This window comes from Mesoplodon mirus, assembly GCF_964341445.2.
Source record: "Mesoplodon mirus genome assembly, chromosome: 6".
Taxonomy (NCBI): Eukaryota; Metazoa; Chordata; class Mammalia; order Artiodactyla; family Ziphiidae; genus Mesoplodon; species Mesoplodon mirus.
The window spans coordinates 134201352-134489709 of record NC_138982.1 but is presented as its reverse complement, the minus strand read 5'-3'; the positions used below and the strand labels follow the sequence as shown (position 1 = coordinate 134489709).

General features: G+C 44.7%; 1 protein-coding gene across 2 annotated transcripts; it reads right to left on the bottom strand.

Moving 5' to 3' along the window:
• Window positions 1–102624: 102624 nt before the first annotated feature.
• On the bottom strand, window positions 102625–218177 carry HUNK (hormonally up-regulated Neu-associated kinase; the record flags this gene model as incomplete). Of its 2 annotated transcripts, XM_082624572.1 has the most annotated exons (11): window positions 102625–105960; window positions 109051–109231; window positions 113922–113969; window positions 119493–119576; window positions 123778–123940; window positions 128990–129125; window positions 137261–137388; window positions 150697–150832; window positions 156183–156238; window positions 168183–168475; window positions 217917–218177. In XM_082624572.1, 11 exons carry the CDS (start codon window positions 218175–218177, stop codon window positions 105302–105304), a joined length of 2145 nt encoding a protein of 714 aa, XP_082480698.1. In that variant the 3' UTR covers window positions 102625–105301. The 2 variants fall into 2 exon arrangements, with proteins under 2 accessions (XP_082480698.1, XP_082480699.1); XM_082624573.1 differs by lacking the exon at window positions 113922–113969.
• Window positions 218178–288358: the final 70181 nt, after the last annotated feature.

The window sequence follows — 288358 nt, the reverse complement described above, 5'->3', positions numbered from 1 at the left end:
CTTAGTTGCTCCACAGCATGTGGGATCTTCCTGGACCAGGGCTCGAACCCATGTCCCCTGCATTGGTAGGCGGATTCTTAGCCACTGGACCACAAGGGAAGTCCCTCTCTGCTTCAGCTTTCACCTGAGAAACCCAAGCATTCCTATAGAGTGTCCCTGAGCCTGGGAATCAGCATCGCCTCCCTCTTTTGTCTCCTGGCCCCCTTCTTCCACAGGAGAGCAGAAGTGTGCCCTGCTGGTCTCCTGACACTCTACCACAGATGTGGGGCTAGGGGAGGAGCGAGATGGTGAAAGGGGGCTGGAAGGGGAGCTGGCTAGGGCCATTTGCACTGTAGTGAGGACTTTGAATTTTATCACAAGCAAGAGAGGAAGCACTGGAACATTTTGAGCAAGAGGGTGACAAGATTATTTCAGGTAATTTCTGGTTTTAAAGGCTTTCTGTGCTTTAAATGCGTAAGTGGCCTGTAGAAAACAAAAGGAGAAAGATGGACACGAGTTGGGAGGCCATGGCAGTAGTCTAAGTAATAGGATGGGGAGGGGGAGGGGGAATGTGAGAAGGAGATGATGATGGAAGGGGAAAAAGGTGAGGCAGAAGAGCTGAGACTTGGTCCCGTAGCACGCAGTCCCTCTTAATACTAAACCTGGCAGTTAAGGGTTAACTCTTATTCTATTAGAAGGCATTCTCTTGGGCTTTCCTAGAAGGCAGGCGAATGACCCGGTGGTGCCTGTATCAGGCAGAGTGGAGAGGATTTACGTGCGGAAGAGCAGGGGCTTCCCCTCAGCCTCCCTTAAATTAGTCACCATCAGTCACCCAGCAGCCTGAACTCTTGAGCCCCTTTCAGGGAGGCCTGTCCGTTGCTTAGGGGAGGAGGGAAGAATATGGCCTCCATTCAAGAGAACGAATGTAGGGAAGACAGAAAAGAAACAAGACAAAGCTTACCGTCAAATAAAATTCAGCATTCAGACAGCACAGCTCCTAACTGTGTCTAATTCGGCACACAGTTTTAGAAAGTTGCTGTCCTGCACACCCAGTCCCCAGATGAAGTGCATGTATGATTAGATTTTAATGGGAGAAATATTTTCACCACATACATTGATCACCATGTGTTGAGATTTATAGGGTCATTGATTTCGGTGGAGAAAGGTTTTTTTCCCCCCAAGTGATGGGAAAATGTTTCAATAGAACACAGAGCACTATTTGGCTTTGGCATTGAGGAGAGGGTCATAGATAGTAATAGCTGTCATAGAACTGCTTTAAGGTGTTGCCTGTTAAGCCTAAAAGTAGTGTGTCACCAGCAAGAACAACTATACCAACATGCAAAATCCTTGGGTAACATTAAGGAGGTTTTCAACTCCAAGTGGCTTTGACATTCAGGGTCTTATTATCTCACATATCAAGAGGTTGGAGGTTGGCATGTGCAGAGTTGGTAAGCTCAACAGCTTGTTGACATCACGGCTCTATGTCTGCTCACTGAGATTTTTCTGGACTTTTGCCTTTTGGCCACAAGATGGCTGCTAGCACTCTATGCACTGTAGTTTTACATCACAGTGTTAAAAAGCACAAAGTGTGACTGGATACATTTTTGTGTGCCAATTTTGATAAAGGAAGAAATCTTTCCCAAACAACCCATAGCAGACCTACTCTTCTCATCTCATTGGCCAAAACTGGGTCGCATGCCTATTCCTAAACCATCCCTGGCAAATTATGAATTACCTCCATAACGTTGGGTGTACCATCTCTGAGTACACTGCTGCTCAATATCTGTACAGAGCCCTAAGCTGGGTTTCAAATATATCTAGCAACATGCCATAGTTCTATAGACAGAATGTTTGTGTCTTCCTCTCCCCCAGTTCATATGTTGAAGCCCTAAACCCCAATGTGATGGTATTAGGAAATGGGGCCTTTGGGTCATAAAGGTAGAGCCCTCATCACGGGATTAGTGCTGTGGTAAGAAGAGGTCAGAGGACTCTCTCATTCTCTCTGCCATATGAGCACACAGCAGAAGGCAGCTGTCTGCAAGCCAGGAAGAGGGCCCTCAGCAAAAACCTGACCATGCTGGCACCCTGATCTCAGACTTCCAGCCTCCAGAACCATGAGAAATAAGTTTCTGTCATTAAGCCCCTTAGCCTTGGATATTTTTCTTGCAGCGGCCCAAACCGACAAATACACATAGTTTATATTTACTGAGTAAATGAACCATGGACCATGGGCCAGGTTACTTGCTCTGTGCTTTGCATGTATTGTCTAATCTTTATAATACACAGTGAGTTAGAGATCTCCTTTTTGCAACTGAGGGAATTGGAGCTCTGAAATGTAAAGCAATTTGTCCATGGGCTCATAGAAATAGGGAATTAAAATCTTGTTCTAGCCACCTCTAATGCTTGAACTATTAACACTTCCCTATGTAAAGTAGGGGGAAGGGAAGACAGATTTACCAGAAACCTATTTTTAAGGAGAGTCCTGGGAGACAATTCATTCTCAGTGAAGAATGAGGCAGGTACGCCCAGACTAAGCCATTGAAAAGATTTTGGTGGTCAGAGGGAATGAACAGTCTGGAATACAGCATGGCATCTGTTGGCTCAGTCCCTGTTGTCTGAAACATTATAAGACATCAGGGCCCAAATAACACTCTTTGGCTACCTCTCTGAGTTGATACAGAAGTGGAAAAAATTAGATGACTTAATAGAAATTTATTCTCACAGTTTTGGAGGCCAGAAGTCCAAAATCAAGGTGTTGCCAGAGCTGCATTCCCCCCAGAAGCTCTAGGGGAGATTCTAGTGCCTGTTCCAGCTTCTGGTGGCTGCCAGCATTCCTAGGCTTGTGCCTGCACTACTTCAATCACTGTCTCCATCTTCATGTGGCCATCTTCTCCTCTCTCTGGTATGTCTCGTATAAGGATACTTCTCATTGAATTGGGGACCAACCCATATAATTCAGGATGATCTCATCTTGAGATCCTTAAGTTAATTATATCTGCAAAGGCCTTTTCTCCAAATAAGGTCACATGCACAGGTTCTGAGGATTAGGATATAAATGTGCCTTTTGGGAAGTCACCATTCAACCCACTATAAGCAATATAGGGCTTTTTTGGTTTCATATGACAGCACAACTACCCAAATTACAACAAGCTAAAGGAAATCTGTGGGTTTATGAAAATGGAAAGTATAGGGGAGGTTCTAGCTTTCAGTAGATCTAAGGGTTAAAATGATGGTACAGGGTTCTTTTCTATCTTTTGTTCCATTTCTCAGCTCTACTTGTCTCAGCTTGACTTTATTCTTTCTGCAGGCCTTTTCCATGGGGCTAGGAACATAGCCCCTGGAAGCCCTGTATTCATAACCTTGTAGTTGAAGAAGACTGGGGTAGCTGTTGATAGTACTATAGAAAGTTCCTAAGGAAGACTCTGATTGACCTTCCTGAGTCACATGTCCATTTCTAAAGAAGGAAGTGTGGCAGGAGGAACTTTACAATGATTGACAAACCCACTAGAACGACATGGAAGACTGGAAGCATACTTCCTGCAAGGAAGTGATGTTGGATAGGCAAACTAAATATGTCTACTACAGGACATTCTTTCCCCCCTCCACTACTTGAAGGAAGCATAACTTTACATCTAGAGGGCTCCAGGCCCTTGCTTCCATGAGACAAAATCAGCAGATAACACATTACATTGCAAATTTGCATCAGGAAATGGTGGAAACGGGGTGACACCTGAAGGGGGAGAACTTACTTGTGACCCCATGTAAGAAAGATGTCAATATGGAGACCTCAAAATACTTGCTGAAGAAAATTTTACAGGAAATGAGAGCCTGTGTATATATTTACAGGCTGGTGGGGCCCAGAAATAATGACAAAAGATTCCCAGAAATGCCCCAAATGTTTGAATATTAACACACTTCTAAATAACCTATGGGTCCAGTAAGAAATCACAATGGATATTAAAAAATATTTTGAACTGAATGCTAAGTAAGCTGTGACATACTAAAGCCTGTAAGAATGCAGCTAATGCCATACTTAGGGGACATTTATAGACTTAAGTGCTTATATTAGTTGTGGTTGAGGGAGCTGAAAAGATGAGATAGACATAAATTTCAAAAAATTAGGGGCTTACAAGATAAGGAAGCAACCTAAGTGTCCAACAACAGATGAATGGATAAAGAACACACACACAAAGAAATACAACTCAGCCATATAAAAGAGTGAAATTTTGCCAGTTGCAGCAACATGGACAGACTTGGAGTGCATGATGCTGAGTGAAATAAGTCAGACAGAGAAAGACAAATACTGTATGATCTCACTTATATGTGGGCCCTAAAAAATACAACAAACTACAAACTAGTGAATATAACAAAAAAGAAGCTCACAAATATAAAAAACAAACTAGTGGTTACCAGTGGGGAGAGAGAATGGGAGAGGGGCAATTTAGGGGCAGGGGATTAAGAGGTACAAACTATTAGGTATATATAAAATAAGCTATAAGGATATATTGTACAACACAGGGAATATATCCAATATTTTACAATAAGTGAAGTATAACCTTTAAAACTGAATCACTATATTGTACAACTGTAACTTATATAATATTGTATAGCAACTATACTTCAGTGAAAAAAAAAGAGTGGAAAAACAAAAACCGGAAAGCAAAACAATGACAAAAATAAAAGAAAGTTAGGGGCTTAGCCAAAATGAAGGAATTATTGGCTCCTGTAACTGAGAAGTCCAAGTGAATTTCTGTTTTTCAGACACATCTAAATCAAGGTGTCAAAAAATATCATGAGTTAGTAGCTGCCTACACTGTTTCCCTGCTTGCCTCCGTGTTGACTTTTTTCTCAGGTAGGTTCTGTTCATGTGATGATGAAGACACCCCAGGTTTATATCTTCCAAGTTGAGCAGGAGGATAGTTCAGTGAAAAGAGGAGTAAATAGTTCTAAATAGCTCCAGCAAAGGTTTCTCCATTGACTCTGATTCGTCAGGCTTGGGTCACATGCCCACCTCCAAACCAATCAACGTGGCCTTTGGAATCCCACTGAATAAGAAACAGATGATTTGTGGACATTTTAAAATGTGTTCACTAGAAGTCAGCATGTAATCTTAAAAAACAAACCAACCGGGCTTCCCTGGTGGCGCAGTGGTTGGGAGTCCGCCTGCCGATGCGGGGGACGCGGGTTCATGCCCCGGTCCGGGAAGATCCCACATGCCGCAGAGCAGTTGGGCCCGTGAGCCATGGCCGCTGGGCCTGCGCATCCGGAGCCTGTGCTCCGCGAGGGGAAAGGCCACAACAGTGAAAGGCCCGCGTACCGCAAAAAACAAACAAACAAAAAACCCAACCTCATTCGTTTTTGTTTTTGTTTTGTTTTTTAATTGAAGAGGCTTCTCCTTCACAAGATTTGATTTCCATTAAGTACTTGACAGTCTATTGTGATATCTTTGTGGTGGATGAGACAGAATCTTACTCAGTGCATTTATAGCTGGTTGAGTTAACCAGCTGGTTGAGTGACGATGATCACGTCATCCTTTTTCTAACTAATTTCCAAGCCATCTGCTTAAAATTTGTTGACTATCAGTGTGACAGGATGTCTCTTCAATTGACATTCTTCTGGAGAATTCTCTTTAACGGGTAACCCAATGCTTATTTTTTTGGCTGTGTTGCGTGGCATGTGGGATTTTAGTTCCCTGACCAGGGATCAAACCCATGCCCCCTGCATTTGAAGCGCAGCATCTTAACCACTGGATTAGCAGGGAAGTCCCCCCAATGTTTTTTTTGTTTGTTTGTTTTTTTTTTTTTTTTTTTTTGTGCCTCTGGCAGAATGTCTTTTCAGTATTTTTCTTGGACAAATGTATTAAGAAAGTTTTTTTTTTTCAGTTTTGAAGATGATGTGAATGCAAAGTTTAAGATAGTATTCTTTGATAAGGGAACATGTTGAATTTGACTACAATTTTGGTTTGAAGGGATTCAGATGAGTTGAAATAGAAATTAATACAAAAGCATGCATTTAGGTTAAAAATTTCTCTTGTCCAAGTTTAGAAGGTGGGGAAAACATAAGTGGCAGCAACTTATGTGCAAAGTCAAGATCAAAGTAAACCACAGGGCAACCCAGCTCCTAAGGAAAGTGCATGCAGCCCACATGTGGAAGAGCAGACCAGAGTTAGGGATGTCCAATCCCAGGGGTGCCTGCTGCTTGCTCCAATTCTAGCTGTGAGTTCAGTTCCTGGGGCCTCATTTTAAGGGGGCATTGACGATTTGAGAGCACTCCAATCAAGGCATTCCTATTAGTGAGGAATTTGGAACCATCCTGCAGGAATACTGGATGGAAGAATTGGTTATATTTAGCCCAGGGAGCTGGAGATTTAAAAAAAGAAAAAAAAAAGAACAGCTGCTTTTAAATATTAAAGGGTTGTCATGTGGAGGAGGAAGCAGTCTTGATCTTGTTACTCCAGAAGATGCACTAGGAGAATGGGAGGAATTTTTAAGGGAGTAGATTTGACTCAGAATGAGACACTTCCTAACAACTCAAATTGGTAAAAAATGGAGTAAGCACCCCCTTTTCCTGCTGGCGAGCTCTGGCAGATGCTCAGGGAATTTCTTTAGGCAGAGATGGTACGCATCTACCTACAGGATCCAGGCCTATAGGAGTTGGATTTTACACTGCTTGGCAGAGCAGGTTGTCTTTCTAAGAATTCTTGTTTGTTTGTTTGTTTATTTGCATGCTGTCAAATGATGTCCTAGGGAGTCCTGCTAAGGATGGACCTCCCTGCGGTGGGATTGGCAGGGAGACAGGCCACAGGGCTCTGGCTCTGGTCCAGGACCTGGGACGGCTCTGACAAGTTGGTTCTCTTGGGGAACTTGCAGACGAGCTGTCCACACTGGCAGCCTACCCAACCACCAGCTGCCTCTGGCTCTACCAGTGTGCTACCCAAGCCCATGGGCTTCCGAGAAGGAGGGAAAGGTAGAGGGGCTTGGTTGTCCTCTGTGGTCCTGGTGAGATGCACACAGAGTGCATCTGTGCATCTCCTCTAAGTGGCTGAGGAGATGAGGGAAGGGGGGGCCATGAATGTACCAGGAAGGCAGCCAATTTGCCCACTGAGAAAACCAGAACCTCAAGAGAGGCAGTGAGGCGTATGGGAAAGAACATCTTCATGAGGTGGCTGGGACCAGGTTGCCTGGGTCTGAGTTCCATCTCTGCTACTCACACCTATGAACTCAGGCAAGTGACTTAGCCTCTATGTGCCTCAGTTTCCTCATCCACACAGTGGAGGCAGTAATGGTACCTACTCCATAGAACTGTTAGGAGGAAATGAGGTAGTACTTGTAAAGCAGTTAAAACAGTGCCAGGAGCATAGATAGTACTAAAAAAAAGTGGTTGCTAAAAAAAAAAAAATTAAGGTTGTGTAGTCTCTGGTTCATACCTTGGTTCTGCTGCTTTCCAGCTGCGTGACATCAAGAAAGTGTCTCAAACTCCCTGGGCCTCTTTTCCAGCCATGAAGTGGGAATGGTAATGCCAACTCCATAGGGCCATGCAGGGCAGCGTGTGTAAACTAAGTGGGGCCCCGGCATCTGTCACCAACACTGGTTAATAAGCAAGATGCTGAGGACAAGCAAGAGTGAATACTTGGCTTCATGATACTATTTCCCAGAAAGGTTCCAATAAAAACAAGCTCAGGGAGTCAGAGATCATTTTTTAAGAGCTGCAAGGGGGGGCCTGGAGGGCCAGATGACCTGCAGTAATAGTAACAGTAACGACCAGCAGCAGCAGCAGGAATTTACTGTGTCCCAGGCCCTGGGCCAAACACTGCACATACTTCATCCTGTTGAACCGTAAAAAGTCTGTGAGGCGGAGATGAGGATAGTGATGAGCATCACCATTATCATTTTACAGATGAAGAAAGTGAGCCTCAGCTTAACTTGTTCACACAGTAAAACTCGGATTGGAAAGGATGTCTGCCCACCCCGCACCCACGCTCTGAACCACCAGGCACACGGTCTTGGAGCCACTAAAGACAAAATTTCAGCAGAACCTAAGGGACCCATGAGGAAAATCTGAGGGTCTTATTGGAACACAAGACTCAATGAGCCAAAACTGTGCCCTAGCTACTAAAGAAAAAGCAAACATGCTCATTTCACACAATGTGATCAGACAGACATTTCTGGGCCTGTTCTCATCGTCATCTCATTGCCATCTGCCCCACCCGGGCCTGGCTCTGGATGTTCAAATACAGCCACGTTCGGTTGGCCTGATTTAACTAGAAATTTCCATTGTCTTGGAATGCCTTTAAGGGGAGTTGTCTTCAAGTAGAGATAATCTTTGAAATGCAAACACTCTAGGTCTGGATAGTACCTTAACTGAAGCTCACTGATACTGGGGACAAATTGCCAGCATCCTTCCCTCTGCAGAGTGGTCCTCGTCTGACTGCCTGCAATGGCAGATGAAGTGAGAAGACCCAGCTTGGGAGGTTGGGGGTTTTGAGGGGGTCCAGCTTCCATCCTTGGTGCCTAGGGCTGTGGGGTGTAATCCCTCAAGAGCCTCAGTGTTAAGTTCCAGGCTGTTCCTGCAAGTCATTTCTCCAAGGTGGAACAGCTGATTGAAGCGTGGGGGGTGGGAGGAGAAAATGGGAAATGAGAGGAAGAGAGAGAGAGAGTGAGATTTAAGCAAGCACAAAGGCCAGGATCCCAAATACACAAGGGAGTCAATTAAGGTGGAAGAGTTGAAGTCTAGCAGGGAGGAGACTGGAGTCCACGAGGCTGCGTGTTCTGCAGGGGAAGATCGAAGGAAAGACAGGGTGGGAGGAAGTGACTCAGGAAAGCAAGCATAGTGATGAAGACTTAAGTAACAGAAAGAACACTAGTAATAACTAACAATGTTGTGCGTTTATTGTGTCAGGCATTGTATTCCCTTCCAGCCTCATTTTACATAGATATCGCAGGTTACCAGGAAAAAACAGGTAAAGGATGAACAGGCTGTCAACAGGAAGAGGTCAGGTCAAGTCAAACGTTCATACTTTTCAGAGACCGATTATAGCAACCTGTCGATGAAAATTAATCAATAGTCAATCTATGAAAGAAGTGGAAAATTTTATTCGAGCCAAATTTGAGGATTACAACCCGGGAAGAGCATCTCAGATAACTGTGTTTTGACTTCTAACAGGCAGAACAGTTCTCAGAGCTTCCAAAGATTTTTTTGAGATGGAGGGCTGTACATTCAATGACGTATAATTGACAGTTTATACAATCCAGATCTAAGCACCATCGTGATCCCTTACGAGATCAAGAAGGCATGTTATCTTTTAAGGAGCTGTCTTTTTGATGCTAGGAGAATGTTGCTCTTTCTGGTTGAGCAGGTATTTCTGCCAATGGGGGCGGTCTGGTCAATGCATAAGACAGATACACAATGCACAGTAGGGGAGAGAGAGGAGGCCAAAGGGCAGAGAAGAACTTATGTTTAAATTTTTCACGTCTTGCCATAAAATATGAACTTTATTTCACAAACCCTAGTACATGGGAATGTTTTGTCCACAGTTTACAGAAGAGAAAATTCATAGAATTTAAGTAACTTGCCCAAGGTCACACAGTAAGTGGAAGAGCCAGTATTTTAACTCAACAGTTTTGGCTCCAGAATACACTGTATCACGTAGAGCATGAACAGGCAGTTAGCATTAAAATGTGTGATGAAAACCTCTCTATCCTCCCTATGAAATCTTCAGTAAAATCAACATCTAGCTCTCTAGTTCTTTTTGTGTAATGGTCTCTTGCTGGGGCTCAGAAAGAGAGGTTATGTCCTGCCTTGAGATGGACCAGGGATGAAAATGAGGGCACGTATGGGAACAGATGACATCAAGTTCACAACAAGTCTTGAACGAGGGGAAAGAAAAATACTTTCTAAGGCCTCGAGCAGAGGTAGATTTAATCTCTCCACAACATCCTCTCCTGATGAAGCAGTGTCCTGGCATGCCCAATCCAAACCCAACCGCAGCTTCACAGAAAGAGGTCTAAGCCCATTTCCACATATGTTCTGGAACACTCAGAAAAGGCTAGGTGTGCTGCGGTAACAACAGTCCCCAACCCACAATGACTTACAGCCACAGAAGTTTATTTCTTGTATAAGTTACATGTCCATCATGGGTAGACTACATCCAGCTTCATGTCATCTTCTTTGGGATCTAGGCTGATGAAGCAGCCTTTTTCTGGCCTGTTGTCCAGCTTGTGGAAGAGGGAAAAAAAACACAGCAAACCATGATCTGGTTCTTAAAGCTTTTGCCTGGACAGGATGCATGTCACATGACTTTGTTAGCAAGAGCAAGTCACATGGTCAAGCCTGATGCTGGGGGTTGAGAGGGGGACAGCAGAGTATCGTCTCCTTCAGGAAGGGCCAGCACATATTTTTGAATAATAACACCATCTACGACAGTCTCAGAGCATTAAACCCTTGAGGACAGACCAAAAATTCTACTCTTAGCACCATGACCCAGTAAAGTGTCCTTGCCCCTGATCAAAATGCATCCTGGGGGGAGGAGGGAGGTGTGTGAAAGGGAAGGGGGAGCAGAGAGGGCACCCTGAAGGTCAATAGCATCAATTAGTGATGACAAGGAAAAGGGTACAGTGCAGCATCAGCTGGTAAGTGACAAGGGTGAGTGCCCTTGGCCCAGGGAGGAGGGGAGGTTGCAAAGAGGCCCATGAAGAAGGCGGGCCCAGAGGAGGAGAATCTGGCACTGCCCGAAGCTATTATCTGGTTAGAAAATGGAACAACTATTTTTCTATGACCCAGTTTTAATACTGTGAGTTTGTAAGGAAGCTGAGGGAGCCAAACTTTAATCTCTAAAGGAGCTTAATTTCTTTAAAAAAAAAAAAAAAAAAAAGCACTTCTCTACAGATAAGTACAGTTCAGTTCAAGTCAGAATAGAAAAAGTAAATCAGAGAGGACAGTAGGTCAGGGTGACTGGCTCGGTCTTCTGAGTTCATACCCTCTGGGGTTGACAGTCAGAGGGTGAGAAGGCAAAATAGCATAAAGGGATGGCATTCAGCTGAGGGGCCTGAAGGGATTATGATCACATTTCTTCACAAAACCCACAGCACACACACTTACAAATACATTTATGTGAACTGGCCCAGAATCTTTTAAATTAAAATTGTCATCAAGATCTGGAATATAAGGTCATGGGGCCCCCCGGGGTTTCCTATAACTCCTAAAACCAAGGTTCCCTCTCTGGAGTGGAACCATATGATTTGACCTTTCCATTGGCTTTTTGAGAACCTGAATATTTTCTAAAGGGTTCTGGGCCAACTTCCTGAGATAAGAAGCCCTCTGGGTGAAAGTGGTGGATTGTGTTGATTAACAGGCAAAAACAGGTGATGTGTGAGCAGTCATTTCAACAGGAAAGAGTAGGTTCAAGTTTAACTCTCATGTTTTCCGAACACCAGTAAGTGTGCCTGATGAAAAGCAAATTACTTATTGATGCACTTAGGATGTATTTGTTCAGCTGCTTTAACAGAGATGAAAGTAGGAACAACTTAGATAAGAGAGAAGGCTCATTTTCCTCTCATTTGAGGTTCGAGCTATCCAGGGCAGTCCAAGGGGTGGAGAGTGCAGCAGTTCTGATCCACTGGGTCTGCCAGGGATCCAGCTTCCTTCCTTCTTGCTGCTCCACTGCTACCTGTGGTCTCACCCTCATTGGACCTGGTTCACTATCCCTAAGTCTGCCTTCCAGGCCAGGTAAGAGGTTTGGAGGGCAAGCAACTTCCCTGAAGGGCAGGACCCTGGGAGGGCACATCTCACTTCCACAGCATCCCATTTGCTGGAACTTAGTCACGTGGGCGTGGCTGGCTGCAGGGGAAGATGGGAAACATAGTCCAGCTGGACAGTTCTGTACCTACCAAGAGGCAGGAAGGGTGGATCCTGGGAAACCATGCTCAGTAAACAGTAAATGATATACACCCTTATGAGTCAATAAACAAAAATTGTATGTTGTCAAAAATCTCTGAATAGGATGCTATAGCTAATAACTACAATTGTGAATATTTCTCAGAGTAAGACTTCATTCATCGTCTTCAGCCTTGGGACCTCTCTTTGGCACCTCCAAGGGCTGCACAGCCACTCACTAGTGTAGCAGATCCAGAAGGGAGAACTGGCCCATTGGCCACATGTTGTCTGGTCCCAAAGTCCTCCGTTGAGGACAGCTAAGCTTTCAGAGGTCCTGAGCTGCGCCATGAGCCCAGGAAAAACTGAGGGGAAGGCAGAACTGGAGATGGGACCCCCTCCTCCACTGCATCTCCTGGACTCCGGGTGGTACTGCTGGGGCTGCCGGATTCAACATCTCTCACCAAAACCGAGCCTCCTGCTTCTTTCCTGCCCCTCTCTCTCTACAGAGGAACAAGGCACCTTCCTCTCCTTCGTGTCTTTCTCCATCCCTCTCTTCCTTCAGGTATAACCCCAAGCCCCCACGGATAGCCAAACCAAAGCCTCGTGCAACTGGCAAGCTAATCCATTTAAAGGCTAGTTTGTATTTGTCCTTCTTACATAGCTCCTCATCCTCACTTCAAGCAGGTAGCCAGGTTTTGTCATTCTTCGCCAGAGAAGCAAGCTGGCTGACCGCTGTCCCTAAACTCTTGGCATCTCATTCAGGGCCTTTCCAGTGGTCAGAGTCCCATTAGAGTCCCCACAGGCACTCAGGTTTCCATGGAAACTGCAGCACTCTCCTCGGCTGTCCAGGCAGATGCCTCACAATGTCAGGAAAGCGGGCTGGCTGTCAGCGGGGCAGCGGGTGTCCCGTGACAGCCGGGAGGGAGAGCTCGACATCGCCTGCAGGTCTGGGATGACAGCGTGAGGGCTGGGGCAGTGTCCCTTCGAGTTAAGCCTCTGCTAAAAATGGCAGCAGAGACAAGGTTTGCAAAGCAGAAGGACATGTGGATGAGCCTGGCCCCCTCCCCTTCCCTAGGGCTGGGGAGCTGTCTGGAAGCTGCTTCGGGTTGCTGCCATGGTGGGCAGCCTGACATTCCTGATCTGTGCATCTCACTGGGGCCTCTTAAGGAGATGGACAGATGGAAAGATGGAGGAGGGGAGGGGTGGGGGGAGGGGAATGGGAAGAGGGAGAGAGGGAGGGGAAGCAGCAAGAGAAGGTGTGGGAGGGGAGGGAAAGGGAGGAAAGAAGGAGGGAGGGAGGGAGGGAGGGAGGAAGGAAGCTCCCGCAGCTCAGCTTAGGGGCCCAGGCATTTCTCATTCCAGCACCTCCTCATCCCAGGTGTTAAACTGAACTGAGATTGCTGGGTCATATGGTAGTTCTATTTGTAGTTTTTTAAGGAACCTCCATACCGTTCTCCATAGTGGCTGTACCAATTCACATTCCCACCAGCAGTGCGAGAGTGTTCCCTTTTTTCCACACCCTCTCCAGCATTTATTGTTTCTAGATTTTTTGATGATGGCCATTCTGACTGGTGTGAGATGATATCTCACTGTAGTTTTGATTTGCATTTCTCTAATGAGTAAAGATGTTGAGCATCCTTTCATGTGTTTGTTGGCAGTCTGTATATCTTCTGTGGAGAAATGTCTATTTAGGTCTTCTGCCCATTTTTGGATTGGGTTGTTTGTTTTTTTGTTATTGAGCTGCATGAGCTGCTTATAAATTTTGGAGATTAATCCTTTGTCAGTTGCTTCATTTGTAAATATTTTCTCCCATTCTGAGGGTTGTCTTTTGGTCTTGTTTATGGTTTCCTTTGCTGTGCAAAAAATAGAACTACCATATGACCCAGCAATCCCACTACTGGGCATATACCCTGAGAAAACCATAATTCAAAAAGAGACATGTACCAAAATGTTCATAGCAGCCCTATTTACAATAGCCCAGAGATGGAAACAACCTAAGTGTCCATCATCGGATGAATGGGTAAAGAAGATGTGGCACATATATACAATGGAATATTACTCAGCCATAAAAAGAAATGAAATTGAGCTATTTGTAATGAGGTGGATGGACCTAGAGTGTGTCATACAGAGTGAAGTAAGTCAGAAAGAGAAAGACAAATACTGTATGCTGACACATATATATGGAATTTAAGAAAAAAAAATGTCATGAAGAACATAGGGGTAAGACAGGAATAAAGACACAGACCTACTAGAGAACGGAGTTGAGGATATGGGGAGGGGGAAGGGTAAGCTGTGACAAAGTGAAGAGCGGCATGGACATATATACACTACCAAACGTAAGGTAGATAGCTAGTGGGAAGCAGCCGCATAGCACAGGGAGATCAGCTCGGTGCTTTGTGACTGCCTGGAGGGGTGGGAAAGGGAGGGTGGGAGGGAGACGCAAAAGGGAGGGGATATGGGAACATATGTATATGTATAACTGATTAAATTTGTTATAAAGCAAAAACAAAAAACAAAAAAAAAACAAACAAAAAAAACTGAACTGAATTCCTCCCTCCGCCTCCACCCTTACCCCTTCCGCCACCCAAAAGGTGTGTTGACCTCAGAATTTGACCTTATTCGGAAATAGGGTCATTGCAGATGAAATTAGTTAAGATGAGGTCATATTGGAGAAACCAATCTGAAATACGTACTGTGTGATTTCACCTATATGACATTTAGTAAAGGCAAAATTATGGAGAAAATTTAAAAAGATCAGTAGTGGCCCTTGGTGTGGGGGAACGGGGAGTGACTAGACAAAGCACCGATGAGTTTTAGGGCAGTGAAAATGCTTTGTATGATGTTATAATGACGGATACATGACATTATACATTTGTCTAAACCATAGAATGTACAATACCAAGAGTTAACCCTAAAGGAAACTACAGACTCTGGGTGATTATGATGTTTCAACGTATGTTCATCCATGGTTAAAAAAAATTTTTTTTTTGATGACTGATGTTAAAATGCAGGAGGATATGCATGTGTGGAAGTAGGGGTGTACTGAAAATCTCTGTACCGCCTTCTCAATTTTGTTGTAAACCTAAAACTTCTCTTTAAAAAACTAAGTATTGTTAAAAATCAGAAAGCAGGTATGGTGCGGGCCAGCGAGAAAAGCAAACGTTGGTACTGTCTCTGCATTCTTCCCCCCAGTTATTCATAACGACAATAACCATCATGTGGGAGGCCCACCACGTGCCAGGCACTGGGCACAGACTTTTTACAAGACAAGTGAAAAGAGACTTACTACTTTTCACAGTAACGTGACCATTTCTCCCCTTCTACCGAAGAAAACAATTAGGTAACGACAATAAAGCAAGTTCCAGAGAAGTTAAATAGCTTTTTTGAGGCCACCCAGCCAATGGCATGCTTGTATTCAGACCCAAGTCTTTCTAACTCCAAGGATTGTGTGATTGTATTCTTTGAACCAATTCTCTCTCCCTCCTTTTTCTTTTGGCTGTGCCACGTGGCTCTCAGGATCTTAGTTCCCCGACCAGGGATTAAACCCAGGCCCACGGCAGTGAAAGTGCCAAGTCCTAACCACTGGACCGCCAGGGAACCCCCTTGCCACCAATTCTCATAACCGCATTTTGCACTTAAGGAGTCATCAAGATTAGAACTTACATGGGGAGAATCCATCTCTTTAGCTACTCTGGACTATCTCATTGTTACACACTGGATTCCAGTAATAATATTCCCCCAAATACAGTGGCTCAAGTGAGATAAAGATTTATTTCTGTCTCATGAAACAGTCCAGACAAGTAGTGCAGGGTCACACAGCTCAACTGTGTGTGGACCCAGGACCTTTCCACCTCCTGGTTTTCCCATCCATAGAGTCTTCTTCTTGAACAAATTGTCAGAGATAGCTCTCCATCACCTCCACATTCCAGCCCATGACAAAGAGACAAGGAAGGAAGGGAGCACAGGTGTGTTTTCTTTTACAGGAACACCCCAGAAGTTGTGCACTCTGTTCCTGCTCACATCCCAGTGGCCTGAATCTGACCATACATTTGGTCATATTTAGCTGCAAGGGAGGTTGGGAAACATCATCTTTTTAGCTGGATTAACCAAGCTGAAACTTCTATTCCTATGGAAGGGAATAAAGGTTATTGTAGAAGACAATGGCAGTCTCTATCACAAAATTAATAGAGGAGATTTCCTTAACCAGAGCACATACAGAAGAGACGGAAGTTTGTCCAGGAAGTGGGAATAACCAGAATCGGGACTCTCTGATCTGTTTCCCCAATTTGTGGTCTTGGTCTTCACAATGACTGCCCTAGTTTGGGTCCTCAAGCCTCTGGACTATTTCACCTGTTTCGTAATTGGTCTCTTTAGTTCCTGTTTCTTTCCCATATAATTTTCTACATCACCACACATATTCTAAAGTGCATTCTAAAATTCAAATCTAATTATGTCCATTCCCTGCTTAAAGACTTTTGATGGCTCCCCACTGTCTAGAGGACCAAGTCCAATGCGCTTAGCAAAGCACTGGAACCCTGGTCAACTTTTAGTGCTCATCTTCGGCTGCCTTCACATCCTTGCCCTAAGCTGTAGGCAGATGGAGACAATAGCGATTCTAAAAACGCTACAACCTCCCACTTGTATGCAGTGTTTCACTGCCCTTGTATATGATGTTTCTTTTGCCTGGAAGGCCCATCTCTGCTTTGTCCTTCAGGTGAACTCAGTCTTCAGTGTACTAAGGAAAAGTATACAGATATCTGCAATATACTTTGAATTGTGTCCAAACAAGTGAGAAAGTCTGATGGATGGATAGTTGGGTGGAAAGATGGATAGGTTTGTAATTTTTTTTTAAGTGTAGTAAAATGTTAATGGTAGATTCAAGCTGTGGGCATATGGCTGTCCACTGTACAATTTTTTTAAACTTTGCTATAAGTTTGGTATTTTTCGTAATAAAAATAAAGAAAAAGACCCCATCACAAAGTGGTTTTAAATGTTTAGTTTTTTATTCTCCCTCAAGTAACAGTTCCAAAGTGAGTGTGCCAGGTTTGTGGGCAGTTCTGTTCCATCTGTTCATTTAGGGGTGCCAGGCTTGTGGGCAGGGACTCAATTTTTCCAAGCTATCAAGTCATTGCTCCATTATCCTTTAGACCCAAGGATATTGTCCTCATCTGTGGCCAAAGCTGGACCACTCTGTCCAAGTCCCAAGAGAAAGAAAGACTGCAGGAGGCATGCCCATCTCTCAAGGCCTAGACCCAGCTGTAGACAGCATGACTTCCGTCAACACTCCATTGCAAGAACTGATCATATGGCCACATGTGACCACAAAGAAGGCTGGGAAATAAGTAGCACCATGCTTAGGAAGAAGGAGAGTATCCCCTACCCTGTGCTCTCTGAGAAAACACCAGACAGCCATTTATCACACTGTAGTCATTTGAAACCTGCAAACTCCTTACAGGAAGAAACAGTGTTTTGCACATCTAGGAATCAAACACCAATCAAAACCGAACATGAGGCCTGAAATGAGAAAGGTGTTGAAGAAATGTTTGCTAAATGAATTAGTGCATGAAAATAAAAATGCATAAATTAATGAAATGAAGAATTAATAGTACTTTTTGGACCATACATTTCTCAGTATGTATCTACTTTGATTTGTGGAAAGCAAGCCATCTCTTGATATTGTAGATCTATAATATGCCAACTCATTCAAATCAAGTAATTCTTTATTAATTTAGGCCTCTTTCCCATCTCTCCTCTTTCCTCAATTTTATCTTCATGAGGGATAAGAATTACTCTTTTACAGAGTTTACCAAACAACTTACATGCCTTGGAAGAAAAATATTTAACATGATTAAGAATGGAAACTCCTTTCCATGTTATTAAAGCACTTGAGTAACACCAGTTTGTATTAAAATAATGTGAAATGGCATATGAAAATTGTCTACTTATTACAATCGACCCATAAGACTTCTACTTGGTTACTATTTAAAAAATATATCTATGTAGGTGCTTAGAAGTAATATGTGTTTCTTCCATTATATTCTGTAATTCTAACTTTCATTAACGCATATTGAATTCTTTGCCAACTGATCCAAATTATTGTGCTTTTACTGCACTTCTCCAACATTTAACCTGAGATTTAAAGAAACATGATACTATAATAGATGGCATTTAGCTCAAGTATTAATTGGATCACTATTGAAAAAATAGAATAGGAAATCTAATTTTCTTTCTCGATTTTGATGGGTTTGCCTTATACAAGATACAGAACTGTCCTTTCCAATTCTCATGTCATTTCTTTCTGTTCAATTCAGGGACCTCCTGCTTTTCTGCATTCACATCAAGATCTCCACATATACCTTTGTTGTAAATATTGATTTTTCCAGGTTATTTTAACTAGATCTCCTCTGTCTGTATATTGGAAATTATTTTCAGCAAGCTGGTATGATATGCATATGCTAGCCCAGAAGATACAGTGAATTTGGATGGTTCAGGAATTGACTGTCAGAAGAAGAATCTTGTTTAGATAGGTATGAGCCTGGGTTTGTGCCTGGTAAGAGAAAGCAGTGATATGGAAAAGGGAGAGTTTTCTACAAGAGGATAAGCAGAAAGAGGATGGCTTACCCTGGCTTGGGGTTGAAGCAGTGAAAGCTGCAGAGGGCAACTAGGAGGTCAAAAGTGGTGGAAAGCTGCTGCTGTGAGCAGCCTGGCATGACTGAGAAGAGACCTGTCAACCTGGACATAAGTAAGACTAGAATGTCTCCAAGGTCTAAAATGAAGATACTGATTACTTCTCATGGGAATTTGGCCAGGTGGAGTTCCACTTTTAGGGTTACAAATTTCAGGACCACCATCAGTTTTGTCACAGATAAGTTGGGGGTCTTCAAGACCACTTTCATTCTGACACAAATTGCAAGTTTGAGCCAAGACTGTTACCCAAAAACTAGGTCCACCTCTTGGTGGGTGTTGAGCTAAAAGAAACAACCAAGTCAAAGATCAGGAGAAGGAAAGATTTATTACTTGCAGCAAGTAAGGAGAACACCAGGGATCTTTCCCAAAGCAGTATCTCCCCAAACAGCAAAATTGGGGAAGTTTTAAACTACGGGTACACTGCATATTCATGAAGGGGGTTGGGCTGTTGACAGAGTCCTAGCTTTAGTTGATGGAAGTCACAAGGGTCAGAAAAGGTCATCATCATCCTCCCTTAGGTTCCAGTTGATGTGGTGGTTGAGTTTCAGGCTAATCCTTACCATTGAAACAGAACTGGGAGTCTTTACAACTGATTTATTATCTTTGCTATTGTTAATTATCTTGCCTGATGACAATTGTTTGTTCCTGAATTTTTTGTTCCCTTAAGATTATTATTTTTTATTTTATTTTATTTATTTTTTTACACAGCAGGTTCTTATTAGTTATCCATTTTATACACATTAGTGTATATATGTCAATCCCAATCCCTTAAGATTATTAATTACTGAGACCTATTCAAGGTCAAGCATTGTGGCCAGGCTTAGATCACAAAATGGCTTAGGCTAAAAATGGCTTCTCTCATGTCAAGAAAGCCATGCCTGGTTCTCTTCCTCCAGGGACCCTCCCTACCCTGTCTACTTACAAGACCACCTTCAGCGTTAACACAACATTGTAAATCTATACTTCAATAAAATAAATTTTTTTAAAAAAGACCACCTTTGGGTTCAATAATTTGTTAGAAGGGCTCACAGAGCTCAGAAAAGTCATTATACTCATGGCTACAGTTCATTAAAATATTGATAAAAGGATTCTGATTAAAATCAGCCAAGGAAAGAGAGTATAGGGCAGGGTCCAAGAGTCACCAGATACAAGTTGTCCCAAGAACACCTACTTCTCCATGATATAATATGATGTGTAGCAACATGCATGGAGTATTACTAAGCAGGGGAGCTCAAGCCTTGGTGTCCAGAATTTTTATTGGGGGTCAGTCATGTAGACAGGGTTGGTGATCTGCATGGTGGACCTTTGTCTCCAGCTTCTCCAAAAGTCAAGTTGATACCATGTGGTCCAAGTTCCCCCACCATAAATCACTCTGTTAGCATAGACTTTCTGTCATGGCCCAAGGCCTCCAGATAAACAAAGTCATTCTTATCGGGCAGGGCATTCCAAGGGCTTAGAAGCTACTTCAGGAGCTGAGGCAAAGGCCAAACTTTTCTTTGGGAAGGTAAATCCTGTACTGCACACAAGGGTCATTCTTGATTAGTGACCCTATGCCCAGGGCAGATCAAAAGATCAAATATGTGGCAGAGCATCAGATAGAAACGTAACTGTCCTTGTATCCAAGGGGCAACGTCAGAGTTATCACAGAAAATAAAGCCCCAAAGTCTGGACAGGGAAGATGAGCAGACATGAATAAGGGAGTCATACCCAGGGCTGAGATACCAGGATCTTGTTCTTATTGGGTTCTTATATCCTATAATGCTTGGGTGGGTCTCTCATTAAAAAATCTAGGACTGGAGTGGTCCAACTGAAAAACTTAAAAACGAAAATCCAACCAAATCACATTGGTTGTGATGACTAATCTGGACACCTGAAATTTTCCATCTCTCTATAGCTTGACCTGGTTGTAGAGCAGATAATTATAAGCAGAATAACTGACACTCCAATTGTGCTGATGGACAGGCATGGGGCCTGGGTATGGGAGTAGATGTGAGGCTCCAAATGGCATCCAAAGAGGGCAAGCTTCCCCTCTCCTTGGGGTGGGAAGCAGCAGTGATCCCAGGTGAATACAAGCTTCCTGAAGAAGATTCTTCACAAGCTCATGAATAGTAGAATCTGTTCCCGTGCCTGTCCTGCCAGGTGAAGAGACAATCTAAAACCAAACTTCTCCACCATTTCTTAGACTAGGTCATGTTGGACTGGAATGGGATTACCAAGCATGAAGCATTTCTAAAAATCAGATGGAGGATCCTTATAGAAAGACTTTGGCAGAGCCTGTAGCCAACGCATTCACTTAATCAACTTATCCTTAATATTTATTGAACACCTCCTATGTACCTGTCAATGGATTCAGTTCCAGGGATATCACCATAAAGCTCACTCAAAAGGAGCTTATGTTCCACCTTAAGTCAAACATTTATTGAATGCCCACTGAGTGTAAAGTGTGCATTCTCTTATTTGTCCAGGGTCTGCATAGATTATGTGATGGTGACTTCTGACTGCTCCATGAAAGGTAGTAGTTAGGATCTAGTTGTCTCTCTACCTCCTCTTCCTGAATACCCATGGGTTTCTGAGCTTTGGAGAAGCTCTAGAATCCCTGGTGACCAAGAGAAGGAAACTACTGGTGTGAACGATTAGGGGAAAGGCTGAGGAAATCAGCTGTACACCTGGTACTGAAGTAATGGCTGGAGTACATTCTGATTGGTCAGGTTTGTCCCATACAAGCTGCTAATTCTGAATATCACCTTGGCTGTGTCCTCTCCTTGCAGGGCTCCTCCCCATCAAAGGCTTTCTCTTCTCCAAGAGGAATCCTGATCAGATGGACAAAGATTGCCTTAGAGGGCACTTTCTGGAAACTTCCACTTTTCTCCTTGAATGGTGGTTTCTCCCCACCCCACCCCCAACTTCATAAGCCCTAAGGATTCATCTCTGAGCAATAAGCAAATCTTCAGAATCATTTCACTGTTTCATTCTATCTCAGGACCCAGTGTGGTATTTGATTCTGATAGGGTTTCTTTGTGTGTGAGAAACTCTTCTGAAATCTGCTAACAAGAAACCAAGTCATATTATACTGCACTGTATGGGAAATCCACACAATTCTCCCCCTCCCTAGTGAGGGTAATCACTGCCAATTCATGATGCTTTTGTGAAAATGAGTTATTTGGAGGGGATCCAAAACAGGCAAAGAAAGGAGGTAACAGATCAGACTGATGGATTTGGTGGCATTAAATCACACAGATTTAAATGTGGTGCACTTTGTAGAGTTGTGTTTTTAATCCTTGCTGAGAATGTTGATTAAAGAAAGAAGTTACCTAGATTTGTGACATTTGGTAATATGATTATATTACCCTTTAAAAATTTTTATTTTTGACTAGATAATATATGCAAGTGTTTTAAAACTCAAAATGACATGCAAATGTACACACTGAGAAGTCATGCTCCTCATCTTCCTGTATATACCCTGCCCCCAGAGGTAACTACGTTTGTATCATTTTATGTTTCTTTATGCAAATACAAGTGATGAAACTTCCTCTTTAGTTTGGGGGAATCCCACACCAGAAGAGCTTGTCACCGCCTCTATAAGCTCAAATTAACAGATACATCCCCAGCCTTCCCCACAGCCAGGGTGAAGTCATATGATCTAGGCTCAGCCAGTCAAAAACACCTGCCCAAAGTGTGACTTGGAAGGAGGTGACATCCCAGAGCAAGCACAGGGGAGAATTTTTTCATCTCATTTTCAGAGACAGTGAGGCTAGTGGTTCAAACTGCTGCGTTTGGGGTCCATGGCCAACAGGGTCAGCAGTGCCCACTGAGGCATTTGCAAAGCCAGATTAATAGCGAATCCAATGATTCGTTACCTTCAGTCCTCCTCACTTGAATGAGCTTCTTCCAAAGCCTGGAAGCGGGTTCCAGCAACGTGCTGACACATTTTTGTAAAATCTGCAGAAGCCAGATAGTTTAACTGCAATTGGTTAAGACTCTTTCCTCTCCAACTAACCCTTTGTCACACTTCCTTTTGGACTATGTGGTGTTGGTGTGGCTGCAGCATTTTGGGGGAACAAGTTAATTAGGGGGAGGCTGAGTTAGGGTACAGTTAGTTTGGGCTTAGTGTGACACGTTTCTGTGGTTCATGATTATTTCCATAGTCTTTGCTATCCATCCTGAGGTCAGAATGGCTGCCAGGAACATTTCAACCTCTCACTGTGCCAATTCACTCAGCCTCTGGTCATGAAGATGCAGGGCTAGAATTTGTATTGCAAAAGGATATGTCCTTAGTGCAAGGTCCTGAACTATGTGGAGAGAAGAGGAGAAATAAGATACAAATGCACAGAGCCAGAAGCTCGTCTATGGGAAATCCTTCTAAACCTTCAGGATCACAAATGAAACTTGACAGAGGTTTTCCCAAATCTGACCACAGTCCAACAACTTTACACGACGTTGCCAATAATGAGTATGAAGCTGAAAGAAACTTTTCTAAATTATAAAAAATATGAAACATATTTGGATCTCAGCCAGGTGGGCTGAGATGGGATGAAGGTGGTTCTTTGTCTGTGTGGTCTTCCTCTCCCAAACCTAGAATCTCTATCAAACCATGAGAAAAACAGACAAACCCAAATTGAGGGACATTCTACAAAACACCTATAAAACTCAAAACTGTCCAGGTTACCAAAAAGAAGGAGAGTCTGAGAAACTATCGTAGCCCAGAGGAGCCTAAGGAGACATGGTGACTAAATGAATGTGATGTGTTACCCTGGAACAGAAAAGAGAGCTTAAGGAAGAACTAATGAAATTCAAATAAAGTGTGGAGTTATTTAATAATGATGTTTCAGTATTGATTCATTCATAACAAATAGATGATAGAGAAAAATGGATGAGGAGTATACAGGAACTCTTTTCACTATCCTCACATTTTCTGTAAATCTAATACTCATTTTAAAAGTTGCTTAGAAAAGAAATTTGGATCAACCATGCTAAAAGAAAGACTGAATTATCTATTCTCTCTATAGAAAATATTATAAATTACATTTTATAACCCTATTCTTACATAGCCCAAAAATGAAATGGAAAAATGTAATGTGAAGTGTGTCAGGCAAATAATTAAACTATTATGTAATATTCTAGATTTTGTGATGTTTATAGTATTTATCAGTTTTTAAAATATTTAATTTTTGTGATTTATTTTCTCTCATTCTAAATATTTACTTTTGTGCCTAATTTTCTGTTCATGATTTTTTGTTAAAGAACAGCCCCTAAAAATCCAGATCTGCCCCCTGGGTATACGTGTGCAGCCATGGGCAATAGTGTTATCATGGTACCAGTCTATAATATGCTGTGGGACATATGTACTGTTCTTTGACCTACCCAAAGGCCAAAGATATTTATTTAAATATTGTTTAAATAAATTCCTTTTTTGCATAAATTATCCGTAGTTTGTTTCTGCTGCTTGTAAATGAGAATTTGATGAATAATTTGGGCATAATTTAAAGCAGTGGTTTTAAGCCCTGCTGTACATTAGAGTCCCCTGGGGCAGGAGGAGGGAGTTAAAATATACTGATGGCCAATCCCTGATGTTGAACCAGCCTTTCCAAGGCTAGGGCTTAGGCATCAGTAGTTTTTAAAATTCCCTAGATTATTCTAATATTCAGCCAGACTTGAGGACCATTGAACATAGTCTGGTTTCCAAGTGGTCCAAGTCAACTATTCATGTGATGAGTCCTAATTTTGTGCCCATCACTGTTCTAGGAGTGACAGATGCATGGAAGGGTGAAACAGACCAGCAAGGACCCCTCAGTCTGGACATCCCAGAGTGAGGTTGGGGTGTCTGGATTTCCCTTTCAGAAGCATCTGAAGAGAAAATTGAATGCACACTGCCTGGAGACAGGAGCAAATGAAAATGTCCAGGAGAGCTGTGTTTTGCTTTATCACATCTAGGGGTAGTGAGAGATTCTGAAAGAGTGTTCTATGAATTCCCGGAAGCTCCCAACCAATTTAAGTCCATGAAGAACCTTCCACCAGAACTCTCAGCTTTGACATTAATGAGGGAAAAGATGATCTCAGATGGCCTGAAGGCCCTGAGCCCCTGCCTTCTTGGAGACCCGACTAACAACATTGTGTGGTTGTTAAGAAAACATGAAGGAAGAGAGAGAGAGAGAAAGGTTGCTCACAGTAGCAACAAAAATATAAAATACAGAGGAAACAAGTGATATATAGGATCTGAAGTCAGAAAACTACAAACTTTACTGAATAAGTTTTTAAAAACTTACTAGAAAAAAGAGAATTGGGAAAGCTTAACATCGTAAACACATTTATTCATCCCAAACTAACTATATACATTCATTAGAATTCTGGTCTCTATCCCAATGAAATTATTTTTGGAACTTGACAGTGATTTTAAAGTTGAACTGGCAGAATGTGTGAAACCGGTCGAGTTTTTTTTTTTTTTTTCTAAAAAGGAGGAGCATTGATTTTACCAGATATTAAAACATATTTTTTTAAGTGACTAAAATATAAACAGAATGATACCATCTTAGGAACAAACAGATAAGGAACAGAATGAAAAGTAAAGAAAGAGCTCTACTTATAATAAATAATCAGATATGATAAAGATGGAATTACAATTAAGTGAGGAAGAATGAACAAGTCAATACATCATTTTGGAATAACTGGCTGACCATTTGGAAAAAATCAAGCTGGATTTCCTCCTCATAACATCCATGGTAATAACTTGCACATGGCTTATATATATTTTTTAAAATGGAAAGGTACCAGAAGGAAAAAGAGGTAAAATTTTATGTAAACTTGTAGTAGGAAAAGCATTCTAAGCATAACACCAAAGGAAATATCAATAAAGTAACATGCTCGGAGAAATGATTATAAAAAATATTTTAGTCTTATAAATCTAAAAAATGAAGAAACATGAAAGGCAAATTACATCTGGGAAAATAGCTATGACACATGTGACATACATAGGATTTAAGATCTTAAAATACAAAGCTATCCTGACAGACAAAAGAAAGAGCAAATAGTTCAGTATAAAATAGATGAGATAAAATAAGAACTAACCATTCTTACAATACGCCGATATGAAAAAAAGCATTCAATCTCCTTAGTCAATAGAATGCACACGAAAACAAAGCCACTTTTGGCCTAAAAGATTAGCAAAGGAGGTGTGGAGAAATAGGTTCATCTCCAAAAAATATAAACTGGTAACATGTTTCTGGAAGACAATTAGGTATTAAATCTTCACAGTCTTGCAAAGATTCATCTCCTTTGGGGAAGTCATTCTAAGAACTGCTGGTGTAAAAGCACGAAGAGAGAAAGTTAAGCACGTGTTAGGCATCAGCAGAGCAAAGAAAGCTTTTTCTTTTAAAATAAAAGAATTGTAGGGGTAGGAGAGAGGGAAGTGGGGAGGGGCAATATAGGGATAGGCGGTAAAGAGGTACAAACTATTACGTATAAAATAAGCTACAAGGATATATTGTACAACATGGGGAATACAACCAGTATTTTATAATAACTGTAAAAGGAGTAAAACCTTTAAAAATTGTGAATCACTATATTGTACACCTGCAACTTATGTAATATTATACATCAACTTTACTTCAATAAAAATAAAAAAGAAAAGACTTATATATTTGATATTCAACAAAGGACCGGAGGAGTGTCATCTTAGATAAACTAGAATCTTGCTGAACCTTTTTTATGATTTTACTACTTTTATTTTCTAATCTGAACCAGACAAGGGAATGCAGTGGGAGAAACCACGATTTCTTTTCACTATTTCATTTATCTTTAGATCTTTTTTTTTTTTTTTGAGAGGCTGCATTTCTTGTGAGAGAATTGTCAGACACCTCCCTCAAGCCAAGAGAAAATATGTTAAAAGATCCATGCAGGAGACGGACCTTAGTCCTTGGGATGTCAGGGAAGGAGAGGCTATCAGACTCATCCTTAGCAGTATAAAGGTGAAGGTCATCTCTAGAGTGTTCTGTGGTGGGAGAGGGCTGAGCCAGGAGCCAGCAAGGGAATCAAAAGATAAAAAAATATAAAAATAAAAAATAAAAACTGCTACAAGATGAAAAAAATCCACAAATTTGTCAAATTATAGCCAAAATTACATTCTAAAACCCTTTGTCTGGAAAAAAAAAAAGATTTGGCTAGACATTTCCCACTAGTACAGCAGAAGCAATATATTTTACCACCTGTCAGTAGTGAGTGCTGACCAGCTTGCTTGGGGATGAAGACACTGGCTGGTCCTTCTGGAAGGTTAGCACCCTTGCTGCAGTACCTCATCGGTCTATGTGGTTCTTTTGGGAAGAGCGTCTCTCAAAAATTCTTAGTTCAACTCCCATCCACAGGGCCCTCCACCAGGCCAAGGGAACCATGCTTCTTATCTTTAGATCTTGATCCACACTCTGCATAAAGATATTTAATCTACTATTAATACTTATAGTAATGAAAAACTAGAAAAAACAGTAGATAAAACCATCAATAATTTGTTTCAAATGTATGCAGTCTTATAATGGAATACTAGGAGCCACTCAAAATCATAATTGCAAATTTCTATTTATTGACGTGGTTAGATATTCCCAATTTAGGAGAAAGTTCAAAACAAGTTCAAAAACAATCATCTAGTAAGATCCTGTTTTCATTAAGTAAATATTTAAAAGTGTCTCGATGCACAGAATAAAAGCCCAGAAGAATAAATACTAAAATGGATACAGTGAGTATGAGGATGGGGGCAGATGATGGTTAGCATTTTTTAAATCTGTGTTTTCCAAATTTTCTACAATGAAAATGAGTTACTTTGGGGATACAGAAAAGAAGTTAACGGAAATTTTTAGCCGCCTAGTTGTAATACTATCTGGAACAAGGCAGAGTGTAAATTAATTATTTAATTTTTAAAAAATATAGAGCAGTCAGTCCACATGCCTGGTCCCATCTCCAAATAACTAGGTACCGTTGACAACGCTGTATATTTGTAAGAATGCTGTAGATTCTAAAATATTTGATCTTCAGGCATCTGTCCTCTTGGTTTTCTTGGCTACCCTGAAAGTGCCTGGAGGTGCTCAGCCCTTGTTAAAGCTGAGAGGGCGAACCCCAAAGAGGGGAAGTGACCTGCCCAGTGTCATGAAGAAAGGCAGCATCCTCACGGGGACTAGACAGGGCCCTGGGGCTGCTGCTTTCTGCCCCACGGCTGAAACATTCAAGGTATTTTGCCAGACCTTGCTGTGCCTTCTGTCCAGGCACCTCCTTTTGCAATAGATTCGGGGCCTTTTCCTTCCTCCTTTATTGGGGTAGGGTGGATGGGGGCAGGGGTCCCTTATTAGGTGAACATTTGTGGGGCACTGTGAAGAGGCCACAGTCCGTGGGAGAGAGAGAACGTGATCAAATTATAATGCTGTCTCCAAAGGAGACGGTGGAGGCCTAAATATAGCCCATGAGAGTGACCATCACCCTTGGGGAGCCACAGAGTTTCAAAGAGGGTTGACACCTGAGGAGAATGACGCCTTTGGTCCATGGAGCCTGATGTTTCCCTGGAGCCTTGCCGGCCTCTCAGGGAGGCCTCACAAAGATTGTCCTCAAGCCTCTCTCCTGTGATCACAGCAAGGGCGGGGGGGCACTCCCAGAGGCTGACCCCGGCCCTCCTGTCAGCCCCCTCTTTGCCTTTTCTTTTGTGCTCCAACCACTGGCTCACGCCCAAGCTCTTCTTGCCTTCCAGATGGAGGCAGGCTTGGCCCAAGCCTCCTGGAGCACCGGAGCACAAGCTTGGGAGAAAGGCTGCCCTAAGCTCTGTCTGTGATGCGTGCATTGCTGGTACGGAAGGGGCAAGGCCCGGGGAACCCTACAGTATCTGTGTTGTGCTCAGTGTCGCGGCTTCTGTCTCTCTAGAGTGGGGATACTAATGTCTCCATGCAGAACTATTAGAGAACCGAGTTAATTCAGGTAAAAGACCTGGGAGATAGGAGGTGTTCAATAAACATACATCAGTTACCACTTGGACCGCAGTGTCTTCTTCAGGAAAAATGCAAGAGTTGGTGGGGCAGACTTGATGGTCCCAGCCCTCTCCGCTCTCTGTGAGCCACCCTCCTCCCAGAGTTAACAGCTCTCAAACGAAGGGATGGCTCGTCATCGCCATAGATTTTCCTGAAAAGGTTTTGATATCCATTAACCAGACACTATAACGAGAATATCTCATTTTTCTAGAAAAGTATGTTTTTTAGCCTTCTCTTCTGGCCTATTATATTGTTCTTTTATCCTTTCTTTTAAAAAAAGTCTTTCAAACTGCTTGCCTTCCATGGAAGAATAGATAGTATATCATTTCTGGAGGGACCTTGTCAATGATTTAATATCTTAGTTTAAAGCAAATTTACTGTAAGAAAGTTGCAAAGCTAATACTGATTTAAAACAAAAAAAATTTTTTTTTTGGTCCAACTCTGCCCAGCTGCAGAGATCTCAAGTGAGATACTGGTCTTTCAGCTCCAGTGTTACATGGTGGTGCATTCGCGGCCGGCCAAGCGGGAAGCAGCCGTCGGGAGGCAGTTTCCCCGTGGAGGTGGATGGGGAGAGGCTGGAGAGCCTGGGGGAAGGCTCTGGTCCAGGGCTCTCTGAGCTTGGAGCGTGCGGAGCCAGAGCAGGACAAAGCCCCGCAGAGACCAGTGAGCTGGGCGATGGGCTCACCCTGGGAGCTCAGGCTGGGAGAGCAGAATGCAAGGGACTCGCCTGACTGCCTTCCCGTCCTTCCCTCATGACCCTTGACCTCCGCCTGCCCGTCCCCCCTCTTCAGTGGGGATACAGTGGGCTGGGGAGCCAACGCACAGAACATGGAGAAGGACTTCCACCTCCCGAGGTGTGGAATCCAATGGGATAATGACGCATTGAATAGCAGTTTCTCGTTTTCAGATCACATCACAAGTGTTTGCTCGATTCAGACCCAGCTCTCATCAACTCCACTTTGAGGAGAAAAGAGGGACACAAGCGGATCTGGTGACTGGGCCCAGGTCAGGGTGCCCAGCGTCTGGGAGAGGACACCGACTTGGGCCTCCTACTTCCTGCCCAGGCCCCTTCCAGTGCTGGCCACACCATGCATCATCCTCAGGAACCCCTCGGGCAGGTGCTGTTATGCCTACACCCAGGACTCGGGAGCCCAGAGTGGGTGAGTAACCTCCCCGTGGTCACCCAGCTGGGTGGTGGGAGCCTGTGAGCCCTCCCTCCAGGCTCTGACCCTGCTCACCTCACTCCTCTGAGAGTCCACTACGGGCCCCTCCTCCCTCACATGTCTTATTTGATTGACTACTTACAATGTCCCAGTTTGTCAAGGCCAGATGACTGGTCCAAGCTCATCCATCAAGTTCTTGGAGTGGATCACAAAGACAGGATCCCTTTGGGATCTTCCAGTGCCAGCCCAGGGCACCTTTCCCACCCACGGGGCCTGGTGCCACACTCAGCTTGGTCTGGGTTACAGTGACGGTAGCTAAAAGTCCATCAGTCCTCCTGTGTTTATTGTACTGATCACTGATTAAGGTTAGCTGTAGACAAGAGATAAATTGGATGGAGCTACGGAGAAAGATTTCAGCTCTATTTAAGAGCGGCCCAAGGAGGGGGAAGGTAAGAGTGAGTTCCCCTTGCTAGAGGTGTTCACACTCAGAATGAACAGTCACCAGCATGGGTGTCAGAGAGGTGACCCATCAGCAGAGGCTAGATCATCTTGACCTCCAAGCTCCTTTCTATACAGAGGCCTAGGAAACATTCCGTGATGGTCTCCCACGAGCTTTGAAACACAGGCATGTGTGGACCCAATACTGCCCTCTCCCTATGGAAAAACCAGCTGTTATGGGTTAAATTGTTTCTGTCCCCCCAAAATTCACATGTTGAAGTCCTAACCGCCAGTACCTCAGAACGTGACCAACACTTGGACACAGGGTCACTGCAGATGTAATTAGTTACGATGAGGTCGCACTGCAGTGAAGTGGCCCCAAATCCAATGACTGTGTCTTTATAAAAGGGGGAAATTATGATGCAGACACGCACACGGTGAGAAGGCCATGTCAAGATGAAGGCAGGGATGGGGCTTATGCATCTCCAAGGCAAGGAACAGTGAAGAGTGCCTGGAAAGCACCAGAAGCTAAAGCAGAGGCCTGGAACAACTTCTCACTCACAGCCGTCCGGAGGCACCAACCCTGCTGACACCTTGACCTCAGCCTCCCAGCCTCCAGACCTGTGGGACAACACGTGTGTATTGTCTCAGCCCCCAGTGTGTGGTACCCGAACAGGCTGCAATTCCAACTCAGGGCTCCTTTTCTGGCCCGCCAGGGACAGCCACGTTTGTTACCTTCTCTGTGGGCGATGGCCCACTTTGCTGCCCTGTTACTCGGGTGCATGCAGGGGCCTGGCAGCTGAAAGGTTGCTGCTGGGAGACAAAGCTATTCTTGAAATGATCAGGCGTGGGGCAACCTCCTGGGCCCAGGAGGCTCTAGCTCTGCTGCACTTTTCCTTTTTTTTTTTTTCTGTTCTGGTACGTGGGCCTCTCACTGTTGTGGCCTCTCCCGTTGCGGAGCACAGGCTCCGGACGTGCAGGCTCAGCGGCCATGGCTCACGGGCCCAGCTGCTCCGCGGCATGTGGGATCTTCCCGGACTGGGGCACGAACCCGTGTCCCCTGCATCGGCAGGCGGACTCTCAACCACTGCGCCACCAGGGAAGCCCTGTGCTGCACTTTTGAATGATCCCCAGGCAGGGAGAGGGCGGCCATCTCCCGGTCAGTGGTCAGAACCCCTCTGTTCAGATAGAAGCATCCACAGGGCTACAAGGACAGAGGGAGGAAATAGAGAAAGAGGCTCCTGGGCAGCCAGAAGCCCGGCTCTGCCACGTCCTAATGACCGGCTTCCAGAGCTGGGCTCCCTTTATCCAGACAAGGGTTTCATTCAAGTCAGTAGGGTTCCATCCTCAGCCCAATTTCATGCCAGCAGTGCGTAGGCGAATGTACCTTTAGAAACCAGAATCCACGGACCTCAGCACCCTGGGGTTGAGCCCTCAGGGAGGACCGAGGATGGAAGGCCAGGAGCCATGGCTTCCACCCCCATCTCCCAGAGACTCCATGGTCACAGCTCGCATCCCTCCAGCCCTCACTCTGTGTGAGGCACTTCACGTGTGTGGCGTCTTTCATCCTCTACCTGCTTTGGGGGTGGGGGTGGGGTCCTTTCATTAGCCCATCTCACACACGAGGAAAGTGAGGCACAGATGGATTAAGAAACTTGCCCGGGGCTTCCCTGGTGGTGCAGTGGTTGAGAGTCTGCCTGCTAATGCAGGGGACATGGGTTCGAGCCCTGGTCTGGGAGGATCTCACATGCCGCGGAGCAACTAAGCCCATGAGCCGCAACTACTGAGCCTGCGCGTCTGGAGCCTGTGCTCCGCAACAAGAGACGCCACGATAGTGAGAGGCCCATGCACTGCAATGAAGAGTGGCCCCCACTTGCCACAACTAGAGAAAGCCCTCGCAGAGAAACGAAGACCCAACACGGGCAAAAATAAATAAATTAATTAATTAAATTAAAAAAAAAAAGAAACTTGCCCGAAGCTTCAGCGCTGTAGATGGTGGAGCTGAGCTCTGTACTAGTAACCACTGTGCTAAACAGTGTCCACCTTGGCGGTGTCCTCCCCACTGGGGGCGTCCTCGGGCAGACCGTGGGCAGGCCAGGAGGGCTGATAGAGCCCCCAAAGTCGTGAAGGACAAGGTTGAGGGCCTGGCCCAGGCACTGTGTCTCCCTCCGGAGCCTGCTGGCCCTGCTGAATGTAAAATCACCCCCTGTAGAGCTGAACGGGACCTTGACATTCATACAGTCCTCATTTTTTTTCACAAAGAGGCTGAGGTCTAGTGAGGTGAAGTGACTGGCTCCAAATCCCAGAGCAAATTAGTGGCAGAACCAGGCTGAGAGCAGAGGTCCTGGTTTCCAATCCAGCAACTGTTGTTAAATACCATGTTCCAAAATCACAGGATCCTTCCGGGTAAGATGGCGGAAGAGTAAGACGCGGAGAACACCTTCCTCCCCACGGATACACCAGAAATACAGCTACACGTGGAACAACTCCTACAGAACACCTACTGAACGCTGGCAGAAGACCCCAGACCTCCCAAAAGGCAAGAAACCCCCCACATACCTGGGTAGGGCAAAGCGGAGAGATCCCCACACAGAGGATCGGTGCCGAGCGGCACTCACCAGCCCGAGAGGCTTGTCTGCTCACCCGCCGGGGCGCGCAGCGCTGGAAGCTGAGGCTCGGGCTTCGGTCGGAGCGCAGGGAGAGGACTGGGGCTAGCGGCGAGAACTCAGCCTGAAGGGGGCTAATGTGCCACAGCTAGCCGGGAGGGAGTCCGGGAAAACTCTGGAGCTGCCGAAGAGGCAAGAGACTTTTTCTTCCCTCTTGGTTTCCTGGTGCGCGAGGAGAGGGGATTAAGAGCGCTGCTTAAAGGGGCTCCACGGACGGGCGCGAGTCGCGACTGAAAGCGCGGAACCCAGTGACAGGCGTGGGACGCTGGGGCTGCTGCTGCCGCCGCCAAGAAGCCTGTGTGCGAGCGCAGGTCACTGCCCACACCGCCCTTCCGGGAGCCTGTGCAGCCCGCCACTGCCGGGGTCCCGGGATCCAGGGGCGGCTTCCCTGGGAGAACGCACGGTGCGCCTCGGGCTGGTGCAACGTCACGCCGACCTCTGCCGCTGCAGGCTCGCCCCGCACTCCGTGCCCCTCCCTCCCTCCCGGCCTGAGTGAGCCAGAGTCCCCGAAGAGGCTGCTCCTTTAACCCTGTCCTATCTGAGCGAAGAACAGACGCCCTCCGGCGACCTACACGCAGAGGCGGGGCCAAATCCAAAGCTGAGACCCAGGAGCTGTGAGAACAAAGAAGAGAAAGGGAAACCTCTCCCAGCAGCCTCAGAAGCAGCGGATTAAAGCTCAACAATCAACTTGATGTACCCTGCATCTGTGGAATACATGAATAGACAACACATCATCCCAAATTGAGGAGCCCGGAGTCAGTGCTGTGCCTCTGAGGTGGGAGAGCCAACTTCAGGACACTGGTCCACAAGAGACCTCCCAGCTCCACATAATATCAAACGGCGAAAATCTTCCAGAGATCTCCATCTCAACACCAGCACCCAGCTTCACTCAACGACCAGCAGGCTACAGTGCTGGACACCCTAAGCCAAACAACTAGCAAGACAGGAACACAACGCCACCCATTAGCAGAGAGGTGGCCTAAAATCATAAAAAGTCTGCAGACACCCCAAAACACACCACCAGACGTGGACCTGCCCACCAGAAAGACAAGATCCAGCCTCATCCACCAGAACACAGGCACTAGTCCCCTCCACCAGGAAGCCTACACAACCCACTAAACCAACCTTAGCCACTGGGGACAGACACCAAAAACAACAGGAACTACGAACCTGCAGACTGCAAAAAGGAGACCCCAAACACAGTAACATAAGCAAAATGAGAAGACAGAAAAACACACAGCAGGAGAAGGAGCAAGATAAAAACCCACCAGACCTAACAAATGAAGAGGTAATAGGCACTCTACCTGAAAAAGAATTCAGAATAATGATGGTAAAGATGATCCAAGATTCTATTTCCCAAATCCAAAATCTTGGAAATAGAATAGACAAAATGCAAGAAACAGTTAACAAGGACCTAGAAGAACTAAAGATGAATCAAGCATCGATTAAAAACACAATAAATGAAATAAAAAATACTCTAGATGGGATCAATAGCAGAATAACTGAGGCAGAAGAACGGATAAGTGAGGTGGAAGATAAAATAGTGGAAATAACTGCTGCAGAGCAAAATAAAGAAAAAAGAATGAAAAGAACAGAGGACAGTCTCAGAGACCTCTGGGACAACATTAAACGCACCAACATTCGAATTATAGGGGTTCCAGAAGAAGAAGAGAAAAAGAAAGGGACTGAGAAAATATTTGAAGAGATTATAGTTGAAAACTTCCCTAATATGGGAAAGGAAATAGTTAATCAAGTCCAGGAGGCATAGAGAGTCCCATACAGAATAAATCCAAGGAGAAATACGCCAAGACACATATTAATCAAACTGTCAAAAATTAAACACAAAGAAATCATATTAAAAGCAGCAAGGCAAAAACAACAAATAACACACAAGGGAATCCCCATCAGGATAACAGCTGATCTCTCAGCAGAAACTCTACAAGCCAGAAGGGAGTGGCAGGACATAATTAAAGTGATGAAGGAGAAAAACCTGCAACCAAGATTACTCTACCCAGCAAGGATCTCATTCAGATTTGATGGAGAAATTAAAACGTTTACAGACAAGCAAAAGCTGAGAGAGTTCAGCACCACCAAACCAGCTTTACAACAAATGCTAAAGGAACTTCTCTAGGCAAGAAACACAACAGAAGTAAAAGACCTACAATAATGAACCCAAAACAATTAAGAAAATGGGAATAGGAACATACATATCGATAATTACCTTAAATGTAAATGGACTAAATGCTCCCACCAAAAGACACAGAGTGGCTGAATGGATACAAAAACAAGACCCATCTATATGCTGTCTACAAGAGACCCACTTCAGACCTAGAGACACATACAGACTGAAAGTAAGGGGATGGAAAAAGATATTCCATGCAAATGGAAACCAAAAGAAAGCTGGAGTAGCAATTCTCATATCAGACAAAATAGACTTTAAAATAAGGACTACTAGAAGAGACAAAGAAGGACACTACATAATGATCAAGGGATCGATCCAAGAAGAAGATATAACAATTGTAAATATTTATGCACCAAACATAGGAGCACCTCAATACATAAGGCAAATACTAACAGCCATAAAAGGAGAAATCGACAGTAACACAATCATAGTAGGGGACTTTAACACCCCACTTTCACCAATGGACAGATCATCCAAAATGAAAATAAATAAGGAAACACAAGCTTTAAATGATACATTAAACAAGATGGACTTAATTGATATTTATAGGACATTCCATCCAAAAACAACAGAATACACATTTTTCTCAAGTGCTCATGGAACATTCTCCAGGATAGATCATATCTTGGGTCACAAATCAAGCGTTGGTAAATTTAAGAAAATTGAAATTGAATCAAGTATCTTTTCCGACCACAATGCTATGAGACTAGATATCAATTACAGGAAAAGAGCTGTAAAAAATACAAACACATGGAGGCTAAACAATACACTACTTAATAACGAAGTGATCACTGAAGAAATCAAAGAGGAAATTAAAAAATACCTAGAAACAAATGACAATGGAGACACGACGACCCAAAACCTATGGGATGCAGCAAAAGCAGTTCTAAGAGGGAAGTTTATAGCAATACAATCCCACCTTAAGAAACAGGAAACATCTCGAATAAACAACCTAAACTTGCACCTAAAGCAATTAGAGAAAGAAGAACAAAAACATCCCAAAGTTAGCAGAAGGAAAGAAATCATAAAAATCAGATCAGAAATAAATGAAAAAGAAATGAAGGAAACGATAGCAAAGATCAATAAAACTAAAAGCTGGTTCTTTGAGAAGATAAACAAAATTGATAAACCATTAGCCAGACTCATCAAGAAAAAAAGGGAGAAGACTCAAATCAATAGAATTAGAAATGAAAAAGGAGAAGTAACAACTGACACTACAGAAATACAAAAGATCATGAGAGATTACTATAAGCAACTCTATGCCAATAAAATGGACAACCTGGAAGAAATGGACAAATTCTTAGAAATGCACAACCTGCCAAGACTGAATCAGGAAGAAATAGAAAATATGAACAGACCAATCACAAGCACTGAAATTGAAACTGTGATAAAAAATCTTCCAACAAACAAAAGCCCAGGACCAGATGGCTTCACAGGCGAATTCTATCAAGCATTTAGAGAAGAGCTAACACCTATCCTTCTGAAACTCTTCCAAAATATAGCAGAGGGAGGAACACTCCCAAACTCATTCTACGAGGCCACCATCACCTTGATACCAAAACCAGGCAAGGATGTCACAAAGAAAGAAAACTACAGGCCAATATCACTGATGAACATAGATGCAAAAATCCTCAACAAAATACTAGCAAACAGAATCCAACAGCACATTAAAAGGATCATACACCATGATCAAGTGGGGTTTATTCCAGGAATGCAAGGATTCTTCAATATACGCAAATCAATCAACGTGATACACCATATTAACAAATTGAAGGAGAAAAACCATATGATCATCTCAATAGATGCAGAGAAAGCTTTCGACAAAATTCAACACCCATTTATGATAAAAACCCTGCAGAAAGTAGGCATAGAGGGAACTTTCCTCAACATAATAAAGGCCATATATGACAAACCCACAGCCAGCATCGTCCTCAATGGTGAAAAACTGAAACCATTTCCACTAAGATCAGGAACTAGACAAGGTTGCCCACTTTCACCACTCTTATTCAACCTAGTTTTGGAAGTTTTAGCCACAGCAATCAGAGAAGAAAAGGAAATAAAAGGAATCCAAATTGGAAAAGAAGAAGTAAAGCTGTCACTGTTTGCAGATGACATGATACTATACATAGAGAATCCTAAAGATGCTACCAGAAAACTACTAGAGCTAATCAATGAATTTGGTAAAGTTGCAGGATACAAAATTAATGCACAGAAATCTCTGGCATTCCTATATACTGATGATGAAAAATCTGAAAGTGAAATCAAGGAAACACTCCCATTTACCATTGCAACAAAAAGAATAAAATATCTAGGAATAAACCTACCTAAGGAGACTAAAGACCTGTATGCAGAAAATTATAAGACACTGATGAAAGAAATTAAAGATGATACAAATAGATGGAGAGATGTACCATGTTCTTGGATTGGAAGAATCAACATTGTGAAAATGCCTCTACTACCCAAAGCAATCTACAGGTTCAATGCAATCCCTATCAAACTACCACTGGCATTTTTCACAGAACTAGAACAAAAAATTTCACAATTTGTATGGAAACACAAAAGACCCCGAATAGCCAAAGCAACCTTGAGAACGAAAAATGGAGCTGGAGGAATCAGGCTCCCTGACTTCAGACTATACTACAAAGCTACAGTAATCAAGACAGTATGGTACTGGCACAAAAACAGAAAGATAGATCAATGGAACAGGATAGAAAGCCCAGAGTTAAACCCACGGACATATGGTCACCTTATCTTTGATAAAGGAGGCAGGAATGTACAGTGGAGAAAGGACAGTCTCTTCAATAAGTGGTGCTGGGAAAACTGGATAGGGACATGTAAAAGTATGAGATTAGATCACTCCCTAACACCATACACAAAAATAAGCTCAAAATGGATTAAAGACCTAAATGTAAGGCCAGACACTATCAAACTCTTAGAGGAACACATAGGCAGAACACTCTATGACATAAATCACAGCAAGATCCTTTTTGACCCACCTCCTAGAGAAATGGAAATAAAGACAAAAATAAACACATGGGACCTAATGAAACTTAAAAGCTTTTGCACAGCAAAGGAAACCATAAACAAGACCAAAAGACAACCCTCAGAATGGGAGAAAATATTTGCAAATGAAGCAACTGACAAAGGATTAATCTCCAAAATTTATAAGCAGCTCATGCAGCTCAATAACAAAAAAACAAACAACCCAATCCAAAAATGGGCAGAAGACCTAAATAGACATTTCTCCACAGAAGATATACAGACTGCCAACAAACACATGAAAAGATGCTCAACATCTTTACTCATTAGAGAAATGCAAATCAAAACTATAATGAGATATCATCTCACACCAGTCAGAATGGCCATCATCAAAAAATCTAGAAACAATAAATGCTGGAGAGGGTGTGGAAAAGGGGGAACGCTCTTGCACTGCTGGTGGGAATGTGAATTGGTACAGCCGCTATGGAGAACGGTATGGAGGTTCCTTAAAAAACTACAAATAGAACTACCATATGACCCAGCAATCCCACTACTGGGCATATACCCTGAGAAAACCATAATTCAAAAAGAGACATGTACCAAAATGTTCATAGCAGCCCTATTTACAATAGCCCAGAGATGGAAACAACCTAAGTGTCCATCATCGGATGAATGGATAAAGAAGATGTGGCACATATATACAATGGAATATTACTCAGCCATAAAAAGAAATGAAATTGAGCTATTTGTAATGAGGTGGATAGACCTAGAGTCTGTCATACAGAGTGAAGTAAGTCAGAAAGAGAAAGACAAATACTGTATGCTAACACATATATATGGAATTTAAGAAAAAAAAATGTCATGAAGAACATAGGGGTAAGACAGGAATAAAGACACAGACCTACTAGAGAATGGACTTGAGGATATGGGGAGGGGGAAGGGTAAGCTGTGACAAAGTGAAAGAGCGGCATGGACATATATACACTACCAAACGTGAGGTAGATCGCTAGTGGGAAGCAGCCGCATAGCACAGGGAGATCAGCTCGGTACTTTGTGACCGCCTGGAGGGGTGGGATAGGGAGGGTGGGAGGGAGACGCAAAAGGGAGGGGATATGGAAACATATGTATATGTATAACTGATTAAATTTGTTATAAAGCAAAAAAATTAAATTAAATTAAATTAAAAAAAAAAGTCAAAAAAAAAAAATACCATGTTCCATCTTAGCAAGAGGGGGTAATTTTCTTCCGCCGCCTGAGAGATTCATAAAGGATGCTGAGAAACCCTTTCTGATCCCCAAGGCCATGATGTATCTGGTCAGGTTTTCCATGGTAGATCTTCCATGGGAGTTTAAAAAATGGGGCAGGGGGACTTCTCTGGTGGCGCAGTGGTTAAGAATCCACCTGCCAATGCAGGGGACACAGGTTTGAGCCCTGGTCCAGGAAGATCTCACATGCTGTGGAGCAACTAAGCCTGCACGTGCCACAATGACTGAAGCCCATGCGTCTGGAGCCTGTGCTCTGCAACAAGAGAAGCCACCGCAATGAGAAGCCCATGCACCGCAACTAGACAAAGGCTGCATGCAGCAACAAAGACCCAAAGCAGCCAAAAATAAATAAATAAATTTAAAAAAAATGGGGCAGATACCATAACTCCCAACTGGGACAGGTACCCACCCTGCTGTAGGCAGACTCCCCTGAGGGGGAGCAAAGGCAGGCTGGAATCTCCCAGGACCATGTTTTAGGTGAGAAGTTGAGTGAACTAACCTTTTGCTAAAAGTCCATCGGTCCTCCTAAGCTTATTGTACAGATCCCTGATTAATGTTAGCTGAAGACAAGGGAATAATTTTAGCACAATATTCTGAGACAGCTGAGAGAGAGATCAACTGTTGGTAGTTCTTGAGGCACGTCTACCACATTTTCCATCCATTCAACCACTTTTCCGTCCATCCATCCATCCCTCCATCTATCCACCCATCCATTCCTCCATCCATCCACACATCCATCCATCCACCTATTCATCTGTCCGTTTATCCATCCATCTGTCTATCCAATCATCCATTTATTCACTGTCCCTTACTCTGTGAAAAGTATTCTGCTAGACCTTAGGATTTACAAAAGTAAAAACTTCGTTCCTGCCCTCAGAAGAGCTTAGATTCTAGTGGTGGAGTCATGTTGTAAACCTGTAACTACAACTCTTCGTACTCAGTGAGGGAAATAGTCAAAAACCTGAGGAGGCAGGAGAGAGCTTCTTGGAGGGAATGACACTGAGCTGAGCAGGGATTCGTTAAGCAGAAAATGGGGGAGGGGGAGGGCATTCCAGATAGAGAGGCAAAGGTGAGCAACAGCATGGTGTGGGTTAGGCAGGTAATAATCGTAATCCTTGCGTTAGAGTGGAGTTCGAATCATATTTGCAAGGTGTGTTCACAGCTTTTGTCACAATCAATTTTCCAGCAACCCTGTATGGTTGGGAGGGTGATGCCAGGAAAGGAAATGAGCACTTGTTCAGAGTCACACATAATGCCATCGGCTAGCATCTTTTGAGCCCTCACTATATGCCAGGCTCTCACAAGCAAACCTTAAGGCATCACCTCTACTTTCCAGATGAGAAAACTGAGACTTAGAGAGGTTAATGAACTCACACACTAGCAGGTGGCAGTGATCTGGACCAGGTCTTCCGAGACGAGCCCAGCCCAGGTTAGATACACCCGAGGTCTCCTCAGTTGATGAGAGCTGGATGATGAACTTGGTAGTGATCCCAGCACTGGAGTTTAAGCCTTGAGTTCCAGCTTCTTCTTTGAATAAAGGCTTCCTATGGGTTGCTCCCAGATAAGCCGACAGGCTGCCCCGAGGAGATGCTGGGAGCAGTGTGATGGGCAAAGCAAGCCCCAGACCCAGGAGAGATGCCACGTCTGCCAGAAACACACCCAATCTCGTAGCAGCCTGAAGTTATTTGTTCCCCAGCACCCACTCCCCTTTCCCTCCTCTCTGCAGATGGATTTTATAAACACGATAAAATCAGAACCTAAAAACTAAACAGACTCCACAAGGCCTCTTTCACTGGCCAGCACAGCCCACAGTACTGTTTTTCCAGATGTTTTCCCAGCCCATTTCTAGGAGAGCCCAGAGGTAAGGAGTGCCGGGAGAAAGCAAGTGCTGGAAGGATGAGGGGCCTCAGTACCATCCTAGGGCCAGGAGAGCTGCATCGCCTGAACAAACACTGTGCCTCCTTATCTTCTTGTTTTATGACCACCCCTACCCCCATCCTCCTCCTTCTGCCTCAGAAACCCACCCTGCATCCTGACTGCCCTCCTCCCAGGAAAGACCAGGGCAACGTTAGGTCAGCCTCATTCATCACTTGCAAATGCAGGCCAACAGCATTCCCATCCTCTGCTGAGAACACACATCCTGAGGTTGGGCAGGGATGGGCTGGAGGAGGGACAAGGCTCCGCCACAGGCACCCGGGGAAGGGAAGCCCCCAGGCTGGCGGTTGTTGTAGGGCTCGTGCCTGGTGTGAGTCCTGGCTTCCTTTCTGCCTTACTCAGTAAGGTTTGCAACATAAAATGAGGCTGCAGATGAGTATCCAACTGTGAAACCACCAGGGTATCAAGACCAAAACATTCATGTTTTACTGTTTAAACTTTGGATTGTGGCGGGAAAACCAGAAGTGCCATTGGGTTGGCAAGGGCAGCAAGTCCACTGTATGCCAGTATCGCAGCTGCAGGGGAAGAGAAATCGTGTGACATGCAGTTATAAAAATAGTCAGTCAAAAAGAAGAAGAAAGAGGAGGGGGTGGGGGAGAGGGAGAAGAAGAAGGAGAAGAAGAAGAATCTGTAAGAGACCACGTTGGGATCTGAATCCTAGGCAGTCTCGTCTAAGAGTCCATAAGCTCAACTGCTACACCATGGAAACCACAGCGCCTGGCATCTGCCTTCCCTGGTATTAAGCCTTTGGGTGTCAACAGGCACAGCCAGGCCACTAATCTTGTCAAGAGTCCCAGAGGGTAAAAACTGGACCCCCTGCTCCCAGCATTGGAACTTGAGGGACTGACGGGGAAGTCCTGGGGGTGGAGAGCAGGCTTCAGTCTGGTCTGGGGCTTGGAGGCTATCCTGTAAGCTCTGTTTCTCAAAGGCTCACCTGTGGTAGAATCAATCTGAGGGACTGTTAAAATGTAGAGGTCTGATCCCAGATGCATAGATTTAGCACTTTGGGAGGTGGGACGCTGAGAGTTTGTATTTTAAACAAACCCCACCTCACCCCTCACCTCCCACACTGGCCTCAGTGATACCACTGCACGGGAAAGCTGCAGGAGCACCGAGGTGACTGCCTGCCTCCCAGCTGACCATTCTGAGTTCACGTCTCTCCTCCCAGGGGCCAGGAGCTCTGAGCCTGCCGTGTGGATAAGCAGGTGGCATTTGATAACATAGAGGTCTTTCATTTGTTAGGGAGCAATTGTCATCCGCATGGATCGCTGGGTTTTGGGGTCGTGCATCAGTCAGGGTTCTCCAGAGGAATAGAACCAATAGGAGATGCAGGCAAATGAACGGATGGATAGATTAGGTGAGAGATGGATGGATCAATAGATCGACAGGGAGATAGATCTATATCTATATCTATCTATCAATTGATCAATGGATCTATCCATCCATCCATCTATCCATCTAAGGGATTTATTTTGAAAAATAGGCTCATGCAGTTGTGAGGCCTGTCAAGTCCCAAATTTATAGGTCGGGCTGGGAGGTTGAATATTCTGGTAAGAGTTGAGGCTACAGTCTCGAGGCAGAATTTCTTCTCCGGGAAACCTCAGTTCTTTGCTCCCAAGGCCTTTCAACTTACTGGATGGGGCTCATCCACCTTATCGAGGGTAATCTCCTTTACTTAAAGTCAACATATGTAAATGTTAACTGCTTCTACAAATACCTTCCCAGAAACACCTAGACTAGTGTTTGATTAAATAACTGGGCACTATAGCCTGGCCAAGTTGACATATAAAACTAACCATCACAGGGTATTTCTTAATTTATTTATACTTACCCAAGGTAGAACTGGAGGAAAAGAACATTTGTTGAATAACACACAGTAATATAACTCCACAGTTTATGGCAAAAACTGATTTCAAAGGAAAAAAAAAAAAGCACCCCACATCTGCTGCCAGAGAGAATCTTTTTAAGCTACTCAAGGCAGAGGGTCACTTCAGTACTAAGCAGCCCGGGTTCAGCAAGCAATGACCTTTCATAATCCCTGTCTCATCCTGTCTCCTGGCAGCCCCAAGTTCTGGTCTCATCATGAGCACTTTAATTGAGATGAATGTTTATAAGTATCAAGGAAAAGTAAAATTATGCCTTAATTACTTTGCCTCCAACCAAATAATTTTCCTAAATATTCTTTCTTTCTTACCAAGAATTTTAAAAGAGACGAGCATAAAGGTAGGAGCAGGGGGGCAGGGCTGAGGGGAAGATTAACATGTTTTTCTAGGTTGGGGTTCTTAACATGGGGTTCGTAGGTTTCCTGGGGATCCCTGCTATTACATATAAAATGTGCATGTGTGTTTGTGTGTAAGTGTCTTTTTATGAGGAGAGAATCCATACTTTCATCAGATTCTCAAAATGGTAAATGATTCCCAAATAGGTTCAGAACCTTGTTACAGAGTTTGGAATGATAATTCCATCCCATTTAGAGGACAGTGTGGCGGCTGATCAACCAAGAACCAAGAACCACATACTGTGATGTTTTTTTTAAAAATAAACTTTATTTTTTAGAGCAGTTTTATGTTCACCACAAAATTGAGTGGCAGGTACAGAGCTTTCCCATATACTCCCCCCATATACTCCCCACCCCCATGAATACACAGCATCTCCCATTATCAACATGCCCCAGCACTGTGGTACATTTGTTACAATCGATGAACCTACATTGACAAATAATTATCACCCAAAGCCCATTTGGACACATGTAGGACATGTATCCACCATTACAGTATCATCCAGAGTAGTTTCACTGCTCTAAGAATCCTGTGCTCTGCCGGTTCATCGCTCCTTCCCTTCTAACCTCCAGTACCCACTGATCTTTTTACTGTCTCTATAGTTTTGCCTCTTTCACAATGTCATACAGTTGGAATCTTACAGTACGTAGCCTTTCCAGATTGGCTTCTTTCACTTAGTAACATGCCTTTAAGTTTCCTTCATGTCTTTTCATGGCTTGATAGCTCATTTCTCTCTAGTGCTGGATAATATTCCGTGGTCTGATGTACCACAGTTTATTTATTCATTCACCTATTGAGGGACATCTTGGTTGCTTCCAAGTTTTGGCAATTATGAATGAAGCTGCTCTCAACATCCATGTGCAAGTTTTTGTACAGACATAACTTTTCAACTCCTGTGGGTGAAAGGAGTGCGATTGTTGGATTAATATGAATTTTATAGATCAATGAGGTTTTCTTTAATCTTATGACTTGACCACTAATCAGCCCAGCAGATTGAAAAGCCAGTCCTGAGAGTGGAAAGGCTTCTCTGTTTGAGACAGCACATTCTCATACTGACCGGACAGAGGGTTCTGGAGCTACGCAATCTGGGTTCAGAGCTGGGTTCGACTCTGCCACTTAGGAGCTGCCTGACTGGGCAAGTGACCCACCTTCTCTGTGCCAGTTTCGTCATGTGTAAGACGGGAACAATAATAGCAGCATCCACCTCATAGGGCTGTGAAGTCTAAGTGAATCAACATGTGTAAAGGGCAGAGGGTAGTTCTTGGCACAGAGTAAAGGTTGGATTTGATCAAGCTTCTGGGTACCTGGGGTCGGCCCAGGAATCAACCTTTTTAACAAGCTCCCCTGGAGATTCTGTTTGCAGGCACAGTTCGCTGTGGACACGGGACTAAACTGAACGTGCCTATTCACAGTGCAGGCCCTGTTTGGCAAATCACTGCTCAGGATGCACAGGAATACCTGGTGAGCTTCTGAGCCCTAGTGCCAGTGCTGGCTGGTGAACCAGCTGGGCACGGCCCTGGCTCAGACGGTTCCCCTTGGCTGGGGAGGTGTGACAGGTGCCTGTTACAGCTGCAGAGGCTGCTCCTGGACCCAGGGGCTGCGGTGATGCCGGATGCAACCCAAATGTTTCCTGGCAACTGGGAGGCAACCAAGATGATGTGCAGAGCATCCCAACGAAGGCACGGAGCACAGCCAGTGGTTCCCTCCAGCCCCACCCAAGCCCACACGGGAGCCATCGACATGGCAGCGCCCACCCTCTCACCTGTTCAAAGACACCTTCCCCAGAAGCCCTCTCCCACCCTCTGCTCCCCAACTTCTCTGGCCATGCTTTCTCTCTCTTTCGCTTTACACTGTGGTCCCCCCCTCTCTGCCAAAGTTACAGAGGACCCAGGGGGCATTTAGATTCCCAATTACCCTAGAAGCCGATGCCCTCAGCTCTGGTTATGCAGGCCTGTAGGCAGGTGTTGCATCCAGACAAATCAGCCAGACCCAGGCCCAGTCACCCAAATGATGCACAGAAGTGCTGGCAGCAGGGGCCTAAGTCCACAAGAAGCACTTCAGTGCCCGGTCTGGCAAGAGTGTGGCCCCAAGTCCTGGAAGTCCCTGCACCAAGTGGTGACAGGGTGGGAGTTGGAGAACTGGGCCCAAGGTGGCACCCAACTGGAAGGGGCCCATGTCAGATTAACTCAAAGGTGAAAAACGGAAGTCTTTGTCCTTCTGGAGGGCCTGCCCACAGCTCAGCCTTGCTCTTGAAAACAGGGCCCGATTCCACAGGCGGACATCAAATGACTCCAGCTGTGAGGGGGAGGCACCAGGACCCCATCGGGACATGGCCTGGGGACAGCCATACAATGTCACAAATCCCAGCACCAGCCACCACCACTGCTACAATTCAGTGCCCTTTGTAGGGGCCAGGCATGCCTGGGGATGCTCTACCACAGCCCTGTAAACTAAGCCTTAGTGTCAGGAGCTCCAAAAGTCAGGAGTGGGGACTCTGGAGCCAGGAAGCCTGGTTCAAACCCCAGTCTGCCACCGACTAGCTATGTGGCTTTGAACTAATTTCTTAATTTCTCTGATCCTCTGTTTCCCAGTCTGTAAATGGGTACGACAAAAAGAGCTCCTTCTTCAGTGAGCTGCTGTGAGGTTAAGTGGAATGACCCACATAAAGTACCAAGCAAAGTGCCTGGCACCCAGGGACTGAAATGGCAGCTGATGTCACAATGTTACTGCTGTTATTATTATTCTTTTTTAGGTGGGCTCTGTGAGCTGTGCTCACGTGGCTGCATCAGGGGAGGAAGAAGTAGGCAGGTAGGCAGATTGACACTCCTTGAACAAAGGGATCTGGGTCTACCTAAAAAAGAACAGGCTTTTTAAAGTGTGCTTTACATCTGTTTCCCCCGCACACACTTTAGAGACATATGAACCGACCACAAACCACTTTCCACGTGACCTTGGAAATGCAGACGTCAAACCACGCAGTAGAAGCACCCAAATTTTCCTCAGATATTCTTGCAGAAAGACTGTCTGCCGAAGACAAAGGTCTTTCTCTGGTTAAAAAAAAAATCATCCATTAGGAATGTCAATAATATTTGTATTGAGGGAGGGAGGAAAATAAGGGAGAAATAAAAGCAAAATCCTTCAAGGCTTATTATGATACTAATGTGCAAATCTTTGCACATGCGACCTCTCTCGCCTGGCATGTCGTCTGCACACGTTGATCGAGCTTTAGGATAAAAGCCACCACACCCAATTTTACACGTACTATGCTTGCACCCTTCTGGGCTGAGGGCCAAAAGCATCCTATACAAAGGTCCTCGTTTTGCAAATGTAGCTGTAGAAAGAGTAGGAGCCATCTGAGCACGGGGACAGGCAGATATGCTGGTGGATGCAAGCAGGAAGCAAGGGAATTGAAAGGAAAGAGAAGTAACCCAGATGGACCCCTAGAGTTAGGATGGGAAAAGGCCAAGACGAGGTGCATGGAGACGGATACGTTTGGGGATGGGGCAAAAGGGGGAAAAATGATGGGTGGTGATGCACTGACCCATCATGATCCAGGGCCATGAACCTGAGAGGGGAAACTGAGGCAGGACCTGAACAGGTTGCCTGGGGTTGACTCCCAGGGCTGCCATTTCCTGGGGGGGGATCCTGATCCAGGGTCTGGTTATCCCAGCCATGGTAGCGGGAAGCTAGCCGGGAAAGACTTCATGAGCTGCAGCTGACCCTTGAACAACATGGGTTTGAACTGTGTGGGTCCACTTATATGTGGAATTTTTTCAATTAATATATTGGAAAAATTTTTTGAGATTTATGTCAATTGAAAAAACTCTCAGATGAACTGCATAGCCTAGAAAGAAATAGCAAAAGGAAGAAAAAGTTAAGAATGTCATGAATAAAATATATGTATATATTTATTTGTTTATTTATTTATAAATATATGTATATTATTTATTTAAAATACATATATTTATTAAAATATATGTATTTTATTTATTTTAAAATATTTGTATATATGCATATATAATAAAATATATGCATAAAATATAGATATGAATCTATCCTTACATAGGCATAAAGTGATATTGGATATAAAATTAATAATGTGTTAGTTTTCTTACTGTTTTGCAACTTTGCTTTCAAAGAATTACATTACTGTACCGTATGCCTCTCTCCCTGGTAATTGGAGAAACTGCATATCAGCCTATCATCACAGGTAAGTGGTTTTTAAAAAATGTAATAATGTTTCCAATATTATATTATGAAGATGACTGTAACTCTGTGTGCCATGAAAATTTTATAACGATTCATTCATTAGTGGCTTGGCTTGGCTACTGTGAAGCAATTGTAATGATTACATTAGGCGAGCATAAAACAATCATATTGCTGCTTCTTTGTTATCAATGCATGAATCATTATACTTGTAAATAAATATGAATTTCTTTTTCACATTATCTTTTCATTTTCGATGTCTAGTGTTAGTAATACATATGACATCTACATTGTTTTGTATCATATAAGATAATATTGTTGTGGGTACTGACAGATAATTCATCTTATAAGCAAATGATGTAAATTTACGATATGGATAAATACAGTACATGATTGTAAATGTATTTTATCTTCCTTATGATTTTCTTTTTTTTTCACTTTGAAAAAAGTCTTTTTTTAGAGTATAGTTGATTTACAATGTTGTGTTAGTTTCAGGTGTACAGCAAAGTGAATCAGTCACACATGTACATATATCCACTCTGTTTTAGATTCTTTTCCCATATAGCCATTACAGAGTATTGAGTAGAGTTCCCTGTGCTATACAGTAGGTCCTTATTAGATATCTATTCTCTTATGATTTTCTGAACAACATTTTCTTTTCTCTAGCTTACTTTATTGTAAGAATACATTATATAATGTATATACTGTACAAATTATGTTCGTACATAATTGACTATGCTATTGATAAGTCTTCCATTCAGCAGAATGCCATTAGTAGTTAAGTTTGGGGGGAGTAAAAAGTTATATGTGGAATTTCGGCTGTGACCCTGACCCTCATGTTGTTCAAGGGTCAACTGTATCATGTTTATATGTACTCAAAATATAAACAAATGTATTTGTAATTATAATGATGTTTGTACCTATATGAATATGTTTACTTAAAATGCATCTGCACTGCTTTCCTCCAATGCCTAGTGTCCAGGTACATTGGAGGCACTTTGGAAACACTGGTTGAGTAAATGTTGGTAGGTTTAGTGTTGATTTAGGGTCACAGTCCCAAGCAGGAAGCCCCCAGCCAGTCATCCTCTGGATCAGGTGGTAGTGAAACATTTCTTGATCACATGCTATTCAGACTGTGAGTTCCTAGAGGGCAGGGAAGGTGACCAATGTCCTGGTTGACACCCCGCATTGTCCACCTGGTAAATATGTAGACAAATAACATGACAGAGCAGAAACCAGCAAGAGGAGCTCAGGACTAGCTAAAAGTGTGGCCAAGGATGTGGTCTCCAGGAGACAGATGACCAGACAGAGGAATCTCTGAAAATCCCTGAGTAATGGGACACATATCTACACATGTGGGAGAGGAGCCTGGAGGGAGATCTTCACCTGGACAGTCAGTGCGATGCTTCAGCAAAGCACGCTGCGCCCACATGAGTGCCTGAGATGGAGATACCACCCCCCAGACTCGGGCTGATAACTTCAGCAACAAAGTTGTGTCAGAGCCCTCCGATTTGGGGCCAGGGTTAGAGATGGCCTCTGTTACTCCTTGCTGAGGATTGCTGCTCTGTGCACAGGAACTTTCAGTGCATTGCAGAGGATCACAGGCTGCTGGGGACAAAAGCTCCCCACCTCCACCCCAGGTCTTATTGGGCAGCTCTGGAGGGTAGCTCAGAGAATCTCCATCTCTTTCTCTCCCTTCTCCCTTCCCCTTCCTGCTCCCCCAACCCCGACTACATGGGGAGAAAGTCATGCATTAAATGCTTGGAAAGGATTAGTCCATAAAGCCAGATCAGATGGTTAGCTTTGGGGAGGGGGGAGGAGGATGAAGTTAGATCCTTCACTTTAACCTAGACTAAAATTAATTCCAGATGGCTTAAAGAATTACATATAAAACAAGGAGCCATCAAAAAAAAAAAACTTCAAAGGTGCAGCGGGTTAGAGGATGATCCCACAGATGAATTCCCCAAACATAAAAGCAAGGGAAGGAGTCACAAAGAAAGCTTGTTAGATATGGATACGTAGAGATACAAAGCTTCTCCACAGCAAAAAGACACCGTAAAAAAATTAAAGGGCAAGTCACAAAGTATTTGCAACATATACAATAGAGTTAATGTTGTTAATATTTAAAGAATTCTTACAAAACAATTAAAAATGGAAAAATTAGCAAAATGGGTAAGAAATGCAAATATATTTCATAAAATAAATACAAATGGATAACGTACATAAGAAGATGGTAAAAACAGCTGGAAAAAAATAAATATTTAAGCCCACAAAAAATTGTATTTTACTTATCAAAATTAGCAAAAATTTGGAAAATTCTGTCATTCTAAGTATGTGATTCTAATCACATGAGTACATTGTTATAAATTAGTGCAACTTTTCTGGAAAAGCAAGTGGCAATAAGTATAAAAGATATTAAATACATTCCCACTCTTTGAAAGGCAATTCCTCCTTTTGGAATTGATTCTAAGGAAATAATAAAAGACATAAAGACATGGGTGAAGACTTACATTTAAAGACATTTCATGCAGCATTATTTATAACATTGGAAAACTGGGAAAAGCCCAAATGTCCATCAGCTGGGAATTCATTTGAAAAAGATACATCCATGTGATGCTGTATCAACTAACCTATGACACCCATAGCTCAATGCTAAATGACTAAGACTATAACACTAGAAAACTATACACAAATATAATCCCAGTTTTGGAGTGTCTCTCTCTTCTCCCTCATTTCTCTCTTTGTCTCTGTCTCTCTATCTCTGTCTCTCTTCCCCTCTCAATCTCTCTTTCTCTTTCTTTCTGTCTCTCTCTCCCCCATTCCTCTCTCTGTCTCTATCTCTCTCTCTACCTCTCTTTTTATCTCCCTGTCTCTCTGTTTCTCTCTCACACACACACAGATGCACACACACACAACTACAAGGAAATTAACCAAAATATTAATAGAGGTTATCTCTGATAGGTGAGTATATTAATATTTTTTTGTACTTTTTAAAACAAGTATATAGTACTTCTATGACCAGAAAAATAAACCCACATTCATATTATAAATTACACAGTGAGAACGAGCCCCATATCATAGCAGTGGGTTCATGACATGAGCTCTGCTAGCTGGTTGAGTACACACTCACACGACTGTAGCCATGGCCACCCAGATACTGGAGCTGTGGTTGGGATATTTTAATAGACCACAGAAAATGATGACAACCTAGGATTCTAGTAAATTCTTCCACAGGGGACTTTTGTGGAAAATTCCACCCTGAGAGTTACCCAATGTGGACTCACCTCCCCAACTTCTGAAAAAAAATGGTCAGAGGAAGTGCCTCAGGCTCGGGGGGAGGGGGCAACAGTTTAGAGCAGCAGTTAACAAACTCTGGCCCAAGGGCCAAATCCAGCCCACCTCACGTTTGGTATATCCTCAAGCTAAGAACCATCTTTATATTTTTCCATGATTCTGTAATTACCTCCGTAACGTCCTTGAGTTTGACTCTTGGAACACAAAGCCTAAAATATTCACTAGCTGGCTTTTCCCCACACCCTCACCTCCACCTTGGTGTTTGGCTTATTTTCAGTTGGAATGTATGTGCACATCACTCAAATACTAGTAACAATTTTCAAAAAGTAGTGCCTTTTTTGAAAACTAACAATGGTGATATTAGCTATGGTTTGGGAGAACATATATGCAAGGAAACTTATTCTCTGGTACTGCTGGGAAGGGTGGACCATTTTCATCTCTTCCTTTGCAATTGAAATTTCATATCAAAATTTCTTTGCAATTTGAAATTACATATCAAAAGGGCTTCATTAATGCAAACTTATTTACTTAGCAATTCCACTTTTCAGAACTTATTCTAAGAAATGTTATATATGTGCACAAAGATCTAGCTATACCAGTGTTCACTGTGGAATTGAAAAATTGCAACCAGCCTCAATGTCCAGCAACCAGAAACTTGTTGGACCTCCATCGATGTAATATTATGTGGCCCTAATACTAACATTATTGATAGACATGAACTTATGTTCATGATAAAGAGTAGAGTAAAACAAAATAGATTATAACAATTATACAATATGATGATTAGCATGCATAGAAAATCCTCTAGAAAAATATAAACAAAAATGCCAGCAGTGGATGTCTCTGTGTGATGGGATTGTGGATAATTTTTATTTTCGCCTTTTCTGTTTCTCTGGCCTTTAGGACTTTTATACAAGGAACATAGATTATTTTTGCCTCTGTTCCCTTCCCACCCACACAACCTGACAAAGTAGACCAAAAGCTCATAAACATACTGTAACCAAGCAGGACCTTATAGGGCTTTCCTGGAACAGACCTGACCCTCGCCCCAACCTACCCACCATGTCCTCTACCTGCCTCTTGTCTGTAGAAAAACTTTAGCTTCCTAGGCCTTTCCCGAGTTCCAAAGAGTAAATTTAATCAGAGAAGTGAGAAAATGCAGAAGGAAAGGAAAACAGTCAAGCAAGACAAAATAATAATAGTTTAGCCACTAAACAAAGTCAAGGACTTTTAGTTCCTCCTCAAGGACTATAGATAATAGTCTGAGCCATGTCCTTTGAGCTGCTTTGCAGATACTGAAGCCCCCACCAGGGGGAAGAAGTTAATGGCATGCTGCTCACAAGCATGTAGACCCCAGACCAGTTGGAACCAGAAGGTTGATAATGTTGACTCCTGATTACCTCACCACCAACCAATCAGAAGAATGTCCATGAGCTGATCACACACCCCACAACCCCCCTCCCTCACCCTGTCTTTAAAAACCTTTCCCTGAAAGCCATCAGGGAGTTCAGGCCTTCTAAGCACTAGCTGCCTGGACTCCTTGCTTGGCACCCAGCAATAAATGCTGCACTTTCCTTCAGCACAACCCAGTGTCAGTAGACTGGCTTTACTGCCTGCAGGTAAGCAGACCCAAGTTTGGTTCAGTAACAATAGAATCTTACTGACATGTCCTATAACATCTTACAGCAATGTTGTACAAATACTATTTGGAATTAATTTTCATCTAGGTTGAAGTGAAGGATCTAACTTTATCCCTCTCCTTGCCACCCAAGGCCAACCAGCTGATCTGATCCTTTGTAAAAGTTTAATGTGCACGTATTCCTCCCATTCTGTGTATCTTAACTGCACCAGAAAGGTCCATGTTTCTATTGGCTTTTGCTGCAATATAATATACCCAAAATTTAGTGGCTTAAAAGAGCCACCATTTTATTATGTGGTCAAGATGTTGCAAATTGGATAGTTTGGTGGGGGAGAGCTTATCTCTGCTCCACATGGTACCAACTTGGTAGCTTGAGCATCTGGGGCTTTCTGACATGGTTCTGCTTGGCTCATGTGTCTGGGGCCTCGGCTATCACTATTGGGGGTGGGGGCCTGTCAACTATTCTCCACATGGCTTCTTTACACAGTTAGCTTGGGCTTCTTCTGGCATATTCATCTCTGGGTGATTGGACTTCTTCCATGGCAGCTGGCTTCCCCAGAGCACAAAAGGTGAAGTTATTGGACCTTTAAAAAGTATAGACACAGAAATGGCTCAGCATCACTCCTGACACACTTTATTCTTTAAAGAAGGTCCAGGTCAACCCAGATTCAGGGGAAGGGAACACTGGGAGGGGTCTGTCTTCACTGGAGACCACCAAAGAAGCAATCTCCCACACTCAGCATTTACAGGAATATTTTAGCAAGTTCTCTGGAAATGTACACTGGTTGATTACTAATATGATTTATATTTCTGTATATAGAAATTCTTAAACTCAGCAATACTGTGAAAGGAAGATTCGTTATATATCTTACTACTAATTTGCACCTCTGATTTGACATAGTGTGTATTTGATCCGTTCAAACATCTTAAACTGACTACTTTTATTTATGCACTCAACAAGATAACTGTCCTTAAGATATCAACATCTACTTATCATTCCCTTAAAAGCAGTGAATGGCATCAGTACATTTGAGCTCACATATTGCTTAGGCTCCAGACTTTTTTGTTGAGATTCAAGTTAAGCTAAGTATGTTGGATACGCGTTCCAAAAACTTTTCCACCCAGATCCATGTTTCTCACAGATTTCCAGGAAGGACTAAGGGAGGCTACAGACATTCAGCTGAAGTCACTCTAGCTGTGGTGAGCAGGGAGGTGCTGTCTGGTGGGTGGAGGGGAGCATGGAGACCTGGAGGGTCAGCCACGAGATCTCTTGACCTCCCCACCCCACTGGTCTGCACCAACTCCCCCAGGGACCAGAATCTTGCTCCTCAGCTTCCTCTGCTCTCTTCTGTAATTTTCAAACTCTCCTTGTCTTCTGGTTCATTGCCCAAATACTGTAAAACTCAAGTCATCTCAGATGAAGACTATACAAGCAACACACACTAAATGTCCCTCAGCTCCTTGTATCCAACCAAAACTATTGTTGTGGCTTTCTTCTTTTCTCATACCCAACCTCTGACAGAAGAGCCTATACCTGCTGTCTGCCCTTCCCCACCTCCAGCCCTCACCCAGGCTCCACTTTCCCGAGAGGTCCAGACAAAGCTCACCCATCACCACTGCCACCAAATCCCTGATAGATTTTCTTCAACCATGTGGCTGAACTTCTCCACAGCACAGAACACTTTGATCCTTCAATCTGCTCTTCTTGGGATAGTCTCTTCCTTGGCTTAGTTCTTAGAGCATCTTGGTTCTCTTCCCATCTCTCAGACCAGCCTCCTTCGCAGGCTCCTTTTTCTTTGCCCACACCGTGAATGTTGATGTGCCCCTAAAGGCTATGCTTGACTCTCTTTTTGCCCTTAAGTTTGTTCCAGACCAGAGGTTCTTAATCTTGAGTCCGGGACTTCATTGTGATTCTGGAACCAGAAATGCTGTGAAGATTTTTGAGTGTGTTCTTTTTCTGGCAGGGAGACTAAAGCTTTTAGTAGATTCCGCAAGAGAGCTGTGACCCATTAAAGGGGGAAACCCGTTGTCTTAGGCCATTTCACCTGCTGTCCTGACCTCCTCCATCCCCCGAAGGGTGAAGATTTGTGAATCTTCATGTCCAGCCTCTACATCTTTCTTAAGCCCCAGTCATGTGTGTTCAACCTAGATGCCTCACAATTATTCTTATGTCACTCAGATCAAACTCAATATATCCAAAACCGAATTTATTATCTTCCCCTGAAACCTGGATCCTTTTTCCCTCTTACCAAAGCTCCCAAGCTAGAAAATAATCTCTTTTCCTGACCCCATATTCAATCAGTGGCCAAGCCCATTAATTCTATTCCTTTTACATCATTACTGGGCCTATATCTTTCTGCCATCTCCACCTTATTGCCTTGGTTTAAGTCAGGAGTTGATAAACTTTTTCTATAAGGGGCCAAATAATAAACATTTTAGGCTTTGTGGGCTGTGTGGTCTCTGTCACAACTACTCAACTCTCTCCTTGTAGCTCAAAGGCAGTCCTAGATAATCAGGAAATAAATAAATGTGCTGTGTCCCAACAGAGCTACTCTTGGACACTGAAGCTTGCATTTTATATAATTTTTACATGTGACAACATATTATTCATCTTTTGATTTTTCTCAACCATTTAAAAATGTAAAATCCATTCTTAGCTCCTGGGCCACACAAAAACAGATGGCAAGCCAGATTTGGACCATGGGCCATAGTTTGTCAACTCCTAGCTTAAGACATCACATCTCTTTCCCGAAACAATCTTTCTTTCTCCAGGATTCCTTCCTCAGATCTGCTTCCCACGGTGTTCCTACAGCGATCTTCTCAAGAAGGAAGCTGGGCGCGCCACTCTCCAGCTCTAAACTCTCCAACAGCTCCCCATTAACCTAAGAGTAGGGTTTCTCAACTTCGGCATTATTGATATTTGGGACTGGATAATTCTTTCGTGGGCGGGGGAGGGAGGTGCTGTCTTGTGCATTCAGGATGATCAGCATATCCCTGGCCTCTACCCAGCAGTTGCTAGTAGCATCCTTACCTCCCTGGTGGTGACAATCATAAATGTCTTCAGATACTGGGAAACGGCCTCTGTTGAGAACCCTGGCCCTGGGTGTAAAGCCTGAGCTCCCTGCAGAGCACACAAGGTCCTCCCCGACTCGGCCCTTCCTTGTTTGCTGCCTATGCTCTAGCCACGCTGGGCCACTTGTAGTTCCCCAGGCACACCAGGCTTTTCCCCCCTCCACTGCCTGCACAAATGCCCTGTCCTCCTGCCCAGTGAGGTAAATGCCGACTTGTGGTTCAACATTTGGTGCTACCCAGTCTTATGCATCTTGACATCGTGGGGAGATTTGAGCTTTTCCTCCACTGCATCCTCATGGTCAATCCTACATACTTCCGTCAAACCCCCTAAAATGCCTTCAAGCCCTGATTTTCATGTTTGTCTCCCATCCTAGATTGTAAGCCCCCTGAGAACTTGGGTCGTGCCTGATTCCTCTCTGTAGCCTCAGCACATGGTTGAACGCAGGAATTGGTAAACTGATGCTCAGACATTCGGCGTCCATAATGGGAGGGCCCAAGATCAAGGATTTTCATGGTACAGCCAGAGCCAGAAGACCCACCTGTCCTAATCCCAAGCCCTCTACCCTCACTTTGCCATGTCGACCCCCGAGCCTCAACTGTCGGTTTAGATATCTGAAGACTTTGCTCTTACAAACAAACAGGAACCATTTCTGGTGAAAAGGATAAACGGGGGAAGACATTTTAGACACGTGTTGCGGCGCTATTAAAGCTCTGGAATTCACTAGCTGTGCCAGTGGGTGAGGGCACACTGCCTTACAGCGTGTGACAGGCCTCTGCGCAAACTCAGACCAAGGTGACCTAAAGGCTCACCGAGGCTGGATGAGCTGAGGGAAATGGGAACATAAACACAAGATGCACCCAGATCCCAGGAACCCGGATCCTTGCCTGTCACAGAGGATTTTCTAACTGCTGCAAGCTGAGAAAAATTACTATAATTAACCCATGCTAAAGAATAATATTATGACACATGATTTTTGCAGCAGATTCTTGAGCACCTCGGAGCCACGGGCAGCCACAGTGCTTGCAGCAGCCATGTACTCTCTGAGACAAGCAGCTCAAAAGGAGTTTTAGAAAAGCATTCACGGCCCTGAGACATCAAGCATCTGGTTTTTATTTCAGAAACCCAAACCTTAATAAGGCATGGAAGTCGCCAAGAGGATTATAAAACAAAGGCAAGAAACTGACAAGTGGCCCAGACCCTACAGAGCGTGGGGACAGTCCTGCTTGTGCTTCTGAGTGGGAGCAGTGCTGCAGGCCAAGGTCATCTAGCTGGCAATATTACTCCATCCAACACCCCAAGCCCCTGGTTTGGACATGATGGACGGGCCTCATTCAGGAAGTTCCATCCGCCTAAGTCAGAACCCTATGCCTCTTCCTGCACTTCCCTCCCACGTGTGCAAACCACCATCCATCTGTGCCCGAGGAAGGAAGCAGGGACCCCCAGACCCCGACTGGAGATTGCACAGGGGGAAGCACTGGGGAGGATCAGACCTCGATGCCTGGCAGCTGGAGGGCAGGCTGAGACTCTCTCTCCAACGTCCACCCTATGGATGAGGTGCCTGAGGCCAGGGATGGAAACCACCTGCCCAGGGAGGGTCACCTGCTAGAATGGGGTTGAGTGCACGCTAAGGTTCTGCTTTCTCCCAAACACGCTGCAATAGTGGGCGGGTCCCATAAATGGTGGTATTTCCCCACAGTGGAGAACTGTGCAGCCTTCGAGAGAATGAGGCTACTCTCGAAGGACTGAGACACACTTGTGTCTTCAAGTGTGTCTTCAAGACACACTGCAAAGTGAAAAAAAGCCAAGTGTGGAAACTCACTCGGGTGGAGAAAGGATGAAACATATGTATTTGCTTGGATGCTTTAGTGGATTGAATTGTATCCCCCCCAAAGATATGTCCAAGTCCTAACCCCCAGTATCTGTGGATGTGACTTATTTGGAAATAGGATCTTTGCAGATGTTATCAAGTTAGGGATCTTGAGATAACATCATCCTGGATTCAGGATGGGCCCTAAATCTTAGTTCCCTGACCAGGGATTGAACCCAGGTCTTTGGCAGTGAAAGCACAGAGTCCTAACCGCTGGACCACCAGGGAATTCCTGGAGAGGGAGCTTTCAGACACATAGAGAAAAAATGTATGAAAATGGAGGCAGAGTTTACAATTATGTTGCCACAAACCAAAGAACACCTGGGGCTGTCAGACGCTGGAAGAGGCAAGGAAGGATTCTCCCCTAGACATTTCAGAGGGAACAGAGCCCTACTGACACCTTGTATTTGGACTTCCGGCCTCCAGAACTGTGAGGGACTAAGTTTGCATTGTTTTAAGCCACCAAGTTTGTGGTCATCTGTTACAGCAGCCCTAGGAAATAAATACTGATGCTAACTGATAAGAATATTTTTGGAAGTTAACTTAGACTTTATTGAATACAAGGTCAGTATGAAAAAAAAATCAATAATCAACAAATAATTAGAAAATAAAAGATTTAAACTCTACCATTTATAATAGGATCAACCATGCTAAATACCTAGGAATAAATTTATAACAAAAGATCTGCAGGACCTCTACACACAAAAAATAAAATATTATTAAGAAAAAGTAAAGGTTTGATAAATGAAGGTATATATTAAGTTAATGGATTGGAAGGTTCAGGAATGTAAAGGTATCAGCTCTCTCCAAATGGATTAATGCAGTCACAAGGTAGATGAAATGCAACCACAATCAAAATCTAGGTAGATATTTGTGAAAATTGATAAGCTGATTCTAAAATGTGTGTGAAAGTCCAAAAGTTCAGGAACAGCCAAAACATCCGACAAGCAAGCTAGAACGCTTACCCTTCCTGGAAAGCAAGACTTATTACCAAGCTAGTCATTGAAATAGTGTGTTATTGGCAAAAAGTCAGAAAAATAGACCAATGGAACAGAATAAAGCACCCAGGAACAGAACTACATACAAAGGAACACTTTGGTTTTTGATTTATAACAAAAGATTTGTACTGCAGAACGGAGGGGAAGTGGGGGCTTTTCAATAAACGATTCTGGGTCAGTTGGCTGTCTGTAGGGAAAAATATTTCTCTGGGTCAATTGGCTGTCTGTAGGGAAAAATATTTCTCTTATCAACCTCCCCACACCATATATAGAAATCAATTTCAGATCAGTTATAGGTTTAAATGTGAACAGCAAAACAATAACAATTCTAGAAATACAACAGGGGAATGTCTTCATGACTTTAGAGTCACCAAAGGTTTCTTCAAGACATACAAAACAATAACCATAGTGGAAAATATTGATTTCCTGTATTTCACCAAAACGGAGAACTTCTGTTCATCAAAAGACACTATTAAGAAAGTGGAAAGGAAAAACCTCATAGAAGAGCCTATCTTAATGAGCAGTGAAAATAAAATCAATAAAAAAACAAGTTTGTGGTAATTTGTTATGGCAACCCTGGGAAATTAACACAGATGCCCAAGACATTTTGGAAATGAGTTTAGATCTGAAATTCCCTGCCACCGGTCTGCCATGGATCAGATCCGGCTGAGGCCACAGCCAGAAGGTTTTCAATTAGATCAAAAAATAAAATAAGTGAAAATAAATGAAAAGGTGCTCAGTCTCATTAGTCATCAGGGAAACACAGATTAAAGCCAAAAGAAAAACCATACACACTCATCAGAAAAGCTAAAGCAATGAAGCAAACCATTTGGTGGCAAAGATACAGAGCAAGTGGAACTCTTAATACACTGCTAAGTAGAAGGTAAAACTGCACAGTTTCTGGAAAACGTTGGCAGCATTTACTAACGTTGTACCTATATGTATTATGTTTACCCAAAGACATGAACAAGAATATTCATAGCCTCATTATTAGTAATCACTCAAAAATGAAACCACCCAGAAGTCCATTAACAAGAGAATGGATAAAGAAATTATATCTTCATACAATGGCACTAAGTAACAATGAAACGAAGGCGGCACAGCTACAAGCAAAAACAAAATGCGGGGCTTCCCTGGTGGCGCAGTGGTTGAGAGTCCTCCTGTCGATGCTGGGGACACGGGTTCGTGCCCCGGTCCGGGAAGATCCCACATGCCGCGGAGCGGCTGGGCCCGTGAGCCATGGCCGCTGAGCCTGCGCGTCCAGAGCCTGTGCTCCGCAACGGGAGAGGCCACAGCAGTGAGAGGCCCGCGTACCGCAAAAAAAAAAAAAAATGCGGAGGGAAAGAAGCCCACCTTAAAAGAAGACAAATATAAAATGCTTAAACACTAACCTATGGTGGTAGAGTTCAGAGTAGAGGGAAGGATGTGGGGCTCGGGAGGAAACCTGAAGGTCCTGCTAAGGGCCCCTTGTTTGACCTGGGGTGGGGTTACATTCGTGTGTCCATTTGTGCTCATTCATTTGATTGTACATTTCTGATGTTTATGTGTGTAAGGTACACTTTCATGTATGTCCCTCAGAGAGCAATTAACATTTTCTTTTTAAAAACTTTAGAAAAGACCAGAAAAGCTCAGGCATTCAAAGCAAAACAAAACAAATCTCAAAGGCTTGGCAAAAAACGTTCCCGCTGGAAGACGTAGAAATGAAAGGGCAGTACGATTTTTTAAATGAAGTGCTCCGAATCCACCACTTTCTTCCTCGTTTCCCTCTTGCTGCACACCTTTAGGGAGCAGAAACCCCTCCAATGGGGAGAGAGGAGGGGTGGGAGGGCGGGAGAGAAAGGAAAGATGGGGAGAAAAAATAAGCAGGAGGTACTGGGGTCAGAAAGAAACACTGCCTGACACCTCCTCAAATCCCAGCCCTTTGGCTACCCGGCAGCATTTTGAAAAATACAAATGTTCTTGCGGGGCGGGGGGTGTGGGTCATCAGACTCTAGCTGTACAGTATGGATCCATCAGTGAAGCCTCATCTTGTGCCCAGCTGATGAGTATTCAGGAATGGGGCCATTTGAGTGGAAGAAAGAGAAGAAAGTGAGATTTTTAAATAGGCCAGTGGGGAAAGGTCAGGCTTAGATGGATGATGGTTAGAAGCCAGCCAGAGGGCAGCGGGGAAGACCCAGGCACAGGGGGACAAAGGAAAAGAGCTATTCAAGAGCTCAGAAAGGAGAACCCACCAGCTTCACCGTCGTGCCAAGTGTCTGCCCACCTGTGTCTCAGGCTTACCCTTCCTGGCCCCCCCGCCCCCCATGATGGTCATTAGAGAATAAACTTCATTCACAATGCGCTGGAGGTACCCCCCTCTACAGGTGACCCGCGTGATGCCCAGCCCAGCTCTGCCCCAGAGATGGATTTAACCTACAGCCTCAGCCCTGCCCTACCCTTGAGGGCCTGAGGGAAGATTATTGGAAGAGCAGGGGTCCCAAGGCTCAGCGGATCATGGTGGCCTGGGGCCGCACAGCTGCTTCCCTGCGGCCACCTTACTCTCTTGTAGACCTGCCCTCCAAGCACCCTGGGCACCCAGCCTACCCACTACCATCACGCTCTGCTCAGCCAGCCCACACCAGGCTGGCTGCACCTCCTGCATCCCCACCAGCTGGTGGATCCCCACTCACCTGCCTCACCATGGATGGCCTGTTTGTTTTCCAGGCCTGGCTCAGCCCACCACCCCGGAGCTCCACTTGGTCCAGGGGAATATTGCCGTTGCTGTTGTCGCTGGCGAATAGGTACATAGGTTCTGCTGCGTGCCAATCATCGTTCTACGCACTTTCCTGGTGTTCTCATGTGACCTCACGCCAACCATAGGTACTATTTGTTAGCATTCTTATTTTGCAGATGAGAAGCTGAGGCACAGAGAGGTTAGGAGACTTGGCCAAGGACACACAGCTGTCATGTGATGGTACCAAGAATCAGTCTCTTAACCGCCATGCTATGCTGAGTCGGGCAATGAGGAGGCCGGGTCCAGTCACAAAATAACACCTTCAAGGTGGGAGGGATCACATACGGCAAGAATGACAAGGGGCCCCCAAAGGTGAAGCTGGTGTTATGCTTCCACTCTGGCCACTGCTGCCAGATGACAGGAGCACAGCCTCTCTGCACCAGGCTGGGGCTCCAGCCCCCAGCGGGGAAGAAGGAATGCAGCCTCAGCCCCAGAACCAACAGGCCGCATGCTGGGCTCTGAAGCTGCTGCCCTGGAAGGCTCTGCGGTGGGTCAGGTGCTGCGGTGGCCACAGCCCCAAGGTCCCTGCAGAAGGCGGAGGGACCCAGCCCACCTACAGCTTCAAGCCCGTGATCTCATCATCTTCTCGTCCTCCTCCTCCTTTCCCACATCACCCCTTCTGCTTCCTTTCTATTATCTGACCTTGTCTCTCGCTGGAATGTTAGTTAGCTCTGCGGGTCCACGGGTCTCCTCGCGTGGTTTTTTCGTCGCTGCATCCTGAGCACCTAGAACGGTGCTGAAGGCATCGTAGAAGCTCAATAGATGTTTATTCAATAAATGAGTGGGAATAAATAAATGCGACGAATACACACAGACTTTCGATTGAATAGACCCAGGCCTGCAGGTCATTCTCCAAATTCATTGTGCCCTTTTCTGGCCTGCTCTGTGCCGGGAGGCTGAGTCCCTGCCTGCGTTACCCAGGCCCTCTGGATGGCTGCTGCTGCTCCAGCAGTAAATGGGAGCACGGGAGGGAAGAGGGTGAGAACAGTTTTCCCCGTGCCCTTGACAGGTCCTCATGGGGCCCAGAAGACACCACTTCCTCCCCCTCCCCCCAGGCCCAGGGGTGGGAACAGCATCCCCTCTTGTTAGCACCTGGGAGCCCTCCATCCTTGGTCCTTTCCTCCTCCCTCCACAGCTGAGCCGTCATCTCACTCTCTCTATCTGCACCATTTGGGATGAAGTGTTTCTTGCTGGAATCCTCTCTGCAATCCTCTGCTGCAACTCTCCTTTTCTATGTTATACAAAATAGTGTGGGCATGAATTATCTTTCTTTTTTCTTTAAACATTTTTTTTTAATTTTGCGACTCTATTTTTAGACCATTCTCTGTTACTGACATACAAACTAAAAGTGCCTTGTATCTGCACTGTGGTTGTGTGTGTGTGTGTGTGTGTGTGTGTGTGTGTGTGTTTGCCATCAAGGGAAAAGTTTTCTTATAACTGTATAAAATTTCGAACCACCTAAAGGACAAACAATGTCTGAAACAAAACGAGAAAGGTTTAAAAGTTACAAAATAAGAAAAAAATGGTTGCAAAATTTTAACTCCCCTAAATTAACCTATGAATTTAGGACTAATCTAATAAAAATATTGTTAAGTATGAATGGAGTGTTGTTGTTTAGGGTTTTTTTCCAACTGTTTTTAAAAAATTAATCAAATTTATTCAGGTAAATGTTACTTGTACAGACTTCTAATAACAGCTCATGGCATACAGAAACGGTCTTTATTGTTTTAAGTGTCTGTATCCATGTTAAACTTCAGTGATGGTCAGAGTAATAATTGACCTTTTATTTAAATAAAAATACTACAACAATGCTTATATTATCTAATTCTAGAGGGTCAGATGGTGTGAAAATAATGTATTCATAAGGATTATATTAAGAATATATTAAGAATAAACATCCATAAGACATATTAAATAAATCTTTATTTAAAAATACTATCCTAAAACAATAATGTTACATCTACTTGAATAATTGTGGCATCGGTTAAACAACAAACAGTAGCTAAACTAAAAAGAAACAAATCAGAATAACTTTAAAGACAAAACATATGCAGATGTTGTGCTGTGGTTGTGAGTACTCAGAACTCAGCTGCTGGGGAAACTGAGTCAAACCTGCAGGTGACCTCAGATCCCTGAGCCCTTAAAGCGTGGCTCTCCTGCTTCCTGGGAAGCCTGATGATCCAGGGCATCCCCTTTGGGACACTTTGGGGCCCTTGTGGGCTGTGAGCGCTGCAGCAGGAGCACCAGGGCCCCTTGGGAAAGGCTGGAACTTGGCTCGACCTTGGCCAGCATCTTCCTGTTGTGCTCATTTTCTTTCTTTAGCTCCTTGAGCTTTCTCTCAGTTGACAAAGCTGCCATCCCACATGCTTGAGCTCTTTTCTCATGGACGCAGATCTTTCGATGGTAGGAATTAGTTCTCTTCAGTTCTTTGCCCATGTCTTCCACCATCTTCTTATAGAGGTCATGATCCTCAATTGTGGATTTCACGTTTTTACACACGCTGGGAAGTTTCTCCTCTAGTTCTAAGCAGTGCAGTTCCTCCTCAAGAAATTTTTTCTGAAGTTGTGTTAAATGATCTTCAAACATTTCAGGCAGAATTTGAAGCTGCAGCTTCAGCTGCTGAATCTCTCTTTCCAGCTGTGAATTCTTGTACCGCAGAGATGATTCTTCCACTTCAAGACTTGGTATTTGTCCTGGAAGCTCTTCATTCATTTGCTTTTCTTCCCACAGCGGTCGGGCTATTTCTTTAGGACTCCAAAGGGACACATCAAAGTCAGCATCGCCAATGACACCCTTCAGATCAGATCTGACCAATGGATGGATTGAGGGCTGTTTTCTGCTTCCTTCATTTGTGGGACTTTCAGGTTCCCAACATCCACATGATTCTCCAAGGAGGTCAGGTATGGGAATGGTCTTCAGCATGTGCTCAAACATTGATGTCAGTTGGCTGATTTTACCGTTCAGGATGTGCTCTGCTTGTGGCTTTGACTGCTTCAGCCTTTCTTTCTCCTTCATTTTCTGGACTCTCTGCTTCCACCTGGCAATTTCTTGGGCAAGCAGTTCTGAACCTTCTGGAAAATGAGTGGTCTTATTCAAATCATCCACTTTCTTCTGAGGTTGTTCTCCACCCTTCAATGATGCTTTTAAGATGGGTTTTCCATCAGTGGCTTGGGAAAGTCAAGGAGGCTGGCTCTCCCGTGCCTTTTCCAGAAAGTCATCATTTCCCCGAAATGAGGACTTGCTCAGCATTGTATTCATTGCCAATAAGCACAGGGTTTGTAACATGGGAGGCTGGCCTCCACCCCAGGGTACCTGAGGACTTCATCAGCTTGTGCCTTGGTCCAACATTCTCATTCTCACTACAGGTTTCATCATGGGCGCATCTCCTTTTGTCTATTCACGCTTCTAAAAGTCTGCTGTTTCTTTACTATCACAAGTAGCATCACAGCACATACCAGGATCTCCCAGGGAAAGGCAGGGAGACCTGGGACGTTTGTCAAACTTTCAGAAACCACCAAAAGAGCACCCCGCAGATGCTCCAGGATCAACTGGAAAGTGGATCCAGAGTCAGGCAGCAGGCTCTCCATGGCTGTGAGGGCTCCACATCTCTGCCTCTGAGAGCCAGTGTCCTGTTGGCCACAGCTAATGGCTCAGAACCCTGCGGGGTGTTCCGTCTCCAAGGTAAACAATTGCTCTGTAACCAGGGTAGATCTGTTGGGCTGGGGGAGGGGGAGGGGCCAGCCAGGTCCTAGGAAACTGTTCTCCCTAACTGCTCTGAAACAGAAAGTGATCTCACTTGTACAGACCCCTTGGGGAGGTGGAAAGGGCTGGTCACAGCCTGGAGCTCAGCCACTCTAGGCCCCACCTGGTCCTGCAGCCAACCTAGGGGATGAAAGCAGGGCCAGGCTATGTCCTTTTACATATATAAGAGCCCATTGGGGCAGATTGGTGGGGCTCTGTTCCCAGGTGAGACCCATTCTCCTGATTTAAAGTTTCCTTCTGCTGCAGGGAAGCCTGGTCTTGCCCTCAAAGGCCCTGGGGATCTCTCTTCTCTGTGGCTCCCTCTCTTCTTTGTGTGTGGTCACTGTGGACAGGCAGGCAGGGGCACCAGACTGAAAGGTATCCCCGAAGTTATTAACTAAGAGACAAAGATTCCAATCCTAACAACTCAGGAGAAATCATTTGGAACTGGCAAGGTCTTATAATTTCAAGGATTTTCTGCGGAACAAGTTTTGTTCAATCCAAGGATTCCTAGGAGGGGGTGACTCAGCTCCAGGAGTGACACAGTGACCGGAGTTGTTCCTTCATGTTCTTCCTCCATCTTCAGCCCATGCCTCCCAAGGTGGCCCTCGGAGGGTCTCAAATCCACTGAGACCTCTTCAGAAGTGGGCCTCTGGGGAGGGAGCGGGTCCTTCTTCCGGCTGAACTGCCCCCTTTTACTTCATTAAACCACATCTCACTCTCCTAGTATCTCTTTGGTAGACCAGGCTCAGAGCCCCCTTGCCCATCCTCTGGGATTCTGCCATGAGCCTCTTATCCCCAGTCTGTCTACCTGAGAAGGAAACAAGAGAATTGTCAGCAGATGCCAGTCTGGGGGTCCTGAGGGGTGTCAGGGCTCAGGCTGCAGGGTCTGTATGGATGGAGAGAGCCGAGGCTCTGACCAGGTCTTGTAGTGAGGGGTGGAGGGGGCCAGGTGCCCACAGTGAGCATTGTTTCTTTTTTTATTTTATTTTATTTTATTTTTTTGCAGTACGCGGGCCTCTCACTGTTGTGGCCTCTCCCGTTGCAGAGCACAGGCTCGGACGCGCAGGCTCAGCAGCCATGGCTCACGGGCCCAGCCGCTCTGCGGCATGTGGGATCTTCCCGGACCGGGGCACTAACCCGTGTCCCCTGCATTGGCAGGCGGACTCTCAACCACTGCGCCACCAGGGAAACCGTTTTTTAAAAATTTTTAATCAGACTATTTTAAAGAGCAGATTTAGGGTCAAAGAAAACTTGAGCAGAAAGTACAGAGATTTTACATATATGCCTTTGTCTCCCTGCAAAATGTCTCCTACTATTACTATCTTGTATTAGTGTGGTGCATTTGTGACTAGTGAACCAAACTGATGCATTATATTGACTAAAGTCTATCACTTACCTGAGGGCTCACTCTTTGTCCTGTACAGTTCTATAAGTTTTGACAAATGGGTAATGTCATGTATCATACATAATCGTGTCACAGCCCTAAAAATCCACAGTCCCCCACCTATTCATCCCTCCCTTTCTCCTCTGGAACTGCTGGAAACCACTGATGACTTCCCTGTTCTGAGGTCCGCTTTGTCTGATATTAATATAGCTACTCTCACTTTCTTTCAATTAGTGTTAGCATGGTATATCTTCCTTCATCTCTTCACTTTTCATCTAATTGTGTCTTTAAAGTAGGTTCGTTGTAGACAACATAGAGTTGGGTGTTGTTTTTTGATTCATACTGATGGTGTCTGTCATTCAATTCATGTAATTAGATCTTTGATTTTAAAATGATCATTGCTATATTTGGACTAATATATTTGTTACTGTTTTCTGTTCATTGTCTTTTACTACTTTTTTGGTCTTCCACTCTTTTTTGCCTCCTCTGATTTTAGCTGAGCATTTTACATGATGCCATTTTATCCCCTCTTTTAGCATATCAATTATACTTCTTCTAAAAAGATATTTAGCAGTTGCTCTTGACTTGCAGTATGCATTTACAACTAATCCAGGTCCACTTTCAAATAACATCATACCACTTTATGTGTAGTACAAACACCTTAGTAACAGAGTATTTCCAATTCCTCTTTTCCATCTCTTATAACACTACTCTCATTCATATCACTTATCCATAAGCTATAATAACAAAATACATCATTGCTATTATAATTTTGAACAAACTATTATCTGTTAGATCAATCAAGAATTTTAAAAAATATATTTTATTTTACCTTCGTTTATTTCATCTCTAATTCTCTTCCTTTTTCATGTGGATCTAGGTTTCTAACCTATATCATTTTCCTTCCCTCTGAAGAAATTCTTTTAATTCTTGCAAGACAGGTCTATTTGATTCAAAAATCAAATTCTCTTGATTTTTTTGTTTGTCTGAGAGACTCTTTGTTTCCTCTTCACTTTCAAAGGATAATTTTGCAGAGTACAAAATTCTAAGTTGGTAGGTTTTTTCTTTCAACACTATAAATATTTCATTCCAGTATCTTTTTGCTTGCATGGTTTCTGAACAGAAATCCAATGTAATTTTTATCCTTGTTCCTCTATAGGTAAGTGTTTCCCCTCCCTCCCCCAGCTTCTTTCAAGATTTTCTCTCTGTCTTTGATTTTCTGCAGTTTGAATAGGATATGCTTGGGTGTTGTGTTACTACCATGTGCGTGCTGCTTTATGATCACTGTGTTCCCACAGAATTAAAGTGGGGAATTCCCCTTGCAGACACACACACACACACACACACACACACACACACACACACCGAACCATGTCAAGAAATTCTGAATCAAGAAAATAGGAGGGTGCCTCAGAATCTATAAATCTTACATTTTACGTGAACAAGTTCCTAGACCATGTTTTACAGCATCCCGGAAACATGAGCAAGGCGACTCACAGCCATCCTGTCTATCTCTCAGCCTGGCAAATAAACACCTTGAATTATGTGGTATTTTGGGTTTCAGTGGAAAGTTGAAACCCAAAACTAAAGATGTGCATGAGCATATGCTTCTCAAGGGAAAAGCATACAGAGAAGGAACGATGATCACACAAAGAAAGGCCCAGTTGTGGTACCTGTGTGCAGTGCAAAGAGTTAGGGTGAAGGGTGAGGATGATAATCCTGAGTGTCTGAACTCAGGGATGGGGTGGGGCACTGAAACCTCCAGCTGGACTAATGGGGGTGGGTTAGGAAGCAAGTTCATGTGTGAACATGAACCATCATTCAGGGGAAAGTATGTGAAGTTCAACCCAAGTGTCTGCAGCACAGGGATGGGTGAGGACAAAACCACCCTGGTCCCAGCCATGTTCTGACTGAACCACATGTGTGGGTGTCCAAACAGTAACATGGGTCACACCTGTGACCCATGGAAGATACCAGAGATCATCTGACCTTATAGTGGCCCCTGTCCACGTGACTGGCTTCCACCCAGGGTGCCTTTGTCTTTGCCTCCCTCCCACGGTGGAGGTCCCTGTGTCTCACCCCTTCTGTCTCCCGCTGCATGAAATGGGTCTGGGGCCCTCTCAGGATGGAGTTGGCATTTACCAGTCATTCTGTGAGGGGCTTGAAGTGCTCCCAGACAAGGCCAGACACTCCCAGGCGTTCATTTTAAGATTTGGAAGGCTTGTCCTTAACAGTGTCCTTTGAACATTGGCAGAAGGTCCCTTCAGGCTGCCCCGTGGAACAATGGCTCCATCCCCCGGGGAATCCTGGGTAGAACAAAGTCCATGACTAGCCAGTCAGAGGGAGGTGAGCTGATAGGCCTTCCTTCATCTGCTGGACTTCTCCACGTGAATGGAGAGCTGTGTGTGTGTGAGCACTCACACATATAAACACTCTCACACACCCACATACATATCACTCAAATATATGCACACGTGCATACATGTGCATACCCCACAGTCACATACACACACACGTTCTTACTTACAGGTACATGCACACTCTCATGCTCACTCACAGGTACACAGTCACACTCCCGGACACTCAGCCACTTTTACACACGTGTGCATGCTCAAACTCACACACACACTCTTACTCACAGGCACTCTCTCATGTTCCCTCATGCACACGCTCACACTCTCAGACACACTCGTTTACTCATTCACACACATGCACACACTCACTCACACACTCTCACACACACCCCTTCCTCCCCTGCATCTAAAGAGGTACTGACCAGCCTTGGACAAAGCTCTGTGGGTCAACTTTGCCCCTCCACCCGGCAGGATGCAGTAGACAGTTGACAAATTCACGGAGTACAGATCAGATGAGACCCCCCTGAGGGAGGCCCCTGTGTGTGTGTGTGTGTGTGTGCGTGCGTATGGCTGGAGGGGCTGCTGAGTGCCAGTGTTCCTCTGGATGGTGGGAGCGCTCTGCCTGGTTTGCTACTGGCCCGAGGAAGCCAGTGTGAAGGGGTGTTTTCTAGGGCAGCCCCCTCCTGCTGCAGCCTTGGTCCTCCGCTTCTCTCTTGGTTACTGTCACCCAGATGATCCGATCATTTCCTCCAAAGCCCTGATCCTGGGGACCCCAGACTTCTTCACACCTTTCCTGCGCTGGTGCTCCACCCTGCCTCTCAGAGGTGGCTTTCTACTATTTGGGAGATCCCGGAGGACAAATTATTATCGTTCCCTACTCATTCATTCCTGTCTTCGTTCAGTAAATAAACGCTCATCGATTGAGTGCCTCCTATGAGAGAGGCTGTGCTCCGGGCGCTGAGAATCCGACAGTGAACAAAATAGAGAGGAGCTTTGCTCTCATGGGGTGCGTATTCCAGTTGTGGGGTTGGGGTGGAGGGGGCCAAATGTAAATAAAAGAAATGACAATGTAAATGCTATAAAGAAACATAAAGTGCAGAGGGAACACGTGTGAGTTGGGATGGGATGTTCCTAACGATTTACCCCTGTTGGGATGGGAGCTCCAGGGACAGCTGGAGCCTCGTGCATTTAAAAGGATCACTCTCTTTGCAAATGAAGCGACCAACAAGGGATTAATCTCCAAAATATACAAACAGCTCAGGTGGCTCAATATCAAAAAAACAAACAACCCAATTTAAAAATGGGCAGAAGATCTAAATACAGCAAGTGCCCTACATACGAGCCTTCAATTTTCGAACTTTCAAAGACGCAAATGTGCATCTGGTTCCAGCAAGGAACCAGAACCTGTGTCATCAACATCTTGTGTGAGTGACATTGCAGCCTGCCCTCCATCTCCTGTTGCTGACGACCCTTCAGCTCTACCATCTCCCACCTCCTCTCCCTCCTCCCGTCAGTAACTCTTCTTGCCTGTGCACTCGATGCCAGCCCCTGGATGCCAGCTGTTGTACTGTACTACTGTACTCTTCAAGGTACTGTACTGTAAGATTTAAAATGTTTTCTTTATTTTTTGTGTTTGTTTTTTATGTATTATTTCTGTGAAAAGTATTATAAACCTATTACAGTACAGTGCTATAGAGCCGATTGTGTTAGTTGGGGACCTAGGCTAACTTTGTTGGACTTATGAACAAATTGCACTTACAAACACACTCTCAGAAAGGAACTCATTCGTATGAAGGACTTACTGTAGACATTTCTCCAAAGAAGACATACAGATGGCCAAAAAGAACATGAAAACATGCTCAAAATCGCTAATTATTAGAGCAATGCAAACCAAAACTTCAATGAGGTATCACCTCACACTGGTCAGAATGTCCATCATCAAAAAGTCTACAAACAATAAATGCTGGAGAGGGTGTGGAGAAAAGGGAACACTCCTACACTGTTGGGTGTGGGAGGTTGAAATGATGAAAACCATCAGGCAATGCAGGGGGATGTTTGAAGTAGGGCAGGCTTGGTGGCCCAAAAGGGCACAGCAATTCTTATGTGTCACACCCTCCAAGGTGGGTCTAACAGCCCCCAGAATCTTCCTTCCGTGGCTACTTTCTTTTCTCTACCCCTTACTGGAACAGAGGGCCCATCGTTTCTTTTCACAAGCCTGCTCGGCCTCTGGAGAGATGGTCTGACATGCAGACAAGCATTAGGCAGACCGGGTGGGCACCAGTCCTGGCTGGGTGACCTCAGGAAGGTACTATTTCTCTCATGAGTAAATCAGTGATCATGATAGCTGCCTCCCAGGAGTGCTGTGAGGGTTAAATGAAATCATGTACATAAAGGGACAGATAGTAAGTGTGCAGCAAGTGGCAGCTGTCATGGTACACGCCCAGATATACACCAAGTGTGGGCAGGAAAGACTGACACACAACCAACCAGACACCGGGCAAGATCTGACAGTTCTTCAATGCAAGCATCCATGCATTATAAGCATAGCCAGTGGTTTCTTTATGTGGCCTGGTTGTGAGTTCATTAATAAAGTAGATGGTGGCCGCTGGGCTTTGCCAAACCCTTTCAGCCAGAGGATGAATCAACTCTTAGCAACCATGATGAACTGCTCACATTCTGGGGCAGAACCAGCTCAACTCTTTGTCAATGTCTGTTCTTGACACGAGGCACTTAACTCTACTGTGACATTATCTAAAGGCAGCCCAAACGTAGCTTTCTCATAAAAAGCAAAGCCAAAAAAATAAAATAAAAAGCAGTGTCTGTGACCGCAAAGAGCAGAGTATATTCTGTGGGTGGTAATCAAAGAATAAAAGAAGGTCAGGAGGACCCAATCCTGGGACATGGTGTGGCAGAGACGGCTGTCTGAATCATCAGCATTCTGTCCATTTACTTCCTCGATTAAAAAACAGAAAGTGTTCTGGGGTGAGTGGGGGTGGGGGTGGGCATGTAAGAACGCCCACCCTAGAGGATGAGTCACGATTGGCCCAGCCTGTCTTTCAATCACCTTCCTCTTGGCCAGTGATTGGTCTAGGAGTGAGCATGTGACCTAATACTGGCCAATGAGACATAAGGAGGGACCTGTTGGGGACTTTTGGGGAAGGTTATTTCCGCCCTGATCAAAAGTGAGGGGCCCTCTTCTCTCTTGAGGCGCTCACCTTCTCTCTTACCTCCAGTCCTTTGTGAGACATCTCCAGTTCCACGTGGCAAGCTTCCAGAGAACAAGGATGATGTCTTAGTCATAGCTTTACCCTTCCAGTTACTGATTCAGGCGAGATGTTTAATGAGTTATCACAGACATGTGCAACCCACGTCTGCTGTTTGAATAAAGTCATTCTACAGCCATGGTCCTCAGTTGGGGATGATCTTGCTCCTCCACCCTCACTCCCAGCGCCAGGAGACGCTTGGCAATGTCTGGAGACATTTTTGGTTGTCATGACTGGCCAAGGGGAGGGCCGCTACTGGCGTCTAGTGAGGAGAGGCCAGGGATGCTGCTAAACACCCTGCAATGCACAGGATGGTCCCCCATAACAAAGAATGATCTGGTCAGGACTCAAGAGAGCCGACTCTGAGAAACTCTGCTCTGTAGACAACCAACTAGGGAGGCTTCCTCTTGATTCTTTTCAGTCAAGATGAAATAAATGTTTGAAAATAAAAATTTTTTTAAAGAGTGGAATCTTTTTTTTTGGAAGTATAGTTGATTTACTATACTGTGTTAGTTTCAAGTATAGAGCAAAGTAATTCAGATACATAGATATAGATATTCTTTTTTTCCCAATTCTTTCCCACTATACTTTATTATGAGATGTTGAATATAGTTCCCTGTGCTAAACAGTAAATTCTTGTTGTTTATTTTATATACAGTAGTGTGTATCTGTCCATCCCATACTCTTAATTTATCCCTCTCCCCTACCTTCCCCTTTGATAACCATAAGTTTGTTTCTATGTCTGTGAGCCTGTTTCTGTTTTGTAAATAAGTTCATTTGTACTATTTTTTAGATTCCACATACAACTGATAGCATATGATATTTGTCTTTGTCTGTCTGACTCACTTCACTTAGTATGATAATCTCTAGGTCCATCCATGATGCTGCAAATGGCAATATTTCATCCTTTTTATGGCTGAGTCATATTCTTAAAGGGTGGAATCTTAAGGCACTAGACTCCAGATTATCTTCACTGATTAACGAACAAACCTGCATGAGCAGTTTGCTGTCAGTAGGGAGACCCTGTTCATACTTCACAATTAGTCTACGGCTCCTCAACAGGCCAGCAGCATCACACAGTAAGAAGGGCAAGGTTATTCCTTTCTTTTTTTTTTTAATTTTTATTGGAGTATAGTTGATTTACAATGTGTGTTAGTTTCAGGTGTACAACAAAGTGGATCAATTATACATATACATATATCCACTCTGTTTTAGATTCTTTTCCTATATAGGCCATTACAGAGTATTGAGCAGTGTTCCCTGTGCTATACAGTAGGTCCTTATTAATTATCTATTTTATATACAGTAGTGTGTATATGTCAATCCCAATCTCCCAATTTATCTCTCCCGCTACCTTTTCTCCCTGGTAACCATAAGTTTGTTTTCTACATCTGTGATTCTATCTTTGTTTTGTAAATAAGTTCATTTGTACCATTTTTTTAGATTCCACATATATGTCTTTCTCTGTCTGACTTACTTCGCTAAGTATAACAATCTCTATATGTATGGAATATTACTCAGCTGTAAAAAAGAATGAAAAATGCCATTTCCAAGGTTATTCTTTGATAAAGAGGCCAGTGTGGCTGGGGTCTCCTCACCTCAAGGCCATGTTCTGTAGCATCAAGGTGAGGTGAGTAGTGGAGCCAGGCTTCTGGTCCATGGGGTGGGATAGCCACTGAAGTGGATGGTGGCAACTCAGATCCTTTCCTTCATTTCTCAAAGAAAAGATCTCTCAACTGACAAAGCACAGCTTGTAAGAAACTCCCCTCACGTGGCCTGTGAGACAAAGAGGGTCCAGAAAAACAAACTGGGGCAACTGTTCCAAGCTTGTGGGACCTCCAGCCAGGTAGGACAGTGACTTGGGGGCTGGTTGCCGTAGATCAGTAGGTGGTGTGGCTGGCTCGTGCTGAGCCAGACCCAAGGCCCAAAGCCAGGCAGTGGACAGAATCCTCTGGGGGCCTGAAGATGCCAGGTCTGATCGGGTCTCCCCACAACCTTGTATGGTGGCTTGTTTTGTTTGTTTGTTTGTTTCACTTCCAGGAGAACTGTCCTTGCTGTCTCTTTCCCCTGATTTCACTGTGTAGTTGACTGTCAAGCTACCACACCGGCCCTTCCAGAAATTGCAAACCTGGCCTGTACAATACAAACAGAACTTCTCCCGAAAGCCCTGTTTCTGTCTGTAGCCTCCGTCCCTTCCCACTGCTCAACCAGCAGCGGTTTGGCTCACAAGTGGGGTACAGAGGGGCTATCTCTTCCGTGTGCGAAGCCCTCATGTTTAGTTCCACGAACACTTTGGCTGGCGAAGGTGATTTCTGAGATTGTCATTTTCCCAGCTAAGCTCCAGGATCCCCCCAGGAGAATAGGAGGCCTGGGAGGGAGAGGTTGCCGGAGTTCCCACTCTACCCCATGCGGAGGCGGAAATGCAGGCGAATTCACGTTCTTTCTAGAGAAGGTCCCCAGGGGCTCCTGGGCCCTCTGAAGAGTTCGTGCTCTAATTTAGAATTTCAGGGACCGCTTCTGGGATTGGGTGAAAGCCTAGAATATCGGAGAACCCCTTGAGTACCTCCTCTCCCAGGCTGGTCCCCAGCTCTCCTGCTGCAAACCCTGCCCCCTGGAAGACAGGAACCTGATAAACTCATTTTTACCGTGGTGTTCATGATGTCACGCTGTCTTCTCAGAGATTTAAAAAGCAGCACGGGGCCTCTAAGAAGGAAATTCGAGAGTCTGAGGTCAGAGTGGAGACTTTGTGTTTTAGGTCCTGGGAAACATTGCTTAACTTTTCCTCTCACTGAGTTCTCTATTCAACCAATTAGCAGCTCCCCTCTTCAGACAACCTGAGTTCCCCAAACACCAGACTGAGAACTCCAACGATTGTAGGGTCCAATGGGTGAAGGTCTTACTTTTACACCTCAGGAGGAGAAAGGAAAGCAAGGCTTTGGCTACACTTGGCACTGAGCTCTGGAAGGACCCCTTAGTGAGACGTTTGTGGCTCTCACTCAGGGACTGTGGACCAAGGACACACACACACACGCACGTGTGCACACGCGCACCCCACAAAGCTGGAACTACAGGCAACACAGCAGGGTGGGGAGAAACGGGTAATCTGAATTAACGATTCAGAAGAACCTCACGCTGTTTCGTAGCCTTCTCTCAGCCCAGGCATAGCTCTGGCTGACCAGACAAGGGACGAGCAGGAGAAGGTTCTCTGTAGCTACAAGAGGTTTGGTTGTGCAGCTGGTTTGCCTGTGGGGTGAAGGCGCCGAGGGAGGGCATGGAGGCCTGGGCTTGCAAACCCTTCCCCTGGGAGTATGGTCCTCTGGAATATGCCGTGACAGGTGGGCATGCCCGATGCTTTTCGTTTGCCTCTGTCCTTCCCAGCTCGGCTCTGCGCCCTGCGGGGCTGGCCTGCATTCACTGCATCGCCAGCCTCCCTCCACCTGGGGTCACCAGTGGGAGGCAGCATAGGAGGGAGATGGAGGGGCGGAGCGTGCGCTTGGGCTGCTTATTCTCCAGGGTCCCTTTCCGCTGAGAGGCTCCCAGTTGGCTGTGTCCATCTAGCAAAGGTCACTGCTCTGTTGGCGGTCCTCGCCGCTCCACTGCCCTCTTCACCCGGACGTAACCGCTCGCTGTCCCTCCCCTCCAGGAACGGGGAGGTAACGGCTCCCGCTGATGTTATCCCCCAAGGTAATGCACCGTCCCCGTTCTTTCTCTAAATAAGCCCACATCTTTGTAAATAGTCCTTTTGGGAAACATCCCTTAATTACCCAGCTTAAGAATACCTGTTTCCTACCAGGATCCAGACCCAGCAGATAAAGAGGAAATGGGCCACTGGGATTCAGACTGGCTCCATGGAGTCTGGTGTGAACCATCCCTGTGATGAAAATGATGCGATATTTTCAGGCTTCTAGCTCTTTTCCACTCATCATCTGATGTTGAATTGGCCAGCAAAGCCCCCCACCCCGCAATTCTGTTTTCTCCCCCCAAACTGACAATCCACACTCATTTAAGAAACAGCCCTGGTGTGTACTCTCTCTGTAGTGGGTGGAAATAGAGCTCCAACTTCTCACATGTAAAGCAAGAATGTTTTTTGCTTTGTAGAAGCAAAAGTTTGTAGAGGAAGGGAAAAGATTGTTACAGAGGGAAAAAAAAGTCCAAAAAAAGTGAAATTGTATTTCACTCCCAGGGTGGGTATCTTCCCAAGAGGTCTGTGCCCTGAAGTCATTGCTGCCCCAGAAAACATGGTCTTTCTTCCCCCACCAGCATGCAAGCTCCATAACAGTAGTGATTTTAGACTGTGTTGTTCATTTATACATCCCACGTGATTAGAACAGTGCCTGGCACATAGTGGGTTCAATGACAGGAAGAAGGAAGGAAAGGAAAAGGGGAGGAAAGAAAGGGATGGATAGATCATGGAGATAGATAGGTGATAAATGATTGATGGATAGATATATAGATAGACAAACAGACAGATAGATAATAGATAAATAATACATGAACACAGACCTCTCCCTTAAGCTGAGGGGAGGTATGGGGTACTTCAGGGCCCCAGCATCTTACTAAGACGTGAGAGTCAGGGCAAACCCCAGAGATGAAACTCCAAGGGCTGCGGCCTGGGAGGCCAGCCCACCCTGTGTGGCCTCTGGTCAGTGGTGAGGGTGGCCGACATGGCTGGAAGAAGTAAGACACAGACCTTGTGGCCAGGCCACCAGGTCAAGTCCTTCAGCTGGTTCTCAAACTCTAGGTGCATTAAAATCATCTTGGTTGGGAAGGGGGGCTTGTTTAAAATATTGACTCCAAAACCTTCATTTAAACAAACATCCCTTTGTGGTTCTGAGGCAGGTGGTCCCTGGACCATATTTTGAGAAACATGGCCCCAGAGGACAGAGAAGATTGTTATTCCTGGAGGAGGCCATAGAAAAATTGTAACCTTCCAAGTCATTGAAAAGAGCCTTAAGAGGTGCCTACAGGTGAGCCCACCGGAAGAAACAACCCAGCCTAGAGAACACCTGAAGAAGGACTGCTGGCATAACCCCAGGTACAGGTGTGCAGAGAGATGGAAGCAGAATTGCCATGAGTCAAGGCAGGGGCTCCCTGCTGTCCTAGGGTCGACTCAGTGCCTGACTCATGGTGAGCTCTCAGCAAACGTGTTAAACGACTGTTTCCAACGAGGAAGGTCTACTGATGATTTCGTGGAAACCACACATTTTAGTTTGTTTTAGAAACTCTTGGCCTCAGCTGCCCATTGAAATCTCCTGGGGATTTTTGAAACAAAGTCTTTTCATTTGGGTTCCGACCCTGGAGATTCCAATTTAATTGGTCTAGGGTATGGTCTGGGCATTGTTCTTGTTTTGTTTTGTTTTTAAAGCTCCCCAGTGTAATGTGCAGTCAAACTGTGAACCAGTGCTTTAGCTGTTAGTGAACTTGTAGGTATTAAGCTGATGTAAAATTGGCCTACAAAAAAGGAAAATTCATACGGTTGAACTTGACATTTCACTTGAAGAGTTGGCTTTGCTTCTCTTTCATTCATGTCTATGCTTGGTTGTCAGAGGTAAAAGCACCTCAGCTCACATGAAGCCCAGGCAGTCCTGCTTTGGGACACTGAATGAGATATATCTAAAGATAGCCTGGTCCTGGCTCAGAGAGGGTGCAGAAACCCTTCATGGGTGATGACTGCATGGAAGCTATGAGAGGCTAGCTGTTCCATTTGGGCCAAATAATGAACTTATTCTGCACCTAAGAGCAAATAAAAGATGCTAATCTGAGCCTGCTTTTCTAATTCACCCTGTAATGTAGGAAAGGCTTAGCTGGATTCATGAATGAAATGCTCAGAAATCCATGAAGGTAAGTGCCCTGCAATCACTTCCACTTCTTCATTGATAACTGGAGATCTGGTCCCAGTGGGGACCAGTGGGAGGAAGGGAAGGGGATGATGGAGGAGGCAAGACGCACGATTAGTCACAAGGGAAAAATGAAGCTTCCATCCTTTTTCTTCCCTCTACTGATGGTCTTTGCTTGGGAAGATGTGAAGGCTGGGAGCTGTGCACACATAGCCCTTGCCTCTGGCACCAACTGCTAAGTTCAGGGGGGCACATTTCCCCACGCTGAGGTTTGATGATTCATTAGAAGGACTCACAGAACTTACTGAAAGCTTTCTACTCATGGTTACAGTTTATTACAGTAAAAGGATACAGATTAAAATCAGCCAAGGGAAGAGAAGCATAGGGTGGAGGCCAAGCAATATCTAAGTGCAGAGTTCCAGTTGTTCTCTCCCAGTAGAGTCAGGTCAGCATCACTGTCCCAGCACAGGTGTGTGACAATCCACACAGGGTCCTGCCAACCAGGAAAGCTCAGCAAGCCTTGGAGTCCAGAGCCTTTATTAGCGCTCCATTGTTTAAACCTGGTCAGGCCCCGACGTGGTTGACCTCAGTCTCCAGCTCCTCCAGATGTCAGCTGATACCACATAACCCAAAGCACCCACCCTAAGTCACATTGTTGATGTGGCTCAAAACCTCCAGGCAAACAAAGACACTCCCATCAAGCATGACATCCCAAGGGCTTGGACGTCCCCTCCTAGAAGCTGAGGACAAAGGCCAGACTCTCTTTGGGCAAGGTTGAATTCTTTCCACACAAAAGACGAGACTTCTTTCTCCCTCAAAGGAATCCTGTCATGCATCGCATTTGCTTTTCTTCACTGGGCCTCATCAATCTGGACAGACTCAGTGCCTCAGCCTGTTTGTCTTTTCTAGGTCAGATGTCATCTCCAAACCCTAATCTAGATAAGTCCTGAGTCCTTGGGGTCCGCCAGTGGTGGGAGTGGAGGTTGGTGAGAATAAGGTTGATGCAGTTCCCTGAAACCTTCCATGTAGGTGATGTCTACATGCCTTAAGTATAAGACAAATTTGATTCACTTTTTTTAAAGGTAATCTTGGGATTTTGTCATCTAAAATGCAGGTCACGAGCAGGTATAACATGAATCTGTCATATTATCTGAGGATATTTAATTCTGTGATGGAGGATAGGAAATGAGATGAGTTGGATGAAATAAGGTGAAGTACAAAGAATGAATAAGCAAGTAGCTTGTAAGACATAAGCAGAATTTGTAAGAAATGTCAAGTATAGATAATAAATTAGTAGCCTGTAAGTGATGTTGTATGATTTTTTAAAAAATGGATGGACTAGCAGAGTGCTGCTTACAGATAGAAAGGGATGGAAAGACCAAGTCATGATGTATGGGTCATGCCACCTCTAAGCTGATTGTTTTGTCACCCCTGGATTGGCCACCCATCTGTGGCACTCAGTATGTCCCATTCTGAATCCCCATGTGCTCTGCCCAAGGAATGCTGATAAAACCCACAGCTGTTCAGTAAGCTAGTTGGCAAACTCCAGCTATGACTGGACCTAACTTCCCCTGCATCTCTCCAGCAGAGCAAGTGTATGTTGACCCCAGGCGCTTTCTGCCTGCTGACCCCTGCTCAACCTTGGCACCAAACCATCACTGCAGAAGGTTGATGCAGCTGTAGAGACATGGTGTGTGTATGCCATGTAACCCAGGATTCACGTGGGCTACCCGCTATGCTAACTATGGTAACTACCCCATCCCAGCCCCTTTGTTTCTTGCTGTGTGTTTTAAGTTGACTTAACAAACCATGAGATTCAAGCATCTTAGTTTGGTCTGTGTGCTGTCTGTTCAGGGACCACTGGAATTGTTTTCAGGGTGGTCTCTTTGGAGGCTACCACTAGATCAAGGTGATTTCCTACACGACAGCAAGGATTAAATATTACAAACTATTATAAAAGGACATACAACTCAGGGGTGGACCCAGCATATCACAGACCTTTAAGGAAGGGAAGAGGAAGGCATAGGCAGGGCTCTCTGAGGCTCCAGGGGCAGCATCTGCTCCCTCGCATCCCTCGGGAGGAGCCTGAATTTTCATACAAATGTTGAATCAGACAACCCTCTGCCTTACTGATTCCCTTGTGGGAAGGAAAAGTCATGAAGCCAGGATTTGAGTATTTCTTTTGCTTCATGCCAATTAAAATACTAGTATTTTACTTTTTAAATGAAAGAGGATCACCATGACCATCTATGGTTTTGTCCTCAGAGGCATTCTACCCGAGAGGAGGTCAGGATCTAGGACTAAAGTTTTTCTCTCTCCACGTGGAATGACTGAGAAAGAAGGGCCTTGGAAAAATAAATTGTCTTAGAAGAGAGATCTTCCCTAAGAGACTGGACTTGGCCTTGGAGGAAAAAGTGGGAATAAAGTGGAGGGAATGTAGCCCTGAGGAGTGGGAGGTGATTTGCTACTGGGGCAGGGGATTGGGTTTGAGAATCTTCCTCTTCTCATCTTTCCTTCCTCTCCCCCAACATCATCCCCTACTCCTTAATAATCCCCAGTAATTCTGAAATGACTCCGAGAGAGTTAAGGAGAGAGATGTGGACCAAACGCTCTGGGAAAACCATAAATGACCAATAGGTTCCAATAGGAATTAATTTAATTAATTAATTTAACTCCAATAGGAATTAAAAGCAACAATACAATTCCTTAGGAGGGTTTAGAACAACTGAGAGAAATGGCCTCCACTCTTTCCAAGTAAGGAGACCTTTAAGCTTATAACTCCCTAGGTCTGCCTCAAGATGGACATGATTCTGATTTTGGAGAGTTTTTTTGTTTTAATGATAGTGAAATACTACCATTATACCGACAAAAGTGGCAGGTATTTGGGGATTTAATAAAAGCGTGGTTTCCAGGGTTTATTGAAATCATAACTCATGGCAGTCTTGAGAGATGACAGTCATTTTCTTCTTTGTCATTGGTCTTGTGGAGATTTCATTTGGAGAAATCAGAGCCTATAACCAGCACTGAGTTTTGCAAGAGGAAATTATCCCACCTCTGTGTTACCCAGACCCTTCTCTTTCTTCCTCCTAAAAGACTCTCCCATCTATGCCCTGACCCAGTCCTGCCTGTTCACATGTGTACTGGATTCTGAACAATAGAACTATAGAACTAATAAGCTGTCGAAACCTGGGTATCTTCTTCATTAGCAGATCTTCTTTCTTCCCTGCCCAGAGAAAATTGAGATTTGGAAGTTCAGCAAAGAGCTTTCTGGCTGGGTTCCCCTCTGAAATGAAACTGAAACCACCTAGCATCACCTGTGAACAGACATTTACAAGATGGAATGTCTGCGTGTCCCCTCCCTCCTTCTCCTGTAGAAGGACAGATTTTTATTCCGTACACCAAATGCCATTTCCTATCTCCTTCCCTTCTCGGTTTTCTCCTATTCCATCAGGAAAGAGGAAAGTTCAGAAGTGAACTTGAAACTTCCAGCATTGCAGAAACGCCGTAAGGCATTTCTTTCTGCTGTGAATTGGTCTGTCCATAGCCTACCTCCAAAAGTTACAGCTCTACAAAATGTCAGGGATACAGGATGAGTGCGGGCCACCTTCTGCAGGGAATCCGGCAGATCGCTTGGAAAGTTCTGCAGTCATTCCAAATGAGATGAAGAGATGGAAACGCTTGCACTGGGATCATTAAGAACCATTTTCCAGAATGAATGCAAGAAGATTTGATAACATTTCCCTGGCCACCACCATCGTGACCATCAGGAAGGTTCACCAAAACAGTTAAATCAAATAGCAGGATGACGCGAAACAGAAATGCTGGCAAAACCTATTTGGAGCTTCTTTTATAAACTGGTCTAACTCACTACGGTGGTATGGTTTGCCCCAAGCCTTTGAAACTATCAAGCTGGGTTTTCTGGCTGTCAGGGAGGACCACTGACACAAGACCTTGCCTTGAAATTCCTGTCTGTGTCCACCCAAGAGCTATTTGGCATCACACGGATGGTGACAGGCTGGGTGCCAGATCTGCCTGCCTATTCCAGGCAGCGGATTAGGATATCTGAGAGGCTGCCTTTCATCCACAGTTTCCCTGCCCTTTGCCAACATGAACTCCTCTGGGAACCACCCCACCCATCATGCTGAAAGGGGGCAATGCCTGGGCTGTCCCTGCCACTCATACTCCTGGCTCAGACTCTCTCAGGCTGCAGTCAGCTGCCAAAAAGAAAGGTCAGGCTGGGGGAAATACATAGGGGGCCCTGGAAAACCCCATGCCCCCGGCAGCAGTGCCAGGTGCATCTGTGGCAGCCAAGGCAAGCGTCCCACATCATCCATGTAAGCACAGAAGCATCAAGTGGAGGCCAGAGGCAGTAGACTGTCTTTTAGGCTTGTGTGTCTTGCTAATGTAGTGGTGACCAGCCTTTGTGGAGGATGCTATAGGCTGACTTGTGTTCCCCACCCCCACCCCCAATTTCTTATGTTGAAGCCCTAACTCCCATGTGGCTGTATTTGGAGATAGGCCCTATAGGAGGTAATTAAGGTTAAATGAGGTCATAAGGGTGGGGCCCCAATCCTATAGGCCTGGTGCCATTATAAGAAGAAGAGACTCCAGTGATTCTCTCTCTGCACTTGAACAGAGAAAAGGCCATGTGAGGACACAGCTAGAAATCAGCCATCTACAAACCAGCAAGAGAGGTGTCACCAGAAACCAACCCTGACAGCACCTGGATCTTGGACTTTCCAGCCTCCAGAACTGTGAGAAAATACATGTCTGTTGTTCAACCCACCCACTCTGTGGTGCTTTGTTATGGCAGCCTGAGTAGACTAATACAATAGACTTTGTATGAAAACTGGGCAAGTCCAGAGAAAACCAAGACAAGGCCCTTACCCTACCTAGAGGTCCCCATGCCCTCATTACCCTTCCTGGAAAGCCGCAAGTGTATATACTGCAAGCCCTGCTCCCACCACGGGGGCAGTCATTGCTCTTTGCCTCATCTCCAAGGAGCACAAGCCAGGGCTGGGCTACTAGCCATCCCCAGGGATGTCAACTCCCTGGCACTTCCACTCCATGCCCTTGCAGGTGAAGCAGATCCAGTGGCAGGCATCTGAAGGACACAGGTGCAAGCATATAGGAGCAAAGCACATGGAAGCTGGGGGATGCACGCACAGAATGGGTAAAAGGGATTCCTGGACACCTGGACACCAAGAGTGTCCCCTGGTGCTAATATCCTCCCATTTTACAGATGAGCACATTGAGGTACAGGGAGATTAAGTAATTTGCCCAAGACCAGCGAGCTTTTGTTTGAGACGCCTTGTCAGACTTCTGGCCTCCAGAGCTGTAGGAGAATAAATTTTTGCTGTTCTAAGGCACTCTGTTTGTGGTACTTTGTTATGGCAGCTACAGGAAACTAAGCCAGGAGGGCTCTGTAATTATGGACTCAGGGGAACAGTTGTAAGGGCCCTGGACGGTTGAGGGGTGTTTTATCCAGTGGGGACAGCCAGGGCAGCTGCTAAGGTCCTGAGGTCCAAGGGCCCTGGATTTGATGTCCAGGCCAAACAGTTGCTACTGGAGCAGCTCTGCCTCTGCAATCAGCCATTGCTAGCTTGACGCTCATCAGACCGAAGCAACCCCCAAACTTTTGTTTTCCCTTCTGAGCCTCAAGAACACGTGTTGGAAATCAGGGTTCCCTATGGACCTGCTATCGCGATATTTCTAAGTCTGGTGGCTTAGTGCACCAATACGCTGAAAAGGAGCATCACTCACCAAGTCTCTTTCTCCCACTCGGTGTCCCCACTCCAGGTCATCAGGTTCAGGGAGTCACCCAGGACACAGGAGACCCAGTGACCTGCTGGCCTCGCAGCCTGCGAAGAGTAAGCACTACCCTCCCTTCTCTTTACAAGTCCACTCATGGCTGGGAAGCCATAGCGCCGCAGTGGAGCAGGAGACTGCCAAATAAAATGGTATTTATGGAGAGGTTTTAGTGACAGGGCCAAGTGCTTTTGTTATGTATCTGTATTTTGTTAAGTAAATAAAGCTGGTGGCCACAAAGATTGCATATGCAATTAAAAAGAAAAATAAGGTTTAAAAAATTATATATGTTGACAAGTGCACCATGGTTATAGAAGATATTGTCACTAGGCACAGCCATTAGGATGGTTATTATCAAAAAGAAAGAATATAGCAAGTGTTGTCAAGGATGTGGAGAAATTAGAACACTTGTGCCTCACTGGTGGGAATGTAAAATGGTGCAGCCACTGTGGCAAACACTATGGCAGTTCCTCAAAGAACTAAACATAGAATTACCACGTGATCCAGCAATTCCACTTCTGGGTATAGACCCCAAAAAAGTGACAGCCGGATCTTGAAGAGATATTTGTACACCCATGTTAATGGAAGCATCATTCACAATAGCCAAGAGGTGAAAGCAACTCAAGTATCCATCAACGAATGAATAGATAAAGAAAATGTATTATACACAGTATACATTGTATAGTCATACAATGGACTATTCTTCAGCCTCAGAAAGGAAGGAAATTCTGAGACATGCTACAACATGGATGCACCTTGAAACCTTTATGCTAAGTGAAATAAGCCAGCCTTGAAAGGACAAATACTGTATGCTTCCACTTATATGAGGTACCTAGCACAGTCAAATTCAGAGACAGAAAGTAGAATGGAGGTGGTCAGGGGCTTGGGGGAAGGATGACGGGGCATTCTTGTTTAATGGGTCAGGTGTTTTAGTTTTGCAAGATGAAAAAAGTTCTAGAGACGGATGGTAGTAACGGTTGCGCAACAATGTGAATGTACTTATTGACACTGAATGGGACACTTGAATTTTATGTTTTGTATATTTTACCACAATTTAAAAAATAAGGGAATTCCCTGGTGGTCCAGTGGTGAGGACTCGGCACCTTCACTGCCGTGGCCCCGGGTCAATCCTTGTTTGGGGAACTAAGATCCTGCAAGCTGCGTGGTGCAGCCAAAAATTAAAATAAAATAAAATAAAATAATCACTGGGGGAGGGTACATGGGAACTCTCCATACTAGTTTTGCAACTTGTATGAGCCTAAAATTATTTCTAAATAAAAAGTTAAAAAATAATAGTAAAATGAGCAAACCCTATGAAGGGTAAAACTGTATTTATAAATGCATGGGAAGGAATTACAAATGTTTTTAGGCATGGGATTTGGGGTAAACGGTTTTTCCTTTTTTCCTAACCTTCTAGATTTGCTAAAATGCAACAGTATTATTACAATTAGGGGGAAAAAATCCCTCACTTTTAAAAAACCCTCTGCTATTTTCTAGTCAAATATAGAAACACGAGTCTCTTGATATTCGAGGGCCAAAACAAAGTCTCATTTTTAGATCCCCCAAAGACTCACAAAAAGTTATTCATAGACAAATATTTATAGATTTATAAATCTATATTTATAAACACAAATAAATTTTTATCGAAGGAATTATAATAACCATCCCTATAATGAATGGTGAGATGAAAACCAGAAGAGCAATTGCTGAAAAGACAACAAGTGCATCAGTCTCCGCCCAGGCTAAAGATGGGATGCTCTATTCTGAACAGGAAAGAATGTTATTGTCACAAACAGACTAGTGGCCTTGTCACTGATGATCAGGAAGCTTTTCTATGAAGTTCACTCCAACCTGGGGGCTTTGGTGTCTTTCATCAGACTCCCCATCCCTTTCTAACCCCTTCTCCCATAATAACCCACCCCACAAACTGCAGAGAAAGTTCTTCTCAAGAAGAAATATCATTTTGAGCAAAAATTCTCATTTCCTAGCTGACTGGCTGTTATAGGTTAAATTGTATCCCCCTCGAAAAGGATAAGTTGGAGTCCTAATCCCCAGTACCTCAGAATGTGACCTTATTTGGAGATAGGGTCTCTATAGAGACAAATAAGTTAAGATGAGGTTATTAGGATGGGCCGTAATCCAAAATGACTGGTTTCCTTAGAAAAAGGGGAAATTTGGATACAGAGACAGACATGAACAGAGGGAAGATGATGTGAAGATGCAGGGAGAAGACAGTCACCTACAAGTCAAGGAGAGCCCGAGACCACCAGAAGCTAGGAGAGAGGCCTGGAGCAGATTCTCCCTCAGAGCCCTCAAAAGAAACTAAATCTGCTGACACCATGATCTCAGACTTGTAGCCTCCAGAATTGTAAGACAATATTTTTCTGTTGTTTAAGCCTCCCAGCCTGTGGTACTTTGTCACAGGAGCCCTTGGAAACTAACACACTGGCCTTCATTTCATCTTCCAAGCCAGGTTCTTGCCTGACAAGCCCATATCAGGCCACCGAAGGGTAGGCTATGCCTTTGGATCAGCTGTTGTTAAACTCTCTTTCCCAGACCCAAATCTGAAATGGCTGTTTTCCTCTGGGTACCTCAAAGACACAAATTTGTCTTCTGTGTCCCTCCAGCCCTTTTACCTTGTTATTTTCCAGTCTGGTAAATTGCTCACCAAAAAACTGACTCATAACACTAATACCCAACTGGAAGACCTCCCCCAATTCTACCTTGCCACAGCCCAGAGCAAGGACCACAGGACCTGATGACCTTCAAGACCCAAGATGCCAGCCACACTGGAAGGCTAAAGGCAGGACATGTGGCCCTGTGGTAACCTTGCTAAACAGCCATTATACAGCCTTGCATTTCCCAGGTCAGTGGGTGCATGGCCACAGCCACAGATCAGGGCGCCAGGTTCCCACCATGGGAGGATTGGATGGTGGCCCCAATCCCACAGCTTGTGGCTTGGCCCAGAATCAAGGGAATTCACATCCCACACACTACAATGGGGAGGGTGGTTGGTGGGTCCAAATGGGATCACGAGCTTCAACTCTGTGTGGCTTGACAGCATGAAAAACTGGTAATACTAATATCTCCAAACCTCAAACCTCCCCTGTGTGTGGAGAAAGGACCCTCAGGGAGCCTTCCCCATCCAAATTCTGCAGGGCTGCTCTGCCTGTGCACTACTGACCCCCAGCTCCTTGAACGTGGTGCATGTTGCTTCTCCTGGCTTGGTGCGCGGAAGGGCGCTAGGTTCAAGGGGGGCAAACGACTTGCCATGTTCTTTAGTCTCTGAACTACTAAATTCTTGGGCAATCTCAGCATACATCAAGTCCAGCCAAAGGTCATATCTTAAAACCAGGATGAGATCTCTATTCATTTCATTATTCAACAAATGTTTGCTAAGCACCCATTATGCTCCAGGCACAGCTGTTACTGGGAATACAAGATGAGAAAGATATGATTCCGAAGGTTGAAGAGCAGTTGGGGGTAAAAGGGGCAAGATGGATGAAGAAATAGATAACTACAGACTAACGTAATAAGTGAAGCGATCAGGGTATGCATCAATAGTTATGGGAGAATCAGAGAGGGGCATTGTGGTTGACTGAATAAGGCCCCCCACCAAATATCCACATCCTAATCCACAGAACCTATAAGTATTACTTTTTATGGCAAAAAGAACTTTGCAGATGTGATTAACTTAAGGATATAAAGATGTTACCATGTGGGGGAGGGGGATGGTGTCCTGGATTATCTAGGTGGGCCCTATCTAATCACAGAGGTCCTTACAAAATGGAAGGGAGGGTCCAGAGTCAGAAAAAAGAGGTATGATGAAGGAAGCAGAGATAAGAGTGATATAACTTTGAAGTGGCCACAAGCTAAGGAATCCAGGCAGCTGCTAGAAGCTGAAAAGGCAGGAAAACAGCACCTCCAGAAGAAACCAGTCCTGACAACACCTTGATTTTAGCCCCGTAAGACTCATTTCAGACTTCTGACCTCTAGAGGTGTAAGAGAATACATTTGTATTATTTAAGCCATTAAGTTTGTGGTGATTTGTTATAGCAGCAATAGGAAACTAATACAGGCATATGATGACCCACTCCAGGATGGTAAGAGTGGGGACAATGATGTCTCCTTGATAAGAGAACATTGGACATAGTCTTACAAAATGGGCAGGAAAAGTGGGAGAGAGGGGCCCAGCAGAGAAGACAGCAGATATGTGTGTGGAAATACGAGCAGCTGAGCATGGTTAAAGCACAGTTACAGACAAGGAATGGTGACAGTTGATCTTGGAAGATAAGCAGGGACCAGGTTGCACAGAGCGCTGTGTTCTTGCTAAGCAGTGGGGGTTGTAGCCTGTGGCTATTAGGGAGCCAATGAAGGTCTGTAAGTAGGGAAGTGACATGGTCAGAGTTTAATATTAGGAAGATCAGTGCAAGTGGATGAAGGGTGGATTTCAGGAGACCAGTTAGATGGTTGTTGCAATAGGCTTGACCCAAGATGATAAAGACTGGTGTAAAGGCTTTTGAAGGGGAGTGGCTTCAATGAAGGTGTGGAAGAAGCAAGATCCTGAGGTTGGTTGAACGTGGGAGCTGAAGGAGAGGAATCAAGCATGAGAGCTAGGATTCTGGCCTGGGGGCCTCAGGGCAGAAGAAAACAGAATGGAGGAAAGAGAGCAGATTCAGAGGGGACACTGGTAAGTCTGGCTTTGCACATGTTGACTTTGAGGTGCCTATGAGATTGCTGAGATTTCCAACCAGAGACTGAACGCTCATGTCTGAAGTTCAGGGAGATATAGATGTTAACAACTTTGGCTTGGAGGGAGGAGCTGAAATAATGACAGTGAGTGAGGTGGCTGGGGATGGGAGGTGGGGACATCAGCATTTAGAAAGCAGTGAGGGGAGAGGAAATCCAGAAGAAGACAAAGAAGGAAGAGTCAAAGAGATGAGAGGAGAATCACGGAACTGGGAGAGTGGAGAGTTTCTAGGAAAAAAAAGTGTATGAGTCAGCTAGGGCTGCCATAACAAAATACTGCGGGAAGTCCAAGATCAAGGTGTCAGCAAGGTTGGTTTCTCCTGAGGCCTCTCTCCATGGCTTGTATAGATGGCAGTCTTCTCACTGTGTCCTTACATGCTCTCTCCTCTGTGTTTGTACATCCCTGATGTGTCTTCCTCTTCTTATAAGTTCCCCCAGTTCTATCCTACTAGGGTCCACCCTTATGACCCCGTTTACCCTTAATTACCACCTTAAAGATCCTATCTCCAAATATAGTCACATTGGGGTTAGGGCATCAATGCATGAATTTGGCAGGGGGACACAATTCAGTCCATAACAGAGACAGTCCAGTGAAATAAATGAAAAATAGTCATTATATTTGGCAATGAGGAAGTTCGTAATGATGCTGGAGAACAATTTCAATGACACAGTGGGAGATACCAGAAGGCAGTGGTGCCTGGTGGATGGAACAGCGTGAAGAAACGGAAGCAGCAAATGTGAGAACATCTTCAAAAAGTTTGGATATGTTGGGATGAGAAGGGGAAGAGAGGAAACAGATCCAAGTTGGAATTGTGTTGGGTCAAGGTAGAGGGGCTTGGGCTTGGGTCAAGGTACTGGAGGGGCTCGCTGTGGTATATGAGGCTCTACAGAAGACAGCTTGGTGGGGAACTTCTGGCGGTGGTTCCTAGCCAGATGACATGTGATCCTTCTAAGGAGAGTGTATTAGTCGGGTTCTCCAGAGAAAGAGAACCAATAGAACATATACACCTATAGAGGTGTACACACACATGCACACACACACATATGGGGAGACACACACACACACACACATATGGGAAGAGAGAGAGAGAGAGAGAGATTTATCATGAGGAATTGGGGACTGAGAAATCCCACAGTCTGCCCTCTGCAAGCTGGAGACCCAGGAAAGCTGGTGATGTAATTTAGTCCAAGTCCAAAGACATGAGAACCAGGGGAGCATCTAGTATAAACCCCAGTTCAAAGGCCAGAGATGAGATGAGATGTCCCAGCTCCAGCAGTGAGGCAGGAATAAAAGGGGAGAATCTCTCTTTCCTCCGCCTTTTGTTCTATTCAGGCCCTCGATGGATTGGATGATGCCCACCCACCTTGTGGAGGACCATCCGCTTTACTGAGTCCACCCATTCAAATGCGACTCTCTTCTGGAAACTGCCTCACAGACACACCCAAAATAATGTTGAATCTGGGCACTCCATGGCCAGAGAAGTTGACAGGTAAAATTCATCATCGTAGACAAGACAAACATTTTTCACTCTTTTCACCACGAATATCAGTCCATCCACTGCAGTGGATTTCTGTGTATCCAAAGGGGTGACCCGTGAGACTTGTGAAAGTCAAAGACTGATCTTAAAAGGGACTTGCTATAACCCGCCTTTGCCTGACGGCTGCAGGATTTCCCACACCAAGCAGACAGGTCTGCGCCAGGGGGTTGAAGAGGATGTGCATGTTGCTTCATGCCTGAGTAAAAATGATGGCAGTTTTAAGAGCAAAGAGTCTCCAATTTTATATAAAATAAAACAATGGGTAAGCTAGACATCTGATTTTTTTTTCAAAAGAAAGCATTGGGAGAAAAAGCCAAGAACATATGGCAAAGGAGAGAGTTCTTGATTGTCACGGAAGGCTTAAGAAAGGAGGGAGCTGGTTCAGCGATGGAGAACGGGGAGTTGCCTTCTCACTCAAAAGAGCAGTGGAAATGCTGAAAGATTGGCACGCTGGACAATTGATTGTGAGCATGATGGCTGAAGTGTTACAGTCAGATGGAAGAGGACTTGAACACTAGAGAGATTTCTGTGAAAACTTGCCAAGAATTTTAATTCATGAACTTAAAGCTAAAAAGCCTTGGCATTTGCTCTGATTTTTCAAGGGGGGTTTGAAGAAATGAACAAGCACACGGTTTTGAGAAAAATAGTAACTAATCATGGAACGTGGTGTTTCTATTATGATCCAGAAGCTAAGTTTCAACATTTATGGTGGAAAACTTCAACATCCCTAAGACTTAAGAAAAACACCCCTTTCAAAAGCAAAAGGGAAGGAAGTGTTCATTTGTTTCTTTTGCATCAGTGACATTGTTCATGCTTAATTCATCCCACAAAAGCCCAGAGTTGATCAGATTTTTTAAATGCATAAACACAGAAGTCATTGAAAAATGTTAAATACTTTTAAAAAACAGACTGGCTATGATTTGCTTCTCAACCATGCCATTGCTTTGGTTCACCACTTACTTTCTGTCAGATAGGTTTTGTTTTTTTCTTTTTTTTGCGGTACTCGGGCCTCTCACTGTTGTGGCCTTTCCGGTTGCGGAGCACAGGCTCTGGACGCGCAGGCTCAGCGGCCATGGCTTACGGGCCTAGCCGCTGCGCGGCATGTGGGATCCCCTGCCTCGGCAGGCAGACTGTCAACCACTGCGCCACCAGGGAAGCCCCTGTCACAGAGTTTTTGATGAATGATATTATTTAACTCACTTGATTACCAATCTATGTCACCAGATAAGATTCCAAATGATGTTTGGTTATTAAAATATTTTTTAAATCCACTCACAAAGGAATTGGACTTGGCACAGTTGGTGGCACTCAAAAGAATATAATGAATCAGGGCTCCTTGGGAAAATGGCTGCTTCTAGGACAGAGGCAGGGAAAGTATTAATACAAGATGAGCCTGAAGCATCTTAGAATGCCAGAAAGTAAGGGAGTGTTAAAAAAACAGAAGGGAGGAAACATGTCAAAGGGATGTAGAAACCAACCTGAAAGGGTTCTCAATGCCCAAAACTGGAACAATTTGGGCAACAAGATAAATAATGTATATTGGATTATAACTTAAAGTATAAACTTATAAACCACGAGTCCATACTGATATTAATAAGTGACTGAATAAACAAACAAATGGGCAAAAAGAGACATATCTTTCTTAAAGAAGAAATTCAATTAATGTATGTAATACTCCCTCTTCCCGGAGGTAGAGCTTGGTTTCCCCTCTTCTCACTTAGTCACTGGCTTCCAAAAACTAGAGAAAGGGAAAAACAGGAACTTGACAATGGAGAAACCTGACAACTCTACCTTTACCAAGTGATTGAGGTTCATATCATCATGTTGCCATGTGGCTCCCAGGTACGCCCTGATACAAGGGTACTTCTCCTCCATGGAATTCCTTACAAAGACCCATGCTCTAGCCTAATCATGAGGAAACCAATAGAAAAACCCAGATTAGGAGACATTCTACAGGACACCTGGCCAGTATTCCTTGAGACCCACAAGGTCATGAAAAACAACAAAAGATTGAGAAACTGCCACAGGCCAGAGGAGACTGGGGAGTCATGACAGTTAAATGCAATGTGGTGTCCGGGATTGGATCCTGGGACAGAAAATATCCTATTAATGGGAAAACTGATGAGACCCAAATAAAGTCTGGAGATTAGTTAATAGTAATGCACCAATGTCAGTTTCTTAGTTGTGGCAAATATACTCTAATAAAGTAAGATGTTAACAATGGGGGAAACTGGGTAAGGAATATCCAGGTAAGGGGAACTCTCTGTACTATCTTTGTAATTTTTCTGTAAATCTAACATTTTTCCAAAATAAAAAGTCAATTAGAAAAAAGAATAGTTCGAATTCCAAGAGAAATACTAAAACAGAATTCCTCAAAAGCATTCTGAAAACTGGCAGCAATGCTAGAACACGAGTTCAGTTTCTCAAGGGGCTGAATTCAACTGTTTTTGTTTTATTTCAGTGAGGAATCTCTCCCTAGAGAGTGGGGCAACTTGTCCATAGCTCCTTAATGCAGATCGAGGCTGAGGATGCAGGCACCTCGACTCTGGTACTCTGTACAACAGCACAGCAAACTGCCACAAGATAGCTTACACACCTATAGCACTTGCTTCGTATCAGACTCTTCTAAGTGTCTTGCATATATTAACTATTTAATCCTCATTTACCTTATTACCCCAAATTCTTATTTTGCAGATGATTCTGGATTTGATGTATCTTCCACTGCCCCATGCTAAGTGGCATGAGAGGAGAGTGGATTTCATACCTCCATGTGGAGTTCATACTAGCCCTTGGTAGCCCTTCGTCTTTGGAGGGTGGAACTAACAGGATTTGTGAATGGACTAGAAGTGGGAGGTGAGGGGAGAATGTGGTCCAGGATGATGCTCAGGATGGGGCTCGGGCAAGGAGGCATCTGTGGTGCCCTTCACTACAAAAGGAGACCAGGAGAATTTGGTCTGAAGAATGAGATAATTTGTTTTGGATACACTGAGTTGAATGTGGTCCTTCTCTGGGGCTTGATAAACATACCTGAAACTCCAGAGAATATTCTGATGTGAAGATAGAGTTTTAGGACAAACAGTATGTTGATCCATGGATTTTGTGGAGAATCGAGACTTCATAAACCCCTGGACACAGCATTCCCACAATTCAGCATCGCCCCTCCCCCCCAGGGTTGTCTCTCTGTTTGTGAAAGTCTATGTCAGGAGGTGACCAGATCATCATCTTGGTCCCAGTGTCTGCCTTCCTTGGAATGGACCTGCCAATCACTCCACATGGTCAGATGTGGTTTCCTCTCCTCCCCACCTCTGAGCATCCCAAAGTTTCCACCCAAAGCATCACTTCCTAACATACTCAATTCTGAACATCTCGAGACTTCACAGAGTTGACTCCCCCGTGGTGCCCAAGGCCCTGTGTCAGGTCCAGACTTGCCAGGCCCCTGGCCCTGGTGACAGCAGAAGAGAGTCCTTAACCAGTATAGTATGTTATATAGTGTCTCCCCTAAAATTCACGTCCACCTGGAGCCTTAGAATGTGACCTGATTTAGAAATAGGATTACTGCAGATATAATTAAAAATGAGTTGATACTGTGTTAGAGAGGGCCCCAACCCAATGACTGGTGTCTTTGTAAGAAGGCCATGTAGAGACACACAGGGAATAATGACAAGTGACGATGGAGACAGACATTGGAGTCATGAATCTATAGCCCAAGCATGCCAAGGATTGCCAAGAACCACCTGGAGCTGGAAGAGGCAAGGAAGGGTCCTTCCCTAGAACCTTCAGAGAGAGCACAGCCCTGCTGACACCTTGATTTCAAACTGTCTTCTCGAGCACTGTGAGGGAATACATTTCTGTTGTTTTAAGCCACCAAGCTTGTGGTAATTTCTTACAGCAGTCCTCGGAGACTAACACAGCCAGATAAATGGAATGAGAAGACCAGTGAGATAAAGGATATATTGTACAAATGGAAAATGGAACTCTGATTTTCTTTTTCCTTTTTTTGAATTCAGTCAATCCTTTATTTTTTTTTAATTTATTGGAGTATAGTTGCTTTACAGTGTTGTGTTAGTTTCTACTGTACAGCAAAGTGAATCAGCTCTAGGTATACATATAGCCCCTCTTTTTTGGATTTCCTTCCCATTTAGGTCACTGCAGAGCAATGAGTAGAATTCCCTGTGCTATACAGTAGGTTCTCATTAGTTATCTGTTTTATACATAGTATCTGTAGTGTATATATGTCAATCTCCATCTCCCAGTTCATTCCACCCCTCCTTCCCCCTTAGTATCCATACATTTGTTCTCTACGTCTGTGTCTCTATTTCTGCTTTGCAAATAAGATCACCCATACCATTTATTTTAGATTCCATATACATGCGTTAATATACAATATTTGTTTTTCTCTTTCTGACTTACTTCACTCTGTATGACAGTCTCTAGGTCCATCCACGTTCCTACAAATGACCTAATTTCATTCCTTTTTATGGCTGAGTAATATTCCATTGTATATATGTGCCACATCTTCTTTATCCATTCCTCTGTTGATGGACACTTAGGTTTCTTCCATGTCCTGGCTACTGTAAAAAGTGCTGCAATGAACATTGGGGTGCATGTGTCTTTTTAAATTATGGTTTTCTCTGGGTATATGCCCAGGAGTGGGACACTATAAAGCTCTCAGAGGAACTCTGAGTTTCAACCTCTGCTGTAACCAGCCTGCACAGCCAAACTACACCCTCGGCAACAATCAGCCCAGCAGGCTAGGAATTGGTCAGCGATTGCCTATTTCCCTAGTTTTGTCTCTGCTTCCAACTCCAAACCAACCAGAAGAAGCCAGCTGTGTTCCCCTAACCAATCACGTAGGATGCCCTTCTTCTAGTTAGTCTGCCTCCAGCTTCTCCATGACAACCGCCTCCAATCGGGGCACACCTGAAGACTTCCCTTGATCCCACTACGAATGTTTCCCACTCCCCTGCCTGCTGTTGAGATGGTTCTGATTCCCTTGCTAGAGCGAGCTCTGAGAAATAGCCTCTGTCTGTTCTCACTGGGTAGTCTTCATTGTTTCCGCACCCGGAATATGTGGGTGTATTAGTTTGCAAGGGTTACCATAACAAAATACCACAGACTGGGCAGCTTAAGCAACAGAAATTTATTTTCTCATAGCTCTGGAGGCTGGAAGTTCAAGATCACGGGGCTGGCAGGTTGGTTTCTCCCGAGGCCTCTCTCTCTATGGCTTGCAGACGGCCGCCTTCTCCCTGTGTCCTCACACGGTCATGCCTCTGTGCTTGTGTATCCCTGGTGTTTCTCTGTGTGATCAAATTCCCTCTTCTTATAAGGACATCAGTCACATTGGATTAGGGTGCACCCTAACAGCAGCCTCATTTTAACTTAATTACCTCTTGAAAAGCCCTACTTCCAAATATTCATATCCTGAGATACTGGAAATTAGGGCTTCAATATATGAATTATGGGAGGACACAATTCAGCCCATAGCAGAGGGGAATAGACCACGTCAGCTGGGGTGAAACATTCTATCTCCCTTGTAAAAATGCTTTATCTGTTTGTAGCTTTTAGATGATTTGTGTGCTACAGAGCTGAAAGATTGGGGTGACAAGATATGAAAGTAAATAAGGAGCATTTCAGAGTCAGTATTAGGATACAGAGAAGAGTTTGGGCCTCAGTAAACTGAGCAACCATGTGGGGGGAGGAGAAGGCCAGGTAACTGTCCCAGCTTCTCTCCTAATTGCCTCACCTTCTTGCCAAATCTCTATAGTCACCAAAGTAAAACAGTCAAGTGGACATACATGCCTTTAAGAAATGGGGACAATGGCTTCACCACACAACCAAGGCCCATGATTACTTGTTTCCAGGATGGCGAATGGACCAATTTTAGGAGGAGGCAGTACTCTGGCCGTCTTCTGTGTAGGATGTTGGTACCCAAACTGAGAGCCCTATTTACTTCCCAGGCCCTCTGCTTGAATGTTTATGATATATCTGCAGGCTTATACTCTGGGTTAGAACAGTATTTTCCTTTCCCTTAAGTGCCCTTCCGCCATCCACTAATCGAAGTCATCTAACTCCTCTCCACATTTACTCTTTATAATTATTATTATTATTTTTTGCGGTATGCGGGCCTCTCACTGTTGTGGCCTCTCCTGTTGTGGAGCACAGGCTCCGGACGCGCAGGCTCAGCGGCCATGGCTCACGGGCCCAGCCGCTCCGCGGCATGTGGGATCTTCCCGGACCGGGGCACGAACCCATGTCCCCTGTATCGGCAGGCGGACTCTCAACCACTGCGCCACCAGGGAAGCCCCACATTTACTCTTAATACTATTCATGCATCAGTTCAACCACCCACGCATCCATCCACCACCCACGCATCCATCCACTACCCACGCATCCATCCACCACCCACCCATCCATCCATCAGCCACTCACACATCCACCCACCCATCCATGCCTGTGTTGGATGTACTTGTGGAGGACCAGGAGTACCCAGAGAAGGGCAAGACAAACCATGCTTGGGAAGGTGGAGAGAGCAGTTACACATATCCTCTTCCTTCAAATACTCCTCACAAATCAATTTCCTTCTTTCTATTATCCACCCTCTCTGTGGCCCAAAATGTGCAAGAGGGAACGAGTAGACCCCAGACATCGTGACACTCCTAAGCATCCCCAGCCCCTCCTTTAATTCTGAGCTCTTCAGACAGGGTGGTGGGAAGAGAACTGACCATGGAGGCAGATGTTGCCAATGACCAATTTGAGTTCCTCATGCCTTATTTCTCCATTCTGGCCTCAAATACATCATCTGTAAATGAGGGAGGTTGACCCTGACTCTGCCTCTTAAAATTATCCCCTGAAATAGCCAAAGCAGAGAGGACAATCAGGGGTGGATTCACAATATTCACACTAATTTTGCATCTGAATACATGACATATGTTAGTTTTAAGTTAAAAAATAAAATTGTTTTAAGTAGCAGTGAGTTATAAAAGCTCTGCTCCAAGAAGCTGCTTCGTGCTTATCTTGAGAACCCATGTTTCCTGTTGCTCTTTGTGGAAGGCCCCAAACGCCTGGGGGGGACTAAGCCCAGGAGCTAGGTGACCCCAAGGTCCTTGTGATTCTGTGACTTGGACCCAAAGGCTCTGAAAGTGAGAATGGCTCACGTAATTGAAGTGGCCATGGTGGGAAGGGCTCTGAATGGGCTCTCTGGGGCTCTCTGACTCAGAGGGCACGATTCATCTTTCAGTGGAGGGGATGCTGGTCCAGCCAGTGGTGACAGCATGTCATTCAGGTTTGAGTAATGGTCATGATTCATCTACAAGACATCACGCAGCTACACACCTGCTCTAGATTTAGACTTATTCGCTCAAATGTTGACTAAGCTCTCTCTTTTTATGAGCAAGCAAGAGTCCATTTTGGAGAGGCCATTCACAAAGAGAATGGGAAACGGCTTGAATGGAATGTGATTTGAGCACCAGGGCCATGCTCTGTTCTGCGTGGATGAAGCAGGATGAATCCGAGAATGGGGACTAATAATGGCAGTGGCAGACTGCTGACCAGGACGTTCCCCTGAAATATCGCCGCGCCTGTGGATGGAACCAGCGCTAGAAATCTACCTTTTGGTACAATACAGGAAGGAGTTCTCTTTCTCTTCTTTTCAGGTGGTGGGACATTTTGAACATCTGTGGTCTGTGACTGCATTAGTGCTGGTTGCGTGAACTGGGCAAAGCTACCTCAACTTACCTGTGAAATAGAGACAATCTGACCACTCCACAGGGTTCTTGTGAGGATTAAAGCGGGAGGCCTGAGGGCCAAAGTCTCTGTGGCCTGTTTTTGTCTGCCCACCAGACATTTTTAAAGGGTTGTAGAAAAACGAAAACAAAACACAAAGAAGAATATACCACAGACTGCATGATAATCCGCTAAGCATAAAGTATTTTCTATCTGGCCCTTTACAGAAAAGTCTGTGGGTCTCTGGATTGAAGGAAGAAATATACTTGAAAACAACTGGCACATGGGTCTAGCATATCGGGGACACTTGGAAAAGGTGGAATTTCACTCCAAAAAAAGGACAACTTTCCGGGAGTAATTTAGTTGCAAGAAAAGGGTAAATGAGATTCAACATATGGGACAAAATCTGTAGGATTTGTAGAATATATAAATATTTCTATTTGGCCTCCCCACCGTGTTAGTCTGCTGGGGCTGCCATAACAAAATACCACAGACCATGCGGCTTAAACAACAGACATTTATTTCCTCACAGTTCTGGAGGCCAGAAGTCCAAGATCCAGGTGTCAGCATGTTGGGTTTCTCCTGAGGCCTCTCTCCTTGGCTGACAGATGCTGCCTTCTTATTGTGTTTTCACATGGTCTTTCCTCTGTCTGGTGTCCCCTCTGTGTATCCAAATTTCCTCTTCTTATAAGGACACCAGTCAGATTGAATTAGGGCCCACCCTAATGGTGGCCTTTTTTAAACTCACCTCTTTAAAGGCCCTATATCCACACACAGCCACATTCTGAGGTACTGGGGGTTAGGCCTTCAATATATGAATTTTTGAGGGCATACAATTCAGCTTATAACACTCTTCTTAAGTTAAAGGAAGTATCTATAATTAACAAGGCTTATCCCTTTATTTAGAACAAGTAGTCCTTACACATGAAGAGGTGCCATAATTGTGTAACAATGGGAAAGGCCAATCCAATTTTAGGGAACCTTTAAGTGAGAGGCATCTGTACTTCCCCTGTGGCAGAAACATTCACTGCACCCAAAATATCCATATGGTCCCACACATTTCTCAGCCTCTTGCTCACAGGCAGGGCCATAGGACTAGTGCCAGCTCTCATGAAGCTCTCAAGGGCCAGTGGAAGCCCTCCAGCTCGCCCTTCTTGGCTGTAGCAGCTAGAGAAGCTTCTTTTTTTTTTTTTTTTTTTTTTTTTTTTGCAGTATGTGGGCCTCTCACTGTTGTGGCCTCTCCCGTTGCGGAGCACAGGCTCCGGATGCGCAGGCTCAGCGGCCATGGCTCACGGGCCCAGCAGCTCCGTGGCATGTGGGATCTTCCCAGACCCGGGCACGAACCCGTGTCCCCTGCATCAGCAGGTGGACTCTCAACCACTGCGCCACCAGAGAAGCCCGAGAAGCTTCATTTTGAGTGGACAGAACTGGAAGCTGGAAGCAGCCTGGATCCCTGAGTCACCACATAGAGGACAGCTACTCTGGAGTCAGCCAAAGTGCATAAATGTTTGTGTAAGTAAGAAATAAAGCTTTATTGCACAAATCACAGAGATTTGGGGTTTAATTTATCATAGCAAAGCCTGATCTATCTCACACACTGGTTGTCAGAGAAGAGCTAAACACTGGTGAAGGATCGCAGAAGGCACGCTCATTTCAGACCTGCCGTGAATTCACTACCTAACCTTGGACAAGAAGCCTTACTCCTGACACAGGCTTGCACTCTGCCCTTTGTTAGCTGGCTGTGGTAACAAGGCCTAGAAAAAATAAATTTTGTTATTCCTGAGGGTTTATATATAATATCAGCCAAAGACTTTCCTTTCAAAATAGCTATGGTGGGGGGCTTCCCTGGTGGTGCAGTGGTTAAGGGTCCGCCTGCCGATGCAGGGGACACGGGTTCGTGCCCCGGTCCGGGAAGATCCCACATGCCGTGGAGCGGCTGGGCCCGTGAGCCATGGCCGCTGAGCCTGCGGGTCCGGAGCCTGTGCTCCACAACGGGAGAGGCCACAACAGTGAGAGGCCCGCGTACCGCAAAAAAAAAAAAAGCTATGGGGGCACTTCCCTGGTGGCGCAGTGGTTAAGAATCCGCCTGCCAATGCAGGGGACACGGGTTCGTGCCCTGGTCCGGGAAGATCCCACATGCCGCAGAGCGGCTGGGCCCGTGAGCCATGGCTGCTGAGCCTGCGCGTCCGGAGCCTGTGCTCCGCAATGGGAGAGGCCACAACAGTGAGAGGCCCGCGTACCACAAAAAAAAAAAAAAAAAAAAAAAAGCTATGGGGGGACTTCCCTGGTGGCGCAGTGGTTAATAATCCGTCTGCCAATGCAGGGGACATGGGTTCAACCCCTGGTCCGGGAAGATCCCACATGCCATGGAGCAACTAAGCCCGTGAGCCACAACTACTGAGCCTGCAAGCCACAACTACTGAAGCCCACGCACCTAGATCCCATGCTCCGCAGCAGGAGAAGCCACCGCAATGAGAAGCCCTTGCACCACAACGAAGAGTAGCCCCCGCTTGCCACAACTAGAGAAAGCCCACACACAGCAACAAAGACCCAATGCAGCCAAAAATAAATAAATAAAGTAAAAAAATTTAAAAAAGAACAGCTATGGGCCATCTTCTGAACAAGGAATATGTTGTGTAACTAACTCAGGCCCTTAAATTGGAGCCATTTATTAAATAATGCAGCATCCTGGCATTGTCCCCTCTGTGATGTGTCACTGGTTAGTCCCTGAGTTTGCCGCACATCAGTCTACCCTACGCTCCCAGAGCTCACGCCCCCAAAGACCTCCTTATCCGCACACCAGCTCAAACGTGGATATACATGTAGAAGGAAATTGCAAAGGCTGAGATGCTCCCCACACATTCCCACCCCCAGGCCCTTGGTGCCACAGACATCAGCTCTCAGAGGTAACTGTGTGTCCTGAAAACAGGTCCACAGAAACGAAGTGCAAATACAGACTCCATTTGTCTTTGGAACTAGGTGTCTGAAAAGCACCCTTGACAAAAAAAACAAACAAACAAACAAAAAAAAACCTGCTACAAATAGTACACTCATTTACTACTCAGGAAATATGCTCCTTTCACTGAAAAGTGATGACATTAAATTGAACCAGCTCCCAGTACTGCTCTGAATTATTCTAACTGTGCCTGTAACACTTAGAGGGTCTCACAAAGAAAACAAATACAATAATCGAGATGCTTCCAGACCCCCTAAAAATATCAGTCTCACATTCTTTCTGAATTGGTCTCACATTATGACATGGCTATATAGAAAGTATTTTATTGACTTAATCTAGTAAAACCCAGTAGCCTTTTAATAGCTAACCTAGATAACAAGGCTATCCAGGGTGGCTGCTTACTTGGGAGATCTGTTGAGAATGAAAGAGTCTTTGTCCAGCTTCAAGAGTTGTCATACTGAGTGAAGTAAGAGAAAGAGAAATACGGTATGATATCACTTATATGTGAATCTAAAATAAAATGACACAAATGAACTTATTTACAAAACAGAAACAGACTCATAGATTTAGAGAATGGACTTATGGTTACTGGGGGGAAAGGGAGGAGAGAGGGATAGTCATGGAGTTTGGGACTGACATGTACACACGGCTGTATTTAAAATAGACAACCTGAAGAGTGGCCCCTGCTTGCCACAACTAGAGAAAGCCCTCGCACAGAAACAAAGACCCAACACAGCAAAAATAAATAAATAAATTAATAAACTCCTACCCCTAACATCTTAAAAAATAAAAAATAAATAAATAAAATAAAATAAAATAGACAACCAACAAGGACCTCCTGTATAGTACAGGGAACTCTGCTCAATATTATGTAACACTAAATGGGAAAAGAATTTGAAAAACAATAGATACATGTATATGTATAACTGAACCACTTTGCTGTACACCTGAAACACATCATTAATCAACTGTACTCCAATATAAAATAAAGAGTTAAAAAAAAAGAGTTGATGGTAGACGGAAAGCGTGTGATGCTCAGGATCTCAAGAAGCTGCACAATTATGAGAACGACTTAAAACAGCAAAGACCTGGCCCACGTGGAAACACCAAAGATACGTGCTGTAAGGACAGCTCAATCTGCTGTTGACTTTCCCCTCTGCCCACGGTGGCCATGCTCTCTGATTTCTCTGTGTTCTTTGAGGAAGGTGCCCTGCCCCCCAGACCCACTCAGGGACCCTGGAGAGTCCTTAAACCATTTGGGGCCCCAGTTTTCTCTTCTTCAAAAAAGCTTGGGTTGAGCCCCATGATCTCAGGTCCCTTCTGTTCTAAATTGTTCTGATTCCTAAAAGAAAACATCATCATCAAAACTAGACACACCTTCTTGCCTCCCCCATCCCCACCCCATCAAACTTCAGAGCAAGCTTTGCATAGTGGAAACTGTGGGCCTCTCACTTTCTACCATGCTACACCGTACGGGGGAGCCACACTGTAAGGGGGACACAGGGCTTAAGCAAGTCTGTAGATATGAAAAATGTTTTGTGAACAGTTATGAATGAAGTCAGAACTGGGCCAATCCAAACACCCCATCTGGACCCCCCTTCCATTCTACTCATCACTCCTCTTCCCCCAACCCTCAAACAAGGACAAAAGCTAGAGGTACTGTTCACAGATGGCACTCTTCATGTGCCATTTTCAGAGTCTACAAGGAAGATCCTGACCTCCCCTCCCCCCGCAAAAAGAAAAATGCTAATTCATCTTGAACTGCCATTTGCCGGACGTCAGGAAGATAGCTGTTGGCAGACACCCTGTGGCAAGTGAAACGAAGCCAAAAATGCCCTCAGATACCCACACCTCGATCCCCTCTTGTATCCTGTCAGTTCCTGGGCCAAGAACTTTACGTAGAAGACGATACCACTATTTTGCAACGTGCTCTTAGTTTTAAGATGTATCAGCCAATAAATGAAGCAGTCATAGTGAGGGAAAAGTGTATTTCACAGTCGTTATAAAAGTACATATATTTAATAATGGTGACATAAATACAGTCCTTACTTATGACCAGATGGTACAATGAAAGCCGACTTTTCCTCCCGGATGTCACAGGAAGATAATTGTCACTTCCGGCAGTTAACTATAGGCTGACTCAGCTCACAGGTGCGGACTACTACTGAGAGACAGTCATGGGTCAAAGAGACAACACGCTTCTTACTTACCAAAGGGATAATCAAGGTCTCCATATAAATATAATAAAATAATAAAGAATTAACATTTCTTCTCTCACTCGATTCCATAGATTTGTCAGGTGCTCACACACACAAAATACAGTTTCCCCCATTCCTCACTGCCCCCTCACCTCTCACTGGGTTTGGAATAAACCTGAGTTCACAGTTCAAGTTGCCAGTGGCGATGCACTTGGTCAGTTGTAGGAGAGCCTGCAGCTGTTCTGGAAGCATACGAGGATCGGGGAACACGTCCCAGCAAGCTAACAGCGACACAGAAATGCTCACGTTCTCGAGGCAAGTAAAACACAAGAGAGAGAGACATAAAGAGCTAGACCAAGTTCACAGGCACGTAGCCTGCAAGCCTGCAGAGCCGGCACTTGCAGCTGGAAACCATCTTCAAAAAGGCTTCTTCGGCGATCAAACACCAAACACTTCATGTCAAATGGAGAGAGGGACTTTTTCAGATGCTTTTCTTCTCTCGACTTAAAAAGCTCTATTTTCAACGGAAAGTTCCGCAACCCTGTCTGGAGCCATCCAAAGGAGTGCCACCAACAGCGGGGAGGCTGACTTGTTCCCTAGCCCTAGGGCTGGGGTGATCCCATCAAGGGGGAAGCAGCAGCCCCAGGTCTTGTCAAGGTCAGCCAAGACTGGGCACGGCAGTGGCTTCTGGGGACAGCCAGGTATCCGCTCTCTCCTTGCTCAGTCAGAGACGTTTGGGGCAGAGAAGGTCACCAGTGCTGAATGAGAAGAAATGAAGGACCATCCCCACTACTCTCTGGCACAGGCTGGCTGCCGGTGGAAGGGAAGGCAGGCTTTGCAAATGCTCAAAGGCCGTGGCCTTTTTTCAGGATCAGTGGGCTGGGAGGACTAGCCCTGGGGTGGCCACATTAGTGGTTTCTGGCCGCATCTGCACCAGCCAACAGTTGAAGGCTCCAGGCTGCAGTGTAACCTGTCTCCGAACTGACCTCTATCCAACCTGTGCTGATTCTTCTTCTTTTGCCAGTTCTGCTCACCACCAAGTGGTCCCCACCAAGTGCCAGGGCCCAGGCCCCAGTGGAGACAGCCCCCAGTGGGCTCCAAGCTACACACGGTCAGACAACGCTGGGGTCCACAAAACACATACAGAGGGACGGCACAGACACAGACCCAGAGATGCATCTTTGGTTCCATCCTTGGCAAAAGGTGTGAAAACAGAACATGGACTCAAAGCCTGCGTGAGGAATGCTGCTGTCCTCAAAGAAGATACGGTACTGTATTTTGAATGTGATGCCCTCCAGACGAGCCTTTCACAGCCCACGGCAAACTGGCTGAATTCTAAATCACGCCTGTTTCCTTGGCAGCTTGAAAACCGCATTGCACAGAGCTAATGGTGCCTTCTGAGTACATCCATATCCAACCTTAATTCTCTTCTCTCTTTCCAAATAACCACCCGTAACTATGTGTTACACTTTCCAGCAGGATCAGGGCTCTGTTGATCCGATGGGAGGAACACATGGCCGGCTATGATCTCGCCCCTCCTGCAGGCCAGCGTAGGCCACCAGCCACTCAAAACATCACCTGGGTGAGCTTTGATGCCCTCCACGCTTACCCTCCTGTGAGAACAGGAGTTTGGTGAAATCAATTCTCATCTCTCCATCCAGGTTTTTAAAAATTATGTTGTTTCGGTCTAATGACATCACATAAAGAAAAATCATCTTCAGAGAAGATAATTCAACCATTAGCCAGTTTCAACCAAAAGAGAAAAGAAATCTGTCAAGACCCCGCTTGGCAAATGAGTGTCCCCATCGGCCCTTTCCTTTCATTGGCATCCCCACTGTTCAGATCAGTCTTTGCCCAGATGCCCCTTTTTGCTCAGAGGGGCTGGTGCTGGTTTCGGAGGTTCCTGCCTGTCCTCCCCAGGGGTTCATGGGACTGGGTGCTCCAGGTCGCCAACTCTTGTCACCCCTGCAGGGATCCACCTCTATGAAAAGAGGGGAAACCGTGCCTGGGTGAACCAGTTTGTGACGCCACCATCTGACTGCTGAAAAGAGAACAGTCCGTTGAGAGGCACACACAGAGCACGAAGTGGAGAAACAGCTCAGAAGGGTCTGTCATCTGAGTGGCCCAGAGCCCGAGGCTGGCTTCTCACCCCTAGCGCAGTTGAGGGAGGTGGGTGGAGGGCTCGTGAGTGGGTGGGAGGAGGCCGTGCATGATTGGAGCTGGTCGCACAGACAGGCAACCCTCCTGGGGGATCCCAGCATCTCCAGGGGGCCCTACTCGGGACTGGGCTCTACAGGCTCTGGGTCTGTGGGTTTCAGCTGTGGGGACATCGCATCTCAGGAGGAGGTGAGACCGTGAAGGATGCTCTGTGAGAGGCCTTTGAGTCTTCATGCCCTGACAGATGTATGGAGCTGCTCCATTGCTTTCCTTAGAAATGCCAAGAACCCCACTGCTGGCCCAGGTTAACACTGGCCTTTGACCCCGTCAGCCACATCGAAGGAGAGGCTCACGGGGGCCAGGGGCTGCAGTGGGGGCATGCTGGCCTCCAGGGGCCTGTCTGCGGAGGGCTGCAGGCTCTGATGCCGCTTCCTCAGCATCTGTCCGATGCCCATCATGGGGAACCTGCCTCGGCTCTTCACACAGTTCGGGCTCCCCAGGGGCTGTGTGGTGCCGTTGCCGGGCCCCGGGGCTGGGGGACACATGCCCTCCTCTTTGGGGGGGCTGTTCTTATCTTCGTGGGCAAAGGAGACCAGAGTGGGGTGCAAAGGCGTTTGGAGAGGTGACGGGCTTCCAGGCAGCAGGACGGGAGAGAGCGTCCGCTCACCGGGATTCCCTCGAGCCAGGCCCCCAGGGGAGTTCAGAATCCTATAGTGATGGGACGGGGACAGCAGTTCCGTCTGGTCGTCGCGATCCACAGACTCAAAGGAGCGCACCATATCCAGCATCGGGGGGTCTTCCTTGGCAGGGATGCCAGCGCTCCCAGGCCCCTGCTGAGGGGGCTCTGGTTTCTTGACAATCCTGGGTGTCCTGGGGGGCGGCACAGGGATGAACTCCATGGAGGAGGAAGCCACACAATTGGAGTCCGAGGTTTTGCGAAAAATATTGCGGCAGCCGAAGGAATCTGCACACCAAGAAAGCAAAGGAAACATGAAGACGGCCACACAGACAGTGCCAATGGCCCACTCCCGCCTGCTCTGACCTCCAGCTTCACTGAGACCGTGCATTATCCAGGGCGGTCAGATGGAACCAAGAAGTGAATGGCCTCAACCTCCCATTCTCCCCATGGGGAATCAGACGGTCTTCCTAGAATGGAGGGGAGAGAGGGCTGGTGATGGGAGGCCTCCTGGATTCTGATTTGCCTCATGGCGCCAGCTTAACATCTGTTCTCCTTTCGGTTGCTTAAAATTCTGGACCCTGCCGAAGAGCCTTTGAATAAAAAGGTCCACGGCTCAACAGAACGACCACAAAACTGGGGAAGCACATGGATACCAGCTCTCTGAGGACTTGCAAATTTGGTCCTCAGATAATCAAAGCTGGAAGGAGTGTTTCCCTCGTGACTTTAAAAAAAAAAAAAATGATGGTAAAAATTACATAACATGAATTTTAAAGTGTTTATTTATTACTGAACCACTTTTAAGTGTACAGTTCAGTAGTGTTCAGTACATTCACACTGCTGTGAAATAGAACCCTTCACCTTGCAAATCTAACGGTGGTTGCCAGGGGCAACCGGTCTATGAATCTGACTACTCTAGGTCCCTTGTATAAGTGGAATCCACAATATTTGTCCTTTTGTGAACGGCTTGTTTCACTGAGCACAATGTCCTCAAGCTTCCTCCGTGTCCGCGGAGCGCAGGTCAGAATTCCCTTCCTTTTTAAGGCCCCCTCATGTTTTTTGGTCTCACCGGAGCCTCACCTAATTCTGACTAGGGGTGAAACACTCTTCCTCTGTATATTTAAGGCAACCAGCTGACCCGCACGGTTTCCATTTCAAGTTGGCACAGACTAGAATCCAGCTTTGCAGACTCTGCCAGAAAAGAAAGGGAAAACCTCCACGAGTTTGGAGGTGAGGGAAGTAAAGCCAAGTTCCTGTGGAACAGGCCCTGTCTTAGCTGCCTTTTCCTACCATCATATTTTATAGGCCCCGTCGGGGCCCAGAGGCAGGAGCAAGCTGCTGCCCCTGGCAGTGATTTCGGGGGCAGCCCAGGGCACTGGGAATCCTCTTCACCTTACATAAATAAATACACAGATCCTGAAATAAACCTCCTCCTCAGGCCAGCACAGATGCCTGAGATTCACCGGCAGAGAGAAGGAAAGTTTCATCGATGGCTAATGTCTCCACAGTGTTCCAGCTGGCATGTGAGGTCCCTGTCCCTCCCTGAGATGGCTGCGTGCTCCCAACTTGTAGCCCGGCTTCTCCCTCTGTGCCGTCCTGCTTCCTTCACTTCCCCAGAGGTGCAGATCCTGGGAGGACGCCCCTCACCCTCGCCCTACTGATCCCCAGCTCAGAGTCAGCCCCGGGGCATAGAGCCATACACTGCATTGTCCCCACAAGAAGGGCACAGTCACCAGCCCCGACCCTTGAGCATGACTGCCAGCTCGTCTTCATCCCATCCTGCCCGGGAGGAAGTAAGCTACGCTGGTCAGGAGAGAAAGCTCTAGAGCCAGGCTGCCTGGTTGGAAATCTGGATACCGTCACTCACCAGCTCTCTGACTTTGGACAACTCTCTGGGCTATTTCCTCATCTCTAGAAAAGGGGGTGAGAATGATTTCACTGGATTGAGGTAAGAGTTGAAACAGTGCCTACCACACAGTGAGTGGTCAGTGCTAGCAATTATAGAGGCTCAGGGGTGCTTCTCAGCAACAGGCTTTCCAATCCCAGGAGGAAGGAAGAATGCAAAGAAACAGAGGACAGTTGGTCCAGAAAAGTATCAAGGAATGCACTCCACCTCTGGGGCTGCAAAGTTACCCCCAAATATGCAGCCCTGACCTAGACTTTCCTTGGGGAATCCATAGGACGCCACTGCCAAGGGTCCTAACCGGATTTGCTGCCTGTTCCCAAGCCAGAAAGAAGGATCCCCCAAGGAGGGACAAGCACAGTCCCTCTAGTGGGGTCCCCGCCTTCCTGAAACCTGCAGAATGAAACTGAACTACATGGAATTGTTCTTCTCTGGGTGAGAACCGGTCTCAGAGTCCAATGGACCGTGCTGCTTGGTGCTGTTTGAATCTCTCTGATACTTTCCTGCTTCCCCAGGGGACCACTGGTTGATCTCAGACAGCCAGGGCCCTCCTGGAACCTCAGTCTCTTCATATTTAAAACAAAGAGATCAAAGGCTGGACTCCACAATCTCTCCCATCCGCCCTCTGTAAGGAGAGCCTCTCCTCTACCCTGCGGTTGGCTTCAGGATGCTCCCCGGCTCCCTGTGCCCGCCTCCCGGCTCTCAGAGTGAGTTCAGCCTCCCTTCTGCATCGCTGGATGCTTGCGCCCGAGGAAGGAGACCCGTATGGATCAGTTATCTCACGTGCTGGATGATGAATGAGGCAGCGTAGCCCACACACGTATCTCATTCGATCCACCCAATAGCTCTGACGGGTAGATTTCCTCACAAGTGAGGGAACCAATTAAGATCCTCAGAGGGGAAGGAACTTGGGCCACAACCAGCTATAGAGCTGGGTTTGAGCCCCCTACCTCCACCCCAAAGCCCACATCACTGCCTCTCAGGGTGCACTTTCCTGGTGAAGGCTCCCACAGAAGCACGCCCCCATTGCTGCTCCCGCACCACGATCTCTGCCCCCCCAGTACTGAACACCCATTCCTGGTTCCATGATACCGTGCACCCCAGATCTGTTCCCGCAATGCCACGCACCCTGACATCTGCTCCTGCAAAACCATTCCTCCAATCTCTGCTCCTTCATCCTGATCTCTTTTTCTGCACCAAAATCTCTACTCCTGTAATACCTGACACCCTGATCTCTGCTCCCACAATCCCGTGCACCCCATCTCTGCTTTCTCAAATCCTGCCCACACCGGTGGACAACACCAGGCAGTCTGGACTTGCTTATTCTCAGGTTGTCTTGCATGCATTAATCCTGCTTTCCCATGGGCACGAGAGTCATGTCTGTCCCAGGGGCCTACACAGCCACCAGCATGGGGTACACAGCGGCCACGCAGCTGAACACAAATGGCCTGGAGAGCCCCCCCGAGCTGACCCACCTTTGTCGGGGAAGCCAGGCTTGGCGGCCTTCCGGTCCTTCAGCAGGGCCCTGGTGCTCTGAATCTGCGTGATGAGCGAGGCTGAGGGCTGTTTGTGTGACGGCAGGTTCTTATCCAACTTCTTGGAAAACGGCCGATGAAGAAAATCCCCCTTTTTTTCTTGTTCTTTGGGCTTTTTATCCTTCCAATCAGAAGCAAACATAGGTACTCAGATGCACACAAGAATACACAACGGAGTCCCTCCCTGAAGAGTTACCGAAGTAAAGTTAAGAAACGCCAGTTTTCCAAAACTCTAGGCTCTCAGCTACGTGTTGAACCATGGAGGCGCTGAGGCCCAGCGGATGCTCCAGGGAACCTCCCTCCCTCCGCCTGGGCCACAGCAGGCTTCGGTGGTCCCCAGCTCCCTGCCTTATGCTGTTTTGACGTGTTCCAACAAGGGCAAGGTCATCCCTGGGCAGTCCATTATTCTAGAACAAGCTGAACAAACTGAGGCAAAGCAGATGAGGACTCCCAGAAACCTGGTGTCTTATTTATAGCAGAGCCCTACGATTCTGTCCACAGCAGTGGTTTTGCAAAGGCAATTCTGCAGAGGAAACGTAACTGCTTCCTCAGCGCCTGTGTGTTCAGTCAAGCCGAGGAGGTGGACGACCCGCCCACGGAGCCCTGAGCCAGTCTAGGTGAGCTTCTGACCCCTTTACCCGCTCCGGGCACGTGGGCTCTTCCTTGTGTCCTTAAACTGGCCCGATTCAGCCACTTGTGCTGTCAGCCTTGCCTTTATTTAACTCAATTAGAATCCCTCTGCTAGGAGTGAAGTTGACTGTTTTATATATCTTCCACCCCACAGCCTCGGGCATGAAGCCAGGCAGAGAGAGAAAGCTTAATAAATAGTTATTGAAATATTAAAAAGCAAAAACAAAAAAGCCAGTGGAAACGGAACTGAATTAAAATTAATTGGGTTCAAGCTTCTGGGAAGGGTGATGCTGCTAAGAGGAAGCTTTTTTTCTGGCCCTAAAGATTATGTTTGATGTTTACTGTTAAACAGAGGCAACTGAAACCGGACCTCACCACAAGGGAGGGGGGAAAAAGAGACCGATTTTCACATGTTTTGCCTTAAAACCTTCAGAGCATTTGCAATTCAACAGAGCTCATCTATTTTTCATTGATGTTGTTGAAAAGCTTCTCAAGGAAACATCCCCTTGCACTCAGGTGGCCCTTTTTAATGAGGATTTTCAGAGCCTTTACGAACTGGGGTTCATTATGTCCAGGTTTTGACTGGGAAAGGACGACTGGGAAGAGATGGAAAATGGGGACGCCCAGCCCCGTCTTGAGTGTCACCATGAGGACAATAGCTCCCTGGGGCTTACGCCTTGGCTGAGGTGGCTTGTCACCTGGGAAGGGGCGAAGTGGGATGAAAGCAGAGTTGAAACTTCTGCAAACACCCTCCCCAGCTTCTGGACAGCCACTGCCACCTTTACTGAAGATGCCTGGAATGCAAGACACTACTCTAAGAGCATGACCCATGCTGAGGCCAATACCGTTATCCCCTCTTTCAGAGGAGCCTGCGGAGGTTAAAGAATTCACCCAGAATATACTTGGACAAAACTATAATTCAAAAAGAGACATGCACCCCTATGTTCCTAGCAGCACTATTCACAATAGCCGAGACATGGAAAGAACCTAAATATCTGACAGAGGAATGGATAAAGAAGATGTGGTACATATATGCAACGGAATACTACTCAGCCATAAAAAAGAATGAAATCATGCCCTTTGCAGCAACATGGATGCAACTAGAGATGATCAGACTAAGTGAAGTGAGTCAGAAAGAGAAAGACAAATACCATGTGGTATCACTTATACGTGGAATCTAAAATATGGCACAAATGAACCTATCTACGAAACAGAAACAGACTCACAGACATAGAGATCAGACTGGTGGTTGCCAAGGCCGGGGGTGGGGAGGAAGAGGGATGGCCTGGGATTTGGGGTTGGCAGATGCAAACTATTACATTTAGAATGGGTAAACAACAAGGTCCTATTGTATAGTACACAAAAATATATTCAATATCCTGTGATAAACCATAATGGAAAAGAATATAAAAAAAGAATGTCTACATGTGTATAACCGAGTCACTGTGCTGTACAGCAGAGACTGGCACAACATTGTAAATCAACTATACTTCAATAAAAATTAAAAAAAAAAAAATTCATCCAGGAGCCGGACGGCAACTAAGTTTTCTACAGCCCGCCCTGAAAGTCAGTGTTCTTAACCCTTGACTCCACACTGCCCTCCGGAAGCCTGGGGCAGGGCCAGGCGTTTCCAGTGGCATAGAGAAAGGCTGGGCACAGCGACTGCAGGATCAGGGATCACACTGTAGTCCCAGGGCTCCGGGTCAGCATCTGGAATGCTACAGAGGAGGCCGTGGGCAGGACACTACGGAGGGGGAAGGGGGCATCCACTCCAGGTCAAGGCCAAACACAATTCTCCACTGCCCCCTCTCCCCGTTTCTATCAAACACCAACAGGCCCCCATCTCTACGGCAAAGGAGAGTGAGCTTTCACGCTCCCCAGCCTCCCCCAAGCATCGAAGGACCTGTCCCGAAAAGTCTGGCAGAATTCCATCCTTTTGCTCTGTTCTATCTCTGTTTTTACGAGAAAACTCATAAGTTCTACCTGATAACACCTTAAACAGGAAAAAAGAAATCAAACACGCTTTCGTGCTACATTGTAAAACAACAGTATTTGGAAGAAAAAACAAAACTGGAGTCCCACCCCCCACCCCCGGCCCCTTTTTAAGGATTTTTTTTTTTTTTTTTTTTGCAGTACGCGGACCTGTCACTGTTGTGGCCTCTCCTGTTGTGGAGCACAGGCTCCGGATGCGCAGGCTCAGCGGCCATGGCTAACGGGCCCAGCCTCTCGGTGGCATGTGGGATCTTCCCGGACCGGGGCACGAACCCGTGTCCCCTGCATTGGCAGGCGGACTCTCAACCACTGCGCCACCAGAGAAGCCCAAGGACTTTTTTAAGAATGATGAGCACACCTTCCTTTGGGCTGCCCTGCGTTCCCTACACTCAGAGGGCTTCCTGCCGACGGCTTCCTGGGTCCAGCTCAGCCCTTTTCTAACTCTCCGTGGGTTCTCAAAGCTAAAGGATCAAGATGCAAACTTTCGGGGGGCCAGTGTCACCACCCAGATAGAGTTCATGAACCAAGAGGTGTACAAGGTGTGAGAGTTTTCTGTAGGAAGAGACCAAGGTTGGCTCTAGAAATCTCTCCAACAACCAACTAAGGGGTGTTTGGCAATGAGCAGAAAGCCTGCGATGGAGGCAGAAGAAAGGGGACATGGACTTAGGACTAAGGACTGTGGGGAACCCTGCTCAGGCCTCACTGTTGAACTTAATCCCAGGATCCTGAACCCTGGTGCTTCCTCCATAACCCCCAGAGCACCTTTCTCCAGCCAGAAAGACTGGGTGACTTCACAGTGACTGGTTTCTTGGGAGATACCAAGAGTTCATCACCGGACCGCTCCCTGTGCGGGACAATCCGGGTCAGTCAGTCCCGGTGGAAGGGTCACCAGCCCCCAGGAAACGAGTTTGTTTACAAGCAGCCATCCTCATGCCTTCCAAACACAGGTAACAAGTGCAACTGATCATCCAATTCTACCTTTTCATTTGCATGGCCTATTTTCTCCAAAAGAGATTTCCCAGGGAGCAGGATGCTAAATTGCCTTATGTAACAGAAACAGGTCTTCAGAAGGACTAATTACGTTCCCCCTTTGACATGCCTGCACCCATTCCCGCGCACCCCACCCAGCATCGCTGGCTGCCTTCAGGCCTCTTTGGTTTCCCTCTGATTCTCACGGGAGGGCCGTGCACCCCACCCCCGTGTGCGCCTAAGGGTGGGCGATGGAGCTGAAGCTTCAGGGGTCTTCTCTGCCCCCTTAGGCTCAGTCCACACCCCCAAGGCAAATCCAAGAGGAGGCCACAAGCAAGCCCCACACAAAACAGCTTCTTGCTTTCTTTCAACCATGTTCCAACCACCACACATGTGTGTGGACATTTACAAAGCTGGACACTTTGAAAATGTGACCCCTTAAAGGATTATCTACCCAAGACTCTTTGGATGTCATGGATTGTTTGATGGAGGAGAGGGAGAAACCAGTGAGTGAGGGCCCAGTTGCTCCGCGGCATGTGGGATCTTCCCAGACCAGGGCTCGAACCCGTGTCCCCTGCTTTGGCAGGCAGATTCTCAACCACTGCGCCAAACCCCACTTCTTTACAGGTAGAAACACGAACGCATAGCCAAGCGTGTAGTTTTAGCAAGACAATAAAAAACTGGTCAACTACGCATAGACAGCACTGATCTGATCTGAGGGGTTCTGACAAATCCACTTACAGCAGGATTCTGCATGGTGCAATTCAGGACAGGATGGAGGAGTGCAGAGTCCAGAGCCCTGGGCAGAGATCTGCCAACCTTCAGGGTCATATGTGATGGTTACTTTCATGTGTCACGTTGGCTAGGCCAGGGTACCCCGTGTCTAGTCAAACACCAGTCTAGACGCTGCGGTGAAGGTATATGGTACATGTGACTGACATTTAAATTGGTAGGCTCTGAGTAAAGCAGATTAGCCTCTACAGTCTGGGTGGGCCTCGTGCAATCAGTTAAAGGCCTTAAGAGAAAAAGACTGAGGTGTCCTGAGGAAGAAGGGATTCTGCCTCCAGAAGACATGGGGATGAAGCTGAAACATCAGCCCTTCCCTGGGTGTCCAAGCATCACACACACACACACACACACACACACACACACACACACACACTATTGGTTCTGTTTCTCTGGAGACCTGACTAATCCAACATAACCCCCCAAGTTCTTACCTGCACAGCGTGAAATTCGAGGTCTCTTGTCCAGGTGCCCAGGGAGGCCTGTAAAAAGCAGCATTTTTCAACAATTCAAGAAGCTGCACTTGCTGTTTATTTCCTAAACTGTACTCCCTCCCACTTGCAGCTCCGGTTGAGGATTCTCCATTTCAGAGTTCATAGACAAGAAACCAAACCGTCGTGGAAGCAGGCAGCAGATGTCCTAATGCCTGCCCTGGCTAGATTTTCTAGGTAAGATTTTTATTAAAGTCTAGGACACATAACACAGGGTGCTCTGATGATGAGTAAGGAGTTCCATACGTTTCCTCAAACAGCAAAAACACATCGAAATGGCACCCTGATCAAGACACAGAACCCAGCTGGCACCTGGAAGTCCCTCATTCCCAGCATCCTCTCCCTGTCCCCAAAGGTAACCACTGTTCTGATTTCTAACAATTCAGCTTGACCTGATTCCATACTTGATTTAAAAAATTTGTACACATTTTTAAATGACACAAAGAAAAATCATTGTAATATTTTACCTTTAAACTTAACAGTCCCCATTATGGGTTTAACTTTATTCCCCCCAAATTCATATGTTGGAGTCCTAACCCCCAGACCTCAGAATGTGGCCTTACTTGAAGACAGGGTCAGGACAGGCCCATCACATCCTCTTTGAAGCTTGGGGGAGGGGGGAGTGTGAAAGTTTGCTCTCCTTTGCCTTTGAGAAGGAGTGTTGGGGCTTCCCTGGTGGCGCAGTGGTTAAGGGTCCGCCTGCCGATGCAGGGGACACGGGTTCATGCCCCGGTCTGGGAAGATCCCACATGCCGCGGAGCGGCTGGGCCCGTGAGCCATGGCTGCTGAGCCTGCGCGTCCAGAGCCTGTGCTCCGCAATGGGAGAGGCCACAACAGTGAGAGGCCCGCGCACCACAAAAAAGAAAAAAAGAAGAGTGTTGGTGTTACTTTGACAGAGGTAAGCAAGTTAAGATGAGGTCATCAGGGTGCGTTCTAGTGCAATGTGACTGGTATTCTAATAGGGGGAAATTGGTCACACACACACACACACACACACACACAGAACGCCATGTGAAGATGAAGGCAGAGATCGGGGTGATGCTTTTACAAGCCAAAGAATGCCAAAGATTGCCAGCAGCCACCAGAAGCTAGGAGGCATGAAAGATTCTCCCTCACAGCCCTCAGAGGGAACCAGTCCTGCAGACACCTCGACCTTGGACTTCTGGCCTCCAGAACTGGGAGACAATACACTTCTGTTGTTTAAGCCACTCAGTGTGTGGGACTTGGTTATGGCAGCCCTAGCAAACTAATACAGTCCCTCTGCACCGCTGCACAACTTTTCTTCCAAAACTGCAATGTTACTTTGACACTACAGAGAAGCCCTCCAATTCTAACTTCCATTTTGCTACAAATTAGCATTATTCTTCAAGACTAAACAAACTTGGCCCCTGGCTCTCTACAGCTTTAATAAGCCAGTTTAGAAATGATGACTGCTCTGCTACAAACCCCATGGTCCCCCAGGGCCTCTGTCTTAGGAAAAGGAATCTCTGGGGCACACGCCTAAGGTGAGACAAGTGTCCCACTTTTCCAGACATAATCTCTGCCTGTTACAGGAAGAAGAGGGGGAGAAAGTGGTGAAGTCATAAAACGACGGCACTGTAGTCCCAAGAGGGAAGGTCTTTCCACTTAATTCAGCTCCTCCGTCTCCTTGGAGAAAAAGAAGCAGGATCGAGAAGAAGAAAGAGACCACCACGTGCCCTCAAGGCCCGGACATGGCCCCGGAGCCGCTCCCCACGGCTTGTGTACAACCTTGAACTTCATTCCACGGTTCCTGCTCACAACACCTCCCACCCCTGCCCCTTGGCCGCTTCTCCTCCTGGACCAGCTGATGATAACTGGGAAGAACCCCACGGAGGCTCTGAGTGGGCTTTACCTGGAAAATCTGGCTTCTTTCAGACTTTCTCACCACTTTTTCTAACTGGCCCCATTCCACTTTCTAGGTTCCAACAGAGAGGAGTTGCGTCATCTAGTCAGAGCCTGTAATTTTTTTTTTTTTTTTCTTTTTGCGGTATGCGGGCCTCTCACTGTTGTGGCCTCTCCCGTTGCGGAGCACAGGCTCCGGATGCGCAGGCCCAGCGGCCATGGCTCACGGGCCCAGCCGCTCCGCGGCATATGGGATCCTCCCAGACCGGGGCACGAACCCGTATCCCCTGCATCGGCAGGCGGACTCTCAACCACTGCGCCACCAGGGAGGCCCCAGAGCCTGTAATTTAATTAGCACAAGGATTGCTGCAGTTTGGAGAAAACAAATGGATCACAGAAAACTGAAATGCTGTCTTCCCATTAGCGTTCCCATTGAGACCCTAACCATTAAATATTTCGACAAATGGTTTAAAATGCTTACTATGTGTTTTCCGGGCCAAATGAAATAATCAGCTGAGAATAATAACCTGGATGAAAAGAAGAGGCCCCTTTCCCATCGCGGTTCTGACACTTAACACACAAGCAGGGCAGGGTACGAGGGCAACCAAGGACATGGGTATCAGCCAGGTGGCTTAGAGGCTGCCTAGGGCACACACATAGGGGCATGCGGTACGTCTAAGTTTGTGTTATTACCTGCGGCCCTAAACAGTCAAACCAAGAGGCAGGGGAGCCTAACAGTGAATTCAGTATCCCCTGGACCCCAGCCGAGGTGGCCACCCTCCCTGCAAGTGATTGTAAGAGGTCCCTCCCTGCCACAGGGCATGGCCATCAGGTGATGATCATTCGACTTGCACGCTATGGTGCAGGTGGTCCCCTACTTTAATCAAGCTAGGTGTCCCACCTGGAATGTTCGACCTTCCCCAGATGCTGGCCCAATTCTATTTTCTGAGACTAGGGCCAAGGTCCACTTGATTATTTCATTTGTTCATCTACAAATATTTATTGAGCCTCTACTGGGTGCCAGGCATTGTGTAGGCTCTAGGGACACGATGAGGAGCAAAAATGACACAGTCCCTGCTCTCAAGGGACTCACAGTCCAGAGTGGGGAAGACATGATAATCAAATAATCCCTGAACAAACAGAACCCTGCCAATGCAACAAGCCCCAGGAAGCAGAATGTGTGTGACGGTGTGTTCTGGAGGGAGGCAACCCAATGGCAGAGATCAGAGGATGTCAGGGGTCCACGAGGACATGACCCTGCCGTGGGAGCTGAAGATACACATTAACTCAGCAGAGGGGTGGGGAGAACATTCTGGAAGAGAGAACAGGGTGTGCCCAGCCCTGGCAGCCAAGAGAGCACAGAGTCTCAAGGCCCACGGGACTGAGCACAAAGCAAGAAGCAGGGCTGTGTGCGGGGCCTGGGAGACAAGGCTGGAGGTGCTGGCAAAGCCGGTTCAATCCGGGACGCAGTGGCCATGTCACAGAGTTTGCCTTCCAGGTTAAGGAAGGCTTTGAAGGTTTCAAGCAGGGAAGTGATGTGGTCTGATTTGAGTGTGAATCGCTCGCTCTGGCCAGTGTGTGGATGGAGCGCCAGGTGGTCACGGGGAAGGAGCGGGACCAGTTAGGAAGGAGGCTGCAGCTGAGGTCCACGCAAGAGGTGATGGTGGCGAGGATGGGGCGGATGGAGAGTGGAGGGGTTGGAGAGGTTCAGGAGTCAAACCAGCAGAACTTGGCGACAGACTGGCTCTCGGGGTGAGGGAGAGGAATGCAAAGGTCTTCCAGGTTTCTGCCCTGTACTGAGGGTGGGGCTGCCATTTGCAGACAGAAAATAGGGGCCTGGGGTGGTGGGGGATGGGGAAGGAGAGGTGGGGTTGGTTCCAGGCGTGCTGGATTTGAGACACCTTCGTTCACACCACAGAAGGTTCAGTAAGCAACTGGCTGGAGGGGCGTGGAGCTCAGGGAAGTCTGGCCCTCCACCATCTCTCCCAGCCCTAGAAGCCATGCGCCCCGCCCAGCCCCAGTCCGCGCCCCCTTGCTGGCGCTCCAAAAGCTTATCTCCGTCTTCATCATGCTGATGCCTCACAGCCAGTCGCAGAGGAAGGAGGCCTGCAGCCTGGGGTCAAGGCTAGGGCCCACCCTGGCTGCTCTGAATGCATGCCCTCCCCCCACCCCCCCATCACTGGAGTTCCTTCCTCTGCCTCCCAGCCCGCCTGCTCCCCAGCCCCTCTTCACTGCCAGCGGCATCGCCGGAGAGATCTCTGCTCACGGTCCTCACTCCCCCAAATCCACGCAATCTCCTTTCTGCTTCTCCACCTCCTCCAGGACGAGAAACGGCTCAGCTGTCACCACTGGCTGCTTTATACTTGACCTTTCCCATGTCCTCCCTGGCATCCTTCCCTCCTGGGTCTCCGGCTGCCCCGTTATCTTCGCTAGCTTCTCTGTCATCAGCGTCTCCTTTTCTCTGCCTTCTTAAATGGTGCCATCCCCCAGGCTGTGTAGATTGACCAGCCTCGCCCTCCTCCTGCAGCTACCGAAGCCTACCCCAGCCTCGATGCTCAGGGGTGGCCGCATTGACCCGTGGTGCCGGCAGTTCAGCAGCCCCGTCACCGGCGTCACTGGGATGGCCTGGGCCGTGTCCCACTTGCTTTCTGCTGCCGCCATGGAGCGCAGCCCAGCTCGTTCCAGATTCCATGGAAAAGCACTGAGAAGACAGGCGACCCCCACTGGACAAAACAGCGAATGAGGAGTCCTGGTGGGGGGACCCTTACCCTGTGCTCCTGGTTTTGGGTCTCGAGTCCCCAGGCACAGTCTTTTTTTTTTTTTTTTTTTTTTTTTTTTTTTTGCGGTACACGGGCCTCTCACTGTTGTGGCCTCTCCCGTTGCGGAGCACAGGCTCCGGACGCGCAGGCTCAGCGGCCATGGCTCACGGGCCCAGCCGCTCCGCGGCATGTGGGATCTTCCCGGACCGGGGCACGAACCTGTGTCCCCTGCATCAGCAGGCAGACTCTCAACCACTGCGCCACCAGGGAAGTCCAGGCACATCTCTTAACAAGCATGTATTTGGGGTCCAAATTTGGGACGATATGATACCAGTTTTTACTCTGAAATCAAAGAATCTTGGTTATTTTCTCTCAGGTATGTTCTAGGTAGCATCAAGTCACCAGGGACAGCTGACTGGAAAGGCTTTGCTCCAGATACTTTTTCCTGTTCCTCACTGTACTTTGTTCTCCTGATGCCAAGTTTTACATACACATATTTTTCAGCACCTCGTTTTTACCTCTTGGAGATCTGACAGCAGATTCCAACCTTGATTCCACTGGGAACCATCCAGGGAGCTTTAAAAAATAGTGACCCCTGATCTCGTTGGAGATCGAGAATGGATCAATGGAATCAGTCTGAGGTACGGCCTAGGCATCCAGATGTTAAAATGCTCCTCAGGGATTCCACTATGTGGCCACAGCTGAGAACCATAGTCTAGAGACTGAACGATGGTGGCCCCGCTGTAAACCATTTCTCAAAGGCTCAGTTAAGTATTTGTCTTTGGCTACTTCTGTGTCCCACAATAATTGGTTTCCTTTCCCCTCTTCCCCGCAGAATAGAAATCCACTCTTCCTAAGAGATCCTGGGGTTTTTGCTCTGGGGGCCACTCACCTCATAGGGCTCCTTGGTGGGCCTGCACTTTTCTATCTGGTAGAGCTGGGTCTTGTAACAGACGCTGTCCTGGATGTCGGATTTCTACCAGAGGAGAAGAGAAAAAAAGCCTGGCTTAACTCCCAGGAAATAGAAATGTCCATTAAGCATTCATTAATTTTTAAACCAGCGCTTGGCTGAGAAAGGTCAGAAAGGGGTTGTCAAGGCACTTAATTGCAGTGCAAAGCCTCATCCAAGGATGGAATGTGGGGAGAGCACGGGACCCAGAATCGGGTGACCTATTTCTGTTCCTGGCTCTGCCAGGAAAGGGCCAGGTAACCCTGGGCACATCACTGCTCCTTGCTGGGCCTCAGTCCTTTCATCTGTGCGATGAAGACCACTCTAAGACATGGAAGCAGAGACCAAGTATGTGAGCTGGGGAGAATACCTTATTTTACTGAATTACTGAATGGGATACAGATGTTGGTTATTTAAAATCAGCCCTAAAATGGATAAATAACAAGGACCTACTGTACAGCACAGGGAGCTAGATTTAATATCTTGTAATAACCTATAATGGAAAATAATCTGAAAAAGAATATATATATATATATATATAGGTATAACAGAATCACTTTGCTGTATACCTGAAACTAAGACAACACTGTACATCAACTATACTTCAATTAAAAAAAAAAGCCCTAGTTCCTGCCCCCCGCCCCAATAAATGTCACAGCAATTCATAATATAGCTTAAAGAAGAAGACAGATAACCACACCTAAGATGATCTAGGGGCACTGTTTAGGTGCAATCCTCTCTGGCGACAGGTGAAATGAAATGACTGATTAATTTTTCAGCCAACAAATATTCACAGAATGCCTTTACAGGCTCTCCAAATTAAAATCCACGCTTCTAGGTTTTAGAAAGAGGAAACAAGAATCAAGGGATAAGGGGAGAAATGACAAATAATTAAGTTACAATATTTTACTTTTTTTTTTGCAGGTTATTAGTCATCAGTTTTATACACATCAGTGTATACATGTCCATCCCAATCGCCCAATACAATATTTTACTTTTTAGTTCACTCATTTTGCTTTCAAAATTATACACGGTTGTTAGTAATTGGTTAATGATATCCATAACTGGCACAGTGCATAGGTGCAATTAAATTAGCCTTGTGTGGAAATTACTGAGTGGACCAGCTATGGCTGTCTCTGGGGAATAATTCATTCTTAAAAGCAGCCACCCACCTAGACAGTGGTTCTCAGAACAGCTATGTCCTATGATTTAAGGTTTAAGTGTGAAACAGACAATAAAATAAGAAAGAACCTTCTCCAGTTAGAACTAAGTTAGTAGAGTTTCCAGGGAACTTCTCAGTAAACAAAACCACAGAGCTTTGCAACACTGCACCATTTGTAACCCTGATGCTGGGCAAACACAGCAGATGGCAAGACATCCAGAGAAGGCAAGATGTACCCTAAGAGCTTCACACAAATGTCTCTTACTTGGGATGAGCCGTGTGATTAAGAGCGTGAGTAACCAAAGTTTGCATCTGTAGATGTGGAGGTAGACATAAGAAAGAAACTAGGGCTTCCCTGGTGGTGCAGTGGTTAGGAATGCGCCTGCCAATGCACGGGACGTGGGTTTGAGCCCTGGTCCGGGAAGATCCCACGTGCCGTGGAGCAACTAAGCCCATGCACTACAACTACTGAGCCTGCGCTCTAGAGCCTACGAGTCACAACTACTGAGCCTGCGTGCTGCAACTATGGAAGCCCGCATGCCTAGAGCCCGTGTTCCGCAATAAGAGAAGCCCTCACACCGCAACGAAGAGTAGCCCCCACTCACTGCAACTAGAGAAAGCCCGTGCGTAGCAACAAAGACCCAACACAGACAAAAATTAAAAATATAATTTAAATGAGGAAAGAAACTATTTTAAAAACAAAAGCCCCTCTATCTTATTGATCAGTATCCAGAAAACTGGTCCTTTCAAAAGAAGAATGTTTCAATCTGCTAGCTTACTCAGGAAAGTAGCAATGTCATCCTTTAAATATGTGAAATCATAAACTTTATAGTCAGTTTCATGGAAACATTTTTTTAAACTAATTTTTTGTTTTGCGGTACGCGGGCCTCTCACTGTTGTGGCCTCTCCTGTTGCGGAGCACAGGCTCTGGATGAGCAGCCTCAGCGGCCATGATTCACAGGCCCAGCCGCTCCATGGCACGTGGGATCTTCCCAGACCGGGGCACGAACCTGTGTCCCCTGCATCAGCAGGCGGACTCTCAACCACTGCGCCACCAGGGAAGCCCTAAAACTAATTTTTGAACAACATTCATCATTTCAAAAAGAAAATCAGCGTGTGACCCTCCTCTGTTCCTTTACTTGAGAACTACTTGTCCCTAGCATGGTGGTTCCTAAATGGTGTGATCCTGAGCCCATATGAGTGAAAAAAGTTGTTAGCAGGCATCTACAATATGTGCACATTTATTTATAAATTATAAGCATGTACTGTACTAACATATCACGTACATTATAAAATAGGCAATAAAATAGGAATTTAAAAGGATAAGAAAAGAAAGAAATATAGGACATATGGTCTTCTCATAAAAGAGAAATGAGAAATGGCTTCAAGTCTAACATGTCTTTTAAGCTCATCACCATAGGTGAACAGAGGACCTCTGTTCTCTGGTGTGAGAGAATTTCTTAATCCCTCTTATCACATAATAAAATGATATAAGTAACATACTATGTATCAAAGGTCCAGTCTTTCTGAACTCCACTTCTCTCCTGCAGTAGCTTTCCCATGACCGTGACACTGGCTCTGAAATCCAGCTGCATATCTGTTCCCTTCTGAAATTTCGTCCCATCACTGCTTCTGGAGCACGTTTTTTTCCCCCATAAAACATTGCTCTTATTTTTAAATGCCTTTTACTATAATGTTTCTTCTCATGTACATCATTCCTTTTGTGGCTCACCAAAAAAAAAAAAAAGTTGTTCTGTGGATAATTTCCTGTTGAAGCCAAATCTAGGAAATACCCTAAGCTGAATCAGCTTAGAAACATCGATACTTTTGTTCCATTGTTTGACAAATCTCCCATCAAGCTTCTTCATCTATTCGGCAATGTTTTCTAGATGTCTCCCAAATCCATTTGCTAATAAGAGACACATTCTGATCGTGCTGTCCTCTGGACATCATTTTGGTCATTTTCTCCCTCATCAGGGAGAATATCATTTCCCCAACTATCGGTGAATTTTCATCTTTAACTTTAATGTAGAAACCTCATAAAAGGCTTGTAAGCCTATTGTTGAGTGGAATTTTGTGGGATATTAGGCTATCACATGACTTTAAATAGCACCAAAAAACTCTAGAAGTTCCTCTTTACATTCTGGATTCTCAATGTCTTCCTAACAGTGATGACGCCATACAACCTCATCTCAAGGCGCCATATAGGCAAGGTGACGATCATCCTTCAGGAATGGGTATGAAATCAAATTTCAGATGGGCTTCCTGACAATTCCAAATTTCTCTGGCTGACTTCCTGTTAGATCTGGTCAGTCGTCACCATTCTGAGTAGGAGAAACAGAAGGAGTGATATGCGGAATCCATACTGCCTGTGATCCAGTTTTCTTTGCAGAATTCCTTTTTAACCATTGTCCATTTGGAAAGAGTTGATCTAGTCAAATCTAGATACTGAAGCATGTAAGTTCCCTCACCCAGGCATGTATGAACTTCATGAGGCAGAAGAATGAAGGTGACCAAAGCCTGAGGGTACCGTGGTCCGACCCAGGCTCCCAGCTCTACGTCCTTCATCTTCAACACACGCGACACCTGGACCATCTGATGCCCAGACTGAGTGAAGGGGCCAAGGTTTCACTTTTGCTTTCTAGAGAAGTAAATGTAAATAGTGGCTTTCTCATCTACCATGCTTTACAGGTGAATGCTTGAGGGGCTCAGCTCCCCAACTTTTATGATTACACAAGCCCCAGTGCATCTAAGTGGGGACCCCAAGGAGCCAAGAGAAACGGAGTCAAAAAGGCAACAAGAAGCTGAAAGGAAAAGAGGCTTGAATCTCTCACGAGTCTGCCCAGAGCTTAACCCTGTGGGAGAATATTTTTAAAACACCTCAGATAAAAAGCGCTCCCTGAGAAGCAGGTTTTGCTACTATTTTATCCCACCTTCAGGAAACTCGGCCTCACATTAGTTTCAATTAACAGCTCAGATCAAGTGTCAGTAACTGGGAAACACTTCCAGTGTCAGAGCTCGTTTTTCCACAGAGACCAGAGAAAACCACCGCGGGGCTCCACTCACCCCTGACAAATAGCGCTCGAGCTTCTTGTTTAAGAGGAAGTAGATGGCAAGGATGTGGCAGGCGCGGTTGGAGAGCACGGTGTTGATCACGTCGCTGTTCTTGTAGCCCAGCTTCTCCGTCATGTGCAGCACCACGCTCGGGCTCAGGTCTTCCAGGGAAATCCTGCAGGGCAGAGGGACAGAGAACCAGTCACCTCTCCACCGTCGCTGAGGCTCCAGGACCTCCTTAGCGATGCTCACAGACATGACGGCACAGAAACCGCCCCCCGCACACACACACACGGGCCCCCTCGTGGACAATCAGTCCATTCATTCACTCATTCATTCACTTGACTTTTTATTATGGAAAGTTACATATACAGAAAAGTAATGGGAATCGTCTAATAGCCTATATGTGTACCCAATTCCTGGGTGAAGCAGTTGTTAACACTTTGGCTTTCTTTCTTTCTTCCTTCCTTCATCCATCTCTCCCTCCCTTCCTTTCTTTCCTAAAGTATTTTAAATCACAAACATCATGACATCTTTTTTCCTAAACACCTCGACCTGCATCTTTAAAAACCAAGGACATCTCCTGTAGAACCACAATACCATCAACACACCCAACAAAATTTTAGTAATCTCTTAATATTCTCTGATATCTAGAAAATATTCAAATTTCCCCAATTGTCCCAAATTTCTTTACAATTTGACATGTTTTCCTTAAAATGTATTTATTGGAAATGGGGTGGAGCCCACACTTACGTTGGGTGGAAGCTGAGTTGGGGAAGGAAGGTGGTCAGGAGCCAGCCCAGAGAGTGTTTGAAGGAACAATGTGAGTTCACAGGTTCACAAATAGGGGATTTGAGGCTCAGCTGTAAAGTAAAGTGCTCTCAGAGGACAGGTTAAATCTTCTACACAGGAGTATTATGAAGATAAACTCCTTGGGATAAAATGCCAAAGAAATGAATGCCAGGCATTCATTTAACCACTCATTCACTCATTCGTTCATTCAACAAGTCCCTGCCTCATGGAGTTTACATTCCAGTGGGGTAGAGAGAAAATAAATTCATTTATTCTTCATGACAGTCTTACGAGTAGGTACCATTATTATCCCCATTTTACAGATGGAGAAACTGAGGCCCACAACAGGGAAGTAACTTGCCCAGGGACACATAGGCAAGAAGTGGCAGCTATGGAGAACACAAAAACAGGCTGAGGGGCATAGAGAGTATGTGTGTTGGTAGTGGAGGTGTGTCATCAGAGAGGTGCTACAGTCCTTCAGAGAGATGCAAGTACAGTACTCTGTGAGCAGAAGGTGAGCACATCTGGCTAGAGAGCTCTGTAACGGCCGCCAAAGAGTCTGAAGACATTTCTGGTGGAACCTCAGAACCATAACACTAGGAAAAACCACACAGTATAACCCCATAATGGTGCAGAAGAGGAAACCGACTTGCCAAGTTCACAGGCCCGTTAGTAGGGGCAGCAAGGGCAGGCCTGAGTCTCTTGACCACTGTAACCTAGGTCAGCTCTCCCTCTATGTGGCTAAGTGCCGTCCAAAGAAAAGGTGCCCAAGAAACCACAAAATCTGCCTTCCTCACTCCTGTTGGCTACAAAATCACAAATTCTAGAAAGCAGGTTGGAGTATGGTTGGTATGATTAATGGTTAAAAATAATGTTTGTTTAAAAAGGATACAATTACGTGAAGATTGACACAAGCACTTAACACAGAAAGCACAACTGTTTGAAACTATCTGGTAACAACCACATGCCAGCAGCCCTGCCCTAGGACAATGACACCACTGCTGCTTGACCTCACTCCTGGCCGATGAGATCATTGACATTGGCCAATCAGACCACAGCCTCATAGACTCACCTCCCAGCCAATCAGATCATGATTTTGTGACCCTCCCCCCCACCCCTGGCCAATCACCCACAGCTACACATGGATGGCCCCGCCCCCTACCAGGAGCAGGCCCTGGAAGGGAGGGTGCTCTGGGTGTGGGGTGCCACCGGGCTGGGGGTGGGGGTGGGGGTGGGGGTGGAGGAGAGAGAAGGAAAGTGAGCAGGGGAGACGCCCCGTCTCTGCCCTTTGTACCCGCTGCCTTCCAAAATAGGTGAGCTCTGCCAAACATAGACTGTGGACTGGCTCTTGACTGAGAGTAATATTTTAAACATTTTCAATAAGCAATGCATGTATTTAGTGCTCTCCTGTATCAGTTGTTGAACCTGTGTTATCTCTCCAAGTTTCTTTCTTTTTTTTAATTTTACTTATTTTTTTATACAGCAGGTTCTTATTAGTTATCCATTTGATACATATTAGTGTATATATGTCAATCCCAATCTCCCAGTTCTTCCCACCACCAACCCCTACCCCCGCCTCCCGCCGCTTTCCCCCCTTGGTGGATAAAGAAGATGTGGCACATATATACAATGGAATATTACTCAGCCATAAAAGGAAATGAAATTGGGTCATTTGTAGAGACGTGGATGAATCTAGAGACTGTCATACAGAGTGAAGTAAGTCAGAAAGAGAGAAACAAATATCGTATATTAACGCATATATGTGGAACCTAGAAAAATGGTACAGATGAACTGGTTTGAAATTGAGACGCAGGTGTAGAGAACAAACGTATCTCTCCAAGTTTTGATGATATAGACAATGGTAAAAAATGTTCCAGAACTCTAGGTATAATTTTTGAGTAAATTTGCATTAAATCCAATTTGATTCCACTTTGGTCTAATTCCGTCCTCTGAACCAATGACCTGCTTTCCCTCCCACTCATGTCCAGAGCTAACTGGAGGTGTGGGAGAGTGTCCAGGCCCAGGCAGGACAGGAAGGAGGTAGCCAAGGTCGGCTCTAAAAAAAATGTCTGTTCCCAGAACAGGGAGCGGGGCCTGGCACACAGCAAACATCTGTGACTGACTGACATGAACATTTATTATAAAGAGTTTAAAGACATTTTCCTCTTGCCTCTTGGGGCTATCAACTTGGAGGCCCAAATGAATTAACAGAAGGCTTTACAGAAGAGTGATATAAAACACAGGACCTTTATTTTCTCTCTTTCCCAGAAGTAAAACATTGACAACATCTAAAATAATTAAATCTGGGGCTATGAATGTTGGGAAGCTACAAAATAGACTTTGTAAAGAAAATATTCCTTTCCCTGGTCACATGTTCTTACTCCCTTTATCTGTGTGCTTGTAAAAGCAGAAAAATAATCATCAAAAGCACATTTTTTTGCATTATATATTTTTCATAATAAAGACTGTAAATAACTCGTGTCTTTTCCAATAGTTGAGATTTCTGGTTTCATTACTTAAAAACTGGACATTGATTTGCCTCTAGTATAAAATGAGTAACGAACCTTAGCTAAACAGAAGATATTGAGCTGCTGTTTTCCTTCATATACAAGCTCTTAACCATTTTTACAATCTACCCAACTAGATCATGTGCAGCCTTTATTGCTTTTGACCAAGTCCAAATGCAAAAATGACCAATCTGGCAAAGCCAGTATGGGTTACTAGAATTTAAGTTTTAATCTACCAAAGCCTGTTTATAAGCTACAAAATGAGATGCCTGGGTCTGAATCTTTGTGAATGAAGATGAAGATGTGGTCAGCAAGGAGGGGGGATTGTATTTTTAACAGCGGCTTCACTTCCTTTAACAGCTGCCGCATTGAGTGGATTGATTCTGCTCATTTAGACCGTGATTACATTAGGTTAATGACTCATTTGGCTGCCACCAGCGCCTCCTCCTTTACAGAGAGCACACCTGGGCGTGCCAGGCAGCATGAGCCCTGGTGACGAGGCACGGCTCCTCAGCTCTGCTTTCCGTCTCACACTGGGCTAATATTCCCGGTGTCTATTTCAGGTACTAGCCCAAACCGAGCCAGCACTGGAAACCAGCAGTCTATTTCCAGGTTCCCTTGGTAACCTAAGTAACCTAGACTTTGTTTACATTACTTCCCACAAGTCAAATGCTAGCACTGTAGATAACAGCTATCTATGGCCATGGCGAGTGCAAATGTGGCCCAGTAGCCAGGAGGCGGGTCCCAGCACTGTCCACCCACACCCCCTGAAGTTCTTCTAGAACTTCCTCCCCAAGACGGAGCTCTGCCTGCCCATCTCATTTGGAGAAGTCAGTGCTGCAACTTTCATAAGTCCTGGTGGATGTTTCCAGACCTCCTGGGCATTTTGAAGATAGGATCACAGAGGACGCGTCTTCCCTGCCCTGTCAGTGCTGAACCTGTCCCGCTTCATCAGTGGTTCTCTTGTCTTCATCTGAGCCTCAGATCTAGAATGCGCGGGCCACTCCAGGTCTGAAGGAAGAAGGGACTCAAGGTAGGTCCCTGTCCTGGGGGGTTTTGGACCCACAGGTCCTCACATTGGCTCTAAAGTCACCAAGGGGAAGGTCCTCATTCCTCCACTCGGGCTAGTTAACAATATGTCACATGAGTAGGGAAAAGTACAAGGAAATGTTCTCCTGTACTTGTTTTCAAATCTGTACTCCATACCCGCGCATGGGGACACGTGGGCCATCATGAGGTGTCCCTCAGGGATACCTGAGGACTCCTGTGGACTCCTGCCTGTAAGCCTTCCCTAAAGAGTCCTCCTCACAGAAATGGCACAGGGAAACACGGCCTGAAGCAAAGGACTCCTGCCCTTGACTTTTCTTTCTGTCCCCGACATTTCAGGGCAGGGGACTTAGGGCTGAAACAAACATCAGAGCAAAGAAGTGGCGGAAGAGGAGCCCGGGGGATGGTTTGAAAAGGGAGAGAGGCGATTCCACTGGATTCCGCCCGATGCCGACAGGAGAGCTCTTGAGTGGAACACACACACACACACACACACACACACTCAAACAGACACACACAGACACACACACACTCACTCAGGTCATAGCTAGTCTACACGGTCCCTTGGTGTGAATTAGAAAGAGGTGCTGCTTTGGAAAAATGCAGGCCCTCAGGAGCAGGTTTGATAAGGGGAGTGCGGCCTGATTTCACCGTCCTCACGCCCTCCGCCGGGCGCCCCCTGCAGGGCGCACTCTGCACAGCCACACGGGCCGGCCCCGCCTACACTTCCTCTTGTGTGCGCCGTGGGAAAGGGCAGCCAAGAGAAGGCGTGGCCTTTCCTCGAATCGCGGGAAGCTTCCTGTCCAGAACTATTCAGGGGCTGGTAAGACAGGCCCCATCTTGCCCGAGGAGGAGTCCCTCTGTGTGCACTGGATTACCTGTTGGGATAGGTGACATTGCATGGCACTTTGCCCATGTAATTCTCATTAAGCCAGCGATTCGCCAGTGCTTGCTGGATATTGGGCCTCTTCACAGGATCTGGTTCCAGGAGAGAACGCAGGAAGTTCACGGCTCCTGCAAAGACATTCAGCAGAGAACACGCGTGTGTTACAGGCTGAAGGAAGACCCAGGGCAAGGGACCCGCCACACCTCCCGAGCCACTGCTGATCTAGTTTCTGGATCTCTGGGTGTCATAGGCAAGAGTTTAAGGTATCTGTCCAAGAGGTGCACCTGGAACACGGTAGAGCACGAACCAGTGCGGGTCTCCGCAAACCACCTGTGGTCTTATCTTATGGTCCACCGCTGTGGTTTTTTCTCTGGTCCACTGCTAAAGGTGAGCCAAAGAAGGATGAAAGAAAGGAAAAAGACAGTGCTTGATCTCAAGGTAGGTTTTGAGGAATATATATATATTATTATATATATAATATAATTATATATTTATGTATTATATATATGCAAATTCTTTTCAGATTCTGTTCTCTTTATAGGTTATTACAAAATACTGAGTATAGTTCCCTGTGCTATACATGCATCCTTTAAGATGATAACAGTGGAGACAACTACACAACATGGGGAAATACGTTTATAATGCACATGGAGGTCACAGGCTCCAAAACTGCTCAGCAGGAGTATATGCAGGTCCTCATATGGACAAGGAATGCCAGGGATTCCTTCAAAATGAAGATGGTCTGTCTTGCTTGAGTTTTGGGACCAGGATATTTTCTTATTTGTACTCATTTTATGAAGCATTGTGATATTATCCTTGCAAGAGAAAAAAATACTCTTTTATGTAGCTTTGTACATGATAGCCAATTTCCAATATACCAAGTAATAGATTCCGGAAAATAATCTTAATTTGCTTGGTCACGAAACTTTTCTATCTTCTCTCCAAAGCTATTTTTCAGTTTTCTAAGATAATTTAACTTTTCAGTGATAAGTCATAAAAATTCTCACTTTCTCACAGGCTTTAGCTGTCATTTCAAAAACTGTCCTTTACAGAATGATGGGTGTTACTGTCAACCATTTTTTGCGGGGTAAAAATGAAGCCTTCAAAAGAGGAGCTAACTCTGATGCCAGAATCAACCCCAAAGAAATAGCCTTTGCTAGTTCAGGACCCCAGGTAACCTCTCCAGGTGCGTTCCCACACAGTTGATGAGGTCACCAGAAGGTCATTTCCCTTTGAGAACGTTGTGGGTAAAAATATATGCGTAGATGCCGGAACAGTCAATGAGATACATTAACTATGCTAAGTTTTATAGCTGGGCCTCCAAATCAAACTTTTCTAAAATGTTCTTCAATGCTCTGAAAAGCAAGTGGGGCTCCGAAAGAGGGCTTCCTCTTGTTGGAACCTCTATCTCCCTTCTCTCACCTCCCCTATATTGTAAGGTCATTTACATTTGCTTTATCAGGGGCATCTATTGGTCAAAGAAAAAAAGATGTGAGCTTAATGAGTTGAAACGGGGTTGCTATTCAGTAAATGATGTTTCTTTTACAGACATCTCTGTTGCTTACCCTCAAAGGACCCGAACAGCAACCCAGGCTTTCTCAGAGTATGATTAACCAGAAGAGCTAAGAACAGACTGGATGTGTGTTTTTGTTCTATTTTCAGAACAGGCGCTGTGCGCCTTCACAAATTGCTGATGAGCACAAGTAATTTTAGTTCAGATCTCTACTGGTGAATTTTCTTTCTGTGGACATCACAAATATTGCCTTACTATCCAAAAAGGACTTTGAAAACATCCTTAGAGCTCTTTGCAGTTTGTGTTAGGGTCTTGAATATCCCTATGACTCATGAGCAAAAGGGATTAAAATATTCTCCAGTGTCCTGGAAAGCCATGGGGGGAACAGCCATGCATCCCAGCCCATCTTCTAAGCTAGCGCTTGGGGTCTCCACTTGGGCTCAAGTGTAGGGATGGCCCACACGGGGCGTGCTCCCTCTCTGTGCTCCATGTCACAGAAGGTACACACTCCACCGGTGCAAAACCTGTTACCTCCATGAGCTTCAGCTTTCCAAAGTCTGGATTGGCTTGTGTGAGCTCCTGACCCTGTGCCTAGGGAAAGAGCCACAGGAGACAGACGAAGCCATCAAACTTTTTGCTCCAGTGCAGCCCATGGGACGCCAGCTGGGGTCTCCCACACCTGAAGCTCCTTCCCCATCACCTCCCAGGAGAAAGCAGCAAAAACAATTATTGGACTGTCGAGGCTTCTCAGAAATCTTTTTTTTCATATATATGTATGTGTGTGTATATATTTATATATATACACACACACACACATATATATAAAAATATATGTATTCTTTTTCAGACTCTTTTTCATTATAGGTTATATACAAGGTACTGAATATAATTCCCTGTGCTATACAGTAGGGCCTTGTTGTTTATCTATTTTATATATAGTACTATGTATCTGTTAATCCCAAATTCCAAATTTATCTCCCCCCACCACTGCCCTTCCCCTTTGGCAACCATAAGTTTGTTTCCTCTGCCTGTGAGTCTATTTCTGTTTTGTAAATAAGTTCATTTAAATCATTTTTTTTAGATTCCATATATAAGTGATATCATATATTTGTTCTTCTCTGTCGGACTAACTTCACTTAGTATGACAATCTCTAGGTCCATCCAAGTTGCTGCAAATGGCATTATTTCATTCTTTTTTATGACTGAGTAATATTCCATTGTACATGTATACTACATCTTCTTTATCCATTCATCTGTTGCTGGACATTTAGGGTGCTTCCATGTCTTGGCTATTGTAAATAGTGCTGCTGTAAACATTGAGGTGTACATATCTTTTCGAACTAGAGTTTTCTCCAGATATATGCCCAGGAGTGGGATTGCTGGATCATATGGTAATTCTATTTTAGTTTTTTAAGAAACCTCCATACTGTTTTCCATAGTGGCTGCACCAATTTACATTCCCACCAACAATGTAGGAGGGTTCCTTTTTCTCCACACCCTCTCCAGCATTTATTATTTGTAGGCTTTTTGATGGTGGCCATTCTGACCAGTGTGAGGTGATATGTCATTGTAGTTTTGATTTGCATTTCTCTAAAAATTAGCGATGTTGAGCATCTTCTCATGTGCCTGTTGGCCATCTCAGAAATCTTAACTGGCATTGGCTCAACCCTCACAAATGCTAACACTCCACCTTCAGCATCACTTCAGTGACTTCATGGTGCAAAACCCTCTAGATCTGAACTGAGTGTCTGGAATGTATTCTAAGTGCCATCATTGACGTGTAGTGATGAAAAGGTAAATGTGAAAGCCATGAAAGGCATTCACAACTCTGTGATGTACAAGCACCAACAAGCAGAAAGAGAAACTGTCTAGAAGCCAGAATTGGCAAGATCCCAACAGCTTAAGCTTTCAAACTACGTGGTGGAGAAGAGAGGCAGTTCTTCAAAAGCGTGCAGAACAGACTCACAAGGACAATAACACTGTGCTCTTTTTCAGCTCAAATTTGGCAAAAATTATTCTAACTTAACCTAAAAAAAGAGTGCTATTATACAACAGACGTGGAAAGATCATTACAAGCATGAATGATAGGGGACTTCCCTGGTGGCACAGTGGTTAAGACTCCGTGCTCCCAATTCAGGGAGCCCGGGTTTGATCCCTGGTCAGAGAACTAGATCCCACATGCATGCCACACCTAAGAGTTCGCATGCTGTAACTAAGGAGCCCACGTGCCACAACGAAGGAGCTGGTGAGCCACAACTAAGGAGCCCACCTGCCGCAACTGAGACCCAGCACAACCAAATAAATATTCTCAAAAAAAGATGAATGATAGAATCATCAAATTAATAAAGATGTGTTAGTGAGACACAATAAAATGGCATATCCTCAATTTGGATGTTTCAATTTTGATATTACTCAAAACATGAAGACAACAGATAAAACCACCAAATCTGGGATGGGGAGGGGAGCGGAGGCATCTTATACTGAATAACATAAAGAAAGATAGGGAAGCAACTGAGTATAGTAGGGAAGTTCAGGTTTGGGGGTCAAGCAGATGCAAATTAAAAACCAGAGAAGCTATATGACCTCACCGAAACTCAGTTTCCTCCTTAATAAATTGGGAATAATAGAACTTACCTTACAGAGTTGTTTTGAGAACAGGAGGTACTGTGAAGAGCACTTACCAATGGCCATTCAGTAAATGGCAGCTACTCTTGTTACTGTAAGCTAGTATTCTGGGATGTAAACAAGGCAGTATCATACAGTATCACAAATGAAGGTGGGCCAGGCACGGTAGAAGGGAGAAGTGGTAAACTCGGGGTGCAAAGGACAAAGGGTTGGAGAAGCAGGGGGCTGATGGAAGGGCAGTAGCTGATCCCTGAAACTGAAGCCATTCCCTCTGTAAACAAGATGACCTGAGCTTCCTCAGCAGCTGGGGCACAGCTCTGGGCACTACCGCATCGAGCCCGATCCCATATCTGAGTAGTCAGATGAATCTATGGGCTGCCTTCCCAGACCACACACTTTAACACAAGTGCCAGAGACTTAGATTCCCAGAGCAACGACTATGTGCCAACGCTATGTTTGGTACATGGCACAAAGGGTTAAAGCCCAAGATGAGTAGATATACACATATCCCAATGGTAAAAGAATAAAAGGGGGAGGGCAATGTCCAAATTCCTTAATCGTAAAATCAGATATAGAAATGCACTTCATGCTTGTTCATGCCTGACCAGTCAAGACCACAACATCCTGTCGGAATGTGAAGATCTTTAACAAGCACACACAGAGCTTAAGGCCAAAGTCAAAACTGTCTGCTCAGCGCAGGAGCTACGTGAGGTTGGACACCAACTCCAGGGATGCTGACATTGCTTGGAACATTTCTAATTTTTCTTCTGTGGAATTTCCTTTGGATTTTTTTTAACATTTTCAGGGGTGCAACTTTTACTTCTTTAAGGGTATATTTAATTGTCACAATCAGAAGACACTTAGAGCCTAGCCTGCTAAGGCCAGATAATAGTATTGGGGTAAAAACAAGTTTGGTTCAGAAGTAATGAGACTGGTTTCCTCGTGCTCTTACTCTACCTTTCCTTGCCCTGCTGCCCAACCCTCCTCAGTGACGATGGCAGGGACCACTGCCCACCACCCCCCCACTCCTCCTCCTACAGCCTGTGGCTCACACTAATAATGCTGTTTGGTCAACGGATATTTCTGGCTTCCTGCCTTTCAGATATATGGTAGGGTTGCACTTCCTCAGTTTCTTTAGCTGGTGAAGCCATGTGACATGTTTTAGAAAGTTAGGAGTTATGAGTGGAATGTTGGTGGAAGATTTCACTGCTGACAAGAGACCTTCTAGATTTCTCTTTCCCTCTGCACGGATCAGATACATTTGAAATGGTGGCTGCCCCATTGGTCTGGGACCCTGACTAATTAGAATGAGCAGAACCCTTTGACCTTTGATCCAACTCTCCATAGACATAAAGAGGAAGGAGAAAAGAATCTTTGTTGAATTCCCTGGTGGTCCAGTGGTTAGGACTCTGTGCTTCCAATGCAGGGGGCACAGGCTCAATCCCTGGTCGGGGAGCTAAGATCCCGCATGCCACATGTCGTGACCAAAAAAAAAAACCAAGAGAATCTTTGTTGTCTTATGCCACCGAGATCTGGGGACTGTTTGTTACTGCAGCATAACCTGGGCTATCCTGACTAATACAGTGAGAAGCAGCTCCAGCTCTTTAGGGTCTCACTGGGATTCAGAGTGAACACTGTCTGCCTTTTCCAGGCATGAGGATACAAACAACCTCCTATTGTTCTTTGTATTGGGCCACTTAGGACAAAACAGGCTCTGAATCATAAGAGGAACTTCAGAATCACTCTGAAAGATGGCGGTACTTATGACTATATAACCCTTAAAGAGACTACCTTGAAAGATTGAATTTATTTATAAACATTAAATCTTTTTTGTTACCACAATGAAGTATCATTAGACCCCTATCAGAATGGCTAAAATAAAAAGTAGTGAGAGTATCAGATGCTGGCAAGGATGCAGAGAAACTGGATCACTCACTCACACATTGCTAGAGAGAATGCCAAGTGGTACAGCCACTCAGAACAGGAGTGTTAACAGTTCCTTACAAACCAAATATGTGCTTACTATACAACCCAGCGATTTCACTCCTAGGCATTCATCTCAGAGAAATGAAAACATGTTCACACAAAAACCTGTATATGAATGTTGACAGCAGATTTATTCATAGTAGCTGGAAACTGGAAACAACTCAATGTCCTTCAATGGGTGAATATTTACATTGTGGTATACCTATACCATGGACTACTACTCAGCAAGAAAAAGGTACAAAGAATTGATACGTGCAACAACTTGGACAGACTCCAAAGGAATTATGCTGAGTGACAAAAAGTGATATATATATATATATAAATATACAGCATTTTTGAAAGGACACATGATAGAGTTGGAGAACATGTTAGTGGTTGCCAGGGGTTAATTAGGAGGCAGGGAGGTGGCTGTGGCTACAGAAGGGTGGGACGAGGAATGCTGGTCATGGGACTGTTCCCTATCTTGACTGTGTAACTGTCACATGACTCTGCACATGTGATGAAACTGCATAGAACTAAATACACACCAATACACACAGGTGCAGGCATATTTCAATAATCTCAATGGATTCTAACAAGGTCCTGGGGGTGATATTAAACTACAGTTACCTAAGATCCTACCAATGGGGGAACCTGGGTGAAGGGTAAACATTTCTCGCTGTATGATTTCTCACAGCTGCATGTGAATCCACAATTACACCACAACAAAAAGGTGTTTAAAAATTGTAATTGGTTAAACAGCAACAACAACAAAAACCTGTCTTTATTCTCTATCCCCTTATCCTGGTTTATCTGATTTTCTTTAGAGCATTTAAACTATTAAACATCACATGTGTTTGTTTATATATTATTGTTTGGCTTCCCCTGCTGATATGTATGCTCTCTATGGGTAGAGACTGTTCTATTCTCCTGGTGCCTAGAGCATTCCTAGCACGGAGTTGATGCCCAGGACATATTCATGGAATAAGTGAATGAATGTGAAATATGGAATGAATGAATGAATGTGCTTTCATTGCAGCACTTTCAACTTTTCAGAAAGCTCTAAAACATAAATATAACAATTCAATCAACATTTTGCACATTTTCTAACTCCAGGAGTTATGGCTCTTGGTACAGAACTATTTCTTTCACAACAACAGAACTGTGTAACTCATCTTTCTAAGTACCTAATGCCTGCTTTGCTTTCAGCCTCCAGAGATTCGAACCTCCCCAGCAGAGGTGAAAGTATGAACCGAATTAGATAATTACCTATAAGAATGCATTTCAGCTTGGGTGCCATTTGGCAAGCATTAAATTCCGGGTCAGCCTCATGGATGCTTTATAAACTCAAGAAAAAAATACCTGACAGTAGTCAAACAAAAATGCTATATTTTGACCATATTTCATACATTGAAATTAAATAATTACTCCTTTTTTCTTTTGTGGCCATATGCCTTATCTTAGTGAAGCTGAGTTTATTCTAAGGAGCCAATTAAATGACTGTCAAGGCCAAGCCAAGGCCAGGAACTTGAAGTGAATTGTGAAACAAACCAAAGAACACACTGTACTAATCTGCTGGATCTGAAACCAAACCTTAATACGAACTGTTTACTGAAATGTGAACCAGGTAAAGTTGAGTGTACTTTCCAAACACACCTGATGATTCAGTCTAATCAAGTAACCAAACCTATATATATTTAAAAGCTCCTGAACAGGCTCAAAAACTCACATTGCTAAACAAATCCCAGGCCAGAGTTGAATGAAACTAATATTTCTTTACAGTAACTTGACTAAGGAAGACACAATAGAAATGTGATGATCAACATTCTTTTCAAAGTCAACATTATAATATGGTGAGTTTTAAAACAAACCAGCCTGAAAGTATTTTTCCAAGGCAGACTATACGATCCTTTTGATCTGTGTATTTTGTGCAGAAGGAGGAAGTTAGGGGTTCAAAATTACAACGGAAAAAGAAAGGATTGAAGGGAGTGCCTCCTTAGAGATGGGAAACCCAACCATTTTTTGTGACTTAGCTTTAATGCTAGGAAGAGACCGAGTACAATCAGAGGGTCGTCCTAACTCCATTGATGCAAAACAAACACTGCTTCCGGTGGTCAGAGTGCAGCCCTGGACCCTGAATCGGAGTGGCAGGTGCATTACCTGTGGAGAGCTGGGTGGGAAGGGGGTTCATTTCCTTGTCCACCATCTTCTGGTACAAAGCCCTCAGGCTAAAAGGCTCCACCGTGAAAGGCAGGGTCCCGGTCAGCATGGCATACATGTTCACACCTCTGAAAAGAGAGACACCAGAGCATGAGACCAGAAGAAGACCCCGGGGAGAGGATGCCAAAGAGGGCGTGGGCTGGGGGAAGCTGCAGTCCTGCCACTTTCATGTCCACCTCAGTGCTCCTTCTTGGCCATTTTCTGGAACACTCAGCTCTGCTCTGAAACAGCAAATGTGAAAGGCGTGGGTGAAAGCACAACTCTGACGATTTGGACAGGCACTAAGAAGAGGTTAAAGAGCTTCAAGATGATACAAATGAACTTATTTACAAAACAGAAACAGATTCACAGACATAGAAACTTATGGTTACCAAAAGGGGAAGGGGGGGATAAATTAGGGGTTTGGGGTTAACAGATACCCACTACTATATATAAAATTGATAAACGACAAGGACCTACTGTATAGCACAGGAAACTCTACTCAATATTCTGTAATAACCTGTTATGGGAAAAGAATCAGAAAAAGAATGGATATATGTATATGTATAACTGAATCACTTTGCTGTATACCTGACACTAACACAGTATTGTAAATCAACTATACTCCAATATAAAATTAAAGTTAATTAATTAATTAAAAATAAATAAATAAAGAGCTTCAAGAGCTATCCCAGTTAGGAGGGGAAACTATGTCCCTTCCTTCTGGGAGGAAGTCCAGACCAAATGATGTGAAAAATACCTGGGGAACCTCATATAAATAGGAACCTCGAATAAAAGTAGGTCTGCCATGATGTGGTTTTCCAAGTACAGTGTACAAGGTGGAGCCTGGAGGAGGCCAGGCCAAAAAATACATAGCAAGACCCTGCACAGGAGGCCAAGTCACAGCATAGCCAGCATGCCTGGTTACCACTCAGCCCTTTGAGACAAAAGTCTCATACCCCAAACTGGTGTTTTGCTCCTCCCTTGAGTTCTGTTTTGGTCTGTCACTGGAGAAATTCCTTTGGGGGTGGGGAGGGGAAAGGAAGTCTCTTTCCCACTCTTATTTTCTATATTATTGTTTATTGTGAGATTCTGCCACCCAGCTCTGGACCAATATCTCAGATGTGGTCAGAATACCTTCCGAATGGGCTTAACTCTAGTTATATCCAAAGCCAAACTAGAGAGCAGCAACATCTCTTGGAGGATTTTTATTTTCCTGATGTGAAATCCTAATATCATTTTGATGAGATTTCCTGATGGGGATGAAACGCCTTGCCTGCCAAGAGGTCTGAAGTGTTCAGAAGCGCCCAAGGGAATGTTTTAAAAAGAGGCATCAGGATCTCCAGTCAAAACAAATCCAATGAGATTGACTGAAATGAAGACTCTTGGGGCCCCATTCCACCAAGGTGCCTCTGAATCACAGAGCTCTGGAGAAGGACAGGTACAGAGCCCACAGGCTCCAGCTAGAGATCATTCTCGCATTGCAGGCATATGCCAAGACCCAGTTCCTGCTCTGTAACTCGCAGTCGAGTTAGGGAGACTGATACATCAACATTCAATCCACAAATGCTTGCAGGTCGGCTCTCTGCCCCAGGCAGTGGAATAGATGCTGGCTCTGGGGTGGGTGGGGAACCAGACAAGGAGCCGCCATCTTGGACTTAGAATTGGGTGATGGCTGACAACCAGCAAGTCAACAAATAAATAAGCACAGTTCTTTCAAATAATGAGTGCAGAGGGGATAAGAAAATGCTGAACTCTGCTGCTCTTGACCCCAGAGGAGTTGAATTAACGGAGACAGAGGACTGTAATAAGTACTTGAAGATGGGAGGCCTCTCAGGGGTAAGTATATGTGTGTGAGCTTATCTGTCTTGGCCGGCTGGATATGAGAATAAACTGTGTAGACCAAGAAATGGAAACAAGAATGAACAAAGCACATGCAGAGCCGTTTAGAGCAGCGTTTTCCCATGTGTGCTAAGTGGAACACGTTTCCCAGGACAAGAATAGATGTTGGGTGAATAAACCTTCTATGGACAGAGAAGTTGGGGAGTAGTCACCTGGCATTAAGTGGATGAGGGCTCAGAATGAGCAGGAGACTGTGTCATGCTATTATTAAGGCCTGAACGGGAGGGACGGCGTGCAGTGGAAAGAGAAAGGCAAATTAGCAATAGAGACATCTGAAGGGGATGTAAGATGCAAACATGGAAAGCGGATGGTGGTGATGATCGTGATAGAAGACAGGAAGCTGGGAGGAGAGCCAGTCTGGGGGCAGAGGGAAGGGGTGTTAGGGGATGTAACCTCTCTGAGAAACTGGGATGCAGTGCTGCACTGTGGGTCTGTTTGACGCAGAGCCAACCATCCTTGCTTGGAGGATGCTTGGAGACTGATGAGGGGGAAAACCAAGAGGGCCTCCAAATTTTATCATTTTTGCATTCAAAGGGGTCTTGGTCACATGGCTCTTATGGATGGAAACCCCATGGGACACTCCACGAGGTTGTTGTTGGAAAACCCTAAAGAACCTCAGAGTCAAACAGCTTCCAACCTCCCTAAGGCAGCTCGGGCCATTCAGGGCAATGCATGGGGAGGGGCTTCAAATACTAAGCCAAAGTCTACAACAATACTAAAACATTTGACAAAGCCCAACGAGGGACATGGGACGGCCGCCATAGAACCCAGTCACCCTCCAACTGTACACACTTGACTGCAGTGCCTGCTTTTGCATCTGTGTTTACCAATACACACCTTTATTAAGGTGTGTGCTAAAATATATCACTTTTGTTATCATAGGCCAATGAGAAAGGAGCGGAGGTGGGCTTAATTTGTCAGTGATGTCTCTACGCTTATATCTGTGGGAAAGAAAGCCTCCGGATGATCTGAAGAGGGTGGTGGTTCCCAAAGTGTGGTCCTCAGACCAGCAGCTGAAGCATCACCTGGGAACTTGTTAGAAATGCAAATTCTTGGGCCCCACGCCAGACCTACTGAGTTAGAAACTCTGGGGGTGGGGACCCCCCCACCATGTGCTTCCCGTGCACACTCAAGGTTAAAAGCCACTCAAAGAGTGAAAAGTGGTGAGCGAGTGCAGGGATCACAAGCCGGGACTGAGCAGCTCAAAAAGCCTGCACCCAGCGGTGAGAACCACATTCAGACTGCGTACAGCAATTCAGCTCCCACCCACAGTAGCCTCGGCATTTAGTGAATGTTGCTAATTTGAATATTTGGGGGTTCTTTTAGTCTTGGTTAGATTTAACTTGTAAATGAGTTTTGGTTTTTCATTTCTACAGGACCCTAAATAAAAGGAATTTAATTTTACATGCATGCACAATAAGTAAAACTTAAATAAAAATCACGAGTCAACACGAGGGGTTACCAAGAATGTTCTTCCTTTATAAGAAGAGTGAACGATACTGAAGTTTGATGAATATCGCCCTATGACCTTTTCTATTTCCCTTTATCTTTAGGGACACAGAGCATCCTGTGACAGGTGGAATAGTACAGAATGCTACATAAGGTAGCATGTTATGGTAATCGGCCGGGGGTCCAGCTGAAGAAGTTTGGTGAGTGTAATATGGGGTCAGAGAACTGACTCTAAGAGCTTTATGAACTTTCTTCCTTCAAGGAGTTCTTAAGACGTCAAACTGCTTGTCTCCTTGTCACCCCTGGCTGCAAAAGATGACAGAAATCTCCTCCAGGGCTTCCCTGGTGGCGCAGTGGTTAAGAATCTGCCTGCCAATGCAGGGGACACGGGTTCGAGCCCTGGTCCAGGAAGATCCCACATGCTGCGGAGCAACTAAGCCTGTGTGCCACAACTACAGAGCCTGCATTCTAGAGCCCGCAAGCCACAACAACTGAGGCCGCGTGTGACAACTACTGAAGCCCGCGCGCCTAGAGCCCGTGCTCTGCAACAAAAGAAGCCACCGCAATGAGAAGCCTGTGCACAACGAAGAGTAGCCCCGCTCACCATAACTAGAGAAGCCCGCGTGCAGCAACAAAGACCCAAAGCAGCCACACACACACACACACACACAAAATCTCCTCCAGTCACTGCCCCTCTACATGATCTGGCAGTGACCACAGATAAAGGTAGCAGATGATTGTCTTAAAAATGGTGCCCGTGAACTCTGCAGTCGGGCCAGGATTGAGCAAGTGGTTTTTATAGTAATTCTACCTGATTATTTCACCAAACTCACTCCAGGTTTCCATTTCTCTTGGAGGAGTTTATCATCAACAAAAAACAGTCACAAATCTGTAAAGAAGACCCAGCTCTCTCATCCAGCGTCTCTCATCTATAAAATGTGGATAGGGCTTCCCTGGTGGCGCAGTGGTTGAGAGTCCGCCTGCCGATGCAGGGGACACGGGTTCGTGTCCCCGTCCAGGAAGATCCCACATGCCGCGGAGCGGCTGGGCCCGTGAGCCATGGCTGCTGGGCCTGTGCGTCTGGAGCCTGTGCTCCGCAACAGGAGAGGCCACAACAGTGAGAGGCCCGCATACAGGAAAAAAAAAAAAATGTGGATAATAATAGTACCTACCTCTCAGGCTGTATGAGGGTCAAATGAACTAAGCCACAGAAAGTGCTGAATGCTGTGCCTGGCATAAGTTTACTGCTTGATAAATGTGACCTGTCATTTCATCACAAAACTTTTAAAAACGAGAGATAAAAAGCTACCATTATATTTGTACCTCACTGCCAAATAATAATGGAAATGTACATTAATAGTCCTACAGCCGCAGGAGATTTGAAAAGGGAAACCAGACTGAGCATCTTAATTCCCCTCTGCTAGAGTTTTCATCCACGTTTAATATCTGGATAAAGAGAAATCCAGTCCCTCTGACATTTCGGAAGGATGTGAGAATACCAAGGGAAAAATGTAGAATGCGGTTTATAAACCTCTGTAATCCCATAGAATTAGTAGGAGTTTCAAAACATGTTCAGAATTTCCTGATGTGTCTTTTGAAACATGGCCCTTGGGCTTTCTCGCTTCTCCATGGCAGACATGGGGCCCCCAAGAACCACAGATAGTTTTAAAGAAAGAAAGTAATGAGATGCTGGGGTGAAGGAGGGCAACAAGCAAATACAATTCAGGGTTTTCCAAGCAGAAAGAAATAAGGATGGAAGCAAATCCAGAGAGACTGGCCAGGTGGAATACTCTGATGTCAAGAAAGAAGGAGGGCTTCCCTGGTGGCGCAGTGGTTGAGAGTTCGCCTGCCGACGCAGGGGACACGGGTTCGTGTCCCGGTCCGGGAAGATCCCACATGCCGCGGAGCGGCTGGGCCCGTGAGCCGTGGCCGCTGAGCCTGTGCGTCCGGAGCCTGTGCTCCGCAACGGGAGAGGCCACAGCAGTGAGAGGCCCGCGTACCGCAAAAAAAAAAAGAAGGAAAAAGTGCCACTGAAGAACAGCTGGAAGAAGAGAGGAAGGGGCCCCGGGAAATGTAAATGTGGAGTCTTTGGGATTAAATCAGGAGCCAAATGGTGGTCCTAATATTAATCCAAAGCACAAAAATATTCCCTGGAGGAAAAGTTGGGGTATCACCTGGCATCTCTGAAAGGAAAGACATAGAGTCACAGCTCCCTGGAGAAGTCAACCAGCAACTTTAACAAGACACAAGGGACAAAGCAATTGGCAGAGTTATGGTGTCAGGGGAGGGTGTGGATACGGGTTCTCACAGGGCCGGTGGGCAGCCCAGTTTATACCAGAGTGAAGCTGAGAGAACCTTCAGCTGACACACCTTGCTTCTGTGTGGTTCTTCAAGAAAGAAACTGCCTTGGAAAAATTAAAAATAGCTCTTCACCTAAAAGCAAGAGCCTTCCATCTTTCAGTATCAGCTTTCAGTACAACCTCTGATTTAAGGTCTTAAAAATAGAGCGGGAACAGATCCATCCATTTGGTAAATCTCAAAGTTCACAACGGCTCCATTAAATGGTCTGTGTTCAGCAAGAAATTACTTTCTTGTGGATTTTAAGGCTTCCCCCCCCTACACACACACACTTTTCCTTTCTTCTTTTCCTCTTCTGTTTTAAATGCACATGCTGGCTACAAAAACAAACAAGTCTTGTATTTTATAACTGAAAAAGCTCAAAAGCTAAAGAAACCTTCTCTTTTAAAAGTCAAAAGCTCTAAACTACCCAAAAGAAGCCATCAGCCTCCTCTTTCTGCCTGCTTCTCCTGCCGTCTTTCATTTTCAGGGGGCCTGAATGAAGAGAAAATGCTATCCTTCCAGATTTGACCCCTGGAAGTAGCTGATGGTGTCTGGTAGTACTTTTACAAAACAGAGTCTGAGGACTGGAACAAATTCTCCCGCTCTCCCTCCTGAATGCTTAGGTCTATATGGGGATAGTAGGGCTGGGAACAAGATGGCACCCCTCGGCCAACTTGTCTACCCAAAGGGACAGCACTGGAACAGAGATTTCCCACTAAGTGAAAACAGACTCAGTGAGCCTGGGAAGGTGGTCTGGGTGTATTGTGCAGGACACTCCACTAAGTACCAGGTCTTCACACAAATGCTTCCCTCACCTCAGATGCCCCCACGAGAGCAAAGAGCAGCTTTGGTGAAAAAATGTTGCATTCTCAATGTTTTGGGGATAGAACTCTCAATTTCCGTTTTCCCTACCCTTAGAGATTCACCGAAGTTCTCCCAAGAGCATTGTAATATTTTGAAAATTAAGTTAATTTGGATTCTTTTCATTTAAAACGTACATCTGCATTAAAGCGTTTTTTTAATTAGCATATATGCCACTCTGAGGAAAAGTCAGTTGCAATAAAAAAAAAGTTCACTGCACCAGAATGAATATTTAATTTTTGTGTCTGAAATTTCAAAATTCACTGGAGATAGAGATATAGATATTTCATTCATAGGGGTTAAAGGAAAGAAGTGAATGATTTTAAAGGTATTCATATACAGTTCAAATACAAAAACAATGACCATTGAAAATAACGGGAATCCCCCAAGATGGCACACGTCTTTTTCCATTTCCATTGTTAATTCCTGATTCACTAGAGGAGGAGGATCCTGGGGGCTCCATTTGTGGGGAAGAGCTTTCTCTCCCAAGGTTTCCTTGAATGACAAGCTGGTTTTCTTCCTGAGTCAGTGTCAGAAGTCTTGAAGAAAGGCCCCATCCATCTGTCAAGGTCCAAAAAAAACCTCTGGAGACGGGAGTTTGCTTTGATTTTGGAAGCAAACTCTTCATTTTATTGATTCAGAACAATAAAAAGGATGTTTTATAATACTGGTGTCTGACCCAGGGAGAAAATTGGTCCCACTTTCACTCTCTTTTTAAACAGCCTTTAAAATTAAATTCTCTTTGGGTTTTCCATTTCCAATGCCGCCAGCAAAGTCGTGGGCACCAAACAGAAACCTAACCAGTATCTCAGACACAACACCCCAAAGCAATGGAAAATTAATCTCTTAAAGAAGGTTCTGAAGTTTTGTTTTCTCCAAGATTAAGAGCAAGAGGAATCAGACTCTTCACAACTTCCCGCCTTTGCATAGGCTGTTCCCTCTGCCTGGAAAGTTTCCCCTCCTTTTCTCCATCTGGCAAACTCCACATCATCCCTCAGGAGCAGATTAAAGGCTCCTCTGATGCCTTCTTGAATTTAACCCAGCTGGGCAGCCTCATTTGTTCTCAGCACCGTGCTTCCTGACATGCTCTATTTGTTTTTAGGTGAGACTTCTAGGTCACCTGTAAGCAGGTATCTTGGTCAGCTTGGGCTGCCATAACAAAATACCACCGACAGGGTAGTTTAACTACCAGAAATGTATTTTCTCACAGTTCTGGAGGCTGGAAGTCTGGATCAGGGTGCCAGCGTGGACAGGTTCTGGGGAGGTCTCTTTTCCTGGCTTGTAGACGGCCACCTTCTCGCCATGTCCTCACATGTCAGGGAGTGAGCAAGCTCTTCTTAAAAGAACACCAATGCCATCATGAAGGCTCCACCCTCATGACCTCCCAAAGGCTCCACCTCCAAATACCATCACACTGGGGCTTAGGGCTACAAAATAGGAATTTTGGGGGGAACACACTTGTCCATAGGAGTAGATAAGTATGTTCAATTGCAAAACAAACAAACAAAGGCCACAAATTCCTTGCTACTCCCCCATCAGGGGGTGGAATCTCTCTCTCCTCTTGACTCTGGGCTTGGCCACGCACTCTGCTTTGCCCAAAGAGACATGAGAAAAGGTGACACAGAGGCCTCTTGAGAAGTGCTTCTGCACCAAGGCTTGTCCTCTCTTGCTCCAGGGACTCTCCCACCATTATGTGAATGAAATGCTACATGGTGGTGGTTTTACTTTGTTTCTGGTTTTCATGCAGCCAATGATGTATGGGGAACAGCAAGGACTGAGACTTCGGTATATGGTCTGACCTTTTGGTGACCTCTGCTGGGGGGCTGTGAGGGGTGACCAAGACTTCACCTAGTCCGTTTCACTCGTCAATAAGTGCACTTGATTCACTGGGAAGGAGAATGGCTCTTGGGATCTGGAGTGGTGAGTTTTTACTCACCTTTCACCTTTCCTGAGATTGCAGAGCTTAAACAAAGGAAATCTCACAATTCGGGAGGCGCAGAGTCTGTGATGAAGGTGTTGGCAGTGGCAGTGTCTCCTGAGGGCAGTGAATGAGCATCTGTTCCTTGCTGCTCCCCGAGCCTCTGGTGGTTTGCTGGCCATCTGGGGTTCCTTGGCTTCTAGATGCATCACCCTGATCCCTGCTTTCATTGTCACATAGTCTTCTCTCTGTGTCCAAATGTCCCCTTTATGTGAGGACACAATCATATTGGACTACAGCCCATCCTAATGACCTCATTTAGCTCATTAAAGACCCGATCTCTAAGTAAGGTCATATTCTGAGGTCCTGGGGTTTAGGACTCCAACATACCTTTTTCTGGAGGGACACAATTCAATCCATACCTTTTTGTTACCCACCTGCTTATAACTGTCCAATAGTCTCTCACTACCTTTAGGGCAAAGTCAAACCCCTTCCCACCCCTTCCCACTCTACAGCCTTCACACATCCTGTTCTGTCTGCCTACAGCCTTCTCCCACACCTTCTTCTTCCCATAGCTGATTCTTCTCATACTTAGGATTTGGCTTTGAGGTCTTCTCAAGAGGCCACCCCCATCCTTGTTCCCAGCATCCCGCCCACTTCTTCCACAGCCATTACTGCACTGAGTTTACAGCTTTTTAAAAAATTGTCCGTCTGCCCCACTAGTTTGTAAACCCTACAAGAGGAAGTACAACATAGTAGAAGCCGTAGAGGCTGACGATTAAAGGCAGACTCCAGAGTCAAACCACCTCAGGCCATCTTGGCTTGATCGCGCACCAGCTGTGTGTGTTATCTGGGCAAGTGCCTTCAGCAATTCATGCCTCAGTGTCCTCATCTGTAAAGTGGGACAACAAAGCATTCCCTTGAAGCGCTGTGAGGCAGATGAGATGAGCTAAAACTCGCAGAGCCCTTGGAACGCTGCTCGTCACTCGGCGGGAGGTATGTGAGGGTTAACAGTGATCATTACAGGAGCAGGACGGACCATTGTGCACTCGGAACTCAGCACAGGGCCTGACTCCACAAATATCTGCCGAATGAACAAATCTCTAGTAAGCCAATATAGGGCTCACATAGCTTCCTTTTGTTTTTCAAGCTTTATCAACAGCTTCTAAAAAGGGCTGAATTTATACCAACCCTGTGAATTAGGTGTGGGTCATGTGGTCTCATCCCCTATGGAATGTTCCAGAGAGTCAGCTAACACAGAGCTGCTCTGGGGAAACCTCATTTCTAAGAAGGAATCAAACATGACCCTTTGTAGCTGAGCAAGGGTAAGAATTTACTCCACCTCAACTCCCCACCTCAGGGCACCAGAACAGGGACTCGAGGGGCTGCGGTTTCTGGTCTACCTGGACGCATCCCACACGGGCTTCCAGAGCTCTGCCGTGATCAGCTGAAGCCCAGTGTCTGTAAAGTGTATAACCGTTTATCAAAGGCTTTCACATACATTACTTGATGGTATCATGACTAAGAATATGGCGCGATTAGAGCTTTCAGGAGAGTTTCAGCTGCACATCATCTTCTTGAAAAAAAATGTGATTAAGTGGAGGTTAGCAAAGAAGTGTCCAGCTGCTCCAGACACAGCCCACCAGGCCAGCAGCCAGGGTGGAGGCGGGAGGCGAGAGTCCGGGCATCCTGGTCTCGGGTCATCTCCATTCCTTCTGCAGCTTCCCCTTTACTTTGTCCTCCTCCGAGGCCACCATTACTTCTGGGTAGAGTCACTGGATGGATGGCGATGCAGCAGGTGGCAATGGACCAAGTCCCTTTATTTTATTTTATTTATTTATTTTTTAATTTATTTATCTTTGGTTGCGTTGGGTCTTCGTTGCTGCGCGCGGGCTTTCTCTAGTTGCGGCAAGCAGGGGCTACTCTTCATTGCGGTGCGCAGACTTATTGTGGTGGCTTCTCTTGTTGCGGAGCACGGGCTCTAGGCATGCGGGCTTCAGTAGTTGTGGCGCGCGGGCTCAGTGGTTGTGGCTCGCGGGCTCTAGAGCTCAGGTTCAGTAGTTGTGGCGCACGGGCTTAGTTGCTCCGTGGCATGTGGGATCTTCCCGGACCAGGGCTCGAACCCGTGTGCCCTGCATTGGCAGGCGGATTCTCAACCACTGTGCCCCCAGGGAAGTCCCAAGTCCCTTTATTTTATTTTTTTATTTTATTTTATTTTATTTTATTATTATTATTATTTTTTTTTTTTTTGCTGTACACGGGCCTCTCACTGCTGTGGCCCCTCCCATTGCAGAGCACAGGCTCCGGACGCACAGGCTCCGCAGCATATGGGATCCTCCAGGATCGGGGCACGAACCCGTGTCCCCTGCATCGGCAGGTGGACTCTCAACCACTGCACCACCAGGGAAGCCCCCCTTTATTTTAATCATGGGGCCCCAAAACTAAGAAGTGGAGCATCTGTGGTCACTAAATGTGGATTCCTTTCCCACGTCAAGGGACTTGGAAGAAGAGGTGGGAATAAAGTCCGAGCTTAATACTGACCCTCGGATGGTGCTGCCCTTTGCAGCCTGTGCTGTTCATTTTCCTTTGTATTTCCCCAGACAGGATAAATGATTTGTCCCCATCTTAGTGTTAGCACAAGGGGACGAGTGACCCCAGGCTGGTTATAAGGCCAGGCGCTCTCCTACAGCTCTGACAATCCACTGGCTCCTTCCTTCCTGCCTTCCTTCCTTCCTTCCTTCCTTCTAGCAGCAGTTCTAGACTTTGCAGAGATGCCTGCTTTGTTAGTCATGGGCCACAAAGGGTCCCTCTCACACAGGCTGAGCTTCATCACCATGACAACCAGGGATGACACTGTATTGTCCAGTCCCCTCTAGAGCAGGACCTCAAGAGCAGACTGTCACTTCTTCTCCAACCTCTCTTTCCCTTTGATCACTATGTCGCCCACCCCACTGCCTGTCACCACAGTTAGGTGACACCCCTGAACCCCTGGTCTTTCAGACTCCCCATTCTCCACTTTTTTTTTTGGTACACAAATCATCCCTCTCAAAGCTTTCCATTTAGCCTAAATACGTTCCCTAACTGTTAAGGAGAGAGAATGATTATAGACTCAAACTTTCATATTCACCCATTAATAAATAAATACTTATTAAGGGCAGATTACATGCCAGACACTTATGACACCAAGAATGGCTTTCACCTGTGTATTGACTCTGATCCATTGGTGCTGGCTGCCTGGAGGGCTGTGTTGAGAAGGATTCTGAGGCCCGTCTGGGCACAGGATAAAAAGAGTCTGGGATTAGCCCTGCCAGTCACACCACCCAGCGCACCTCAAAGAGAAGACATCCTCTGCCTCTGCCTCCTGCTGCCACTCCCCCCTACCCCAGTGGCCCCCAGCAAGTCAGCAGCACACGGCACCCTCTCCACCTGCAGCCTTCACACATCCTCTGGAGAGAGGGAAGGAACCGGGAGCTCAGGCTGAGGCGTGAAGAGCCCTGAGTGCAAAGCGCAGCTCCCACACCTACAGGCTGGGTGGCTCTGGGCCACACTAACCACAGAGCTGCCCTCCTGTCTGTGTAAAAGAGGGTAAGAGCCGGCCTCACAGGGTGTCCTGAGGAGCAAAGGGGACAGTTAACTCCGAGCCCTCAGCAACGGAAGCTGATCCCCCACTCACTGGTCTCACCCGCTGGCTGAACAAACAGAGCTGCGGTTCCAGGGAGAGCTGGCCCTTTCTGGGAAAGTTCAGGGAATTCTGGTGCCCCCAGAATCACATTCTCGTCTCTGGCTCCTCTGAAAAATCTCCAACCAGAACCTCCTGAAATCCCCTCACTGTCTCACATTCCTTTGTCTGCTTCCTCTGCCAGGTTTAGCCCCTGACCCTCTAGCTTCTGTTCACCTGGATGAAGTGCCTGTCCCTCCCTCCCTCTTTCCCTCCCTCCCTCCCTTCTCTCCTTTTCCTCCTTCCTTCCTTCCTTCTTTCCTACCTTCCTTCCTCCCTCCCTCCATCCCTCTCCAGCCCAGGCTCTGTGCCAGGTGCTGAGGCATCCCTGGAACAAGAGATGGACGCCGCAGTGGTGACACTGGATTAGCACTGGAATGTGGGAGTGGACGGGCCATTCAGAGAGCTGGGAAATGGCATTCCAGGCAAAAGCAACAGCAAGTGCTGGCCAGGGGGGAGGGGGAGGGGGGAGGCTGAGCAAAATAGGTGACGGGGATTAAGAGGCACAAACTTCCAGTTATAAAATAAATAAGTTACTGCGATGTAACCTACAGCATAGGGAATAGAGTCAATAATATGGCAATAACTCTGTACAGTGACAGATGGTTGCTAGACTTATTGTGGTGATCAGTTTGTAATATACATAAATGTCGAACCGCTATGTTGTACACCTGAAACGAATACGATATTATACGCCAACTATATTTCAGTAAAAGAAAAGAAATAGCGAGTGCAAAGCCCAGAGGTGGGGAAGACAAAACAGAAGCTGACATGTGTGAAGATCCGTGAGCAGAGGCGGGGGGGGGTGATAGGTGCAGAGGCAGGAGAGGTGGGCAGACCCATGAGGTGTGGGGCCAGGCACCAAGGCTGGGATTTATGCTGATGCTGATGGAAAGCTTTGGGAGACTCCAAGCAGGGGAAGGACGTGAGTGATTCGTGAAATCAGAACATGATCGCGGCAAGGGCACGGCTCTGTCTTCTTCCCTTCCAGCACGTTAATGAATTTTAATAAAGGCCTTTCGGGCAGTTGGTGGAGAAAAGACAGAAAGAACAGAGGTGGAAATCAGGACCCCAAAGAATCACTGCATATATATCCCAGAGCCTATAATTACAATTCATGCTCATCAACTACTCAAAGGTTATTTCATAAGAAGGGAACAGCGGAGACACCAGGAGGGCGCATTCAGTCTGAGAAGCTCAGTAACTCACATGGACCAGACATCGATTTTGGGGCCGTATTTCTTCCTGGCAAGGAGTTCGGGCGCGGCGTACGCGGGGCTGCCACACTGTGTGCTGAATGGGTCGGAGTGGCCCAGGATCCCGGCACAGTTGCTCAAACCAAAGTCTGCAAAGAGGGGAGGACAAAACCAGCCCTGAATTAGAAAACCATGGAAATGAAAAAGGGGGGAGGGTTGGGGGAAGCAGCAGGAAAGGAAACATTCTCTCGGGCTAACACATCATTTCACATCCAAAAGGAAACCCAGCAGCTGTGAACCGTAACCTCTGGATATGGGTCTCAAGACAAAAGTTCCCTTGCTGAACTGGAAACATTTTCTATCAGGCCTCACAGTCAAATCCAGCGAGAGCTAAAAAGTATGTTGAACCAAAACATATTTTCATGAAATCTTGGAAATGAGTCATCCAGAAAAAAGACAGGCTTGCTTTCTAGGACAACGAGCAGAAGTCCTTGGAGTCAGCCTGCTGGCTTCCAAGTGGCCACGTGGGAAAAAGCCGAAGGAAGATTGATTTTCTCTGGCTGGTGTTGGTGTCACCCCAGGTGACATGCGATCCCACCCAGTTAGAGTTGACTTTTTTGGCCGAATGCTTTCATTTCGTGCAAGTCTCTTAAAAATGCTCCCAATGCAAGAGGCAACATATGGTGATTTGAAGAGGGGGGGAAAATACACCCAACAATTCAGACAACGCTGAGTGTTGGCCGGAAAAATAACGCCAGAAAGAGAGCAATGAGAACTAGACTAAAGGACCTCCTAGCGTTGCTTTGCTCCCGGATGACTAAGGCAGGGGGAAGAGGAAAGAAGCGCCCAGTGCATCTAAAGCCATACTGGGTCCATCGTGCCTTTTGTGCTGTGGTTATTTTTGATCTTATAGATCCTGCGACTGACAGGTCATTAGAGGGCTGTTAGCGTTAGGTCCTCCTCTGATATCTTTCCTCAATCTTTGTTGATTGAAGAATTAAGAGCATGGCTCCCCCTTTGAACTTCAATGTAAATATTATGGTTCTGGTCCCCAAACAGAAGGCTCAGCCCCCGGGGCTCAGTCAGAAAGGGGCTGTGGTCAGAGACAGGCTCCACATCGGGAACAAAACCCTTGCACTTTCTCAACTGGCAAGATATACATCTAAGTTCCTTGACTGTTTTCTCCTTGAGGCTAACACGTCTCTACCTGCAAAGCCACGGCTCTTGTGAAAGCTGTAGAAAAGCTCAGGAAAGGAGAGACACAGGGTGGGTCAGTGCTGCGAGTCCACGAAGTTACTCACACACCACAGGTCAAGATGCACCACCAAAACTTCTCCCCACAGTCGCTGGTGTAAGCCGTGTAAGGAAAGAGCGCTTCTGAACAGAACCCCAGGACTTCCCTGGTGGCTCAGTGGTTAGGAATCCGCCTGCCAACGCCGGGCACATGGGTTCGAGCCCTGGTCCAGGAAGATCCCACATGCCACGGAGCAACTAAGCCCATGCGTCACAACCACTGAGCCTGCAGTCTAGAGCCCGCGAGCCACAACTACTGAGCCCACGAGCCACAACTACTGTTGTGTGCCTAGAGCCCGTGCTCCGCAACAAGAGAAGCCACCACGATGAGAGGCCCACACGGCAATGAAGAGTAGCCCCTGCTCGCCGCAACTAGAAAAAGCCCGCGTGCAGCTACGAAGACCCAAAGCAGCCAAAAATAAATACATAAAAATTAAAAAAATAAATAAATAGAACCCCATCCAAGCAGAGCTCTGAAAACACATCAAGGCTCTGAAGATCACCCAAACTCTTCAGCTCGAGATTCGAATGAAGAATCAGAACCAAACGTGGGGTGAGGAAACCAACCAGGAATGCTGCCTGTTCACATACTTGACTCTTCTTTTGTTTGGGGGAGTTTTTTAAAATATGATTTTATTCCTTTCTCCTAATCTCCCTCTTCCTCTCTCCCTCTGCCACTCCCACCCTGACAAATAGGGGGACAAAAAGGCCCCGATTTCTTTTCCCATCGGCCCAGCCTGCAGTAGCAGGCTGCACATAACCTGCCCAAAAAAGCCCTTCAGGAGCTCCACGGCTCTCTTGGATTAGGGGGAGGTCTCTGTTCAAAAGGATCTGAGGGCCGCTGCTCTCAGGTCTCACCCTGTAGTATCACTGAAGTAGGAGAAGTGGGGGGAACATAAGTCGAAAAATCATATTGAGCTTTAAACTGAATGGTCGTTTAGAATTGCCAAAGGAAATTTAAGGAGACAACCGATGTGTAAAGAGTACCCACTACGTATGGTAAGATGGAGAGGTAGCACCATGGAATACACATCATATTAACTGGGCCAACATTTCAAGGAACATTTCTTTAACAGTCATGTTAGAGGCCCAATCTCCTGAGAGCCCCTAAACTAAAAGCCTCCCTTTCGAATCTCCGTGGGGTTCCATTAACTCCTTCAATTACTCCCTCACCTCCTGACTTGGGGTCTACAACAAAGTGCTTGATCTTAAAAGAGGGCAGGGGAGGGGAGATAAGAGACCAGATCACCCCCCTTTGCTCCCAGGCAAGCTTGTGCACACAGCGTCTTGCCTTGTCTTAAGTTTCAAGAAGATAAATAAGCAGGGGAGCTGGGGAATGGAGAAGATAAAATCTACATTTTAAGTGACTTATGTTGACCTAGCCGAAAGGGTTTCATTTAAAATATATTGTAGAGAAACAACTAATGTGTTTCACATTCATAACTGTAATTATTAAAAATTTACACATATGCCTATAATTAGAATTGTGAAACTAGGGAGAAGTTCGCCTCCCAGTAATGTCACATGGGTCTGCCTCAATTAGATTTGGTAAACGCATAAGCCAATTATCACTCAATTTTCTGGGAGCTACACAATGAATTTCAAAAGACGTCCAAGTGAACGCTGTTTTGGAAAACTGAAGTGCAAAATCGTTTTAAGTTGTGGCTGATACATTTTAAGATTATACTAAACTAAAAACATCAAACTGCTTTTTTTTTTTTTAAAGGGGGTGCGGGGGAAGGATCCTGATTAAATCAAATCTCATTCCAGCTAATTCTAGTTAACTTGAAACATGGCTTACATGGCTTAAGTAAATTTATTTAAATCAGATTATTTCAAAGAGAAACTATTAAGAGAAAATGGTAATAGCTATAATCAACCTTTGAATAAACAACTAGGTAATTCCTTTGAAGAAAAGGTTCAAAGGCCTTTCAAGTTGCAAAAGGACAGTTGTAGAGACATTTGATCCAAATTGCCCAACCCAGGGGCAAGAAAACCCACAAGACACTGGGCCTTCCTTGCCTCCAGCATCTTCCCTCCCCTCCTTCGGCCTCCTCTTTATGAAAAAAAGGAAGAAACGCAGATTCTGCTAAACAAAATGCAATTCCCAGCTGCCCTCTGGGATGGCATAATGTCTCTTTCCATTAGGATGTGCGTTAGCGCTCTTTGGTTTTAGCGGATCATGAGAGAAGAAGGCGCCAAGTGAAAAGTTCTAACAAAGGGACCTCTAATTATCAGAGCCTCCTTTCCAGCAATTTTGGGAATTCCAGTTTCTGACACCTGGTTTCTGACATGGCCCATTTTGTCTGGATGAGCTGAAATCCCTGCGTGGGTACCAATCCAGCAGTTGCCAAGCTGGGAGATGATGACTGAGTAAAATGGTCCCTGGTATCCAAAGGGTCCACCACTCATCCCAAGGCAACTGTGGGCTCTAATTTAGGTCCATCCTGTCTTCATCTTATTTGTACAGGTCTCCTCTAAGAGGGTTTATTATGCAACCAATCTGTGAGCTACTTATTAACTGCATCTGCTGTTGACAGAGATTGGTTCTTTGAGGATCTTCCCAGCAATGAAAAGATCTGTGCTTTTCAATACTGTATACTCTCACAAATGGTCGTCTAGGGCTACAATTGAAGAGAGAGAAGGGAAAGCAAGCACAGGGGCAGACAGTGAGGCAAAGTGAAGGGAAGAAACAGTGTAGGGGATGCTGGGTGGGTAGGGAGACCCCCTGCCGGTGGCCTGCTCTTTGCTGGAATTACCAGCCTCAGTATAAACGGTGCGCAGGGGAAGTGAATTATTCTAACTCGTATGGTCATGGACATCCAGCCTTCACACAACCTGTTACAATCTCTGCAGCTTTAGGGCAACTCTGTGATTGTCACCTACACACTTTCCAAAGACAAGTTCCAGGTCACCCTGCCAGGGAACCTAAAAAACAATCTCCTTTCCTCCGTTCCTCACCAGCCCCCTCACCAGGACATGCCTTTGTTTAATGCCACAGATCCCATCCCGGAAACCAGGACCAGAAAGACATCCGGCAGGCATTTCAATGTCTGCCTCGTTTAGTGCTGCTGCATTTGGCCCTCAGGACAACTCAAATGCAGTAGTAAAACAATTTGATTAAAAAAAAAAATTCTTTGAGTCATTCAGGAATCTTTTAACAATACCTCCTATAAAATCTTTGGAGGAATAAAACTGGTTTCCTCTTAATTGTTAATCTCCTAATAATGGGTGTATTTATCAACACCTGTCAGTGGGGTCTGGAGTCCCTTGCAGCCTCTTGACTGTTACTGGGTTGGAAGCCAACTGGGCTTCCAAAGAATATAATTGGTCACTTGAATGATATGTTTTTAAAAGTCTTGAGATGGTTTTCAGTATTTGAAAAACAAAATTTCCTTCTTGGGTACAAAAGTTAAAATTCACAAAGTTCTGTTGATCCTTCTCTTTTCTTCTAATATAAAGTTTTTTCAAGCCATTGAGGTGGAAGAAATTACTTGCACTTGAGATGGGAAAAGAAAGAAAGGAATAAAAGATAATGCTAATATCTGGGTGGAAAAATGATGCCCTGAGATTTTGCCAAGAGCAACAAAACAGGCAAACAAAAGCAGAATTCTAGAGAATAAGCCATGGATTGAATTCTCTTCTGGACCCTGACTTGTGAACCAATTATGACTGACTCCATTCTGGAACCTCCTTCTGATTGGGACAGACCTCTAAAGGATCCCTCTGTGGGGATTTCTCTTTGCACGACCATCAGTGTACTACAGGGCTTGGCTAAAGATATTAAAATGAGAAGGTAGGTCACATTCCCCCTTATTTCAGTGCCTCTACATTCACTGAAAAGTAAAATAAGGCATGGCCAAGCTAAGGGCAGCATTTCTGAACCAAACTATTTTCCACTATTTTTAAGAAGCTTTTTCGTGAATTCAGATAAAAAGAACCCCTATAAATAAGTTCAGCTCCATCTGAATTAACAGAGAAGCAGAAGTTTGAAGAATCCTAAGAACATGTTTTAGGTCTAAATTATTAAAATTAATTTTCTTTTTCAAAACCATTGTTAAATGTTGCAGGTAAAAGGAGGTGAACTAGAAGGATTGTCTGGGGATTAGAAATAGATCATGATAATTTTCAAAGCCAGAAACAAATAACTGAGAATTGATAACACAGCAGTTAAAGGATAATCTTGCTTTAAAAAAAAAGTCATACCAATCAGCTTGATATTATTGTCTTCATCTAGCAGCAAGTTTTCTATCTTCAAGTCTCTGAAATAAACAAAACCATACAACATTTCAGATAAGCACTTGAAATAGTGGAATAACATTTTGCTTCTGAAGGGAAACAAACTGTTTTAGAGCCACTGTGAACCAACCCATAAGGCTTTCTGCCAAAACTCACACAATCAATAAGTAAATATTTATAAAACATGATATAAGTAATTGCTGCAGACTGAAAAAGCTAAAGGATTTCAGATAAGATGGGGAGCAAGAAGGGCAGAACAAATAAGTTTCCAAAAGAAACGGGACCAAAGCTGAAACTTGGAAGTTAATAAGACCAGGAGACAGTGGAAGCATCATTCAAGGCAGGCACTGTTACAACAGTCAGGGCAATACAAATGTGGCCACATGTTTGTGAGACGGTGAGCAAAACCAGCCAGAGTAAGGAAGATTCAGGGCAATAGTTTAAAAAAAAAAGGAAAGCTAACATAATTATCAGTCCTACAACCTCCATGCTTGGAGCCCAATCCACAAATTGGCAAGTGATAATAAATTAATCTATTTCGCGAGCAGCTATTATGGTGGGTAGAAAAGTAGACCCCAAAGATGTCAGGGTCCTAATCCTTGGTTTTATGCCCAAGGATAGGTTAACATTACATGACCAAAGGAAATTAAGTTTGCAGATGGAATGAAGATCGCTAATCAGATGGGGGACTTTGATCATGGACACTGAGATGATTCAGAAGGTGGGAGGGAGAAATGCACCCAGGGTCATGCTGAGTGTGAGGGGCCTGTGGTATCTGTACAAGCTGACTGTAAGCCCCTTGAAGGCAGGAAACATGTCTGCCTCGCTTACCACTATGCCCCAGTACCTTTGCACATTCCATACTCAGCAAATACCAATGAATCTACATTACCAAAGAGATCGTTTGGGATTTCAGAAGGAAAAAACACGGGCAAAAGTATAAACCAGCTATGTCAATGACTATGAGCATCTTAAGTTGCAGCCTGTCAATTCAGACACACCATGAACATTAAATATGTAAGAATATTCTTCCCTTCTATACACACACAAAATGATTTCTTCCATTGTTTTGAAACACAGCATTCTTGGTCCAACTTTTACTTTCCCACTTCTGAATAGAGACATGGCCCATAGAATTATTTTTGTCCTCTTATCTCTATTGTTAGGACTAGAATAGTGTGGTCATGATAAACAAAAATGGCAACTGACAGCACTTCTTCAAAGTGCAGAGGCAAGGGGAACAGCAGTTGCTAGGACCGTGGTAGCCAGGAGAGCAAAAGTGTCCCACTTAACGGGGACAGTGGCTCACAGCTTGGTCCCAGCACTGCCACCTCATCCTGCTTCCCAAGAGACGCCAGAAATCTAGATTCCATCCCAGTTTTTTAAAGGTTGGCAACAAATTCACATTGAAAACAACAATGACAATCACAGTGCGTGGGCCAACCTTGCAGGCAAGATCCAGCCTACAGACCACCAATTCTCAACCTCAGTGTGGGTAGAAGCTGAGCCTGGAAAGGACACGAGACGCCCAGGGAGAGGGTAGAGAATGAGGGTGAAAAGACCAAGGACGACATGCTGGTGGGAACACCGACATTCAGAGCTGGCCGGGAAGGAAGAGTCGGGGAAGTATTGGCACAGGACGACCAAAGGGCAGCATTTCAAGACAAGAAGAGTTAAGGAGTCCAGTGCAGAAAAAGGTGGGCTCTAAACAGTGACCAGTGGCTTTCAAAATTGGAAGGTGGCCGGTAGCCTTAAGGCTGGACACTTGAATAAGGGAGATCGCGTTGAACCTGGCAGCTGGGGAAGGTAAATCGATAGTCTCTAATCCACATGCACCACCAACGGGAAGAATTGTATGCCTGCACTTCAATTCAAATGAAACGATACACTTGAAAAACTGTGCCAGGCTTTAAAAGATGTCACGTATGTCCAAATGCAGGGTGACCCCCAATACGAGATGATCCTCCTCACTTTCCCAGTGGGAGGACCCTGCCCCTCAGAAGGGTTTTTGGAAAACACAAATATATAATTTTTAGAAATGCAATGAAATTATCAAATGACTATTTATACTATTTACCTATGAAGCTGCACCATCCCATTTAAGAGCATATACTATCACCTTAACATAATTAATTGTAGAAATATTGTTCCCACACCCTCACATTTTATAACACAATTTCATTCAAACTTGTGGCAGGCAGGGGCAGGATGAATCCTGCTTCAGATGATTCAGCAGAATCATCGCCCGCTGTTTCCAGTGTAAGATGATCTTTAAGTTGATTGGATATTTGAGATAAAGCACTTTTCAAATCTGTCTGTGACGTGCTTGCTGGAAATATTATCCCAAGTCATTTAAATAACAAGAGCCCATTTAAAATCTCTATAAATTATCTGCTGAGTGAATCGATTTTAGAGTGGTCTCACAAACTATCACAATTGTGAGTCATATCTCTTTAGAAGTTATTATTAAAGCCACGCAAAATGCCTCCCTTTCTGTTGGTTTCCTCAGGTGACTTCTAGAGTTCCCGAAGTCATCAGTGAGTCAGGTCAAGGTTAACTGGTCCTTTGCTGTTGAAGATAAAGTAATTGAGATTGTGCCCCCATACTATCAGAGACTTTGCAAGCACTCTGTAAGGCACTTCCTCTTTCCTGAAGAGGATGGGGACAGAAAACAACACCCTTATATTCAAGCATATACGGTAATTCCCAGCCACTTGCACAGACTCAGAAAAACAGTGTGCCAGCAATAGCCCAAACTGTGATTCTGTGAAAACTGATTATAAAGCAGCAGCATTATTTTAATCTAAAGGAGAGCCACAGTTTGTTTCCAGCAAAATTAAACCTCTTTCCCTGGGAAGCATGGAAGCCACACTAAGGCATTAAAGGAGAAATTTGGTTCAGAACAAATACTATAAAGAAAGACAGCTTAAAGAGGTGAGGTAAAAGAATACAATTGTCAAGAATAATAAGACTAAGCTGGATAATTCTGGGGCCACAAAAGCCGAGAGAACAACCACAGTGATTAGAAGAATGATATAAATAGAAGGCTAAAACTAAGAGAAAAATGTAGAAGAAAAAAAGCCCACTTTTAAAATCGGGAAAATGTCATAAAACCAGGGGAGAAAGCATTAAAATGTAATTATTAGGTGAAATGAGAAAAATGAAATCAGTTTTTCTTTTCACCCATGGCATCTCATAGCCACCCACCCCAATCCCTGGGAAAAATGCTCAGGACAAACCTTTTGTCAAGGTTTCTAAAGGATTTCAGTGATAACCAATCAAGCTGTCTCCATGACTAGTTAATGGAAAGGTAGCTACATCAGTATCTGCCCAGATTAATGTACTTAATCTACCCAAATGAAGGGAACATTCAACCTCTTTTGGCTTTATTTCCACCTCCTGCTTTGTCTTTGCAGATTTATCTAGAAAGAGGAGAAGAAGACGTTCCTTCTGACTCTTTAGGAAAAAAGGGTCTAAAGTCATATTTAAAAAAGTCATTTTACCCAAACGCGTTGAAAACTTATGGATACGAATGTTTACAGCAGCTTCATTCGTAATTGTCAAAACTTGGAAGCAACCAAGATACCCTTCAGTAGGTGAATGGATAAACACATTGGGAGACATCTCAGACGATGGAATATTATTCAGCCGTAAGAAGAAATGAGTTATCAAGTCATGGAGGAACCCTAAATGCATGTTTTTAAATGAAAGAACGTAGTCTGAACAGACTACATACTGTATGATTCCAAATTCTGGAAAAGACAAAACTATAGACAGTGAAAAAAACCACTGGTTGCCAGAGGTTGCAGGAGGAGGGCTAGAATGAATAGGTGGAACACATTTTTTTAGGGTGGTAAAATTATTCTGTATACTATAATGGTGGCTACATGACATCATGCATTTGTCAAAACCCATAGAATGTAAAACACAAAGAGTATCCTAATGTACTATGTACCCTAATGAACCCTAATGTAAACTGTGGATGTTACTTAATAATAATGTATCAATATTGGTTCACCAATTGTAACCAATGTCCTACACTTTCCTAAGATACTAATAATAGGGAAAACAATGTAGAAGGGAGGTGGGAACTCTGCAGTTCTGCACAATTTTTCTGTAAACCTAAAACTGCTTTTAAAAATAAAATCTATTCATTTTTTAAGTCACTCTTGGATATGTTCCCCCTTCCTGAGAGATCAGTACTAGGAATGTTATGGCTACCACCAAGTACCTCATTCAGGATGTTCACTGTGGTGCATCCTTACCGTCTGAAGTTAATTATGAATCCATCCAGCACAGTGGGCCACTCAGACCCTCTGCCCAGCTACTCAACATATGACCCAAAAGGCCAAAAACTGAGAGATAACTACATGAGTAATAAAAGAAGGATGAATTTATTCACAAGGTTTTAGTGTATCACAATGTACCTTAAATATATAATACACACACACACACACACACACACACACACACACACATACTGGCAGGCCTCTATAATCCAGAAAACCTCCCCCATGGTCCATGTGAAAAGCATGGTTTTTAGCTCCATCCCGAAAGCAAAATATTCGTCTGTGTTAAGTGTCAGATCTGTCAGATGGGAAGGAAGGTTCTGACAGCTGACTGGTTTGCACTTGATGATGGGGCAATGCTCAATTTCATATTTATGGTCCTTGATCGGACTTAGCACTTTGTGCAGACGAGACAGAAGTGGAGGGCTCTTCCTCCCGTCTTGCAGTGTGAGAAGTTCCTCTCTGCGGCTGGCAAACTTGAGGTGGTGTGAACTTGCAACTGAAAGCCAAAGGGAAGGAAAGAAAATGGTCCCTGGGTGGAGAGGAAATAGCTTTTCCTTGGCCAGAGGGGCTTCCAAGAGGAGTCAGGACAAGCAAGAAAGGGGATGGGGCACATGTGGAGGATCCACTGGCTAGGACAGTGCTGGGGGACAGGAGTGGCAATGGTGTGTCTCAGGAACAAAGGAAAGTAGCCAGTGAAGTGGCCTTTGGCAAAGCATGAGGGAGCCAAGCCCAGAGTGCAGGCCCAGAGGCTTCTGGACCCATCTCTAGTAACTGGGCAGTTCCAGGAAAAATGCCCAGTGGGACTCATCATCGGCAGACCAAACATTGGGTCCTGTTCCCTACAGTGTTTGGGGGTGGGGAGTGGGGGTGGGTAGGCATCTTTCCAGACATTGAGAGAAGGCCCAAGGGGACAGTCCCAATCACCAGCCCTTTGTTCTAGGTTATTTCAAAAGAACAAGCTCGAACAGGCTGCAACTAATAATTACAGGTTCACCCACAGGCTACCAAGCACCCCTCCCCCTCCCCACCCACCCACACAGAGGTTCCTTGCATTTCTTTAAAGATGATAATCTCTAAGATTTGGAGACTGGGCACAAGGAACTCTGCCCTCCCAGACTGAGGGGTGGAGGGGAGGGCCCTGTTGCCATAACAAACACAGGGTCCTGGGGCGCCATGGGGGAGGGGAGGGCCAGGATCGCCAGGACCTGCAGAGCAGAGGCCTGAGTGGGAATGTGTGTGTGCATGCTTACAGGGAAAGCACACATCCCTGTATGGGTACTCGTATGAGACTGCACGTGTGTGCATATGTGTTGCATGCACACCCACGTGTGTGCAAGCACATGTGTTCGTGTGTACGTGTGTCTGTGTGCACCTGCACACACACGCTTCCAGAATACTGGGATGGGAATGAAGGAAGAGTTTCTCCCCTGGGCCTCACCTGGCCATGCAGTGAAGGTGGAAGGTCAGGCCTCCAACAAACCCGGGGCCTAAACTGAGGGGCAGGAAACTCGAGAGCCTCCAGGGGCCACTCAGGGCTGAGACCCAAGATGAAAGTGAGGAACTGAGGGGCATAAAATGGAGGCTGCCAGGCTTCCAGGGAAGGGAGAAGAGGAGGGGGGGAGACATGGGGGAGCTGGGGAAGGCCCAGGGTGGAGGGGCTGAGCAAGGCCTGGTCCAACACGGCAGCCTGGGGAGGGAAGGAGACAGGCTCTGGAGGCTGGGTCTCTCTCACTGACCCACTGAGCCGCCCTGGGCAAGTTACTTAAACTCTCTGAACTTCTGATTCTTCTTTGGAAAATGGCTTCATGAGAAGGGCCACCTGGCAGGGCCATTCATGGCGGAAATGAGAAAATGTGCCACTCCCAGCTGAGCAACCACTAATAGGTAAGAGGTGAGAGGCTGGTGTGGCCAGGGGAGGATGTGAAGTTAAAGGTTCTAAGACTCCAGGCAAGACTTAAGTGGTTCACTTGGTGATAAGCAAACAGTACTGGGGGACATGAGCCCTCGAAGGAAAGGGCAGAGAGAAGGGGCCCGGGCAGGAGGTGGGGAGCCTGGACCAAACCCACAGAGGATTAGGTCTAGGGGAGAACGCTGTACCAGTGGAGATGGCCACAAGATGGATTTCAGTCATAAGCTAAGAATAAAGCATTCAAGAAAAGCACATAACTCCCCAAGGCGATAAGCATTTTGCCGTGAACAAGAGGTGTTTCTGTTTTGGTTTTCGTTTTCGTTTTTGATTAGGTTTTATCTTCAGAAGCACTGTATTAAAACCAAATGATGTTTTAATCTTTGATTTATTTACAAGATGGGCAATTTGGTAAAACATAAGAACAATTTGTTAAGCATGGACCTGATTTATTTATTCAAAATGAAACCTTTATTGAGTTCCTACAATGCTCCGGAAACAAATTCTCTTTATAAAATGAAAGAGCTGGTCATTCACTAAAAAGATGCCACTCTACAAACTGTGACCTGAAAAATAAACAAATTGGTATGAAGTCAATGAAGAAACTCCCTTAAAATTCCAGGGAGAATATGGACTATTCCAGAAAGAACATGAATGGGTGACCAAAAGCTTCCATCCCAGTGCTAACTCTGACACTAACTGTATCCGTTCAGTTTCCCTTCATTTAGCCAACAAAGTCTCTCTGAGTGAGTACTGGGCTGGGCGCTGGGCTATATGGTGGCCTATGCAGAAGACAGATAGCAAACAAGCCAGTTATCTTGTGAAAAGTGTTTGGAAATCAAAGTAGAAGATGCCGGGGAATCTATGACCAGGGGTCCTAGCCTGGAGGACATGTGCTTCCTAGCTGGGACCCGAAGGATGAATACGGTTCATCCAAAGGTTGCAAGGGCAGGGGCTTCCCTGGTGGCGCAGTGGTTGAGAGTCCGCCTGCCGATGCAGGGGACATGGGTTCGTGTCCTGGTCCGGGAAAATCCCACATGCCGCGGATCGGCTGGGTCCGTGAGCCGTGGCCGCTGAGCCTGCGCATCCAGAGCCTGTGCTCCGCAATGGGAGAGGCCACAACAGTGAGAGGCCTGCGTACCGCAAAAAAAAAAAAGAAAAAGAAAAAGATTGCAAGGGCTGTACAAGCAGAGAACAGCTGTGAGGCCTTGAGCACACAGAACTCAGCGTCTGTGGATAAAATGAATGGGTGGACTCAGTAGTAGTTACAGCAAACACGTACTCAGTACTTCCTAAGCGTCTCGGTGTCAAGCACTTTACATGAACTGACTCATTTAATCCTCACAACAACAACATGAAGTGGATAATCCCTCATATCTGTTGTGTAGCTCTGGAAAGCGAGGCAAAAAAGCCTAAGTGATTTGTCCAGTGCAGCTTTTTTTTTTCCTCATAAATTTATTTATTTTATTTATTTATTATTTTTGGCTGCGTTGGGTCTTTGTTGCTGTGCGCGGGCTTTCTCTAGTTCCAGCGAGCAGGGGCTACTCTTCGTTGTGGTGCGCAGGCTTCTTATTGCGGTGGCTTCTCTTGTTGCGGAGCATGGGCTCTAGGCACGCGGGCTTCAGTAGTTGTGGCACGCAGGCTCAGTAGCTGTGGCTCACAGGTTCTAGAGCACAGGCTCAGTAGTTGTGGCGCATGGGCTTAGATGCTCCGTGGCATGTGGGATCTTCCTGGATCAGGGCTCAAACCCATATCCCCTGCATTGGCAGGCGGATTCTCAACCACTGTGCCACCAGGGGAGTCCAGCAACCGTGCAGCTTTTAAGTGGTAGACCCCGCACGTGGACGCAGGCGGTCTGGCTTTAAAATCCACATGGCCGACCGTGCATCCCAGTCCACAAAGTTGTCACGTTTTTTTCAAACTCAATTAAACAAAAAACCTCTGATCTATATAACCTGCACCTCCCGATATGTGCTCAGGCCCTGGTATCTTCAACAGCCCCCGATGTGAGCAGAAGTCACTCCCTTCTCTTCTGCCTTGCCTTTTCTCCCCTCTCCAAGGAAACTTAAAAGTTACAACAACTTCTTAAACCCCCCCACCAGTACAGGAGGGGCTTGCTTCTTGTCAGGCCCATGAGAACAAAGAAGCGTCCCCTCTCTTGCCCCACAGTCCTCCCAAGTGCAGAAGGTCCTTCCCCAATACTGATGAGTGAATACAGACACGGCTCTGGGAGCAGCCGTGTTGACACACAGGCTCCCGTTCACTTTGATCGTCTGTGTCTCTCTCCCTGTCCTCGGACCCCTATGGCTTGTCTCTTCCTGCTTAGGGGATGGCGGTACTGTGTTACCCAGGTATGTTCTGTCTGTACAGTTTGATTGGACTTTGTTATTTTGAATGAACAGAGGAATCTCAAAGTAGCCTCTTGGCAGAATCAGTATTCTTGATGATGGATGTGAAGAGTCAACGCTCTTTGTACAAGAGGAAAATCATCAGATTTTGGTACCCTGCTGGGTGAGCCCGGAAGAGAAAATGAAAAAAAGAAAAAAAAAACTCTCATTAGATTTTAAACCGAAAGCATCTCAGGCAATCCTCAAATGGTGTAATGAAGAAGTTAAGACCATATTCTAACTTTGCAAAAGTGAACAACAACCCTGTTGAAGAAGACACAGAAGCTACGGCAGGTCCAGTTTTAAATGAAGTTCTCTGCCAGCTAAGGAAATCTGCTTTATAGACGTTTAGTTTCCTTTTTTCCCTTCTACTTGTAATAGTTACAAGATTTTTAAAGCTTTGCTTCCTTTAAATGATATTTAAATAGTTCTGGAGATAATTAAATATTTAGATTTAATTTCACAGGAAATGAGGGCTCTGCTAGGCATTAAGTTGATGATGATGACATGACGATGTCGTACCAGCCTCATCAGGAACTGTGCTTTTTAAAGCATCCTCTAACGCATAACCAAAAGCCCTTTAAATCATATAATGCAGCCACCAAAATTCATCCTAAATCCTTTTGGATGATCCAATCTGTTTGCTCAGAACTCTTCCCGCTAGGGACTCCGGGACATCTCTGAAACGCTATCTAAACTCTCTTACTCATTTGAAAAATCTAACCTCAACATAATTTATGAAATTCACTCCACCTCCGTAGCATAAAGGAGAAGATTCTCCACCACTGAAAAAGGCTACAGCATATGGGATACCAGCCAGATTACGGCTGCTAAAAATGAGACGTATAGAACCTTTTAAAATCAAGACATTCCAGGTACAGCCACCCATGAATATATTCTAAACAAACATTTTCCTGTTCTGTCTCAACCACCTAACCACCTATGCCCATGTGTGCATAGGTGACACTCATTAACATGAGTTCTAGAGAAGAAAATAAAGAACTCCTCCGAAACGACACCTGTATTTGCAATCTTCCCTAACTTTAAAAGATCTGAGCCTTTGCCACTATTGGCTGGTGAATATATTTCCAGGGAGGGGGGAAGAAGTAGAATGCTGGAGATCAGAGAGAAAAAGCACACCGTCTTTGCTATCAAAACATTATTAAATTCATTCCTTTGACATTCTGACAGTAATTGCACTGAGAGGGATTGGATTTTGTTAAAATTACTTTAAAAGGGTTGTTGAGAATTTCCTGTGGGAGGGACCAGCGAGCGATGCACAGCCTTTGCTGGCTTTCCCTTTGTTGTCCTCAAAGCTCCAAGCTCGGTGCACATCTGATTTTTGACGGGACGAAACCCTTGTAATAACACCTTGAGTCTCTTGGAAAGCTCTTTCCCGGGTTCTGTTTTCTGCCGTGACCAGCCGAGTGGGTAACCCAAGCTGATTCATTCGTGAGGTTTCTGCCTTTGTCATCTCAATCACCAAAGACAGAACCAGGAGCACTTACGACCATCATTCTCCTAATAACGGCAGAGCTCTGACACGGCAGGTTACACAAGGGTATTGTTGGAAAGAGCCAAAAATAGTGTTATTCACTTAAAATTTCTGAATGTTCCCTTCCTTGCTGATCGAAACTCAAAGACTTCTAATGAATCGTGATTTCGTGACAATGTGTGTGACTAAAAATATGTACAAGGAGAGGTTTTCTTACCTTAGTGAGAAAAGGATGTGCCTGAATGGGACCTGGCTGGCTCCCTCCCCCCAGTGCCACCCCTCTGCCCCTGAGCCCGGGACCTCCCCACAGGGGACCTCCCGAGCCCGGGACCTCCTCCCAGTGTCCCCCCACCCAAGCCCAGGACCTCCCCACAGTGTCCCAGATTCAGGCACACAAGGCAGAGCATCCCCCGGTGCCAATCACATTGGTAAAGTTAAGTGAAAGAAGCCACTCATAAAAGACCACGTATTGTTTCCATTTATATGAAAGGTCCAGAATAGGCAAGTTCATAGAGACAGAAAGCAGATTAATGGTTACTACCAGGGGCTGCTGGGAGGGCTGGGAATGGGGGGTGACCGCCCATGGGTACAGGGTTTCTTGTTTGGGGTGATGGAAATATTGTAAAATTAGACAGTGGTGATAGAGGCACAACTCTGCGAATATACTGAAAATGACTGAATTGTACACTTTAAAATGGGGACTTTTATGGTTTGTGAGTTGTATCTCAATACAAAAAATTTTAAACGTATGTGTGTGCATATATATATAATTCCTCGATCTTGCTTTTGTAAATGAGCATCAAACATGAGCCCTAATTTTTCTCAACAACCCAGAGTAATTATGAATTATAACTCTATGAAGGAAGAACTATGCATTTATTGGTGAAGTCAACACTTTCTTGGGACAGAAAGAGGGCGCTTTCATTTTTTTATTTTATTGTATCGTATTGACCTTATTTAGTCTAGCACTAAAAGTCAGCACCCACCACCAACGGCAACGCTGCTAAGAATCCTGTTTCTGCTCAGTTTGCTTGCAAATCTCCTCCACAGGAAGGAACAGGCTGTTTTTTTAAAAAAAGTTTGATTTTCATAATTATTTGCAAGGTTGGTTTGGCTTATGGAGAACATGCCTAACTTTCAAGGGCAAGTTCACACTTCACGTGGTGATTCAATTCCATTGAATGAAACAGCTATTAAGCAACTACCATATGTAAAGCAAATACAATGAAAGCACCATCACTTGCTGAAAAACAATCTCACGCCATCTTAACATTGATGCTTCTTTCAGGCGCCTGAGCAACTGTTCTCATTACTTTGCAAATAATAATTATAAGAGCCGTCAACACTAAACATGCCCCTTACTATGTACCAAACGCTGTTCCAAGCTCTTTCCGTAAATATATAGTTTTTCTTTTTTTTTTTTTTTTTTTTGGCCATGCCGTGCGGCATGCAGGATCTAGTTCCCCGACCAGGGATCGAACCCAGGACCCCTCCCTTGGGAGAGTGGAGTTTTAACCACTGGACCACCAGGGAAGTCCCTCTTTCTGTATATTAACTCATTTCCCCTTATACCAACCACGAGATAAGTATCATGAATATTCCCATTTTACAGAAGAAGAAACTGAGGTCCAGAGAGGTTAACTAACTAGCCCAGGGGCACACAACAATGAAAGGAGAGAGCCAGGATGCAAACCCAGGCAACTCTGGCTTCAAACATTATTCTTTTCACCCCATGTTAGCATTAACCCGACTCACAAAACAAGTCCATGAAACAAAACTGCAGAAGAACTGTAAAACATGCTGCAAGGATTCAACCTTGCTTGGAGCACGCTGAAACACAGTGCCATCCATTCAGCACAGAACTGGCGATCAGCCAGTGGCCCTTACCTGTGGACCACCCCAGCCCGGTGCAGGTGCTCCACCGCAGAGATGAGCTGCCTGATGTATCTGCGGGCTTCGGATTCCTCCAGCCGCTTCTTCTCATATATCTTGTGCATCAGGTTGCCCCCAGGACACAGCTCCATGACCAGGTAGTAGCTGTTTTCTGTCTCTAAGATGTCAAGGAGCTGGGTAATGTTAGGGTGGCGGATCATCTGCTGGATCTGCCCCTCTCGCCGAAGGTTTTTGGTGACATAGGTGTCCTTTTTGGCTCTCTTCTTGTCGATGACTTTTATGGCCACCTAAGGAGACACCAAGAATATGGCTGTTGTCAGACACTGCAGGCAAAGTTTATGCCCTGACTATTCACAAAACCCTAGGAAAATACATAGCTACTCGTCTTCACCAGAAGAAAAACTTTATCTGAAATAGCATCAAGGGAGAAAAGAAAGATGTAACATCAGAGAAGATCAAAAGATTCAGTTATGGGGCTTCCCTGGGGGCGCAGTGGTTGAGAGTCCACCTGCCGATGCAGGGGACACGGGTTCGTGCCCCGGTCCGGGAAGATCCCACATGCCGCGGAGCAGCTGGGCCCGTGAGCCATGGCCGCTGAGCCTGTGCGTCCGGAGTCTGTGCTCCGCAACGGGAGAGGCCACAACAGTGAGAGGCCCGCGTACCGCAAAAAAAAAAAAAAAAGATTCAATTATGAAGGAAGAGAATGAAATTTACTCAAGCAAACTCAAAAAGTGGTCCGGAAGCCTCCGTGAAGAGTCAGCGTTGAACTTGGTTCTCCGCAGGGTGAAACACCAAGTTCTCCTCCAGCAAAGGGCCCCTCCCTGCTCCCTCTCTGGCCTCGCCACCATCCCTCCAGGTTGGGTCCCCCGATGACTCCATTTCTGAAACGGCCAAATCTGCCTGATCTTCAGTTCCAGGGCGTGTTTCGGGAGCCGAGGGATGCAACGCCCAGTGATGGGGCACCCATGTCCGTCCTCCCCACCCTTTCTCTGCCCTGTACCAGGACCTCAGGCCAGGCCACCTCTGTCCAATGGTTACCTCTTTCCCTGTGAATCACTGTACAGGTTATCTCTTGGCCCCAAGTCCAGAGAGGTATCTCAACTGCCCACTGGATGCTCCTCCTGGGTCACTTCCCCCACAATCAACATGTCACATGTGTGGACCCTCCAGCTTTGTATAAAGGGAGGGAAGGGGGAGGGAGGGACAGGAGAAGGGACGTAACGATGGCACGAGGGAGGGGAAGGGAAGATTGTCCCTTCCGCCCGAGTCTGCACCCTTCCCCACTCTCCCTTCCTTCAGTGGCTGTCACCAATCCACTCACCTGGCCTTACAACACACCACCATTTGGCCCTCTTCTTTTCTTACTATGTCTTCACTCCTCTCTAATGTGACCAGCCAGTGACATCATGTCGATGCCTTCTGCTAACTGCCTTCCTCACTGTTCCTTCCTCTCTGTTCCCATGCCAGGTCGGGTTCATTTAGGACCTTGCTTCGTAGCGCCCAGACGCATTGTCTCTACGTGAGACTCCAGCAACCCAAGGGACATTCTCATACAAGGCTACCAAGCCACTGGGCTGCAGGACAAAAACAGTGGACCTTCCATTTCTATTTATTTCCTTTTTTGTAATTATATATATATATATATATATATATATTTCTTTTTTTGTGTGTGGTATGCGGGCTTCTCACTGTTGTGGCCTCTCCCATTGTGGAGCACAGGCTCTGGACGCGCAGGCTCAGCGGCCATGGCTCACGGGCCCAGCCGCTCCGCAGCATGTGGGATCTTCCCGGACCAGGGCACGAACCCCTGTCCCCTGAATCAGCAGGCGGACCCTCAACCACTGTGCCACCAGAGAAGCCCTATTTCCTTTTTTGTAATTATATTTTTTAATGGCTTCATAATGCACTCAATGTGCAGAGGTGTGATATAGATCAATCAGCAAATGATTGATAGATGATAGATGATAGATATAGATAGATAGATAGATACATGTTTGCAGCAAGGGGCCCAAACGTTATTTTCTTGAGAGAAGTTTGTAATAAAATAAAATAAAAGTCTATCCACCACTAGCCTGGACTATGACATCAGCGTGCTACCTCTTTTCCTTGATGCTCATCCTGGCCCCTTGAATTTATACTCGAAATCAGTGGGTCTGGAACTCTGATTTCTTGCTTAAAGCTCTTTGGTGGCTCCCTGCTGCCCACAGAGCAAGGTCCACAGCCTCAGCCCAGCCCTGAAGCTCCCTCTCCATCAGCCCTGCCACTGTCCAGCCCCGACTCCCATTTCCCCAGGGCGGGTCTCCTCACTGTCCAGACCACACATTCTGCTACTCTCCAAGCTTGCACTCACAAGCCCACTTCACCCCTTCAAATCCGCCTGGTCCTGCAGACACTAACTCCAGGCCCACCTCCCTTCCAGGAAGTCTCTTCAACCCTCCTTCCTTACGCTCTCACCCCACCCACTGTCTGCAGTACCATTTAAAGCTCCCACCCCTCCCTTAAAATAGGGACCGCTCCCCCGTCACCGCACACAGCACTTCATAAACAACGAGTGACCAACAGGTCACTAATTGAGCAAATCAATGAACCTTTTTTTTTAACCATTGAAGCAAAAATAGCTGTAACAGCTTAATCTATGATCTCTTCTGGGGAACAGTCTTTTTTAAATTTTTTTTAATTGCGATATAATTGACCTATAACACTGTATTAGTTTTAGGTGTACAACATAAGGATTTGGTATATGTATATATTGGGAAATGGTCACCACAATAAGTTTAGTTAACATCCATCACCACAGTTACAAATTTGTGTGTGTGTGTGATGAGAACTATCCAGACCTTCAGTATTAGCAACTTTCAAATATACAACACAGTATTGTCAACTGCAGTCACCAGGCTGTACATTACATCCTCAGGACTTATAACCAGAAGTGTGTATCTTTGGACCACCTTCACCCATATTAATGGAGATTTTCAGGCCCTTAAACCAAAGATATGACTAAGAGGGGACAATCAGCCATTGGACCAGACAAGCTGGGGGCCTGTACTGTCCCTGGGCCATGAGAGGCTGGTGCTGTCAGCCCACAGAAGTGGGCTGTAGTTTGGCCTATGAGTCCAGTATATATGAAACTAAAAGCTTTAAAAACTGTACTCATTTGTGTGTATATATGTATAACACATACCTATACATATATATATACATACAAATATATATCCATCATCTTGTAGAGGTGGAGAGAGAGAGGAGTGCTGGAAAGCACAATTAGATTCTCTCTTTCCTCAAGTCTATGTTGCAATGTTTTGAAAATTACACCCTTTGGCAGTGAAATTCTCAAATGTACTCTGAATACACAGCAGTCTGAAAACCCAGCAGTAAAACGATCTACCTTTCTTAACAGAGCACACAATTATTATTAGGATAATTTATTTAGCTCTTTAATTGCCTGGAGTAGGTTATATAATGGTCACCCAAAGACGTTAAGGCCCCATTTCACATGGTTAAGGACCATGTGAAAGTGACCTTATCTGGAAAAAGTGAAGGATGTTGAGATGAGATTAACCTAGATTATCTGGGTGGGCCCTAAATGTCATCACAAGTGTCCTTATAAAATAGAGGCACTGGGAGATTTCACACAAATACACAGAGAAGTGGCGAACGGGGCAGAGATGGCAGGGATGAGCCACAGGCAAAGGAATAATGCAGCCACCAGAAGCTGGGAGAGGCAAAGGACAGATCCCCCTAGAGCCATCAGAGGGAGCATAGCCCTGTCGACACCCTGATTTTGGCCCAATGAAATCGATTTTGGAATTCTGGCCTCCAGAACTGTGAGAGAATGAATTTCTGTTGTTTTCAGCCACCAAGTTTGTGATAACGCATTACAGCAGGAAACTAACACACCAGGTGTCTGCTCCACCATCATGTGACATCTTGGTTCCCAAGTTCTACTCATTCTGAGAGTCCCTCAGTGAAAACCGAGAACCCTTAGGCAGCCTCACCTGGAGAAGGTTTTCTATAAAGCCCCCTCTCTATTTTTTTTTTTTTTTTTGCGGTACGTGGGCCTCTCACTGCTGTGGCCTCTCCCGCTGCGGAGCACAGGCTCCGGACGCGCAGGCCCAGCGGCCATGGCTCACGGGCCCAGCCACTCCACGGCACGTGGGATCCTCCCAGACCGGGGCACGAACCCGCGTCCCCTGCATCGGCAGGCGGACGCTCAACCACTGCGCCACCAGGGAAGCCCCCCATCTCTATTTTTAAACACCCTTACTTGTAAGCGACCCTAAACTTATAAGCTCTGCATTGATAATACTGAAAATGGAATCCTTTCTTGATTACACAAAACCATTTAATCAACTTCATCTGTACAACTTAAAAGGGAAAAACTGAATTGGAAGTTAAGGAAAAGGCAGTGATCAATGATCAGCAAAGGGAGGCATCTAATTTAATTTGACAGTAATCAGAGATATTCAGGCACTAATTCTACCTGGGGGGAGCCCAGTGTGATGACCGGTCTCTAGCTGAAAAGATAAACTGGTTTAGTCAGGGGAGTTTTAAAGAGTAAAATTAAATCTGCACAGACTGACTGAGGCCCCAGGTCCTAAGACCACACTGGAACTCCCAAGCTGGTCCTCAAGTGTGGGAGGGAGGGGAGGGGAGGGTGTCAGGGGAGTTTCTGAGTTGCATCCTGAGCACATTGGGACAGAAACTTTTGCTGTGAAAGGTCAGTAAAACGAAGACTCCAGCCCTTCGACGGATCCAAGTTGCAAAGCCTCCTGAAATTTTAAGTTTTCAAAGATTGCCCCTAGGGCGTCCCTGGTGGCGCAGTGGTTGAGAGTCCGCCTGCCGATGCAGGGGACACGGGTTCGTGCCCTTGTCCGGGAAGATCCCACATGCTGCGGAGAGGCTGGGCCCGTGAGCCATGGCTACTGAGCCTGCGCGTCCGTAGCCTGTGCTCCGCGATGGGAGAGGCCACAACAGTGAGAGGCCCATGTATTGCAAAAAAAAAGATTGCCCCCATATTTCCGAGTAAGTAGCAAAGTCTTAAGGTGCTAGGAACTTACTAGAGAGAGATTAACACAGAGCCAGTATACCACAACTGAAACTGATCACTCATCAACTTCTTATTAAGAAGTTGCACTTCTGTGACTTCTCTGGGGGTGCAGTGCTTAAGAATCCGCCTGCTAATGCAGGGGACACGGGTTCGAGCCCTGGTCCGGGAAGATCCCCCCCATGCCGTGGAGCAACTAAGCCCATGTACCGCAACTACTGAGCCTGCGCTCTAGAGCCCGTGAGCCACAGCTACTGAGCCCGCGTGCCACAACTCCTGAAGCCTGCACGCCTAGAGCCCGTGCTCCGCAACAAGAGAAGCCACTGCAGTGAGAAGCCAGAGCACAGCAATGAAGAGTAGCCCCGGCTCGCTGCAACTGGAGAAAGCCTGTGCGCAGCAACGAAGACCAAACGCCACCAAAGAAAAGAAATTGCACTTCTCACAATATGGCAACTCCCACCCCACCCCACCCCACCCCACCCCCCAGGCTCCCGCCAAAAAAATACCTATCAATGATGGATAAAATCCGCAAACTTTTAAATAACTAAGCTCATAAGAAAGAAAAGGAAATCTTCCAAGGCCAAAAAGAAAAAGTGAGTAAATCTAAGATGAGGAGAGGGCAGCTATGGGGTAGTGAAATAGAAGATACAGGAAAGAAAGGGTGACTGCAGGGAAGGATCCTGAGGAAGGAAAGGAAGAGGTGGCAGAGTGCTTTGCAGGGATGGGAAGCACCCCTCCCTCCCACACGGGAAGGAGGAGGGACCCAAGCACATGAAGCCCAATTCTCCAGGAGAGGCGCCAGCTGCAGCAAGGTATTCATGCTTAACGGCCCCTGTGACGTATTAGGAGAAAAATTCCAACATAGAATTGTGCTTAGAATGCAGGATGCACAAAAGCACATGGCTCCAGTCACGGCACACACTCCCACAAACCAATTGGTACCTAAGATAACGTACGTAAAGCACTCAGTACAATGTCTGGCACATAGTAAGAGCTCCTTAAACTGACATTCTTATTCTCATTATCATTTTACTTTCACTGAGGCAACCTGTAGAGGGTGAAAAGCATTTAAGCTTAGTTCAGCGAAGAAAAAATGTGCATTTCCTTGACCTGTCGCTTTAGCATATTTTAAAAAAAGAAAAAGAAGCCTGAACCTCATTTCAGTGTTTCGAACTCTCTGGAATAGAGTTGCTTTTAAATCCCAAGGAGGAGGTTTAATATCAGTCTAGTCTCTCATCTTCTTTAAATATTGACTTAGTTGAGACTGTCTACGTAGGATCAGAGTTAACAGAATTTAAAATTCATCCCTTCATCCTGGATCACCGTTCACTGCCTTTAAAATTCATTCCTCTGAAGAGGATTGTTCACATATCCAATCTCCAAAATGAAAAAGCAGATGCAAAATGGATGGATCTTCCATACAACGGAGAGGGAGGGAAACACTGATCAAAGAAACGACTCTTTAATATCACAGAAATATACATATATGTTTTACCCATTATCCAGTGTATGCTGTGTAAGTTCAGCCTTTCTTTAATTAAAGCAATTTTATACCATGATGTTTTAAATAATCAGAATGCACAGAGAATAGGAGGCTCTCATCAGCAGGATTTTCTTTTTACATGGAAATTACCCAAAAAGAGCTTCCTTTCCAGAACATGTTGGTTTCTTAATAAATACTGTATGTTAAACTCAAGTGAATCTTTCCTTCTTCAGCAAACATTTATTAACCACCTAAAATATACGTGACACTGTTCTACATGCCAAGCGTACACCATGAGAGAGACTTGGATCTTCGGGCCCATTTGTGGCCATAATTCAGATTTTTTATAGTGGTTTAAGATGACCATCTGTCATGGGCTGAACTGTCTCTGCCCACACACCCTGCCCCCAAATTCACATGTGAAGCCTTAATCCCTAATGTAACTATATTTGGAGATAGGGCTTTTAGGAGGTAAAAAGGTTAAATGAGGTCATAAGGGTGGGGACCTAATCTAATAGGATTGGTGTCCATATGAGAAAAGGAAGAGATACCAGAGATCTCTCTCTCCATACAGGCACAGAGGAAAGGCCATGTAAGGACACAGCAAGAGGACGGCCATCTACAAACCAAGGAGAGAAGCCTCACTAGGAAGTAACCCCACTGGTACTTTGATCTTGGACTTCCTGCCTCCACAACTGTGAGAAAATAAACGTCTGTCACTTAAGCCATCCAGTCTGTGGTCTTTTGTTATGGCCACCCGAGCAGACTAATGGACCACCCGAGCATCGTACAATTCTACTATGCAGAAGAGTGTAACTGTAAGAACCAAGGGCTAGTGTCCATTCTCCAAGGACTGGGCTCAGATCTGATAGTTCCTTTCCTGTCCTCCCCCAGTTTTCCACATCCCGGCAGTTCAGAGGGTGGAACGGCACAGCAGCCAGACATACAGATTCCAAGGTTGGGTGCCTTGACTTCAAAGCCTGCCTCTGCCACCTGGTAGCTTGGACCTTAGTTTCCTAGCTATTATAAAAAACGGAGGGGGGATAATTGTACCTATCTCATGGGGATGCTGGGGATATAAATGAGGAAACCCAGGAAGGATGGTGAGCACCGGGAACGTTTCTGGAAGCCCTCGATAAGTGTCCACTGTTAGGATTTGCATGTTTTGTGCAGGAAGAGGAGCCAGGAAGCCCCTGCCACTCAGCTTCCATCCCCATCACTCCCTGTAGTCCTCATCAGGGTCCCCGGTGCCTCCCGACCACCCAGTCCACAAGGTCACTCTCCCTCCTTGTCTCCTGCTTTTTCTCCCAGCCCAGTCTTCCCAAGGTTCTGCCCCAGGCCCCATCCTTCCTCACATTAGGGATGTACAGTCCATCTCCTCCACTTCCAGGACTCCTACGACTGTCCATATGCTGACCAGTCGCAACACCTACATCCTGCTTACGCCTCTTCCCTGAGCTCTGATGGCCCCGTGGACACCTCCCATTTGGATGGTCCACTGGCTCTCCAAACCCATCACTTCCCCCTGGTCCTCCCTGGGGCTCCCCAGCTCAGCCTGAAGCACCTCCCTCCATAGGTGTCCTTGCACCCCAACTGTGCATCCTCCTCCACCCACCGCACCCCTAGTCCCCCACCTAATTAATCACCAGGGCCTGTCAACTCCACCTCCTAAGACCTCTCCACCCCCTCTCTTCCCCCATTCCATCCACTGCTTGCTGCACCACCATCCTCTCCGGCCCAGATGTCTCCCACCCCCGCCCACCACTGCCTGAAATTCCCTCCCACACAGGGCTGTCTCGTCAGGCCAACTCCCAACTCCCACTCCTCTCTCCGACCTCAGATTACAGTTTGCTTCTCCATCCCAGACTGGCTCGGGCCACCCTGCAGTTCCCCAGCTGTCACACCCATCACACACACTCTTAACGGTGTGGGACACCCTCCAGTGTCATTTCCAGGAAGGCAGGACTTGCCCAGCCTCCTCACTTTTGCGTTCCTGGCTTCCACACTGTGCTTGGCTCATTTAGGGCAAGAATGTGAGAGAAAGAAAAAAAAAAAGAACAAAAGGTCCCAGCAGTCTGCTACAGCGGGTCAGGATGGTGAGCTGGGGATCATCTCTATGCCTGCCTTGGGTAAGCTGGCCACTCGAGCCCTCCCCCCTCCTAAGCTACAACACAGGCAGGCAGACCAAAAGCCTTCCCTTCAACCATTAAAATTATAAAATGTGATGCCACCTGTGGACGTGGTTTCAGCTCGTGCGTGATTGTGATGTGGAAATGCACCCTTCCCCTTTTGAGAGATGTCACCCCTTCGGAGGCTTCCCTAACCAGCCTAATTAGAGCTGCACCCACGTACTCCACCCCCACCCCCGTGGCAACACTCATAATCCCCTTACTCTATTCTGGTTTTCCACTGGGCTCCAATAGGACATTTCTCCTTCACAGCATCAAATTCTCCCAGATTTTGGGATCAGCCCTGCTGGATCCTTCTCACCTTTCTTCAAGCCTCATCCTTTTCATAGAACACTCTTCCAGAACCCCAATCCCCGTTGTCACTTCAGACAGTGCTCACCCTTCCACGACCTGTGCCTAGCAGTGTCAGGAACAGAGAAGAAGCTCAAGTAACGTGTACTGGACCAATGACACAGCCAACAATTGTGCAGGTTAAGGAGAGAGGAAGGGAGAAAGGGAGGGCGGGGGAGAGGGAAGATGGATGGATGGCTCCAGGCCTTCCCACTTACATGTGAGCTTTGTGGATTCCCGGATAGGAGCCAGACGATGTACACTAAATGCCCATGCTAGAAAACAGATTAGATGACATGGAATGAACAGGATCCTTGGTGACCCTCTCTGGGTGAGCCAGAGCAGACAGAGAAATTCAGAATCCCTGCTAAGCTAAAGGCGGTGGATTGTGGTCCCCTGCTCACCACATGTGGACTGGAGCTGCCCAGCCATCCTGCTGCAGAAAGCAGTTTCTTACTTCCTGAGAGTCTGGCTGAGAGCTGGGGGAAGTCACCAAGGAGAAGGGGTGCTGGAGAGGACACCCAGGACCAGTGGCGAAATGTGCCGTCTGGGGACCTGGTGTCCGCCACAGAAGCAACCTAATTCTTCCCCCTCGTGCCCGCTAAGTCCCTCCCACCCCGACATCTTATTCTGGCCTGTGCCCCTGCCATGTACCCTTTCTCCCTCCTAAACTTGTCTGAACCATCTGTCACCTTCTCTAGAACAGCTAATCTAGAGGGGCAGGAAAGTTCCCCCAAAGCAAGGACCACCCAAAAGCACCCAGAATCTCCATTTCTCCCAGAGAAAGAACCAAAGTCCTGACAGTGCCTGGACACCCATCTCCCTCCCATCTCCTCTCATTCCCTCTGCACACTTGCGGGCCTTCCAGTAGTTCCACGAATGGGACAGGTGTATTCCCGCCCTGGCCACACACTCTCTCCCTCACTTCCAAGACTTGCCGAGATGTCACCACTCAGAGGGGCTCCCGTGACCCACCTATTTACAGCCACACCCACCAGGCACTCACCATCCCCTCAATCCAGTCTATTTGTCCCCATAGTGCTCATCACCTCTTAAATCCTACAGAACTCATCGACTGAGTGTGGAATCTGCCTGACCCATGGCAGCTCTAGAAGGGAAGAAACAGCTCTTTGTCTCCTTTGCTGTCATGTGTTCAGCATCCAGAATAGTCTCTGGCTCATAGACAACACTCAATAAATATTTCTTGAATGAATGAATGAATGTAAGTGCAGCTGGAAGAAAAAGATTCTATTAACTATATCAGAACCTGTTATGGACCAAACTGTGTCTCCCCTCAAATTCATATGTTAAAAGACCTAACCCGCAATGTGACTACTTGGAGGTGGCTCTTTACAGAGGTAATTAAGGTTAAATGAGGACATAAGGGTGGGGCCCTGATCCAATAAGACTGGTGTCCTTGTAAGAAGAGGAAGAGACACCAGGGATCCACTCACAGAGAGAAAAAGCCATGTGAGGACACAGCAAGAAGATGGCCCTCTGGAAGCCGAGGAGAGAGGCCTCAAGAGAAATCTAACCTGCTGACACCTTGATCTTGGACTTCCAGCCTCCAGAACTGTGAGACAATAAATTTGTTGTTTAAGCTACCTAGCTGTGGTATTTTGTTAGGGCAGCCTGAGTGGACTAATACAGAATCTTCATGAAAGTTATCAGTGATGACAGGATGGCTTGCTCTGCAGATCTCATTACAACAATAATATCTAGGTGACCATCCTGGCTGAAGTGAGTTGAGCAGGGGTGAGCCGGAGGGGACATCCCAAAAGCCATGAAGAAAATAGCAAGGGACTGAGGACTCTGAGGCTCTAGCCCAAGCCTGAATTCGGTGTAAAAGGGCTGAAAACTGTAGTGATTAGCATGACCCAGTGGGAAGATTTGAAAATAAATTGGTTTCACGCCTTCTTCCTGTAGAAACAGTATATGTGTAAATGCACTGGAGTAGAGAGTGTGCCTGTGAGGAGGATACTTATTTAACAGAAAGCAGAAAATATCCTCTACTGGCTTTATAATTAATTTCAGGGTAGCTCCAATTCACAGAGAAATGATGCTGGACAGCACACACAAATCACTGTGTTTTATGAGGGCCCATTAATTGCTGCTATTTATGTCACAGAGCACACAGCTCTGACCCCTGGCTCCCCGCCGACTGTCTTTGTGGAAGTGAGGGGGAAAAGTTTCTTTCCCCAGTTTAAACAACAGAGCTCATTAGGGCTGATCTTGGTGATGAGAGCAGAACCCAGTGCTGGGCAGATGTGAGGAGAATCCAGCTCGCAATGCAGGGCTGGGAGACCCTCCCACACCCACCCTGGGAAGTTCTGAAGCCACCATCACCGGGGTTCTCTGTGCCCTGACTCCAGCTCCGATTCAGAAAGCAAATCACGTCCTGACACCCTAGAAACATCCTGTGGGTGGGAAACCAGAAACTGGTTCCTGCAAGGAGGAAAAATGCAAAGCACAGAACTTCGAGAGAGCTATGTAGACCAGCCAGGCTGCCCACAAAGGGCAGTAGTTGGGCAGTTGTTGGAATTCTTATCAAAAGCCCGCCTACTTAGTTAGAATATGCATGTCTCATTTGTCATCAGAATGTATTTATTATCCACAAAGATAAAAGCAACCCCCAATTCCCTGCCCAGTTGGAATTCACCAAAGCTCAGGAATCCTAAGGGGAGATGAGAATTAAATGATGAATTAAAACAGGTAATGCTAGAATCATTTCTCCTTGGTTTTGGAAAAGGGTCAAAAAACCCCAGCTCAGTAACAGATTACAAGTTTTTTGAGACCATGGGTAATTCATCTTGGTATTCCCCACAGTGCCTGGCTCTGAAAGCACCAAATATATTAAATCGATAAATATACTGGTTAAAAAACTGAATGTCCATTTGTCTCAAATACCCTTCAACTCCGATCCCCCCAGCAGCCTCTTCCTGCTCCAATTCTCTTCTAACTCCGCCCCACTTTTTAATGACCCAGAATGTAACTCGGGGCCAATATGGAGGAAGCCACAAGTTACATCATCTAGAAGCAAATCGATCCGTGGAATCCAAAAGATAATGGGATGGTTAGGCTTGACTACCCCTCGCCAGCCATCACTGTCAACTGGCTGGGAACAGCAACTCCTGGCTGCCCGCGGGACACCCCACATGGACAGCTGGCATCCAACCCTCCCATCACAGCCTCTCCAAGATCATACCCGCCATGCTCCTCCTCTGAGTGAATCGCTCTCTATGCTCCCCTCACTGAGGCCATCATCATCCGCACCTATTGGTTGAGCACTTGACTCCCTCCCCCTCTCCCCCCAGCCCCCAATTCCCATGGCAACCAGTCACCAAGTCTCTTCTGGAAGTTTCCTTCCTCACCAACCCCATTGCTGCTGGCCCAGCCTCCTAAGGGCTCCCTGGGGCTCCCTGAGGTCTCCACCTTCCTCTTTCTCTACACACTGAGGCATCAGAGGTTTCTTTCTAAGGATGGTTATGATCATATTGTGCTCAGAAACTTTTAAAAGAAACTCGATCCCTTGAGGAGAAATTAAAACTCCGTCATGATCTGGCACAAGCCACCACGCCCCCTTACCTCCCCCTCTGCATTTTTTTTTTGAGCAAAATTTTGACTAGCTTACATTCTATCAACTTTCATTTAGCCCGACTGCTGTCAGCCAAATGACGTTTTCATTCTTTAAATGGTTTCACATAATAGTCATAGTGAGACACATAGTCATGAAGTTTTTGTTTGTTCTTTATTATTTATTTTTATTTTGATAAAAGACACCTAATATATAATCAAGCATTATTTTTTTCACATCTTTATTGGAGTATAATTGCTTTACAGTGTTGTGTTAGTTTCTGCTGTATAGCAAAGTGAATCAGCTATACATATTCATATATCCCCATATCTCCTCCCTCTTGCGTCTCCCTCCCACCCTCCCTATCCCACCCCTCTAGGTGGTCACAAAGCTCTGAGCTGATCTCCCGGTGCTATGTGGCTGCTTCCCACTAGCTATCGATTTTACACTTGGTAGTGTATATATATCCATGCCACTCTCTCACTTCGTCCCAGCTTACCCTTCCCCCTCCCCGTGTCCGCAAGTCCATTCTCTACGTCTGCATCTTTATTCCTGTCCTGCCCCTAGGTTCTTCATAACCCTTTTTTTTTTTTAAGATTCCATATATATGTGTTAGCATGCGGTATTTGTCTTTCTCTTTCTGACTTACTTCACTCTGTATGACAGACTCTAGGTCCATCCACCTCCCTACAAGTAACTCAGTTTCGTTTCTTTTTATGGCTGAGAAATATTCCATTGTATATATGTGCCACATCTTCTTTATCCATTCATCTGTTGATGGACACTTAGGTTGTTTCCATCTCCTGGCTACTGTAAATAGAGCTGCAATGAACATTGTGGTACATGCCTCTTTTTGAATTACGGTTTTCTCAGGGTATATGCCCAGTAGTGGGATTGCTGGGTCGTATGGTAGTTCTATTTTTAGTTTTTAAGGAACCTTCATACTGTTCTCCATAGTGGCTGTATCAAATTTACATCCCCACCAACAGTGCAAGAGCGTTCCCTTTTCTCCACACCCTCTGCAGCGTTTATTGTTTGTAGATGTTTTGATGATGGCCATTCTGACCGGGGTGAGGTGGTTCCTCATTGTGGTCTAAATCAAGCAGTGTGAAGTCTACAATTCAGTGGCATCAAGTACATTCCTATTGTTGTGCAACTGTCATCACCACCCATCTCCAGAACTCTGTTCATCGTGCGAAACCGAAGCTCCTGATTCTTTAAGCAATAGCTGCCTGTGACCCCCTCCTTTGGTAATCACCTTTCTACTCTTTGTTTCCATGGGTTTGATTTTTCAAGATTCCGTCTAAGTGAGATCATGCAATATTTGTTTTTCTGTGTTTGGTTTATTTTATTAGTATAATGTGCTCCAAGTTTATCCATATTGTCACAAATGGCAGGATTTTCTTCTTTCTCGTGATTACATAATATTCTATTATATATACGCCACACTTTCTTTGTCCACCCATCCAACAGTACATAATATTCTATTATATATATGCCACACTTTCTTTGTGCATCCATCCAACAGATATTTGTTTCCATATTGTGAATAATTCTTAACAAGCTATTTTATGCTTTTTTTTCATACTAAGTCTCTGAGGTCTGATGTGGATTTTGCACTCACGACACATCTCAGTTCAGACCAGGCACACTTCCAGTGCTCCACAGGCAGACGTAGAGAGTGGCCAGGGTCAGACAAGCAGTCCTGGTTCCATGACTTTGACCAAGTCACTCACCCTCTGAGCACAGGACCCAGCATGCTATCTGCCTGAGACAGAGAACTCAACAAGAAAGCCTGGTGAATGAAGAAAGGAATGAAGAGATGCTCCTTGGTCTTCATCTGCACATTGTGTAGGAGAATGCCAATCACACAGATGTGTAGTGAGAATAAAATCACACCTTTTGGAGCCAAACCAAGGTCAAGCTCCAGAACTGAGAAATCCCAGGGAAGAAACTTAACCTCAGTAAACCACAGATTGTTGATCGGTAAACTGGGGGTGATGGTGGTGGCCAGGATACACCACGTAAAGTTCTCAGCACATGGTGACTGTTCATTAGTTGAGTGAAAACTGAGCAAACAATGGTGACAACACAGTGGGATAAGGATATTACTGCTCTAATCACACCGTGCTAATGGGGAGGGGAAGGAAGGGAGGGAGGGAGGAAGGGAGGAAGGAAGGAAGGAAGGAAAGGAAAGGAAAGGAAGGATGGAGGGAAGGGAGGGAGGAAGGAAGGAAGAGAGGAGGGAAGGAAGGGAGGAAGGAAGGAAGGAAAGATGGAAGGAAGAAGGATGGAAGGAAGGAAAGAAAGAACGGAGGGAGGGAGGAAAAAAGGAAGGAAGGAAGGGAGGGAGGAAAGGAAAGGAAAGGAAGGATGGAGGGAAGGGAGGGAGGAAAGAAGGGAGGGAGGGAGGGGGGAGGAAGGAAGAGAGGAGGGAAGGAAGGGAAGATGGAAGGAAGGAAGGAAGGAAGGGAGGAAAGAAGGAAGGAAGGAAAGAAGGTATGGAAGGAGGAAAAAAGGAAGAATGGAAGGAAGGAAGGAAGGGAAAGGAAGGATGGAGGGAAGGGAGGGAGGAAAGAAGGGAGGGATGGAGGAAGGAAGGAAGAGAGGAGGGAAGGAAGGAAAGATGGAAGGAAGGAAGGAAGGAAGGGAGGAAAAAAGGAAGGAAGGATGGGAGGAAGGGAGGAAGGATGGAAGGAAGGAAAGAAAAGAGGAGGGAGAAAAGGAGGAAGGAAGGACGGAAGGAAGGGTAGACTGCAGGGGGAGAGGGAGGTGTCTCATGGAAGCCTTCAAGAAGAGGGACGTACTGCTCTAGGTGGAAAAGAGTTCACCAGCCCCCAGAAAATGAGGGAGGGCAAAGGCCCGGGGGAGGGAGAAATGCGGTGGTTCCAGAAAAGGACAGTCAAAATAATAGTTGTGCACCCACCGAGCACAGGAATCCTTATCAGCCCTGCCGTCTCCAGCGCCCGGGACGGCTGCTGCCCTTTCACACGAGGTCCTCAATCAGTGTCTGCAATGGCTTCCCCGTGCCACATGCACACAAAGCTTCCTTCCTCTCCACGTAAATCACGCGTTAAGCATCAGGGCTAGCCCCAGTGCCTGTGCTCTTCAGAAAGGGAAAACTAGGTCTTTTTTCCACTCTTGCTCTGATTTATACGCATCCATTTATGGTGTCAGTCTGCGTGAAAGGAGAATTTGTGTTCCTGCAATGACACCATAAATCCTCCCGGCCTCTCTTCCACTTGCTGGGAATCCTGAAAGCTCTGCTTCCACTGACAGCAGATAATGGCTTTTAGGAAGGGCCAGGAATTCACAGGCAGATAACAAAGGGGCTCGGCAGGCAGCGTGTGAGTGTTCGCAGGCACTTCTGCACAGGGTGCAGTAGGCTGCGTGGAGAGGGCCTGGGCGAAACCAGAATGCCCCAGTACTTGATTCTTTTTTCTTTTTAATACAGGTTGTTCTTTCAATCATTTTCATTTATGTCTCCCAGTGTATTCGTTTGCAAGGGCTGCCGTAACAAATGACATCAGATCGGGCGGCTTCAACAACAGAAATTTATTTTCTCACAGTCCTAGAGGCTAGCAATCCGAGATCAAGGTGTCAGCAGGGTTGGTTTCTTGTGAGGCCTCTCTCCTTGGCTTGTGGACGGCTGTCTTCTACCTGAGTCTTCACGTGGTCCTCCCTTTGTACATGCCTGTGTCCTAACCTCCTCTTCTTTTAAAGACACCAGTCAGGGCTTCCCTGGTGGCGCAGTGGTTTGGGGTCCACCTGACGATGCAGGGGACGCGGGTTCGTGCCCCGGTCCGGGAGGATCCCACGTGCTGCAGAGCGGCTGGGCCCGTGAGCCATGGCCGCTGAGCCTGCGCGTCCGGAGCCTGTGCTCCGCAACGGGAGAGGCCACAGCAGTGAGAGGCCCGCGTACAGCAAAAAAAAAAAAAAAAAAAAAAAGACACCAGTCATACTGTAACCGAAAGTGGGGTCCGGCTGCTCACCGCTCAAAAGCCAATAAAAAGGCCAGGTTGGTGGAAAGGAAAGTGTGCTTTATTTTGCAGCCTGGCAACCTGGAAGGAGGGCGGACTCCTATCCAAAGGCCAACTGCCCCCGCTGACAATCGGGGCAAGAGCTTTTATAGGTGAGGGAAGGGGGCTACGTGCAGAAACATCACAGTCAGCTCTGACAGTCATCTTGAAATCACTCATCAGTGGTCTGACCAGCATCATCTTGATTGTTTTAAGTACAGTTAATCTTCAGTCCCAGGGTCAGTTTGTTCCCATTTTCTTGAGGCCAATTCTTGGAATTCTGGCAGCCTATGTCATGGCTACAGTCTGGTCATCATGTAGTTAACTTCTTCCACCTGGCGGGGGTTTCAGTATCTACCAGACAGCTCACGGGATATGGCTCAGAATAGTATCTATAGCCCTTGAGAAGGAACTAATGGTCCTTGAATTTCTTACTGACTAAACTGTTACTGTTTTGTCCTGTTTGACTGCTTTTCTTTTGTTTCTGCATTTTCTCACTTCTCTGATTAAACTTATTCTTTGGCTAAAGTTTTTCCACAGACAAAAGGCAGGCAGAGGACATGGGGGAGGACAAGGAAGATAGGGTCCTGCCCCATTTTAAAATTAAGTTAGGGCCCACCCCAGTGTCCTCATTTAAACTTAATCGCCTTTTAAAGACCCTATCTCCAAACATGCACCCCTATGTTCATAGCAGCACTATTCACAATAGCCAAGACATGGAAACAACCTAAATGTCCATCGACAGATGAATGGATAAAGAAGATGTGGTACATATACACAATGGAATACTACTCAGCCATTAAAAAGAATGAAATAATATCATTTGCAGCAACATGGATGGACCTAGAGATTATCATACTAAGTGAAGTAAGTCAGACAGACAAAGACAAATACCATATGATATCACTTATATGTGGAATCGGAAATATGGCACAAATGAACTTATCTGCAAAACAGAAACAGACTCACAGTCACAGAGAACAGACTTATAGTTGCCAAGGGGGAGGGGGGAAGGGAGAGGGATGGATTGGGAGGTTGGGGTTAGGAGATGCAAACTATTACATTTAAAATGGATAAACAACAAGGTTCTACTGTATAGCACAGGGAACTATATCCAATCTCCTGGGGTAAGCCATAATAGAAAAGAATATTAAAAAAAATGTATATATGTATATAACTGAGTCACTTTGCTGTACAGCAGAAATTAGCACAACACTGTAAATCAACTATATTTCAATTAAAAATCAAAAAGTTTCCAAAAATAAAAAAATTTAAAAATTAAAAATAAATACAAAGACCCTATCTCCAAATACAGTCATATTCTCAGCTACTGGGGGTTAGGACTTCAACACAGGAATGTGGCAGGGAGACAACTCAATCTTTAACACCCAGGAAAACTTCTCACAAATTTTAGGAGAAAGGAAGCAACGAATGTAAAGGAGAAGGGGACTCACCAACAACGTGACCTGAGTAAACTCAATTCCGACAATCACATTGCTCTGAGTTTCTTTTTATCTGTCACCTGTTTTCCCTGCTTATGCATTTCAATATGCTTATTAGTTTAAGTTATTAACTTTTCTACAAATAAACATATCTTTTGCATCTTAATTTTGGACATTTATTGTACTTCCTGCATATCTTTGAAAAAGGAGATCACTGTCTTATATGCATTTGTCACCGTGGTTTTCTTTTCTTTTTTTCAGCTGCTTTTAGCGATGCACAAAGTTTAGGAAACACCAGATAAATATGCTTTCTACTCTATACCATTCGTCCATTTAAAGTTTAGCAAAAAAAAAAAAAAAACAGAGACAGAAAGGGGCTGCAAGGGTGGACTCCAAAAGAAGATTTCCTGAAGCAAGTCCAGGTCAAAAACCTGCCAGGATTTCAATATGTGCGCATAAAAAATCCAGTCCTTTGTGGTAAATAGTAATAATGTGAATGTTGGATAGAGGGCTGTGACTAATTGCTTAGCTTACAGGAAAGGGGGGGTCTTGAGATGGTTCTAGGAAGGAACAGAATTGGTTTTTGGCTCCATCCTCCTTAAAGAAGTCTTTAAAACTCTCGTAGTAACTACAAGTGTCAGATAAGAAATTCACACCCATCCCCAATGAGACTACTTTTCTGTTAATACCATTTCATTTTCTTAAATGGTATCAAGACTTAAGAGTCACATAGTCTAAATCAGCTATCAAAAAAAAGGGGAAACCATTTTTAATCAATATTGTTCATCCCATTAGATACAATCTGATGTTTAAAGACTTAACTTCAAATGTTTCTATTATTTTCTCTAAAATCTTTCTCATCTTGTGAAAATGCACTTTTTGTAGCACAGTCCCTCTGAAAATGTGACCATTTAAGAAAGTATTAGGAGTTTAGTTTTATTTCCACTGATGGAAGAGTGGGAGTTTGAGGATTTGCCCAGGGTGACACAGACAACGTGGCAATTCCCTGACTGGAATGTAATTATTCCAGCTCTACCCAGGACACCAATGTTCAGAATTCTTTTAAAATATACACTTTTTATTCATCATTTAGTCAATGATCTGCTGCAAAGGTAATTTTTTTTTTTTCTTTTTGCGGTACGCGGGCCTCTCACTGTTGTGGCCTCTCCCGTTGCGGAGCACAGGCTCCGGACGCACAGGCTCAGCAGCCATGGCTCACGGGCCCAGCCGCTCCGCAGCATGTGGGATCCTCCTGGACCGGGGCACGAACCCATGTCCCCTGCATCGGCAGGCGGTCTCTCAACCACTGCGCCACCAGGGAAGCCCTGCGAAGGTAATTTTGGTGGCAAGAATAAACTAATCGGTTTGGCCAAGAATTAAAATTATTTCTCAACTCAACCGTATCGTTAGTACCTGGGAAACATTTTTTGTTATTCTGATGGCAAAAAAGTAACTGATGAAACAACATGAAATATACACACACAGCAACATAAATATTTATATAGTCAAGTCCAATAAAAGAATCATTTCAAGAGAACAGACTATCACAGACTTCAGAAGGATGTTTCCCACTTAAAAGAAAGGGATCACTAACTATGAAAATACATTTTAAATTGAGAGTTTTTTTTTTAAGTTTTGGTGGAGGTATACCTGTGATGGGAGTTATTACCCAGTTTATGATTTCCTACACTACTGGGTCCCATACTGTGAATTTGGGCCAAGTACCAGTTATCTATTTCTTCCATCAGAATTAATGGAGCTTTGTTATGTCAAAATCAGGATAGAAAGATTTTAATAGTGTCTTTCATAGGAGACAAAATTTACTGGTTGCAAACCCCACCTCTCCCCCTTCAAAAAGAAAAAAAAATACTTTGATCAATATCATAGTTTTTAAAGTGGATCAGTAGTGATAATCTCATTATATTCAACACATTTTTATCATTACATAAAGAAAAGATTCATAGTGCGAATAGTATTAAAAATTCATGTTGTAATTAGGATTGGGTCTCTGTGGTCCAGATAAATCGATCAATCAATCAATGTAGGCAACTGTCTGAATAACTGAAGCTATGTAAATATTCAAACTGACTAGGGATCCATTTAGTGATCTAAATTGTCTAGTTTAGCTGTCTATAAGCATAAAATTAATGAGCTATTTGGGCGATTGCCATTTCTTTGTCAATTGCATAGTGTGAAAACAAATTAAAAAGTACACGTGTAGACCACAGTCACTGAGCCATATAAAGCTCAAATTGGGACTAGTCCTATTTATTAAGTACTTGCCAAGCAAGACTCTGCAAGACGTTTTACATGCATTGTCACATGTAACTCCCATAGATCCTACTATTTTCCCTTTTTTTTTTTTTTCCTTCCGCCACGCCGCATGGCATGCGGGATCTTAGTTCCCCAAACCGGGGGTGGAACCCGTGCCCCCTGCAATGGAAGCACAGACTCTTAACCAGTGGACCACCAGGGAAGTCCCTTTTTCCCCTTTTTACCAGAGGGGAAACTCTTGTTTTACACAGATTAAGAAACTTGCTCACAGGTCACCCAGCTGGGATCTGGTACAGCCTGAATTTGATGCTCAACCCACAGCCTAGCTCTTCTTGCCATGTAGAGGGGCCATTGGATCTGAGTTGGAGCCCGAGCTGGACTACCCAGTGGATTATTTGATTATTGTAAACAGCTAAATCAGGTAATTCGATGTAACCAAGAAAAACAAAAACAACTTATTTTACTATCCACATTAGTCACTTAAAAAGCCTAATTCCCAAATCTCTACATCTTCCCACTGCTTAATGAGACATCCTACACTATCTGTCTTAGCAAACGGGCAGTAGCTCAGTTCACGCAGGAACAGCACTTGGTGAACAGAGAAAGAAATCGTACAGGTGTGAACAGAAAAGGGCAAGTCACAAGTTTAAACATTAGCTAAACACAGATGTGACTGATGCTGGGACCTTAACTCGGAGACCTCGAAAGCTCTCTCCAAGAGGACCTACCAATTCCTACGGGTCTCTGAATGTATCCCAAGCCTGGTGGGTCACTCCTGCCACCAGCCTGAGGCTTCCCCGTGGGAGAAGTGCTTATAGTGCATCCACAGCCAGGTATATGGACCAGAGTTATTTCCCAGGGACTAGAGGGGAACAGGGTGGATGGGAATGGTCAGATCCTTCTCTTCACCTCCTTCACCCCTGAGGGAGTACTCCTCTGCCCTGGCAGACTTCAATGCCTCACCCAAGTCAACCTAGCAGACACACCCCAGGCTCTATGGGGTGTTATGGGTTGAAGTGTGCCCCAAAACATTCAAGTTGAAGTCCTAGCCCCCAGTACCTCAGAATGTGACCTTCTTTGAAATAAGGTCACTGAAGGTGTAATTAGTTAAGATGAGGTCACTAGGGTAGGCCCTAATCCAATGACTGGCATCCTTATAAAAAGGGGAAATTTGGACACAGTCGCACATGGGGAGAAGGGCCATGTGAAGGTCAGAGTTATGCTGCCACAAGCCAAGGAGCTACCAGAGCTAGAGGGGAGGCCCGGACAGATGCTTTCTAGAGCCTTCAGAAGGAGCCTGGCCCTGTCGACAGCTTCATTTTGGACTTCTGGCCTCCAGGACTGTGAGAAAATAGTTTCTGTTGTTCTAAGCCACCCAGGTTGTGGTTCTTTGTTAGACAGTCCCAGGAAATGAATCCAGGACACTAGGGTTACTGGCACCCAGTTCATCCTGAAACCTCTGGAAAAATCCTTTCCAACCACTCCACATCCGGTCCATCAGGAAGTTAAAAATAAACCACAATAAACCAGCGGCCGACTTTGGATAAAAGCTTTCTTCCAGAGTGCCGATTAACTGAGGTCTCACACGGGGCTCAGCAGTCATGTTGTCCGAAGGAAACCCTTGGACGGTGACAAAGCCTCAGAAGTGCAGCCAGAGCCTCCACAGGAAGACCTTGGTTCTCCCGAGCTGCCAAGTCCCACCATGTGTGAAACATCAGGAGAAGCACAGAAGAGTATTTATTTTGAGTGACTAAAACCTGGTTCTACCTAAACAATCCTACGAATTGATGAGGAAGCTAACACATGCTCCCTCATGACCAAGATGTCACATGGAGTGTGAGAAGTGACAGGGGCAGGAAGACACAGAAGCAGGAGAAACTGCTTCGGGTCAGGCAGATCAGGGCAGGCTCCGTGGAAGAAGTGGCATCTCAATGGGGCTGGAAGGGTGGGCCTGTGGGTGGCACCAGCAGGGAGCAGAGGCATGCCACAGGCCCCCGAGAAGGACACTCCAAGGACAGAGAACCCATCTGGTCTGGGTGAACACAAACGCTGATGGGAGAGAAACCAGAACAGAGCTCGGGGACTGAACACTGAGAACCCTGGTCGCAGGGGATGGAATTTGGAATCTGCTCTGTAGGGAATAAGAAAACCAACCAATGGAGGGTGTTTTTGGTTTTGTTAAGCAGGGCTGTGGCATAGAGTTGGTTTCTAAATGGTTAGGATGGATTCTGGCCCTGAGGAACTGAGGGTGGGGAGGATGAACAAGGACTCAACCTGAATGCAGCCAAGAGACGGGTCAGTGGGTGATAAAATCAAAACGCAACCCGGAAGTGGAACTCACAGGAGCTGCAAATAACCCGGAAGGGCTGAGGCAGCGGGAGGCGAGGACACCAAGCCTCTGAGCAGAAGAAGCAGGGAAGGCAAAAAGGCGACCAGGGGGCACAGATGGAGACAGATGTGTTCGGGGTGGAACTGTGTCCCCTCGAAATGATACACCTAAATCCTAACTCTGAGGACCTCGGAGGGAGGCCTTCTTTGGAAACAGGGTCATGGCAGATGTAATTAGTTAAGGCAAGAGGAGGTCCTACAGGGGTAGGGAGGGTCCCTTATCCAAGGTGGCTCGTGTCCCCATGGGAAGAGAAGGGACACAGGGAGAAGGCCTTGCGAAAACAGAGGGAGAGATGGAGTAATGCGGCTACAAGCCAAGAAACACAAAGCTTGCTGGCAAACCGGAAGTTGGAAGAGGGGCAAAGAAAAACTCCCCTACGGGTTTCACAGGGAGCCTCGCCCTGCTGACACCTTGATTTCGGACCTTCTCGTCTCCGGAACTGTCAGACAATGAATTTCTGTTGTTTTAGGCCACCTTGTTCGTGGTACTTTGTTTCGGCGGGCCCGGGAAACGGATACAGAATGTGGAAACAGAAGATCTGAGCAGGGTTAGCTCATCGGGAAATCACCGCCAGCCCTAAAGCCATTTCGTCTGTAGCACGAAGTACGGGATTCAGCTTTCCCCCCATTATACTCATATACCTATCAGAACAGTGGAAGGCGGTGATAACTTATAATCACTGAAACTGTTTCCCCTGTAACATCCATCATCAATGTTTGTAACTTTAAGCCATAAAGGAGAGTAAGTTCGCAAACGGTAGTCCTCAAGAGGCTCCCAGCCAACTATTTAAGCATACTGATTGGATGCTTTGCGGATATCAAAGTCTTTACTTTCAAATCCATCTCTTTGAGTATCAGCAGAAACTGCCTTTCCCCTAAACTTCCCGAACTCCTTACTTCCCTCAGGGCTGGGCCAACGTTAACCAGCCTCCGCCCCACCCCTGCCCTGTTCCACCCCAATCCACAGCAAAGTTCAACGCTGGGCCTCTCCAAGGGGTGACCCAGAGACAGAGGAGAGGCCTCCATAGTCTGGAAGAAAAGAGAGCTGGCAAAACGCATGTTCAATACACTTACTTTGGCCCTAATAAAACCTCAAAATATAAAGTTGGTCCTGATAGTAATCACAAACCATAAAATGGTTCTGCCAGGTGGGGATTCACCAAGGGGCACGTGGGTGAACGTCAAGGCTGAGAAATATTGGACCCAGACATGAGCTGTGAGCCCCACAGATGGGCAGGCTTCCACGGAAGGCAGAGAGGTGAGCAACACAGGGCAGAGTTTCTCAGATTCGCTCTTCTTAGGAAGACACCAGTCCTACTGGATCAGAGCCCACCCACACAACCTCGTTTTACTGTAATTACCTCTTTTTTTTTTTTTTTTTTTTTTTTTTTCCGGTACGTGGGCCTCTCACTGTTGTGGCCTCTCCCGTTGCGGAGCACAGGCTCCGCACGCGTAGGCTCAGCGGCCATGGCTCACGGGCCCAGCCGCTCTGCAGCACGTGGGATCTTCCCGGACCAGGGCACGAACCCATGTCCCCTGCATCGGCAGGCGGACTCCCAACCACTGCGCCACCAGGGAAGCCCCTGTAATACCTCTTTAAAGTCCCTATCTGCAAAGACAGCCACATTCTGGGGTCCTAGCGGTTAGAACTCCAACATGGGATTTGGGGCAGGGGGTGGGAGTTGGGGGACACAATTCCTCCCATAACAAAAACCCCAAGATTTGCAAGACTTGGGTCTCTACATGAGGATGCTCAGGATGACAGTGGCTCACAACCATTGCAAACACCAAGCACCAGCTTACACACCGTTTCCGGGGCAGAAGCCACACTGAGCAACTTTATTGAAAAGGTCGCTGATGCCCGGGCACCAGTGAGGCATGGCCCACCCAGCTGTTTGTGATAAATCACAAGTTACTTTCCTAATGTTGCAATTGTCCTCTGTCACACTGAGATGGATGAGTCTCTCAGATTATACACGGAGAAACCCAAAACTATCACGTTCCTTTCCCAGAAAAAAACAACAAAAACCAACTCTGTTCAAAGACTCTTGCTTCTCATTCTCTCCACTTGCATGTAATTGTCGCTGACCCTTTATTAAGCGGTCGCACTATTTACCCATCCAAGGGGGGTATTGTGCAGAGGGGCCTGAGGTGCCATCAGTGCTTTGGGGGAATTTTTCTCTTCAGACTCATAGAGCAGGGTCTTTGGGACCCCAGCTGAACAGCTGCTGCAGCTCTTAACACACAGGAAGTCTGAGCCCTGGGCCTCTCCATCGGCTTGAATGATGACTCAGGAGATGGGGCGGGTCACAGGCCTTGAGGCTCCAGTGAAGGGCACTTCCCCAAGATCTTAACATTACATTTGCCGAAGTATGTCTTATGTCTCCCAGACAGTGAGTAACACAAACACAACTGAATTTATTTCTCACCCAGATGCTTCATCTTGCTTGTCTTTCTCTTATAGAGCAAAGCAACACAGTAGACATTTCCAGAGAGGAACCAGGACTGATTCTGCAGAATTTTACTGGAGCTTCCCTAAAACCCTAGGACTCTTCATCTGTCACTCTCTGAGGAAATTATTTTTTTAATTTTATTGAAGTATAGTTGATTTACAAGGTTGTGTTAATTTCTGCTGTACAGAAAAGTGATTCAGTTATACATATATATATATTCTTTTTCATATTTTTTCCACTATGATTTATCATAAGATATTGAATATAGTTCCCTGTGCTATACAGCAGGGCTTGAGGAAACATTTTCACTGTAATACCATGAGCTCTGTGTTTGTGGATCATGGCTTGGTTCTGATTCTAGAACACAGGTTTCCTGAGGGCAGATCTGATTCTTCTGCCTATTCACAGTGCATTTGGTGCCTTACACACACACACACACACACACACACACACACCCATTGGAGGGGCCGTTTGAGACAGAAACCCAGACTCCACTTGACTTGCCAACCCGTGTGCCCTGGAGGTGCCAGGTACCATGGCGCTGCAGCCACTCATGGGGGGCATCTTTTTCCAACTGGTCTAGCAAAGGAGACTCCTTTTTCTAAACAGTCTGCCCAGGGCAACACCTTTTTCTAACCAGTCTGTCTAGACATACATGCCTTTTCTAATTTGTACAAAAGCCCATACAAGTTGCCAGCAGCTGTGCATAATGAAAGAAGTCAATAAATGTTTGAATGAAAAAACACATGATCATCTCCAACGGCCAAGTAAAGGTAATGCTTTCTTTAAAAACCATCCACAACCGGGAAACTTCTCCAGCCATGAACGTTCTGACCTCACAGTACACCTAGCAAATGGCTTTAGATTAAGAAATAAATCTTTAAGAAGGACAATATGAACATGGAAAGACTTCTCCATGAGTGTAGAGGGGATGATTCAGAAGAGGGAGAAGAAGTCATCAGCTGTTTTCTCCTTTCCCTTCTCTTTCTTCCTTTCCCTTCCCCTCAGCCTTGGATGACCTTCCCTTGTGTAACAAAGCGATCTTAAACAGGCTATCTTCAAAAGTTGACATTGAGTACTTTAAACTCCAAAATTAGCTCTAATTCAAGAAGCATTCCTGTCCCACAGGCAACAGGAAACAATCAATATTCTATTCTCACATCACAGGACGACTGGCAGTCAAATGTAGCTGAAAAAGTACAAGAATAAAGTTGCCTTTGAAGGGGGGGTAAGTTTGGGAGGCACTATAGGAAATAGAAACACAGATATTTTGGCAATAATAACCCAATAAAAAATTCTCAGTCCAATCCTGGACTCTAAGGAGATCTTAGATCACACTGGAAATAATGGGAACTTCTAGCAAAGGGCCAGTTAACAAATGTAGTGCCATATCCCCAAAACCACAAATGTAGAAGAAATCAGAACCCCTAAAGACAGTAAAATGTTTTACTGAGTGTTGAGGAAAGAGTTGGCTACCAAATCGAAAACATGGAGAACTAAGTTGTCTAATACATTTTTCTAAACCATACCAATCTGGTAACTCGTGGGGAATCACCTATAAATTGACTCTTTCTTCTACTGTTAAAATGATTTTTTACTGTTAAAGGATGCTCAGTGCCAAAAAGGTGACAAGAAGGTCAGGGCAGTATGGATTCAACGATCAGACCTTCCAAGCACTATGTCACCAATTCAAAAAATGTCAGGGAACCAAATAATATTTAGAAAGAGTAGAAAGGGAAAACCAGGAGGCAGAGAAGACAAAAGGCAGAGAGGATGGGCCCGATGGAGGAATATTCCCTAGGAGCCTGGGAAGCTCCAGGCAGAGGCAGGGAAGGGAAGCGGAATGTTTGGAATGCAGACATCCAGGGCCCTGGGGAGTCCTGCAGACCTTCCAGGCCTCAGGGGGGTGCTGACTGCAGAGGTGAGAGACATAGCCCTGGTCTTCCTCACCTTCCCTTTATCCTTAAAATAAACTCCATCTTCCATGATGAACTGAGTGGGTGTCTGTTAACTCACTACCTGAAAGAGGTTAATTAACACAAATCTTTAAGTGTTAAATATAAATGTGAAAATATAACAGAAGAAGATAACCAACTGCCATTTGTTCACTAACAAAATATGGAATACATTTTCAGGCTAACTATGTGCTTTACACATACATACACATACATACACATCAAATACACAGTATATATATATATATATATTTTTTACATACATGTGTATTTTACACACACACATATATATTTAATCAAATTTCTATTGAATTCCCATGAGATATTATCATTATTTTACAAATACAAAAACTGAAGTTTCGAGGATTTAAATACCTTGCACAAGATCACACAGATACTAGATAGCAGCAGAAAGGACGTAGGAACCCAAGGCTTTCAGCTCCTAAGCCTGTGCTTTAGTACATGACCCCATTAAGTTAAATCATGCAACAGGCTAGAAAATTCAGGCAAAAATCCCTACCCAACACAAAGATTTTTCTGCAGATGACAATGAAACACTGGCAAGACTCAATGATAATTTATAAAGCAAAATCAACAACAAACTCTCTAGTTTACTTAAGCATAAAAAATAAGAGAAAACTAAAGGAAAAACACTAATTGGTTTAACTATACAAGATATAAAATCTTATGTACCCCCTCCCCAAAAAAGGAGCCGTAAAATGAATCAAATCCAAATATCAATTGGGAGAAAATATCTGCAACATAACATATGAAAAAGCTAATATCCTTAATATGTAAAGAGTTTGTGGAAATCAACAAGACAAACAGGAGAAAAATGGGGAAAAATCATTAACAGTTGTTAATAAGAGGAAACACATTTTCAATCAAGTACACAAATTATGAAAAACCCTACTAATTATCAAAATATGCTTTTTAAAAGTATATACACACTCACATGTGTGTGTATATAAATATAAATATAAATATAAATATATATATATATATATATATATATATATATATATATATATGTCACATGTAACCAGCCCAAACACCTAAACCCAGTGATTATTGCTGGGTTGTACAACTACAGGTGATTTTAACTTTCTTCTTCGTGTTTGTGTTTATTTTCCACAAGAAACCAGTGGGGAAAATTATGTTTCATTAATCAGGTTAAAAAACGATAATTTTTTATTAAGGTATCTAAAACAGAAGGGGAGTGTATAATGAAACATGTCAAGTGTGGTAGCAAGTGGTAGCGTTAATAATGAAAATAGGAGACAGGAGAAGATGGCGGTAGAGTAGGATGCGGAGATCACCTTCCTCCCCACAAATACATCAGAAATACATCTAAACGTGGAACTGCTCCTACAGAACACCTACTGAACGCTGGCAGAAGACCTCAGACCTTCCCAAAAGGCAAGAAACTCCCCACGTACCTGCATAGGACAAAAGAAAAAACAAAAAACAGAGACAAAAGAATAGGGACAGGACCTGCACCAGTGGGAGGGAGCTGTGAAGGAGGAAAGGTTTCCACACACTAGAAGCCCCTTAGTGGGCGGAGACTGCGGGTGGCGGAGGGGGGAGCTTTGGAGCCGGGGAGAAGAGCGCAGCCACAGGGGTGCGGAGGGCAAAGCAGAGAGATTCCTGCACAGAAGATCGGTGCCGACCTGCACTCACCAGCCCGAGAGGCTTGTCTGCCACCCGCCAGGGCAGGCGGGGCTGGGAGCTGAGGCTCGGGCTTCAGAGGTCGGATCCCAGGGAGAGGACGGGGGTTGGCTGCGTGAACACAGCCTGCAGGGGGTTAGTGCACCACGGCTGGCCGGCAGGGAGTCCAGGAAAAGTCTGGAGCTGCCGAAGAGGCAAGAGACTTTTTCTTCCCTCTTTGTTTCCTGGTGCGCGAGGAGAGGGGATTCAGAGTGCTGCTTAAAGGAGCTCCAGAGACGGGCGCTAGCCGCGGCTATCAGCGCGGACCCCAGAGACGGGCATGAGACGCTAAGGCTGCTGCTGCCGCCACCAAGAAGCCTGTGTGCGAGCACAGGTCACTATCCAACCTCCCTACCTGGGAGCCTGTGCAGCCCGCCACTGCCAGGGTCCCGGGATCCAGGGACAACTTCCCCGGGAGAACACACCGCGCGCCTCGGGCTGGTGCAATGTCACGCCGGCCTCTGCCGCCGCAGGCTCGCCCCGCATCCGTACCCCTCCCACCCACCCCCGGCCTGAGTGAGCCAGAGCCCCCAAGTCAGCTTCTCCTTTAACCCCGTTCTGTCTGAGCGAAAAACAGATGCCCTCAGGCGACCTACATGCAGAGCCGGGGCCAAATCCAAAGCTGAACCTCGAGAGCTGTGCGAACAAAGAAGAGAAAGGGAAATCTCTCCTAGCAGCCTCAGAAGCAGCAGATTAAACCTCCACAATCAACTTCATGTACCCTGCATCTCTGGAATACCTGAATAGACAACGAATCACCCCAAATTGAGGAGGTGGACTTTGGGAGCAAGATAGATTATTTTTTCCCCTTTTCCTCTTTTTGTGAGTGTGTATGTGTATGCTTCTGTGTGAGATCTTTTGTCTGTATAGCTTTGCTTTCACCATTTGTCCTAGGGTTCTGTCCGTCCGGGTTTTTTGGGGTTTTTTTACTTAAAATTTTTTTTTTCTTAATAATTATTTTTTATTTTAATAACTTATTTTATTTTATCTTACTTTATTTTATCTTATCCTCTTTCTTTCTTTCTACTTTTTCTGCCTTTTATTCTGAGCCATGTGGAGGACAGGCTCTTGGTGCTCCAGCCAGGTGTCAGGGCTGCACCTCTAAGGTGGGAGAGCCAACTTCAGGACACTGGTCCACAAGAGACCTCCCAGCTCCACATAATATCAAATGGCGAAAATCTCCCAGAGATCTCCATCTCAACACAAAGACCCAGCTTCACTCAACGACCAGCAAGCTACAGTGCTAGACACCCTATGCCAAACAACTAGCAAGAAGAAACACAGCCTCATCCATTAGCAGAGAGGCTGCCTAAAATCATAATAAGGCCACAGACACCGCAAAACACACCACTAGATGTGGACCTGCCCACCAGAAAGACAAGATCCAGCCTCATCCACCAGAACACAGGCACTAGTCCCCTCCACCAGGAAGCCTACACAACCCACTGAACCAACCTTAGCCACTGGAGACAGACACCAAAAACAACGGGAATTACGAACCTGCAGCCTGAGAAAAGGAGACCCCAAACACAGTAAAATAAGCAAAATGAGATGACAGAAAAACATACAGCAGATGAAGGAGCAAGATAAAAACCCACCAGACCTAACAAATGAAGAGGTAATAGGCAGTCTACCTGAAAAAGAATTCAGAATAATGATAGTAAAGATGACACAAAATCTTGAAAATAGAATAGAGAAAATGCAAGAAACATTTAACAAGGACCTAGAAGAACTAAAGAGGAAACAAGCAATGATGAAAAACACAATAAATGAAATTAAAAATACTCCAGAAGGAATCAATAGCAGAATAACTGAGGCAGAAGAACGGATAAGTGACCTGGAAGATAAAACAGTGGAAATAACTACTGCAGAGCAGAATAAAGAAAAAACAATGAAAAGAACTAAGGACAGTCTCAGAGACCTCTGGGACAACATTAAACACACCAACATTCGAATTATAGGGGTCCCAGAAGAAGAAGAGAAAAAGAAAGGGACTGAGAAAATATTTGAAGAGATTATAGTTGAAAACTTCCCTAATATGGGAAAGGAAATAGTTAATCAAGTCCAGGAAGCACACAGAGTCCCATACAGGATAAATCCAAGAAAAAACATGCCAAAATACATATTAATCAAACTATCAAAAATTAAATACAAAGAAAACATATTAAAAGCAGCAAGGGAAAAACAACAAATAACACACAAGGGAATCCCCATAAGGTTAACAGCTGATCTTTCAGCAGAAACTCCGCAAGCCAGAAGGGACTGGCAGGACATATTTAAAGTGATGAAGAAGAAAAACCTACAACCAAGATTACTCTACCCAGCAAGGATCTCATTCAGATTTGATGGAGAAATTAAATCCTTTACAGACAAGCAAAAGCTAAGAGAGTTCAGCATCACTAAACCAGCTTTACAACAAATGCTAAAGCAACTTCTGTAGGCAGGAACACAAGAGAAGGAAAAGACCTACAATAACAAACCCAAAACAATTAAGAAAATGGGAATACAAACATACATATGGATAATTACCTTAAATGTAAATGGATTAAATGCTCCCACCAAAAGACACAGACTGGCTGAATGGATACAAAAACAAGACCTGTATATATGCTGTCTACAAGAGACCCACTTCAGACCTAGGGACACATACAGACTGAAAGTGAGGGCATGGAAAAACATATTCCATGCAAATGGAAATCAGAAGAAAGCTGGAGTGGCAACTCTCATATCAGACAAAATAGACTTTAAAATAAAGACTATTACAAGAGACAAAGAAGGACACTACATGATGATCAAGGGATCGATCCAAGAAGATTGTAAATATTGTAAATATTTATGCATCCAACATAAGAGTACCTCAATACGTAAGGCAAACACTAACAGCCATAAAAGGGGAAATCGACAGTAACACAATCATAGTAGGGGACTTTAACACCCCACTTTCACCAATGGAAAGATCATCCAAAATGAAAATAAATAAGGAAACCCGAGCTTTAAATGATACATTAAACAAGATGGACTTAATTGATATTTATGGGACATTCCATCCAGCACATTTTTCTCAAGTGGTCATGGAACATTCTCCAGGATAGATCATATCTTGGGTCACAAATCAAGCCTTGGTAAATTTAAGAAAATTGAAATTGTATCAAGTATCTTTTCTGACCACAATGCTGAGAGACTAGATATCAATTGCAGGAAAAGATCTGTAAAAAATACAAACACATAGAAGCTAAACAATACACTACTTAATAATGAAGTGATCACTGAAGAAATCAAAAAATACCTAGAAACAAATGACAATGGAGACACGACCACCCAAAACCTATGGGATGCAGCAAAAGCAGTTCGAAGACGGAAGTTTATAGCAATACAATCCTACCGTAAGAAACAGGAAACATCTCAAATAAACAACCTAACCTTGCACCTAAAGCAATTAGAGAAAGAAGAACAAAAAAAACCCAAAGTTAGCAGAAGGAAAGAAATGATAAAGATCAGATCAGAAATAAATGAAAAAGAAATGAAGGAAACGATAGCAAAGATCAATAAAACTAAAAGCTGGTTCTTTGAGAAGACAAACAAAATTGATAAACTATTAGCCAGACTCATCAAGAAATAAAGGGAGGAGACTCAAATCAATAGAATTAGAAATGAAAAAGGAGAAGTAACAACTGACACTGCAGAAATACAAAGGATCATGAGAGATTACTACAAGCAACTCTGTGCCATAAAATGGACAACCTGGAAGAAATGGACAAATTCTTAGAAATGCACAACCTCCTGAGACTGAAGCAGGAAGAAATAGAAAATATGAACAGACCAATCACAAGCACTGAAATTGAAGCAGTGATTAAAAATCTTCCAACAGAACTTCCCTGGTGGCGCAGTGGTTGAGAATCTGCCTGCCAATGCATGGGACGCGGGTTCGAGCCCTGGTCTGGGAAGATCCCACATGCCACAGAGCAACTGGGCCTGTCAGCCACAATTACTGAGCCTGCGCGTCTGGAGCCTGTGCTCTGCTACAAGAGAGGCCGCAATAGTAAGAGGCCCGCACACCGCAATGAAGAGTGACCCCCGCTTGCCACAACTAGAGAAAGGCCTTGCACAGAAACAAAGACCCAACACAGCCATAAATTAATTAATTAATTAATTTAAAAAAAAACCTGCCAACAAACAAAAGCCCAGGACCAGATGGCTTCACAGGTGAATTCTATTAAACATTTAGAAAAGAGCTAACACCTATCCTTCTCAAACTCTTCCAAAATATAGGAGAGGGAGGAACACTCCCAAACTCATTCTACGAGGCCACCATCACCCTGATACCAAAACCAGACAAAGATGTCACAAAGAAAGATAACTACAGGCCAATATCACTGATGAACATAGATGCAAAAATACTAGAGAACAGAATCCAACAGCACATTAAAAGGATCATACACCATGATCAAGTGGGGTTTATTCCAGGAATGCAAGGATTCTTCAATATACACAAATCAATCAACCTGATACACCATATTAACAAACTGAAGGAGAAAAAACATATGATCATCTCAATAGATGCAGAGAAAGCTTTCAACAAAATTCAACACCCATTTATGATAAAAACCCTGCAGAAAGTAGGCATGGAGGGAACTTTCCTCAATATAATAAAGGCCATATATGACAAACCCACAGCCAACATCATCCTCAATGGTGAAAAACTGAAACCATTCCCACTAAGATCAGGAATAAGACAAGGTTGCCCACTCTCACTACTGTTATTCAACATAGTTTTGGAAGTTTTAGCCATAGCAATCAGAGAAGAAAAAGAAATAAAAGGAATCCAAATCTGAAAAGAAGAAGTAAAGCTGTCACTGTTTGCAGATAACATGATACTATACATAGAGAATCCTAAAGATGCTACCAGAGAACTACTAGAGTTAATCAATGAATTTGGTACAGTAGCAGGATACAAAATTAATGTACAGAAATCTCTGGCATTCTTATACACTAGTGATGAAAACTCTGAAAGTGAAATTAAGAAAACACTGCCGTTTACCATTGCAACAAAAAGAATAAAATATCTAGGAATAAACCTACCTAAAGAGACAAAAGACCTGTATGCAGAAAATTATAAGACACTGATGAAAGAAATTAAAGATGATACAAATAGATGGAGAGATATACCATGTCCTTGGATTGGAAGAATCAACATTGGAAAATGACTCTACTACCCAAAGCAATCTACAGATTCAATGCAATCCCTATCAAACTACCAATGGCATTTTCCACAGAACTAGAACAAAAAATTTCACAATTTGTATGGAAACACAAAAGACACCGAATAGCCAAAGCAATCTTGAGAATGAAAAATGGAGCTGGAGGAATCAGGCTCCCTGACTTCGGACTATACTACAAAGCTACAGTAATCAAGACAGTATGGTACTGGCACCAAAACAGAAATATAGATCAATGGAACACGATAGAAAGCCCAGAGATAAACCCACGAACATATGGTCACCTTATCTTTGATAAAGGAGGCAAGAATATACAGTGGAGAAAAGACAGCCTCTTCAATAAGTGGTGCTGGGAAAACTGGACAGGTACATGTAAAAGTATGAAATTAGAACACTCCCTAATACCATACACAAAAATAAACTCAAAATGGATTAAAAACCTAAATGTAAGGCAGACACTATCAAACTCTTAGAGGAAAACATAGGCAGAACACTCTATGAATAAATCACAGCAAGATCCTTTTTGACCCTCCTCCTAGAGAAATGGAAATAAAAACAAAAATAAACAGATGGGACCTCATGAAACTTAAAAGCTTTTGCACAGCAAAAGAAACCATAAACAAGACCAAAAGACAACCCTCAGAATGGGAGAAAATATTTGCAAATGAAGCAACTGACAAAGGATTAATCTCCAAAATTTACAAGCAGCTCATGCAGCTCAATAACAAAAAAACAAACAACCCAATCCTAAAATGGCAGAATACCTAAATAGACATTTCTCCGAAGAAGATATACAGATTGCCAACAAACAGATGAAAGAATGCTCAACATCATTAATCATTAGAGAAATGCAAATCAAAACTACAATGAGATATCCCACACCGGTCAGAATTGCCATCATCAAAAAATCTAGAAACAGGGCTTCCCTGGTGGTGCAGTGGTTAAGAATCCGCCTGCCAATGCAGGGGACACAGGTTCGTGCCCCGCTCCGGGAGTATCCCACATGCCGCGGAGCGGCTGGGCCCGTGAGCCCTGGCCGCTGAGCCTGCACGTCCGGAGCCTGTGCTCCACAACAGGAGAGGCCACAAGAGTGAGAGGCCCGCATACCGAAAAAAAAAAAAATCTAGAAACAATAAATGCTGGAGAGGGTGTGGAGAAAAGGGAACACTCTTGCACTGTTGGTAGGAATGTAAATTGATACAGCCACTATGGAGAAGAGTATGGAGATTCCTTCAAAAACTAAAAATAGAACTACCATACGACCCAGCAATCCCACTACTGGGCATATACCCTGAGGAAACCATAATTCAAAAAGAGTCATGTACCAAAATGTTCATTGCAGCTCTATTTACAATAGTCAGGACATGGAAGCAACCTAAGTGTCCATCAACAGATGAATGGATAAAGAAGATGTGGCACATATATACAATGGAATATTACTTGACCATAAAAAGAAACGAAATTGAGTTACTTGTAGTGAGGTGGATGGACCTAGAGTCTGTCATACAGAGTGAGGTAAGTCAGAAAGAGAAAAACAAATACCGTATGCTAACATATATATATGGAATCTAAGAAAAACAGAAAAGAAGGTCATGAAGAACCTAGGGGTAAGACGGGAATAAAGACACAGACCTACTAGAGCATGGACTTGAGGATATGGGGAGGGGGAAGGGTAAGCTGTGACAGTGAGAGAGTGGCATGGACATATATACACTACCAAATGTAAAATAGATAGCTTGTGGGAAGTTGCCGCATAGCACAGGGAGATCAGCTAGGTGGTCTGTGACCACCTAGAGGGATGGGATAGGGAGGGTGGGAGGGAGACGCAAGAGGGAAGAGATATGGGAACATATGTATATGTATAACTGATTCACTTTGTTATAAAGCAGAAACTAACACACCATTGTAAAGCAATTATACTCCAATAAAGAGGTTAAAAAAATAATAATGAAAAAAGTATATGTAAGTGGCTATGCAAGAATAAAATACATGGCAATTAACAAATATTAGCCCAGGATTTATTTTGATTAATTAAAAACCACAAATATTCTAGAATGTGCCAGTGACTAGACTAGCTGAAAAAATTCTAAAACACGAAGTACTTGGTCCAAAATACTTTAAAAAATTATTTTAAAAATATTTATAGCTGGGGCTTCCCTGGTGGCGCAGTGGTTGAGAGTCCGCCTGCCGATGCAGGGGACACGGGTTCGTGCCCTGGTCCGGGAAGATCCCACATGCCGCGGAGCAGCTGGGCCCGTGAGCCACAGCCGCTGAGCCTGCGCGTCCGGAGCCTGTGCTCCGCAACGGGAGAGGCCACAACAGTGAGAGGTCCGCGTACCGCAAAAAAAAAAAAAAAAAATTTATAGCTGATCATAGGAAAAACACGGATTTATACTAGATGATTTACATATATATTTTAAATAAATATGCCCTGCTGAAATCTGTAGCACATTATTCCAAGTCTGATTATTGGAAAGAAACCATTTGTTACTCTATGTGCTCTCAGGTACTTTAATTTAATGGCTTCAATGACAAAAAGCTCATTTTTGGTCTAGGAAGAAGCATCTTAGGGTACTGAATTGGGTGGGAGTACCATAGCCATAAAGCACCTTCCCTCCAGAGGGAAATTCAAGTTTCATTATGTCAAATCGGGCTTGAAATTACAACCACTGCTCACAAATGTTAGTTTTTAATATAATAAAATGTCATCCCGTGGGACTGACACTTTACAAACTTGAAGAAGTGTTTTCAAAACAAGTTCTTTATTAGTATTATAAATGTAAATGTTCAACTGAGAACTGAGTCATCAACTAGTTTCTCTAATTAAATTTTTAACCTGGAATAAAGAATACACTTAAAAACTTCGACTTCTACATCAAAGCTGCAGTAATTCCACCGAAAGACCAGATTACATAAGTGATAACACTTATCTCTATCCACTTGGTTTCACTAAAGTAGGGCTTAGGTAACATGCTAGAATATTCTGATCCCAGACTTTACAGTCACTTTCCTTGCAGCTTCATTTTCACTTGGGCACTTCCTTCCGTTTGGCTCCAGCGTCCCTTCTTAGCCCGGATGGGGACAGAGGAAAGGCTTAGAAAAGCTAGTCTAGCTCCAACCGTCTGCATAAATAAACTAGGCAAAGGTACTGGGTGTTCTGCATTGTTTTTAATAAATAATCTGTTCATTCTTGAAGGAGGGTGGTCTAACAAGGAGACTCTCAGGGACTGTTCAGTGAGCTACATAAGACGTGCATTTGCAGCTTCACCTTTATTCAAAATCCTCTCTCCCCTCATACAGATTTTTCTCCCTCCAGTGCAAAAGAAAGGTATTAAAACTAAGACTGAACGCTAATCAGAGCTACTCAAGGTAACTCCTAGGCCCCACCGCTTCCTTCATTAAGAAAACCTGCTACCGGGGCTTCCCTGGTGGCGCAGCAGTTGGGAATCTGCCTGCTAATGCAGGGGACACAGGTTCGAGCCCTGGTCTGGGAGGATCCCACATGCCGCGGAGCAACTGGGCCCGTGAGCCACAACTACTGAGCCTGCGCATCTGGAGCCTGTGCTCCGCAACAACAGAGGCCGCAACAGTGAGAGGCCCGCGCACCGCGATGAAGGGTGGACCCCACTTGCTGCAACTGGAGAAAGCCCTCGCACAGAAACGAAGACCCAACACAGCAAAAATAAATTAATTAATTAAAGAGTGAAATACCTTGTCATTAAAAAAAAAGGAAATCTGTTACCAAAAAATTATGTGTGGGGACTTCCTTGGTGGTCCAGTGGTTAAGACTTCACCTTCCAGTGCAGGGGGTGTGGGCTCGATCCCTGGTTGGGGAGCTAAGATCCCACATGCCTCATGGCCAAAAAAACAAAACATAAAACAGAAGCAATATTGTAACAAATTCAATAAAGTCTTTCAAAATGGTCCACATCAAAAAAATCTTTGAAAAAAAAAGTTATGTGTGTTTATATTTAGCTCAGTATTATGATTTTTATTTAATAATACACACACACACACAGCAGGCTCAAGCTCTTCATCTCATTGTGAACTTGTAAAAGATGGCAGACCAGGACCTCTGCCCACACTGGAGACTTGGAGTGCACGGTGAACCTAGCATATTGGAGCCCAGGGGTGGGAAAAGCCCCCCTCACCACCCAGGACCACGAGTGGAGGTCATCATCCACAACAAGCATCTCAGTTACGCCCGGGGCTTGGGGCTTTGGATTTGGTTCATTCATCACTTATTCATGACCTGATAAACTGCTTTTTTTTTTTTTTTTTTGAGGTACGTGGGCCTCTCACTGTTGTGGCCTCTCCCGTTGCGAAGCACAGGCTCCGGACGCACAGGCTCAGCGGCCATGGCTCACGGGCCCAGCCGCTCCACGGCATGTGGGATCTTCCCGGACCGGGGCACGAACCCGTGTCCCCTGCATCGGCAGGTGGACTCTCAACCACTGCGCCACCAGGGAAGCCCGATTAACTGCTCTTTAATACTTTCACTTGAAAACCCTCAGTAGGATTCCAAATACTGATGAGATGTCTTCTCGGGTTCATCTGGTTTTGCTGTTATCTTAGGAGTTTCCCCAAATGCAGGACTTTAGAGACTCTTGGGCACCCTGGATGGCTGGTCAACCTAAGCTACAAAACTGGGACAACACTGCCTACTACAAAAGTCACTGTAAGGAATAAATTCTATTCCGTAGCAAAGCATCTAGGACATGGCCTAGCAGATGGTATGCGATCCATAAATGTTAATTATTACTACTGTTATCAGCATTACATCCTCATAGTCAAAGCAAAGAGCAAGCACGCAATCCTCTCCTGTAGGTTTTTGGTGATTCAGAAGGTCACGAAAACCCTGCTGTGCTCCAGGTAGACAAGAGAATCACTGGGATTCGGAACTTCATCCCATCATCCAAAACAGAGAGAGCAAGCCTCCTCGTGGGTGGCTGCTGCATTTTCCGCTTGCTTTGTCCGTCAGCACCATGCCCAGGGAGCATCCCTCACTGCTGTTCACCCTTCCTGTGTCCTGTGCACAGAGCTCTGGCAAAGAGCAAGTCGTGACCAAGAGAGGAGATTCGTGGAACAAGAGTATCTGAACAGAGTCAGAAGGATGGCCAGACACCTTAACAAAAAGCCATGGGGCAGGATGTAAGACAACAGAAACTCAATAGGAGATAAAAATGACAGAGATACAACATCTCTAGTTATTAGGGAAATGCAAATCAACACTATATGAGACATCACCTCACACCGGTCGGAATGGCCATAATGAAAAAGTCCACAAATAACACTTGCTGGAGAGGGTTTGGAGAAAAGGGAACCCTCCCACACTGCTGGTGGGAATGTAAATTGATACAGCCACTATGGAGAACAGTATGGAGGTTCCTCAGAAAACTAAAAATAGAGCTACCATATGATCCAGCAATCCCACTCCTGGGCACATATCCAGACAAAACTATAATTCAAACAGATACATGCAACCCTATGTTCATTGCAGCACTATTCACAATAGCCAAGACAGGGAAACCATCTAAATGTCCATTGACAGATGAATGGATAAAGAAGATGTGGTACACAGAACTCCCTAGCAGTCCAGTGGTTAGGACCTGGCCTTTTCACTGCTGTGGCCCCAGGTTCAATCCCTGATCAGGGAACTAAGATCCTGCAAGCCGCGAAGCACAGCCGAAAAAGAAAAGAAGAAGATGTGGTACGTATATATAATGGAATACTACTCAGCCATAAAAAAGAATGAAATAATGCCCTTTGCAGCAACATGGATACAACTAGAGATTATCATACTAAGTGAAGTAAGTCAGAAAGAGAAAGACAAGCACCATATGATATCGCTTATATGTAGAATCTAAAGTATGACACAAATGAACCTATCTATGAAACAGAAACAGAATCATGGACATAGAGAACAGACTGATGGTTGCCAAGGGGGAGGAGGTTGGGGGAGGGGTGGAGTGGGAGTTTGGGGTGAGCAGATGTAAGCTTTTATATAGAGGATGGGTAAACAGCAAGGTTCTACTGTGCAGCACAGAGAACTATATTCAATATCCTATGATAAACCATAATGGAAAAGAATATAAAAAAAGAATATATATATATATATATACACACACACATACACACACATATATAAAACTGAATCACTTTGCTATACAGCAGAAACTAACACAACATTGTAAGTCAACTATACTTCAAAAAAAAAAAACATGACAGATAACGCAAGGAAAGGGATGAGAATGAATCAAATGGCTCAGAGAACAGGCAAGAGAAGCAAGCAGGTTTGCTAAATGTTTTGGCAGCAATTTGGCTAAGAGACTGATAAACTTATAAAAAAATTTTTAGTTAAAGAGACAGAATCCAAAGCTCCATATATCTCCATGGGAAACATCCAAAGAAATGTATGTTTGCAAATAGCAATGTCGCCCATCTGCTGCAGTGTTGGTACATTTTCTCAGGAAAGAGCTGAGGGTCCATTAACAGTCCCATGACATGGCAGAATATCTTTCTGTCTCTGGCTGGTCCCTCTGATACCTAGGTGACTTCCTTAACAAGTCCCTGCAGAAGGCACAGCTGTCCTGGGTCTGGGATTTTTTCCCAAAGAGCGCCAGCTGAACAAGCTGTCCAATCTACTCACTGCTCACACAGGCGCACCCAGGAGCTGCAAGGAGGTGAGAGAGACAGGGCTGTCAAACCATTCCCGGCCAAGGAATTCCCTGGTGGTCCAGTGGTTAGGACTCCATGCTTTCACTGATGGAGCCCGGATTCGATCCCTGGTCGGGGAACTAAGGTCCCGCGAGCTCCGTGGCGCGACCAAAACAAAAAACAAAACAAAACAAAACCATTCCGGCCAACCGTCCTCATGACCTGGGGAGATCAAAGCATTCTTTGATCCATTCAAAAAATATTTACTGAGCACCGTCTCTGTACCAGATACTATACTATTCTAGCCACCAAGCATAAAGCAGTGATCCCTTCCTCATGGGGCTTACAATCTAATGGGGAGAAAAGTAATAAACATATGAACACAGAAATATATACCATGGGGTCAGGTGATGGTATGAATTAAATGGAGTCCCCCCCAAAATTCATCTGTTTAAGTCCTTTCTTAGTCTGTTCAGGCTGCTATAACAAATACCATAGGCCAAATAGCTTATAAATAACAGACATTTATTTCTCACAGTTCTGGAGGCTGGGAAGTCCAAGATCAAGGCAGATGTGGCGTCTGGTGAGATCTCTCTTCCTGGTTCCTAGACAGCCATCTTCTTGCTATATCCTCACATGGAAGAACAGGCAAAAGACCTTTCTAGGGTCTCTTTTTTAAGACCAGGAATTCCATTCATAAGGGCTCTGTCCACATGGCCTAATCACCTCCAAAAGGCCCTACCTCCTAATATTGTCACACTGGGGATTAGGTTTTAACCTATGAACTTTGAGGGGACACAAACATTCAGACTAAACCCCAGTACCTCAGAATTTCACCTTATTCGGCAATAATGATCTTGACAGAGGTCATCAAGTGAGGTCATTAGGATGGACCCTAGTACGACTGATGTCCTCATAGAAAGGGGAAATGTGGACACAGAGACAGACACACACAAAGGAAAACAATGTGAAAACACACAGAAAGAAGAAAGCTATCCCCAAACCAAGGAGAGGGGCCTAGAGCAGATCCTGCCCTCACAGCCCTCAGGAGGAACCAACCCTGCCAACACCTTGATTTGGGGCTCTGGCCTCCAAAACTGTGTGGCAGTAAGTCTCTGCTGTTTAAGATGCCCAGTGTATGGTACTTTGTTACAGCAGCTCTAGCAAACTAATACAGGTAGTGAGAAGCACCTTGAGGAAAGACAAAGCAGGGTGAGGGGGCACAGAGTGACAGGGGACAGGAGCAATAGAGAGGGTCATCAGAGCGAGGCCATGCTGACCTTCAGGACTCCAAACAGGCCCAGTTGTTCACTCCACCAGTACCACCCGCCGAAAGGCTTCGAGGGTGGACAAAATAGCCCCAAAGGGTCCCAGGAATATTTTTACACACGTGCTTACACTTGACTCGGTGCATTTTATGTCCAAGTTAAGAGGCAGCTATTGCTCCTTAAAAGGTTTTCATTTCCCTTGATACTCCCTCTTTCTCTTTCTTCTCAACCAGCCACCATAAACTGTATCTATCACCTTTCCCATGAAGAAATAATGGGACATGATTCAAACATGTCCTAGCAAGAGTCAAGGTCTTCCAAAAATCTGTCTACTCTCTATCATGCCCTTTCCCTGTGACCCAGGCATGGTGCAGGACAGGAAGGCAGAAATTAGGCATGCCAAGCCAAGGTCACAGTCATAGAATCACCTGCCTAGCCCGAGTGTAATCTGCAACTTCAGCCCAATTAGCACAGGTGCTAACATGCCAAGGTGATCCAAATCCTGATCCCAACTTACAAACCTCCATTCAGACAGCATTGCCGACACAGATGGGCAACAAAGCAGTGGCTCTTAACATTTTGGGGGTAAATAATTCCTTGTAGAATCTGATGAAGTCATGGATCCTCGCCCCAGAAATATAATTATACACGTACAATTTGTAGGGGTCCATGGAACCGCAAAGCTCCTTATGGCCCCTCACTCGTTAGTAGAATCCAGGGAAATAACCTCTGCAATGGTGAGGATGACCAAGAAACAAAGACAAAGAATAAGCAGGGAGCAAGCAAGGTGGAGGAGGCTTCAAAATATATCACTGAAAGAGGACTGATTGCCTTAAAATATAAAAAGTGCCTATAAATCACTAAGAAAAAGACCAAAAACCCAAGGGAAGATGGAGAATGGACATGAACAATTAACAGAAATGAAAACCAAATTGTTTTTGGACATATGAAATATGTTCAATTCACTTACAAATATGATACACTACACATAAAAATGATACCATGTTTAATCTAATAGATAGGCAAAGATCAGAAAGTTTGAGAATACCTTATATTGATAAAGATGTGGAAAGAAACTCACATACCAGGTTGATGGAAGTATTAACTAGGACAACCTCTTTGGCAGGCAATTTGGCAATATTCGTCAACAGTTAAAAGTCATACCCTTGGGAATTCCCCCGTAGTCCAGTGGTTAGGACTCAGAGCTTTCACTGCAGGGGCCCAGGTTCGATCCCTGGTTGGGGAACTAAGATCCCACAAGCCACACAGTGTGGCCAAAAAAACAGAACAACAAAAAAAAAGAGTCATAACCTTTCGCCTAAGACTAGGAATTTATCCCTCAGATACACCTGAAACATTTACAAGATGACACAAAGGCACAGATATTCACTGCTGCACTATTGCGGAATAAGAAAAAATTGTATACAACCTAAATGTCCATTCTTTAATTGTGCTTAATTCCTTAAGTAATGTCCATGGACATACTCATCAAGGAATGACTAAGTAAACATGGTACCTCCATACGATGAATACTATGCAGTAATTAAAAAGAATAAGGCAATTCTGTAGTAATTTGGGGGAAGGATGTTCAAGATATATTGTTAAGTGAAAAAGGCAAGATACTGAACAGCATGTGTAGTGTAAAAATATATTTCCCCCTATCTATACCTTTACAAATGCATGCATATGGAGTATCAAATGTATGTACACTTGTATGCAGATAGAGTATGTCTGGAAGGACACACAGGAAACTAGAAGTGGGGTTGCCTCTGGGGAGAGGAACCCATCACTGAGGCACACAGGTAAAGGCAGAATTACCTTTCACTGCATCCCCTCTTGAAACCTTTCCATTTAAGACCATGGGTCTGTATTTCCTATTCCAAACTTTAGCCAAACGAATCTTAAAACACACACACACGTGATTAGAAACCAGAAAGAATCCAGTCATTAGAAACTGCATAGCTGTAGGGAAGAGCCGGTTCGCTGGAGGTAGAGGTGTTAAGAGGGTGTTAAGAGATGGCTCCCACCCGAGCAATCCTTCCTGTCACCCGAATGTCCCGAATCATGACTCTGTTTGTCACCAACCCAATTTCCCACAACTCAGGAGTGATGGGGGAGGGAGGATCTCTCCCACTGTCTCTGATTAGACACGCTGGTCAACAAGTTAGCCCAACTCTGTGGACATAAAGTCCGCAAGAGAAAACACGTAGAACACATGAAAGTACCCCAAAGGTACCCACAAACCCAACAGTGAGCCCTGAGTATCCTAAGTGAAAAGAAACATGAGGCCAGAATATTCCCAGGATGTTCCCTGTTAGGAAGTAGACTCTGGCTGTTCCCTCATTTCAGGTGGCTTCCAGAAGTCTAAGAGAATAAATTTCTGTTGTTTTAAGCCACCCAGTTCGTGGTCATTTGTTAGGGCAGCCCTAGCAATAGAGAAGAGAAGGTCAGAGGAAAAATCTACTCAGGGCATACCTCCACGTAGTCAACAAAGGTAAGGGCACCAGTGAGTTAGTTCTCACCTGCCCAGGGTTGCTTCTAGCAACTAATGAGAAAAATACATGGAAGACCCTGAATATGCCACAAAGCGCTCTACCGCTGAGCTGGAGGTCAGGAGACAGGAGAGGCAATAGCTTTGTCTACCTTTGTAGAAGTATCTGCCTCCTCGGGTACCATTCAGGTCCCGTGGTTCACCCCTCTCCTGCTGGTCATCTTACCAGCCAGCACCATTTCATCAGAGAGCATGAAATTCAATTCAGGTCAGCACTTGAAAGTGGCCAGGGCCCAGGCTGAGCAGAGGAAGAGGTTTCACCAGTTTGCTAAAAGTAAGGCTTGGGGATTATCTACGGGTTTCAATGAACCAAGACAGCAGGTCACTGGGTTACCAGGAATAATCGAGATGGGGCGTACATCCCAAGGTCAACGATACTTAGTGCCCAAATTACCTTCCCACAGGACACCCAGTCTGCTCCTCTCTCTGGGCAGACACGGCTGCCACTCCCCACACCTCCTGGAAAAGTTAACCCCTGGGATGGATGGTTGCCACGCGGCACTGGAACAGCCACCAGCGTGCGGACCGCTGTCGTTGAGCCCAGCCTGTGCCGGTGACTCCACACCCGCAGAGAAAATGTCAGGCCGTGTCCTCTTCGTGGGCACTGTTCAGCCCTGTTGTGCTGACTCAAAGCGCCCTTTGAAGTCCATGGGACCTGCGTATCGATGAACACTGAGAAGCGAGCCCAAAGTGCCAATTTCCATTATTCACAAGGACTTCAAAAAGATCGTGCCTGTGAACTGCAGCGTGCAATCTCGGAAATTATAGGCACTGCCTTATCACAAGCAACACACTGAGCAGGTGCTTTTGCCCAATGCCTTTCGCTTGCCAAGAAATCCCTGCTGGGGACTAATAGGAATTTCCAGTTCCCTAGGCATTTCTTGAGCCTCAGAGCTATTACCCCTAAATTTCTAGCACTTAAAAAAAAAAATACAGGATTTAGCACCTGTTTGTTTCCGAAATACTTGCTAAAAACAGATCTGCCAAAAGGCCACCTCTAAAATTAGTCATATTTCCTCCTCCAAAAAACATAGTAAATTGTATTTTTAGTAACTCCTTCACTCCAGGTATCTGGCGCTGTCATGCTTGAAGCATAATTATTGGCAACTTACTAAGCAGGCAACCCTTATTTTTAGCCCCAAAATAGCTCGAATGAAAGTGATAAACAGGCTTTTTTTTTTTTTTAACCAAGGGTTAGAACAAGGTAGTTAAACATCTTAACCAATCATTTTCTGTACCTAACTTTGTCTCTCAGAGAGACTTAATCACAAAAAAAAGTAATTGTGGCCTCAACTATTTTCCCCTTTTTGCAGCTTTGCCTGCCTGTGGAACCTGCTCTATACTTGAGATACCCCTATGCTGTTCTCTCTAAGCCTCTGCAACTATATTCTTTCATTTTTAAAATGAATAACCTATCAAGTGCCAGAGACTATGCATTTCATAGGTACTGGGGACCAATACAGAGGCCTCAAGCACACCTCTTCCTGCATATTTCAAAGTTATCACTTAATACTCCTGCACGGCAACTTTGCTCTTTGTCTCAAAGCCACTGAGAATCCTTTTTTTCAAAGTCTGATTTTGTGATCATTTTTCTTTGTCTAATCATCAACTTAGTCAAAGACAGACTGAGAATGTGCTGGTTAAGAGTTTCACATGATCGAGTGAATGATTTATTTTCAAAGCTGCATTAACAGAGGATGGCAGCAACTCGAAGCTACAGGAGAACAAAATTAGGTCTTGCCCGAAGCCAGCCTTTCTTTTCAAGTGGTAAAAGGGCCGACTAGATTCAAATGACTTTCCAACAACTTAGGAGAGAGGCTGGCCAAAAAAAAAAAAAAAAAAAAAAATACTGTCCTGCAGGCAGTGGTGGGAAAAGGAGCCTCTTGATAAGATAGGATTGAAGCCTGAATGAAAGTCAGGAAAAAGTGGCTGCTTTTGTCAGACGGACTCAGACAGTAATTCTCAGCGAGCCATGTAGGATGGCACCCAAAGCTTTTTGGAAACGTGCGCCGAGTCAAAACACAACACACACACACACACACACACACACACACACACACACACACACACACACCCCCTAAGCCAGCACTACTCTGTCTGGATGTTGGCATAAATGACCCAACACAACGTGCACAGTTTGAGACTGCAACTGCAGGCATGGGGCACCTCGCCTGCTTCCCTTTCTCCATCCCCCTTTGCAGATTTTTCATGAACTGATTCCTCAGACAGGCTGCCCTGGGTCCTTCCACTCAGGGCATGGCGTGGGGGGATATATCTATTTCTTAGGACAGCCTTCATGACTTAATTCCCCTCCCGCGGTGGTCTGTGTCCTTTCCAAAAAAAAAAAGGAATAGAGAAAAGTGAAGTGCTTTCTCCGGAAAGTATGCACCTCCGCGAAGGGGGAATTATTGAAGGGAGAGGCCCTTCTGGAACACTCACATCACCCACTCTGGGGACACTTCGTTTCCCTTCCTCTGGGTCCTGTCACCTCGAGGTGTCCCCTTGCTTGGCTCACAGGAGCAACCCCTCTCTGGGCAAAAACCCTCTTAATAGGTCACCTTATAAAGAGACCTGGAGGCTGCAAATAGTGTGAGGTTGACTTCACCTTTGTTTTGGCCTTAGTAAGATATTATCCAGCACATGAGTGGGGCTGGGGACTCACGAACTCAGCAATGCTTCCCAGGCAGAATCATGTACACACACACACACACACACACAAACATTTTAATCTCTACAATCTGCCAAAACACAAATCTTTTAGTTAAGCATTAAGGTTTTGGATCTGGGAGATAAAAAGCTATGAATGACAGCCATTGTTTCTTTCAAGCTGGCCATTAAGTGAACTAAAATCCAGATTTCTCATGATGCCTGCATTCCCTGAGCATCGATTCTCAGGGCTGAAGTAAGGCACATTGGAAAAATCTCTCAACCGCCTTCTCCACTCTAAGAACCACACTCCTTAACTAGATCCAATCAATTAGTCCAGCACAATGATTTTACGTCCAATTAATTGTTCCTCCCCTTGTGGAGAGGAAGTGAGATGCATCATTTAAGAAGGACAAGATGAGATACACGGGCGTGAGCACCTAAGGGTGAGGGGGAATCCTCACTGGACCCCATCCGGGCAGGAATTCCCCACATTCCAGGGTGCCTTCGGGCCCAGCACAGAGCTCCAGAACCCAAGCATCCGGCTAGGGACTGAGCTCTGAGTGCATCCTCGGGCAGTTCAGCCAAAACGAACAGCCTGATGTTAAGAAGCAAAAATGCAGCGGAGAGGAGCCGGACCCACAGCACGGACCGGAAAGGGGAAGGCAGCCCGAAGCAGCTGAGCGGCAGGGCAGGGGAAGCGAGCGTGCCCCTAACGGTGCCCATTCTGCGGTCAGCATAACGCCTCGTCTCTTTTTGCTAAGTCTCAAGAGGAAACATACACAACTAGACTGAATCCTATACATTTCGAATCAAAATAAAGTTCTACCCCCCGCGGGCCGGGCACGGAGAAGTGAGCGCACTGTAGTTAGCAAGCTGGGGCCGCGGGCATCCCTGTGCCATGACGGGATGTGTAAGTTCCCAGCCCACTGCGAACCCAGGAGTAAACGGTGCCGCGCTCCCTTTGGACTAGAATGAGGTTTGGAGTTTTTTGGGTTTGTTTTTGTTTTTCTTCTTCTTCTTCTTCTTTGAAGAGTTACTCAATTCAGTGAGTTCATCCTGAACACTCTCATTTTGCATGGAAATTCAAGCAAGAGGCACTTTTAGAACTGCTCACTCTAACCCCACTTAACCCAAAACAAAGGGCACCCCACCCAGAGCAGCTGTAGGAAAAGGACAAGTGACAAGGGTGATGGAGACCTGCACTCAAATGCAAGGGGCTCCAGGACACACTGGGGAACCGAGGAGGGAGATTAAAGCCACGTGAGGCTGGGGACGGGAGGGCAGGGCAGCTCGCCCAGTAATCAGAGGTCACACAGCAGTGCATTCCCAGGAACTCCCAGGCTGGATAGAGGACCCCAGGGCAGAGGGTGGAAGGGTATGTAGGAAGCCTGGAGCTTGCCGGTCCCATCCACACTGCTGATGCCTCCCTGGTGAATGGGCCACAGAAAGGGGCTACTACCCCACCTGTGCTGAGCAAGCCCCAGCCTGCAGGGAGCCTTGAGTCTCAGATGATCATGAGCTTGGGGCAACCCCAGCCTGAAGTAGCTCCAAGCTTAGGGTAACTCCCAGGCTGGGGCAGCCACCCGGCTGGAGCCTCACCTCAGAAGTAAGTCATCATATTATGGGTTTCTTCTCACAGATCTAAGTTACAACTTAGGTCTAGCTGAGGCTTGCCTGGCAAGGGTTCACACCCTGCTAACGTCTCACAAGGCTGGAGGGGGTGCCCTTGCAGGTGTCTGGGCTTCCTCCTTTGCTTTCCCCTCTTCTAGGAAGATAAGAAGGCGTCTCCCAACCTCTGAAATCTGGGGAGAGCGGTGTGTAGTTCTGTATATGCCAGAGCAGGATCCTTACTGCAGCTCCCACCCCAGCGGCTGGAGTGAGGAGGGAAGGAGGGGGTGAAATGGGGATGCAGGGGTGGGAAGCGTGGGCGGAGGGAGAGGCGGCGCGTGAAAACCCTCCTGTGAGCACGCAAAACTTCCCGCAGCCCACAAGTGGGTACGTCCCTGGGCTCTCGTCCTTCCCCCACCTCCTACCCAGAGCCCAGGGTGCGGATCAGACACTAAGTTCCCCCAAGGGCTGGCTAATCGGCTCTCCCACCCTCAGCGTAAGGGCCCACGCACTCCATTCCTGGCTCCAGCCTCTCCACGGATCTGCCGCCCCTACCGGCCCGGAGATCAGAGTCCCCCAGACCCCAGCCCACCCCACCCCCGCGCTGGTGTCCGCCAGGCGGCGCCCTTCGAGAAGCAAAAAAGGCTGCGGGCGGCTTCGCGGGGAAACCAGTCGTCCCCCGGGGAAAGTGACCCCAGATCGCCCCTCGGGAAAGGCAGGTATCCCGGCTGCGAGGGTCTGCGCGCGCGTCTGGCTCGACCCCGCTTTCAACCCGAGAGGAAAAGCCGACGGAGCGGGAGGCGCCCGTCCGGGGCTCCGCAGCCAGACCCGCAGCGCAGGGCTCTCCGCAGGGTCCCCGCCTCCCCTGCCGCCCCGATCACCCAACCCGAAGGCCAGGGGCCGGCGCCCCGGGCGGCTCACCTTCTCTCCGGTCAGCACGTGCAGCCCCTCGCGCACCTTGGCGAAGGAGCCCTCGCCCAGCTTCCTGCTGCCGATGAGGTAGTTGCCCACGCGCTTGTGGTGCTGGAAGTCGCGGAGCCGCTCGCGGGGCACGCCGCTCACCCAGGCCGGCAGGAAACTTCCCTCACAGGCCGCCGCCGGCCTGGCCGCGTCCTCGGCGGCGCCGCCGCCCCCGGGCGCCGCCGGCTCGCCCAGGAGCCCGTCCCCCGCCGCCGCCGGCATCGCGCTTGCCCGCTGCCCGCGCCGCTCCGGCTCGGCTCCCGCGGGCGCGGCTCCTCCTCCTAGTCCGGCCCACGCGACTCCCCCGGCTCCTCCCGCCGCCACCCCGGGCCCGGCCCCGCCCGGCCCGCGGCTCCCGCGCCCCGGGCCGCCGCCGAGCGCCGCGCGCAGACAATAGCGGTCGCCCGGGCCACAGGGTACCGGGGACCCGCCCACAAGAAGTTCTTCTTCGGAGGGTCGTCCGGGCCCCTTTCGGGACCCTGAGATCCCGCCCGGGGTCCCGTCCGGGCGGCTAGTGACAGTCGCCCCGCTCGGGTGCGCGGGGAACGAGCCGGCTGCGGAGGGGCGGGGGGGTGGGGGGGTGGCGCGGTCCGGTGCCCGGTCCCGGAGCCGGGGTGCCTGGTCCCGGAGCCCGGGCGCCTCGGCAGCCTCCGCCCTAGTCGCCGCCGGCTGGCCCGCACGGGCTCGGGTCCGGCTCGCTGGCTCCTAGCTGCGCGCCGGGCGGCCGCTCCCGCCCGAGAGCAGCGCGCGGCGGGCTGCAGGCGCCCTCTGGAAGGCAGCAGAAGAAAGCCCCATTCAGTTTGAATTTGCAGAAATTTAATCCGGTCGCGGGCGGCGGGAACAGATGCGAGCTCCACTCCGCAGCCTGTACACTTTCAAATCCCTCGTAGCCCCTCCTTCCCCGCGCGCAACAGCCAAACTCGACCCTCGCCGGAGAGGGGAGGGCCCTGGGAGGGGAGCAGCGGAGTGGGCGGCGGAGCCACCTGAGCGTCGGACAGCGGGACCTCGCGCTGCCTCGGAGACGCGCGTTCCCGGGCCGCCCAAGTCGGGCCGCCTCCGGCTGCGCCTCTCGCCCGGATTCGGGGCTCGGGCTTTCTGGACCTTTCGGCGAAGAAATCCCCCACTACCAGCCGCACCCACCCCGGGCAGGAGGATGGGAGGGAGGCTCTCTCGTGGACTGTGAGTTAGGTGCCCGGTGTGCAGCCCCGGGCGTGGCACATAGTAGGACCCTCTGGACCCTGGATGGGTGGATAGATGGATGGGTGGAAGGAAGGAAGGAGAGGTGGTGGGGCGTCTGCCCGGGCTCACACCAGACGGGAACGCTGTGTTGGAGGAGGAGCAGCCGCAACAATACTAGTAGCGGCAGCAACGTAGGAACCAGGGCATTTGCTGCCTCTGCTCGTACGTTTACACCTTCTCTGTTTTCCATTGAAATGATGCCGGTGATTGCAGGATGCGATGGACCAGCGCTCCCCGCTCCTGGAGGCTTTTGTTCTGTGCGCGCCCTGACTCTGCCCATCCCTCGTAAACAAGTGCAGCTGCCCTGACGACTCTGATCTTCTCCAGGATCCCCAGCGTCTTCTCAAACCCAAAATGAGGAATCTCGTGGCAGGGAGGTGGCGGGGAGGGGGGGAGGAAGGGGGAGGCATTTACAAAATGCTACCTGTTGAGCAGCCAGATAAAAGGCACCAGCGTTTCAAGCATACTTAACCCCTGATATTACAGCATCAGAGTTCAAAGGCAGGATTCGGTCCTCAAGTTCCTTTCACTACTGACTCCGCTGTAAACAATTATGGCATCGTCAGTGCTCTGAGATCGGGGCGGGGCGGGAAGAGGAGGGGGTGCATAGCAGTCGTTAATCCAGTGTCTTGGGGCTTTCTGACCCATGTGAAAAGTGACCCAGAGAAACGCCTGTTTTAAGTAGATCTAATTTTAAATACGCTATGATCGACTACTCACGTGTTATGACTGGGGTTGTTTTCCATCAGTCACCTCGTTGGTCCCTCTTCTCAATATTAAAAATACACTTTCAAATGTTTTTCTTGCTGTGCTTAAGGGACTTCATGACTACCACCCCACCCCCATAATTTCCACAAGGCCAATCCAATCGCTATAATGTCTCCGATTCAATCATCAAATTTTAGGACAGTAACCTGGCGGGAGAAGGGGGCTGTATGACCAGCACTGAGTGAATGTTCAACAAAGATCTGATGGACGAGGAATATGGAGCTCACTTTGGAATCAAAACCATTCTGCATCTTCTTTCTGAAAAGGTTTTAGAGTTTCCCCAGTTAGTAGCCTATGTGTTAATAGAGTATGAATTTCTTTAAATTTTAGGATAATTAGCTCTGTATGAAAATTTAGAAATTACTTTATTATAGAGTAAGGCAAATGTCAGAGACAGTTCATCAAATTACCTTTATGGCCTAAATAAAAAAAAAAAGCTAGCCAATTCAGGCACAAAAATGGTGGAAGACATTTACAATGAAGTAGAGATTTTCTTTCCTTTTAATTATCCTCTTGGGGTGGAGGTCAGGAAAGGGGTGAAGAAGAGAGAAAATCCAGGCCCATTAATTCTTTTTCAAGCCTGATGCCTCGGTTTGATTCAAGTTCACTGCTAATTCCATCAGCTGGGATGGATGCCAAAGAGAAGTCCAAATCCTACCCTTCCTGGGCTTAGTAACTGGTTTTTGAACTATAGTTCCTGTCCTCTGAAATGGCCTTGTTTAATAAGGAATAAGCCCAGAAATTCCTTTATGTAGGACAAAGTAGTACACAAAACAATGGACTGCCCTCATGTTAGATAGATACGTAGAAAACATCTTGTTGAAAGTCAGAGTCCAGCATTGAAGATTCTCTACTAATTATTCCAAACTATATGTCTTCTCTTCCTGTGGGATGTCCCTGAGCACTACATTTCAGCTGTCTTTATCTGGGATGGGGCGTCCTCACCTCTGCACTTTTTTTTTTTTTTTTTTTGGCTGTGTAGGGTCTTTTAGTTGCGGCACGCAGGATCTTCCTTGTGGCACACGGGGTCTTTGTTGAGGCATGCAGGACCTTTCATTGCAGCGCTGGCTCTTCGTTGTGATGCGTGGGCTTCTCTCTAGTTGTGGTGTGCGGGTTTTCTCTTCTCTAGTTGTGGTGCACAGGCTCCAGGGCGTGTGAGCTCTGTAGTTGTGGCGTGTGGGTTCCAGAGCATGTGGGCACTGTAGTTTAACAACAGTGAGCTGCAAGAGGCTGATCACTCCTCCTTCTCTCTTACTCTATATCACTCATCCTTCTTAAGTTCTGTATTACTTCCTGTGAATGTCTTTCTCCTCTTTTAGACTCTTTGAGGACAAGAGATTCTATGTGCCCTAGAGCACCTAGTGCCCTGAGACCCAGTCATCATTCAATATATATTTGCATAAATGAAAGCAATCGTGGGACTTCCCTGGTGGTGCAGTTGTTAAGAATCTGCCCGCCAATGCAGAGGTCACAGGTTCGTTCCCTGGTCCAGGAAGATCCCACATGCCACGGAGCAACTAAGCCCATGCACCACAACTACTGAGCCTGTGCTCTAGAGCCCGTGAGCCACAACTACTGTAGCCTGCTTGCCCTAAAGTCCACACACTGCAATTACTGAGCCCACGCACCGCAACTACTGAAGCCCACGCGTCGCAACTACTGAAGCCCACGCACCTAGAGCCCATGCTCCTCAACAAGAGAAGCCACTGCAATAAGAATTCCACGCACCACAATGAAAGGTAGCCCCCGCTCGCCACAACTAGAGACACCACACACACAGCAAAGAAGACCCAGTGCAGCCAAAAAATAAATTTAGAAAAAAAAAAAGAAAGCAATCGTTCACGGATTCTCAAATGAGTGGAGCTTCATTGCTCCAGACAGCAAGATCCCCTCTGTCCTGGTGGAAGACACTTATAACTTTCTAAAAGCGTTTGCAGTTATATTGTTGGTTGCCTATTTGCAGTCAACAAATATAATTGTTTGTCTTGTCAAAGATGGGCCATTCTCTAATTTGGATGCATTAACCCTTTAAAAAACATTACCAATTACAGTGGGCTGGAAAGCCGTGAAAAGCTTTCTCAGTTGACTTGTACCAGCTGCCTCCTTCCCGTCTCTTTCACCATCTCCTGCTTCCATATGGCTGGGAGACTGTCTATGTGCTCCCACAGAACGCCAGCTAGGAGACCCAGCTGGAAGCAGTCAAAGACAATTAGAAGTAATCAGGCTGGCACGGCCAGGAAATGAAAGTTGTCTGGAGGGGGTTAGGATGGCAGAAGCTGGCTGGTGACTGGAGAAGGAACGGAAGGCAAAGCAAGGAGAGCAGGCATGAAGAAACTTTGCCTGGAAGACATTCTCTGAACTTATACGTTAATTCTCCCCCAAGCAAAGCTTCCAGCCAATCACAGAGGCAGGACTTGAACACATGTCCCCAGAGTTCATGTGCACCGTTATCTTTTCACAGCCCTCAGCTGTTGAATGTGCACAATGCAAAGGCTGAGGAAGGCGGGGTCCCTCAGTCACAGACGGGGGTGTGGAGGCAACCTAGGCTGGCACTGGAGAGCAGGAAACGTGCAACACCCCTCAGTGGCGTCCTTCTCTGAAAATGAATCGTGACTCACCACCTCCCTGTGCCTCAGTCTTCTCCATCTGTAAAAGTGGGATATTAAGGGAGCGTGAGAATTAAATGAGATGATGCACACAAAGCATTCAGCCTAGTACCTGGCACTTAGGAACACATGGTGAATTTCAGTTCTCACTCCTTCAATCAGTACTGTGACCATCACAACACTGGGAGAAGTCACTCAGGAAGGCCCCAGAGTTCCACAAACACAACTGCCCTTATTACTGGGGAAGCCAATGCATTTTCTCCAGGTTGGATCACTTCCCTGAATCCAGAGTCCTGTGTCCAAACCCTCTTCTTCTCCACCAGGCTGTCTGAAAGGATCTCAGACTTCATCTGGGCTCAACACACACTCACACACACACACACACACACACAAACACACACACACACACACTGCTCCACTCCTATTCTAGGGTTTCACCCCAACTCACCCCCAAATCTAAGAATCATCCTTCGCTTCCTCTCCTTCCTGAGCCTCCTATCCAGTCCCTCAGCAAATGCTCTGGGTTCTACTTTCACAACACACCCACATGTGACCATGGCTGGCCACTCTCACCGTCGTCACCTTCTTCAAGCTACCATCCTCCCTCTCCTCCTAACTGGTATCCCCTGCTTCCATACCAAAGCCCAAACCATGCCCTAAAAATGGGAATCCTATCACAACAGCACTTCCCTTCCCCAAACTGTCCCACAGATCCCCCACCACAGAAACGATGCCCACGTGCCTTATCCTGGTGCAGCCCCTGCTTCCCTCTTCAGCATCTGGCCTCCTGAGACTCACTAGCTGTACCTCTCTCCTGCCCCGACTGCAAGCCACCCAGCTCTTTCCCACCTCAGAGCTCTTACCCTTGCTTTTCCCTCTGCCAACAACACACTTCTCGATCTTCGTGTGGTCTGTCCCTCCCTTCATTCAGGGCTCTGTGCTCTGGATCAGAGAGCAGGGAGACCTCCCCAGGTCCCCTCATTGCCATCCTCTACCCCCAAACTCTATTCCATATTTCCTTGTGCCACTTGGTCAGTAGATGACAGAAGCGTGCACATTAGTTTGTTTATGCACGTCTCTCTCTCCCTCTAGACTTTAAGGTCCGTGCAGCCAGGATGTTGGCTGTATCCCAACCCCTGTGCATGCCCGGCCTATTGTAGGAGCTCAGCAATGCCTGTGGAACCCCATCTCAACTCCTGATATGCCCATGCATGGAGTCTGGATGGTGGTACCAAGCCTGCCCGCCTGTGACTGCTTCCCAGCAGCACTGAGCTGATGTCAGGAAGAGAAAGATGCATTCTTCCAACAAGATCCTGATGGCTGCCCCCAGGAGAGCTCGAGGCTTATCACGGTTGTACCTCCATCAGGCCCCAAGAACCAGATGTCATGGCTATTTCAGTAAGAAAAATGTATCGCCCACCTCACAGCCACACGGGAGCCTGGGCTTTAGGATTCCACATCTAAGGTTTGGTCCCTTCCTCCAAATTCCAGAGAGAGGCTATGGAGAAGGATTGGAAGTTAAAATATTTTACAGGAAGTGATCATCACATATTCTCCTCTGGACCGTTTCTGCTTGCCTCTACTTCTCCTTGGCAGTCAACACCAAGAGCATCCCCGTGGACCACGAGGCCCTTCCCCCTCCCTTTACTTCTCTGACCTGTCTCTCCCTATTCACTCCAGGGAAGCCACACTTCTCCTGCAGTGGGCCCTTTAAGTTATCTATTCCCTGGAATAGCTTTCTCCCAAGTATCTGCAGAGCCAGCCCCCTCACCGTCTTTGGGTCTTAGCTCAGAGGTCACCCGCTCTGTGAGCCTGTGTCTGACCTCTTCATTTACAGCACAGACGTCCCCCAGGCTACCTCTTCCACTACCCACCTTCCCCTTCTCTTGCTTGACTTTTCTTCCTGGCACTTAACACCATGTGACAAATCATATACTTTCCTTATTTATTTTGTTTACTATCTGTCTCCCTCCCTAGAATGGAAGCTCCATGAGGGCTGGGATTTTTTGTTCAGTGCTCTATGCGTGGTGCCAGGCACACAGGAAGTACTCAATACAAATCTGTCGTGATTAAATGAATGTGTAATTCACAGGTTCTCCTGTTGCCGAAGAGGGGACCATAATAAATGAGAAAGCAGAAAAAAGAAACACAGCAAAACTGAGTTCTGTTAGAGAAAGCTTACATCAAAAAGAAAGAATTGAAAAAAAAAATCAGTACTCATGCCGCAAAGATAAACCTCCATAACAAGCTCCACATTTGTAGTATGGCAGGAAGGGAAAGGTTATTACCAGCACTAAGCCTTGAAACACGTGGCCTCCGTTTACAGATGCAAACGTCTGTCCATTTCTTGCCGAGGACTGAGCAGAACCACGCAGCATCATCAGGTCTGCAGTGGCACCTGGAGAGTGAGCACACACAGTGGGGCAACTCTAAAACGTGACCCGTAGGTGGAGGGCCAGTGAGTGGAAGGGCATTCTGGAGCTGAGCCCACTCACCAGTCACAGGTCAGGCACTCCAGCAGGCTGATGGCAGAAGCCTGCTCTGGACGGTCAGTGGCCAGACTCAGACAACAAGGATCAGGCGCCCCCTGCTGGTTGACTCAGCTCTGCTTTCCCTCCACAGCCCAAGGAGCCACACAGTCAGAACACCCGTCTGGAAACAAGAAACTCCCTCACCCGCTGGCTTAGTGACCCTCAGCAGGGCACTTAGTACCTCTGACATCAGTTTTCTCCACCTGTAAAGGGAATAACTCCTTTCTGTCATTCCTAGTTCCCAGGAATGTCCCCTGGATACAATGAGGCAAATATGCATGCATGTGCCACGAGAATGGAAGCTATTTTGGTCCTTGCTGTCTTAAGTCAAAATGGAAAGCGTCTGGAGCATACATTAGAAATCAATGAATTTAAAATACAATAGAAAGTGGACGGTTGAAAAGATGTAGTCAGTCAGAGCCTCTTCCTTTCAAGGTGGAGGCTTTCTGGGGAGTATTGACATGGGTAGAGACAACTTCATGCTTTGTGACTACTCATAGGTCCATCCACATGCCCCAACCTTAGACGTCCTTCAATGATGATCTTCCCATGTTTCTCCTTCCAGACCTCTGATCCACTGACCAAGCCATTTGTCACTGCTGATGAGTCTGTGTGTAGAGATAGTAGATGGATGACATATATTCTCCACCGAGACCAGTGGATGACCAGGTGCACCACTGAAGCCACCCATTAGAAGGAATTCACCTCATTCTTGTCTTTAAGGCCGATCCTGGGGGCAGCCGTAGTGTCACTGTGTATTTTTGCCTAGTACCCTCACACACCAACCAAGAACCAAGGTTGTGCTTTTTCCTCCTCCATCAGTGTATCATCAGGGATGCCCTTCCAAAGGTGACCATAAGTGTGAGCTGATGGAGAGTTGCGGGTGCAGGTTATGGAAGTCTGAGCTACCTGCTTATATTGCTTGCTTGGGCCATTAGGCCCTGCCCATGCTCCATCCCAGAAGGCTGGACTTGGGCTGGATGATCCAGTTCCAAGAGGCATGGATGGGAAAGATTATTCTGGTTGGTCTCAGGAGGCCTCAGTTCCTTGCCACATGGTCTTCTCCAAATGGTTTGGCTGTCCTCATGACAAGACGGATGGCTTCCCCCCAGTGCAGTAGTCTGTAAGAGAAGGCAAGGCAGAAGCCTCAATAACTTTGTTTTTGAGAATTTTATTGAGTTTTAATGGACAATGAAACATTTTGTGTATTTAAGAGATACAACTGTATGGTTTGATATAGTGTATGTACACATTGCAAAATATTCACCACAATCAAGTCAATTAACATATCCATTAACATATCCACCTCAATAGTTGCCTTGTTTTATCTGTGTGGTTTGAGAACACTTAAGATCTACCCTTTTAGCAAGTTTCAACCATACAATAGAATATTGTTAATTATAGTCACATTGTTGTACATTAGGTCTCCAGAACTTATTTATCTTGTGTAACTGAAACTTTGTACCCTTTGACCAACATCTCCTCATACCCCCGTCTCCCAGCCCCATTCTACTCTCCATTATTTTATTTATTTTTTTAATTTTTGGCCGTGCCTCGTGGCATACAGGATCTCAGTTCCCCGAACAGGGATCGAACCTGCACCCCCTGCAGCGGAAGCGTGGAGTCTTAACGACTAGACTGCCAGGGAAGTCCCATCTACTCTCCATTTCTATGAGTTTGACAATTTTAGATTCCACACGTACTTGAGAGCATGCAGTATTTGTCTTTCTGCGTCTGGCTTCTTGCACTTAGCATAATGTCTTTCAGGTTCATCCATGTTGTCACAAATGGCCGTATTTCCTTCTTGTTCATCGCTGAATAATACTCCATTGTATCTATACACCACATTTTCTTTATTATTCATCCATGGACAGACATTTAAGTTGTTTCCATACCTTGGCTATTGTGAATATTGCTGCAATGAACATAGGAGTACAGATATCTCTTCAAGACACTGATTTCATTTCCCTTAGATATACATTCACAAGTGAAAGTGCTGGATCATATGGTGGTTCTAGTTTAAATTTTTTGAGGAACCACCATACTGTTCTCCATAGTGGCTGCACTAATTTACATTCCCACCAACAGTGCAAGAGGGTTCCCTTTTCTCCACACCGTCTCCAGCATTTCTTATCTTTTGTCTTTATGTTAAAAACCATTCTACCAAGCCATTGTGGTGTATTTTTTTAACAACTTTATTAGAGTATAATCGCTTTACAATGGTGTGTTAGTTTCTGCTTTATAACAAAGTGAATCAGCTATACATATACATATATCCCCATATGTCCTCCCTCTTGCATCCTCCTCCCACCCTGCCTATTCCATCCCTCTAGGTGTTCACAAAGCACAGAGCTGATCTCCCTGTGCTATGTGGTAGCTTCCCACTAGCTATCGATTTTACGTTTGGTAGTGTATACATGTCCATGCCACTCTCTCACTTCGTCCCAGCTTACCCTTCCCCCTCTCCATGTCCTGAAGTCCATTCTCTACATCTGTGTCTTTATTCCTGTCCTGCCCCTAGGTTCTTCAGAACCTTTTTTTTTTTAGATTCCATATATATGTGTTAGCATACAGTATTTATCTTTCTCTTTCTGACTTACTTCACTCTGTATGACAGACTCTAGGTCCATCCACCTCACTACAAATAACTCAATTTCATCTCTTTTTATGACTGAGTACTATTCCACTGTATATATGTGCCACATCTTCTTTATCCATTCATCTGTCGATGGACACTTAGGTTGCTTCCATGTCCTGGCTATTGTAAATAGAGCTGCAATGAACATTGTGGTACATGATTTTTTGAATTATGGTTTTCTCAAGGTATATGCCCAGGAGTGGGATTGCTGGGTCATATGGTAGTTCTATTTTTAGTTTTTTAAGGAATCTCCATACTGTTCTCCATAGTGGCTGTATCAATTTACATTCCCACCAACAGTGCAGGAGGGTCCCCTTTTCCCCACACCTTCTCCAGCACTTATTGTTTGTAGATTTTTTGATGATGGCCATTCTGACTGGTGTGAGGTGATACCTCATTGTAGTTTTGATTTGCATTTCTCTAATGATTAGTGATGTTGAGCATTCTTTCATATGTTTGTTGCCAATCTGTATATATTCTTTGGAGAAATGTCTATTTAGGTCTTCTGCCCATTTTTGGATTGGGTTGTTTGTTTTTTTGAGATTGAGCTGCATGAGCTGCTTGTATATTTTGGAGATTAATCCTTTGTCAGTTGCTTCATTTGCAAATATTTTCTCCCATTCTTAAGGTTGTCTTTTCATCTTGTTTATGGTTTCCTTTGTTATGCAAAAGCTTTTAAGTTTCATTAGATCCCATTTTGTTATTTTTGTCTTTATTTCCCTTACTCTAGGAGGTGGGTCAACAAGGATCTTCCTGTGATTTATGTCATAGAGTGTTCTGCCTATGTTTTCCTCTAAGACTTTTATAGTGTCTGGCCTGACATTTAGGTCTTTAATCCATTTTGAGTTTATTTTTGTGTATGGTGTTAGGGAGTGTTCTAATTTCATTCTTTTACATGTATCTGTCCAGTTTTCCCAGCACCACTTATTGAAGAGTCTGTCTTTTCTCCATTGTATATCCTTGTATCCTTTAGCAAAGAAAAGATGACCATATGTGTGTGGGTTTATCTCTGGGCTTTCTATCCTGTTCCACTGACCTATATTTCTGTTTTGGTGCCAGTACCATACTGTCTTGATTACTGTAGCTTTGTAGTATAGTCTGAAGTGTGGGAGCCTGATTCCTCCAGTTCCATTTTTCTTTCTCAAGATTGCTTTGGCTATTCGGGGTCTTTTCTGTTTCCATGCAAATTGTGAAACATTTTGTTATAGTTCTGTGAAAAATGCCATTGGTAGGTTGATAGGGATTGCACTGAATCTGCAGATTGCTTTGGGTAGTATAGTCATTTTCACAAGGTTGATTCTTCCAATCCAAGAACATGGTATATCTCTCCATCTGTTTGTATCATCTTTAATTTCTTTCATTAGTGTCTTATAGTTTTCTGCATACAGGTCTTTTGTCTCCTTACATAGGTTTATTCCTAAATATTTTATTCTTTTTGTTGCAATGGTAAATGGGAATGTTTCCTTAATTTCTATTTCAGATTTTTCATCTTTAGTGTATAGGAATGCAAGAGATTTCTGTGCATTAATTTTGTAACCTGCAACTTTACCAAATTCATTGATTAGCTCTAGTAGTTTTCTGGTGGCATCTTTAGGATTCTGTATGTATAGTACCATGTCATCTGCAAACAGTGACAGCTTTAGTTCTTCTTTTCCAATTTGGATTCCTTTTATTTTTTTTCTTCCCTGATTGCCGTGGCTAGGACTTCCAAAACTATGTTGAATAATAGTGGTGAGAGTGGGCAACCTTGTCTTGTTCCTGATCTTAGAGGAAATGGTTTCAGTTTTTCACCATTGAGAATGATGTTGGCTATGGGTTTGTCATATATGACCTTCATTATGTTGAGGTAGGGTCCCTCTATGCCTACTTTCTGGAGAGTTTTTTTATCATAAATGGGTGTTGAATTTCGCCAAAAGTGTTTTCTGCATATACTGAGATTGTCATATGGTTTTTATCCTTCAGTTTGTTATATGGTGTATCACATTGATTGATGTGCATATGTTGAAGAATCCTTGCATTCCTGGGATAAACCCCACTTGATCATGGTGTATGATCCTTTTAATGTGCTGTTGGATTCTGTTCTCTAGTATTTTGTTAAGGATTTTTGCATCTGTGTTCATCAGTGATATTGACCTGTAGATTTCTTTTTTTCTGACATCTTTGTCTGGTTTTGGTATCAGGGTGATGGTGGCCTCGTAGAATGAGTTTGGGAGTGTTTCTCCCTCTGCTATACTTTGGAAGAGTTTGAGAAGGATAGGTGTTAGCTCTTCTCTAAATGTCTGATAGAATTTGCCTGTGAAGCCATCTGGTCCTGGGCTTTTGTTTGTTGGAAGATTTTTAATTTTTAATCACTGATTTTTCAATTTCAGTGCTTGTGATCAGTCTGTTTATATTTTCTATTTCTTCCTGGTTCAGTCTCAGAAGGTTGTGCCTTTCTAAGAATTTGTCCATTTCTTCCAGGTTGTCCATTTTATTGGCATAGAGTTGCTTGTAGTAATCTTTCATGATCCTTTGTATTTCTGCAGTGTCAGTTGTTACTTCTCCTTTTTCATTTCTAATTCTATTGATTGGAGTCTTCTCCCTTTTTTTCTTGATGAGTCTGGCTAATGGTTTATCAATTTTGTTTATCTTCTCAAAGAACCAGCTTTTAGTTTTATTGATCTTTGCTATTGTTTCCTTCATTCCTTTTCATTTATTTCTGATCTGATCTTTATGATTTCTTTCCTTCTGGTAATGTTGGGTTTTTTTGTTGTTGTTGTTCTTCTTTGTCTAATTGCTTTAGGTGTAAGGTTAGGTTATTTATTTGAGATGTTTCTTGTTCCTTGAAGTAGGATTGTATTGCTATAAACTTCCCTCTTAGAACTTCTTCTGCTGCATCTCATAGGTTTTGGGTCGTCAGGTTTTCACTGTCATTTGTTTCTAGGTATTTTTTGATTTCCTCAGTGACCTCTTGATTATCAAGTAGTGTATTATTTAGCCTCCATGTGTTTGTATTTTTTACAGATTTCTTCCTGTAATTGCTATCTGGCCTCATAGCACTGTGGTCAGAAAAGATACTTGGTACGATTTCAAGGCTTTTTAAATTTCCCAAGGCTTGATTTGTGACCCAAGATATGATCTCTCCTGGAGAATGTTCCATGAGCACTTGAGAAGAAAGTGTATTGTGTTGTTTTTGGATGGAATGTCCCATAAATATCAATTAAGTCCATCTTGTTTAATGTGTCATTTAAAGCTCGTGTTTCCTTATTTATTTTCATTTTGGATGATCTGTCCATTGGTGAAAGTGGGGTGTTAAAGTCCCCTACTATGATTGTGTTACTGTCGATTTCCCCTTTTATGGCTGTTAGCATTTGCCTTATGTATTGAGGTGCTCCTATGCTGGGTGCATAAATATTTACAGTTGTTATATCTTCTTCTTAGATTGATCTCTTGATCATTATGTAGTATCCTTCTCTGTCTCTTGTAATAGTCTTTATTTTAAAGTCTATTTTGTCTGATATGAGAATTGCTACTCCAGCTTTCTTCTGATTTCCATTTGCATGGGATATCTTTTTCCATATCCTCACTTTCAGTCTGTATGTGTCCCTAGGTCTGAAGTGGGTCTCTTGTAGACAGCATATATACGGGTCTTGTTTTTGTATCCATTCACCCAGTCTGTGTCTTTTGGTTGGAGCATTTAATCCATTTACATTTAAGGTAATTATCCATATGTATGTTCCTATTACCATTTTCTTAATTGTTTTGGGTTTGTTTTTGTAGGTCTTTTCCTTCTCTTGTGTTTCCTGCCTAGAGAAGTTGCTTTAGCATTTGTTGTAAAGCTGGTTTGGTGGTGCTGAACTCTCTCAGCTTTTTCTTGTCTATAAAGGTTTTAATTTCTCCATCACATCTGAATGAGATCCTTGCTGGGTAGAATAATCTTGGTTGCAGGTTTTTCTCCTTCATCTCTTTAAATATGTCCTGCCACTCCCTTCTGGCTTGCAGAGTTTCTGCTGAAACCCTGCAAGCCAGAGTTAACCTGTTAACCTTATGGCGAATCCCTTGTATGTTATTTGTTGTTTTTCCCCTGCTGCTTTTAATATGTTTTCTTTGTATTTAACTTTTGATAGTTTGACTAATATGTGTCTTGGCATGTTTCTCCTTGGATTTATCCTGTATGGGACTCTTTGTGCTTCCTGGACTTGATTAACTATTTCCTTTCCCATATTAGGGAAGTTTTCAACTACAACCTCTTCAAATATTTTCTCAGTCCCTTTCTTTTTTTCTTCTTATTCTGGGACCCCTATAATTCGAATGTTGGTGGGTTTAATGTTGTCCCAGAGGTCTCTGAGACTGTCCTCAATTCTTCTCATTGTTTTTTCTTTATTCTGCTCTGCAGCAGTTATTTCCACTATTTTATCTTCCAGCTCATTTATCTGTCCTTCTGCCTCAGTTATTCTGCTCTTGATCCCTTCTAGAGAATTTTTGATTTCCTTTATTGTGTTGTTCATTATTGTTTGTTTACTCTTTAGTTCTTCTAGATCCTTTTTAAACGTTTCTTATATTTTCTCCATTGTATTTCCAAGATTTGGGATCATCTTTACTCTCATTACTCTGAATTGTTTTTCAGGTAGACTGCCTGTTTCCTCTTCATTTGTTTGGTCTGGTGGATTTTTACCTTGCTCTGCCATCTGCTGTGTGTTTCTCTGTCTTTTCATTTTGCTTACCTTACTGTATTTGGGGTCTCCTTTTCACAGGCTGCAGGGTCATAGTTCCCGTTGTTTTGGTGTCTGTCCCCAGTGACTAAGTTTGGTTCAGTGGGGTGTTTAGGCTTCCTGGTGGAGGGGACTAGTGCCTGTGTTCTGGTGGATGAGGCTGGATCTTGTCTTTCTGGTGAGCAGGACCACATCCAGTGGTGTGTTTTGGGGTGTCTGTGACCTTGTTATGATTTTAGGCAGCCTCTCTGATAATGGGTGGGGTAGTGTTCCTGTCTTGCTAGTTGTTTGGCGTAGGGTGTCCAGCACTGTAGATTGCTGGTCATTGAGTGAAGCTGAGTCTTGGTGTTGAGATGGAGATCTCTGGGAGAGCTTTCACTGTTTGATATTACATGGATCCAGGAGTTCTTTGGTGGACCAATATCCTGAACTCAGCTCTCCCACCTCAAAGGCTCAGGCCAGACACCAGGCTGGAGCACCAAGACCCTGTCAGCCACGTGGCTCAGAAGAAAAGGGAGAAAGAAAGGAAGAAACAAACAAACAAACAAAGAAAATAAAGTTATTAAAGTAAAAAATAATTATAAAAAATTAAAAAGTAATTTATAAAAGAAAAAGAAAGAAGAGAGCAACCAAACCAAAAAACAAATCCACCAATGATAACAAGCACTAACAATTATACTAAAAAAAAAAAAGGACAGACAGGACCCTAGGACAAATGGTAAAAGCAAAGCTATACAGACAAAATCACACAAAGAAGCATACACATACACACTCACAAAAAGAGAAAAAGGAAAAAAATATATATGTGTATATATATATATATATATATATATAAAAAAAAAGAGGAAGAGAGCAACCAAAACAATAAACAAATCTACCAATGATAATAAACTGTAAATACGAATCTAAGATAAACATAAAACCAGAAACAAATTAGATGCAGAAAGCAAACCCCAAGTCTACAGTTGCTCTCAAAGTCCACTGCCTCAATTTGGGATGATTCATTGTCTATTCAGATATTCCACAGATGCAGAGTACATCAAGTTGATTGTGCAGATTTAATCTGCTGCTCCTGAGGCTGCTGGGAGAGATTTCCCTTTCTCTTCTTTGTTCACACAGCTCTTGGGGTTCAGCTTTAGATTGAACCTCAGCATGTAGGTTGCCTGAGGGTGTCTGTTCCCCGCCCACACAGGACGGGGTTAAAGGAGCAGCTGATTCGGGGATTCTGGCTCACTCAGGCCGGGGAGGGAGGGAGGGGTATGGAATGTGGGGCAAGCCTGCAGTGGCAGAGGCCAGCATGACATTGCACTAGCCTTAGGCGCGCCGTTTGTTCTCCCGGGGAAGTTGTACCTGGATCACGGGACCCTGGCAGTGGCAGGTTGCACAGGCTCCCAGGAGGGGAGGTGTGGAGAGTGACCTGTGTTTGTACACAGGCTTCTTGGTGGCTCAGCCACAGCCTTAGCATCTCATGCCCGTCTCTGGTGTCCATGCTGATAGCCGTGGCTCACGCCCATCTCTGGAGCTCGTTTGAGAAGTGCTCTGAATCCCCTCTCCTTGTGCACCCCAAAACAATGGTCTCTTGCTTCTTAGGCAGGTCCAGAGTTTTTTCTGGTCTCCCTCCCGGCCAGCCGTGGTGCACTAACCCCTTCAGGCTGTGTTCACGCAGTCAACCCCAGTCCTCTCCCTGGGACCCGACCTCTGAAGCCCAAGCCTCAGCTCCCAGCCCCCACCCGCCCTGGCGGTTGAGCAGACAAGCCTCTCGGGCTGGTGAGTGCAGGTCGGCACCGATACTCTGTGCAGGAATCTCTCCGCTTTGCCCTCCTCACCCCAGTGGCTGCGCTCTCCTCCGAGGCTCCGAAGCTTTCCCGCTCCGCCACCTGCAGCCTCCGCCCGCGAAGGGGCTCCTAGTGTGTGGAAACCTTTCCTCCTTCACGGCTCCCTCCCACTGGTGCAGGTCCCGACCCTATCCTTTTGTCTCTGTTTTTTCTTTTTTCTTTTGCCCTACCCAGGTGCGTGGGGAGCTTCCTGCCTTTTGGGAGGTCTGAGGTCTTCTGCCAGCATTCAGTAGGTGTTCTGTAGGAGTTGTTCCACATGTAGATGAATTTCTGGTGTATCTGTGGGGAGGAAGGTGATCTCCACGTCTTACTCCTCCACCATCTTTTTTTTTTTTTCTTTTTGCGGTATGCGGGCCTCTCACTGTTGTGGTCTCTCCCGTTGCGGAGCACAGGCTCCGGACGCGCAGGCCCAGCGGCCATGGCTCACGGGCTCAGCCGCTCCGCGGCATATGGGATCCTCCCAGACCGGGGCACGAACCCGTATCCCCTGCATCGGCAGGCGGACTCTCAACCACCGCGCCACCAGGGAGGCCCTCCTCCACCATCTTGAAGGTTTCTTCTCATTGTGGTTTTGATGTGCATTTCCCTGATGATTAGTGAAGTTGAGCACATTTTCATGTACCTGTTAGCCATCTGTGTATCTTCTTTTGACAAATGTCTATTCAGGTCGTTTGCCCATTTATCAATATAGTTATCTGGTTTTTTGCTACTGTTACATGAGTTTCTTATATATTTTGGATATTAACCCCTTATCAGATGTGTGGTTTGCAAATATTTTCTCCTATTCTGTAGGTTGCCTTTTATTTTGCTGTGAAGAAGATTTTCATTTTGATGCAATCCCACTTATCTGTTTTTGCTTCTGGTGTCAGATTAAAAAATATATATTGCCCAGCTTGTTAGATCCTATATGCCAGGAGAGTACTCCCAAATTGATAGGCTCTCCTTTATCCAACTTTATATTCCACACCCCTTCATCCAGCATCTGAGAATTCAGTTCCTTCTGTTCTTTTTCCACTTCTGCCAGCACATGTTGGCTAGGTCCTGCAGCAATGGTTGCATTGTTCCCTTATTCAGACCAGCACTTTACCGGCTCTGTTATGTTGTGATTTAATCCTAACTATTGCCCTCTTGGCTGGTAGGGGAGGTTGGACCAAGACCTCTGCACCGTGCCCAGGCAAGAAGAAGGTGCTAGCCCTTAACAGGGAGATGAGAGTACAATAGTAAAGAAAAGTGAGTCCTCTGGTGTCAAGATGGACATGAAAAGTAAAAGAAATGCAATATATACGGAGAAAACTATAATTTGAAAAGATACATTCACTTCAATGTTAATTGCAGCACTATTTACAATAGCCAAGACATGGAAGCAACCTAAATGTCAGATGACATTTGACTGGATAACAGATGAATGGATAAAGAAGATGTGGTGTGTGCATATATATACACAATGGAATAATACTCAGCCATAAAAAATGAAATAATGCCATTTGCAGCAACATGGATGGACTTAGAGATTATCATACTAAGTGAAGTAGGTCAGAAAGAGAAAGACAAATATCATATGATATCACTTATATGTGGAATCTAATATATGGCACAAATGAACTTATCTACGAAACAGAAATAGACTCACAGATGTAGAGAACAGGCTTGTGGCTGCCAAGGGGTGGGGCGGGTGGGGGAAGGATGGATTGAGAGTTTGGGATTAGGTGATGCAAACTATTATATGTAGAATGGATAAACAACAAAGTCCTACTGTATAGCACAGGGAACTATATTCAATATCTTGTGATAAACCATAATGGAAAAGAATATGAAAAAGAATGTATATATATCTACAATGGAATCACTGTACAGTAGAAATTAACACAACACTGTAAATCAACTATACTTCAATAAAATAAATTTTTTTCAAAAGTAAAAGAAAGGTGAAAGTGAAATGCTACTTTTAGGTCAAAAGCATAAAACTTAAAATACAAACCAATCTCAAAAGAGAATCAATAAAGAATATGCACATTTAAGCCTTTACAAACAAATCTAAATGCACAATAGCAAACTCAGAGTCCAGACTTATACCAAAAATGTAATAAAAGGTTTCAATGAGGTCCACCTTAATTAAAGTCAAAACTATAGCTTTTTTGTGCAAAAGAAAACAGGCATAAAAATAAAGCTTTGGCAACTGACTTATGGTGTGCCTTCACTTCCAAGAGAATGCTGAAGACTGCCAAGGAAGAAAAAACCCAGGCACCAAGGTGAAAACAACAACTCGATGGAAATATTCTAAGAGAAAACACTGGGCTTTTTTTTTTTTTCCATTTAATACTCAGGAAAAAAGAAATGTAAGATGTCATTGATGAGCTGAGATAGTGAAGTATTTCTATTTCATTTTACTTATGCTATCGATGAGTTTCTGGACTTCCTGGGATTTTTTTTCATCCCGTTTTGTTAAGATATAATCGACATAGAGCACTGTATAAGTTTAAAGTGTACAACGTAGTGATTTGACTTAACATACATCATGCAATGATTACGACAGTAAGTTTAGTGAACACCATCATCTCATATACATATAAAATTAAAGAAATATAAAATATTTTTCCTTGTGATGAGAACTCAGCATTTACTCTCTTAACTTTCATATATAACATACGGCAGTGTTAATTATATTTACCATGTTGTGTATTACATCCCTTGTGCTTATTTATCTTATAACTGGAAGTTTGTACCTTTTGACCACCTTCATCCAATTCCTCCTACCCCTACCCCCCACCTCTGGTAATCACAAATCTGATCGCTTTTTCTGTGAGTTTGTTTACTTGTTTTTGAAGTAAAACTGACCTACAACACTATGTTGGTCCCTGTTAAACAACATAGTGATTTGATATTTCTGTACATATCAAAATGGTCACCATGATAAGTTTAGTTATGATATGTCACCATACAAAGATATTAACATAGCTGTCGACTATATTCCCCACACTGTACCTAGCAATATATACCTCTATCTATCTATCTATCTATCTATCATCTATGTATTTCAAGTTGCTGATCTCTTAAGTTCAGACTCATTGTAACAGTCCTGCATTTTATTCACCCCCTCCCACGTTTATTGTTTTTGACATCATATTTTACATCTTTTTGTTTTGTGAATCCATTAACTACTTCTTGTGGATATAGATGATTTTACTACTTTTGTCTTTAACCTTCCCTACTAGCTTTGGGTGTGGATGATTTACTATCTTTACTGTATATTTGCCTTGTAATTTTCATGTTACTAGTCATGGCCCTTTCTTTTATGCATAAAGAAGTCCCTCTAACATTTCTTGTAAAGCTGGTTTTGTGGTGCTGAACTCTCTTAGCTTTTGCTTGTCCGTAAAACTTTTGATCGCTCCTTCAAATCTGAATGAAAGCCTTGCCAGGTAGAGTATTCTTGGTTGTAGGTTTTTGCCTTTCACTACTTTAAATATATTGTGCCACTCCCTTCTCGCCTCCAAAGTTTCTGCTGAAAAGTCAGCTGATAGCTTTATGGGAGTTCCCTTGTATGTAACTTGTTGCTTTCCCCTTGCTGCTCTTAATATTGTCTCTTTAATTTTTGCCATTTTAATTACAATGTGATTTGGTGTGTTCCTCTTTGGGTTCATCCTGTTTGGGGCTCTCTCTGCTTTCTGGACCTGGAGGTCTTTTCTTTTCCCAGGTTAGGGAAGTTTTCAGCTATTATATCTCCACAAATGTTCTCTGCCCACCCCCTTCTCCCCTCTCCTTCTGGGACCCCTATAATGTGAATGTTAGTGTGCTTGATATTGTCCCAAAGGTCTCTTAAACTGTCCTCATTTCTTTTTATTCTTTTTTAATTTTTTTCTGTTCAGCATCAGTGATTTCCACTACTCTGTTTTTCAGCTTGCTGATCCATTCCTCTGTATCATCTATTCTACTGTTGATTCCTTCCCGTGTAGTTTTCATCTCAGTTATTGTATTCTTCATCTCTGTTTGGTTCTTCTTTATATTTTCCAACTCATTGTTAAAAGCTTCCAACTTCTCACTCTGTCATCCATTCTTTTCCCAAATTCTTTGAACATCTTTATGATCATTACCTTGAAGTCTTTATCAGGTAGACTGCTTACTCCACTTCACTTAGTTCTTCTTCTGGGGTTTTATCTTGTTTCTTTGTTTAGAACATGTTCCTCTGGCATCTCATTTTACTTAATTTGATCTTTTTAATTTCTACATATCTGGTAGGTTGGTGACTTTTCCCAACCCTGGAGAAGTGGCATTCTCCTCTTTTGTAGGAGACATTCTATGCATCTCAACAGTGCACTACCGTCTGGTCACCAAAGCCATATGCTCTAGGAGTGCCCCCTATGTGAGCTATGTAGGTCTTTCTGTTGTTGCAGGCTGACTACTGCGGGTGGTCTGGTAGACATGACTGGCCCCCAGTCTGGTTGGTTGCCAGGTCCTGCCTTGTGCAGGGGCTGGTTTCTGGGGCCAGGTCATGCAGCTGTGGGTTGTGTGGTCTTAGGGTTCCCAGGACTAGTGCTGGCCCCATGGTGGGCAGAACTGGATTCTGGGGTGGGTGGTTGTGAGGCCAGGGATCCCGGATCTAGTGTAGGACTACTGGTGGGTGGGCCCAGTTCCTGAAAACAGCTGGCTGTGGTGTCTGGGATGTCCCAAATCTGGTGTTGGCCTGTTGGTGAGTGGAATTGGATCCTGGGGCAGTTGGCTGAGGGGTCCAAAGTGTCTCAGTGCTGGTATCAGCCTGCTGGACAGGGCTGAGGCCCAGGGGATCCCAGGACTGGTGACAGCTCACTGGTGGGTGGAGCCAGGTCCTGAGTCTCTGGTGGACAGGGCTGGATCCCAGGGCATTTGTGGGCTGAAGGGGGCTTAGGACAGCAGGCCTGCTGGTGGGTGGGGCTATGTCTCTGCCCAGCTAGTATCTTGGCCTGAGGCCTCCCAGTACCAGTGCAGAAAGGCTGGTGTATGGGGCCAGGTTTTGGTGCCAGTAAGCTAGAGGGAGGATTCCAAAGTGGTGCTTGCCGACATCAGTGTCCACATGGTAGAACTAGCTTCCCAGAATAGATGCTGCCAGTGTCTATGTCCCCAGGGTGAGCTGCAGTTGCCTCCTGCCTGTCCAGGAGATTCTACAGGATCAGCAGGTGGGGCTGACCCAGGCTCCTTTCAGATTACTGCTTCTGCCCTGTATCTCAGAGCACGTGAGATTTTGTGTGCGCCCTTTAAGAGTGGAGTCTTAGTCACAGCCCCCAGGTCTCCTGAAAATAAACCCACTGGCCTTCAAAGTTGAATGTTCTGAGGGCTTATCTTCCAGGTGCAGGACCCCTGGACTGTGGAACCCAATGTGGGGCTTAGACCCCTCACTCCTTGGGGAGAACTTCTGCAGTTGTAATTATCCTTCTGTTGTGGGTCACCTTTGGGGGGGTATGGAACTTGACTAAACCACATCTCCGCCCCTCCTACCTGTCTCATTGTGCTTTCTTCTTCATGTCTTTGGTTAGAGATCTCTTCTGCTAATCTTCTGGTTTTATTTATCAATAGTCGCTCTGTAAATAGTTGTAACCTTGGTGTGGCCATGGGAGGAGATGAGCTCAGGGTCTTCCTACTCCGCCATCTTGGCCACTCCTCTTCCTGGGATTTTAATTAAGAATAAAAATATCTTGGGGATATTTTTCACAATTTCTGCAAACTCTAGATAGAATCAGACAACTCTGAGGTGGACCTGAGACTTTGTGTGGGGACTATTGAAATATCCGGAATTCTTCACAGGTGGCAGGAATTCTTCACCTTCATACTCAATGGTAAAAAACTGACAACTTTTCTGCTAAGTTGCAACGTCTCATGACACTCTGAGTGATGGATACAGACCACCAACAGGGGTAAACTCCTTTATCAAGGATCTTCTGGACCTCATAAAAATGGCAGAAAATAATACAGACAGTGTTAAGTGTCCAGTGTTATCTTTCAGGGCTGAGACATCTCTGGAACCCTGTTGACCTTACACAACTAGGACTCCTGTTACAAATGCATAATTCTTGAATAATTTAAGCCCCCCAAATCCTAGCTAATACAAAGTACAAATACCTTGGTATAACAAAAATTTTCTGGGTCCAGTGAAAACAAAATGTGGACTGAATCTGTTAAATGAACTTATATGAGCTAATTTCACATCTGTAAAAATTTGTTTATTAAATTTTTTTTAAAAGATCTTAAATGGTTAGTTATGTTATCTTTTTAAACTCAGTGTGTTCCCCCTTCAGGGGCAAATGTTCATCTTCTTCCCAGAGCCCAGAGAAGCAACTGGGAGAAAGTGCCAGTATCCCTAATGAGGAAGCAAGGTTTGAGCCCATCATCATATACTCAAGGATGTAAAGCTGTGGCTGGACCAGGATTCAAACTAATTTCAAAGAATTCCTCATGATTCTGGAGGTCACTTAATTGACATAGGAAGAGGATATGTTAAATGGGCAAGAACTTAGAAAGATATAGTAGGAAGCCACTGCTAACAAAGATCTCAGTACTGTTCATTAGAAGCTAACATCAGTAATAGTGACAGTGTCATTGCAAATAAACCCTGCTACAGGATAGTAATCTGCTGCTACTATAACATTGCCAAAGAAAATTACTATAATTCCTCTCAATGGATGCAGAAAAAACATTTGACAAAATTCAACATCCATTCATGATAAAAACTCTCAACAATCTGGGTATAGAAAGAGCATACTAACATAATAAAGGCCATATATGATAAGCCCACAGATATTGTCATACTCAATGATGAAAAGCTGAAAACTTTTCCTCTAAGATTAGGAACAAGGAACAAAGATCCCCACTCTCACCACTTTTATTAAACATAGTACTGGAAGTCCTAGCCAGAGCAATAAGCAAGAAAAAGAAATAAAAAGCATCCAAATCAAAAAGGCAGAAGTAGGCCTTCCCTGGTGGTGCAGTGGTTGAGAGTCCGCCTGCTGATGCAGGGGACACGGGTTCGTGCCCCGGTCTGGGAGGATCCCACATGCCACGGAGTGGCTGGGCCCGTGGACCATGGCCACTGAGCCTGCAGGTCCGGAGCCTGTGCTCCACAACGGGAGAGGCCACAACAGTGAGAGGCCTGTGTACTGCAAAAAAAAAAAAAAAGACAAGGCAGAAGTAAAACTGTTTCTATTTGCAGATGGCATGAACCTCTATATATAAAACACTAAAGACTCCCTTAAAAAACTGTTAGAACTAATAAATTCAATAAAATTGCAGGATACAAAATTAATATATAAAAAGCAGTTGCACTTCTATACACTAACAATGAAAAATCAGCAAGAGAAATTATGAAAACAATCCAAAAAAAAAAAAGAAAACAATCCCATTTTCAACTGCACCAAAAAGAATAAAATACCAAGGTATAAATTTAACCAAGAAGTGAAAGATTTGTGCACTGAAAACTATAAGACTTTGCTGAAGGAAATTAAAGAAAACACAAATAAATGGAAAGATATTCCATGCTTGTGGATTGGAAGAATTAATATTGTTAAAATGCCCATACTACCCAAAGCAATCTATAGATTCAATGCAATTCCTATCAGAATTCCATTGCATTTTTCACAGAAATGGAAAAACAATCCTAAAATTTGTATGTAACCACAAAGACCTTGAATAGCTAAAGCAACCTTGAGAAAGAAGAACAAAGCTGGAGGCGTCACACTCCCTAATTTCAAACTATATTACAAAGCTATAGTAATCAAAGCAGTACAATATTGGCATAAAAACAGACACATTGATCAGTGGAACAGAATGGAGAGCCCAGAAATAAACTCATGCATGTATGATCAATCAATTTATGACAAAGGAGAATATACAATAGGGAAAGGATAATGGCATCAATAAATGGTGTTGGGAAAACTGGACAGCACATGCAAAAGAATGAAACTGGATCCCTATCTTACACCATAGACAACAGTCAACTCAAAATGGATTAAAGACTTGAACATAAGACCTGAAATCATAAAACTCCTAGAAGAAAACATAGGCAATAACAACTTTAACATCAATCTTGGCAATTTATTTTTTGGATTTGACATCAAAAATAAAGATAACAAAAGGAAAATAAAAGGTGGGACTACATCACACTAAAACTAAAAATCTTCTGTACATCAAAGGAAGCCATCAACAAAATGAAAAGACTTATACAGAATGGGAGAAAATATTTGCAAATGATACATCAGATGAGAGGTTAATATCCAAAATATATAAAGAACACATACAACTGAATAGTAAAAATACAAACAATCTGATTTTAAAATGGGCAGGGGAACTGAATAGATGTTTTTCATAGAATACAGATACAAGGCCAACAGGTACATGAAAAGATATTCAACATCACTAATCTTCAGGAAAATGCAAATCAAAACCACAGTGAGGTATCACCTCACGCCTGTTAGAATGGCTATCATCAAAAAGACAAGAGATAACAAGTGTTGGCAAGGCTTGAGGGAAACAGGAACCCTTGTGCGCTGGTAGAAAGAATGTAAATTTGTGCAGCCACCTTGGAAAACAGTATGGAGATTCCTCAAAATAAAAATAGAGCTACTGTATAACCCAGCAATTCCACTTCTGAATATATATCTGAAGGAAACAAAAAGACTATCTTGAAGAGATATCTTCACCCCATGTTCATTGCAGCATTACTTGCAATAGCCAAGACATGGAAGCAACCTAAGTGTCCATCAACAGGTGCATAGATAAAGAAAATGTGTGTATATATACAATGGAATATTAATCAGTCATAAAAAGAAGGAAATGCTGCCATTTGGGACAACATGGATGGACCTTGAAGACATTATAGTAAGGGAAATAAGTCAGAGAAAGAAAATACTGTATGATGTCACCTATGTGGAATCTACAGAAACCAAATTCATAGAAACAGAGACTAAACTGGTAGTTGACAGAGTTGTAGAAGGGAGGGATGAAGGTGGTCAAAAAGTACAAAATCCCACTTACCAGATAAATAAGTTCTGAGGATGTAATGTACAGTATCATGACTGCAATACTGTATTGTATGTTTGAAAATTGCTAAAAGAGTAGATCTTAAAAATTCTCATTGTAAGATTAAAAAATTGTAACTGTATGAGGTAATGGATATTGAATAAACTTAACGTGGTAATCATTTAACAATATATACAAGTATCAAAACATTATGTTGTAGGGCTTCCCTGGTGGCGCAGTGGTTGAGAGTCCCGCTGCCAATGCAGGGGATACGGGTTCGTGCCCCGGTCCGTGAAGATCCCACATGCCGCGGAGCAGCTGGGCCCATGAGCCATGGCCGCTGAGCCTGCTCGTCCGGAGCCTGTGCTCCGCAACGGGAGAGGCCACAACAGTGAGAGGCCCGCGAACCGCAAAAAAAAAAAAAAAAAAAAGAAAACCAAAAACATTATGCTGTACAGTTTAAACTAATACAATGTTATATGCTGATTATATTTCAATCAAAGTGGGGGGGAGAAAATTACTATAAATCACTTTATTTTTAATCTAAAAATTAGAAGCTTTAGTATTTTATTCCACTGATAGCATTTGCTCTAAGGGAGATAGAGACACAAACAGATAAATGTATGTTTTACAGGCCATCTTTCTGATAAGATTGAGGTAGTTAGCCATCACACTGGCTAACCTAAATATGAGATACCATGAAACCAACTGGTTTATAGAATGTGCAACATTTAAGCACTCACAACTTACAATACAAGCTTAGGGAGAGCTTGATTATACATAGATGATAAATTGTAAATGCAGCTACAGCTGCATTATGTGATATGATAGCCTGTTTCTTTACTCTGCAACTTTAGTGAGACTATAAAAGTTAGATTATGCATCAGTATAACACCCATCATTAATATAACTAAAGGTGTGTCAAAATGAAAGAGACAAGATGGTCACTAAGAGGATTAAAACTCACAGAACAATCGTTTCTAAAAGATGAAATGTCATATCACTATCATAAAACTAAAAACTAAAATCTTCTCTTTGTGTACATCTAGGCTACAGGTTTTTGTTCAAGCAAGTTTGCAAGTCATGTAGCACAAGTAATGTGCTATAGTCACGCCTCTCACCCTGCAATTTTCTTTGCTACATAGAACTGAGATGAATTGGTTTGCAGGGGGATTCAATTACTAGGGACACATTTCATTTTCAAATCTGAACATTTTTGCAAAGATGGATATTTTTAGAAAGCCTCCTAATATTTCTTTTCAGAAACTACTGATTTTATTGAAATCAAAAAAAGCAAAAGCCATAAAGATCAACATTTAGAATAGACCAAAAAAAAGTATGCTTTATTGTTCTACAGAAAATAAATCTAATTTAAAACATGCAAGAAAGATTTTGTTGACTGTTCAGTTTTGGTTTCTCAGAAATGAGAAAATCATAATGAATGAATATATATGTGAAAGATCTTGAAAGTGTATATACATTTTGACCCACAATTTTACTTCTAGGAATTTATCCTTAAAAGAAGTATTAACAAAAATGTGTAAAGACATACACACAAATATGTTTACTGCAGTATTTACTTACAGCAAAATACTGGGAAACATCCAATTGCCTAACACTACAAGACCAAATACGTAAAGTCCAGTACCTCTGAAAATGTGCAACTACACAGCCGTATTGTGATGCAGAAGAATATTTATGGACATGGGAAAGTTTTAATATTAAGTGGAAAATATTATAATGTTAAGGGTACTTATAGAAGTGATGGTTGAGTAAAAAGGACATATGTGTATACAGTCCCTGCATTGAAAAAAATTAGCAGAAGTGTCATTTTAATAGTGATTATCTCTAGGTAGTAGAATAAGTGTGATATTTCTTTTGTTTGGCTTGGGCTTTTCTGTTTATGCAATCAGTAAACGCTCGTTGATTATCTTCTGTGTGCTAGGAACTGGGTTAGGTGCTGAATGTGTGAGATGGTTTGAAAACATTGCCTTAATTTTTCTTCAGCTTTATTGAGATATATTTGACATATAACATTGTATAAATTTAAGGTGCACAATGTGATGATTTCATATATGCATATATGGTGAAATGATTATCACAATAAGGTTAGTTAGCACATCTATTCTCCCACATAGTTAACTTTTGTGTGCTGTGTGTGTGTGTGTGTGTGTGTGTGTGTGTCTGTGGTGAGAACATTTAAGGTGTACCCTCTTAGCAACTTTCAAGTATGCAATAGAGTATTGTTAACTATAGTCACCATGCTATACGTTAGGGGCTCAGAACTCATTCATCTTTTTTTTTTTCATTCATCTTATAACTGGAAGCTTGTAGCCGTTGACCACCTTCACACATTTCCTTACCCCACCCCCTCTAACCACCTAGTTAACCAAGCCTCTTCTACCTGGAGTTCTCAGAATGCTCATTGCCCAAATACTCCCCTTGGATGCTCCCACCCTGAACCCAGTCACTGTGCTGTGAGACACCCAACTCACAGGCGAGGCACGTGGCGGTGCTGGGGTCAACAGTCTCAGTGGAGCCCACCCCTCAGCCAGCCCAGCCTAGGCCCCAGGCAGGTCAGGGAAGGAGCCACCCCAGATATGGTTTCTGCAGCCTCTGCTCTTTCCACCTTGAGTCTTGCCAGCTGAGACCAAGACATCCTGGAATAGAGAACATTCATCCCCATGGTGCCCTTTCCAAATTCCTCACCCTCAGAATGTGTTAGCACAATAAAATAATTGCTGTTTAATGCTACTAAGTTTGGGGTGCTTTGTTACACAGCAAAGATAACCAGAATAGCATGAGACAGTGAGGAATAATAAATAAGATTATGGGTTTTTCTCCATTGTTTTTTTATTGTTTTTAACTACTATCTGCTGTATATGTAATTTATTTTACTTCTTTATCTTGTCTATCATATTAATCAGTGTTCTCCAGAGAAACAGAACCAATAGGAGATATACATCGAAAGAGAGAGAGAGTAATTTTAAGGAATTAGCTCACATGATTGGGTGCTTGGCAAGTCTTACATCTGCAAGGCAGGCCAGCAGGCTGGAGACCCATGAAAGAGGAGAAGTTTGAGTCTCTAGTCTTAAGGCAGGCAGGAAGCAGGATTCCTTCTTCCTCGGGAGACCTCTCAGTCTTATCTCTTAAGGCTGTCAACCGACTGATCAAGGCCCACTGACACAGCAGAGGACAATCCTCTTTATTCAAAGTCTACTGACTGAAATGTTCATTACATCAAAAAAATACCTTCACAGCAACATCCAGACTGGCATTTGACCAAACACTGGCTACCATGACCTAGCCAAGTTAACACAAAAAATGTACCATTTCATCTGATCTTTGATTCTCACCACTGGAACATAACCTCCATGTGGGCAGGAATTCTCATCTGAGTCACTGTTCCAATGCATAGAACAATGCCTGGCACTTAGCAGGCACTCGTTAAATATTTATGGAATCACTAGGTAAGTGTGTGAATTGACTGGGGCAGTCACTTTGCTTAAGTGGTCAGGGAAGACCTCTCTGAAGAAGCAATATTTGGACAGAGACCCAAAGACTGAGAACGAAGGACAGTCAAGAAGCAGAGACCCACAACTGCTACTGCACAGATCTGGTGACGAGCATGTTCATAGAGGGAGGGAATTTGCTGTGGCTGAAGCCCTGGAAACAAAAAGATGTGATGCTGGCCAGTGATGCTCACTGCCATTAGATGTCATTAGAGCCTAGCAGTCAGGGAACCTTTGCACAGATTGTAGAAAACCACCCTCTCCTCGGAGCAGAGGTTCTTCCTCTGGCAGGACACAGACCCAGGCTCAGACCGTATATCAGCCCTTGCATATGGTGGCCAGGAGCCCAGAGCAGGACACAAACTGCCCCCACTGTATCCAGTGGCTCCGCTTCCAGCTCCCTGTAAGGAGTTTGGACTTCATCCTGGGACGCATGAGGGTGACGACTGTTGATTTGCACTTGAGTTACACAACTCTGACTTTTTGGAAGAAGACGGAAGCAGGAAGACCCTATAAAAGCTACTGTGCAGACAAGAGACAAAGCTCTCTTGGGCAAGTGGCATGGCCACAATGTGGAGAGAGGGGCACAGAGTTGACGTCTATTTTGGAAGCTGGACAGCAGGACTTGATGATGGATTCAAGGTAGGGGATGAAGGAAAGGAGGAGAGGGGAGTAATGAGAAAAGAGTCCTCAGTGGCTCCAAATCTGGGGCTCAGGCAGCTGGGTGGGTGTGTGCCATGGCTAAGACAGCCCAGCCTCATGAGGAGTGAGTGTCAGGTGGAGCGTCGCGTAGGGGGCTGGGTGCCGGGGAAAGACCAGGAGTTCTGGCAGACACCAGGTGGACATAGTAAATAGGTTTTTGGACACACAAACCTGCAACTCAGAGGAGAAGAATGCATGAGGATATATATTTGGGGATCCATAGCATATAGATGAATTGAAGCTCTGGGCCTAGATGAGATCACCCAGGAATTGGAGTAGAACAGAGAAAACAGAACAGTCAGGCTAAGCCCTCCCACTTCTCTCCAATGCATTTCTAATTTCCAAGTTTTCTGCACTAAGCATAAAAAAGTTTGAATTAGGAAAAAGAAATGAATAAAGATCTTCTTCCAAAAGATAAAAAGCCATTGTATCGAGGTTCCTCCCCATGGGAAACAGATGGCCCACTCGGAAGGGAAATGCAAGCTGATTCAATGAAGGGAGGACGAGCCATAAAAGTGTGGGCAGCGTTGAGGGAAGCCAGCAGAGAAGGGAAGCCTTCTGAGCTCGGGAAAGCAGGAGCGCCTCTCACCCCTGGGCCTGGAGGAGCGAGAAGCAGCAGGGGTGTGGAGCTGTGAACGGCAGCCCTTCCACAAACCGTGCCCAGCGGGGAGGCGGCGGGGGGTACATGTTCCCACCTGTATCTCCCTGTCCACTGTTCCCGATGCCCAGACCCAGTGGGAATCCAGAGGGCAAGGAGCCAAGTTGGTGCCATTTGGGAAGTTGGCTTCTGTGATGCCCAGGAGGGTGGAGGTGCTGAGGGCAGCCCTGGGAGGGGAAGGAGGGGGAACGGGGCAGGGTGGCCACCTGCCCTTGCCACACAGAGCAGCTGCAGATCCTTGAGCTTAAGGTTTTTCTGGAATGAGTCAAACACCAGCCTACCGCGTCACCCCAGCTGTGGGACACGCACAGCAAGCTTTCTGGGTGGTTCCAGGGGATCCCCTTTCCCTAGACTTAGGAAGAAGGGCAAGTACCCCTACCTCCCTTTTGGGGTGAAGAGACCCCGAATTTGTCAACCAACCTCTCTAAGGAAGAACCTCCTCTAGCTTCCCTCTTAGCTCTTTTGTGCACCTGTATTTTCGAGAAACTAAGAGTCTTAAAACACTTCTGCCAACGCTTCCTGGTCCTCCCACTTGGAAAGTGGGACATGGCATCTCTTGAAAACCCAGCTAAAATAAGACGAAAACAAACTCCATTATCACTTCCTGTCACCCACGTATAGATGCGAATTTAATGTTTGACAGAATGGGCATTTAAATCAGAAAAGACCAGCCATTCAATAAATAATGGGACACATGGTTATCAACTAAGGGCAAAACTTAAATCCCCACTTCACACCATTCATACAAATAAATTGCATCAGGATTAAAGTTCCATTTTAAAGTATTAGCTGGAAATAGAGGATAACACGTTCATCCTCAACCTTCTTAAGAGACAAAAATAAAAAACCACACACACACACAAAAAGGGCCCCACGCCCTGGGCTCTGAAATCTATCACTGTGTGGCACTGAGGCCACCCACTTTCCCATGACTTACTCCCAGGCAGTGATTGAGCACAGTGGGGATACTAAGGCGGCCTGGGAGCAGGGCTGGCTTCACCGGCACAAGACCCACTCAGTCACACAGAACATTCCACTCATAAGGGCCCTGTACTTGGTTGAACGCTGTGCTGTTAAAAATTTGTTAACAAGAGGTCCTGCCTATTCATTTCACACCGGGCCCTACATATGATGTAGCTGGTCCTGCCTGGGAGATGGGCGACCCCCAGGTGGGCTCAAGAACTACCTGGCATCTTTGCAGAATCTTCCTTAAACTGCTTGTCGGTCTGGGACCTTTCCACCCAACCCACCCTCCCTTCTCTTGAGGCCTGCTGGCTCTCCTGAATTTTCCTGGCCGCCTTCCCCATTTTCTCACAGGCATCTGCCCTAATAAAAACCTTGCCTGCTTAAGCCCATTTCAATGTCTGCTTCTGGGAGGAAGCTTACGTGATGCCAAGGGAAGTCAGACAATACAGGCAGAAAGATGGGGATTTGTGACTACCTCATCCACCACGTGGTGGGCCAAGAGGATGCTGTCTGGGTTGGTAGGTCACAAAGCAGCAGCTCAATTGCTAAAGATTTCGCAGGTGGTGGCCGGGGAAAGTATCCTGGTGGTAGGGCGTGCTCTGGCAGGGGCAATGATGCAGGCATACGAAAAACCTGTGGGGAAAACCTACAGAGAGAGCAACATCGGCTGAGTTATGCTAAGTCACGGTGAGGCCCTGCAGGAGAAGAGACAGGTGGCTGGAAACCAGCAGCAAATGGCAGAGCGTGAGAGCTAGAGCACCTCAGTGAATGCTCACAAAGAGGTCCAGATCAGCTGCAAAGGAAGGATAGACACAGGCTAGCAGCAGGCTAAAGACCTGATTCGGCTGCAGGTAGCTCCAGAGATGTCTGAATGCTCAGCCAAGGCAGGTGTGGGATGCATGGGTCAAGGCCCTGGTGAGGACAACCTGGATGGGGGTAACCCAGCCTGTAGAATAAAGCCAAAGAGAAACAAGGAGAGACAAGAGACAGAGATGACACAATATGACATGAGACTCTGGATTCATCCATACCTAAAGCCAAATCCATCTCTGGGCTTTTCAGCTTTGAGAACCAGTATTATTCCCTTTCTCTAAAAGTAGTTTGAATCTAATTTCTGCCCTTTGCACTGCAGAGTCCAGTCATAGCTTCCCTTTATGCATCTTCTTGCACAGATAAGCATCTTTTCTCTATGTATTCCAGCTCCAGCAAGAATATCTACATGTTTTCCTTCATTTTTTTGCAGAAAGAGGGAAATCATAGATTCACACAGAGCATGATTCGGTAAGTTGGTCTTGTTTGAATCAAGAAAATCCTCATGGTAGTCTGGAATCCATTTCGTTACTTCATTCTCTGCAACCCCCTTTGAGGCTTCCTCTTGGCAGACAATGAGTTTTACATAGGATAGCTCCAGATTACTTTTTAAGCCCTGTCTTATACAATCTGGCTCTGGAACTAAGCTCCTCAGTTTCTTGGGATTTACAGCCTGGCTTTCTGCTGATGTGAATTTCTTCTAAATCTTTAGAAGTTCCAGACGTTTTTCCTTCTAATATTAGAGAATATATTTTGAAAAGACACAATAGATGTGGGGTTGAGGGAATGGATATTGTGGTTTCTTTACCCAATGATGGAGGGAAGTTCTTACTTAGTTGTAGTAATAAAAATCTCAAGATTATTTTAACCTCATTTCAGCTTTTCTCATCATTCAAAAAAGCACACAATCATAGACTTCTACTCAGAGAGAATGGCTTACAGGGTTGGGATTTGAGAATGCATTGGTACGTGATTATTTATTGTATGGAGTTGTTTGATTGACAAATATTTACTGAATACTATAGCACTTTGCATGATCGTTCTCAAATATTTGCTGCCCCTCCCTATGGAAAGATTATATTTCCCTGTGCCAGTGACATCAGGTGAAGCCATATAACTTGTTTTAGCCAGTGAAAAGTCTGTAGCAGTGACGTGTCATTTCCAAGTGGAAGCTGTAAGAAGCAATGTAAGTTTTGCCATGTTCTGTTTTTACCACTGCCATGGGCCAGCAATGTTTTAGCTTGAGCCTGCTCTGTCAGCCTGAGTCCCAAATTAGGAGGATATATAAACAGAGCCACAAAAGATGTGCAATGGACATACAATATAAGCAAGAAATAATGGACCTAGCAATTGTCATACTGAGGGAGGTAAGTCAGACAGATAAAGGCAAATATCATATGATATTGTGCATATGTGGAATCTAAAAAAAATGGTACAAATGAACTTATTTACAAAACAGAAATAGAGTCACAAATGTAGAAAACAAACTTATGGTTACCAAGGGTGAAAGGGAGGAGGGATAAACTGAGGGATTGACATATACACACCACTATATATAAAATAGATAACTAATAAGAACCTACTATATAACACAGAGAACTCTACTCAATACTCTGTAATGACCTATATGGGAAAAGAATCTAAAAAAAGAGTGGATATGTGTGTATGTATAAATGATTTGCTTTGCTGTACACCTGAAACTAACACAACATTGTAAATCAACTATACTCCAATAAAAATTTAATTAAATATATATATAAGCAAGAAATAAGTCTTTTGTGTTGCAAGCCACTGAGATTTGGGGGTCATTTGTTATAGCAGCTTCATATAACCTACCCTGAATAACACAGAGTGCCCACTATATGCTTATCATTGTGCTGGATGAATAATTTATTTACACATACAACTATAAGGCTATGGCCCCCAAATAGCTTTGCTTAATAGAAACTTCTTTTAAACAAGGGTACTATATCAGAGACGATTTCAAACTTTCTTTAAGCAGCAGAACCCTCCTTATGCAGAACACCAACTATTAAACTGATACCAGCAGAATTGCTCTGGTTGAAAGAGTGGGGACCAGGAACTTGGCAGTTCTATCTCCCCAAAGACCATACTCAAACCGGTGCCAGACATCTGACCAGCACTCAGTGAGTATTTGTTGAGTAAATAAACAGATAGATTATTTCCTGCAGAATTCTTTGAAGACTCTCTGGGGAACTCTACATAGGTCCATAGAGTAGAGTTTAAAATTTCCATAGTAACAGTATGGTCTTATAGGAAGTTTCAGAATTAGTTGTCAGATTCCTATATACAGACTAAGAGGACAAGAGCAGAGATGGTAAAAATTCTGATATTATTTCAGCCAATTGTTTCTATGTCTTTCCAATCACTGTTCTATCAGAGATGCTAATGATTGTTATTAAATAGTTTTAAGGGTTTTCTAAGACATCTTTGCCATGATCCAGCCAACAGAAGAGATGCTAATAAATAGAAAGGAAAAAAACAAATAAAAAATATCTAATAATTCACACATTGAGTAATTAGTCCTAAAACAATAATTCAACCCCCTGTGTTCAGACTGCATGTTAGGGAAGTCTCTAAAAAACTGATAAGTTTAGAGAACTGGCTCAAAATGATACTTTCAATGTAACAAGAATTCCTTTCCTTACTAAATCTCTCTCTTTCTCTCTCTTCCCATAAGGGTAGCCTGCTGGACATAGGAGCTAATGCTCATATTATTCCAGTAACAGTGATCTCTCAGCAAAAGACTTTTTAAAAACAATAATGGGAGGGGGCAAGCTGTACTGGCAAGATGACAGGCTGAGATAAAATAAACCTCCCTCAAAAAACTCCTAGATACGCTGCCTAAAATTTAGGGGTTTTTATGGTTTTGTTGTTTTGTTTATTTATTCATTTATTTATTTATTTATTTATTTATTTATTTATGGCTGTGTTGGGTCTTCGTTGCTGCGCATGGGCTTTCTCTAGTTGCAGCGAGCAGGGGCTACTCTTACTTGCGGTGCGCGGGCTTCTCATTGGGTGGCTTCTCTTGCTGTGGAGCATGGGCTCTAGGCACATGGGCTTCAGTAGTTGTGGCACGCAGGCTCAATAGTTGTGGCTCGCATGCTCTAGAGCGCCGGCTCAGTAGTTGTGGTGTACAGGCTTAGTTGCTCCATGGCATGTGGGATCTTCCCAGACCAGAGATCAAACCCATGTCCCCTGCATTGGCAGGCAGATTCTTAACCACTGTGCCACCAGGGAAGTCCCTAAAATATAGTTTTTAAAAACCTTTTTAAATGTTATAGTTGAGCTCACAAGAAAGAAAGAAGAAATCCCAGGGCCATGTAGCAGAGAGAACTGAAAACTGCTGTGTAAGCTGACACTGCAGATACAAGGGCAGGTGGGTGGAGTCTGGTCCAAATAACCAAAGGACTTGAGTTTCAATGTTCATGTGGAGAAAGGAGCTGAGGTCCAGGGTGAGATGAAGAAGGAAGAGTGAAAAACCCCACATGGAGTTTACTTGTCAAATAGCTGCAACCTCAGCAAAAGAGTGGACCAGAAAAAATCATCCATCAGCACAGCCAGTAGTTAGGGAAGAAAGCTTGTCTGTTTTCTGCTTGGGCTCTGGGTAAAAAAATAAAAGAAAATTAAAACTTTAAGCCATTGCTTCACATATCTGAGATTATAATTTTACTAATTGTAGAGTCTAGGAAACATCAAATTGGAAATTAATATAAAAATTGGTCCTGGACCAGGGGAAAAAAAACAGGGAGAAGAAAATACAAGATGATCTCTTAGATTCTCTGCAAAGAAAGCCACACTAGACTGCCACAATATAGAAGCCTTGCTAAAGATAAACTTACAAATATATTACATTATATATTATATATACATATATTCATATATATGTATGTATGTAAACACACACACACAATCCACAGGGGCCATAAGACAAATATTGCAATATAAATAAGAGGATTAGAAACCCTAAAACTTTAAGATTTTAAAAATCAAGAATCTGGAAAATAATACAAATTAAATATGACTAAAATAAGTAAAGACTTAAATAGGAGATATGAAACCCTAAAAAGTGAACAGATAACTATAAACAAGAACAAGGAGATTTGAAAAAAAAAAAAAAGCAAATAGAAATTCCAGAAATGAAAAATATATTAAATGACATTAAATGTCAATAAACAGAAAAGCAGCAAATTAGACACAGCTAAAAAGAGAATTGATGCAATGGAAGATAGATATGGTGAAATTACTCAGAATGAAATACAGGAAAACAAACAAACAAACAAAAAATATAGTACAGCCACTATGGGACACAGTATGGAGGATTCTCAAAAAATTAAAGATAGAACTACCACATGATCCAGCAACTCCACTTCTGGGAATATATCCAAAGGAAATGAAAGCACTAACTCCAAAAGATGTCTGCACCCCCATGTTCACAGCATTATTTATAGTAGCCAAGACATGGAAGTAACCTAAGTGTCCATCAATGGATTAATGGATAAAGAAATTGGGTAAAGAAATTATACATATACATGTATAACAGAATATTATTTGACCATGAAAATGAGGAAATCCTATCATTTGAGGTAACATGGATGAGCAATGAAGGCATTATGCTGAGTGAAATAAGTCAGGCAGAGAAAGACAAATACTGTATGATCTCACTTATATGTGAAATCTAAAATTAAAAAGTCAAACACATAGAAAAAGGGATCAGACTTGTGGTTACCAGAGGCAGAGGGTGGGGGAAGGGGGAATTAGAGGAAGGTGGTCAAAAGGTACAAACTTCAGTTATAACATAACGAAATACTAGGGATGTAATGTACAACATGAAGACTATAGCAAACACTGCTGTATGATATATAGGAAAGACGTTAAGAGAGTAAATTCTAAGAGTTCTCATCACAAAAGAATTTTTTGTCCTTTATTCTTCATTTTTTTTTCTTTTTATTGTATCCATATGAGAAAATAGATGTTAGCTAAATGTATTGTGGTAATCATTTCACAAAATATGTAAATCAATATATATAAATATTTGTAAATAATTAAATATCGATATATGTAAATATTTACACAATATATGTAAATCATGTAACCCATCATGCTGTATGCCTTAAACTTACAAAGTGATGTATGTCAATTATGTCTCAGTAAAACTGGAAAAAGAAATGAAAGAAAGAAAGAAAAACAGATGGAAGAGTGGTTAAGAGACTTGTAGGATGGGGACTTCCCTGGTGGTCCAGGGGGTAAGACTCCATGCTCCCAATGCAGGGGGCCCAGGTTTGATTCCTGGCTGGGGAGCTAGATCCCGCATGCATGCCACAACTAAGAAGTCTGCATGCCACAACTAAGAAGTTGACATGCCACAACAAAGAAAGATCCCACATGCTGCAATGATGATCCCGCTTGCCGCAACTAAGACCTGGTGCAGTCAAAATAAAAAAATAAATAATAAATTAATTAAATAAATATTTTTTTAAAAGAGACTTGTAGGATAAAGTTAGAATATCTAATATAGCTCCTCAGAATTTCATGGGAGAGAGGAAATATTGCAATATAAAATATTTCCTAGGATCTTGGTGTCTTAAATATGATACTAAAAGCACAAGCAACTCAAGAAAAAATAGATAAATTGGACTTCATCAAAATTAAAAACTTTTATGCCTCAAAGAACACCATCAAGAATGTGAAAAGAGGGGCTTCCCTGGTGGCACATTGGTTGACAGTCCACCTGCCGATGCAGGGAACACGGGTTCGTGCCCCGGTCTAGGAAGATCCCACATGCCGTGGAGCGGCTGTGCCCGTGAGCCATGGCCAATGGGCCTGCGCGTCCGGAGCCTGTGCTCCGCAACGGGAGAGGCCACAACAGTGAGAGGCCCGCGTACTGCAAAAAAAAAAAAAAAAAAAAAAAAGAATGTGAAAAGACAATCCACAGAATGGGAGAAAATATTTGTAATTCATATATCTGATAAGCAGCTTGCACCTACAATGTAAAAAAGTTACAACTCAACAGTAAAAAGACAACCCAATTAAAAAGAGAGCAGGGTGGTGCTTCCCTGGTGGTGCAGAGGTTGAGAGTCCGCCTGCCGATGCAGGGGACACGGGTTCATGCTCCAGTCCAGGAAGATCCCACATGCCATGGAGCGGCTGTGTCCGTGAGCCATGGCCACTGAGCCTGCACATCCAGAGCCTGTGCTCCGCAAGAGGAGAGGCCACAACAGTGAGAGGCCCATGTACTGCAAAAAGAAAAAAAAAAAAAATAGTGAGCAAATGATCTGAGTGGATATTTCTCCAAAGAAAACATAAAAATGGACAATAACTACATAAAAAGATGTTCAACAGTATTCGTCATTAGAGAAATGCAAATCAAAACCACAATGAGATACACCCACCAGGATGACTACAATCAAAAAGACAGACAATAACAAGTGTTGGTGAGGATGTGGAGAAATTGGAATCCTCATACATAGCTGATGGGATTGTAAAATGGTAGTGCCACTTTGGAAAACAGTTTGATAATTCCTCAAAAACAAGCACAGAATTACCATATGATCTAGTAATTCCTCTTCTTGGTATCCACCCAAAAGAACTGAAAACAGACGTTTGAATAAAAACGTGTGCATGAATACTCATAGAACTATTATTCATAATAACCAAAAAGTAGAAATAACCAAAATGTCCATCAACTGATGAATGGATAAACAAAATGTAGTATATTCATACAATGGAATATTTTTTTGGCCATAGAAAGGAATACTAAAACATGCTACAACCTGGATGAATGTTGAAAGCATCATGCTATGTGAAAGAAGCCAGTCACAAAAGACCACATAATCCATAATTCTATTTATATGAAATATCCAAAATAGGCAAATACATAGAGACAGAAAGTAGATCAGTGGTTGTCAGTGAGGAATGGGGAATGAATGCTTAGTGGGTATGGGATTTCTTGTTGGAATGATAAAAATGTTCTGAAGTTAGATAGTGGAGATGATTGCACAATTTTGTAAATAAACCTAAAGCCACTGAATTGTACACTTTAAAAGGGTGAATCTTATGATATGTTAATTGTATCTAATTTTTTTTAAAGATTAAAAACTATGAATGAGGAAGTAGACAACCTTAAATACAATAATGCTTTGATTGAAAAATGTTTGCCAAGAAAAGAAAGAGGTTATAAATTAGTTCTGATGTTTAAAAATACACACACACACAACTGCAGAGCTTCCAGTTCTCAATTCACACTGATACTAGTTTTTAAAGAGTAATGAACAGGATTGCCACTTGTGGTGGTACTAAACTGGAAAAGAATTATGAACTTCTAGGGCGGATACATGGAGCTGAGGCAATAGTAAAGGGAAAGAGCCCGCCCACAGTGCCTGGCAGGCAGGGAAGAAGATGAGAAAAGACCCCAGGTTCACGCTTGTTCTACCTTCTGGCCTCCCACCAGTGCCTTCCAATGGCCAAACACAAAGGGAATCCAGAGGTCAAGGAAGTCCACAGATGGACTCTGTAAGGATCAACTTTCCAAGATGCTGAGCCGCGTGGATGGCTGGGGAGCAGAACCGGAGAGACAAAGGAAGAATGCACAGTACCCATTCTTAATGCATTTTGCATAAGATTTAAGTTAGAGGAGAATCCAAGTTGCCCAGTTTGGACCCGGTTCTTACCTCTTGGGAAGGGAAGGGCAGAGCATTTTTTTTTTTTTTTTTTTTTTGCGGTACACGGGCCTCTCACTGTTGTGGCCTCTCCCGTTGCGGAGCACAGGCTCCGGACGTGCAGGCTCAGCGGCCATGGCTCACGGGCCCAGCCGCTCCGTGGCATGTGGGATCTGACCGGACCGGGGCACGAACCCGTGTCCCCTGCATCGGCAGGTGGACTCTCAACCACTGCACCACCAGGGAAGCCCAGAGCATATTGATTTGCTATCACATTAAGACATTAAGAAGTAAATCAAGGTACTTTGAGGAAAATAAGGCAACCTGGTTTCCAGAGAGTGATACCCACCATGGACATCTTTTAGAACTTAAAAAAAAAAGACTGTAGTACTTTTGTAATCCCAAACAACTGGCTACAACACAAAAATGAAAATGAAATGGACTGTAAAACTAACTGGCACCTGGTCATTGGGTCTTCGCTATCCGTGAGAGGTTAAAAAGCCAGCGAAAGGTTAAAAGTGAATCTCTGTAAACAATGATAAAGGAATTGCTTCCCTCCTTTGCACAGCTCTGCGTTAGTGTCTGTGGGGGAGGAGTGGTGTCTGACAGCTCAAGTCTAGGTCACAGAGTTGTATTTCTTCATGCCATCTCAGGGACATAGACTCCTAGGTCCTCTCTGCCAAGCACTGGATATAGCACACAGTGGTCAAGGTAACTTGTCCAAGATGACTCAGCTGGTACGTGTTGATCCAAGAACAAAAGAAGAACCCTTGCTTTCTCCACGATGCCATACTTTCTAGAGATATTCTAGTCAACAGCAAGCTCTAAAGGCTAATGAGGCAACTGGGGACTAGAGAGAAGAGAGTTGCCCAATGTCACACAGCTAGTTACTGAAAAAGGTAGAATAAGCTAGTCTTCTGATTCCTAAACCAGTGCATTTTCCATTACACAATGGAGAATAGAGGGAATTTCATTATTTTGAACTTGCTTGTTTTCCCCATCATGAAATGGAAGCAAAAGGGATGAATGAGTGAGAAACAGGAGAGAACATAACTGAGCTCTGTATTTTATCTAAGTCCCTTTTCTTTCTTTGGGGATGCATGAGCAAAACTGACATGAATAGCTCTCCATGTGCTTCCAATACTGGAGGGCACCATATAGAGCAGTAAGAGTATGCACCATCAGAAACAGTATGCAAATTTGGATGTGAGGAAAACTCATTTGATTCTCCATCTGTCTCCCTGTTTAATTACTTAGCCATAAATTAACACTTTTTACTAGCTACATTCAGCGAATGTGATCAATTCATTGACTTTCATTTCAAATATGGGAAATCTTTGACTTTCAAGTATTTAGCCTCTTAATTTACATTCACATTTGGAAATAATCTAAATTAACATCAAAATCTACCCAAATACAATGTTGGGAATTTTGTCCTATTTGTCTTCTCATTAAGATATTTCTTTGATTGAATCATTGATGAGATGCTTTTTTTGAAACATTGGTTTTTTCCCCTAAAGGGCAAGAAAAGAAAGTGTTTTTAACATTTAACGTATATGTATATAGGAAGTATATAGGAAGCCTATCATGGATAGTGTGAACTTGTGGCCTTAAAGACACAGAGCCTGTAACTCTGCTTGAATTTGCTTACAGTCTGACAAGATGAGCACATCCTGCCTTCCCTACACTCACCTTATCAGACTTTCATCAACAGAAAAGGAACAGCACATTCCAGCCCTCTCTTGTGCATATTCTCTTAAAGAGGGCAACTTACCAGCTTGTCTGTTGGTGAGATCACCCCTTATTTACTGTGTAATCACAATGTATCAAACTACTGTGTAGGCCCAACAGAGAAATAAAGAGGATGAGATGACTTCTGGTATTAGAATATCAGGGATGAGAACAAGCTCACACGAGGTAGAAAATGTTAAGGAAACATAATAAAATAACTACAAATATGTATTTGCGTGTACTAGTATACACTGTACTGATATCCTACTCCTTCTGATTCCTTGCCCACAGAATCCCAGTTTTGTTTAGGAAGGTAATGTACCCAGCTCTGAGCAATGGATCAGGATTGAAGCCAGTCATGGCAATCCTGCTTCCTAAATTCCCAGATCTCTTGCAATTACAGAGAGCCATGGGACACAATTCTAGCTAACAAAATCTAATAGGAAGACTTCTGTGGGCTTCTAGAAAAGCTTCTGTCTCCTTGATATAAGCTCTGAGGTGCCCCTCCCACCCTTTCCTGTTATGAATGTAAATGTGATATTTGGAGTGGTGAAGCCATCTTGAGATTGTGAGTGAAAGGCAAAAAGAACTGCCAAGATGCCAGCCCTGCAATCTTTGAATGCCTGAACCAATGCCAGGAACCACCTACATTAGGACTTCTTATTGTATGAGAAAAGTAAATCTTTTGTTACATGCAACTGAATGCATTCCTAACCAATATGTATATAGGTTGCAAAATATATTTAAGTACAAAAGTACTAAAATACATTCATAAAAGAAGAGTTACTGGAAAACTACGAGTTAGTTCAATGTCTGCTTCTCAATTAGCCTCAGAACACCCAGCTGGTCCAATTTCAGTTCCTCAGTTGGGGGCTGATTCATCAAGCCACTAAGACAGTGGGTTCTAAAGTGTGGTCTCCAGGCTGGAACAAATGCAAGAGAGAGATGTGTTGGTGTTTTGAGTGATGTACTGAGCAAGTACTGGAAGGAAGGACAGGCACTGAATGTTCTGACTGGCTTCACTGTTCCAAACTCACCAACTCACCATGGACAGAGTGCTGGGAAGTTGCTGAGCCTCCTGGCTAAGAAGTTCCAAGGTTAAATCCTCTGGAATCAGGTGAGAAGCTTCTCAGTAGTCCTCATAGTCCCAGAAAAAAGCCAGAGCTGGACCCAAAGTGATCTACAAATTCAACACAATCCCTATCAAAATCCAACAACTTTTTCTTTTTAAAAATGAGAAAGACAATTCTCAAATTCCTATGGAATTGGTGAGGGTTGGGGGGGAGCTCTGAATAGCCAAAGCAATCTTGAAAAAGAACAAAGTCGGAGAACTCAAAACTTCTCAATTTCAAAAGTTACTACAAAGAGAAGGTAATCTCCAAAGTATAGTATTGGCATAAGGATAGACAGAACAGAATTGAGAGTCCAGAAATAAACCCATACATATATGGATCAACTGACTCTTGACCAGGGTTCAAGACCATTCAGTGGGAAAAGAACAGTCTCTTTAACCGATGGTGCTGAGACAACTGGATTTTCATATGCAAAAGAATAAAGTTGGACATGTACTTTATACTATATACAAAAATTAACTCAAAAGGAATCAATGGGGGCTTCCCTGGTGGCACAGTGGTTGAGAGTCCACCTGCCGATGCAGGGGACACAGGTTTGTGCCCTGGTCCAGGAAGATTCCACATGCCACAGAGCGGCTGGACCAGTGAGCCATGGCCGCTAAGCCTGCGCGTCCGGAGACTGTGCTCCGCAACGGGAGAGGCCACAACAGTGAGAGGCCCGCATACCGCGAAAAAAAAAAAAAAAAAAGGAATCAATGACCTAAATATAATAATTAAAACCGTAGAAGTCTTAAAAGAAAACATAGAGGTAACTCTTCATAACCTTCGATTTGGCAATTCTCAGATTCTTAGATATAACACAAAAGCACAACCCACAAAAGAAAACATAGATAAACTGGACTTGATTAAAATGAAAACATTTTTTCCATCAAAAAACAAAAAGACGACCTATAGAATGAGAGAAAATATTTGTCATTCCTATATCTGATAAGGATTTTATATCCAGAATATATAAAGAGCTCCTACAACTCAACAACAAAACAAACAACCCAATTTTACAATGAACAAAAGAAGGTACACAAATGGCCAATAAGCACATGAAAAGATGCTCAACATCATTAGTCACGAGGGAAATGCTAATGAAAACCACAATAAGATACCACTTCACACTTCATAGGATGACTATAAAAACAAAAACAAAAACAGAAATTAACAAGTGTTGGTAAGCATGTGGAGAAATTGGAAGCTCCACACATCGATGCTGAAAACATAAACTGGTGTGGCCACCATGGAAATCAGTTTAGTAGTTCCTCCAAAATCTAAGCATAGAATTACCATATAACCCAGCAATTCCACTCTTAGAGGTGAATGAGGGCCGTTGGGAGGACAGAATGGAAAGTTATTGCTTAATGGTACTGGTTCAAAATCTCAGGAGCTTCCCAGGTAAAACTGGCCCCTGTACACAGAGGGCAGGGAGAAACCAAGGATGAGGCAGATCATTCCAGATCAGTAGGTGGCGGTTTTAATAAGCAAGAGGTTTTTCTTGGGCCACTACAAGATGAGTAGATCTCTGCACCCATCTACCAGAATCTTAAAAGTTTATAGAGAGGACTTAACAGGGTTCAGTCACATATAAACCGTCCAGATGGTCCCAACAACACATTGCTCTTTCAAGGCTGCGTCCTTCAAAGTAGTTCCCATGCTGAGAACAGTGGGCAGAACGTACCTTCCAAGGACAGGGGAGGAGGTGAGGTGCCTCTGATTGCCCAGGTCTAGCTCATGGCTCAGTTGGTGGTCACATCCTCTCAATGACCTCCTCCAACAAATGGGTACAAAGTTCCTGTGTGGGGTGATGAAAAAGGTTTGGAGCCAGATTGTAGTTATGGTTGCACAACTTTGTGAATATACTTAATGCCACCTTAAAGTGGTTAAAATGGCAAATTTTATGTTTTATATATTTTACCACAATTTTTAAGAATTAAATTAAATTGGGCTTCCCTCGTGGCGCAGTGGTTGAGAGTCTGCCTGCCGATGCAGGGGACACGGGTTCGTGCCCTGGTCTGGGAAGATTCCACATGCCGCGGAGCGGCTGGGCCCGTGAACCATGGCCGCTGAGCCTGCGCGTCCAGAGCCTGTGCTCCACAACGGGAAAGGCCACAACAGTGAGAGGCCCGTGTACCGCAAAAAAAAAAAAAAAAAAAAAAAAAAAGTTAAATTAAATTGAAGAAGCAAGAGCTGGGGCCCACTCTACAGGCAAAGAATCTTTAAAAGACTGGATATATGTATATATACAACTGATTCACTTTGCTGTACACCTGAAACTAACACAACATTGTAAATCAATGACACTCCAATAAAAAAAAATTTTTTTTAAGAAAAATAGATAGCTTACCTTCACACACACAGAAAAAAAGAGCTGGGGCCCAGAGCCCTGGTGAAGGGAGTCACATTCATCCTGCTCTTGATTCTATGAGAACCCCAAGATTCCTGAACAAGAGCCCTGGAATGCCTGCTCAGCAACCAAACATTGACTGTTTCAACGTCACTGCCCTGAGGAAGTTGGTTTTTCCCCTCCCCCTTTTAATTAGTGACCACAGCTGGTTATAACAAAGGTATCTTTTCCCATGGCTTTTCTCTGAGAGAGGATTTACTGACTACAGTCTGAGAAGCACATAAAGCACCTTCCTTTCACCTGAGCATAGATTCTTGTTTCCTTCCTTACCGTTCTCCTGTAATTCGGGTGGCTGAGTAACCCAAGTGACTGCCAACTAAATAGGCCTTATCCACAGAGCAGCAAGGTCTGTCCTTCCCCTACTTAAATGTCACCTTCCTTTCAGTCAGGCCTTCCGATGTGGAGCCCATGTGCTCTAGTGGCCACTCAACCTAGCCCATGGTTGCAGGGAGACAGGGGAGAGTAAATTATTAGAACTCTTGTATTAATTTCCCATCTCTTCCTTTTTTAACCTCGATTTTTTTTTTTTTTTTTTTTTGTGGTACGCGGGCCTCCCACTGTTGTGGCCCCTCCCATTGCGGAGCACAGGCCCCAGACGCGCAAGCTCAGTGGCCATGGCTCACGGGCCTAGCCGCTCTGCGGCATGTGGGATCCTCCCAGACCGGGGCACGAACCCGTGTCCCCTGCATCGGCAGGCGGACTCCCAACCACTGCGCCACCAGGGAAGCCCTTAACCTCGATTTTTATATGTGTTTTGTAATGTTGATAATATATTAGTATAGTAGCACATGTATATTATTGACAAAAATAAATATACATATATATTGGAGGGGCATGCTTACAATTTTTCCTTACGATAAAGGTATTTGCTCAAAAAAAGGTAGGACACCAAGCCTTTAGGACCTTTGGGGGAAGGATTTGCGGCCCATCCCTTCTGAGTTGGGGCTTGCTATGGACAAATATTTTATGATTCCACTCATATGAGGTACCTAAAATAGGAAACTTCGCAGAGACGGAAAATGGATTTTGTGCTGTTTCCTTTTCATAACTGAAGCTCTTAGCCCCCTTTCCATGCTGGCCCTTGGGCTGGGCCTCTTCTTTATCCACAAATGACTAATGGCACAAAACCAGTTTTCATAACAGAATTACTGAGGGTTCAAGGGCAATAGAAAGGGATTATAACCCGTAATACTAAGCAACTTAAAATTAAATATTTGACATCAGTGTTCTGGAATGTTCCTTGTTTATTCTCACCACTGGGAACTTCGCTCGGCCCATCTCCTCCTCAGGCCCTGGCTCTTACCAAGTCGCTGGGCCCCTCCTCTCGTGAGAGAAGCCTTTTCCATCTTTCTAGAACCTCCTCCCTTACAGGCTTCCAGCAATTTCCAGATTCCTGCTATTTGATTACACATAACGATACAACTCCATCACTGTTCACATCTCCTCTTCCAGACTTTATGCAGACTTTGCCTTGGACAACCAAAATCTGCCTGTGAAAGCAATTCTTTCCTTGGGCAGATTCGTGTGAGCCTCAAGGATCCGAATCACATAAGCATTTATTTAAAACACGGATTCCCAGGCCCCCAGCCCAGTGCTACTGAAACCAATTGCTGGTGGGTGTGGCCTGAGAAGCTTCTCCCCCATGATTCTGGTGCACAGTGAGGTTGGAGAACCACTGGCCTCTCAAGTAGAGACTCAACCTGCAGAGACAGTTGAAACTTGAACAACATGGGGATTAGGAGTGCCACCCTCCATTTATAGTAAACCCTCCGTACATGTGGTTCTCCATATCCACGGTTGGGCCTCCGCAGTTTCAACCAACCCGTGGATCATGCAGTACTGTAGTATTTACTATTGAAAAAAAATCCCTGTGTAAGTGGACCCGCTCAGTTCAAACTCATGTTGTTCAAGGGTCAACAGTATTTGTTTTTCTTTCTGTTACAGCTGATTTGCTACTGAATGTATTAGACAAAATTATCTTTTGCCTTGTTACCCATCCCACACCTGTGTTCAGAGTACTTTTCCAAACCACACCTCTGACAAGTGTTTCAATGTAACCCTCCAGGTAGATGAGCCCAACAGGTACACAGTTTACAGGGGGCCCTGTAAAGATTAGAAAAAAAGGCATCCCTTACTCTGGGGATACAACCCCACACAAGGGTGAGACACTTGCCAAGCAGAGGTGGGCTGGGGTTCAGCTGGGAAAGGAAGCAACTTACACACCCCTGCCTTTGGTATAAACCCACCCAAATAATAATCATTTTAGCTCCTTCTCGCAGATTTTGGGCTCCCCAGAGTAAAGTGGGCAGGAGCTAGTGCCTAAACTTCCTGGGAGCCGGACAGCAAACAGCTGAAGCATCTACATCCAAGCTGCTATGAAAGGCTTGTCTTCTTGATGACTGTTAAAGAACAAATCATTCTGACACTTGTTAAAACAGTAAGGAAGACTTTATTTAGGGTTATTGCAATAGGTGTCAACACTATCACAAGGGAGAGAGACTGGGCTCAACTCTGAATGCAAAGATGGGTTGGAACTTATAGGCAAGGGCCAGGGTAAGGGGGGCAGTGGATGGGAAATTATAAAAGGAGACATCAAGAGTAAGGGGGTCTTGCTGAAGGGAGCCAAGGTGATCAGATATCAAGGGTGGGGGATGAAGAATTTGATCACATATCAAGAGTGATATCAAGATATCGAGTAGAGAGATTCTCTTTAAACTGACTTAGCAGGACTCTTGCTACAGCTAGGCTATGCAAACCCTGAAGGGAGAGGGGTCAAGATGGAGGCCCAGCTGAGAAGAAGGCTCAGAGGAGCCCAACTAAAGTTTGGTCAAAGTGAGAATCTTCGTCATTACTCAACGGAATCATAGTTTGTCTTCGTGATTACTCCGTGGAGTCATTCTGGTCTGAAACACAGCCAGGGGCTATTAAGTTATGCTGGGTGGGATGTTCCTTCACCAGGTGTGCCCAGGAGATGGCTTCCAAATTCTTAAGTCTACCTCTAATATTTTGATGGTCACTATTCTTATTATTCTGTTAGCTGTCATTTTTGTGCTTGTCAACACACTTGCCTTTCCTATTTGCTGCTTCTAGTCTGCTGTAAACTAGGGAGCCAGACTGCTAGCTTTGAGTGAAATATTTCTAATTAGAATAGTGGGACTAGAATGCTAGAATTCTGATTGATTGTTCTGGGAGATCGCTGGTCAAAATCCCTTTTAAAAACCTGGCACTACTCATCCTCTCCATTTATAATTTTACTCCTTCCTTCTGGGAGAAAAAAAAAAAACAATATCCATAAGTATTGTATTCAAGAAATAAAAGTTGGGCATTATCTCCTTCAGAGTTGTAAATTTCACAGCATTGCAACAGATTAAATACATGGATGCTTGCAAACTTTTTGCAAGAGATCTGTTCCAAAGAACTGAAAGGGGCGGGTCCATTAGGCCTGCCCCAATCAGGCAATGGAGATGTGATTGGACATTATTGCTGTCAGTCACATTTGCGCCAAGAGAGGCTGTGAAAGGTCCCACACTTTCTCCTCCTTCTGAGCAGTTGTAGGGTCCTCTGCAAGTAGGACGGTCCTGGTCTGCTCAGACCCGTGCAAACATAAATCATCTCACGAACAGAAGTCTGCTTGATTATATCTAAAAGATGTATTATATCTTTTGAATAGAAAATAAGGGGAAAGCAAAGTGACTCTTAGAGGATCCTAGGTGTCCTGAAATATTGATTGACGTCATCACCAAGAATTAGACTTGAATCAAAGGAGAAGATCCACTCTTGACTTTGGCCAACAAATGCAGTGCCTTTTTAATGTTTTAAAGTTAAAATAACACTTCTTTTTCAACTATTAGGGTCTAAAATAAGAAGGGAGAGATGGAATGAGAACCAGAGGACCTTTCCTGTGAACACAGCCAGTAAACTTCTGGGCATGGATTTTGTGAGACTGAAGCTTACTGACTTATAAAGTGTCCAGCTTTCTTCAAGGCTTCTGGGTTAATTCCAAATGGCTGAGCTCACGGGGTGATGAGTTGTTCCCTTAAGGAAAAAAAAATCAATGTAAATAATTTGCACTTAGCACTGCTTTGTTCTAACACACATTCTTTTGCCATGGTAAAATTTCAGGTAGGGTTAGGAGATTTCTCTCCACGAAGCCAAGGGCTTCTCTTTCTTGCTCGTGAGGATCCAGGCAGCCTTTGCTTGCTTGGGCACTGGGTCTGTGCCCTATCGTCACAGCCCTCCCCTGGATGGCCGCAGATGGTCTCCATGGCTGACTCCCTGATTATGGAAATGTTGCCTCATTCTAACTCAGCGTTCTTCAATAATTTTAGGCTATAAATCTATATTAAGAGTGTGACTGTGGGGGGGGGGAGGGTGACTGAAATTAAAATTCCACAAAATAATTCTTAACCCTTGTATTAATTTGTTAGGTCTGCCATAACAAAGTTCCACAGACTGGGTGGTTTAAACAACAGAAATTTATTTTCTCCACAGTTCTGGAGCCTAGAAATTAAGATCAAGATGTTGACAGAGTTGGTTTCTTCTGAGGCCTCTCTCCCGGCTTGTATATGGCTGCCTTCTTGCTGGGTCCTCACATGATCGTCCCTCTGTATGTCTGTGTCCTAATCTCCTTCTTCTAAGTATACCCAAATATTGGATTAGGACACACTCTAATGGTGGCATGCTAACTTAATTACCACTTTAAAGACTATCCCCAGGACTTCCCTGGTGGTCCAGTGGTTAAGACTCTATGCTTCTACTGCCTGGGGCATGGGTTCCATCCCTGGTCAGGGAGCTATGATCCTGCATGCTGCACGGCCAAAAAAAAATAGACTCTGTCTCTGAATATAGTCACTTTCTGAAGTGCTGGGGGTTAGGACTTCAACACGTGAATTTTGGAGAGACACAGTTCAGCCCACAACACTCTTTCTGCATGCATCCAGTGCAGTCTGTTATTTTGTATTCTGTTCTGTTTTTCAAAAATACATGGTGAAATGTTCTAAAATTTTATTTCATGACCCAATAACGGGACACAACCCAGAGTTCGAAAAACACCATTTAACACCTTGGCGTTACTCTGTGGTTTGATGATTGGCAAATAAAACCTTGATAAAGAGTCAGAAAACACAACCCTCAGATCCTGATCGTGATCTTCGCCTGTCCTTAGGGAGAAGTGAAAAGAGCAGAAGCTTTGGGTGAGTCATACCCAGATAGAAATCCCAGCTTTATCACTCACTCACTGCGAGGTCCTGATCTGACCAGAGGGACCACTGAAATATTCTGGCTTCCTTCCTTCCTGGTTTTGTAAGTCCAAGATGGTGAACCCTTAGATCCTGATTCCAGAATTAAATGTTGGTCCTTCTATATCTTTTGGTCTCCCCAGAAAAAATCATACAGATTATCAGCAGAATGGGGCAGTACTTCCTCAAGGGAAATTTTATTCCTCATTCACACAAATTCCCCCATAAATCAGAAACTTTGTCTTCTTTGAGTCTGCTTTACAACCATCCCTCTTCCCCATGCCTCAAAGAACTGAGGTTTCATGTTATATAAAGGAGTTCCTATAATTAGTGTTTCTAATTTGAATTATTTTTTTAAAGGATTGTTAACATCTTTACCTTTTTTTCAATTTAATTCCCAGAGAATTTCTTTTGTGCATAATTAGGTTTTATTTTCTTTTGAAAAAAAAGTCTTTAGGTATTAAAAAAGATGAGCTGGTTATTAAATACAAATTGAAATTCTTCCCACCTACATCTCAATGTTCAGTGAAGTTTCTTGTGCGCTCAACATCAAATAATCCTGTCCTCCAAGAAAGGCGGGCAGGTGCCATATATGAAGATGAAGATGTGATATCTTCCTGGGAAAAGTTAAGTACACAGAGTAGACCTGAACTGGAGACCTGCAGGTTAAGAGAAAAGGAAAATTCAGAGGCAAGTACCCAGAAAAAGCATTGTACACAAGAGAACCTAAAAGGAAGCTTTCATTTGGAGAGAAAAGAAACATAGGTCCTGTGGTACCCTGAGCTGCTAGGACAGCAGACACTTTCATCAAAACCTACATTGGAGCATTTTCCACTTTCTGGCTGAGAAAATGAGGTGAAAGGTGCATTTGAGGAGGAAATGATCTCAGCACCATTTTTAAGAAGAGAAAGAATACCTGTGGTGGCCGAGATAGAAAGAATTTCTTGACCACTTTTTGATTATATGTTTCTCCCTTTCCTCTTCATCTTCACCCACTTTTTTCCATCTCTACAATCTCACTTCATTCTGTCATCCCACTACCCCATTTCCAAAATTTTTGTTTCTTTCTCTCTTTTCTTTTTCCTTCTCCCGTTTAGAGGCATCTTTAAGTATTGCTACACCCCGCCTAAGCCCTCACCCCTCATCCACATATCTCTACCCAATCCTGTGGAGTTTAAGGCATCAGAGACTCTTGAGTTGGATTCTAGATTTTGTGGTACACACACTGCTATGCTATGCTATACTTTGGTCCCTGCTGTCTGAGAGCTTACAATCTATATAGACAATATGAAGTGGTCAGCTTTTGCTGGATAACAAACAATCTCCCAAATTTCAGAAGCTTCCAGCATCAAACCTATATTTCTCACTCCTGTTATAGGAGGGCTGCAGTTCAGGCAGGATGACTTCAGGTTTGCTTCACATGTCTTCTCACTCTGGGACCCAGAATGGAGAAACAGCCCCATGCATCATGCTATTCTATTGCAGAGGGCAGGAGCACCAGGGGTCAAGCCAAACCACACACTTGCATCTAAAGCTTCTGCTCTGAAGTGGCCTCAGTCATGTCTGCTCACATTCCACTAGCTACAGCAAGTCGCATGTCTGAGTCTGTCAATATACTCCACCTCCAGGGAGGGAACAAAGAGTTGTGACCAAAACTAAACATACAAAAGACAAATGTGTGGACATATGAACAAGCAGGAGACCAGTACCATGCAAGAGCAGATATCTAGTAGCTGATGATTAATGAATCAGTATTTTCACCAATCTGGGTAACTGTCTTTTAAAAAGGTATTCTTTTGGGGGTAAGAAATTTAATTGTGGTTATTGTAAAAAGTTAGGAAGGGCTTCCCTGGTGGCGCAGTGGTTGAGAGTCCGCCTGCCGATGCAGGGACACGGGTTCGTGCCCCGGTCACAGAAGATCCCACATGCCGCGGAGCAGCTGGGCCCATGAGCCATGGCCGCTGAGCCTGTGCGTCCGGAGCCTGTGCTCCGCAACGGGAGAGGCCACAGCAGTGAGAGGCCCGCGTACCGCAAAAAAAAAAAAAAAAAGTTAGGAAAATATGGGGGTAAAAGAATAAACAGGAAAGAAAAAACCATCCATAATATTGCTACCCAGAGACAATTTTAGTGCATCTCCTTCAGGAATTTTATCTATAAGTGGGTGTGAGGGGGAGAGGATATTTAAATTGTGATTATACTTCAAGGTTTTATATCCTGCTTTTCTTTGTTAAGGTGGTGTGCCTTTCCCCAGGTCAGTAAAAATCCATTACAATCTCATATTATATAAATGTGTTATACTTATTTTTATTATGTAGAACAACAACTTACTTTACCTACTCCTATTATGGTACATTTAATCTGCCTCTGAATTTTTATGCTACTGTAAATATTTCTGCAATGAACATCCTTATAAATACATTTTTATGGTATCTATGATTATCTCCTAAAGGTAGAATTTATTGAGTTATAATTGAATACAGTATACTACATGTATTTGAAGTGTGAAATTTGGAAAGCGTTGACGTATGTATACATGCATGAAACCATCATCACAATCAGTAATGGTTAATCAACATATCCATCACCTCCAAAAGTTCCCTTCTGCCTCTGTGTAATCCCGCCCTCTCATTCCTACCCACACTCTTCAAACTATTAAGCAGCTTTCTGTCACTATAGATAAATTTGCTTTTTTAGAATTTTATAAAAATTAGAACCACACAGTATGTACTCTTCCTGTCTGGCTTCCATCACTCACATAATTAGCGATTCACCCATGTTGTTGCATGTATCAATTATACTTCCTTTCTTTTTATTGGGCAGTAGTATTCCACTGTATGGTTATACCACATTTTTTTTTTTTTTTTTTTGGGCTGCGTTGGGTCTTCATTGCTGTGCACAGGCTTTTCTCTAGTTGTATACCACACTTTTATCCATTCATCTGTTCATGGACATTTCAATTATTTCCACAAACAAAACTTGTTTCCAGTTTTGGGCAATTACACATACAGCTCATATGAATATTCATGCTTAAATCTTTGCATGGACATCTGCTTGCTTTTTTTTTTTCACATGTTTATTGGAGTATAAATGCTTTACAATGTTGTGTTAGTTTCTGCTGTATAACAAAGTGAATCAGCTATATCTATACATCTATCCCCGTATCTCCTCCCTCTTGAGCCTCCCTCCCACCCTCCCTACCCCACCCCTCTATGTCGTCACAAAGCACCGAGCTGATCTCCCTGTGCTATGCAGCAGCTTCCCACTAGCCATCCATTTTACATTTGGTAGTGTATATACATCAATGCTACTCTCTCACTACATCTCAGCTTCCTCTTCCCCCCCATGCCCTCAAGTCCGTCCTCTACACCTGCGTCTTTATTCCTGCCCTGCCACTAGGTTCATCAGTACCGCTTTTTAAAATTTCATATATATGCGTATTTGCTTTTCTCTTTCTGACTTACTTCACTCTGTATGACAGATTCTAGGTCCATCCACCTCACTACAAATAACTCAATTTCATTCTTTTTATGGCTGAGTAATATTCCATTTTATATATGTGCCACATCTTCTTTACCCAATCATCTGTTGATGGACATTTACGTTGCTTCCATGTCCTGACTATTGTAAATAGAGCTTCAATGAACGTTGTGGTACATGACTCTTTTTGAATTATGGTTTTCTCAGGGTATATGCCCAGTAGTGAGATTGCTGGGTCATATGGTAGTTCCATTTTTATTTTTTTAAGGAACCTCCATACTGTTCTCCATAGTGGCTTTATCAATTTACATTCCCACCAACTCTGCAAGAGGGTTCCCTTTTCTCCACACCCTCTCCAGCATTTATTGTTTGTAGATTTTTTGATAATGGCCATTCTCACTGGTGTGAGGTGATATCTCATTGTAGTTTTGATTTGCATTTCTCTAATTAGTGATGTTGAGCATCTTTTCATGCATTTGTTGGCTATCTGTATATCTTCTTTGGAGAAATGTCTGTTTAGGTCTTCCACCTATTTTTGATTGGGTTGTTTGTTTTTATGATATTGAGTTGTTTGCATATTTTGGAGATTAATCCTTTTTCAGTTGCTTCATTTGAAAATATTTTCTCCCATTCTGAAGGTTGTCTTTTCATCTTGTTTATGGTTTCCTTTGCTGTGCAAAAGCTTTTAAGATTCATTAGATCCCATTTGTTTACTTTAGTTTTTACTTCCCTTACTCCAGGAGGTGAGTCAAAAACGATCTTGTGATTTGTGTCATAGAGTGTTCTGCCTATGTTTTCCGCTAAGACTTTTATAGTGTCTGGCCTTACATTTAGGTCTTTAATCCATTTTGAGTTTATTTTTTGTGTGTGGTGTTAGGGTGTGTTCTAATTTCTTTCTTTTACATGTAGCTGTCCATTTTTCCCAGCACCACTTATTGAAGAAGCTGTTTTTTCTCCATTGTATATTCTTGCCTCCTTTGTCAAAGATAAGGTGACCATATGTGCATGGGTTTATCTCTGGGCTTTCTGTCTTGTTCCATTGATCTATATTCCTGTTTTTGTGCCAGTACCATACTGTCTTGATTACTGTAGCTTTGTAGTATAGTCTGAAGTCAGGGAGCCTGATTCCTCCAGCTCTGTTTTTCTTTCTCAAGATTGCTTTGGCTATTCAGGATCCTTTGTGTTTCCATACAAATTGTAAAATTTCTTGTTCTACTTCTGTGAAAAATGCCACTGGTAATTTTTTTTGTATTTTATTTATTTTTTAATATCTTTATTGGAGTATAATTGCTTTACAGATGTGTGTTAGTTTCTGCTTTATAACAAAGTGAATCAGCTCATTGCCACTGGTAATTTGATAGGGATTGCACTGAACCTGTAGATTGCTTTGGGTAGTATAGTCATTTTCACAGTATTGATTCTTCCAATCCAGGAGCGTGTTATATCTCTCCATCTGTTTATGTTATCTTTGATTTCTTTCATCACTGTTTTACAGTTTTCTGAGTACAGGTCTTTTGTCTCCTTAGGTAGGTTTATTCCTAGGTATTTTATTCTTTTTGTTGTGATGGTAAATGGGATTGTTTCCTTATTTTCTCTGCCTGATCTTTCGCTGTTAGTGTATTGGAATGCAAAAGATTTCTGTTCATTAATTTTGTATCCTGCAACCTTACCAAATTCATTGATTAGTTCTAGTAGCTTTTCTGATGGCATCTTTAGGATTTTCTATGTATAGTATCATGTCATTGGCAAAGAGTGACAGCTTTACTTCTTCCTTTTCTATTTGGATTCCTTTTATTTCTTTTTCTTCTCTGATTGCCGTGGTTAGGACTTCCAAAACTATGTTGAATAATAGTGGTGAGAGTGGACATCCTTGTCTTGTTCCTGATCTTAGAGGAAATGCTTTCAGTTTTTCACCATTGAGAATGATGTTTGCTGTGGGTTTGTCATATACGGCCTTTATTATGTTGAGGTAGGTTCCCTCTTGCCCACTTTCTGGAGGGTTTTTATCATAAATGGATGTTGAATTTCATCAAAAGCGTTTTCTGCATCTATTGAGATGATCATATGGTTTTTATTCTTCAATTTGTTAATATGGTGTATCACATTGATTGACTGGCATATATTGAAGAATCCTTGCATCCCTGGGGTAAATCCCACTTGATCGTGGTTTATGATCCTTTTAATGTATTGTTGGATTCTATTTGCTAGTATTTTATTGAGGATTTTTGTGTCTATGTTCATCAGTGATATTGGTCTATAATTTTCTTTTTTGTGATATCTTTGTCTAGTTTTGGTATCAGGGTGATGGTGGCCTTGTAGAACAAGTTTGGGAGTGTTCCTCACTCCACAATTTTTGGAAGAGTTTGAGAAGGATAAGTGTTAATTCTTCTCTAAATGTTTGATAGAATTCGTCTGTGAAGCCATCTGGTCCTGGGCTTCCGTTTGTTGGAAGATTTTTAATTACAGTTTCAATTTCATTACCTGTGATTGGTGTGTTTACATTTTCTAATTCTTCCTGGTTCAGTCTTGGAAGGTTGTACTTTTCCAAGAATTTGTCCATTTCTTCCAGGTTGTCCATTTTATTGGTATATAGTTGTTGTATAAGTCTCTTATGACCTTTTGTATTTCTGCAGTGTCAGTTGTAATCTCTCCTTTTTCATTTCTAATTTTATTGATTTGAGTCCTCTCCCTTTTTTTCTTGATGAGTCTGGCTAAACATTTATCAATTTTGTTTATCTTCTCAGAGAACCAGCTTTTAGTTTTATTGACCTTTGTTATTGTTTTCTTTGTTTCTATTTCATTTATTTCTGCTCTGATCTTTATGATTTCTTTCCTCCTACTAATTTTAGGTTTTCTTTGTTCTTCTTTTTCTAGTTGCTTTAGGTTTAAGGTTACATCGTTTATTTGAGAGTCTTCTTGTTTCTTGAGGTGAGCTTGAATTGCTATGACCTTCTCTCTTAGAACTGCTTTTGCTGTGCCCCATAGGTTTTGGATCATTGTGTTTTCATTGTCATTGTTTTTAGGTATTTTTTTATTTCCTCTTTGATTTCTTCAGTGATCTCTTGTTTATTCAGCAGCACACTGTTTAGCCTCCATGTATTTGTGTTTTTTACTGTCTTTTTCCTGTAATTGATTTCTAATCTCATAGCGTTGTGGTCAGAAAAGATGCTTGATAAGATTTCAATTTTCTTAAATTTTCCAAGGTTTGATTTGTGACCCAGAATGTGATCTATTCTGGAGAACATTACATGTGCACTTGAGAATAAAGTGTATTCTTTATTTTTGGGTGGAATATCCTAAAAATATCAATTAAGTCTATCTGGTCTATTGTGTCATTTAAAGCTTGTTTTTCCTTATTTATTTTCTGTCTGGATAATCTGTCTATTGGTGCAAGTGGGATGTTAAAGTCCCCCACTATTATTGTATTATGGCCAATTTCTCCTTTTATGGCTGTTAACATTCACCTTATGTATTGAGGTGCTCCTATGCTGGGTGCATAAATATTTATAATTGTTATGTTTTCTTTTTGGATTGATCCTTTGATCATTATGTAGTGTCTTTCCTTATCTCCAGTAACAGCCTTTATTTTAAAATCTATTTTACCTGATATGAGTATTGCTACTCCAGCTTTCTTCTGATTTCCATTTGCATGGAATATCTTTTTCAATCCCCTCACTTTCAGTCTGTATGTGTCCCTAGGTCTGAAGTGGGTTGCTTGTAGACAGCATATGTATGGGTCTTGTTTTTGTATCCATTCAGCCAGTCTGTGTCTTTTGGTTGGAGCATTTAATCCATTTACATTCAAGGTGATTATCGATATGCATGTTCCTATCACCATTTTCTTAATTGATTTGGGTTTGTTTTGTGGGTCTTTCTCTTCTCTTGTGTTTTCTGCTTAGAGAAGTTCCTTCAGCATTTGTTGCAAAGCTGGTTTGGTGGTGCTGAATTCTTGTAGCTTTTGCTTGTCTGTAAAGATTTTGATTTCTCCATCGAATCTGAATGAGATCCTTGCTGGGTAGAGTAATCCTGGTTGTAGTTTTTTCCCTTTCATCACTTTAAATATGTCCTGCCACTCCTTCTGGCTTGCAGAGTTTCTGCTGAAAGATCAGCTGTTAACCTTATGGGGATTCCCTTGTATGTTATTTGTTGCTTTTCCCTTGCTGTTTTTAATATTTTTCCTTGTATTTAATTTTTGATAGTTTGATTGATATGTGCCTCAGTGTGTTTCTCTTTGGGTTTATCCTGTATGGAACTCTCTGTGCTTCCTGGACTTAATTGACTATTTCCTTTCCCATGTTAGGGAAGTTTTTGACTCTAATGTATTCAAATATTTTCTCAGACCCTTTCCATTTCTCTTCTTCTTCTGGGACCCCTATAAATCTAATGTTGGTGCACTTAATGTGGTCCCAGAAGTCTCTGAGACTGTCCTCAATTCTTTTCATTCTTTTTTCTTTATTCTGCTCCCTGGCAGTTATTTTCCAACATTTTTTCTTCCAGCTCATTTATCCGTTCTTCTGCCTCAGTTATTCTGCTATTGATTCCTTCTAGAGTATTTTTAATTTCAGTTATTGTGTTGTTCATCACTGTTTGTTTGCTCTTTAGTTCTTCTAGATCCTTGTTAAATGTTTCTTGTATTTTCTCCATTCTGTTTCCAAGATTTTGGATCATCTTTACTATCATTACTCTGAATTATTTTTCAGGTAGTTTGCCTATTTCATCTTCATTTATTTGGTCTTGTAGGTTTTCACTTTGCTCCTTCATCTGTAACATATTTTTTTGTCGTTTCTTTTTTTTTTTTTTTTTTTAATGTATGGGGCTGTACTCCTGTCTTACTGGTTGTTTGGCCTGAGTCATCCACCACTGGAGTTGGCAGGCAGTTGGACAGAGCCACATCTTGGGCTGAGATGAGGACCTCCGGGTGGCCTCACTCCGCTTAATATCCCCTGGGGTCTGAGGTTCTCTGTTAGTCCAGCGGTTTGGACTCAGAGCACCCACCACAGGAGCTCGGGCCTGACCTCCAGCCTGGGAACCAAGATCCTGTAAGTCGTGTGGCATGGCAAAAAAGAAGAAAAAGAAAGAAAGAAAGAAAAAAGGAGCAGTACAATAACAAAGAATAAAAAACAAAATAAAATTAGAAAGAAAAAATATATTAGGAAAAATAAAAATATAATTGAAAGAACTGCAGCAAGCTAAAATAAAGCCACACAGAAAGAAGAAAAAAAAAAAAGGTGGGGGAGGCAGAACAAGCCAAAAGGAGAGAACAATAACAAAGTTAAAGAATAAAATAAAATTAGAAAAATAAAAGATTTTTTAGAAAAAATAAAAATATAAATGAATCAACAACAACATATCAACAAGGTAAAACAGACCTGAATCTAAAAGAGGAAAAAAAAAAAAGCCTTGACTATGGGGGCAGAGTTTAGGTGGGGGTGGAACTTAGGCAGGAGCGGGGTTTAACGGGGTACGGGACCTAGGCTCAGGATCCACGCAACCAGAAAAGGCCTTGAGTGCCGGGCCTAGGCTGGATGACATTCAAGCATGGGGCGGGGCCTCTGCTTAGAACCTGTGCAGACGGGGAGGGGCAGCATGTCCAAAGGAGGGCCTCTGGAGTGTGGGGTTCTAGAGTTTGGAGGTAAGGCCCTGGGTGAGGGTGTGTGGGTGGGGTTTAGGCCCAGTGCGGTTGGAGGGGGTCTCAGAGGGGGTCTCCGAGTGTAGAGGTGGGGCCCTGGGTGGGGGTGTAGGGGCGGGGCTTAGGCTCTGCACTGTGGGAGGGAGGCTCCGAGGGCAGAGGAGTAGGCTCGGGAGCCCAGCAGGCTCCCCGGTGCCTCAGTGGACAGGTAAAGCGCTGGCCCCATTCCCTTCTGTTCCTCTGCGCCCCTCCCCCACCATCTCCCCCAGGGTCTCCCCCATCCCTGCTGGACCCCTAACCATGGGTGGGTCCCGCTGGATGTAGGACGTCCTCCTCTCCACCAGCCGCCCCTCAGGGTGCTGGTCCCAGAGGTCCAGCCTTTGCTTTTGCTCCCCCTTCCCTCCCTCCCACTTCCTCAGGACCCACACGGCTGGAGGGGGCCTCGCTGGGCGGAGGATCAGGCCCGGGACCTCAGCAGGCTCCCTGGGGCCCAAGTGGGCAGGGGAAACCTGACCACCCTCCCTTTGGATCCTCTGCCCTCCCAGTGGTCCCCCAGGTTCCCCCTTCAGGCTTGGGATTGCTTCCCGTCCCCCAGCCGCCCCTCAGGGAAGCCAGTCCCGCCCGGCCTCCACTTCTCCTCCCCCTTCACTCACCCCACGTCCTACCCGGTCGCTGGAGGTTCCTCCTGTCCCCTTAGGTGTCCGTGGTCCGCCACTGGTGCCTGGTAGGTGCCCTAGTTGTGTGGAGACACGAATTCCACCTCCTCCTAGTCCGCCATGTTGACTCCGCCCTCCATCTGCTTACATTTCTTTGGGGTAAATACCAAGAGTGGGATGGCCGGTAGGTAAGAAACCGCCAAACTGTTCCAAAGTGTTTGTACCATTTTATATTCCCACCAGCAGTATATGAGAGTTTAATGTACAGCTCATCAGTACTTAGTTTGGCCAGTCTTAATTTCAGCGATTGTAATAAGTATGTAGTAATATCTCAGTGTACTTTTAATTTGGATTTCCCTAATGACTAATGATATGAGCATTTTTTCATGTGTTTACTTGCCATCTTTTTGGGTGAAGTATCTTCTCAAATTTTTTGCCCACTTAAAAAACAGTTCAGGGGGCTTCCCTGGTGGCGCAGTGGTTGAGAGTCCGCCTGCCGATGCAGGGGACACGGGTTCGTGCCCCAGTCTGGGAAGATCCCACATGCCGCGGAGCGGCTGGGCCCGTGAGCCATGGCCGCTGAGCCTGCGGGTCCGGAGCCTGTGCTCCGCAACGGGAGAGGCCACAACAGTGAGAAGCCCGCGTATCGCAAAAAAAAAAAAAAAAAAAAAAAAAAACCAAAACAGTTCAGGGACTTCCCTTGTGGCACAGTGCTTAAGAATCCGCCTGCCAAAAGACCTAAATAGACATTTCTCCAAAGAAGACATACAGATTGCCAACAAACACATGAAAGGATGCTCAATGTCACTAATCATTAGAGAAATGCAAATCAAAACCACAATGAGGTATCACTTCACACCGGTCAGATTGGCCATCATCAAAAAATCTGCAAACAATAAATGCTGGAGGGGGTGTGGAGAAAAGGGAACCCTCTTGCCCTGTTGGTGCGAAGGTAAATTGATACAGCCACTATGGAGAACAGTATGGAGGTTCCTTAAAAAATTAAAAATAGAACTACCATACGACCCAACAATCCCACTACTAGGCATATACCTTGATAAAACCATAATGCAAAAAGAGTCATGTACCACAATGTTCATTGCAGCTCTATTTACAATATCCAGGACATGGAAGCAACCTAAGTTTCCATCGACAGATGAATGGATAAAGAAGATGTGGCACATATATACAGTGGAATATTACTTAGTATAAAAAGAAATGAAATTGAGTTATTTGTAGTGAGGTGGATGGACCTAGAGACTGTAATACAGAGTGAAGTAAGTCAGAAAGGGAAAAATAAATACCGTATGCTAACAATATATATGGAATCTAAAAAAAAAAAAAGAAGAAGGTTATGAAGAACCTAGGGGTAGGACAGGAATAAAGATGCAGACATAGAGAATGAACTTGAGGGCACGATGAGGGTGAAGGGTAAGTGGGGACAAAGTGAGAGAGTGTCACGGACTTATATATACTACCAAATGTAAAATAGATAGCTAGTGGGAAGCAGTCGCATAGAACAGGGAGATCAGCTCGGTGCTCTGTGTCCACCTAGAGGGGTGGGATAGGGATGGTGGGAGGGAGACACAAGGGGGATGAGATATGGGGATATATGTATATGTATACCTGATTCACTTTGTTATAAAGCAGAAACTAACACACCATTGTAAAGCAATTATACTCTAATAAAGATGTTAAAAAAAAGAATCCGCCTGCCAATGCCAGGGACATGGTTCAAGCCCTGGTCCAAGAAGATCCCACATGCCGTGGAGCAACTAAGCCATGTGCCACAATTACTGAAACCTGCGAGCCTAGAGCTTGTGCTCCACAACAAGAGAAGCCACCCAATGAGAAGCCTGTGCACCGCAATGAAGAGTAGCCCCCACTTGCCGCAACTAGAGAAAGCCTGCGTGCAGCAACAAAGACTCAACGCAGCCATAAATAAATAAATATTTATTTATTTATTTTTAAAAAGTTACTTTCTCATTATTGAATTTTGAGCATTCTTTATATACTCTGTATACAAGTCCTTATCATAAATATGATTTGAAAACATTGTCTCCCTATTTGCGGGTTGTCTTTTCATTCTCTTATAGGGATTTATGAAGAGAAAAAGTCAGTAATTTTTAAAAAATTTAACGTGGTAAGAACATGTAACATGAGATCTACCCTGTTAACAAATTTTTAAGTATTAATACATTATTGTTGACCCTGGGTGCAATGTTGTGCAGCAGATCTCTAGGGCTTATTCATCTTGCTTGATTGAAAGTTTATGCCCATTGATTAGTAGCCCACTCCCCATTTTTTCCAGGCCATGTTATCCACCATTCCACTCTTTGATCCTATGAGTTTGACTATTTTAGACACTTCATGTAAGTGGAGTCATACAACATTTGTCTTTGTATGACTGGCGTCTTTCACTTAGCATAATGTCCTCAATTTTCATTCATGGCGTTACATATTGCAGAAAGTCCTTTTTTAAGGCTGAATAGTATTCCATTGTATTATGTACCACATATTCTCTATTCATCCATTGTCTATGGACTTTTAGGTTGTTTCCACATCTTGGCTACTGTGAATTGTGCTGCAATAAATATAGGAGTGCTGATCTCTTTGAGATCCTTATTTCAATTGTTTTAGATAAACACCCAGAAGTGGGATTACTGGATCATATAGTAGTTCTATTTTTAATTTTTTGAGGAAGCTCCATACTGTTTTCCATAACAGTTGTCCTATTTTGCATTCCTGCCTACAGTGTGCAAAGGTTCCAGTTTCTCCATATCCTTGCCAACATTTGTTATCTTTTGTTTTTTTGATAATAGCTATCCAGACAACTGTGAGGTGATATATCTCCTGTGGTTTTGATTTGTGCTTCCCTGATGATTAGTGACATTGAGCATTTTTTTCATTTGTATGTCTTCTTTGGAGAAATATCTATTCAAGCCCTTAGCCTATTGTTTAATTGGATTATTAGTTTTTTCACTATTGAGTTATAAATGTTCTTTATACATTTTGGAGATTAACCACATAATAGATATATGGTTTGCAAATATTTTCTGCAATTCCATGTGTTGCCTTTTCACTCTATTGATTGCTCCTTTTGCTGTGCAGAAACTTTTTAGTTTGATGTAGTCCTACTTGCTTATTTTTTGTTTTATTGCCTGTGTTATATTCATAAAATCATTGTCAAGATCTATGTTATGGTACTTCTACCATACATTTTGTTCTAGGAGTTTCATAGTTTTTGGTTGTACCATTAAGTCTTTAATCCATTTTGAGGTGATTTTTTTAGTATATGTGCTGCTGAAGCAAGCACGAGGTGATTTTTTTTTATATGATGTATAAGAGTCCAATTTCTTTTGTTTGCATGTGGATATCCAGTTTTCCCAACACCAGTTGCTGAAAAGACTAAAATATTTTTAGTTCTGATGAAGTCCAACTTAACAATTTTTTTTCTTTTATGGATCATGTTTTGGGTGTGTTTTTAAATTCTGTTAATGTGAATTATTATTTACTTTATTTTGTTTTATTATTATTTTGTTAATATAAATTACATTGATGGAGGTTCAAATATTAAATCAACCTTACAAACTCCGTTTAGTCATGATATATTATTCCTTTTACATATTGTTGAATTCAATTTGCTAAAATTTTTTTCTATTTTTTCTTCCTTTTTTTATTGAGGTATAGTTGATGTACAATATTAGTTTCAGGTGTACAATATAGTGATTCAAAATTTTTATAAGTTATACTCCATTTAAAGTTATTATAAAATATTGACTATATTCCCTGGGCTCTACAATATATCCTTGCAACATTTATTTTATACATAGTAGTTTGTACCTCTTTATCCCCTACCCCTATCTTGCCCCTCCTCCCCACTGGAAACTACTAGTTTGTTCTCTATATTGGTGAGTTTGGGTTTTTTTGTTATAGTCACAGTTTGTTTTATTTTTTAGATTCCACATATAAGTGATATCATACAGTACTTGTCTTTCTCTGTCTGACATTTCACTTAGCATAATACCCTCCAATCTTGTTATGGCTGAGTAATATTCCATAGTATATATATACCACATCTTCTTTATCCATTCATCTGTTGATGAACACTTAGGTTGCTTCCATATCTTGGCAGTTGTGAATAATGCTGCTATGAATGTTGGAGTGCATGTATCTTTTTGAATTAGTGTTTTCAGGGTTTTTTTGGATATATACCCAGGAGTGGAATTGCTGGGTCATATGGTAGTTCTATTTTTAGTTTTTTGAGAAACCTTTATACTGTTTTCCACAGTGGCTACACCAATTTAATTCCCATCAACAGTGTATGAGGGTTCTCTTGGGAAAGTTTTAAACTAGTTATTAAATTTCCTTAATAGACATAGGGTTAACTACTTCTTCCTGGATGAGCTTTAGTAGTTTATGCCATTTACCAACTGTGTCCTTTTCATCTAAGTTATATATAGGCATAAAATTGTACATAATATTATCCTTTAACTATCTGTAGAATCTGTAGTGATTTGGACCTCTTTCAATCAATATTGGTTTCTCTTTTTAAAAATAAACTTTTAATTTTAAAATAGTTTTAGGGGGCTCCCCTGGTGGCGCAGTGGTTGAGAGTCCACCTGCCAATGCAGGGGACACGGGTTCGTGCCCTAGTCCGGGAAGACCCCACATGCCGCGGAGCGGCTAGGCCCGTGAGCCATGGCCACTGAGCCTGTGCTCCACAACGGGAGAGGCCACAACAGTGAGAGGCCCACGTACCACAAAAAAAAAAAAAAAATAGTTTTAGGGATTTCCCTGGCAGTCCGGTCGTTAGGACTCCGTGTTTTCACTGCCGAGGGCCTGAGTTCGATCCCTGGTCAGGGAGCTAAGATCCCAGAAGCCGTGTGGCGCAGCCAGTAAATAGATAGATAGATAGATAGATAGATAGATAGATAGATAGATAGATAAATAAATAAAATAGTTTTAGATTTACAGAAAATTTGTGAAGATAATACAGAGAATTCCTATATGTCCTACCTACTTTCCCCTACGTTAACATCTTCCATTAGTATCGTGAACTTGTCAGTTAATGGACCAATGTTGATACATTATTATTAGCTAAAGTTCATACTTTATTCAGTATAATAAATTCTGTTTTTCACCTCATCCTTTTTCTGTTCCAGATTCCGTCCAGGATACCACATTATATTTTGTCATCATTACTCCTTAGGCTCCTCTTCCCGTGACAGTTTCTCAGATTTTCCTTGCTTTTTATGACTTTGATAGTTCTGTGGAGTACTAATTAGGAATATTTTAGAATGTGCCTCAATTTGAGTTTGTCCAATTTTTGTCTCATGATTGGACAGGGGTTATGGGTCTGGAAAAAAAAGACCAGAGAGATAAAGTGCCGTTCTCATTATCTTATATCAAGGGTACACACTATCAGTATGACTTTACACTGTTGATGTTGACCTTGACCACTGGCTGAGGTCGTGTGTGTCAGGACTCTCCACTGAAAAGTTACCCTGTTCTCCTCCCTTTCCATATCATACTATTCAGAAGAAAGTCCCTTTGTATGTTGCACACTTAAGGAGTGGGTTTTTATGCTCCATCTCCTTGGGAACATAGTATCTACATAAATTATTTGGAACTTTTCTGTACAGGAGATTTTTTCCCCTCATTTATTTATTCAGTCACTTATTTATATTAGTATGGACTAATGGATATTTATTTTATACTTTGGGTTATAATCCAATATACTTTAATTATTTTGTACTCAAATTGTCCCAGCTTTGGCCATTGGGAGTTCTTTCAGCTGTGTCCCTTTGACATATCTCCATCATTGAGGGGGGTGGCAGTTGGAGTGGGGTTTTTGGTAGCACTTCCTTATTTTCTGGCACCACAAGATGCTCCAGGTTCATCTTGGATATTTCTACCCCAGTCTTAAAAGCAGATGTCTCTTTTTTTTCCTTTTCTTTTTATCAGTCTAATAATAGTAAGTTAAGTTCAGAAGGGGAATATTTCCAGAATTGGTTAATATGGAGACTAAAAAAAATCAAGGACCCAAACTAACTGTTTTCCTTTTTACCATCCTCGGTATGCTGGTTTATCCTTTAGGTGGGCTCCTCTAATGGTCCCAAAAAAGCTACATATTTCCAGACATCACCTCTTTACAACCCACACAAGAAGCTGAAAAAGGAGCATGCCCACCTCTTTTAAAAGCAAAGGAAAATTTCCTCTAAGATCCTTACCAGATTTCCCCTCTCATCTCATTGTGTCACAAACCCATTCATAAACCAAACCCTGGGAAGGGAAAACAAGATTCCCTATTCTGTGCCTGGGGCCACTGCAAGGCCGTCCTAATCTGAATAGCATTGCCACACTTTGGAGAGTAATTAAAAATGGGATTCTGTTCGTGTGGAAGAAGGGAAGCTGGGGTAACAGCTGTATGCAGGTAACTAACGGTGTCTGCCATAGAAAGCTATAATAATTAGATGTCTCAGAAATACATCTTCATTGATAGAAGAGACTTCAGTCCACTGCTGGGATTTAGGCAGAAAGTGTGTACTGGGTTAGGGAGAGGTCGTGGAGTCCTTACTGAGAATAACTGGTGAGGGCCTTGAAAAGCCATAGTGCTACAAAGGCTTCTCTCTTTCATCTTTTCTTTAGCTTTCTTCCATTGTCTTTCTAATTTTATTTTAACAGCTGCCCTCCTCCCACCTCCAAATTCTTTTATGACTTTTCCTGCTTGAGGTCTTTTTTCTTTAAGTTTCTAAATTACCAGACTCCCTCTGGGCACGAAACAAAATGATAAGCAAAGCATCTGTAAAAGGCCTCTGGGAGCACCATGAAAGAGTTTAGGTCTCTGCCCTCTGCCCTGGAATATTTTTGATAGCTTGACAAAGGTACAATGAGAATCAACAAAGGAAAAATTTCTTTATTCCAAACCAGTAGTCATGAAGCTCGTGGGCTTAGTGTGGGCTAAAGGAAAGTGGGCAGGGGGTAGGAAAGTTCCTGCGGGAAGGGAAGAAACAGAAAAGAAAATATGACTCTGTCTTCAAGATTTACAACACATAAAAAAATTAGAAAACAAAGCAACGTTCCCACTGGTGCCCAACACAACACCCTACACTCCAAATAAGTTCGCCTCTCCCTCCTTTTTTCTCCTCACTGTGCTTATTATAGCAATTAGCACATGGTCAGCTAGAGGTAATGAAAAAATATAAACTCCTAGGGGGTTACTTTTTTCACGTATTAAGAAGCCCAGAGGGAAGGCCTTGCATTAGTTTAGCTCATGAAGAACCCAGCACTTTCTACTCTGCCACCCTCCATTTGTTGGCTTTTTGTCTTTGTGTCTGTTGCTTCATGGTCACAAGATGGCTGCCACAGCTCCTGGATTCATGGCTGCCTTCGAAGTCAGGATGCAGTGAGGCAGCCAGAAAGAGAGGGCTGATGTTCCTGCCTTCCATCAAGGGAATCAAAATACTTTTCACAAGCCTTCAACAGACTTCCCCTTTGTCTCACTAAGCAACTTGGTCACATGACCCCTCACTGGCTACAGCAAAAGTGAGTACATAGCAAACAGGATTAGCTTAGCCATGATTGGCTTAAAACCAATCACAATTCATCCCTAAGAGCTGGGCACGTTGCTGCCTCCTCACCCTCTCAAAAAAAAAAAAAAAAATCAGAGAAAGAAAGCAGAGAAATGGCAGGTAACCAGGTCTGCCAAGTTCATCTACACATGTGCCTTTCATCCTGTTCACCTCACCTGTAGTGGCTTCACCGACCCCCTCCTCTTAGTCAGGATCAGTTCATACCTCAAGACCCCAGCTGACCTTGCTGCCTTTAGGAGCCACCCAGGACCTCAGCCCCACCCTGAGAGGAGGGCTCAACTGACCAATGTCTCTGGCCCAGTGGAAGAGTCTGATTTCCTGGGGTTGAATCCCAGACAAACCTCTTTCTAGTTTCAGCCTTTAGAAATTGTTTTGACCTTCCAGGAGTGAGGACACTTCAGTTTCCACATCTATCCAAAGAATATGAATAGAGTGACTGGCCCGAAGCTGTCTTCGGTTTTAAAATAAATGGTTGGATGGATGAATCATACATACCTCCACAGAACCACTGAAAAGATTACATGAGACAACGTATATGAAAAATCTGAACGACTCCTGGCATGTAGTAAATGCTCATTAGACACAGGTAGAAACCAGTCCTATCACTGCCCTGCTTCAAAACCTTCAGTCGTTTCAGTCAGCCTTATGGAAAAGGATCAAATCAAGTCCAACCTGTTTAAACCATCTGGCCTTTGCCTACCTTTGGGACTCAGCTGTCATGCTTGTGGCTCCACTGACCCTGTCACTCACCTGCACACCTGCTTCCCCCACCCATTCATCTTTCATGCCCTGGCCCAGGAGTCTCTTCCTCCTGGGGGCTTCACCACTGCTCCTCTCACAAGCCACGCCAGGTAAGGTTCCCAGGGCGACGGGAAGTTGGAACGTCTGAGAGCTCAGGGAGAATTTTTGGAGAGCAAGAAAGCATCCTCTCAAATCTGTACCTCCAAGGCCCAGGCTACACCCCCCCTCACCCCTCCACCTCCCCCCCACTCCCCCCTCACCCCTGCCCCACATCCCTGAGAAGTTCTGCATCTGGGGAAGTTGTGGAAACCAGGGCTGCAGCTCAGACCACTATACCGCGCAGGACGGAACTACAAAGAGGGGCATGTTCCTCGATGAACCAAGCCCTCAGAACTCAGGAAGACCCCATAATTACCCAGGAACCTACAACGTGCCAAGAGTTATAGTTGCAGTCTCCTGAGATGCCTCGTTTTGTAAGAAAGTATTTTTTCATACTCCTATGTGCACGTGCAAAGTTAAACTGTTCATCTTCTCTTTCTTCCAGCCCCTTCTCCCCCACGATCTCTGCCCACGGGCTGCGCCGCCGCCCATCCTCCCAGGCATCTTTCATCCTCTGGTGTCCACGTGGTGGTGGTCCTCACACCCTTCCCATGGCACCGCTCCTCCACTGCCCCACTGCACAAGCTCAGACCTTGCTCTCACTCCTCCAAGGCTCCGCATCTCAAGCCCCTCCCTGCTCTCATCCATCCTGCCTACAGAGCCTGGACCCCTTCCTAAACCACCGCTGTCATCCCCTCGGCTCAGACACCTTCACTGGCTCCCCGGTGTTTCCGTTAGGTGCAGACGTCTCACCTGGCGCTCTGGACCCTGCACAGTGAGTCCTCAAGTGCGTTTCGGTCTGGCTTTCTTTGGCCTCCCCCTCCCCTTTTTTCTTTCTTTGTTCTGAAACAGGTCATACATTCGAAGAGTGTTCATAAGAGATGTACAGATTTCTCTTGTAAGGACCACACCTGTGAAACCACCACTCACGGTAAGACTCGACAGATATGTGGAGTTTGTTACATGGCCACTCATCTCTCTGCTCCCCACTCCCCGCCCCCCTCAGCTATTCTCCTGACTCCAAGAGCTGACACTCGCCTGACATCTGCAGAACCATTCCCTTGATTTATTTACAGTTTTGCCACCTATTCCTTTTTTTTTAAATAATGTAGTTGTGACTTAGATGTTTTTTAAATTAATTTATTTATTTTTGGGGCCGCACCACGCAGCTTGCAGGATCTTAGTTCCCCAACCAGGGATTGAACTCAGGCCCTCGGCAGTGAAAGTGGGGAGTCCTAACCACTGGACCCCCAGGGAATTCCCTGCCACCTATTTCTAAATGGCATGCTGTTTAATGTCACCAGGTTCTGAATTTTCTACAGATTGTATCATTCTATATTTATTGTGCTGTGACTTTGTAATGGTTTTTTGAGATATGATTCATACACCATGCAATTCACCCATTTAAAGTGTACAGTTCAATGGTGTTAGCACATTTAGTATATTTAAGCTAACCATCATCTCAGTCTAATTTTAGAAAACTTTATCATCCCAAAAAGAAGCCCTGCCCCGCAACCCTGGGCAACCAGTAATCAGCTTTCTCTCTATATAGACCTGCCTATTCCATTCTATTTCATATGAACGGAATCACGCTCATTTGGCCCTTTGCACACTCTGTGCCCCCATTCGCCCAGACTGTTCTTCTCCCCTCACGTGTGGCACACATCTTCGTTCTGTCTGGAGAGCCTGCCCGCCCACTGCTGCCCAGCCAGGGCTGTAAGTTTCTGCAGGACCCAACCCCAGTCATCTCCTTTCTGTGAAGCCATTCCTCTTTTCCAATTTTTTTTTGGCAGAATCTTAGTTCCCCGACCAGGGATTGAAACCGTGCCCTCAGCAGTGAAAGCCCGGAATCCTAACCACTGGACTGCCAGGGAATTCCCAAAGCCATTCCTCCTTCCCATGCCACCCTGTATGGCACTTTCCTCATTAAATTCTCAAAATATGCTCCATGTCAGTTTGTCTAGGGTGGGGTCCAGGGTCTCCCCACTAGCCTGTCAGCTTTGGGGAGGCTGAGGGCCTTGCTTGGTTCTGTTCTCTGTTGGTCCCTAGAGCCAGCTCTGAGCCTGGCACATAACAGGTGTCCAGTGGGTATGTGCTGA